Raw genomic sequence first — 251,567 nt, forward strand, 5'->3', positions numbered from 1 at the left:
CATAACTCTGCAGGCCCTGAGCCCCAAACCATGCCAGGCAGCCAGAGACCAGATTTCCGGCCGCTTGCTGCAGGATTCAGGCTCTACCTAGAACTGGGATGATATCGCGTTGCCTGGTTAACAAAAGCATGCAACGTGCTGTGGAGCCTCTTATACCTCCGTGCTTTGTCTGTGAAACGCTTTTCTTTTGTCCGGTCTTTGAGTTCTTTTTGCTTTTTTTCGGTCTTTTTGGGGAGCAGGAGTTGTTCTTTGCCTGAGTTTGTTCAGTATCTTGCACAATTGGATCCTGCTAGTCGAAATCCTCCAGGCGCCAAGGGAAAGCGGACGTGGGCTGCTTGGTGTGGGCTGGGGTTGGAGAAATCCTGGTTCAGATACCGCTGTAACGCGCCACTGTGCTTCCTGGCCTCTTCTAGCTATAACAAACCAGCTAGAGACGGCAGCGCTCAAAAGCATGGATCCCCCTCGGCTCCGGGCTGGCTGCATGGGGAAAGCCCCTGCCGAGCGAGGAGAATTTATAGGGGCTTCTGCTGGATTTCCCTAATGATCTCCTCATTGCTGGGTTCATATACAAACCAAGAGATGGGCAGGATATACTGTGCATATACCTGTCTCACCACAGATTTATTTTATTTTTTTTGGAGCACAGAAATAATGTCTCCCGAGCGGGGAAGAAAAGGCTGAGCTGCAAACACCTGCCGCTTGCTGCTGTTACTCTTTGCTAGTCACGCTTTCTCAGCTCAAAACTACTGAAGGTTTGCAGCTATTGAAAGCTGGGATGAAGCTCCCCACCGACGTGGACAGACGCTTCGGAGAGTCTGCAGCACATGAAGGGGGGCTTTTGCTTCCCGTAAGTTTTGGGGCAGTTTTGGCCCCTGTCGGGAGAAGGAGCGTTGCTCCCATCGGCCCGGGTCTGCTGCCACTTTGATCTTTACGGCTTTACAGCCGGGGAGACATCTGATGTTTTCTACAAAGTGGCTCTTTCTTCAGGTTTTTTTCCGTCCGGAGCCGGCTCCCGCAAACTCACGTTTCGGCAGGTGCTGGAGGAAGCCGTGCGGGGCTGCCCTGTGCCAACGCTGCTCGCTGGGAGCTCGCGTCGGCTGGGCTGCTGCAGGGGAGCGGGGGCGCTTGGTGTCACGCTGCAGGGGTGTTGCAAGTGTGAAAGGAGCCGGTTGCCCCAGGTCACAGTGCAGGCTCTGTTGTTCAAGTCGTTTTTCCCCGCTCCGTGAGAGAGGGAATACATCTGTCGCAAGCCTGGGTTTGTCAAAACGCTGGTCTGCTTCCCGCTGCCAGCGACACGCGGGAAGGCGGACAGGTGTCACGGAGGGATTCAGTGCCGCTGTAAAGGCGGGCAGGAAGCAAAGACAAGAATCAGATTTGGGTCTTTCGATTTCCAGGCCGGTGCCTGCTTCTCCTTTTAACCCCAGACTGGTTCAGCGGCTAGCAGAGGCCAGGCGCCGTTAGCCAGCGTGCACCAGTTTTCGTTATTTTATATCGTGCTGGACTTGCCTGATTTTTTTTTTTTTTTTAAATAAAGGTTTCCTCAGTTGAAGGCAGGGAGAAACATCCAGGATTTGAGGAAGAAAAGGAGAGGAAAGGACTGGGAAGTGGATGTGTCTGAAAGGAAAACACTAGCAGACGTTCTTCTACGGACCTGAGTATTTAAATCGAGGGACGGTACCCTTAAAACCACCGCCGGCAGAAGGAGCGGGTGGGAAAGGCCCCGAGGGAGCGGAGGCCCTGCGCAGCTTTGTCGATCGGTAGCTCCGCGCCGGAGCAACGCCGGCTAGCGGAGGGGAGGGTGGCTGTTAATGCCCGTTTTCTCTGCCAGACCCAGCGCCCCGCGTTGGCTCCGTTCCTGCTGAAACCAGGCTCCCCGTACGTGCCGGTTTGCTCTGAAACTAAAACGGCGCCCAAACCGGGCGACGCGGCGCCAAGCCCACGCGTAGCGCCGCTTGCCCTTCGGTGAGCCCAGCCGTCGCGGTCCCCCGGGAGCGGCGGTGGGGGGGATATTTCCAGGCGTGGATCAGCAACGCAACGCCGCTCGCCAACGGCGGGGTTTGCTCTCCGGGAAACGCTGCCTCCTCGGAGGCTGCGAGGCAGGGCCTGAACCGTAGGGACGGTGCGGGGATGGGGCCGGAGGGTTGGCTGCCGCCTTAGCGCGTGGTGCCACAGCTTGGCCAAGCTCTGCCAGGTCCGAGGCCGGGCAGAGGGTCTCCCACCAAGCTGCAGGCGCGTTAACTTCGGCCGCGTGGGAAACCTGCTTCCCGCCACGCCGCCTGTCCGGTTGCATTTATGTTTTCAACAGTTCGTTAAACAAGCTAACAAATAGGAAGAGTTTGCATTAAAAAGTTTATTTATTTATTTAAAATTTGTTCCTCGCGTTCTGCATAGCTGGAGCCCTCTCTGCCTCCCAGGCGCCAGCGATGAAACGTCGCCAGCGTGCCGGGCAGCCTCTTCTCCTTTCGGCCGCCGAAGCAGACACCTCCGACCTGCTCCGGACAGCACTTCTGCTCGGCATCGGTATCGGCCCCGGCCCCTCTCCGCGCAGGTGAAAGCGGCCGCCTCCCTCCGCTTTCCAGCACCCTGCGGCGCTCTCTGCCTCTTTCCACTGTCCAACCGCCCCCCCCCCCCCAAAAAAAAAAAAAAAAATCCGCACGGGACCGTTTTTGACGGATTTCCCCTCCCGAGGTCTCGGCCGCGGGCAGCCGCCCCGCACCTGCCGCCTCCCTCCCTGCCTGCCGGCGACCCCCCCCCACCGCCTCGTCCCTCTACTCCCCCCCCCCCAACTCTTTCCAAGCACTTTTCCCTCAGGGAAAAGGGCTTCTCCCTCTCCTCGGCGCCCCGGGGCTCTCAGCAACCTGTTGGACCCGCTGTTACTGGCGGGCGGGAGCCGCGTGAGGAGGAGCAGGGGGAGGCGGCGGGCAGCGGCAGCCCCCCTCGGCTCGGCGGCGACGAGCCCGGCTGACAAAGGCAGAGCCCCGCGGCCGCCTCCCTCCCTCCCTCCCTCTCTCTCTCTCTCCTTCCCTCCGTCCCTCCCCCGGCAGCGGGGCCCGGCGGGCGGCGGCGGCGGCGGGCAGCGCGGGGCTGGGGCGCTCGCACAAGATGGCGGTGGGGCGGCGGGAGAGCGCGCTCCCCTCTTAAATGCGACCGCGGCGGCCGCCCCTGCTCCCGGCGCCCGGCGGGGCTTACATGGCGCTGGAGGACTTGCTTTGTCTCTGCTTCTCCGCCCTCGCCGTCCTGGCCGTGCAAGGTGGGTGAGGAGGGAGGGAGGGAGGGTCGGGGTCAGCCAGCCAGCCAGCCCACGGTCGCGAGTGGGGCGGCCGCGGTGGCACCTGCGCTGCCGCCACACCCCGCGGGGCGGCGGGCAGCCGCGGCGTGGGGATGGGGCAGCCGGGCCGGGCAGGGATGCGCTGCCCGCTCCCCCACCTCCGCAATAGCCCCTGTGGCTGTTTTTTGGCCTCCTCAATGTCTCTCTACCCTCTGCAGTGGCTGCTTTTTGGGCCCCCCCCCGCCATTTTTTGCCCCCCCCCCCAGTAGCTCCTTTTCAGCCCCCTCAGTGGCCGCCTTCCCCCTTTCAGTGGCTGTTTTTCACCCCCTTCCCGTGCTTGCCCCCCTGCAGAGGCTGAGTCTCCCCCTCAGTCCTTCCTCGCCCCCTCACGCCGGGCGACGGCCGCAGGCTCGTGGCCTCCGCACGTGGCTGCCAGGTGCCTCCTTCGGGGACGTCTCTGGGGTGGCGAAAGGGGTCCCCCCACCTCGCCGCGACCGCCGCGGTTTCGTCCCGCGGGACGTCTTGCGCCGGGCCGCCCCGAGCTGCTCGCCCTCCTCGAGGAGAGGCGGCGGGTCCGGCTCGCGGCAGGCCCAGGATGCTGCCCGTGGCCCCGGCCCGGCCTCCTCCGGGCGCCCCTTTCCTGCCCTCCGCTTCCCGGCGCGTTGGCCCATGTCTGGTGGATCGGTCGAAGAAGCCGATAAATATCCGCGCTGCTCGCTCGGGCCGTTTTGCGGCGGTTACGGAAACGGCTCAGTGCCCCGGCACACGTACTCGCCGTGCCTCTGCGACTCGCTGGCTCTCTGTGTTTGCCCTAGAAGTTTGCATCGAGGCTCGTCCCAGTCGCGGACCTCGGGGTTCGTGGCTTTTCCCCGCGCGTACGCAGGCTCGCCTACGCTGTAGTCCGCGTCGCCGAGAGAGGGCTGGAAAGGTGCGTGTTGGCAGAGCTACACTGCAAAAACATGTGCTGTGTGTGTCCCCCTAAGAATCGCTTCTTTAAAAGAGACTCCTAAACCAGAGACTGAAGTGGAAGTGTCATCCCTATTTTGTTATACGTCTTTATTCCTTTTTTTGTGATTCATTCAGGTTCAGCGGAGCATAATAATAGCATAAAGGGCGTTCAACCCTTACGGTTTCGGAAATAGCCTTTTGGGGGAGAATATAACGTAGTGGATGGTTGCAGGGTTTTTTTTTTTTTTTTTTTTTTGGACATTGAGCAAGCTCTTTGTAAGCTTCTGTAAGGTTAAGGTTTTCATATGATAGAGGTGCAGCATGACTGTGGCCGTGTGTAGAAATAAGTAACGGTTCGTGTAAATGGCCCGTTGTCATCAGTGTGCGTGGGTTTTCCTAGATGGATGGCAGGCTGTGACCCTACCAGCAGATTAACTGGTAGCATGCATGTGGGTGGGAACTGTGTCTCCTGCGTGTTCGAGCAAAGGACTACGTGGATCCTGAAGCTTGTAATGGAGAACGATTTTTAAGGAGCTGGTGGTCGTGGTCGTGGGGAGTGGATGCTATTTTTTCAAATCCATTTCAACAGGAAAACTTCAAGTGCTTTGTGGGAATCTGTGGTTGTGGCTCCTCTCTCTTTGCAAGTAATTAGGCAACTAGTGAAAACTATTTTCTGTTTGTTTTACAACAATGGGCTACGAATGGCGCAAAGAGGTAACGTGCGTGTCCGCTTGTGCCGCGTGTGAACGTGCAGCTCAGTACATGTGGATGTGCTTTCCAACAGGTGGGTTTGATTCTGAAAGGAAAAACATGGACTTATTTCAATATGAGATTAATTTGGCAGAAGGTTGAAACGCTTTTGGAGAAGCGTGCATTTGATCCTGAAGCCCATGTCTTTTGATCCAAGGTTCAAGCCTCTCCTGGTACGAAATACTTAGGAGAGAACTAGCCTGGAAAAACCTTCCCTGGCCCATGGACTTGATGAAAGCTGTGCCAGTTTTGGCTTGCTGGGGATGTGATCCAGTGTATTGAAAGTCTTCTGCTGTCCTACTTTGAGGCTGAAGCCTCAAAGTAGCAGAAGGGGTTGTGAGTGGTGGTTTGGGTGTTTTTGTGTATTTGGGTTACCCCCCCCTTCAATTGCCTCTGGCAAAGGGGTTGTGCTGGTTGCTTTCCTTGGGGCTCTGTACAGGGGGACGTTGCAGTGGGAAGTGGGCTGAGCTTTCCATCTGAATGATCAGCTGAAATCCATCTGGGTTCATGTCATTTGGATTTGTGGTCAAGTCTCTTTGCTGTTGTGGAACAGATTTGCTTTTTCTACCTCACCTAACTTTAGTCCTGATTTGTTTTATCCTTCCTGTCGCATTCTTCTCGGCTCTGTAACCTTGCAGCGTGCTCAACGCAGTGAGCGCCTTTGCCTAGAGAAGTCAGCGTTGCCATTGTTCAGAGATCGCACGTCTTCGCTGCCGTGGTAGCCTGCGCTTTGCAGAACGTCACCTGCATGCAGATTTTGTTTGCCCTGTTGGCTGTGTTGTTGCAGCGTCGCTTGTCCGTGGGGTGGGTTGCGAGGAGGCAGAGTTGAACGGAGCAGGGAGGGGATGTTTCTTCGAATCCCCAGTTTTTCCCTTTTAATTTGAGACCCCCTCTGCCCCCATTGACAGTGTTCTTGTGAAAAGCCCTACTCTCGTGCACACCGCATTAGTGAGGTTTTGCCCATGGCATGTTTCTAGCCGCAGGTCTCGCTCGGGAGCTTGCTGCCGTTGTGCTGCGGCTGTCATGACAGCTAGTCTTAAAGCCCTGACAGCTTAGGCTGCTTACAAGTAGGGAATGTTTCGGCTAGTATTTCCCTGTTTCTCTTTTCGTGTGTCAGGCTGAAAGAAACAGCTCAGGCTTGGTTGTGTTTTTGTTGTCCCTGCAGCTCCATATGGAGAGGTAGCTTTTTTCTTTTCTTCTTTTTTTTTTAATTTTATTTTATTTTTTGATGCCCTCTCCTTTCACCACCTTTAAAGTGAAGCGGAACCAGCTTATTTTCTGATGTTTCTCCCACTTTCTGCAGCAGGCTTTCTACTGACAGCTGTAGAAAGTTTGATCTACTGCAGGGGGCCCCATACGGGGGTGTGTGTATTGCTAATGGTACGCAAGCCACTTCAAAGTGGTGCAAGTAATAATTTAAAAAGAAGTTTGGCAATCTGCCTGTCCCTGGGGAAAAAAAGAGAGGATTCTGTGTGTGTGTGTGTGCGCGCTTGCAGCCTGGTTAGGAGCTGGAGGCAGCTTCTGTGATACAGCACAGGTCCCGTTCTGCGTTAGGGTGACAGAGCAAATTGAGTTTGGCAACTGCTCTGGTGGATAGGGCGTTGCTGTGGCACGTGGGACATCTCAGTTGCGTTCCCTCTGTGATCCTAGGCCAGTCCTTGAGCCTGCTCTGGTGTCCTCAGGGTCCATCTTTAGACAAAAATAGAGACGCCGCACACTGTCAGAGGTGCTGAGAGGATGAAATCCATCAATGAATGTTTAGCACTAGTTATTTATATGCTGTGATGAAGAAGATCATATTTCCCAAGGACAGGGCGCTGACTGAGCAGTGTGCTGCGTTGTCCCATGTTGGCTCAGGGGTCTGAGCGTGACTCCTGGTACTGTGTTGATTGCTGGATGGTTTGAACTGTGCACCTCTTGGAGCTGTCTTCTCGAAGGCTGGCTAATCTCCTGGGGAAAAAGGCACGTGCCTGTGAACGGGTCCAGGCATTTGCAATATAAGAAATGCTTCTCATCCGCTTTACGTGCTTCTCTCCTGTTTAATGGCCGCCTGACCATTAAGCCTAGTCATGGTTATATAATTAAAATAGGAATTAATATTTAATCTCATTGTGATTTGTTGTTGGAACTTATCCCAAGCTCATCCCTAACTATGTCTTTGCGTGAGGTGAGTAGGTACCTGGGGGAAAACAGGCCAGTGTTACAAATGAGAGATTTTTGTTTGGGCAGTGAGAATCATGGGCCTGCCTTGGGTGAAGGAAGGAACCCTAACCTTTGCCAGAGTGATCATAGTCATTTTGTTATCTGTAGGAAGCAAATGTTTGCTTTACAGTCAGCTGTAATACTATGGGGAATATGGTAAATCCTTGTTATCAGTATTTGCTAAGTATATATTGGGCCAAAATCAACTCTGGTGCAATTTCATTGCTTTCTGGAGAAGATTTGGACCTGCTGTCTACAGTATTTTTAGCCTGGTTTTCTAAGGAAAAGAGGCTTTTGTAATCATGCTGTGTGTCCATCTCCCTTTCATTTTCCAAATAATTTCTGGACCTGCTGGGCAGTCACAGCTAGCTTGAACGGAGCTGTGGAGAATTTGGAGCTTCTGCATTTCTATAAGGGTTTTGAAAATGAACAGCTGAACAGGGAAGAGAGACCCAGTTTGTACATGAACTGAAGGAGACGCTGCAAAATTACAATTTTAGACACTGGAAAACCCATATGGGAGAAATTTGAAGTGCCTCAGCTATGGGAAGAGCTTTGAACAGAGCTTGCGCCCTGTTAGGATAGGACAGAATAATGCAGTCATGAAACACAAAGCTGCAGGAAATCACTTCTGGAGTCCTTGTAACCACCTGTTTATTTTAGTTTTAAAGCCCTTTATGCTTTAAAACCTGCCCTTGTTTTATTGTTATGCCAGCATTCATGTCACAGGCCTTGGTAGCTGTTTTGCTTTCCCCTCTGACCGGGAGAGCATCTTCCAAACACGGAAAGGCAGCCCTTGGAGCAGCTGGGACGCAGGCTCTTTCTGTTGTCTTTGATCACTTGCTCTCTCTGCCTCAGTTTCCCCGTTTGCTCCTGCTGGGCAGAAGATGCTGTGGTGCACTATGAACATATGAAGAATGTTGTCACTCTCAGTAGCTTTCTTGCATTTATTAAAATCTCATGTGTTAGTGACCTCCAAGTGCTATTTCTGCTTTTCTCACTTACAGCTTCTTAGTGTGAGGATCCACAGCTGTTCAAACTGCGTCTGCTGTCTTCAGAAAAAGCTGCGTTTGGGAGCTGTGTTTTCATGAGCCCTTCTAAAGATGCTAAACCCCACACCAGGCACAGAGGGGAGGACCGAGGAGCTCTTGCTAGTTTGTCTAACCATCTGTATAAGCATGCTGAAATAATCCTTGAAACCTCATTGAATTTTCTTCATTCTGAAGAGAAATGGCCTTCGTAGGGAGGGGAAGAGCTGATCAGTGTTTACTTTCAGCAAGGTAGCAATCTGCTAGAGTGGTAGCTGCTGAAGAGAGAAATTCTCGAGGGAGGACAAATGGCCGCGTAGGGGCTGAGATCAAATCTGCGTTAAATGAGCCCCTCCTTTCCTAAATGGAGAGGAGAACCCATACACTTGTCAGCGGCCTTGTTTGAGTGTATCTAACGCTTTCTCATTTGCACGTGTCAAAACACTTTGCTCGTGGGTGTGTAGGTGGTGGTGCTCCTCACTTGCACGTGTTTTCATGAACTCCTCAGTTCCATGTCAGCGATGTCTTTTGGTGTCTCTGTTTCTGAGTCAGATCCTCTCCTGCTCTTAATCCATGGGATCCTGCTGTTGTGATATTGGTCTGCTTTATCTGAAAGGTCCAGCAGAGAATAATACGGTGCAGTTTGTTATCTCAGTGGGTGATAAACATATTCTGTGGCTGTTATGATAAGCAATTACTGTACTCCTCTGGGACTTTATCATCAGGTGTTCTGAGGTAATTTACAAATCTGTATCTGCATTTTAGACTCCGTTGCCTGGTGCTGCTTTATTAAATTCAGCTGAGAATAGCCTGGTTTATTCTATGCTTTCTATTTTTAAATTTTTTTTTCCAAGTTCCCTCATCGTGTGGATTTCTTGAGGACAGGTTGCTTAATATTAAAGATGTGTGCTTATCTGACATGGAAGACTGGAAACACTGTGAGCTTGTTAAGGAGTTGAGTGGTGGGCGGGCAAAGTTGCATCCATTGCAGAGTCTGGTAGGAATTTGACCCATGGGAACTGCTTGTGTGGTAGATGTCTCCTGGACAGCATTGTGTTAAGGAAATGCAAGCATCTCCAGAGGTTGCTCTCAGCCCAGACTGATGAGAGTATTAAAATCTAGCACATGAAGGTATCACATCTGTCTTCAGTCTGCTGTGGCCGTTTCCCTTACTTTGACTTACTCCCATGCCCACATTTCCTACTTAGGTCTTTGAACGCTTTCCCCGTGGAGTTGGAATGGCTTAGCACTTTGTTGAATATAAGAATCTGAGAAATTGAACAGTTAAAATAGAGCTCCTGGGGAAGGTGCAGGGATGGCAGGACTTGGAGCAGGGGTGGAGCAAACCTGAGATGCAGAAGCGATGCCTGTCTGGCAGCAGATTGGTGGGGATGCAATAAGAAGGTCCTGCTTTGCCTATTACTGCCTGTGCTGGGGGATGCATGTCCTTGATGGTTTCTAAATTGACTGTCAATAGATGATCAAGTTAATTGGTGTGACCAAAGAGGTCATTACTTAATGGGATGGATTTCCTGTGCTGTGCTCTGTGAATCCACTGAGGGTTTTGGCAAAACCTGGCTGTTTATGCACCCAGGGCTTTGAGATATCTTTTTTGTTTTGAAAAGCATCAGTGGTGCTTGAAAGGTTGAAAACTACCTGAAGTTGTGCAAGACTGTTCTCTCCCTGCCTCTGAACTTGCTAGTTGAATATAATTTCCGAATTAGGCCCAGATATTTTCTAGAAAAAAGTGGAATTGTGTGTGTTATTACAAGAAAACTAGTCAAGTGTTTATTGACTTGTTGTTATTGCAACTGAGAAGGCTTTTATATTTCTCTGGAAATCTTTGTCCCTATTTTCTCTCTCTCTCTCTCTATCTCTCTCTCTCTCTCTCCACCCTTTCTTTTGGACCTTGGTATGCACATATGACACACTTACCTTTTTGGAAATGAAAGTGCTACTTAAAGATGATAACACACATAGTCCTTCTCTTAAATATAATTACCCAAAGAGCCTGGGCCAGTTGCAACCTGTTTCCATGCCCTACCAATGCCACTTCTGGCAAATGCTTGAGAATTGAGAGAATCTGGCAAATAATTGGGGAGCACTTGCAAAGGCACCATGTGTTAGTGCGTAGCAAGGCATCTTGGCAAAATACACGCACAGGATAAAAGGGGAGAAGGAAAGCTAGCATCTGATCCAATACCTCCTTTGCTGGGTTGGCAAAAATTGTTTAGATTCCCCCTTCCCAAGAATGATTTTGTAAACATAATACTGCCTATTAGCCATGCAAATTACTGTCATTGGTGGCAATTGTTGTGATGGAAAGATAAGGGTCTTGAAACTCTGGTTTGATTTCTCCCCCCCCCCCCCCATTTGCTAACTAGTTGTTTATGTCAGTGCTGATTGCAGCTTTTGTCAGAGAAATCAAAATATTGATCAAAATTACTTAGTTCGTTTTTTTCTAGGTCACAATAAATCTAACTTCTTTCTTTCCCTTTGTACTCTTCCCTCTCTACAGAAAGCAAAGTGAACTTTCCTTGGGGGGACAAGCCTTACGCTCCCAAAGTCAAATGTCATCCTCCTGTAGAGGGTCCTTAGGAGCAGGCTTGCTATCTGCAGGCTTTCCTCAAGAGTCTGTCGGCTGAAAATCTGGCTAGCAGCATTACCTCAAGTACTACTGTGGGGTTTTCTTTACGTGCAAAGTAGGCAAAGAAGGAAGTTTCTCCCAGCTGCTGGCAGAGAATAGCTTCCCATTTTGTTAACGCTTGCGGCTGCTGCCAGCAATTTCTCTTCAGCAGCAGAGGGAGTTAAGTGCGGGGTGAAAGGCTTCAGCATCTGGGCATGGGGCTGAGCCATCAAATAATTCTTTTAGCTCTTTGTTTTTTTTATGCCAGTAGATTCATAGGTTTAAGGCTAGGGTGGTTGGGCTGCCTTCCTGCCTGCTGCGGGCTGTAGGAATTGGAGTACATTTCTTGCTTCGGTTTTAATGGCTGTGCTTGAACAAGAACATCTCTTTAGAAGAGACACTCGCTTCTGATTTAAAAATGTCTTGTGGATTCTTGTCCACCATGGTCCCTCAGTAAGCTACTTTGATATGCTCACTCAGTAACTTACGGCTAGGTAAATTCAGGCTGAATGTGTTTCGTAGTTGTATCTTTGTCTACTAGTATGAAAAGCCTTCTGTTACCAAGTGTCCCCTCTCCTGGTGAGTGCACGTACAGACTGTGATCAAGTCTCCTGTTAACCTGCTCTTTACTAAGCTGAATATGTGGAGGTCCTTGAATCTTTCAACTGTTAGGGATGTTTTCTGTCCCTTAATCTTAGCCTTCTGCAGCTCACACTAGTATAAGTAAAAGCCCCACTTCTCTCAGCAGTTAGCTGCTGCTCAGCAAAGCAAATTTCTCAGCTACTTTGCTTCAAATCCTTGACTTCAGAGCCTGATTTTTGGTTCTGGACTCTGTGAGTCTCTAGGGGCACCTTTTCCCCTGCAGCTCAGCTCAGAGCTGCCTTTCGGCTCTGACAGCTGGTGCAGGATGTGGTTTTCCAGATGTGATTGAACCAGAGCCAAGCACAGGGAAAGGTAGAGAAACCTTCAACTCTGAGAGCGTCTCTTCAGTGAGCAGTGGAGCTGTTGGCAGATTTTTGATTTTGCAGCAGGGCTCTCCTGCACAGGAAGCCACGGCAGAATCAGGATGGGGCACACGTGTGCAGCTTCCATATGGCTTTTAAAGAGAAATGCTATCTTCTGAGCTGGAATTGCACTGCACAGTTCAAAATTGCAGTTGTACTGGCATAGAAAAATGCTGCCTTAGTCCTACAGCAGCTTTGACCAAATGACATCTCAGCCATGTGCTCCACTAGCGCTTCAAATGCAGATGAGGTGTATGAAGCTTCACCATCTCCTGAGGATGAAGGTACCTCTGCCCTTTGCCACTTCACCTATACAACATGGTCATTATTCTTCCAGTATAAATGGCTTCTGCCTCTGCCCAGCTGTTCTAAGGAAGTTTCCTTGAAGCAGCAGCGAGACATCTGAGACCTGTGTTTGCTCAGCAGTGGTGTGCCTTACTGGCTGACTGTAGCACACGCTTTTTCTGTGGTGGCCATGCTCTGTTGGGTGACCTACTGACATCCCCTGGACAGGTGACATTATTTTCTGGACCAGGCATCCAAATACCAGAGGCACTGGAGTAATAATCCCTACTCCTCCCCCCCCCCCCCCCAAGCAGGATAGAGGAATTCCAGAGGCAGATTTCTGTGCTGCTGGTGGGGGTGTTACTTCAGAAAATCAGAAATAGGATCCAGTCCAGTAGGACTGTTGAGTGTTTAGGAAGCTGGCGTTTGGTGGAAACTGCACCACACACTTACGTGCGACTTTGGGCACAAGCCTCTGACTGCATCGTAGTTCTTAATTTGTTAAATGAGGTTTTAAAAAAAGCCCTCTTTGAGGCACTGAGCATGAATATCCTAGCAGTGGAGGTATCCAGGTGCTGTGGGGCAGCACACTGCAGGTGTACTGTAGAGATGATGGACTAGATGCTGTACGAAATGTGTCTGGGTAGGTGTCTGTGTGGATGTGGCTGTGCCTACCTGCCTGCGGGGCGTCAACACTGCATATGTGCACGTGTACTGTGACTACAGAGATGCATGCGTGGTATTTGCAGACCTATAAATGAGAATTCCTTAGAACTGATTACTTGTTTATATATTTTTAAAGTTTATGGGTTTAAAAAAACCCTCTATCCTCATAGGGAATATTTGCTTCTCACTAGAAACTTGTTAGACTGGAAATTTCACAGTATTAATTTTTATGGCATTTCCTAAGCTGAACTAATTGGCTATTTTGGAAGGGGGAAGGCAAGGGTGTGGATGTGTGTTTTTCATGTAGATTTCATTAAAAACATGATGTGGATTATCCCGCTCGCTATCTGAGCGACGTGCACGAGGTCTCCATTGGAAAATGCAAGTGATTAAAGGCTGATGACTAAAAAGTGATCCTTGGCTAATATGGGGTGGGCTAATCCCTGCTCAGCAGTAGTAAAAGTTGGATAAAGTCAGGGAGACCTTGCAAGGCTGCTACTGACCTGAACATGAGAATGATGATGCCTCTTTCAAAGAGCTGGTTTCATTTTAGGGGATGCTGTGTGATCTTTTTCCTCTTCCTTGTAACAGAGAAGGAGTTACTCAAAATATCCCAAAATTGCCTGATTATAAAGGTGAGAGTTTTCCCCTGTGCTGAGACGCATGAGAACTTAGGAAAAGAAGAGCAGCAGTAATTAGTACGGATTAATGGAAATGCACTTGTTTTTACTAACAAATGAGGATGTGTTCCTTGGTCCAGAGCAGCTTCCGCATATGGTGCTCATCCACCAGTTTGATGCACAGGAGTAAAACTTCTTATCACTATGGGATTAATTGGGTGATTTGGGCTCTTTTGCTCAAATCTCAGTGCAAGTCTGGGGTCTTGCTTTTTGATATATTCTGTTTGAAATAAGCAAAAGTCCAGAGAAGGTAGGGAAAAGTCTCACATCTGAGACTAGATCCCGTTGATGCAAGAGGGGCCCCAGAATGGTGTGACAGCCCCCACAGGCTTTCTGCTGCTCTGATACAGAAGAGTTGTCAACGTGTCCTTGGCTATTTGGAAGCAGACCCAGTCCCTTTATTGCTTTGTCCTCAAACTGTCAGGTTTCAACTGGCTGCAGCTTTGGGAAAAGGAAAGATTTATATGCGCTGAAGAGAAACTTGTGCTGATAGTGGGCAAATGCGCTATAGATGTTGGAAAGTTAAAAAGCCAAATAAGCGCAAGGGATTTTGGAAATGGGGCTATGAAATTTATTTGCCTCCTGTTGTTATGATAGAAAAGTAAGTTTAAATTTGGAAATGGGAGGGCAGATTCCTTCTGAAGCTCTATCCTAACAGTCTTCAACAGATGATTCTACTCCTTCTGCTCCCCCATCTTCCAGGGCGTCCCAGAAGCCATAGATTTTGCTATTCCTGCTGACATGGTCACTGAGCCATAAGAGCTCATTTTGCATTTCCAGTGAAAGTTGAGTTTCCAGATTACAGTCGAATACTGGCTTTTAAAACTCAACTAGATGAGAAGGTATGCCAGAAGGATACAAAATCCTGACGTGGTCATGTCCTTGGTAAGATCATTCCGTTGTTTAGCTTTGGGTGCTGCTTTGACTTTACAGTTTAGCATCTCATTTGTATCATGTTTAACGTCTCCTTCTCAAACCTTCACTCTTATCTGCTGTTGTCCAAATGAGGCTGGTTGGCTAGCTGTCTCGATAATGTACCTTTTGTGGGTTAAGTGATAACAAAAAGGAGAGAGAGCCTAGATAAAGCCAGATGTAGTCCACACCCATGGAGGGAGCCAGGGTTACAAACTGCAGCCTGTAACCGGGCGGAGAAGCTTAGATGAGTTTTGTGACTTCGCAGAGGTCATGCTGTGAAGGGTGACAAAGCTGGGCCTGGAGAGCATTCGATGCTTGGCCTGGACTGCTCATACTGTCCACTCTGCATACAAAATCAGCTCCTGGCCTAACCCCCCATCAAGCTTCTGTTGCGTTCTCATGCAGCGTGGGTGATGTGTGTGCTCTGATGTCCTTGTATCCCCACCTGGAAGTGAAACCTCTCTTGGGGTGATACAGTCTGGAAGTAACAGTTGTCTGCAGTGAGCTATTTAAACACACTTTTCCCATTAATTTTCTTTGTTGCTGTTCTGAATTGTCTTCTCTTCCCCTGTGTGCTGGCTCATTATTTCTCATTAATTCATGGTTTGTGCAATTACCTGGGAAATGCAGGAGAGAGAGCGGGAGTCTGACTTTTCTTCTTGGGGTAGGTGACTTTGCAGCTATACAAAGAGCGTGAGAGTTGGTTCTTGTCCTCTTGGAATGGCAAGTTACGCACCCGGGTCCTGCTGCCATAGCTCTGTGGGCAGCTTTTCTATTTTTGGAGAGAGCTGGAAAGCACAAGGAGCAGAGATGCACTCAATGTGCAGATTTTTCTGGTGCCTGGTAGGAGTGAAACCTGAGTTGTTCTTAGCAGCAGTACTGTATCTGACCTGACTTACAGCACTTTGCAACCTGTCCAGAAGACAGTACAGACTTGAACCGTGGCCTATTGGGAAATTGAGAGCAAACAAGAGACTCTTTATTTAATGGACTTCAAAAAACGAAAACAAAACCAAAAAAACCCAGACAACTAGTTGTAAACATATTCCAGTGGATTTTGTTTGTTGTGAAAGCTTTCAGTGCAGTCTGAGGAATGAATGTGTCTTGGGATGTATGTCAAAGCAGTTTCACCCCTGCAGAAACATTCTTCAAGGTTTCTGTGGCAGATGACTCTTCAGGTAAGCATACAGATATGATTTGGTCTTTTTTTTTTTTTTTTTTTTTTTTTTTTTTTTTTGCAGAGGAGAAAGCCAGCACACAGCAAGGTAAAAGGGTTGTCACTAATGAACACATCAGTTTCCCTGCTTGTAGTTTGTGTTTTACTGTGAATATGTTGTGTCATCGGTTTCCTTGTATGAAGGCTCCTCTTTCTTGAGGGCTTGTATTCATGCACAGACTTCTCGACTGTTACAGAGGACCTCTTGATGGAAGCTAGACCAAGCTGTTTGATGGATGGCTTTACAGTTAGCAATTTCAGGCTGTCAGTGGAGAATGGGCTTTACCTGCCCACCTGGAAATAAAAAAGGAGGGTGGAGAACTGCGGAATCTCATTACTAACAGCAGTGGCAGGGCTTTGAAGATTTCTGGCCTAATTATCTTATTTGTGCTGTGAGTAGCAGTGAAATCCATGTGCTGTCAGGGAGACTTAGGTGTTATGCCAGTTGTTTGGAGGTAGGAGAAAAAGCCTCACGAAAGGGCTTGTGCAAAGGGTTTGTTTCTGATTTTACAGGCTGGCCTGGGCTGTATGCATGTTCCCCAGCTGTACAGGTGCTGTGGGCTTTCCTGCAAGAACTGAATGAGGTAAATAGGGAAGGGGCCACAAACTGCTGTGTTCTGGACTCCAGACATGGTCCTTTAAATGCCTTTTTTGAGTGATGGTCCTGAAAGGCCTAGCTTGCAAGGCTGAGGTTTTTTCATCATCAAGACTATAAAAGCAGATTAACATATGTGAAATCTGCCATTTGGACAAACATCATCTACTGTCCCTGGGGAAGATTCAGGCTTGTTTTCTGGATGTGCCGTTTTTTAATAGGAGGTACAAGGCAGGAAGCTTTAGGTACCTTCACATAATTGCCAACATCCTCAGGTATGCAGGATTTTGTCAAACTGGATTTTTTCCCTTTCTCCTCTAGTCATCTCACTTCTAACAGGAGAGAGATGCAGAGCAAGACTACGAACTTAAGAAAGGCAGTAGTCGTGGGAGCTGTGGCTTGGGGGCTACGGACCATGGAGCATATCCAGAGCTTGCAGACTCCATTAGCATGGCCTGAGGCCATCTCTGGAAGTGAACAACTGGATGGGGCACAGCCTTGACAGGGTTTACTGATGGGTTGTGACAGGAGCTGGGCAGAGACAACCGGGAAGGGAAGAGTAAGTGTTTGCTGAGGCTGCATGAAGCAATTTCACAAACTAACTTTAGGAACAAAACAGAGAGAGGTATTCCCAAGAGACTGCAGTTGCGGTCCTCTTTTCAGAGACTTGCCAGAGAGCTGAGGCAGGATCCTGGAGCTACAGAGGTTGTCAGCTTTGTTTTCCCTTTGGCTGTAGACCGGGCTCTTCTGTGTCAAGCTGAGCAGCTGTGTGGACTTCACTGTGCCCTGTTGGGCTTTCCCTCTGTCCTGGGTAGAAGACGCTGGGTGGTGTCTCGCAGAGGTCCTCTGTGAACTTAGGTGTCTAGCTGCTGCAGCAGAGATTCATCCTTTTTGTTATTCTGCTCTCTCCATGGATGGACTGTCTGGCTGTTGAATAGCTAATTTTGTGCACGTGAGCCTTACGACTGCAAAGGTCATGGACAAAGCAGTAAGCTTAAGGGGAGCGTGTGTGTGTGTGTGTGTGAGGGCTATGAGGGACGGCCATGTACTTGCACACCATCCTGGAGACTACTAGCGACATACCTATCTATGCTTAGATACAATGGTTCTTCTGCTATTTGTTATACAAAGACGACTGAGATAGTAACTCTAGCTGTTCCTATCCTTATGCTTTAGCGAGGTGTTTGTTGTGTATGCACAGCAGCTTCTGAGGCAGATATGATCTAACTAAGAATAAACTATGTAGCAAGAAGACAAGGAAGTTAAGAGTGCAGGCATATTTGATACCTTGATCATCCATAGAAAGCAGAGGGATGAGAAAGATCTTTAAGATCTTTAAGATAACAGCAGTTCAGAAATATTAAAATCTGTTCCATCCTCAGCACTGTTTCTTGGGTGGTCTTTGGGTCAGTATCTCTGTACTGCCCTTACCTTCAGGGAACAGGTAAGATCACAGCCAAAAAGTATTGAGGATAGTAGCTTGTTTCACAAATGCTGCAGGTGTCTAATCACTGAGGAATCTGTAAAAGCTCTTTTCTGTGGTCTTCTCTCTCAGCTATTGCTGTAGGGCTCAAAGTCACCTTTCAAAACTGTCCTGTTAGCAGGTTCATGGGCAGTTGTGGAAGGCAATGGATCTGGTCCCGTGGCAGGCTGAGCCAGCAAAGCAGCTCGGCAAACGTTCCTTCTCTGTGCATGGCTCGAGGGGTCTTTGTGAAACCTCCCAATACTGCTTTGTAGGTGAAGCCAGCCAGTGTCTCCAAAACTATTGTTTGCTCCTAATAATGCTCCCTGTGGCTTGAATATCCAGGAAACTGATTGCAGAGTAAAATGAGTGTGCAAAGTCGAGTAATCCTGGCACGTCCTTAGGATTGTGTTCCCGCTCTCTGGAACCAGAGAGCAGCTGGGAAAAAGTTAGTCTGGAAAACAAAGCTGTTGAGAACTGTTCTGTCTGTTCCCCTTGGCCTCCACCTTCTTTTTGTTTAAAATGCCCATATGTCACTTACTTTCAACAAACAAAAGAAGTTTCTTATAAGCTAGTGTTTACTAGTGTGGGAACATGATTTACTAGAGAACAGAAATGTGTGTGTACATAATCCCTGCTCACGCCTATGTTTTCAAACTGGAGCAAGAGTTCATAATTTTATAGACCTTTGAAGAACAGATTTCCTAAAAGCAAGCAGTGACGAACAGTTAAATTATAGCCATGTAAAACAACAGTGTAATGGCATGATTGCTCAGTACTAATGGCTTTATTATCCTATACCAAATAGGAATGATTTGGGCTGGTGGGAGAAAACATGCCTTTCCTGAGATAGCTTTGAAGCTGATTCAGGTGAGAAGCCAATTTTAGATTCTTGGGCAATTTCTTTCCCCCCTATTGAGGGAGATAAGAAAGCGCCTACATAGTCCTTACTCCAGCTCCCTTCCAGGATTATACAGGGAGGGGCAGCTTTCAGAGAAGCAGTGCACAGTTTCTGTGTACGGTCTGTAAGCCAGCAAAGTCTCACGCTGCCCCCCTAAGTTAGATAAGGGTCTGAGGGTCTCAGCTTCCCCAGCATTTGCTAAGGGTATCTCTGTGACTTGCTCGTCCTTTAGAGAGACGGGAGCAGCAATGCAGATTCACTCTCAGGATGATGAGTGATTGGTGCTGTGTGGGTGCCTCTCCTTAGCCTTATTTTCAAACTGCTCCAGACAGCCCATCAGTTGGGCAGGACAAGAGCAGCCAGCCAGCAGCTTGTGAGCTTTGGATGAGTCTCAGACAGTCAGAGCACAGCATCCAAGCTAGGGCTTGAGCTTTGGGGTCAAGCCACACGCAGTAGGGGCTGCTAGGTTGTTCAAGACCCTGGGTATGGGCAGAAATTACCCCGAGTGGCTGATGCTTAATGTCTTTGGGTCCCTTTGAGAGCCAGGTTTGTACCACATCCACTCCCATAACCCCCATGAAACGTGGAGATCAACATCATCCCATGCCTGTGTTGTGCTGTTTATACCATGGGCTTCTCGTCAAGGACAGATTTTCTTGGTCTGTGACCCTTCAGGATAGGAGGATGTTTAGCTGCTCCTGGCCTAACCCAAGAGTCTCCATCAGAGCTGCTCAGTGTTGCACTAAATCAGTAACATTATTGTGGTTTCACAGAGTGGCGGAGGAAGAGGCCTGTAGCTGGAGCACAGGTTGGCGTTCACGGCTTGGGGCATTTTCCAGCACAGCTGCAGACTTGGTGAGTGTCCTGTGCTCACTCAAATCCAGTGTTAGCACAGGGGAGGTACCCAAGGCCCGTGCATGTCCCCTCTTGCTTCAGCTGTTCCCATGGGGTTTAAGCAGGTTGAGGTGCCAGATGCTTGGCCTTGTCTCTGTCTTCTGTGTCTGTGACTTCCAGGTGTTGGTGTCTCAGAGAACTACACTGACTGGGCTGGGACTGATGCTCTTAAAATAGCTGTGGTTCGAGGAGGGGCTGTATGCCGTTGTGCTGCTCTGTGTGCAGCTCTGCCAGCTGGTTACCTCCCTGGCTGTGCTGGGCAGTTCACTGCTGCAGGTAGCAAGAGGTAGAAGAGGATCTATGGACTTTGCCTCAGCTCCTACTTCTTGCAGTGTTGCAGTTAGCATGTGTCTGAGTATGCTTGCCTGGAGCTGGGGTAGGATCTCAGACAGACACATGCATGGTGCCCTGGCCCTCCTCCAGCTCAAAGTCATTGCAGTGACCTCTGCTGAGACAAGTATGTTGAAAGGGACCAAACTCCTGTGTTTTTTGGTTTCTTTCTCTTGGATCTCAACTCTTAAATGATTTATTTGGCTGGTTTTTGGCTGCCCTACATATATGCACCCTGGAAAGCCTTGCAGCAGCTTATTTGGGCTCTTGGAAGAAATTATCTTTGCAAGGAGTGCTGTGGCTTGTAATGGAATAGCTTTGCGGTGACATAGTTTCAGTACTGCAGTATGTCTATACTGGCTTTTGGGCTGCTCCTGGGCTAAAAATATGGCCCATTAAGACTTCTGGATCAGGATGTAACCATGTTTTGAAGGTAGTTTATTCCTTATGCCCTATTGCTAAGTGATGTAACAGAGATCGTGTTTGCAGACCTGCTTTATAAGATCATTTTGTCTGACGTGTAAGTCGGTGCTTCCCAATGAGTTGGGAAAAGAGTCAAGCAGTTGCCTTTCTCAGGGTGAGGATATGGGGCTGTCGTGTTGGAGAGCTGGGAGCTGGGAAGCAGAACTCGTGAACTGCATTCATGTCCTGGCACTGGCTGATCAGTTCACTGGACCAGATATTTCCATTTCTGTTCCTCTCTGCTCCCAGATGACAAGAAATTCAGAATTGCATTGAAAAGATTAGCATTAGGAGTTTTACCACCTAGTGCATTTGAAACTGGATGTGCTTGAGATGTGTTGAACAAATGGACAGTGGCCTTTCTTCTCCCTGGGGACAGCTTTTACATGGATGGGAAGCCACAGATGGGGCCCAAAGCAGAAATGCAAATACGCAGGGCTGTGATATGAAGCATTTGGCAGCATCGCAGGCTTAAGAGCTCCCTCCCCATGGCTGCTTGATCCTGCTCTGTTGGTTGTGCTGACACAGCTGGTTGTGGCCTGCGCTGTGAACTGTGTGAGTGGAGCTTTGGCCTCAAAAAGATGGGATTAAGACCTGTGCTGCTGGCACCGTGAAGCTGGCTAGGCCCAGTCCACCCCAGCGCTGCTTATGTGACGCTCTCAGAGTTGTACTTGCTTCAGAATAACTGATGTGAATACAGCTTTGCAAAGATGCGCAGTAGTGAGCATGAACAGCTAATTAGTTTTTATAACCCCCTTTTGTTTGCTTTTGAAGACGCAAGTTCTTCGCTTGCTTGCCTGGCTCCTGTTTGGTGTCGTGACAATGTCAGCACAAGTGTGTGAAGCTCATGTTACACGGGCAGAGTTCAGACAGGTTTGATTTCAGCACAGGTCTCCTCTCCAAGCTGTTCCCAGCACTTTCCCGGGAGGAGAGAATCAGCATCAAAACAGGTTTGGCCCTGAGACTGTTAACAAAACGTTTCTGGGGCAGATCTCCCATGTTAATGAGCTCAGTGGTGGGCTGACTGTTTTTTGTAGATGAAAAGGTCAGATCTGTTGCCTAGGTTATGTAGAAAGGTTTTGTTCTGGAACAGGCTGCTCCTGATCAGCTCCTGTCTCTGCTGAGCTGCCAGGCACTCGGTCTGAATAACGTTTTCATGTCCCTGCTGCTGCTTCCTACCTTTTTTCTCAGCAGTGAGCGTTTGAGAGGTCTTTGCTGCCCGTTCTCACCCTTGCAGTGCCCTTTGCCACTGCCTCCATTGTGGCCAGCTAACTGTGATCATCCTTGTGTGTGGATACAGGAGGGACCACCCGGTTAGCAGCCGTTCCCCAGCTCTTCTGGGGTCACAGACCCAAGTGGAGGCCAGATCCAGTCCGAGGGTAAATCTCTCCAGCCTGCAGCCTTGCAGCTTGCTGGCTGGCTCTTCTGGGCCACTTCCCGGAGGGTGAGTTTCTGCCGTTGCAGCCTGAGTGTTGAGACCTGACGCTCTACAGTGGGAGACGGTTTGCCGTAGCGGGCTCAGGGTGGAGTGGTGGCCCAGGCTGGTGCGTGAGATCAGAGTTTATTTTTTAGGTGAGTATATCCATTTGAGGCTGGAGAGTTCCAAGTTCAGATCAGCAACTCGGGCCAATTTAAAACATTGTTGGTTTCGAGCTTGCCAACAAACTTGGAGTTTGCTTTTAATCGCAAGTTTTAACAAATGGAGTCTATTGAAAGTGTTCTGAGTGAAACGTCCTCATTTTTTTTTTTTCTTAGAAGCTGTTAGCTGTCTTCAAGGAACAATATTTTAATTGAAGCCATGACAAAAGCAGAGCTATAGTGGTTGTTTTAAAGTTTAATTTATTAAACATCCTTGTTCTTAATGCAAAAAAGTCTGTTTTTTGAAAAAGCAGGAACTAGACACTTAAAAACTGTCAAAATAAAACCTACAACTTTGAAGTCTTAAAATACTTTGGGAAATGCTGTATGTTTTTGACTGGTTATATGGAACAGCTGAACTGACTTAACTGGAACAAAATTAGAGGAACAAAGAGGTTTTGTTTCCAGAGCGTATTCTTTGCCCTTTGACAACACTGTCTGGCTTGCGCTCCGAGTTAGATACTCGGAGCAGGTCATTGTCAGCCTCCCTTCTTTGGTTAGGCTTTGCGCGTAACAGATCAGTTGGTGGAACAACAGTTATGTGATTATAGAAGTGCAAAAATCATGGGAAGATTTAGGGACAAGAGTGCTGAGTGTGAGGAGACCAAAGGCTAACAGGGTTTTTCCCAGGCTGGTGATTGATATTGCATCCTATGCAACCTTGCATGGAAGATGCTTTACATCTCCCAGTGATTGCCCCCTTTTACACAGCAACTTTCTCAACAAAGTTGTAAAAGAGTGAGATGATTTCTAAGTGCATGGAGCATCTCCTTAGCATGGGGACTGGGAGACCAGCTCAAGGAGGTGCTCATGTGCTCTCTTCTCTGCTCTTCTGTGGCAGTCCTTTGAGGCTATTTGCATGCAAACAGACTCTATATAGTGTGTCTTCAGCTGGGAAAGAGTAAGCAGCTGAGAAATGAAGCTCTTGTTTCCATGCAAATATCCTATAAAGAACAAAAGAAGGAGAGAAGCATGCACAGAGATAGGATCTGCAAACAGAAAAGATCCGGGATTGTTTCCTGCCCCCCCCCCCCCCCCCCCCCCCCCCCCCCCGTCCGGTGAGGCAGCATCAGGTCCCTGTGAATGTAGTTTTGACACTGTTTTGCACTGTGGGTCTCATGGGTGAGTCACAGATGCTGCTTTTGTTTTTAACTTCTCTAGGGCTGAATTTTCCACCCTCAATCTGCGGGAATTATGCTCCTGTCTCAGCTTGTGCTAGAGAAGGTAGGCTGCAAAATAACACAAATGTTACCTCATCTACCCCTGTATTTTGCTGTCTGTGTCTGAAGGTCCTGGGGACACATCTCATTGCGTTTAGGCCTGCTGTATGGTAAGGTTCCCTGTGATCTCTTTCTCAAAGCATTGAAGAGAGCTTATTTCTCTTTACTTGGCACCTGAGAGCAATGGGAAGGTGTCAGAGGACGGGAGGCCCACTGGCAAGATAGTGTCACATTAACAGCAGCCTCACTGGAGTCCAAACCACTTCCTTCTTGAGCTTACAGTACTGCCGAGCTTGAAGGTCTTTGAGAGGAGGTCGGACTGGAGATAAGGACAGCCCTTGTGCTGTACTTGAATTAATGGGGCAATGGCAAAGAGCTCTCAGGCCTGATAGGCATTCACTGCAGCAGACAACTGGGGAGCTTTGAGGCTTGGCTGCTCAGAGCCGTCTTCTGTCCCTGTGGTAGAGGGTGGTAGCTGGACAGCACAGGTAGCACAAGTAAATGCATGTCTGCCTTTTCCATCAGCACCCCGAGCAAGGCACAGACTGCTGTTCATCAGCGTTCATGTCCTTTTGACCTACAAGTGTTAAGTTAGTTACGACCCAGTGCACTGCCTGCTTTGCACATGCTGAATTTACTAGTTTGCTTAGAAATAAGTGTCAGCAAGATGTCAGAGAGACTGGTCTCATTACTAAGATCTCATTAGTTCTGTGGAATACCCTGTAGAGAATATATTAATGTTCTTACTCTGTTGACATATATTAACGTATCTAATAGTTGTATAGTTGTTCCTAATAATTATAAAAAGCTTCTTCTCATAGACAACAGTCAGAATGGATATTCAGGAGTCCCCAGAGGGAGTTCTTAAATCACAGTTGGTGGCCAGGACGGTGCTGGTATGTGTACAAGCTGGTGAGAAGTACCGGGTTACTGCATGCTTCCACCCAGGAGCGCTGTGGGACTGGGAGGCCAGACTTCTCGTGTGTAGTTGAATGTGTTTATCTGTGCTGGCTGGTTGGGTCAGGCAGTTTTGGTCAGGAAGGTCCCATGCTTTTAGCTGGAAATTGCTGTTTCCTGCCCTGGCATTTGCCGGGCAGAGTTCAGCAGAGGCACAGTAACTTTATGTGTGCATGCTCCTGTGCCAGTACAGTGCAAAAGAAAGATAGCATTGCTTAAGTCACCTTCAGCCTAAAGCATCAGTTTAGAGAAGCCCATTCTGCTTTGCCTTGCAGAAAGATCGCTGTCAGTGATAGTGTCATCTGGGGACGTCCTTTCTTAAACCACTCTTAACTCGATGCTTTTCAGACCACTACCCTAGGTGAGATAAAGCTCTTGCTTGTGAATATTACATTTGCTTATATAGTTGCTGCCCTATGAGGCTGAATCTTGACATTAGTTATAGTAGAAAACCAAGGAGTCCCTTGATTTTTAGCTCATTAAAAGAGGTCTGAGACACGTGGAGCGTGAAAGGTTCTGGATTAAGAAACGTTCTCTGGTTTTTGATTTTTCTTAAATATAAAAACTGCTAAGAAGCACATGGAAACCCACAGTAATTACAACACAAGACTTGACTCAGAGGGAACAGCTCCTCTTCGTTTGTTGGAAAATATTACCTAGTGGCATATCTGAAAGCCTGACGCATGGTGACAAGTCAGCGTGATTATGGCAAAGAAGCAGTATTCAGGATTGTCCAAAGAAAGATTAACTTTTCAAGTCAGCTTTTACTGATACGAGCTGTCAACCGCGGTGTTGCAATAAAGAGTGGAAATAACTAAATATGAAACGCTGATCTTAAAAGGTGGAGGGAGGGGTCATCTAAAGTGTTTGATGTTGCAAGATTTCATGAAAATGGTTTTGAAATGTTCTGCTGCGTTTACCTTACAGAAAGGCGAGTGCTGCCAGCTGGCAGGTGCTCTCAGCAGTGTCTCATCCTGGAGATGTTCGGGGTGGAGCGTGTGTGTTAGAACGTCCCGTCCGTCTTGCAAGGTTCAAAACAGGATTGTTCCCAGCAGCGTGCTTTTCTATAAAGCTTTATCCAGTTCAGGTTTGAAAGCCCCTAGCTTGGCTTTCTTCCCCCTTCTGCAGGGCAAAAGTTCCTGGTCTCAAGCCTTTTGTTGCAGGAAAGCTTTTTCCAGGGTTGCAGAAGTGCTCTCGAAGTGCCGTTTGTACATGTAGGCAAATACTTGATGGGCAAGTTCCTGGAGGATGGCTCTCTGAAATATATCTCATGGTTTTGGGGCTTGTAAGATCAGTATAAGCTGTGCTCAGTAAATGTCTTTTTCATTAAGCTCATAATACACTTACATAGAAGCCATTTTTCTTCTTTCCTAGTATGACCCCATTGCTTTGTGCTATAGTTCCCTTACATCTGGTGCCCCATGTTATAGCTCCTTTTTTCCTCTATGAATTGCTCTTTCCACTGCTTTCATTGTTATGCCTACCTGTTTTTTAACAGTCTGCATTAAACTTGTGAGCAATTTGTGGCAAGGATCTTGGGGTGTTTTTTTCTTTTTTAATATTTGTGAAGTGCACTTGTGCCTTGATCTTAGAGCAAGACCACCACAAGCAAAATAATACAGCCTGCTGTCCTTCTCCTGCTCAAGCTTAGAGGTTGTGATTTCCCAAATTTTTGCCCAGACCCAGCCGGACCAGGTCCAGAAGGTGAATTCAGACATCACCCAGCTTTTCTAGAACTTTGTTTGCAGCTTCAATCTTTGCATCCTCTTCCCTCAGTCTAATTAAAGCCTGCTGTAGCAATCGCTGTGTGAAGCCAGCCGCAATGCTTTGGCAGGTAACAAACGCAGGGCAGTGAAACCTCCAGCTAATCCAGCCATGCTATGAAGTCATAAGAATCTTGTTAATTTTTAAAAAGCCCTTGATGCCCACTAATCCAAATCAATTTTCATTTCTTTCATAAAGTCGTGCTTCCATTTAGGCTTCAGCTAAGAATTACAGCTAATTTGTTCGATTTTATAACAGTATAATTGAAAAAGTGATTTTAATGTCCTGGCAACCATATTCCTTTTCTTTGGTTGTTAATGAAAGAATCCATTAAAGTTAAATGATTTGGGCACAGATTCAAGTTGAATCGCCTGAATATTCTAGGGGAGTGTTTCTGACCATCTGCTGCTCTGTTATTGGCATTTATGTTGTAAATGGGACCAAGAGAAGGACTTCACAGGTCTTGTTCGAGCCATTAAGCGTAAAATATCATTTTAATTTTCTGATTTCAGTGTAAATAGTGGAAAGACTCCGGAGACTTGGAACTGTTCTGTTCTGCAGCATCCTGCACTCGTAACTATCACTGCTGAGCTCTCCTTTTGCGTGCGTTTCAGAGGCTTTCGTGGCTATTTGTATTGATTACGGCACATCATTCAGTGGCATGTTATAACTTCCTTTTAATGACAGGCAAGACAACTGGAAGTGGAGCCCGTGAAGGGAAAATACATTTGATGGAGAAGTGTTTCTCCCAGTGCCTCGAGTCACTTGCGTTGTTTCCGTCTGCTTGCAAACGCAACAGTAAGTCCTCGTGCAAGACTGGTGAGCGTGAGCAGGGAAAACAGATCAATTAGAGCGACTGTTGTTGTTATCCTCCTCCTTCACTGCATATTGTCGTGGTGGGTGATTTAGGGCTGTTGGGGCGGGCTGATACCTGGAAGCACAGGCCCTGTATACCACAGCAAGGACAGAGTCAAAAGGCTCCCAACCTCCTTTTCCTGGAACATGCTCCTCCTCTTCTCATCAAGCTGAGCTTTTGTGGCTGTGCTGGTGACACCCTGAATGGCCTGACTTGCTGGGAAGCAAAACAGGCAGTGAACTAGGCCGTGAAAGCCGTCGGGGATGACGCTGACTCTCATTGGGTTTGAGAGTTGAAGGTGCAAGGGTCTTTGCAGCCAGGCATAGGCTCCTCTGTTAAAGCTGGAAGTGCGTCCATCTTGCGAAGTACAGTGCAGGTAGCCATCCCTACATTGTGACCTCAGGTTGCCTATCACAGGGTTAATATTTACCCGTTCGGCCGAGGTGGCTCTCCTTCCCCACTTCCTCATCCTTGTGAGGTGAGGTGTCTTTCACTGGGAATTACAAAACATAGCCCAAGTTCCTGGAGGCCTTTAAAAGCAGAGAAGACCAGGACATGCTTGATAGATTTGCTCCAAAGCTTTATGCTGCATTTTACCTTTACCAGTTTGAGTTGTAGGGGCTGAAGCATTGTCTGGTAGAGAGGACAAGGATTTATTTGCTGGGAGGCCTGGGTTCTAGCTTCAGCCCTGCAGTGGAGACGCTGTTTCGTTCCTCTGAGCTTTGATTTCTTCCCCTCCCCCCGCCCCCCCCCCCGAGCCTCAGAATTGGATATGATGCTTATTTTTTCTCTGCAGAGTGATGAGGAACTGACAGATGAAATGTTCACTGTTGGAGTTGAATTTTATTTCATTTTGTGTGGTTTTTATTTGTATTTTTGGAGTACATAAAGCCACTAACTGAGGGGGAAAAAAGCTACAAAACATGGTCAGGATTTTAATTATAGCCCATAGGTAAAGAATCTGTGTATTTTGTTTGATAATATCAGTTTTCTAGTTAAGTGACTATACTCAAGAGGCATAATACTGAAACTTGTGTCATACTGCTTGTTTTTTAATATTCTCAAGCATCAAGAGATGAAAGCATATCCTAAAAATATGCTAAATTTAAATAGTTCAAGTGCGAAAATAGATAACATTGTAACAGGAGAGCTTGTTTCAGACTCTCCTGTGATGTTTGCAGATCAAACGTGTATGTGCTTCACGAAATAAAAACAGGAACTTCTGCATCTAACAAAAGCAAAATGACTGTGTTTCCTCTCTAACATCAGTGGGAAAAAATGCAGAAAGTAATTAGGTGTTTAAATGTTGTTCATGAAATCATGCAAATCTAAGCCAGTCATTTCAGCTTGAGGCAGTCCTTTAAAATGGCAAATATCAGGCTTATTCAGCTTGGACCGCTGCTCAGCAGCAAAATTATAGTCACCTCAGCAAATGGGCCTTATAATGTTAACACCAGCAGATAACAAAAATAGCATTTAATAACTTTCATTAGAGTTAGTGTTTCTAGAGCTTTGGGCCTTTGCTCTTGCAAATCATTTACATAATTTGCAGGTACAAGCTGCTGTGCCAGACTGTCCATCTGATTCTCTCTCTGATCAGAGCATATTAATGCACTTGTTTGATGGTCTGTTACCAATAATTACCTTGGATTGCATTAGGAGCTTTTCCAACATTGCAGCTGGTCTCTATTTTTCACTAAGTATATTCCAGAGCCCAATTACAGTACTCTGATGTGTTATTGTTCCAGTGTGTTTGTTCAGGCTTGTAATTTTAATATGCCTCTACACTGTAAATTTATGAGTGCAAATCCAAAGCTCTGTGCTGGGTTCCCCATGCATCCCACGCTTGCGACTACTTCTGCAGAGATCGTCTCGCCTATTCTCAGCTTTTTTAAGAACAGAACGATGATAACTAGGAGATGAAAGGCTCTTCAGAGATGTTGACAGAGCAAAGCCTGACGTTTGGCGTGCTGTATTCTTGGAGTGGAGCAGGTAGGGAAGGGCAGGAATTGGCTCAGCCTTCCCTGGTTCCGGCAGCATATGGGATTGCCAAGTGTTTTTCAACGATTTTAGTATTTAAGTCACTTTGACGTTCTTGGTAAGCGTCCCTCAATGTGAATGAGGTTAGTAGTGGCATTACTGTACACAGGGACAGCCCGAATCTGCTCCTCCCGCTCATTCTTAGTGGCATGAGACACTCAGAGAAGATCTGAGGAAGTCCTGGGTTAGCAAGTCTAGACTTTGGCCTGCTCTAGGCTTCAGTTGCTGTTTCAAAAGCCTTTCTGGGGGCAGGGAGAAGAAAGTATGAAGGCTTAATCTTTATGAAAGTGTCCAGTACTTTACCATTATGCTCGCCATTGAGGGTTCAACACAATGAATACCTTATTATTGCTATTGATTTGTTTACTCTTTCTGGACCACTTGTTTGTGGGGAATGTTTTAGAATAATGGGCATCTTATTGAAACTGAACGCTGGTTTTGTATTTGTCCCTACGCGGCAGTCATCTGTAGATACAAGTATGACGACTGGGCAAACCTGATGCTCATGCCGAAGCATGAGAGCATTTAATCCTTCCTCGGGTTGGTCAACGCTTTACTGGTTTGGGGAGCCTTGCTATGACATTGGCCATGGGTTGGGGTGTCTCCTGGTCTTGGGTGGCTGAAATGAACAGCTGCAGTTGGCTTCAGTGTTAGGAGCATCAGGAGTGTCTTTAAAATACTTGGAGGGAGATCTCTTCAGGTGTTTCATTTCCTTGATATCTGGTATATGACATTTTTATGCAATGATACTCATTTCCCTGGAGCTTTGGCAGCCTTTGCTTTTATCTAAGTGAATCTAGTCATTAACTTATTTATCTTAATTACAGCTTTAGATAATGTCAGTTTTCTTTTCAGATATGGCTATAAACAGCAAAGTAGCATTACATTTGTTTTAGGGTTTTTTTTTTTTCCATGCCATCCCTTCTGACTTTCTCTTCTTTTCTTTTTTTAATGGAGGGTTTGAACAGAACAAAGACAAAGAGCCCAGCACGGCTCTTTAGTGAGAGTTGCGTTTGGAGAATGCTACAACAAATAGATAAATTATGGTTAAACTTTTAAATGGAAGGGCTTTATATACATGTAAAAATATAATATGGAACGACCATGAAGTGAATGTATTAGATCGATGTCACAAAGCTTTGCAAGGAATTATTACATGCATAGTTCTTTATAATTAAGTGAAGTAGAACCATAGCAAGAGTTTTTTTGTGCTGGCAGCATACTCCCTCCACTGGTCTTTTAGGAGTAACTAGTCTCTCCTTCCATCTTTCCATAGATGCACAGATCACCTGCATGGACAAATGCAGTTAGCAGGGCTCAAGTATGTTTGCTCCCATTTGGCACTCTGCTCAGAAAAGCATCCAGACCCTGACCCTCCTAAAGCTTTAGGGCGATACTTGTCATCCTGAGAGCATATGCCCGAGTAGTATCACTGTCTAAAATGCACTTCCAGGCCTGTCGTCTTGCTGTAGCTGTTGCGACCAGCCAAGGTCATGACATGGCTGAACTCCGATTCTGTCCTTAACAGCTGGCTCCTGGGCATTTCCCCTGGCTTGTGTGTAGACGGAGCTGAGCTTGCCCTGCTGGTGCTAATTCTGGGCCCAGATGTGTTCCTGGATGTAAAGAGGCCTCTGAAGCTGGGGAGTGTGTGTGATACACCACGCTGCAGCTGGGTCCTTGCGGGGCTGGGACAGATTGCTCCCGGGTGCTGCATCGCGCCCTGCTCCTTGCTGCCGGGACCAGGAGGAGAGTGTGACGGTCTGCGTGCAGTCTGTGCTGTGCTCTTGCTGCACGCAGCGCCGTTCTGGCACCCAGCTGCTCATCAAACGCTGGGATCCGCTTAGTGACAGCGGATGATCTGAGAGTCCCTTGCTGCTGACTGGATAAATATTCCTGCAGCAGTGGGAGATGGTGCACTATTAAATAAACCATCTAGCCTGCCTATGTGCAGGATTAGAATAAGGCCTGCTTCCCACCAGCAAACAACTGCTGAGTGCTGGAATAGCTCTGCTGCATCTGGATATCAAGTTTTAGTGAAACGGTCTTTCAAGCAGCCCTGTAGACAGTTTTAGGAACCTTCTGTTCCAGAAGGGTTGAAATGAAGGAGTTACTTCCTTATTTCTAGCTTGCTTGCGTTGCCATTACAAGCTGTAAAGTACTTGTCACCAGATGTTACTGGAACTGGGAAGTGAGTGTAAGGATCTTGACCCTTCCATCTCCCAGGCCTCACTGCAGCTGAGCTGCAGAGCGTTCCCTGGGAAAAGCCCTGTTTTGCTGTGCCGTAGGGAGGCTGAAGGCCTAGTGCCCAAGGCTGTTTAGGTGCAGAGCTCCTCTTTGAGCCTCCCATTCCATGGAGATCATGGGAGTTGGGTGCTTGAATACCTCTGAGGACCAGGGCCTCCTTCCCCAGAGCTCATCCAGTCCTGCTCTCAGTGCTGATGTTGCTGAGCACCCCAAATGCAGACTTAGAGATCGCCATCCAGATTGCTTTCTGGGTCACCATTTGCCAGGTGCAGTTGCCCTAAAAATGGGTTGAGACCAAGCTGTTGACTTTTAATTGTGAGTGCATATGGTTTCTGAGAAGAGTGCTTTGTGTTGCTTTAATGGGGACACACTGAAGTATAATGGCTCTTTGAATTAGACAATAGGAGCTTGAAGATTTTCTAAGGTGCTAAGAGCTTATTAAGAGCATCAGAGAACGGTGCTAAGATCATATGAAGAGCGTCAGAGAAGGTTACATTTCAACAGAACAATGGCACAGTAGTTGGCTCACTGATAGCTGGGGAAAACCCTCTGGAAGTGGTAACTCCACTTTTTCTTCAGCGCTGTTCTCCTGATTAAATGAGATTAATTGTGCTGTTGAGTTCTGCGAGTTCAGCATCCAAAATAAATACATAAATTAAGAGGAGCAACAGTGCAGAGGCTTAACTGCAGTTTGAATTCCTGCCACCTCCTGCAGGATGTGGAGAGGAGAGAAGCTCTTTTCTCTTAGCGCGTGATATCCCGCAGAACACACACGACGCCCGAGCGCTTTGCTTGCGTTGTCTGGGCGCCTTCCCTCGCTCCCTGGAAGGTTTTCTTTGGCTCGAGCTCTGCAAGGTGCACAAGCCAGTTCCAAAGTGCCAGATGTGTGTGGAATAGGAAACGCGCTGGCTGGGCTCCAGGCTGTGGGACCTGCAGCGCAACAGCGGCTCCCCAGGAAAACCTCTGGCTGCCAAGAACTAGAAGTGATGTCAGCTCTGGAAGTGTGTCAGATTAGAAACCCTTGTACTTTGCTCTCTGTGAAGTATTAATCTCCCAAGGCCTGTGCTGTAACGAGTCCTGTTTGGCTCCGTGCAAGTTTGTTTGTTTTGGGCTGGAAGTGTTTGTGAGTTTTTGCGTAAAGGCACTGGAAGCTGTCAGTGGGCTGTGGTTTAACTGCTTTGGGCTGGACCCTGGCCTTAAGTTGGTCCTGCAGCCTCATTCTGCTGTGCTAAAGAGGGGCCTCTCCTACCTTGAAGTGAAGGTCTCAACCTTGTAATTGCCAGCATGAATGTTTGTAGGAATGGGCTGGAGTAGGTGAGAGAGGGGTGATGATGCCTTGGGACAGGGAACGCATCTTGCACGCTCCCACCCAGCCCTGCTTGTTGGTGGATCTTTGGATGGAGCTGTGGGGGCTGTCGTGGCAGCACGTCATGTGGGGCTAGAAGGTAGGAAGGGTGGTCTGGCAGTCCTGAGGTGACGTGTCAGGCTCTGTAGGTACCAGCACTCTGAGGGTTGTCACTTGCACAGAGCCCTGGGAAAAGGGACCATCTTTCTTGGTCTAGGGAGCAACTCCTAGCTGGCAGTTCTCCTCCGTGTGCTATAGCCGTGGGGCTGGAGGGTGCCATGGGCGGGCGCTGTAGGGTTTTTGCCTCTGTGCAAAGTTAGTGTTGGTACATACTGCTGTCAGTGTTTTGCCACCTAGCTGGAGGCTGGGCAGCCTTGTGTCTTCCCTAGCCCTCTGTGAGTGCCCTTCCATCTTTTGGTGCAGGATATATTCAGTTATGGTGCTCTTAAGAGTAGGTGAGGCAAACGTATAGGGGGGTGTGATATCTTTTACTAGATAAACAGATATAGTTAGAAAAAGTGGGCAGGCTTTGGAGCGCTAAGGCTGTCACTGGCTTTGACACAGCAATGACACGTCGAACTGAACACGGAGGGGTGCAGCCTGGTTATACCCAGAGCTGTTGCTGCCTGTGCTTTGCTTGATGTCTGCTCTGCTTGGGTCAGACCTGAAGATGGCCTTGCATGTGCCTAAAGCTCTTCTGCTTCTTCCAGCTCTATCAGTTTTGTCTCACAGAAGATAGTACATCTCTAAAAGCACTGCCTTTCTGTCTGTCTTTGGGTCAGTGTGGGTGATGACTTGTATGAATGAAGACAAGGTGGTGACCCTGATGGAGAGCTGTTTGAGCTGTTCTCAGACCGGTCAGAAGACAGCCTGGGCTATGCTGCATAACTGGGATGGGTTTCTCTGGTGGGTTTATGGCAGTAGTTCATTGGAGCTGGGTCATATCCTGGTTATCTGAACCAGCATGACAGGGCTGTGTTTCCATGTGGTTCTGTGCTGTTCAGGAGCAGGTAGTTAGTTTAATTATAGGCCTTGTCCAGGGACTTGTGAGCCCAGCTGTGGATCAGGTGATTCCAGCAGCGCTGGATGCTGTACACAAATAGTGGGCCAAGAGATATACACCAATGGCTTATACAGAAATATGCCCTGTTTGGTTTTTGTCTGTGTGTTTTGTTTTTTAAAATAATTACTAAAACAGAAATCTTCCTTCTCTGAACAAAGCCATTTGTCTCCTGTTGAACAGTAACCTTTTATTTGCTCATGCTGTGTAACAGAGATCAAGGACATGTTTACTTCTGGTAGCCAAAATTTCACCAGAACAAGTATGTTGCTTGTCTAGGTCTATCCTCCTCCTTTTAAATGGTTAAATCCCAAGGAAGGGAAAGGATCTATACACCAGGAGACAGGGTTTTCCATGCTGTGCTCAGCCATGGAGCGCGAGCTCCCATCAGATTTGTGGGCTGGTAATGTTGTGTATCTTGGAGGTGAAAGCAGTGCTCTGAGGGTCTTGCCTCTGACCAAGCAATTGCATGTCGGGAATCTGTCAACCCTTGCTGTGTTGCTAGCTCACGCTTCACCTGGTGGTTTATAGTTTGGTAATCATGAAAGCAAGAGAACTGACTCTCTTTCCTCTGCACTCAGTGGTAAGCTGGGCTATTCCTGCCTCCATTTAATGTCAAAGGAGGAGAGATCCTAGGGGAGAGGTTTTTGGCTGTATGTTAAGATGTGCATTTCAGAAAGGGAGACGTGGACTGGTTTAACGTGGCTTTTAGATGCCCTCTGTCGCTTATTCTTGTTTGAATCTGGGATCAAGCCTATTGCTGGCAGGGGCTGTGCTCACATGGAGTGCGGAGGACAGTTTTTGGCCTTGAAGATGTTACAAGTTACGTTCATCCTACAGGCCCTTTTTTTTGTGCCAGTCAACAGGAGACTTTTCCATATACTTCACTGGGCTTGAACACCAGAGGTGCATGGATGGCTAATGGGAGTGAGGAAGAGATGAAACAGATGGTAAAAAGAATGTCGTTGTCCCCCCAGTCCTGTACTGTTTTTGTGCCTGATGCAGCCTTAGTGTTAGCAAGACAGGAGAGGTTAAAACACCCCTGCAGAGCCTGGTTCAGAGAATATAATTGTCATGGAAGCAAAACGCTTTTAACTTGCAGCCTCAGAAACACTCTGCTTCAAGGCATGCTCTGCACTTCGGTACATTTGCGTTCCCCTGGAACGCTCTGTGTGTATGCACATATACACTGTATATATCTATATATAATGTAAGGATTTGCACATACATTTATAGTCCTCAAACCACTACTGTATGCCGTGGAATAGCTCCGTGATTTGCTGGACTTAATAGAATTTCATATGAACTCTGCTTACCTGTGACTGAACAGGCGCAGAACGCTCTGTTGCTCTCCCCACACACCCACGCTGTGCTTTTTGTCGTTCCCCCCCCCCCCCCTTTTTTCCCCCCTCATTGTTTTGTCTTCTAAATAGTTGTTCTTAGTTGCTGTTAAGTAATTTCTGGGCAGGTGATAGGTGGATTTGCGTGCTCTGATCTAAAAGCCTTCTTTGAGTGTCCCGTGTGAGGTTGCTCTCCATAGAGGAAAACAGGGTTTCCTGGCCCAAACTGAGAAATCTGTGAGCTGAATGTCTCTGGTTCTGCTAGGCTTTCACATTTGAAGTTATATCAGGGAGAAGCCAAAGGGAAGAAGTTCTCCAACTCCAAAGTACAGGTTCCGTAGCTGAAACATCTGCCTTGAACTGATCCGTCAAGGACTTCGTGGCCTCTGACTTCTGAGTCTGCCTCCGTGTTATTGCTGATGTCCATTAGAATAGCTGTATTTGTGGTGTGAGGCAGGCCACTGTTGTGGGTGGTTTTTGTTGCGTTCGTTAGAGCGTTACTTCCAGCAGGTAAGAGGGTCAAGGTGAGCAGGAGGCCGCATTTGTGCGTGGCTGTGTGTTTAAACGGGGTTGTATCCATTTCTGTCACTGTATGATGAAGAATGGAGGCTGGAAATAGCAGCTTCTGTAAGCACTTAACATTCCTGATGTTATTTGTCTTTGATCTCACTTGGAGTAATTTTACTCTGTTCTGATCCTTTCCCTTGAAAGGGCTTTTATCTCATTGTCAGGCTTGCTAATTTAGTGGGGTGTTTTGAACCAGACCTCCTCCTACGTTGCCAGAGCCTGGAAGGTATTTCTCCCTTAATCAGGGAGTGTATATACAGTCCTTTGAACATCTCGGGGCTAGAGACATAGTGGGTTTTTTTGCAATGCCGAGTCCGGGTCCTGGGCCCTGCTGTTTCAATCTCTGTACGTGCAAAGGGCCTGTCCCCAAGAGCTTGCAGTATTTTGGGGCCAGAGGACTGGATGATTTGGGGCAGGTCTGCGCTCCCCAGAGCAGTCTGGTGTCAGCTGGGCTTCCCAGCTGGAAGCCTCCCAGGGCTATGTTAAGTGACAGGCAGTGATGGGTTGTTTCATGTTTCTGGCCAAGGCGGTCTTTTCCAAACTAACCTTTGTCATGATCTTCTGCCAAGTGCTCAGTTTGAGCGTGTCTGCCACCCTGAGGGTTGTGAGTACCTTTGGGTTTTTACATGGCTTCTTGGTCTAGAAATATTTTTGGAATATTTGCTCTTGGAATATAGGGGCAGTGGTTTGAGTACGGTCATGTAGCTCTCACCATCGCATGGATACTGTACAGCTTGGTAATGCAGATGTTTGCAAATAGAAACGTTGGTACTGCAGAGGCTGGTTGCTTCTAAATGCTTTTTGCTGTTTCTGGGTGGATAATATGGTAGGAACATACTTGCACGAATGGAGTGACTTGCACTTCAAAGATGTGCAGGTATATGTTTATTGGCATGAAGGCATAAAAGAAGACAGCTTCTTCCTGTTAATAGCCAGTGAGATTTTATTGTCGTTATCAGCTCAGTGAGTGCACCAGGTATTGATGATAGGAACAGACTTTGGAGGTGAAGAGCCTTTGATCCGTGTCACCTTAAGAAGCATGTTCCCAGGCTGTGGCAGAACAGTTGCCTGCGAGAGTCTGATGTCAAATGCGTTTCCCTCAAATGGTTGTTTCTCCTCTCTTGGTATAGGAGAGACTGACTCGAACCAGGCTGTCAGGCTAGGCTGAGGGTGAACTCCGTGATCTGGCACTGAGTTTTGTAATTGGCCCTTTTTTCCAACATAACGACTAGAAGCTTGGATTCCAAGTAGGTTTTGGCTTTGGGGAAAGGAGTTCAGAGATACTTAGGGGTGTGGAGACATCTTCATGTTTTAAAAAACCTAAAAAAACCCCCAAACCAAAAAAAAAAAACCCCAAAACCAAATTTCTTTTGTTGTGGTGTAAAGTAAGGAGCTGTCTATTCTGATTCCACTGCAAGTCTGTGGAGCTGATTTTTAGAGGACTGGAGTTGGAGAGGTCGATAATTGCTTCTTACCAGCCTGTGCTGGCACTGGAAGCAGTGCTGCAGATCTCTGCTCTGTTCCCGGCTGCCTGAGCCAGCCGGCTATCCCTTCTCGTTTCACCTTTTGAAGAGGAATATTTTCAGCAAAACATCATTAAATTACTGTCTGAAGGAAATGAAAAATAGGACAGAGATATGGGCTGTTGCCCAGAGTGATGAGCAGGAGTGCCTGGCGCAGAGCGTATGCCCACGAAGAGAGTGGAGCAGGGAGGACAGTGCAGGTACGGGGTGGCCAAGGGCGGGTGGGACGCCTGGCTGTGTGGTGCCAGATGTGCAAAGCCAGCTGTGGGGCTCCACCGGCAGCATCCGGCCAGGCCTGCTGCATTAAGGCGAGGTCTTCAATGAAGGACGATCAGAGTAGGCGAAGAGAAGCAGCTCTAAACCACACGCCTCAACCTTTCCCTTGGTGGCCCTCCCTCCATGGAGATATTGTATAAGTACAGGCTAAGCCTGGTGTAACATGCTGCCCAGAGCAGCTATTATTGGAATAGCTCTTTGGCAAAGTGTCTGAGATGCTGTTTTTCCATGCTGCTTCTCCATGGATGGGTTTTCTCACAAGGGTTTTGTTGCTCAGGGTATGCCTCCTGTCCTTAGTTCAGCTAAGGTTTTATCAACCTTGAACTACTAACCCGTTCTTGGGTTTGGCTATGTCTTCTGCACATACATTTGCTGATAACTTGCTATGTGCTTAATTTCCTATTTCATACAACTTTTTGTACCAGGTGTCTTTGATGGAAGGTTTCCAGTGGCATTGTCCTTCCTGAGCGTTTGGTGCAGCCTTTCAGCCTTATGTTCCCTCTACTTCTAGTATCCTGTGGAGCCCGTTAAGTGAGTTTTGTAGCTTGCTGTGGTCCTCAAAGGACCAGTCTTCCGAAGAAGCAATGGAGAGTGGGTCAAACTGCCCCTAGAGCAGGGCGTTTGGTAACAGTCCCTACAAAGTGGCATTCCTCATCTCGCTCCTGAGCGATACCTGTGCTGCCTGAGGTGGCCGAATCAGAGATAAGCTTGCCTGGGCTGTGCTAGCTGGCAAATCCAGATATTACGCTTCAGTGTGTTCAGAATGCAGCTCCCCGCATGGTAGGAATAGTCAGCTCTGAGCTTGATAGTGTCTGCCGTTCCCTGCTGCACCTCCTTCTTGCAGAGCGTGAGTTAGCAGCACAATAGAAGCATCCGTGCGAGTAAACTACAAATCCAGGGGCTCACAGGCCGCTCCATGTTGGTGGGGGCTGCCCTTTTGCAGGGGAATACAGCGTGTGGGTATTGTGCTGGCTGTGCAACACTGTGTGCTCTGTGCAGCCATGTGTAAAATGTGCCTCTCTACATCCTCCAAGGTTTAACGTAGAGGATTAGGGGAATGGCCCCTTGCAAGCACAGATATGTGTTATAGTACCTGCGCTGGCTCTCTGCAGTTGGCATGTTTGCGTGTGCAGAGCGCCCCAGGACACTCTCTGCAGTTCTCGGTGCTGATGACTGAGGGGATCTGGAATGGGGTCTTCACCAGGATGAGAGCAGATGCCTTGTCTCTGTTCTTGTGCAATGAGTTGCCCAGAGCTCATCAAAGGCATTGAGGGGAGCAAGAACCCAGGTTCATCCCATCTGTCATTTGAAAGTGAACTGAGCTGCCCAAGTCTCAGCTGCTGTGTCTGTAGGTTTCCTCTGACCTCAGTGGAAAGTATCAGAAAACCACCATGGGGGATCGCTATCTCAGGGGAGAACCCTGTGAGCCCTTGGCCTCCTAATGTAGACATCCCAGGGAAGTTAGGGGGTGCTTGGGGCAGGGTCTGTTCTGTCCCACAGTGATGGCAATAAACAGGCAGGCAGGGACAGGCAGGATTTGTGCAGAGCCTGCTCATCACTGAAGGGACATAGCATGCCAGTGTCAAGTTCTCAGTGGTCTGACTGGGGGTTGCGTTTCAGTGGGCTGGTGCAAACACAGATGCTTATAGCAGCACTTGCTGCAAATCTGGCAAGCTCGCTGCCCCACAGGCTTGGACAGGTACTGAATTAGCCATGCGCATGGGCAGGGCTGGGCCCTTCCTTTCAGGGGCACCTGTAGTTCCCAGCACACGCCTTGAAATAATTCCATCTCCCCGCATGTGTAATTTTGCGTGTCATTGCCCCTAATTGCATGCTTAACACACGCTCTTTTAAAATGCAGCCCTTTTATCAGCAGTAGGTAGTAGCAGGTTTAATAGGGTGTTTGAATTCCTATAAAATTAATCTGTAGCTTTCTGTGATAGGAGACGGGCAGGGAGCCATGTGGTTCATATCCAGTGTTGATAAACTTGTTATAGAGGCAGGAAACATTTTTGATTGGAGCAGTGACAAAATAATTTGGAGCGGAGCCATAAAAAGAGTGGATGGTGATGGTTTGAACACAGCAGAGATTGAAATTGCTGGTGTGTGGAAGCAGCGCTGCCAGCTAACATTGACTTAGTGTCTCTGGAGAACTCTAACAGCAAATGCATTTTATTAATGGCAATATTCCTTTAGTAAATGCTGAGCCTTGTTTCAGAGGTGGAGCTCTCCTATGAGTACATGGGTTTGGAAAGTGGCCAGACTGAGACCTGTTCAGCTTAACTCGCTGCTGGTCCCCGGTCTAGCCTCTGCTTGCAGGAGGCAAGCTGCCTTAGGGCATGTTCTGGGTAAGGCATGATGCAACTGTCTCTTCGTCTGTTGGTTTGCAGGTGGAATATCCTTTCTTTTCCAGAGGGAGAGCCCTGCTTGCATTCATTCTGGATTCAGCTGTACTGCATAAAACACTTGGAGATAACAGGTCACATTTGTAGACATTCTTTTGATGTCTTTCCTGTCATGGGAGGTGCTGGTCATCTAGCAGGGCTGAATTTTGTCTGTAATCCCCAACCACACTCATGGAGGACTGTGCTTCCTTTGCTGTGCAAAACTGGGGATGTGGTTAACCAAGCAAAGCAACCCCCAAAGAAACAACTATCTTTTTTTTTTTTTTTTTTAATTTTTTTTTTTTACAGGGAAGCTCTTGGAAGGGGATTCTCTGGAGCTGAGCTGTAGTGCTGGTCCTGCGAAGGTGATATTGGAGCCGAACCAAGTTGTGGTTTTGGACTGTAATGTGGCCCCTGTTGAACAGGTGATCAATATCACGTGGAAGAAGAATGGGTTTCCGTTAGTGGAGCAGGAACATCTGCATGTGCTTCCGAATGGGTCGCTCTTCATCTCATCCCAGGCTGTGGCAAAGGACAGCAAATATCCTGAGAGGGCCGGTGCTGAGGGTAATTACTCCTGTGTGTCCCACAGCTCCCTAGGGGCTGTCACCAGTCAAACAGCTGCAGTCAGATTTTCAAGTAAGTGTTGTTTTTTTGTTTGTTTGTTTTTTTCCTCGTGTTTATACAAGAGTCTGCCTTCCAGAGAGTTTGGGCTAAAGTGTCTATGAAGTGCAGTTCTGTTAATAACATTTAAGTGGGACTTGGGATCATCCGCGAATAAGATGTGGTGTCTTTCTCCTATCCCTCTATTAATATCCTGTGTGACTCTCCCAGGTAAGTGTTATCAGCTGTGAATTAAAGACAGGATCCTCCTAACTCTCCAAAAGCCAGTACTTGTCTTCTGTGCGGGAATCAACACCTTGGAGCCCAGCTTAGAAGAGACAGTGATCATCCTACTGATGAGCTGAATGCAGCCGTTATCGTTGTGTGTGTTATCGTTATGTGTACCAGAGCCGCCTTGTGGCTGCTGCTGTCCCCTAATTCCTGCTGCTCTGAGCCTCCAGCATCCTTTGGCCTGGACCATCGCTCTTGTAGGAGGAACGGTTCCCAGTAGTGAGTTGGTCAGGCCATTCTCCAGCAGTCAGGTACTCCCTCCTCTCACTGCTTTTGCTCATCTCAAAGCTTGAGTGTTTGAGAAAGCCGTGCTGATCGGGGCAGAACTGGCCATGGCAGTAGGTGACGGTGCAGTACGTGCAGGAATGCACCCGCATAACTTGCCCGGGGGCAGCTGGACTGGACTGGCTGCCTGTGGGACAGGGTAGCTTGCTTTGGCATGCTGTCCCATCCAAACCCCAGAGGCAGCGTGAGAGAGCTTGCAGCTCTGTCCAGGTCAGGATCTGCCCTGAGAGAAAAGTGTGGGTCTACTGATAAGAGTTATGTCTGGCAGATGGTCAGGTGGATGTGGGTGGCCGCTCAAGGGGTAGAAAGCACTAAAAACAGGCCAGACTATATGCAGGTGGTCCAAGTTCCCTTTTGTCCCTGCTCTCAGTAGCTAGCTTAGATCATAACAAGTCTTTAGAGGCATCTTGCTGCTCTCCCCTTTCATGAGATCTGGTGACTTTGATGGCTTTTAACACAACTGAATGTGGTCTTGTGAAAACGATAGACTGTGAAAGTAGTTGAGGACTGAGGCTCCAAGGGAGGCCTCTGCGTCTTTCTTCTACACCGTGGGGTCTTGACAGACAGGATATCCCATGTCTCCCCTTTTGATGGCTTTTGTTTGTGCAAGCTTAGCTCTGACTGGAGCACAGTGAGTAGCGGAAGAGCAGGGGCTTAATCTTTGGCCAGGCAACCTCTCTGAGCGGAGCCCTGGCTGGTGACTATAGCGAGCAAGAGTGTCGTGGCTCTCCGTGTGCCTGGTGGAGCCTAGGGAAGTGCCAGGGTCCAAGATGAGACAGACGCACTGAATTTTGGTTTCTAAACATGCTCCGTTAAGGCACAGTGCTGCTGACTTCAGGTTTGGGAGGGAAGCAGGTAGGCTTTCCTTCCTGTAACAGTTTTACAATGCCTGGGTGCCAGTGAGCGTGTCCCAGCATGGAGGGATGTGTTCAGCACTCCGCTCTTCATGTGTGTTGTGCAGAGGGAGAGAGCAGCTGACTCTTGGCTTCCCAGACAGGGGAACCTTTTGTGCATCAGCATGGTCTGAAATGTCTGCTGCAGGATTCTCCCCTCTCAGAGAACAAACTAGACCTGGGTGTTGGACTTGTGCTCCTGAGCAGCCTTCTGCCATCATCCCTATCTGCATCTGACAAATCCTGCCAGGGCCCGTATGGCTGAAAAGGACACAGGGTTCCCTGTGTCCTTTTCCCTGTGTCCTGCATGGCTACCTTTCCCCTCTGATGCAGCTTACTTGGCCATTCTTGTTCTCAAGTTGCTGACACCGTTTTTGAACGGGACTGTCGGTGTCAGAACTGCAAAAGGGAGAGTTTGAACAGAAACGGGCAGGCAGAGCAGAGTAGCCTTTTCTGACACCTCTTGGCTGATTTGAAGGTCCCTCTCTAGCAGTCCCAGTTCCTGGTGCTGGGCCTGAAGACCACCCCTGCAAATGAGCTGATCAAACAGTGTCCGGCATGCCTCGCTGCGACAGGCTGGTCTGGTCCTGTAAGGACCTGGGTAAGCTTTCACTTCTGCAAGGAGCTGAGAGGGGGGAGGTCATGATGCAGAGTGGATGGGATGGCAGGGCTGGGAGAGGGCTCTGGATCCTCATACGCTGGGTTTGGTCAGGTGTAGCCTTGCTCTGTATTAGCTCTTGTGCCTGAGCTGATATGCTGTGAGCAACTGCCAGGCCACCATCGCTCTCTCCCGGGCTCCCTGGTGAACAGGGTCAGTGAAGCTTGGGAAGGAGCACAGAGGGGACTCGGGGAGTTTGATTCTGGGCAGGTAGTGGTGAGACCAGGGCAGAGCCAAGTATTTGTAGTGCTCTCAGTAGCTGGTGAACACAGTAGGTACCAGTGGGTTTGCTCAGCTCTTCCCACAGGCAGAATTTGCCCCATCTCAGTGTGGTACGAATCTCTGAACTCGAAGGGGAAACTCCAGACAACGAGGGGCAACGTGAGGCTGGGACAGACGTGTCTGTTTACGTGACAGCGTCTGTGGCTCTGCGTGGTGTCAGGACTGTCTTGTGAGGTAATACCTGTTTGTAATAGAAGAGATGAAAGGAAGGGCTCTTCAGTTCAGGCTGCTTTTTGTTTTCATTGCAGAGAATAACACTCCAAGATCTGAACCCCTGAATCTTTGTGCAGCATGCGAGTATAAATTCCCTTGTATTCAGAAGTGGCTCCTGGAGTTATTTTAAGTGTAAGAGTGTCAATAAATAGTTTCTTGACCTAGCAAACAAGTGAGGTTAGAAAATAATGCAAATGTAGTAACCCTTCGCTCTAGCACTGTGACCTGTGTAAATGTTGATGAGTGCAGCTGCACAGCCCATCATGGGAAGCAGGCCTGAAATGCATCTCCCATGTAGAGAAACTGGGACTGAGACGTGTTTGCACTTGCCCAGGGCTGTCCTAGGTGAAGATGTAGAACGGATATCCTAACTCCCAGAGCTGGGCTCTATGCGCTGTGATGTACGTAGTCTTCTGGCCCCCTATGCTGGGAGGGGGCATAGGCCGAGGTCTGGCCAAGCATATATTTCAGTCTGCAAGCAGTGCTGTAGAAATCAGCGCTCCTGAGAGGAGGTGAAGTCTTTGCCAGACCAGGGCTCTGTGTTTGGCCTAGACCTTTGCAGTGAGTCGTCTTTTTTTGCTCAGAAAATGTTTGGCATGCAGCACCCACGGGTTGCTGGTGCCCCTTGCCTCCTGCTCCCCACTTGGCACGGGGGTTTGCAGTGCCACTAGCAGTATTTCATTATGCAAAGGGAACCCTGGGGGGCTCTAACAGAGCACTGGATAGATGGAGTCAAGGGTCCTGCACACCGATACTGAGAGACTTAGAGCACATTCATCGTTATTCCAAGTGGATTATTCAGCTACGCTTGCCCCAACCCCAGGTGCTCTGAGTTAGGGTATATTCGCTTTTAGGGGCTATGTATGTTGAAGCTGGCACCACGTCTCTTGCCCAATTGCAGGGGTTTGTGCTTCAGTTACTGACCTGGGTTTATTGTCTGGTGCCCTCGAGTGAGCATGGTGGGAGTATCTCAGAAATGGAAGACTGACTTAAATTGCTGGGTTTTTTCCCCCCTTCATCCCCCTCCCTCCCCAGCTCAGATTTTCCATAGGAGTTTAGGTGACACGTCTCTCCACCCCGTCCTGAGCTTCTCGCAGAAGCAGGGAATTTCAGGTGAACTGTCTCTGGCTTGTCTTTCCTTATGTGTACTCATTCATCTCCTTTTATTACCATCTGCAGGGGAAAAGTGCTCCTTCTGTGGCACGCAAATGCACCTGACAACATATTCACTTCCGAATGGAGAGCAGCGAGGGAATTGGTTAATGAAATGCATCTCCCTCTGCATTTTGTTTTGTGGGTTGGGCAGAAGCACTTGCTACATTAGCATTCAGCTGGTGCAAATGAGGATTTTAAAGGTTTGTGGTGTGTGATGTCTTCCCCTCCCCCCTTCCCCCTCTTTTCCCCAGCTGGCGAAATACAGTAACCTTTCCAGGGTAAATTCCTCTCCTCCTATCTGCCCATGATGTGCTTAGTCCCTGGCAGCATCATTCACTGGCGCGTGCAGGAGGTTGTGAGCCGGTCATTTCGTGCATCTCCTGCCTTTCTCAGTGCTGCTTCTATGCTGTTAAACCCAGCCGCTGCATTTCAGGCTTGCAGGAGTCTGCTTCTCCTTCCCCATAGCCCTGAAAGCTGCGGGCAGCTCAGGCCTTTCCGTGGGTAAGGGCTCATAGTTGTGCAGCTAAGGAAGGGGAAAGTGTCAGACGAAAGCGAGTCAGGAGGCTCAAAGAGACTGACCGGAGCAGACAGACCCTCTCGGTGGTGAGGTCTGGGAGTGACGGAGGTTGGGCAGTGTGTGCGGGGCTGGCCGGGTGACAGGGAGAGCGGTGTCCAGCGACCAGGCTGAGCTGGGTTGTGGGTTTCTGGAGGTGATTAGTGACAGGGAGTAAAACACGGGCAAAAATCATGTCTCTTGTCTAATGGTAGCTGCCAAAATGCATAGGCTTCCTGTTATATGCACAGACATGATAACTACGATATGCCCATGCTTGATTGATCCAGGTGGCCTCAAAGGCAGCCCTCCTGCAGGAACTGCAAAGACGACATTCGTGTGTGTGTGTCCGGGGTGCAGTCCCTCACTTGGAGGAGCATGGGATAGTGTTGGGTAGCTGCTCTGGTCGCCAGGCACGGCCACAACCATGGGAGAAGGTCTGGGGACCGCCTGCCCGAGGCAGCGGGTGCAGCCTTGGGACAGCATATACCAAAGCAGGGACCGGCCGGGCCACTGTGACCTGTGCGCTCAGCTTGTTCCATTTTTCTTGGATTTTGATGCCAGGTAGTAAATGTGTGACGTGACAATGCCTTGTGGCTCCCTGCCCTTCCTTCCCCGGCTTCCCCGCGTGCCACCAGAGGTTCGAGCCGGGTCATGGTCCGCCTCTCCTGCTGCTGGCTGTGGCGAACGAGTGAATCTGCAGTGATTCTTGGTGTGAGCGTACCTATTGAGTAAATAGCTGTTTAGGGCAATTAATTAGGTTTGCAGATTTTGGAGCCCTGCGCGCTCCAGAGGTGTTATTTTAGTTGTGGGAAGGTGTAGCTTTCTACCTGTTAATAACTACATTTGCGAAGATTTGTTAAAGCTGTTAATTTCGTTTAAACATTTTGTGCGAGGGAGGTTCTAGAAAATTACTGTAATTGTAGCTGTCAGATGAAGACGTTTGCTGTGCCTGGAGGGATTGGGCTCGTATTGCGTTTCTGCTGGCAGCGGCTAGACGTGCGTGTTGGCAGTACGCTGTGTGTTATGACTGGAGATACAGGGAGTGTGCGCCGGAGCTGTGGTGGTGCTTGGAGGGGCATGGGGGGGGGCGCAGGAGTAAACGTACACGTGCTTTTGTGCTCCCCTTTCCAAAGGAGAGGTGCTCTTCTCCATAACACAGTGTGCGTCTGGCTTTTAAGGATGCATAATCCATAATATTTTATGGATTTTGTGCGACTTACATTGTGGATTGTGGTTGTAGGCAAAGCCGGGCTGGGGATCCTAGTGGCAGCCTCTTACCGGTTTGGCGGGACACCTCCAGCAGACGAAAGGGACTGCGTGCCGGAGCCCTGTGTTTGTGAGGGCGACTTCCGCTCCCCCTTGTCGCGCTGCTCTTTTGCTCTGGATGTGGGTCCGTACCAGCGCTTCCTCTGTGCGCAGGCTCCAGGCCTGGGGAACGGACGTTGGCAAAGAGGGCAGGAGCAAGTCCTGCGAGGGTTAGCTAGGCAGCACAAGTCACTTGCCGCCGTATGGCTCTGCGGACTGAGCCCTGTTTCTGGCTCTGCCTCCATCACGCCGCAGGGCTGCGGCAAATCCCCACCATGACTTCTGGGCAGGTTTCCCTTCCCTCCCTCTGCCCTGTTGAGAGGTGGGCTGTTCAGAGCTGGCTTGTCCAGGCTGTGCATGTCATCGGGGGGGGGGGGGCTGTAGTTGCCCCCACCTTAAAAATACCTAATAATACTTTTAAAAGGTATGAAGGGGACAAGTCGGTAGATAGAGAATCTGGTGGCAAAGCGCTGTGGGAGAGAACAGCCAGCCAATTTCAGAAGGCCAAATTCCTTGCATACGCTGCATTTTCTGCCTGGGGTGTAGTGTTGCTGGCTGGCAGTCTTTGCAAGCTTGAGCCTCCTGTGTGGATCAGGCTGATGGGAGAGGGGGAGGGTGCTGTCTTTTCCCCCTCTACTGCAGTCACCTCTGGGCTCGGGGCTAAAAGCCTTGGCACAAACGGCTCAACTCCAGCTGGGTTTAGCATGTCAGCCTGGAGGGAGTTGGGCGCGCCGTTCCTGTGGGCGCAGAGGGTAGTGCTTTGGCACGTTGCTGATGGCAATTTGCTGTAATGCTCTTCACCTTCTCGCCTGCGGCGGGTAATCTTTACTGAGTGGCCTATTAGGGTGTTCAGGGTAGTCAGTGAAACAGGGCTGGGAGGTTTTTTTTGTGGCTCGGGATGGCTTTGAAAGCTAAACCCTAGCTGGGGAGCTGGAAAACGTTGGGTATATATCTGTCCTGTTTCCCTTTTTCCCTCAAGCATCTTCCTTCCCTGCCTCCCTACGTGAAGACCTCTCGCTTTGCAGTACTTCTGCAAAAATTTCTCCCTTCAGAATGTGTGTTTGGGAGGAGAACAGACCATCCTAAATATCCCTGTGGCCCTAGGGTGAGCAGTACGCTGGAGTTTACCTTGCACCGGCTGTGACCTGTGTGTCTGCGGTGCATCACAGCCGCCACAGCAGCAGGGCCTGCTCTCCAGCCGTCTCCGTCCACAGCAGGCTTAGCTTGCTCTGTCTGACCTTTCTCCTTTCCTCCTAGTGCCGGCTGTCTGCAACCCAGCTCTGTGCCTAGGCTGGGCCAGTCTCTAGGTGCCAGGCATGTACTGCCTTCTCCGTTGCACCCCTGTGCCCCGCGATGGGATGAGAGAAGCAACACGAGGTCGCCGCGGTCACAGCCCCTGGCTGGGGTGGAGGACGTTTGCGCAGCAGGAATATACCTGGCTCTCTGCCTGAGCTTCCCTGGTGCTGAGATCTGGGGTGCCTGTTCGGTTCCGCATCAGAGAAACCTTGTCGCCCTTCTTGCCTTGTTTTGGTTTTGTTTTCTGACCGCAACAGATTCATGTTCCTTGTTCCCTCCTTCGGCAGTCAGTGCATGGCCTTTACCGCAGAGGAGGCTGCAGGCTGCTGCTTTCAAAGCTTGCAGGGCTGATTTATTTTTAGTGTTCCTCGCTACCTTATCCTGCTCCTGCAAAAAGGAGATGACAGAGCTGATCAGGCTCTGCATCCAGCCCCAAGAGTTATCACAAGAAGGCACTAACAGACAAAACAAGGTTTCCTCAGCTTTGTCAGGGCTGAACCTCCTGCATCCGCTGAGCTCTCAGCCGTTGCTGGCTCTCCCAGGGAGCTGCCACTCAGCTCGGGAAGCCCGGCCGTTCCTGCATGCCGCTCAGCGTGGGAGGGACTCTGCGCTCCTTAATCACGGTTGCCGTTTAGTCACACTCCTGCACGTCCTAATGAGAAATCTGTCATGGGTGCATTTCTTGGCTCTCTGCTTTTGAAGAGCCGTTCCAGAGCCCAGTGCAGCAGGCTGGTGGGGCTAGGTCATGGCGCAGGGCAGGATTCGGTTCTCAGCAGTGAATTTCAAGCCTGTAGACGCAGGTCTAGCAGGTGATGGGGGGGGAATAGCAGGCAGCCCCTTGCTTTGGGACGCGAGGAAATGTGTCTTTGGTAATCCATTGCACGTAAGTGGCAAAATGCGCTGAGCTGAACATGGCTCGCTGGAATGTCCTGCATCTCTTACCAGCTTTGATGAGACTTAGAAAATATACATGTCTGCTGTCGTGGGGGAGAGCAAAGAGAGCACGCAGCTGAGAGCGGGGAGCTGCTCGCCAGGACTTACTGAGCCTTTTCACCACTGGCAGTGGCAGCGGCGTTGCTGTTTGTTCATACTACGTGCTACGTGGGTTTTCAGGTCTCTGGGGACTGGTCTTCAGCTGCTGTAAACTTTGGGGCTTCATTGTATCAGCTTAGATTGTGCCGCTTAATAATGTATGGAAGAGAAAGAGGTGACAGGAGATGCAGCAGAGGGAACAGAGATGCCTACAAATTTCACCTTTTTAAAGGGGCGCCCTGTCTGCGTGGCAAAAACCTTCACTAAAGGAGAAGGAGGATCATAACCCTTCTGTTCTCTCACCTTAGTCTCCAGTATTGCCAGCCCACTGGCAGTTGTTTTGAGTAAATAACTTACTGCTGGCCATATCTGGCTTCAGTCTTTCTCTTGCCTTGTTTTTAATTTCCTGTGGCTGCAGGAGTGCCACAAGGCAAGGCAGAAGTCTCATCTGTCAGGGTAGTAGCATTTTCCCTTCCCTTTTTCTCATTCTGCATGTTCTTCCCAAAGTACACTGTGAAGCCGAATGGAGCAAGTGAACAGAGAGGGAAGCAATTTAGGAAAGCAACTGGCAAAACCAACTAGTTGCCTGGCTTCTCTCTCACACTTGCCTCCAAGGAGAAAATGAGGCAGAAGCAAATGTGCACATTGAAATGTTTCAGATACTGTTATTAGGACTGCAGAGGGCCTGTAGGGCATGGGGAAGTGACAAATTACATTTCAGGCCATCTTTAATAGAGAAAGGGATTGCTCTTAGCTTATGCATCGTAATATGTTTGCATTTCGCAGCAGAGGTATTAACTCCTCTTTTATTCTTTTCCCCAGCCTTATCACGCTTTTTCCAACAGCCGGAGTTGCAGACAGTGGAAGAAAATGGCATCGCCCGGTTTGAGTGTCGCATTGAAGGACTGCCCTCCCCGGTCATCACGTGGGAGAAAGATCACGTAGCTGTTCCAGCAGAGCCCAGGTGATACCCTGATTGTTTTCCTGGTTTAGTTTAAAAAAAAAAAAAAAAAAATTCTGACCTTTTAGGAGATGAAAATCTTTCATAAAAAGGTAGAATGAAGAGAGGAACAATGAGGAACCTTTTCAGGTTTGGACCTGAAAGTGACTTGCTGTAAGGGCAGATATTCAAGGGATCCACACAAATGAGATCCATAAAGCACCAAAATGAAACAAACCTTCCTGCAAACGTCATCTAACCCACTAAAAAGAAAAGGAATTAAGCCCTTTTTCTACTGATCTCTTGGCCTGGAACCTTTGTCATGAACCAAGTGCTCAGTGTATAAATGACAGTTTCATGGAATTGAAATTGGATAGAAATTGGCTAATAAACAAAGTAACCAAATGAGACTTAAGTCTCAGTTTTCTAGTGGTCTGGAAGATCTGTGCGCAAGGATGAGCAGTTTTGGTAGTTTATACCAGCCATTTACTCCCTATACAGATAGTTGAAGGGAAACCAAAAACAGTATTTGGAAGGTAAGATCAGGCAGCAGTGTAAAAGTGAATGGAGAAACTTGAAATTGTGTCAGTTTTTACAGCATCGAGCAGGCTGCAGTCTGGGCTGCCTTTGGTTAGTTCTCTTTGACCGAGGTAGAAGTCTCTGAAGGATTGGGCCTGGCATGAGAGATCTGTCCCCAGATGAGTGTGGGGGAACAGTGCCAGGGTGCTGGGGTACAGTTTCCCCCATGAGGTTTGTCTTGAGGTTAATGTTTCTTCTGGAGCACTGTTTGTGCTCAGTAACCCAGGAGGTGTTTCCGTTTGTTTCATTCCTCTGTTTGGAGGTCACCTAGTAAAAATTTGAGTTTTCAAATTTGGAGAAAAGATAAGAATCTTGCAGCATAATTCCTCTTTCTTAATGAAATTGAGTTACGTGCATGAGAAGTGGATGAGCCATTAAGTTAACTATTAGTTGGTCTGTAGACATCACTGCTGCAAGGGATCAGTGATTACATTGTCCTCTAGTTCCTAAAAACTGGTTTCCTATTTTGCAGAAGGAGCCATTTTCCTCTCAGGGAAAGTTAAGCCATGAAGGAAGAGGGGTGATGGTGAGGAGATTTAGGAATAATTTTACAACAAAGACCGTTTTTGTAAGAATAACTGCTTATATCCTTAAGTCTGAAGTGTTGCACCTGAAGGCTCATAGGAATCTGTTGCTTTGTAATGAGAAGAAAATGAAATATTAAAAAAAAAAAAAAAAAAAAGAGGAGGGGAGGTAAAAAGAAGAGATGGCAGGGGGAAGTGTGCCACAGATAGGGCAATGACTTTTTAATGTGACAGCTCGATGGATGTTGTGAAATTACTTGCTTGGAGATTGCTTTCAACATGGGCAGCTTGAAAATTGTTTTCCTTGTAAAAGCCAGCCTGTAATCTCTGGCTGCAGATCTTGCTTTTTCAATCCTGTTTTAGCTAATATGCTGTTTCAGAAGGATTTGCTTTTTTGTTGTTGTTTAGTTGTTGTTGTTGGATTTAGTATAACCAGCTTTCGAAGGAATTAAGCGAATTCCAGGAAACATTGGCTGCCAACCAGACCTCGCTCTGTTATCCTTACCTCATCATGCCTAAGGACCGGATCTCAGTCCAGTCTGATTACTGTGGACTGCCTTCTGTGCATGCACCTGATGAGTCTGTGAAAAAGCAATCATTTGGATAGGTAGGCATCAAGATGCTGACTCCATGTCCTGAAAGAGCAAGGTTAGTTATATGAACAAAATCAGACTCTGGGGCTATAGATACAACCCTTGAGATAATGCTACTGCATCAGCGTTTGTGATTTCTTTTAAGTGAAGGATGGAATAATCGCAACACACTAACAACTACTCTCTTTTTGATTTTGATTGCACCTTTGGACGCTCTTTGGCCTTTGCCCTTGAATGCAGGTTCTCACGTGGTGCCACCTCAGAGGTTTTAAAAGCTGAGCTGAAAAAACGCTTCAGACAACCCAAAGGGGGGAGAGATGCCTTGTGGTGTTTTCAAAAAACCCTTTCCTACCTAACTTAAGTTCAGGGCAGAATCTAACTTTCATACAGGAGTAAGGCGCAGAAGTAATTTGTTCTCCTGGCTCCTAGAGTACTTCTAAAACATGGTCTTAAATTTATAGCAGCTCCTGAGAAGTGGCTTGCAGGAATTTTCTAGACTGCAGTTCCTTTGGAGTCTGTGCTGCATCTTTTGTTGTAGTCTCTTCTGTTTTAGGTGCTAGCTGGGTTTCACACCAGGCTCCAAGCAGATTTTTATTTTCTCTAGAGCCAAGGTGAATATCTGTTAAGATCTGGATGCCTTTTGGAGGTCTGCACATAAACACATACCTTAGAGGTCACATGATCTGCAATTGTAGTATTTTTTCTGTGTTTTGCCTGAATGAAGGTTACCTCTACATGGAGCTTACTTCTCTTGTGTCAGAAGTGCGTTAGTATGGCTTATAGCCGCGTACATGGGTCTCGAGCAGTGAGCAAAGAGGCTTGCAAGCTTCAAGTTACGGCCCCTCTGTGTTCTGCAGCAAAGCTGCAGGTTCCTAAGCCTTGCCAAGGGTTGGTAGTTTAGTCTGTTTTGTATACCTTTAAAAGGCTACAAGAAAGCATGTGTCAACAGTTTATGGGGGGGGGGGGGACAGTAAGGGAGGAACTGGATTGTTAACGCTGTAATATTCCCTGCTCTCCATGCAGTCTAATGCACTGAGTTACAAGGTTTGGACGGCATCCTGTGGCTCTTGATTGCGGTTCTTGAGCATTGCTGTTCAAGACCTGTAAGTGTCATTGAAGAAGCGAGAAGCTGTCAGCCCCTCTGCGCTCTGTCCCTGAGTCTGCGCTGGGAGGAGGAGAGCGAATCAGCTACTTGTTTGTGCCCTGTTAACCTTTTCACCTACTGCCCTCTCTGCCTGTGATGCTTGTGCCTGGGTCTTAGTGAGCTGCCCTTTAAATAGTTACCTGCTGCAAGTCGGGATCTCCCTTTCAGTCCATTCAAGGCAGACTCCTGGGGTGGGATGAGCCCTGAATGAGGTCCTAGCGCTGTAGCTGTCACCAGTGAAACTCCTGAGAGTGCCGAGGATCCGGGATTTCTGTTTCTCCCGGAGCTTTTGTCCTTCTGTCCTTTGGCTTTTGTTTGCCACTTGATCCTGTAGTGAAGGTGAGCAGACAAAAAAGATCCTTCTGCCCTTAGTGTGCAAGAAGAGCTAGTGCCAACTGTCTGCTCTGAATCACCAAGCAAATGTAACTGCTTTGGGGAGAGAGAGCCTGGGGATGGAGCGAAATGCCCTTGCAGGCTACCTGCAGGCCTCTGGTCCAGGGCTGCAGGGAGCCTGAAGAGCCGGGGCTTTGTGAGGGGCTAGGAGAGATTGTGACAGAGAAATCCCACCTCTCTTCCCTCCTTGCTTCCTTGGGAAAGCAATGCTCAGCTCTATCTTGCTTTCCGCAACAGGACTTACCTGTAAGTGGATCTCTTTACTGCTGACCTTGCCAAAGGGACCATCCTGAGCTTCCTGTTGATTGAGTCTCCCTGCTCCCCTTTGCCTCCTCCTCCTCCTGCTATTTTTTGCAAAGATGGAGGCTAGGCCCGGGGGGGGCGGGGGGGGGGGCTCCTTTCCATGCCTTCAGGAGAAGCTGAGTGTATCAGCCCTTTGCCGCCCTGTTCTCTCGCGCAGAACTGCTCAGGGTTTGTGCTTTGTTTTCAGGGCTCCGCACTGCCTTGCCTTACAGTGGCAAGCAGCTATGCTGGTGCCTTGGGTTAAACTTTCTGGGGGTACCGGTGAGGTTTCTGATCCCTTGGTTTTGGACACTGATGTTTCAGGCAAAACAGGCAATGCTGGTGTTTGACCCCTTCCCTGGAAGATGGCAGATGATTATGTAATAAAAACTAGCTAACTGCTCATGGGCATCTTCTATTTTACATCTCCATTAAGGCATGGAGGATGGGATAGAGTGCACCTCCAGCAAGTCTGGAGGCAATACCAAACTAGGAGGAGTGGTTGATACATGAGATGGGTTTTGGGGCCTTCAGAGGGCGGGCTGGAGACATGGGCTGATGGGAATCTCATGAAGTTCAACAAAGGAAATGCAAAGTCCTGCCCTTGGAGGAGTAACCCTATGCCCCAGTCCAGGCTGGGGACTGGTGGGCTGTCAAGCAGCTTTCCAGAAAAGGAGCTGGGGGTGTTGATGGATAACAAGTTGCACATGAGCTCGTAATGGCTGTGGCTTATGTAGCAAAGGCCAACAGCATCCTGGGCACACTAGGGAGAGCGTTCCCGGCAGGTCAAGGGAGGTAATTATTACTCTCCTGTTGAGCGCTGGTGAGACCACATCTGGAAGTGCTGTGTCCCAGTTCTGGGCTCCCTAGTGCAAGACAAGCATGGGCGTACTGGGGCAAGCCCAGCTCTGAGCAGGAGATTGGGACTAGATGATCTCCAGAGGTCCCGCCCAGCCTCAATGATTCTGTGACACGCGCTTGAGCTTTCTTTGTGGCTGGGAGATGTCTTGCGTAGTGTTTGAAATATATTGGTATTAATTATGGACTTGAAGATGTATACTGAAAATAAATATTATCACAGTGGGAAGCTTTCCATGCACAGAGCTGAGAGGATGCAAATCTTTGTTGTTCTTCTATGTCCTGATGAGAGCTGTCTGGGTACTGCCTCCTCTGAGGTCACTGCAGCTTGATCCTGAGAAAAGTGTGTCTTTGTAGCTAGTGGGAACATGGCTTTAGGGACTTGGGGCAATAGGGCAAAGCTGAAGCTTCCCTTGCTTACGTGGGAAGCTTCAGCAAGGCTGTGTCCATGAATCAAGCTGTAGGATTGTGCCCAGAATGACAGCATGGTCACTGGAGTGGCTCTACCAGATCTCTTGTTTCCACATCTGCTGTGAAGGGGACAAGAAGTGATGAGCTCTGATTGTAGCCCCTGAGGTTCAGAATAGGCACTAGACTAGCAGTAGGGATGTTCATCCTTGGAACAGACTGCCTGGAGCATGGGAAGGACCTTCATCACTGGCGGTTTTAGGACCTGGATTAGATGAAAGTTTGTAGGAATGAGCGTGCTGTTGGTGATAGTGCCTTGAACGCACAGTGGGTGGTCTGTCCAGGTCCTCTTGGTTCTGTGACCCTCTCTCATGGCCCTCCAGCTGTCTCAGCACCTGGAGAACCACAGTTACTAATATTTGGGTTACTTATTGGGATGGTCATGGAAGGAAGGACTGGCATTCGTGGTTGTAACTTGTCTTTGTGCCATTTGTGGAATCGCTGCTATCCTTTCCCCTTAGCAATTACCTTTGAATGTGCCCTCTTCATAATGAAGACTGATAACCCAGAGCTGCCTGTCAAAGCTCGGCAGCTCTGTTTATAGAGGCTGGCAATTAAAAATGGATCTCATATATAATTAAAAAGGATCACGTAGGCTTTGCGCCTTGCATTCAAGAATAAAGAGGCTGCCATCTAGGAATCCAGGCAGAAAATGGAGATGCTGACAGCCAGCTCCTACTTTTATGCTAATTGCTAATCATCTGCTTTGTTTAGTATAATGCAGCAAGGATTGCGTTCATGTCACGAGCCATGTAACCATTTTATTTCGTGGAAGTGTTCCCCTGTGACACCACATGGACAAATAGGGGGATACTGAACGCCTGGGTGTTAAGTTTGAGCTTTGGAGAGCTAGAAACTCCTGGAAGAACAAAAGCAATCAACACAGCCCAGGAATAGTGCAATTTCAGGTGACTGCTCGCTACAGGAATAGTGTCTTGGCTGCTTTGGGCCATGAAGGTGTAGCTGTGTATTGGTTGGCCCTTCCTTCATGCGCGTGAGGTGCAGTAGGGAAAAGATGATGATGAGACCTCCTTGCAGTGTTTTTTCCCTGGCTACCAAACCTCTGTGAAAAGAGGTTTGCAAGTGGCTGGTCATAGAGGACTGTGGGTGCAAAGGCACTTGCATACCTGGGTAGGTCTGCATTTCTGTACGCAGAAAAGTTCACGCGCATGTGTAGTTGTTTGCTTCTATACAGTTGGTTTGTATCAGCAAAGCCTGTCAGCGTGGTCTCTGAAAAGCTGATCCTATGTTGTGAAGACTCTAGCGCCATGGATAGGTCTGTACCTGCTGCTTTTCAAGAAATGCCGGTTGGGTGGCTCAGAGGGGTTCTCAGCCCCACTCTTCCGTGGTTACCAGGACCCTCGTGTGATACATTTGCTGGAGAAAAGGGATAAAAGGATTTTGATTTGATTGGATAATTCTGGCAAGGAGCAGTCTGTCTCATGCTCTTCCTTTTGGTCACTCAGGTTTATAACTCTTCCAAATGGTGTCCTCCAAATTGTGGATGTGCAGGAGAGTGACGCTGGGGCTTACCACTGCGTGGCAACCAACGCCGCTCGGAAACGCTACAGCAATGATGCGGTCCTCAGTGTCCTGAAAGGTAAGATGCAAGCAGGCGTGTGTTGGCCTGAGTACGTATGTGCTGGATAGTTGTTGTGTGTGATGGCCAGCTGAGCTGAAATGTCAGTGATGATCTCTCCTGCTGCTTTGGCTCTGAGTGTGGGAGGATTTGGCCAAAACTTGCGGAGAAGGCTTTCTAAAAAAGACTTGTCTTTAGTATGATGGGGTAAGTGGGCTGGGTTGGGAAGTGTTGCCACTTGAGAGTCACGGCTGTGTGACATGGCCCCAGTCCCAGGGCCATGTTGCTGACCAAATGATCATGGGGTTGTTTCTGTGTGCACTCTGGGATTCTCTTTTGCAGGTGGATTATAACAGCAGCAGCTGCCTTCTGGTCTCAGACAGCAAGACAGGTAAAGGCTGGGCAGGAAGCGAGGAAGTTGCTTGCCCAAGCTAGCAAGATAAACAGCTGGAGGTTGGAGTAGCTGGCAGGGCTGTGTCTGTGCTGGGTGACGCGGCAGGGTCCAGAGGAGGTTAGGAACAGTAACACCTGATCTGCACTCTGTCTTGTGTTGCCAGCTCTTTGCTAAGCTGACAGGAAGGCTCTGAAGATCCTCGCAGTATTGGGAACAGCCTCAGCTGGGATTTCTTTTGGTGGCTTGGACCATGCAAGCAAGGCTTTGGACTCAGCTGTCCTTTGTCTCCTGATCTGGGCCTCAGTTTGAGTGCCATTCCCCCCCCCCCCCCTTTTTTTTTTTTCTTTTTTTCCTTCTCCTGTAAACCAAGAGTGCAGCGGGCAAGTCTGGGCCTGAGAACGTAGCTAAGAGTGTAAGCACACTGGGGGTCTCCAGACTTCAGCATCTTTCCCAGCACACCTGGCTGCCTCCCCAGTATGATATAATCTGCACCCTGCAAGTGAGCAAACTCGCCAGGGCTGGGAGTCTGGCAGAGCAGTTACTCCCCTGTCCCAGGACAGTGCCCCCATGCCATGTCTGTCCCTTGTTCATGCTGACCCCAATGTATTTTGTAGGCAGCTTTAACCTTGAAAGCTCTGAAATCCTTCCAAGCCCCTTTTGTCTTTGTTTAGGATTGTATTGTTTGGCGCTCTGCTAGTAATGTGTTTTCACATAGCTGGCTTTGCTGTTCATCCATCAGCAGGGAGCGTAATTAACTGTGGAGCCTGAGAATACACCTCTGATCAATGGATTGTGTCGTGGAGGTAATCTGTGTGGGATCTGCGGAGAATTCGTGAGCAGTTGAACTCTCTGCATCTAATTGCCAGCCCCTGCCACATCCTCTGCGTGCTTAATGAAGCACAGGGGTTAGGGGAGTGCTTGCTACGGGCAGTTCCACGCTCCAGCAACAGCTCCCGCATTGCCTCTGGTTCGCTATTGATAAGTAGTATTGATCAAGCTGCAGAAGTAACTGTGCTGTCCTTGGCATCCCAACTAGTTCTGCATAATTGTATCTTGTAACTGCGTGATGTTTAATCTGCTTTGCAAATGGAGGCAATGGAAGAGGTTAAATGGGAAGCATTCCTTCTGGAGCACCAGCCGGCCGAGCAGATTTCTGCCTGCAGTTCTCGCCCAAATCTCGCTTCTGCAGCGCCGCACCACCCGCTGGCTGCAAAAACAAATATGCGAGGTTGAGTTTTTCACCAGATTGAGCTGATAGGGATGAAAAACATGCCTGTTAAATCTCTGGGGATTTTTATAATTGGGGAAAAGCATCTCTGAGACAGATGGGAAACTGCAGTTACCTTTGCAGGCCACACACTTCTCTGAGAGTGACTGGCACTGTATTGATCCTTTTTTGTTTCAGCACTTCACCATCAGAGGCACATTTCTGGATGCCTGGACTGGTTTGCCTCCCTGTTCAGAACCAGCTGGCAGTAGATGGAGTGAACTGGTCTGATGGAAATCCTTTGCTGGTTGTAAAAACAAGAGGGGGGGGGAAAAAACCAACAACAAAAGAACAAAAAGCCCAGAATACAGCATTTAGTATTGCTCGAGTTGCTTATTTGGAAATGTCAGAGGCCAAACTCCTTGTATCTGCAGGCAGGAGCGATTAAACATCATCTTCCCTCCCTGCTGATGGCTAATGAATCATTTCTAAGATAAGATGAGAGTCTAGGCTTTCAGTGCCTGGCTCCACTGCAAGAGCTCCTGGAAAGGATTTGTGCAGGGGGAGCCGGTATCTCATTACTAACTTTGCCTGCAGCGTTGACATCCCAGTGACAGCACTGGGCACTGCTGCGTGGTGACGACTGTGTCCGTGCCCTAGTGATGGGGTTTGGGGTTGGGCTGGTTGCAGTGCAGATGCTTGTACTTGCACTGGGCTGCCAGCCCTCAGCTCGCAGGCCTGGGAACATCTCGTGCTCACGACTCTGCCCCTGCCAGACATAGCTGGATTTGAACTGGCTGTGCATAGCAAAGGAATCCGTTTCCCTACAGCTTTTCTGCCCGGTTGTCCTTTTTCTGCTTTCCCTCCCCCTCGTCCAGATATGATGGCTGGGAATTGTTCCATCTCCCTTATTAAAAGCCTTTTCCCAGTAGAGACAGCAATTAGCACGATCCCCTTCTGTCGTATCTGCATGGCCTAAAAACCCCCAAAATGTAATTTCCCTTTGCGATGTGACTTCCCTTGTCACGTGAGGAAGGCTGTATTATGTGTCAGTGGCTAAACACATGCTGGCCTTACACATGCTAGGGCAGAGTGACAGTGCACAGTGGTGCTGTAAGCGCTGCAGATGTTTAGGCTGTGCAGACTTCATGGTGCAAATTTCCAGACGTTCCCTGGGGAAGCGGTGTTTTGAGCAGGAAGGGAGGAGAGCAGACGGAGAACGGGATACAGTCATGCAGCCCTGAAACAGAGCCTGCTGTAGAAATAGAAGCAGAGGGATAACTTTGATTTTCTCCTTGGATCTCCACTGCTCCCTGGCAGACGGAGTGTCGAACATCTGGCAGCTCCGTCCCTTCACCCCTCACCTGGACAGATGATGAATGAACACTGCAGCCCTGCTGCACTCTCTGCCAAAAAGGGCATTAAGAGCTGGCTGCAGGACACTTTTCCCATGCGCTCTGACTGTGTGCACTGCCTTTACTTGGGGTCAGTTCATGATGGGGCTGTGTCTTGTTTCTTGTTGCTCCTTTTTCTGCAAGCCAGCTCTGGAGCCCTACTCTGAACTCATCTATGAAGAGTTAATTCCCTGTGGGTCCTGCCCACGCTCCTGGGTCCTTGATGCACGCAGGAAAGCACCATCATGCTTCATAAAGCAGTTCTCAAGGAAGGGCCAGTGATGGGAGATGAGGGTGGGCAGACCAGGCTAATAACAAGTGTTTGAGTTGCAGACACAACAGAGCAGCACCTCTCTAGGTGGCATTTGTGACTTAGGAGCCTCCTGGAGTCATGCAGGGCAGTGCTGTAGATCTAAAAACCGAGCTAGCTCTGCTCGCGTGGCAGGAGAATGGCTTGGGGAGCAGGTTGTTGTGTGGTCTCAAGTAGGTCACTTCACCTGCCTGCTTTTTTCCCCCCTGCCCATTGTGCTCAGTATTTGTTCCCTATCCATTGTCTTGGAGATGGGGACTGCCTCTCATGTTATTTTTGTACCCTGTTTAGTATAACATGACCTGCACCCCCTGCTGCACCACAAATAACCACTGGAGGCTGTGCTTCGGCTAGTGTGGTACGTTTTTGCAAGGATCTTGTCCGTTCTGTTTTTAAATGGCAGAAGCAGCATGACTTCCCCCTAATCCTACTGGATCTTCCCCCATTGAAGGGATATTAGGATCTCTCTTTGCCATAGCTAACCTAGATTTCACTTTCCTCCAGCTCAGTCTATTCGTTTTAATTGCACAGTATTGAGATCTTGAAAGAAATCCTCCTTCCTGCTTGTTTTTTAAACCCTTTGAGTATTTATAGACAGTCTGGTCCTAAAGGACCTAAAGGAAGTTAAAAGATCTTAGCAGTTTTATAATATAGTGGAGTTTATACAAGGCTGGGAAAAGTACAAGAGATTAAAGCAGTTCCATCCATTTTGGATCCTGATACCGCTGCTCCATTCTTTAGATTTCAGTGTTTATGTCTTTTTCACACTTGCATGGTAGTCATTGCAGCCTAGTGAGCAAAGCATTGTCCTGTGAGCCAGGACTGTTGGGTTCTCCTTTCTTTTTTGACGTTGTGCCACAGAGGAGAATCCATTCTTGCGCTTTAATTTCTGCATCTGTAAATAGGGATAATGTAATAGGCTTGGAGTTGCCTGCTTAGGAGAGATCAGTCTGGGGAAGAATTACAGGCCATTGCTGGAGGTCCATCCACTCAGGTGGGTCGGACATCCAACTGCCCTCCCAGGAGAGGGTGCAAGTACGTATCTGATTGTGGGTGTTGTGAAGAACGCTGTTGTCCGCTTTTGTCATTTGCACCCAGTTTCTGATCTGTGCTTGCAGAGTGGCTGTGATTGCTAGGGTGGATTGTAGGTCACTCTGGTACCTAGATAAAAGCTGTACCTTAGGCCAGGTTGGCAAGAATGAGTGTGTATAACAGCCTTCTTCCAACACCGACAGGGCAGCTGGGAGAAGGTGTTAGTGTGGTGGTCTCAAGCGTGCTCTGTGTGAGCCTTTTCCTGCACTGGAATAAACGGAGGAACGAAGGGATGGTTCATGGTGATGGGTCAGAGGACAGCAGGGCTGGGGCCTGGACTGAGCATGCCACCAAAGAATCTTCCAGCAGATGAGCACGTCCCTTGTGAGTTGGGATTTAGTACTGTGTTATTAGAGATGACACTGTGAGATTGCCGTTGGCAGAACATCATTTATGTTGACAGTTGTAGCAGCTCGCTGCAGCAGTGTCCCAGGAAATGTATTTTTCAGTCAAATGTTTGTATGAGATATGATAAAAGGGACAGGGCTTGGAGGCAGCTGAAACACCTTCACTTTTTCCTCTTCCTGTGGTCTTTGTATTGCAGTGGCTTATAGGTGCTAAGGGGAGAGCTAGGCTTGGGGTGCTGGGACCTGGGTGGTTCCTGCTCCAAAGGGTTGCAGGAAAATGCAGTTAGTGAATGTGATGAGCTGTGGGGATGGAGGGGAAGGTGGTGATGAAGTGAGCAGCAGTCACAGTTGGCCACCACCTTGCAGGAACAGACGTACTGTTACCACAAGTGGGTTTTCAGTCCCTGTATGTGCGAATGACGTGCTGGATGCTAGGCTGGCTCTCAGCCTGAGTCCTGACAACGTGCACAGTGCTCCCCTCGCAGCTTTGAACGCGGGTGCCGTGCGGTGTGGGGCCAGGACAGCTCACTTCCAGGTCTGTGCTGCTCTGCTCCGACCTTGCCAGGCGTTGATCCTGTTGCGTGTGCTGCCATCAATGGAGATGGCCTTGTTAATGAGAATGGGGTGACCGTCCAGCCTGGTCGGGGGACTTTTTCCTCCTGCAGGAGCCAGCAGGGCCCTGCCATGTTGTGGGGCCAGAACTGCTGGGGAGAGCTACCTGCGACCGTGTTTTGTGGGAACAAGAGGATGTTTAAGGCTGGGCCTTGAGGAGACAAGGGAGTCGTGGAAATGTGATGAGAGAAAACATGGTACTTTGTTCACCTTCAGATGACAGTGACGTTGCAGACTTCTTCCCTGTGCTGGAGGTGTGCAGGTTCCCATATCTACAGGCAGCAATTAAACTAGATTTCCTTATTTGAATGAGACCTTAGTGGCGTTTCTTGGCAGCTGAGGTGGCTGAGGCTGAAACTTTCCTGTTTCTTTCTCTTGGAGCAGATATCAGTCTGGGCTCTGCTTCCAGGCATTGCTGCCACATACCGGCTCTGACATATTCATTCCTCCCTTGTTTGTATGGTGTGAAATGATGATAGACCTAAACTTTTCATTTATGTTACGCTTTTCAAACAAATGAAATTAACTCCAGGGGGATGTGAGCAGAGCCCCTTCAGAGGAGTCATTCCTGGTCCTGCTACTGAAGGCACCATTGTGGTGGTTGCGCTGTAAATGCAACCACATCTGGGGTGGAATAAAGCAGCTGTGTCTCTATTGCGAGTTGCTGCTTTAAGCGGCAAGTGACGCTTCCCCCCTGGAGCAAGGGGGATCCCAGGCCCAGCCTGCAGCTAGTGTGCTGTGCCTCAGCAACTTGTGCCTCTTCTCCTGGGCATAGACCTCTGTCACTTTTTCTTCTCTGCTTCCCTACCATCCTATTTTTCTTTTCCCTTTGCTCCCTCTCCTTATTAGCGGTTAAACCAGGAGTTGCTCTCCACTTGACGTCACAAAAGCTCAGCTGCGAGGACTCGACTTTCATGTGTTTCCAGGCTCGGGTTTCTTGGGTGACAGGTAAATGAAGCTGTTTGCGTAATGAATCTTGTGGGTTGTGAAGAAGGGTTTTGATCCTCCTTCTGTTGTAGAAGGTGCAAAGGGAGCCATGATAAGTATGAGCTCAGAGGACAGCAAGATGGAAAAAGGAGTACAGAGCGTTTCTGGCATAATAAATAGATTTTTAAAGCTGGGTGGGACCTTCTGTCTAACAAGAGCTGTAGACTTTCACTCTCTCTCCCTTTTATTGAGCCTAGCAGTGTCAAGTGATTTCAAGCAAGTATGGAACAGGACTGAGACCACAGATTTTGGGCGAAACCTGTGAAGGGCTGGTGCAAACTTGCATCAGGCGCCCACCCAAACGCATGCTCTCTCCTTGGTTGGACTCAGCACAGGGCCGGCATGTATAACACCGCTCGTAGTGCTGAGGGAAAACTTTGCGTAGCTCAAGCGTCAGCAGCCTGTTCCCTGGGAGCCGGAGGGGGAGTTTTCGCTGAGCTGTCTGTGAAGTTCTGCGGGGTGATGATATGCCGCAGTCCTGACAGCTCTAGCAGCCCGCGGTGACAGAGGGTTTGATACAAAATTCAGAGCCCTCACCTCCCATTAAGCAGAACAGCTAAGGCCCGGGGTTGGCACTGGCGTGAGTGGCAAGAGAGGTGTCAAGGATAATAGAAGGGAGCAGGGGATGTAAGGCTGGGAATAGGTGAGCTGTTTCCAGCTCCTGAGGGGAAATCGCTCTCTTCCACACGCAGCAGTGGCTACACACGAGGTTTGGAGCTGTCAGGTCTGGCCTGGCTCACGTGTTACAGACAGCACGGCGTCTGACTCCTGGAGACCAGGGACGGCTGGATTTGGGGATGGTTTGCAGTCCTCCATGTGTGTCTCTTATTAATCCAGATCTACTGTATTAAATGATGCTTGGCTAATCACTGCGTCTTTGAGGCTTTCTGCAATAAGACCTGGTGTTTGGTAAGGCTCTAACTGAAACAAGGTTTAAGCAGCAGGCTTTATTCAGCTCTCCTCTGAGAGACTTTTGGTCCTAGTGTAACCCCATGGTGCATCAACACATCTGCTCTGCAGGGATCACACCTGGCCTTTCACAGCAGGGTGTTGAGCAAACAAGCTGTGCCTGCATGGCGAGGCTGGAAGGGAGCTAAGAATAGAGATAATTAGGTCAGCAGCCCGCAATGGGCTGAGGGGACAACAAGGTTGATGTGGTTGAGTTCCTGATGGCACTTGTTAATTATTAATCATCTGTGTTACAGCAAAGCCTTAGTACCTCTGAGGTCAAGGGCTACCAGCGCCCTGCGGTGTTGCAGCATCTTAACAGCCAGAGTGGAGAGGCTGCAAGTGTCCAGACACAGAGCTAGTCTCGCGGTCCCTTGGCTTTAGATATGAGACAGATGTATGGGGGAGGCTTGTCACTGTCCCAAAGACCCCCGGTATTGACAGGCCATGTGGTGCTGAGGCACAAGAACGGGGTGAGTCAGCCCTGATCGCAGGGGAGGCCGAATTAGGAGCTAAGCTGTGGTGCTCTGAGCCCCACTCGGACATCTCGGGTGCCTGGGGTTGCTTAGGACAGCTGGGAGTTTGCCCTGGGTAAGTGAGTGACGCTCTTGCTCCAACCAAAGGAGTTTGCAGGATTTGTGTGTTGATTGCTAATGATCCTTCCCCTTGGAAAGCCAGCTTTCCTTCCTGGCTTTTCTGGGAAAAATAGGTTTACGTTGTCCTGAGTTAACGTAGATACATCCATCTGATTTTAGCTCTTCCTTCCAAGTTTTTAGTCTTTATTTACTGCCCGACCATGTTATTCTAGGCTCCCGTTGTTTTGTGTTTGCCTTTTGAAGTGTAGCTCTTAGGAGGCACTCTGCATACCTGGCATCAGGGAGACCACACCGGGATGTGGCTTCCCGTAGCGTTTCTCTTTCCGAAATGGTGTGTGGCAGTAATACGGATGCCTGTTGCTGGCAGTGGGAATGGCACATAGCACAACCCCTGGTCACAAAGAAAGCGGGCTGTGCGTTACTGCATGACCAGCCTGCTCCCTCTCTGCTGCTCAGATGTGTAACTGCATGAATTGCAAATAGATCCGATGCAAATAGGATCTCTGAGCACAAATAGGATGTTATTGAAGTGAAATGGGTCCAGTCGCTGAGACAAGCTGAGGCGACTGAGTAAGGATGAGTTATGGGGCTTGTGGAGTGTGAGCCAGAAGGCTGTTCTGCTGGCTGCATCTCTGCCTCATTTCTGTACAAGAGGTAACAGAATATTTCTATGTGCCTTGCACCTTTTTTTCTTGGAGATGTCTCCTGCAGCGTCCTGGAAGCTAACGTGCTGGTCTAGGAGAATCCCTCTGGGAAGTGATTGGCTGGCAGGGCAGATGTGGTTCGGGGATGTGTGAGCGGGTCCATGCCATGCTCTGCCATAGCTGTTCTTCCCCTCTGCACATGGCAGGAGTGACTTTGCTGACTCAGGAGTGATGTCGTCTGCATGTCTGTCTAGGCCAGTACGTACAACCAAATTTCTGTTGCCTGTGTGCTGGCCTGAAGGCAGGTCTGAGTGCCAAAACCTGGAGGACGCTCAGCTTTGTGAGCCCAGAGCAGTAGCAAGCTAACTAACCCTATCTGTAAGCAGCTGTTAGGTGGTAAAGGAGCTATAGGATGGCTTTAGCGTCTCATGACACAAAATGAAACCCTTTCTGAAACCCTCCTTTCCCCCTAGTCAGTACTCAAAGACACTTACATTACTAAGAGAGCTGGTATAATCAGTGGAGATGGTTGAAGAAGTGTGGGTATGTTCCCGCTGAATTCCAGCGGCCAGCAAACTTAGGTCCCCAGGGACATGTGATGTTTACTGATACAGGGAGTTCCTGTGTTCAAATCTGTGGCGCTGTGGTTTTTGTGGAGTCTAGCCTCTAGAGTTTTATGACCCCAGAAAGGGGGAATGTGATGGGGTGGGGGGAACGTGAAGATACTGCTCTGCCTGGTGTAGCGTGCTGGTTCCTGTTCTGTTGAGAACTTTACAAAACATCCTCTTGCAGATCATTTCTCGCAGCCTTTGTCCCTCTCCCCCTGCATTCCTGGCAGCTGTTAGAGAATGGCTGGGGCTTGCAGAGCTTTAACAACTCTGTGTCGGTAACATAAGCTGTCTGGGTCGCAGGGTTAGGGTTGGGACAGGGTGCTGCATGGAGGACTGCTCTGCTGCTCTCCAAACTGCTTTGGATATACTGAGATGCTTCTGTTCCTTTCTTCGCTCTTTGCCTGACCTAGAGGTTTAAATCATGCTTTACACTGAGTGATCTTGCTTCAAGGAGTTTGTTTGCACAAGACCTGTGAAAAGGTGCCAGGAATGGTTAAAGGCTTATTAATTAATAGATACTGTCTACAGTGGTGACATTATCAATGATACTCAGACATGGTCTTTCTATTAGGTCTTGGAGTCCACTGTGTCGTAGGCTTGGGTTTTCCGTTGCTCGTGGTCTCCTTCTTGTGCCTTCTATAAACCCTCTGTGACGCATCCTCAGGCTCCGAGGATTTTGATTGTATGGCTGGAGGTCTCCAACCCTTTGGCTAGTTTGGGCCTCCAGCAGAAAAAAAAAAAAAAAAAAAGAGCCCTAACTCTCGTTAGAAGCAGCAGCAGCTCTATTTGTGCCATGGGGCTGCAGAGCTGACTGGCCGCGGCTATCAGCCCGGCACCTCCTGTTTATTTTGACTAGCTCCCATCTCGGAGTGGTGCAAATGTAGGCGCTTCCAAGTGTTTGCTGGGGAAGCGAGCAGAAATTCATCATGCAGTCTGGCTGGCACCCGTCCCTCTTGGCGTAATGAAGAGCAGTTCCAAATGCATGTACGCAAACAGAGAGCCAATGTTGACAGCTTTACAGGAGGTGCAGCAGTGGGCAAAGCACACTCCGGCTGCTTTGCAGCCGAGCTTAACGTTCCCTGGGCATTACACTGTACCCTGAAGAATCAAGGGTTTGGGGTGGGTGGGGGGAAAGAAGCCTCTAAAAATCCAAGACAGTTTGTGGAAAACTGCCGCTGCTCAGCCTCTTTCTGGGCTTCTGGTTACATACAGTTCAGGGTGTCAGCTTTGTGGCTGAGCTGGTACATTAAAGGATTTAATCTTTGAGCCGAAATCCGTGGCAGCTGTATAAAGAAGTCAAGGGAAACAAAAGAGAAGCGCCTGATGGCCTCTCTGCCTGCCCGGACTGGGATCCATGTGCTCCCCAGGCTTCCAGATGAGGGATGCAGAGCTGGGGAAATTGTTTAACAGTCTGTTTCACTCAAGCCAAATGAAAAGCAGTTACTAGAGCAGCTCCTCCTGCTGCGCTCGGTGTGTAACATGCTCCGTGGAGAGACCCCAGAAGCCGTGGCTGATGCTGGTCTGATGTCTGAGGGCATGTGTCCAAGTAATAAATGAACATTCCTCATCCGGACTCAGTAGTGTCCCCTTTTTTCTTTCTTCCCACCACAGAAAAGTATTTTTATCTATTAAATTCTCTAGTTTGCACATATGTGAAGTCTTAAATATGCAGGCATTAGATTAGGTGGCAAGCACAAAACCTGCTATTAGAAGTGTGGGTGGCACTGTATGTTTTGGGATCTATTTGCAGGTTTCTTTGTTGGGGATATTAGGAGAACGGCTTGAGATGGATACAAATAGCAGTAAGAAAGTGATTGAACGTCTGTATTTCAATCGTTTATGTATATTTCTTTGTATGCTGCTTTAATAATGACAAAGTATGCGTACCCATATTGCTGTAGCACTAACTCGATCATTAAGAAGATAGACCCCATCCCTGTTCCAAAACACTGTGATAAATTCTTCCCTACTCTGCTTTTCGGTGAAAACTTTGCTTTGACAAATGTGTAAGAGCTTGCAAAATGTTTTGAGGATATGAGGTAAAAAGACAAAACCGATTTACTGAGCTCATTCATGTGACTGGGCAGAAAAAACAGTGATGCCAATACAATGTCACTTTTGCGTTACTGAGAAAGAAAACCCCAAATCCTTTTCGGCCTCTCTTCTGTGTTGGGCTCATACTGAATCATCCACTCCACAGCTGCCTGAGAAAGGAAAGAAAGGAGCATTTCTAATGAAGGAAGCTCGGAGCACTGGTGCTGCCAGATTGCACTGGAACAAATTTTGCAGTCCCAGTACCCACGAGTGGTCAGTGCTGGAGTTCCTGTTATTTTTGCAAACCTCTGATGTTACTGAGGTCTAAAAGCTCATTCAGGGCTCGTGAACCAGAGCCTGATTCTCTGCAGAGGAGTGGTTTTCCGCACTGAGAACCACCAAAGCGCTACCAAATGTTTGGTGGATTGAGCCTATAATCTTGTACTCCAAACTCATCCCTCCCCAACTTAAGTGATGAAGGAGATCAGGACTTGGATTCAAACAGCTGCAGGGGCTACTATAGCAAAAGGGGGGGAAAAAAACAGCTAATGGTAGTCTGCAAACCAGGCTGACAGACTGCCAAATCACCCAACGTTTTGGAAAGGATGTGTGGTTGTGAAAGCCACTTTTGGGGAGAGGAGGAAGGGGTGTTTGACTTGTGATATTTTGGGGAGGCCTGGATTTTAGGGTATCTGAAGGGCAGCACCCGGTATCTGTAGCCACTTCTGAAAATCACTGGGTCCAGTTCCCTCTTGGCTGCTTTGCTTTCCTGTCCGCAAAACTGTGCATTATTGCGTCGAGATGAGTACAGTTAAGAAAGAAGAAATGCTTGTTGCTAAGTGTGCTCGGTTTTGAGATCTGGCGTTGTTGATATTGCCCCCAAAGCGGATATGCTATAACGTTAGGACATAGCTAGGCAGGAATCCTGCCTAGAGATCTTGTGCACTAGTAGTCTCCTGTTCTGGGTCTAGCCCAGAAGTAGAAATTAATTGTAGGTAATTTCCAGGACAGTCTAAATGGAGGAGAAAGGCAGATGGGGGGGATGATCTTCTCTCTGTGGTTGCCGTCAGCTTTCTCGCACAGTCCGGGAGGTCTCTGAGCTCCCTGAGAAAAGGGAGAGAGTTGGGGAGTGGGAGGAGGACATGCTCTGCAAACACAGTGCCTGCGTTTTGGAAGGTGTGTGCTTTGCAGTGGGTAATTTGCTCCTTTATTGTCTGCAGGGTAACAGCAGTGACAGCATTGACTTTGTGTAATGAACAGCTGCTCAGTGCTAGAATCTATTCCCTGCGGAGACTCCCAGGGATGAATAAGGTTTCAGGCTCCTCCTCCAGAGAGGGTGAGAAAGTTCGCGGAACAGAAGATTGTTGCTTGATTGTTGGATGTCTCCAAATCTTGAACTGCTGACAGCTGAGAGCTGAATGTGTCCCCGTGCAAGTCCTGGTTAACCTCCAGCAGTTTAGCCGAGGCAGGATGTTTATGGAATCGGCAGAGAGGTGTTAGTTCCCATCCAAGAAGAAGTCATCTTCTTGTCACTGCAAACGACCGTCACAAATTGGCTGAACAAAAACCATTTTCCTCCTGTTGCACTGCCTGAATTCTTAGCTGATCTTCTGCACTAACAAGAGCAGGGAGGAGGGAGAGGATAGCTGATGAATTATGGATGCATTAGAGGCAGATCCAAGTTGTAGACTCTCTTGGAGTTTGAAATCACTCATGTAAGTTATAACTCAAGTTATAACTTCAAGTAAACATTTTGTGCTTTGTCCCAAGCAGCTCCCCACAGTGCCTCCCTTCACATCTCTGCTCATCACTCTCCTTTGCTTTGAAACTATACAGATTTGATTTTTCCTAAGTTAGGCAGCTTGTGTGCTGAGGTCTCACCCTGACATGCTGCTATACTATCGCTGTGTTCCCTGTGCTCCCCTCACTGCCTCCTATTGGTTTTATGTTACGCTTGATTATAAGCTATTTCCCTCATTTCTTCCGTGTCTGGCCAAAGCCTAGCACTGGAACCCTTCTCCAGGAGTGCGACGCTGCGAGGTACCTATGAGACTTCTCTATGTCGTGGTAGGAAAGTAGAAAACTGCATAAACACTGAGAAATCAGCTGTAATGAGCTGTTTATTTAAAAAAAAAAATTAGGGGAATATTTTGAAATATTTCTGGAAATTGCCCATTAAGTCTTGTCTCTTGCCCTGTGACGGCTCCCTTGCCGTCTCCCTAAGCAAAACGCAAGTGTGTGCACAGGGTGACGATACGTGCGGGGAGAGAGTCTTGATCTCTCCAACTCTTCCTGTGTGCAGAGGATTTCTTGCAGTCTCAGTGCGCTATTCAGAGTCATCCCAGAGTGGTATTTGGCACCCTTTAGGCCTTTTTCAGTACAAGACGGTAAAATTAATCCACCTGATGCAGGAGGGCAAAAAGTCTGCAAAGGGCAGTGGGTGACGGTGGGTTTTGATGTGAATTCATAGCTTATTCCCTGAGCTGTGCAAAGCTTTTGCCTAGAGCAGCTTTGCTACTTGGAGAGACAAAACAGAGCTGGGGGTGCGGGCAGGAAATCGCAAGCCCCAAGTTTTAAATGGCAGCACTGTGAAAGCTTTTAGTATCGTAGAACGGACAGCATGGTGCAGATGTGTTCAGTGACCTATTTTGTTCGGGCGGTGAAAGATGTCGTGGAAGCAGTAGCTCTTTTTCCCTTTGGTTCTAACAATACTCCCTCTTGACCTGAAATTATTTTAATGGAGACAAAAACTCAGGTTGGTTTTGCCCTCTGATATTTGTCAGACTCCACTGAGTGGAGGCTTTACTAAGTGTTTAGCTTAGTACTGTCCTTGGGAGCTCTTCAAACCGAACCAAACCCAGTTCATAGCAGTTAACCTGCAATCCATCCTATCCAACCAGCCTATTGAGATAGGATGTGAAAGATGTGCTTTAAAGAATGCTCAGTTTAAAGAGGAGCTTGATTAGTAGGCTTGCTCTGACAGTCCCACAGGGAAATACCAAGCTGGAGAGCAGTGTGTTTGTGTGTGCAAGAGATATATGGGGCGTTCACCCATGCACGCGCCAAGGAATGTAATGGAAAAGCAGAAGTGTTTGTTTTTGTAATATAATTTCAATAACAATCAGCGACAAACAGACTTGGCAACTGGGCTAATATGTTTTCCCAATAGTTTTGCAAGGCTGAAACCAGAGTTTTGGCTGAAGGAGGAGAAAGCAGTAATGAATGTTCAAGCTACAGATCTGTGTGGCTGTTGCCGATCTTGGTATCGCATTAGGTTGTCACAGCCACTGAGACCTTGAGGTGTGCCCTTGGATTTGACTGTCGGGAAGCCACGACACCAGCTCTCTTTTGGTCTTCTGCAGAGTAAGTGCTGAGATGACGAGTAGCTCGTTGTGAGCCTTTATGGGTAGCCAGCCTGGTTCCTGCTGGCTGGTTACCTGGCCAAGCAGAATTGCTTGCTCTTCCCCTTCCAATGTCTCCAAGGTGTGGGATGGGCAGAGCTAGGGGCAGGAGCAACACACAGAGCTCTTATAAGACTGCTTAGGGGTGAGGAGGAGTGAAGCACTTTGGTCCTTCCCCAGCTGGGAGAAATTCAAGGCCCTAAGAAAAGGTGAAGCTAAAGGTAGTGGCTCTGTAGCAGCACTTCCTGGTGGCTCTGCCAGATCAGAAGATTTCAGTGCCTGCCTGACTGCTCTTGGGACCATTTCAGAGAGAGGATTTGGGCAGTTTGTAAAATCCCTCTCTTAGTGACAGACAGCCCTACAAGGCAGCTGTTGAGGGAGCAGGTGATGTGATCTCAGGTGTAGGACAAGCACGTTCACACACAGCCTCTGTAACCTGTCACGTGCCTTTGGCAGTTGGCACCTGGGTGGGGGCCATGCCCCTGGGTGCACCAGCTGGGTGTTTAAGTAAGGTTTCAAGAGTGGTGCTTTCTCTCTTCCTCTGCTCTATGCTTGGTAGAGAAAGCCACATGGAAATCTGGCAAGGAATATATTGCCATCTGGCTGGTGGCATTTTTCAGCTTTCTGGTTTTTTTTTTTTTTTTTTTCCTCCTCCCAACACCCTGCAGATAAGGACAGCTTTATACACACAGAAGTATCTCATCCGTGTCCTACCCAACAGGTATGCAAACAGCCTGTGGTGTCAGATAAGGAAGCTCGCTCCGGTGGTAGGTTGGAAATCTGTGTGATGTCCCAGTTAATTCCTGCTCCCAGGATCAGCGAAAAGGCTGGGGGGTGCCTCGAGAGAGGCCTTGGGTTGGAGAAGAACATGGGCCTGGGTCTCCAGCAAGAGCCTGCTCTCCAGTCCGCACCTGATGCCCCGTGGCAGGACACAGGGCGGGGAGTTTGTGTTCATCTGCAAGACAGCAGGATTTCAGAGCTGTATTTGCATTTTTAAGGAGTAGCAATTCCTCACCTGGCTCCTTTGCACCTCTGTCTCAGGCTGCTTCTCACAGCTGATCTCATGGGGACTTACTGGGGACTTACTGGGTTGTCTGGTGTTTTCCCAGCCCGGCAGCCTGTTAGCATGAGCTGTCTTGCCTTTTGTGTAATGGCTTTTGCAGAAGCCGTTTCCTTTGCTTCTGGTGCTTTCTCATGTGTTTTTTTCCGACTTTTGGCTAGAAAGTTACTTCTCCTTTTTCTTTCTCCAATGTTACCTCAACCCTCTCTACTCTATGGGGCAGAGAAAGGGTCAAGGCCTCAAATTAGTGAGGCACGGAGCAGTCTCGCCTATCTAGCCATGTCTCACTGGAGTCCCTGTGCTCGGTTGTTTTGCGGGACTAATGATTACTTGTGGATTTTAGTGCTTTGTTGAACTGGAGTTGGAGTTAGATGAAAGCTGCTGTTCAAAAGAGCCTTGTGCTTCTCTGATCCTTCAGCTTATATGCCTGTTCTGGAAGGTCTCATGCCTGTTTTTACATTTAAGCTCATTTTCTGTCACAGGAGTTCTCAGGCCCAGCCTCCATGCCACAGTTAAGAGCAGCTAGGACTTTGATCTGCTCAGTGGTGGTGCCTGAATCCATAATTTGATGCTGTTTCTTCTTGTTGCTGTTTTGCCCCCTCAGTTGTCCCGCTACAACTAGAAGCAGTTGTGCAGATGTGGGACTAAGCAGCAGAAGGCAGGGATTGCTAAAGCCGAAAAAAAGCACTTGCTTCTGATCACTCACCTCTGCTTTCCCCAGTGTGTCCCAGTAACAGGGAGCGTCCCTTTCCATCAGTCCCTTGTAGCCCTGGGCTCTGATGCTCCTCCTCCTGGGCTGCTTTTGTGCTGAGTAACACCACCATCACTGGAAAACGGTGAGCCAGATTTGGACCTAGCCTAAACCAACTGAAATCAGCATCAGGCACAGGAGAGGGACTGAACGCTGCCCTCCGAAGTGCTTTGGCAGGGGCTGTTCTGGTTCCCTTGTGCTTCGCTGCAGGGTAATTGCACTGCTGGGCTGTTAGGCACCTGCTGGCTTCCGTACTGTAGGCTTGAATTACGCGAAGAGCTAACATAATTGATTGTAGCCGAGTCCTGACTGTGGCAGACTGCAGCCGTGAGAAGAGATTGTCATGTGGCTGTTCCCACTAGGCTCTGCTTGTAATGTAGTTATTCACCGGGAAAGAGGATGCTTAGCTTGGCTGAAGTGGCTCTTCTCTTTCTTCGTGCTCCCTGGCATGCAGGGCTGGGCTCATAGTTTAATGTGCTGTCCAGCCGTTGCCCTGGGTAGGAGGACCGTGGTGCTCCTCGGTCTCTGCTTCCATCTGCTGGACAAGCACAGGCTCCTGCTCTCTCCTGTTTTCCCTTGGTGACTCAGGGATCTTACTAGCTCCTTTTCAAATGTGTTCGTGTAATCCCTTGGATGGAGAACCCTTACATACGTGTGGACCGCAAGAAAATGTCAGTGCAGATCCAACTCTCTGTGGCAAGACTGTGCTAGTGTGAACGGCAATGAGCCTGGAGGTGGGCTGAGCGCAGCGCATTCAGTGTAACAGTGTGTAACCTCCTGCCATGCAGACAGATGTGTATGCTGAGGCCAAGGCATTTCTTATTCGTTTTCACAAGTAAAATCTGTATGAGTAATGTTGCCTGCATGCCACGAGAATGGCTAGAGGAAAGAGCATAAGAAACTGGGCAAGGAGAACATGATAGTTTCCTTGGGTATCTCCCTCAGCAGCTGCAGGTCAGGGATGTGGGCACATCCTAGGCTGGGGACTGCAGTCAGAACTTACTTGTTTTGAACTCTGCAGCATCCTGAGACAGCGAGTTTGTGCGCTGTAAAAAAAGCTCCTGCTTTTCATTTATTTTAGACCTGCTGCCAAGAACTTTCTCTGCTGTATCATGGGAGCACCTGGAGCAGGCTTAAGAATTACTTACACTACATGACTCCTCTGTAGTTTTTCTCCGCGAGGACAATAACAAGAGTGTCCCTCAAAGTAAAATATTTCTGGGAGAGCTGGGAGAATAGTGTTGCTACCGTTGAGGGTCGTGAACCTTCTGATCTTCTCAAGAGTGCTCCAGTTGTTTTCATCGGACAAGAGAAATCTGACCACAGCAAAGGCATTTCCTTAGCCTTCCCTTAACCTCCACTCAGTAGTGGGGCAGAGACAGACAGAAGGTTCATTTTGAGCAAAACGTCCCCATCCCATTCCCAAGGAGCAAGACGACGTGAATGCAGCCTATAGATCTTCCTGTAAATGTTGCTTCATTTACTTGTTGGCTGTTCATCTGTGCACGTATACGCTAAAGAGCGCTCTCTCCTCCAGATACTTTGTGACTGATGTAGTCTTTTTGCCATAAGGTGACGGCCTGGACACAGAGGATTGACCTCTCTGTGTTGCAGTTTACAATATAGTGTCTGGGTATCTGAACGTCTTTAACCAAATGACCAGATTCTTTCTATAACTTACTATGCCTTGGCAGAGTATGTGTTGTGTGCAGAGTAGTTGCTCTGTTGGAGAACAGTGATGTCTTTTTTTTCATCTAATTGACAAGCATCTATTTCGCAATAGTCATGGAAGGCTCTGGGTTGAAGCCCTACTTCTATTTCATGTGAAACTCTTGATACTAATTTCTGTTAGCACTGGTGGGATTTGAACAAATCTTTCAGGCACCCTTTTATTTATTGGTTTAGCAAAAATATTTTAGTCATGTGAAAACAAGACCTGCTTTTCTCCTCCAACTAGGAGTGAGAACGCATTTGGGAATACCTGGGGAAGCACAGACACAATGTCTGGGTTTTGTGTTCTGCATCCTTACAGGGATCTTGGAAAATCCTCTTCTGGCTCCGTTCTAATCTCAGACTTTCTTTGCTAAGCCAAGAGCGTCTAGAAAATCTGGTCTTTTGCTAGTTAAGGGAATACTTTCTAGTTTGTTAATTAGGAGAACCTTTGAGACAAAGTTTGCCTAAGTTTGCTCAAGTTAGACTGGAATCTGCTGTGGGATTCCTGCAGATGTGGGTGTGCTCAGCTCCAGCAGCTTGGCCTGTAGTAAAGAAAGGCCCCACTGCTCTTCATCAGGACATTTAAGCTTTAGAAAAGGTGCAGAGCACTGTCACGTACAGCCGAGCTCCAGATGCTCCTCTGGAGGTATCACAGTGGCCGTCACAGACGTGATAGCAGAACTGAGACGGCTAGACCAGGTCCTGAGCAGGCGCAGTAGCTGGCCGTGGGCTCTAGAGTCCCAGCCTTGGCTCTGGTAGAGCTGGTGAGTTGCTCCCTCCTTATAGAGTTTCCACAGCAAACCCTGCTGCATGCTGTAGTCTGATGGTGAAAACAGCCACAATCAAAGGTGACACTGACCTCACCAATTGAATGAAATGCAAAAAGGACACAGAAATATCTATATGCCTGTGTTCTGAGGTGACTTGCTCTTTTTTGGTGGTAAGGGTATTTTCCTTTTCCATTAAAGGTGTCCCAAACAGTGCTTTTCTAGGGACTTCCTATTTTGAAAGAACAAATTTTCCTTTTTATTTCTGGTGTTAGGTTCTCAGCCAGCAACAGGAGATGTCACCATCGTGGCTGCTCCGGAGAACACAACGGTGGTGGCGGGGGAAAGTGCGGTGATGGAGTGCATGGCATCCGCCGATCCCACCCCCTTTGTCTCCTGGATACGACAGGGTGAGTGTGTTGGACAGAATTCTTCTTTTGTTGTGGAACACAACAAAAGGAACCTGTGGACACTTTGTTTTAAAAATCTATTGAAAGGAGCAAAGATATGTGGGATGAGAAGGGTGCTTTTTACATCATCAGTACTTAACTACAGCGGTAGTGTCACAGTGGCCTGGGTGTCCATGCTAAACTGGAATTATTAATTAAATCTAGAATGTTACAAAGCGTGCAGTCTGCTTTGTAGCTGTTTGACCTGTGAAATATATGAAGCTCTGGTGCCTGGATGCCTTTTGATCCAAATTAATTGTACTCCTATTGTATGAGCTTGAGTGGTGAAGGTCATGAGATGGAGTCAGGTCCATGCTACTCCTCCGGTGACTCAGATTGGTTAGTAGGGATTCTGTGAAATCTACCATTGCATTGGAGAAATAACTTGTGTTGTCTTGCAGGATGATAAAACATGATAAGATCTGTTAATCATTGGAGCGGCTTCGAGTTGGGAATGTTGCTGTGAGATTTTTGTTTAAAAATCTTACTACAGTCAGATTTCATCCCCCCCCCGCTTTCCCCCCCCCCCCCAAAAAAAAAAAGAAGGAATGATTGAGAAGACATTTAGTTCTTGTCAGAGGTGTACAAATGAGCCAGATTGGTGTGTGCTTTTCAAGGGTTGATAGCCTAAGTCACGAGTAGGATGCTAGTGTCGCTTCATGGAGTGTCACATCCATCAGATGTTTCCGAGACTCTGACGTTCTCTGCTTAGAAATTGCTTCTCCCCGCAAAAAGGCTCTCAGTCATTGTCATAAATCTGGGTCATGATTTAAGACTTTCTTTCCCCTGTAACCATTTATTGTAGTTGGTCTTCAGCCCAGACTGGTCCACAGGCAGTGATTTTAGTGTATACAAATATTTCCCCTTCACTTCAGAAAGGGAGCAAAAAAACCTGAGGACACAACTTTGGAAATCTAAACCTGGGAGAGTTAGACGTTCTGGCAGAAATGTTTTTATTTTATCCTGGGTACTTCAGACTTGGAAATATCCAGCTTTCACATGCCGAATCATTTATTCGTTGCTATGCTGAGAGCTGCTGATGCTCAGGGGAGATATAATCAGAGTCAATCAACACTATGAAAGTGATTTTTTGGGGGGGAGGGAGGGTGTTGCAGGGTGGAACAGTTTCTTGCATGCAACAAGATATAATAATAATTTTATTTCAAAGAGTTTGCTGGGTGCCCTCTGCTTTCTGGTGTGGGTTCTTCAGATTAGAAAGGATGGCTCTGTGCTAGCAATTCTCCAGGTTACGCAAGTGTGTTTCTCTCCAAGGTTACATTAAGGAGCAGGCAGAGTTACTGGGGACTAAGTCATGTAGGTAACACCGAGGATTGTAGCTCTGGTTGCCAATTTGACTCTGCCAACTTTAGTGGTGTCAGCTAATTGCTACCATCTGGAGCCAGCTTTGCAAACTGCTCCTGTGCAAGTGGGGTGCGCAGATCTCTTGCTCCTTTGAATGCAAAGCCACTGAACTGTGAGGCCATCTGAAGACTCCTGAAATCAATGGAAGGGGCAGAGAGTTTAATCTCAGCTGTGCTCCCTGCTGATGGTGCTAAGTAGGTGCATATGCTCACCGTGGAGGCTGAGAGCTTGTGCCTGTCTAAAGGTACTCTCAGCTGAATTTTTGAGAGGCAAAGGCAGGCAAGCGCTGCAGCTTTTGCTGTCTGAAAGATACCCATCCTTTGCAGGTGGAGAGGGACAAGGTCTTGTGTCGCGCAGGTACTGCACAAGTGGGCTGGCTTTCCCAGCCCCAGCAACTCATGCCAGAGCTGGCAGTGAGCTCCCAGTCTGCCAGCCTTTCTTTGGCCAGACCACGTTTGCCTACATTCTGTCCCCAGCTCCTGGCTTTGCTCCCCCACACTCAGCCAAGAGGTCCCAGAAAAATCCAGACTTGCTCCATATCAGCACCAGATTCCCTGTGTTTCTCCGTGTCAGAGCAATGCTGGGTAAGGGATGTCCAGCAGCCAGCCTCCTGGCTTGTCTGTGACATGCTCAAAAGCCCAGGGTTGTTTGAAATTGTAGAAGGCCATCTCAGCTCCTGGCCAGGGGATTTGGGCCGCCCTTTCCTCATTCCCTGCTCAGTGGTGCTGAGCATCCAGCCAGGAGAACAGTGTTCTGGATGAATGGGGAGTGGGTGGATCAAGCCCGTATCTCTGACCTAAACACTTGAGACCGGAGGAAAACCAGGCATGTTCATAACTGCCTTTATGGCCGGAGAAGTTGAGGGTGTTTATCACCTCCTAGAGCTGGGCCCTCAAGACATGTCTGTCTTCTCCACAAGCTGTCTTTGCTGAGGTATTTCCTTCTGAGGGAGCAACAGTGCCCTGGAGGCACCCTGGAGGCCAGCTGTTGGTTGTCCAGAATTCTGCTGAGGTCCAGAATGTTGGTTGTCTACCCACAGCTGCCAGTGGATGCAAAAGTGGCTGCTTTTCACGCCTCCATCTGCCCCAAGGGAAAGGCTTATGTGGAAAGTCCTCCCCTCATAATCTATGGCAGGGATGGGCTTCAAAACTTAACCAGTAAATGCCATGTAATCAAACTGGCTACTACCTTACGGATTGGCAACAAGGTTGGGTGCAAAAAAACCCAACCAAACAAACAAAACAGAAAAAAGGTCAGTTCTTGCTGATGTTCCTATTAGCACGTGGGAGGGCAGGAGGCATGTGTGTCTGTGCATGAGGGTCAGCAGGCAGATCTAGCAGCCTTTGGCAAAGAGTGTGTTAGCATAGCTTTCTCTTGAATGTGCTGTACCTAGAGGGTCTCATTCCAGGCAGACCCTGGGAATTAGAAACTGCTTTGATCCAAAACAGAACTTTTTCAGTTATTATGGGCTAAATTAAACCTTGGGGCAATTCTGGCTTTGGCTGGTCTACTCCCAGTCAAGCACTGTGGGGTGTCCCAGCAGGAATCCTCCTCTGGGCTGGGGTTTGGGATCTGGGGTTCCCTCTGCTCCCCAGTGGTGATCTTGGATCTGGGTGGGTGTGTTGTTTGCAAGCCCTTGCCAAAGGGCAGCTTGGGGCTCCCTCCCACACTTGTGCACGTGTTTCTTCCTGCAGATGGAAAGCCTATTTCAACGGATGTGATTGTTCTGGGCCGGACAAACCTCCTCATTCCTTCCAGCCAGCCGCACCACTCAGGGGTGTATGTTTGCCGTGCTAACAAACCCCAGACCAGGCAATTTGTTACAGCCGCAGCTGAGCTCCGGGTCCTCGGTGAGTAGAGAGCAGGATAAACACCCCACAGTTACCCGGCCAACGTTTCTACCTGCATTACCTGGATCGACACCCGGAAGCTCGACGAGAAGTTGTGTGCATGGTGCATGCTGGATCAGAAGAGGGAGCATGGTTGGAGCCAGGAGGGCCTGGGTTGGGATAGCTCTCAGTGGGAGTGTCACCCCTTTTATTTGGGGTTTAGTTCCTTGTATTTACTGAACCTTTTTATTCCTTATTCTTGTTCTCCCAGGTTCCCCCATGAAAATCTGTATCAGCAATTAACTTTCAGCACTGTGGAAGCCATAAGGGAGAACAGCCTAGGATCAGGGAATGTAGCACATGGTTGATACAGAATTTATTTTTCCTTTTGGACAGAGTCTAAATTAAGCCTCTAGAGTCTGCCTAGCAAATCCTATCTTGTAAGCAAAGCTGCTACTGAATAAAACATAGCACAGGATGGGAAGGAGAAAGGATTTGCTCTGCCTTTTTTTTTTTTTTTTTTCCCCTCCTTCCTTCCTCCTTCCTGCATTAATTTCTCCTCTCTCTTTCCAGCTATGCCCAGTATCTCCCAGGCTCCTGAAACTATCTCGCGCACCCGAGCCAGCACAGCCCGGTTTGTCTGCAAGGCAGAGGGCGAGCCGGCCCCGACCATTCACTGGCTGAAGAACGGCGAGGCCATCCTCTCCAATGGGCGAGTGAAGGTCCAGAGCAGTGGGAGTCTCGTGATCAATCAGATCGGGCTGGAGGATGCTGGCTACTATCAGTGCGTGGCTGAGAACAGCCTGGGCATGGCTTGTGCCACTGCCAAGCTCTCGGTGATTGTGCGGGAGGGTTTACCCAGCGCTCCCAAAAGGGTGTCTGCTGTGTCCCTCTCCAGCACCACAGTCCTTGTGTCCTGGGAGCGTCCAGAGTACAACAGCGAGCAGATCATTGGCTTCTCATTACATTACCAGCGGGCTGTGGGTAGGTGTTACCTGCCTGTGCAACAAGGCTGCAGCTGTTGGGGGCGTGATGATAAGGAGGAAAGCGTGTGTGCCCCTGGTGCTGGGCAGAGAAGGCCCTTCCAAAAACAGGAGGAGGTCTGCCCTGCGCTTAGTATTGTGCTTTTCACAACTGCTGGTGTTCCTGCATCCTGTTCTTGTCGTGATCTCAGCAGGGCCATACTTGAGGTGAAGAACTGGGTGTGACAGGCTGGATAGTTCAGGCTCCTGTAGCTTGGTGTTTGCAACACCTCGCATACTCCTGTTTCTGTTCCAAGAGAGCTGGAAGAGTTTGATGCATCCAGACGGTTTGGAAACAATCCAGGAAACAATCTCCTAAGTTGTGTTTTCTCCCCTTTCTGGAAGCTCAGTTCTTGTGGCAGAGTAGGGCTCCTTCTGCGGAAACTAGATTCCGGCTACTGAAGGAAGCCAGGGCTGTCTAGCTTTGCATACCCAGTTCTCTGCATTTGACTCCTGGCACCCTCCCTCTGCATGGCCCCCCACCGCAGCAGAGCTTAGACACATGGAGAAGTCATTGCAGGTACGAGTCGCAGGGCATCTGCTAGACCACAGGAACTCTTGAATTTCTTTCCCAGCTGGTGGCAAGTGTGGGGGAATTCCAGTTAGTTTAACCCCTTTCATTGCGGGTAGAAGAATTTTCCAAATTCCCTTGGATGCAGTGTGTGCCGGCGCCTGTGGCTTAGCAGGCATGCACTAACTTGCTGGTCTGCAGTAGCATGTCCATATGGCTGTTTGGTGTATTCTAGTGGGACCAGGCACTAGAAACTTATTTCCATTCTTTATTTTTTCCTGACACTTTGATTTTATATGCAAAGTTTATGGTATTAATGAAGCTATTAAGCAGCTGCATTGTGTCCAGAGATGGTCACTGCATTATCCACACTCTGAATCTGAAGTGAGGCACTTGGGTCTCTTGGGGTCTGGCTTCCAGAGTAGCCAGGAAGCCAATACTCTTGTTGAGCTCCTCTGAAAACCAATCTGATAACTTCAGCTGCCTTGGGATGGATTACGGAGGTTGAGTCAAAGGGGAGATGTCCAAATTTAGGCATTGAATATCGCTACCCAAAGAGTTCACGTAAGAGATGGGATTTTCGCAGATGCTGTGGTAACTGAGAGAGGATATAGTGATTTTGCAGGTGGTCACTGCAGACCGTGTGAATGAAGTGATTTTGCAGGGAGTGTTTTGGCAGTTCACTGACCTGCTGATCAGTGTTTCCTTGGCTCTAGGAACAGATAATGTGGAGTACCAGTTTGCCGTCAATAACGATACCACTGAGCTGCAAGTCAAGGACCTAGAACCCAATACCAACTATGTCTTCTATGTGGTCGCGTATTCTCAGCTTGGAGCAAGCCGGACATCCTCTTCTATAATCGTTCAGACCTTGGAGGATGGTGCGTTGCCTTAGATGGGTACTGGTGTCTGAAAAATGTTCTTTTCCTGTTTCATGATGTATGTTGAATATGCCGTGTAGAACAGTATCAGCAGCTACTAGAAAACCTGTACTTGCTGCTCCTGCGGCTTCTTGCCATAAGCCCCCTTTTTTTTTTCTTTTCTTTTTTTTCCGTAAGTGTATAGCAGAACCTTAGAAAACGAAAAGGTCACCCTGGTGATGAAGAGCGTGAAGATGACCTTGCTGAGACTGGGGCACAGTCACATCCTGCAGGAACTGCAGTTAGCTTCCCCAGGCTTTCACCTAGCTAATGGGATGTTGCTCCAGACTTGACTCTGGACCAGACTTGATCTGAACTCAGAGAAAAGATGTCTATTGCAATTTGTAGGCGTGGGATCAAGCTTAAAGTTGAGTCCCTCAAGAGTCAGTAGTTTGTGTTTATTTTACCTTTTATCATGTAGCGTTTTGTGAGCAGTGCAGGCAGGGCGCCTGAAGGACAGCTGCCCAACAGCGGAGGACACGTACAGGGCACAACAAACTTCGGGACAGTGGTCCAAAGAGATGGTTTTGGCAGCCTCATGTGGGCCCCTGCTATGCTGCAGGATGTATTATGTGCTTCTAATATTCCTGACGTAGTGACCTGCGTGGTCTCTTGTGTATGTGTCTGAAGCCTGAAAAGCTGGTTTGAAAGCATGAAAGCTGCCTGCAGCACAGATCTGTGACTCTTGAGGGAACAGGGATTCCCAGGCTGAGGCCTGAATCTGTGAGCCGTTTCTTTTAGTGTCTCCTCTGCGTTATACTGTACTGCAGGCCGATTAGCCGGTCTGTGCTGAAGTGCCCAGTTTATAGCGGACACAAGGTCACTTTTTAAGTATTGTCAGACAATTCTTCAAAGACTTTGGCATTCTCAAGTCAAGCAGAGAATTGTTGTTCAAGTGCAGGGGCCGTGAGGGTAGGAGAAGGGTGAGCTGTTCGGGCTGTTTCGTGAACTGGGACAGTAGCGGATCCTGGTTTGCACTGGATTTGTCCTGTGTCCTGACCACTCCTCTCCTCACCACAATGACTCCAGTTCTCTGTGACTGTTGAATTTGATGGAGTTGACTAGCAGTTTCAAGACGTAGTTTACTCCCTAAGGGGAGGTCAGACACTTATATTTTGCTCCCCTAGAGAGTAGGTTAGTAGCATATGTGAGGTGTGCTGTGGCCACTAGGTTTTAATCTGGCCTGCTCAAGCTGAGCAGCCTGTTTTCCTGCCTCTGCAGAAGCCTCGCTGATGCCCTGAGCTGTTGAAACATTGTGGGACATTGGTTCCCCTTGTAACAGCTTCTCCAGTGGCTGTGGCAGGGCCGAGACCAGCCACTGGCCTCCAGGCAACCAGAAGAGCTGGCAGAGATGTGCTCAAGCCTTGCCCCGGTCTTTATTGACTTCCCATTGTTGCTTCTACCCAGTTCCGAGCGCTGCCCCTCAGCTCTCCCTGTCGAGCATGACTCCTGGTGACATCCGTGTGACATGGCTGCCTCCTCCTCCGGAGCTGAGTAATGGCAAGATAACGAAGTACAAGATCGACTACTGCACCCTCAAGGAAGGTGAGGGAAACACCATTTGGAGGGAACTGATGTTTTCTGCTCTGGCATTGTCAACAGCATGTTGTGTTGAGAGGAAGAGGTGCAAGGCTGAAAACAGAGACCCCTTTTCACCCATGGCAGGCGAATGGCCCTTCCTTAGTCTGGTTCTGCTGTTGGTGGTCACAGAAGTGCTGGTCCCTCCTTTGGCAGGAGTTGACCTTTTCCTGTGGTTGTGGATTGAGCCTATGCTGATGCTTGTGTGTTTGTGCTACTCCATGAATGCCTATCCCACAGGGACAACCTTGTGATGCCCCCTGTACTGTGTTTGGTGGGGGAAGAGCTTGATGCTGATGAGAAGGAAGGGCAAATACATTAGACTCCTTTAAAATGGAATCTAATCAAGGTGATCCTTGTGTAAAGCAAGAAAGTATCCTGGCAAGGCTGTGTTGCTCTGTTGCTGATTTTTATCTGGTTTTATTTATGTTGTTAGACCCTCTAAGAAGCCTCCAGCAGGGATGATAATGTTTCCCTGTGCTGAATGCAGTCATTTCAATTCCATGTGTGCTCGCTTTGCAAATCCTTCTGGGTATTCACTCTTAAAACCATCAAAGCTCTACAGCTTATCACTTCCCAGGCTCGCGCGTCTTACTAAGAGAAGGATGGGGAACATGAGGAAGCGCTGGACATGTTCCCATGCGTTTGATCTGGATTAGTATTCTGCACTGTGACTTCTGGTTCTTGTTTTCTCACCTTATGACTGCATGTGGCTCTATGGCACCATAAAACTACGGAAACTTTTGCAGTCCAGAGACTGAATACTCAGCAGTTCAGTGTTACATAGCAGGGGCAGCACTTTCAGCTGAGCTCACGCTGCATGAAGTACAAAGCAAGACCTCTGCGTTCATGGTACAGTGATACAAATCTCCAGCAAGACTGACCATATCTGTTACAGAGAAAATCTTAGGCCATTCTCAGTTTAAATTTGCTGTTACCTCCCTTATGAGCATGGGTGGGCTGAAAAGGGAGCAATAAAACCATAGTCTGGCTTAGGTGAAAGTGTGAATTTTGCAGAAAGCAGGGCTGCTGGACAGTTCTGGTTCAAATTAAGGTGAGAATTTAAATGCAGAGATGAGAAGCACTGGAATCTGCCATCGGCTGTGCTCCTGTTCTGCAATCATGTCATCAGCAAGGTTTCTGACAGCTCCCCTTCCAGGCAGGCTTGGTGCTAAAGGCATCCTGCAGTTTTGAAAATGAAGAAAGGGATTGTCAGTCAGGGTATCTGTTTTGCCCCATTTGTAGTTCTCGCTTTTCCTGGTGGCACGAGCTTGCGTGGGGCAAAGCCAAGCCAGCCCAGGGCCTGTGGACCACAGGGGGTTGCTGGACTTTGTGTGGCTGCTTGGGCGTATTTCACTTGGACTGGGACAAACATGTTTTCCCTGATGTTACCTTGGTTCCAGCAGATCAGGTCACCTCCATTGAAGTGGGCGGAAATGAGACACAAATCACTCTCTACTCGCTGCATCCCAACAAAGTGTACAAAGTGCGCATTGCAGCCAGCACCAGCATGGGCTATGGGGCCCCTTCGGAATGGACCCAGCATCGGACTCCTGACAGGGACAACCAGACGCATGGTAAGAAGCTGACTGTTGCCTGAGATTCAGGGAGGGAGGCGCAGGACCTGAGCCTGGGTTGGAGATAATTTGCTTTCATGAGGGAATTGTAACCATTGCTTTTTGTTAGACCAGATACCCACCATTAGTTTTCTGTTCAGCTGCCCCTGTTTGTCTTGCTGCTTGCCTGGGTGATGGGTCGTTTCTCCCAGGTGATGCTGCTGGAAGGCCATAAGCCCTAAAAAAAAAAAAAAAAAAAAAAACCCTCAACGTTATAACGTTTGGGAGTGGATAGACAATTCTGTGTTACAGCGTTTGGGAGTGGAGAGACAATTCTGACAAACAGAGCTGAACCAACCTAGCCTCAGGCAGTGGTTAAAGACAGCAGCGACTCCGAAGACATTGAGAATCTGCCACTGTGGCTTCACGGTTGTTTTTGCTCTGTTGCCCAGTTGGTGGGGCCGTGGGAGAGCATCACCTTTCTGTCAGACTGCAGAGAGGTCCTGTTTGCAGGACGATCTCTCCTCGCACCCCTCCCTCACTGCCAGGGACAGGGAGAATGCAGTAGAGCCGGGAAACAGAGATAAATGGCTGAATAAATGGAGATAAATGCCTCTTATTTTGTTCTTCTAGTTCCGTTTGCCCCAACAGAATTAAAAGTCCGAGCGAAGATGGAGTCCCTCCTGATATCATGGCAACCCCCAGCCAACCATGCCCAGATATCAGGCTACAAACTCTACTACCGGGAAGTGGGCACGGAGGAGTCCAGTGATGAAAGCCCTTTGGATGGCGCTGAAGATGAGAGCTGGGACGTAGGGCCCATAAAACTAAAGAAGAAAGTGAAGCAGTACGAACTGACTCGACTAGGTTAGCTGGTTACATCCCCTCCTTAACAGTGGGCAAGGAAACCCAAAGTCTGTTCTTTGCATCGTGTAGCAGTTCCAGGACAGACTTCCAAGAGGCTTGGCTGCAGCTGGGGTTGGACCAGGACGGTGTGAGCTGAGCATCCTTCCTGCACCTTTTTAAGAGCACCCAAAACCATTTCCAGAGTGGGGCTAATAGGGCATGTTCTTAGGAGAGTTTAAAAGGAGGAAATTCTTCAAGGCGGCCTAGCAGGGATTGTATTTTTACCTGAGAACTTCTAATACAGTACTTAGTACTTATAAGTACTAATGTAACAACTTAGTATTACTAAATACCAATAAGTGATTTGAATCAATTAGAATATTGTATTGTGTCAGTATGAGAGTGCTTAGATTAAAATCTCTAGTCAGGACAAGGATCTCTCCTTGCCTGTGTATTTCTAAGCAGATTTCTGTAATTTGGGTACTATTTGAAAAATCTCCCCATTAAAATGCAGTGAGAGGTTAATTCACAGCCTACTGATTTTGGGTCTGTGATCTCCTCCACCTAAGGGAAAAGGGCAGAAGAGAGTGAGTGTCCACGGCTGGAGAACAAGTTTGTATCACAGTCAGGTCCACCTGCTGGCTAAGGTGCATTTGGTGTTTCCTGTAAGGAGTTATGTTTTTAACATACAGCACATATATTATGCATGGCATTAAGTTTGGTGTGCAGCACCTGGAAAGACCGTTTGCATCATCACTGAGTAGGTTTCCAACTCTCAAGTCATGTTGCAGCCATCCCGCTATTGAGAGGGTGTTAACAGTTATGAGTTTCTCTGAAGAATTTAGGTCTGTAATTACTGCGCTGAGGAAACCACATGTGAACATCATCACGTGCTGCGCTAACCACTGGCAAATCAGTTAGCAGAGGGACTCGGGAGTGGGCTGAATTGATTCCAAATGCTCTGGCACAGTGACGCGGAGAAGACTGCTTGTTCTTCTGTAATTACTTCCTTAAATTTGGGCATCCGTCAAGACATGATGGTTTCCTTACGATCTGGCTGGTGTGTATCAGCTATCATTGTGTCAGGAAGAGAGTCTCGGGTTTCTTCCAGCCATGGATGTTCTCTTTTCTCCCCCTTGCTCTGTTGAATGACATGCTATGACATGCTTCTGCTTGCGTACAGTGAAGGAAGGGGTCAGGAATCTGGCTGTGCTGCGGAAAGCGGGAAGTCTGGACATGAAACAAGAGGAAGAGTGGTTGGGATTTAGAAGAGTTTACATTTGTGGAAGGGAATTCCCAGCACAGGTGCTTGCATCTGCGTAGCGGTCTTGTAGGCAGGGTGGGTTGGAATCTCAGAGAAGATTGGTAGACTAACATGGTAGACTAACATCCGCCGGCGCTGTGGCACTCGGCGGATGGGAAAGCAGCTGAGTGGGTTTCCCAGCTCATGGATGTCTGCCTGTGAATCATGGCGATGGAAACTTCTTTTAATGTATAAGAAAACTATTTCTTGGGAATATCTATTGATGTCAGGGTAAGGGGGTTGTGCATGGTGAAAGGTGCTCTCTCATGGGAGAGTGAGATTTGCCCAGGATGGGCACTGGAGGGCTGTTGCAGCTGAAACTACAAATTGGGTCAAGAGATTGAAGAGATAAGGTGTCAGGAAATCCCAGGAGGCGGCACTGGGAATAGAAGGCTGTAGCCCAGACCTGGTTGCATACCATGTCACTGCAAACAAGGTCTCAATCTCCCCCTTGGACATGCTGTACTGTTGCAGCACAAACAGTCGCTAAAGGCAGCTTGGTCTCTACGTCTCTGCACGCTGCCCCTTCTCTTGACTTGGTTTGGGGTGCAGCTTGCGAGACAAAACTCTGGTCCCACTGCTTGTTCCTGGGGAACATGACTTACACTTCCTGATTTTTTTTTTTTTTCTTTTTTTCCTGTTTTTTTTTTTCCAGGAGCCCACCAGGCAACAGGGGAAGGCCTTCTAAAGAGAGAGCCCCTTCTGGGGCTCAGACAGGGCTGGATGGGTATGCAGAAAGCAGCTTTGCACACAGCTCCTGAGCACACAGTTGCTCTTTACTTACAGCAACAGTGCAACTGTTACACCACTAACGAGCCCTGCACCCATTTCCCTGCCTTAGTTTCCCCAGGACATCAGGGTGTGTGTTAGGCTGCAGTGAGGGCCCATAGGCTCGTCCAGTGTCAGTTTCTTGTTTCGTCTTGCACTGGCTCGTTCTGCTGTTAAATGGTACCAGCTTTGCCTATCACCTCTTCTCTGTCCTGCAGACATCTTCTTCCTCAACCTTCTCCTTACCCTTAACATCTGGCTTCTTGATTTTGCCTTTGGTAATGTCCCAGCTCTCTCTATTCGAGCTGTCTGAAATAGGAGAAGACTTTTTCTCCCATGCTGTTGCTAACCTCTAGAGCATATGTTGTTTCTCCTTGACGAAAAGTCATTAGTGAAATTACTAATGACACTTCTTGTATCTAGTCTGGAAGTAATGTGCTGAAACCTTGTCAGAGAGGTGGGTGGCTGTTCAAAGGCACATAAGAAATGCAGCAATTTCATGATCCCATGACATCAAAAGGAAGCTGTCCTGAATCACCGTGAGTGCTTATCCCTGAGAAGTTCTCATTGACTTCCATCTGTGTTCTAGCAATTAGTCTCTGAAATGGGGTGCAACTACCAAGGCCATAATTTACATGAAAAATAAACAGTAAGGAGCTGATCCTGTCCTCCACGTTCACATGAAGGAAGACATGCTTCTGGGAGTGGCTCCTTGGAGATCTGGGTATTTTCCCACTTACGGGAAAGTATGGCATCTGGCCTGCATGAACACCTTGAAAACTGAGTGAAACAACATATTTAGTATATTGGCTATATTACACAGTCATCCAGATTAGTGATTTGAAATGATCTGGACTAGATTATTCTGCTTATATTTAATGTATGATGGAATGCAATGAAATACATCTGTTTTCATGCTGCCTACTAGCTTCTTGTCAGCTTGATAGAACTTTGTCTGCATATTCTAAGAACTTGAACATCTGGGCCTGTATATAAAAAGTGGAGCCAAACCTCTGACAGAGAAATCCAAAGTTCCTTTATTTTCAGAATATGTGTCGCTTGATCATGTGGCAGAGCTGCTGCGGCTTCATGTGCAAGTGGCCACCGTATTGGTCCTACTTCAGATAACCTATACATGCTGAAAATTGCCTGTACATCCAGGGCCCACCAGTTTTCTGATAGAAACGTTGTTAACTGCGTCTTGGGAATTTAGTCTGCTTGCTGATTCCTAGAGACTGGGCTGTGCTGGATGGTACAAGGTGCAAATGAGGGCTACTTGTCTGGGAGATTCTTGTGCATCCTTAAAGCATCCTGCACTTAACGACAGCCAGAGGCTACACTGGATAGTCTTCTGATCTCATCCAGACACGTCACATGTAAATGCTGAACGCCCACACCCAAGCCGTGAGAGCTGCTGTGTGCTTTCAGTATTGAGAATCTGGCTGAGGAACATGGCCTTTCCTGTGGGTGACAGTTCAAGCGAGGTTTCAACCTGGCTGGGATGTACTGCAGAGAGCTTTCAGCTCAGTGTCTGGGGCCAGCCTCTTGCTGCTCTGTGGAGGTGGAGGACTTGTCCTTTCCTTCCCTTCGTTCTCTAACTCAGGCCGACCACAGCTGCAGCACATCTGCAAGCACTTCCTCCCTGCTTGGATCACATCATCCGCAACGCGCTCCCGTCCCAGTGAAGTCTGGCCAAATGCTCAGGCAGGAGCCTGGAGTGTGTGTGCTGGTGACAGACAGGCTGTGGGGCGCTCTGTTCCACCAAACCCGTGGACCCAGCCACAGGGAAGTTGAGCATGTTTTGGCCTCTTCCCCCTTGTGTGGGTTTGAGGAGTTTTCCTGCGGTTGGAGCGTAACAATACGGATCAGCAAGCCTGTTCCTGCAGCAGGACGGCATCCAGGCTGCCTTGGTGGTAGACAAAACTGTTTGCTTTTGGGATTCTTTCAGGGAGAAAAATGTGGCTGAACTGTTTTTATATTCTGAGCGTGAACATGTGTTGTGGAGCAGCGAGAGCCTTTGGTAATTGGTACCATTAGCCTCTGGGAGCATAATCAGTGCAGTAATAATAAAATTGGCATCAATAAGAAAGGCATTGTGCTGCTTACGTTGTCTGGCAAAGGGAGCAATGATCTATCAGGGCAGGGAAGGAACAGGCACGTCCCAAATTAACAAGCTTCATCAACACATTGCAGCCAAGGCAACCAAAGACAGTCTGGACTGCTCTCCCTGAGCTTCTGAACGGGCTGGCTGCCAAAGAGAGAAACTGGCGACTCTCTTATTTGAGAACTTTGGGTCTCCCAAATTGTTTCCTCCGTTAAACATCTCCATGAAAAGAAGACTCGGACGTTCCTTGACACAATAGAGGAGTGTTTCAGCTGATGAAAGGCAGGAAGAAAGAGGGCAGTGAGTTTTGAAACAGCCAGAGCACTGCTAGGGAACAGGGTGCCCTGTCCTGCAGCTCTGTTTGGGTGAAAGTGTGATGTTTCCCGGAGAGTGCATGGCTGTCTGATGTGAAGGGTGTGTACTGAGGATCCTCCAGTTTCTGGTGTGGGATTTGTGTGCACTCTTGCTTTTCTAATTGCAAGTGAAGAACCTCTCTTTGCTATGGAGGCAATATAGCGAAAGCTCCCGGTGACTTAAATAACAGGGGATGTAAGGACTTGCTGGAAGAGAGAGCCTCACAGCAACGAATAAATCAGAAAGCCCTTTGGATATGAGAGGTGCTGCATCGTTTTGGAGAGAGGAGAGGATGTTGTCACTCAACAACAGAAAACAATGAAGTGTGTCCACTTGCATGGGGGAGAGAGAGGAGTCACTGTGCATAGGTTTCGTTAGTAATCTAAGGAGTAGAAAGATCAGATGCTGAGATGATGTTCCACAGGCTGTGATGCTGATTTGCCCAAAGCTACCGAGGGTCCATTTGCTACTGCTAAGTTTCAGCCCCTGTAAAAGGGGAGGACAGACCTAGGGAGTAGTTCTGAGGGTGAACAAGCCAGCGTTTGAGTGGGAGAAGTGGAAGGGAAGGACCTGATAAATTTTAACAAATGCAGCTCTGTTAAAGGAGCTGTCTTGGATGGTGGGAAAAACTGGTTGGATCTAAGAAAAGGTGCCTAGATGGACTGGGTGATAACATTCCCCCCCGCTCCCACCCCAAACCACCAACAACAGACAAACCCTGGTTGTTTTTTTTTTTCTAGTTCCTGGGAAACTCTATGAGGTGAAGCTGGTGGCATTCAATAAGCATGAAGATGGCTATGCAGCGGTTTGGAAGGGCAAAACAGAAAAGGCACCTGTGACAGCAGTAGGTGAGAAATGCCTTTCATTTGTTGTTCGTCGCTTCTGTTTGGTGGTGTGGCTTCAAAGGAAGGCTAAAATTAAAGTTACAGAGGAAGGACTTCGAGGGAGACATTACCAAAATGGGGTAGATCCCAATATGAGGGCACTCACTCCCTGTGACACTGTAAATCGCTTTGGAGGAATTAACTTGGGAAGGAGGGAAAGGAGCAGAATATCCCCATCTTGTCCTGAGTTTGGATAGGCTTCACCATGTCCTCTCTGGCCCTATTAGTGGCTCAAGGATGGTCTTGGAAATAGCCAAATAACCTGGGTTTCATCTGTGACACTATAAAGACCCCAGGACACAAATTAGCGGTGTTTCTCACAGCATTATAAAGAAGTTAAAGCTCTGAAGACCCAGGCTCCATTCCCAGCTCTGCCAGTCTGTTGTGGGACGGTGAACAGTCTTGGCCCTTCCTTACCCTGGTATGGGCCTGTTGAGTGTGTAACTTTGAAACTGGCCTTTGCCTCACAGTAGTACACCGCCAGCCTGGTGTGTGGATCTTCATAACACACACGGATCCCACAGATGAGGAAAAGCGTGCTCTTCAGACCACTGCATGCACTGAAGGGTTAAGGTGTCCAAGCTTAACCTGGAGGCCTGTGTATTTGTGCAAGCTTCATAATCTAGGCCAGTTTTCTTCCTTGTTTTCTGTGTCTGACAGCTGTCCCTTGCCTTCCTGTGTCATTTACGTCTCCACGTCTCTCTTCTTTCTGTGGTGCAGATCCTCCAGTACAGAAGGGTCCACCACTGCCTCCGGTCCAAGTCTATGCAGAGTCCAACAGTTCAACTTCCATATGGCTCAGGTGGAAGAAGCCCGACTTCACCACAGTCAAGATTGTCAACTACACCGTGCGCTTCAGCCCATGGGGCCTGAAAAACGCCTCTCTCGTCACATACTACACAAGGTAAAGTGGGACGCTAAGGGTTCATCTGCCATGTCAGGAATAGACACGAGATGGGAGAAACCTGCAGGGAAGGTCCAGTGCTGAGCAAGTTCCTGGGCATTTCACATGCTGCAAATGTCTGCCTTGGACTTTATCACAAATACATTCAGAGCTGCTAAACTGTGGCACTGGGACTTCCACATAGGGAGTTGTCCGTAACTTAAATGCCAAAGGGTCATTTACTGACTGGTCTCTGCCTCTTTTCTGCTCTGACTGGATTGTACATGCCTGTTTCCTTGTTAATAATGAAGCCAGATGCAGCTATGGCCAGTCTCAAAACATTCATGATTTGTGAGATGGTCCTCACAAGATTGATGGAAGAATTGCAAGAGTCTAAGCAGTAATAATAATTTGGGCATATATTTTAAATCTGACTTCCCATGCCGGTCTTCAGCCTGTAATTGGGCTGTGTTTTCAGGCTTTTCTCTGCAAGCACATCATAAATGGTCCTACTTTGCTATGTAACTGGGAGCTGAGTGTTCTTAACATTCACACGACTGCATTCACGTGGAGCTTTAAGTGAAACATCAAATACAGTAAGAGTTAAAATAATCTCTTACGGTGCTCCTGGTAAGGTGCCAAGGTGGCAGTGGGTGGGAGAACCTGCTAGTGTTCACGGCCTTGTGCACGGCATCCTCTTTTGGCAGCTCGGATGAAGACATTCTCATTAGTGGGTTGAAGCCCTACACCAGGTACGAGTTTGCTGTGCAGTCCAATGGTGTTGGCATCGATGGGCCCTTTGGCAGCGTGGTGGAGCGGTTCACCCTTCCAGATCGTGAGTATTTATGAGGATTGAATCCTGATTTCTCCTGGCTTTCCCTAAATTTCTGTCAGACCTCTCTAACTTGGCCCTGAATGGTGCGGCGATCTCTAACTACCTTCAAGTTCAAGTTTATGTGTACATAAAAGCTGAGAGCCCCTGTGGGTCCCAGTGAGTCTCCCAAGCCCGTTGAAGGAGTGCCGCTTTGTAAGCGGAGAAGAGCATGTAAAGAGAAATGGGGGCAACGATTTCTGTACTACAGAGTTCCCTCTGGGTTCCTTCAGAGAAATACTGCTCACTAGAGAGAGTTGATGGTGTTGTTTAAAACAGAGTCCTCCCCAGTGCTGAATATCTCTGTCAAAACGAGCGTGCCTTGCCCAGCCCTGGCTCTCCAGTAGGACCTCCACCTCTTAGCTTCAGGCCTGACGAGGGCTGGGAGGCAGAGATGATCCTGGGAGCTGCAGCGGTTTAGCTCCTTAATCTCTAGCAGCTTTTCCTGTATTTGGCTTCACAGAACAGCGGTGATTGGCGTTGAAGGTGTCACGTGCCCTGCTTTCCACAGCTGGGGCCTGGGGCTGGTCGCAGTATAAGCAGGGCTTTGGGGGAGATGGAGAAGAAAGCAACAAGGAGGGTGTGTACACTAGGAACGTCCTCTCAAAGATGAACAATGTTGTACAACATCAAACTGAGCAACATGGCTTCTCCGGCACTGTTGTGCTTCCCTTGGCTGGTTGGCCAAGGTGCACCTGTTAACTCTTGTACTGGGCTCAGCACACTCCCCCCTCCACAGCGTGTTTGGGTGGGATGTCCAGTCACCCAGGTCACTCCTCATTTCATGCTTGCAAACATGGCTGTGGCACCGCTGAAAAGGGTTCACAGCAGGCAGAGCAGTCATTGTGCCCTGCAGGTCGAGTGCTTTCCTCCTCGTTTCTGCTGTTCACACTGAGTCTTTACCTGTATCTGCCAGGTCCTTCAACTCCTCCTTCTGACCTGCGGCTGCACCCGCTCAACCCCTATGCTGTCCAGGTGCATTGGTGCCCCCCTGCTGAGCCCAACGGCATCATCGTGGAGTACCTCATCCTGTACAATGCCAACAACACGCAGCCCGATGACATGTGGACCTTGCTAACACGTGAAGGTGAGCCTCCCAGGGGTGCTGTAACCCGAGCAAACACTTACCTGCAGTCTCCTCTAAACTCAAGTAAATGCTCCATGAGGTTATTTTCCTCCTGCCTTCTTCCCTGGATCTGTATCTCTGCCTACAGAGTCCTGGCTGGTCAGTCCTACTGGCTCAGCCCATGTGAATAAATTGCTCAGCACTGTGCTAATGTACCTTCTGACTGGCTCAGACAGCGCGACAAGCAAGATCTGTGTTGCCCGAGTGTAGCCAAAGTCCAGGAAAAGTCGGGCTTGCTGAAGAGAGAACACGGAGATGGCTGTCTGAGAGGAGAGGTGGGGCTCATGCCAGTACCAGGTTTCCAGGCTCTCGCTCTCCCCTCTTTTGGGAAGAAGGGCACAGTATTATTAGAGGGGAAGGCAGCGTGAGGGTTTGCTGTTGACTCAAGGTCCAAGGTGCACCTCAGGTGTTAGAGACAGGGGAGACCTGTCTGAGAAGCTCTGTTTGAAGCAAACAGCCTTGGTGGCTCACCATGGGGGCAGCCACTCAAGGAATCGGGCTTAATGGGCCCCGACTCCTTGTAAATGGAATCATAGCCAAATTGGTCAAGCCTTTAAAGTGTGTTTTAATTAGCCATCAAAGTCAGTGTTTCTCTGGCTTTGATTTTTGCCTCCCTTTGAATGTATATTTGTATGTGCTCAAGGAGCTTGTGCTGCCAGCTTTCTTGTGGTTTGTGCTGGGCCTTGCTCCTGGTCATAGAGGAGAGGCCAGGAGCATAGCTGCTGCAAGACAGGAAATCATACATTTCTAGGGCTGAAACAGCCACTATCATCCTGCAAATGTCCTGTGGATACAGGCTACCAGCCAGTAATTCCTAGGAGAACATATGCCAGCAGCGCCACATGCAGCCTGTATCAGCTGTTTAAGCAGAAAATTCACTAACTTCTGAGAGGTGTATGAATTCTCTCTTAGAGCACATGGCATGAAATCTGTCACTTCTGGGGATCCAACAGAATTCCACTGCTGCTTTGCTGCAACCCTCTGAATAAACTTGAAACTGCTTGTATTATTCCTCTTTTGACTTGCTTTTGATCAGGAAATATCTTCAGCACTGAAGTGCATGGCCTGGAAAGTGATACCAGATACTTCTTTAAGATGGGAGCAAAGACAGTCGTGGGATCCGGGCCCTATTCAAATGTTAAGGATGTGCACACCCTCCGAGAGAAGCTGTCTGGTACGAGTTTCCCCTTTGTCCTGGGGTGGGAGGTGAGTCGTGTTGCTGAAGACTGCAGGTTGTCAGCAGCAGCACTTCTCTGAATGTGCCACCGAACTGCCTCACAGCAGAGTCCTCACGTGTGCAGCTCCACGAGCCTCAGGCAGCTCGAGGACCTGTCCCACAGCAGACCTTGATCTGTCTTCCCTCCCTCAAGCCCTACGGAAAGGCACATGCAACCTGCACCTTGCTGCCTTTCTGTTAGGCCTGTGTCGCATCAAGTTAGTGAATGTACGTAGATGCCAGTATGCTTCAAGCTGCTTTAAACGGTCACTGTCAAGCCATTTTTTCTCTTTATGATTCTGAGTGTATTAAATACCTGCCAAAGTGGGGAAGGCAGACCTCAGTGTCCCAAGCTTTTAGAGAATAGGTTTTTTTCATCTGTACTTTTCTCCCCGCTTCATTGCGTGTCTATACAGCATCACCCATTACTTCTAGTAAAGCTAATGCTTCTCTGAACGTGAGACGCTTTTTGCCTTTTTCCTGCTATCAGTTGAAATGACACATCTGTCCTTTCCCCACTAGATGTTCTGGATATCCACTCTGTCACAGGAATCATTGTGGGAGTCTGCCTGGGACTGCTCTGCATACTCTTCTGCATGTGCGCCAGCTTCCGCAACAGCAAGCAGAGGTAGGCATCGCTTTGCCTTTGCAGGAGGTAAAGGAGGTTGATGTGGAAGGAGATGAAATGCATTGAGCTTCTTTCCCACGTTCGGTCGGCCTGTTTGACACCGCAGTTGAGTGGAAGGCTGTTTAGGATCCAAAATATGACATCAGTTAATACAAAGATTGAGTCTTGGAAGTGCTAGCCATCAAAGGAAAATATTTTAGTCAATATAGTCTTTTTGCTGATTTTACTTATTTTCCCAATAGTTTCCCTTTAATTTGCGTTATTATACAAATATTTTTTGCAGGGAGTTTAAAAAAAAAATAAAAATGTTACCTATGTGTGTTTGTGCGGGCAGTGTTTGGCTTCTGCGGTTGGACAGCTCTGACGACGTTAGGAAAGAGTTTGTTAACTTCCAGTTAGAAAAATGATGGAAGACTTTGACAGATTGGTTTGAGTACGGTTGGACTCAGCCCAAAGCCCTCTGCTTTCTCAGGGATCTGAATCCAGCCACAAGTGTTTGGAAAGATAACGACTGGAAATCACCCTAATTTCTGAGAAAAGCATTGAGCTGGTGGCAAATCCCAGGTGCAAGCAACTTCTGAAGTCTCATCCTGGAGTGGCCCCCAAACCCTCCTGTCCTATTACTTCTCTTATGTGTAAAGCAGAGATAACAAGATGGGCACAACTCCCCGTGGACAGGGATTAGTGAGCTCCATCCTGGGGACTTGCGTTGTCCTTTGTCTCTGTGACCTGCCGGTGCGGGGAGGGCTGTGATGTCTGCCTCCAGCAGTGTGCTTTGTGTCAGCTCTGGGATTAAGCGAAAGGAGAAGGAGAAATGCACCTGGGGAGAGGCTACTGCGTTGAGAGCTGCAACAGTAGGATGTGGGTAGACGATCTCCTTCCTCAGGAGTGTCAGGGCTGGGACTTGGTCCCCGGCTCTTCCACAAGGACAGACTGAGCGGTCCTGAGTGGATTGTCTTTTCTGGCAGTCCCATGGCTGGCGGGGTGGAGGGTTGTGAGGCTCACCGGAGATGCCAAGTCTGCCAACTCTTCCTTATATTCTTTCAGGGAGGCCCTGCCAGGCCTGGACTCCCAAGCATCCAGCAGCCACACTTACTACCACCGGGGCAGGCAAGGGGTGGCAGCTCCCAGTGCCACCTCAGACTCTCACGAGCTGGAGTCCCTCATGTCCCCGCTCCCAGAGGATGCACCTGTGCCCCTTGGGGACATCACAGAGCTGACAGAAGTGCACAGTCTCATCCACACCAGCCTCCCTGAGGACGCCATCCATGGGAAGAGGAAGGTAATGACCTAAGCACACGGTGTCTGAACTCCTGTGCCAGGCAGGAGCCTTTGCTTGGTGTGTCACTGCTGGGAAGCCAGGGTCTGATCCTGTCCTGGCTCTGGAAAGCGCTGGTAGCCTTGGCTATAGGCTGCTGCTGGACAGCCATGCAGTTCCCTCTGACTGTAAGATGGAGTAGCTCAGTCTTGGCTGTCAGATCTACGTTTGGGACCCCTGTGCTGCCCCCCTCCCCTCTTCACCCCTTGTCCCCAAGCAAGCAGCTACCAAACTTAATTGCCGCAGAAAGTTGCGTTCTTCCTGTTGCTGTGGCATAAGGATCGTGTGAGAAAGTGGCTGCCGTCTGGCTCAGAGAACTAAACAGCCTGGGGAAGAGCATCTGAGGAAAACAGCCATGTGCTGCCTGTTAATTAGTGGTCCAGTCTCTGCTCCTACCCTGGCACAGTCCCAGTACTTACAGTGAGTCCTAGAATTATCCATACAGGTATTTCTCCTCAGAAAAAAATCTCCAAGCGCTGTGCTGTTTTGGGAGGTTGAGCAAGGGAGACCTCCTCCCACCCAGCTGAGATCCTGTGGAGTTGGTGCAAGGGTGCTACCGTATCTTCAGGGTACTTGGGGGACTGGTCATGGTGGAGGGTGAAATAGCAACACGTCTCCACTCCAGACATCAGCTCTGTGATGGCCAGCTGGATGTTCTGCTTTCCAGGATACTCACTTTTTGGGGGTAAAAGGTGCTTTGTCCATAAATAGTGTAATATACCCTTGAAGATGAAGAGGTGAAACTGTGTTTTATTTGTGGACTTCATTCTTTGAAGTAGTCTTTTTCTGCCCTTCTTGATTTGCCTGACATTGCGTTGTCTTTCACTCCTTGCCCGTTCTGTCTCAAGCTTGCCTGAAACATTTCATTCCATTAGGGAACCTTTAATTGGCCTAATTTAGTTAATCTGTTTATGTCTCTCTTTGTAACCCAGGGAGAGCATGTAAAGTAATTAGGAGGTTCAGTAAAACAAATGCATTGTGAGCGCATGGGATTTCATGTTTGCATCAACGATACCTTCCCACCAGTGACAAGTGAGCATATGTTCAGGTTACCCCACTACTTCCACAGGTGCTACAGCCCAGTCCCGAGAGACCGGTCCTCGCTGCTAGTAGTGATGCAGGTGCAGCCCCTTGGAAATGCTGCATTTTCACCTGCCCTTAATAGTCCTGTGGGCTGAACCTGTTCTCAAGGCCATCCCCGACTGCTGGGTCAGACCAGTGCTCAGCTGAAGAAGATGGTTTGCAGCATAGGCAGCCCACGTGCTCATGTGGTAGCATCCACGCTGCATCCATAGATTTCAGCGGAATGTGGCTGCCTTTCTGGATCCAAGCCAAAGAGTGTGAGGAATTTCCTACAGCCCTTTCTGTTAAACAAGGAACAAATGTTTCCAGTGAGGGTGATTTACCCTGCAAACAGGTCGGAGAGGGGGGAATTTCCCTCCCCTGGGAGGCCTTTCTAGGGGAAGCATATCCAGATCTCTCCCCCAAAGCAGGGATCTTGTCTTTGTGTCTGCGGAGCAAGGGCTGGAGAGGGCAGCGTCAAGGCCTGGCTGCTCAGGGCTTAGCCTGAGAGCTTGGGGCCCCCAGCGTCTGTCGCTGAGGCCGGCAGTGGCAGGCAGCAGGGTTATCTTCGGAGATCAGAGCTTCAGCAGAGAGGTGATGTTGGCTGTAGTTTCTCTGTCTCCCCAGGAGCTTTGCAGCCTTGTCCTCGGTTTGGCATTCACCAGCCAGAATCCCTCAGCAGCCCTGTACAGGCGAAAGGAGACCCCCGCAGAGGGGCAGAGCAGGGAACGAGCCTTGGGGGAATATAGAGGAGAGGGCATGAGACCGGCTCCAGAAAGAGGGCCGCGCCGGCCCCAGCGCTGTGAGCACAATGCTCAGATGCTCACAAACATCTGGGCTGGGTGAGGGCCACCTGCCTTGCCTTTCTTCTGTGGCAGGGGAGGCAGGACATGGGAGAGCAGGGTCAGTGTCACCTGCAGCTGGCTTGCCTGGCCCTGGTGGGGGCTGTTCCCCTGCAGCCAGTCTCCAGGGGATGGCAGTAAATACGGCCATGAGGGGAGGGGGGGGACTGCTAACTTCCCAGGTGAGTTCACCTCTTACCAGTTTTTCTCCATAAACCTGTTATTTCCAGTCTCCTCCCTGGCTAATGTCTAAGTTGATGTGATGGAGAAGGATATAGTCTATCAGTCTAATTGGAGGGGGAAGGGCTACTGGGAGTTAAATGCACTGAGGAGTTTTGCCAGCAGAATAAAGGGCTTGTTTTTTGATCGCTAAAAGTAGGAAAGCAAGGATCACTGAGGAGCAGCTGCACACAGCCACCGGGAGAGCAGCGTGGTCACCCGTGCTGCCCAGCGAGGACAGGAGAGCGCAGAATGGCTGCCGGGAGCAACAGGCTGTTGTTGCTGGGAGCGGGCACTGGAGGGAGATGTGCTCCCATGCAGGAAGCCTGGTGCTCTCGGATGCCCCATTCCAGCTGGAAGTGCCACCTGCGCTGCCTCAAGCCCGAGCCAGCGCTGAGCACCAGGCTGCAGGCAGGCTCAGTAAGCCAGGCCTGGAAAGCCGGGCCAGAGACAGGCGGCAGTTCTGCCAGCGGGAGTGGCATAGGGTGCCTGCAGGTAGGGTGCAGGATGGGAGGCGTCAGAGGATGGCTTAATTAACCTTAGCAAAGTCATTAGATGTATCAGTGCGTAAGTGTCTTCCTCTCTAAACTGCAGATAATGCCAGTGCGCTACAGGAGGAATCACTTACTGACAGAAATACCTAACTGCCAGTAGATACTCTGGGTCATTTCCCATCCTAGGTAGAAGGAACCCTATAGACTCTGCGAGGCGCTGGGAAATGCTGTTTTGTACTGATTGCACATTGGCTTGCAACGTCCTATGGGAAAGTGAAACGGCTCTCGTTCTGGCCCTCCCCCCCCCCCCCCCATCCTGCCCTGTCCTCCTCACTCTGACATGTATATTCAAGGGTGAAAAGGCTTAGGCCAAAACCATCTTTAGGCTGGAGTAGTCAGGAGGCCACGTGTCCCAAAGTGTGTGGTGCAAGTGACCTGCCTGGGTGGCTGGAGAGTTAGTCGGGTCTCATGAGCACAGCTGGACTGGGACAGGCATGCCTGGTCCCACAACAGATGCACATCAGACTTGTGTGCAGCTCCCTGTTCATAGACAAAAAGCTTCTAGCCCAGGCCCAAGCGTGTGTTGCAGAGTCCCTGGGTTCTCCTGTGCAAATGGCTTCTTCCTGTGGCCGTTTCTGCTAGCCTGCCAGAAGCAGCTGGCGGACCTGTGTGGAGCCGAGTGCCCCCAGGAGCTTTGTACCCCATAGTGGCCAGCTGCCTGTTTTGTCTTCTCTTCTCTTTTCTCATGCTGTGAGTGTTGTTGAGGCTGTGAAAACCCATAGCAAGGAATGCAGTGGAGCCACAGGAAAGAGCAAATGCTTGTGAAGGAAGCTCTTGGCAAGGACAGGCTGCCCAGGTGCTCTGGATCTGGTACTAGCGCTTGCAGTCCTAGTCAGTAAAGAAAGGGAGTGAGAAGTGTCTCTAGGTTCCCTTATTTAACAGCGTATCGTGCACTACAGCGCTCATAATGTCAGCTGGGGCAAACCCTTAGTCTGAGGCTGCTGCCACGGTTGGGCAGGCTGATGTAGCTGTGACGCTGCCAAACTGGCAGCTGCAAGCCTGTGTGACCTTGTCTGCCTGCCTGCTAGGCCCTCCGTCTTCGAGGTACTCTCCTGAAACCCGTGCGGTGTCGGCTGGGTAGCACCTGCCATTAACAGCAGCAGTGATAGCTGCTCCCCTGCTTGCAGGCTTTTCACATACCAGCTTGTTACTTTGCATTTAGTGGATCTGTCTTAATTGTTTATATCCTTGTGGCAGCCTGAGGCCCCAGGGGAGATCGGAGGCTCAATGTTGATAGGAGATGTACAGACACAAAGAAGAGACCGTCCCTGTGCCTCAAACAGTCATAGCGAGTGAATATCGCTTCACAGGGGTGAAGACTGAAGACCAGTGAGACTGAGGGTAGGAAGTTTCCCACAGTGCTATTTGAACCGACTTGTGCAAAGCATCCTAGGGAAGGGCTTCGAGAAGTTCCCTAGTCCTCCTTCAAGTCAAGCTCCCCAGTTCCTTTGAATGCAGGACAGTGATTCCTCTTATAATGGAATGGAAGGACACAGTCTTTCTTTCCTCCATCTCCCCCTCAGTCCCTTGATGAGGGACATGCCTCCTTCATACCACTTCATGTGGCCAAGAACCTAAACCCCTCTCTCCTGATCTCTTGGCATGGTATGGGTACAGGTAAATTCCCAGCACTGTGGCTTCAGAAGGAGAAAGGGGGAAAATCCCATGTCTTGGGCTTGGTAGTGTCCTGGGATGCTGGGACAGTTGCTGGACAGCCCACAGGAGACATCCGGCCACCCTGCCCCTGGCTGCAGAAGAGCAAGGTCCTACTGCAGCTGAGCCATCAGCGTGGGGCCCCTCTGTATGGCTGACAGCTCCATTAGGCAGAAGTGAACTTGGCCATTTAGTGGGCCCTTTTCCTTCCCTCTGTGCATTTCCCAGTGGTCACACGCAAGGATTTGTAAATGCACTGACAAGTGATTTTTCTCTTCTTGCTCTCTGCCCCTTCCAGGTGACCCCCAGAGTGTGATGCCCTCAGTAGCAGGGGTTATAAATAACACTGTCATGCACGAGCTGTGGTGATGCAGCTCTGTTGTTTCCCCTGACAGATGGACTGGGGACGATAAGATGGCTCGGCTCCAGACATCTCTGCCTCTGCTGCTTTTGGGCCAAGCAATTTGGGGGGTGGGGGGAATGTTAAAAAGCATCTGCTTTCCATGGAAGACTTCAGCTTTTCACTGAATGAAGCCAAACCCAAGCATTTCGGCTTGGAAATATTTGCTGTTTTGCTTCTTGAGAGCTGGAGCCTTGACGGCTTGCTGTCCCGCTCTGTCCCTATGGGCCTCCTTCCCTCCGGGACTGCCTTTGCCGTGAAGCGTCCCTGTGACTCAGAGAGCAAAAGCTGTAATTCGTCAGGGAACTTGGATCTTCCCAGTTGTTTTTCCTCTTGTTGAAATTTTTCTGCCTGGAAAAAGAAGTCGCAATGTTTTCTCAAAAGTCTAAGATGAGAGCTGTGCTCCTGTGACAGCTAACAGAGATTCTCCTTTATCTGGTGTGGCAGAGATCTGTGTTATGTTGCATCTTGTTTTGAGGCCCAGCTGCTGGCTAGGATGCCTGTATGTTTGCATGACATGGAGCTCTCCCACTTCCATAGGCTGCTGTGGTACTGCTGGGTAATCGATGCCTTCTCCCCACTATGTCATCCTTAAAAGCTGGGCACATCCGAAATGTCCCCAGCCTTGTTTTGCACAAGATCTCAAGCTAGTTTGAATCACCATCCTCATAAAACAAGGAAGGTTTCAAGATCAGCATTTCCTGCATGTTCATTCTCAGCTTGTATATTTGCATGAAATCATTAGTTGTCACTGAGAAGGTAACATGATCTAGGCTCATTTTTACCAGTCAGAGCTTCTATAAAAAGGTTCAAATGAAAAGGCTTGTTTGCTTTGATAAGGGTTTAGCTGTAATGGAAACGCCTTTTATTGGAAGATGCTTTTATTATTTTTCATTCTTGTGTTTGCAGTGAACTCAAAAAGGGATTTTTTTCCTCTTTAAATTAGTATTAGACTGACACTCCTTGCCCTCATTCTTCTACTGTAAAAAACCAAAATTTCCTTGTCTTCCCTCAGCCATTCACTAGTCCCTCTCAAGTAGAAAGAAATAGCATCATTTTTTACACCAAGAGATACTGCTTGAAAAAACAGAGCTTTCAGGAACACAAGAAGTTCTTCAGGTCTCTGGTGAAAACAGGCCTAGAGTTAATTGCAGCTGCCCAACCTCAGAGACTAAGCCCCAAGAGGGATTTTTTTCCCCCCCTAAACATAATGTGCTTGAATAACATGTGGGATATAGGCCATGTTTTGTGGCTGGTGGCTTTTTTTGGTTGTTTGTTGAAAGTTGCAAACTGGTACAAAACAAGTTTGTTCTTCATTGCAGCCAATTTCAGCCAGAGCTGAACAGGCTGTTCCCAGAGTCATCAAAACCTATGTAAACATGGCAGATTGACATTTCCGCTAACAGATGGTCCATTGGGGATTGCAGTAGAGCTGCCTGTTTCTTTCCACGTTTTTTGGTATTCACAAGATGCCTGCAAGAAGGTTTTCAAGTTTGCTTTGTGTATGTGTATGCGTGTGATGCTCAGATCTCTCTGATGGCAAATATGCATGTAAGCATCTATAATAGGACACACACATTTGTGTGCATGTTTGTGTAGGTTCAACTCTGAAATTTCAAAGCAGTATTTGCTTAGTAACGTATGTTCCTTGGAAAAGGCACACAAGGCATCAGTCAGTGATGTATCTGCAGAAAGCCTTTCAGATGGCAGCAGAAGCAAATTGAACACATTCCTTGAGTACTTGCATTCAGTGATATTCCTTAATGCGAGTCACGTGTGATCGTGTGGTTGCTTTCTTGCTATTAAAATTTAGTTTAATGATTGTCCACCTAGAAGGGGAGCAATTAGGGCATGCTCTTGGTTCAGCGTATATTGTTGAGGATTGCAAAGAGAGGAATGGCGAAGTGGCTGCCTCCAGCACCTGCTTCTAAAGTGAACGCTTTATAGCCACAGCTCCAGGCTTGGAAGTCCCTGCTCTGTAGAGCTGTCACATAGGTGAGGCCCTTTACTACTTGGTCTCTTGAGGTTTGATCATCCTGAGGCAGTGGCAGAAGTGGCTTTGACTTCTGGTTGGCAGTGGGATGGTGCTCTGTTTCCTGCAAGGTGGTAAGCTTCGTTGGTGCTTGAAGTCAGGGTGGACAGAGAGAGCTCAGGAGAGGCTCGGGCCCCCCTTCAGTGTGCACACGAGTGCTTCAGTGTGCCTTCTGCCAGCACCGACAGCATGAGGTAGCATTTGCTTCTCGCTAAATAGCTGACTTTGGAATGCCTGGCTTACGTACGACATCTGGTCCCGCATTTCTGCCTAATTTCCAGCCAGATGGGTAGAGGCACAAGGAGGTCAAATGACTCACACAAGGTCAGGCTGATGTCAGAAATCTTGCCATCACCACTGGACTAGTGCTACATCCACTGCGGTTGGAATAGATCAGGCCTGTGAAAGTAGCAGCCACGGATGTGGAGCAGAAACCTGGGCTTTCTCTGCCTGACACTGAGCAATAGGTGGTTGGTGGGTTTGCATAGACATGGCTCACATCTTCGCCCTACATTGTCATCGTGCTCACAGGACCAGTATTCTGTACACACACACACACACACGTGCATGTGCACACTCACTTGTGTAGGGTCAGGATTTTCTCTTCACTTGAACCTTGCATTCTCCTCTCACTTCTACCCAGGCAACACGTAACATCTGTGGAAGAGTATTGGCTTATGTCTCCCTCAAATCTGAGTGTGTGTGCATATATTTATGTATATGTTTGAGTCAGTAGCAAGGCTGAGCTCAGGTAAATGCAAGACAGCCCAGTAAAATCAAACCTTGGAAAGAAAATACTTTTCTGCCTGTGAACTAATAGTCTGAGCTGTTAAATAACTTCAGCTCTTAAAGGCACACATTTCCCATACACAGAGGTGTGCATTCAACAGTTTATTGCAAGGGGAAGCTGAGAGAACCCAGAACAAATTGCATTCAGCCCATATAATTTAATTAGATCTACAAACAAGGTAACACTGGTTGCCCAGGGGATTTAAAGCTGAACTAAGAATTGCTTGGTGGTCTGTTACAAAAAAATAAAATAAGGCCCCAAATTTTGTGCCTCTGTATTGATGGGGAGTACCAGAGTGTTTACCCAGGCCCTAGCTTAGAGCAGGAAAACCAGCTGCACCGCAGAGTGAGCAGTTTAGCCTTGTCCTCGACTCTTAACTTGAGTGCATGTGCCAGTACGCACAGGTGAGGGTCCTTCATGCCGCAGAGCGTTGCTTGTGCCAAAGCAGTACTGCAGGCGTTCAACTCCGGAAGATTTCCACCATCCCTGTTCCTTTCCAGCTTTGCAGTATTGCAAAGTATTTGCAGCTTTGCAGGCTCATAGCACTTTGGGTTTGTTTGCAGCTTTGCAAGGAGTTGATTTCAGTGGTTATTTAAGTGAGGTTTTGTGCCATAATATACCTGTTGGCCTCAGAATTTGTGAATCAGTGGAAAGCCCCTCATAACACCCGTTGTGAACTATCTGGCAACTTTTATCTACTTGCTCTGCCTCAGACCACGTAATGCAGAGCAATAACACCTCTTGTCATGGGGCCACCGTACTAGTCCATTGTAGCAAGCATTTTTATTTTGATGCCATTGGAAATGTGTTTTCTACATTTAACTTAGGTCTTCTAACACTGTGGTATTTTCTCCAGCTTCCATTTTCCTTTTTCAAGCTGCCTCTTACTTCAGGTTCATGAGGATAAGAAGCTGTGTCTGATAACTGGGTCTTTTCTCCTCCCTCTTTGCTTCTGCAGTCTTCATGGAATAAATCGGCTAACCAGCCCTGGACAAACAACATAGCCAGATACGGAGACACTATCACAAAAGAGCCTCTCTCTGCTGTGAACGGATCACTGAAGCTCCAGTCCAGTGCAGGACAGAAGCTTTTGTTACAAGCTCTGGTTTATGATGCTGTTATGGTGGGTGTCTTTCGTGGTTTATTGGCTTGTGTACCCTGATGCATTTTTTCATTTATTGCCCCATCTCCCTTTCTTCTTTTTGCAGCACAGTAGAAAGTATTTTCTTCTCTGAGCTAGTTTCAGTTGGCTGATTACAGGCTTTATTTTTTCCTGGGCGCAGTGCTGTATGCCAGCAAGACTGGCAGCATTTGAGTAAAAGCTGTCTGTTTTTTCCAGGCATCCTGCAAAGGCTCTCCCCTGGTCCCCCGCTTGTGACTTCAGCCAGTCTTTGAGGGCTCTGCTGTGCACTGTGTTCTTTTGGCGATGGTCAATCGGAGCTGGTTACCTTGGTTGTGGCGTATGCTGTGGCGGTCCTGGTTCCCGAGGAACCAGAGCCAGGCACCAGCAGTCTGGTTTGGATCTTCTCTGGCCGTGCAGCAAGCAGCCTGCCAAATGACTTAGCAGCTGCAGTGCTCCGCACAGGCTCATTAAGATCTATAGTGTGCTTGCCTGAAGAAGGAATTGCATTTTTGCCTATAAAAGGAGTCAAAGATCAAGGGTTGATTTAAACTCCTTCCCCAGATAGGGTAGAGCAATTTCCACTGCACTTGTCGTCTTTATGTGGGTGTACAGACGGGGAGGAAATCCCACTTTCTGATAGTCCTTCATTGGAATAAATACAGGCTCCCATGTTTGAGAGAGTTTGTGCAAGGATCATGATACCTGTGCCACAGTTTCACCAAAGCAAGCTGATATCCACTCAGATAGGCAGATCTTCTGGTATGCAGTCAGGTTATTGCTTTAAGAAGTTCACCCCTCTTCACCCTACCCCCAACAAATACTTCTAAGTAACCTATCTATGTTTCCTTCCTAGATAGTAGTGTGAAAATCAATTATACACAGGATGTAATTAACATTGTGGATAGAGTTAAGACAATGTTTTACAACCCAATTACAGGGCACCATTTACAGCACAGCTTACGCATCAGAGTTTGTCAACAAAAGGAGAAAAGTGTTAAAATATGTAAATGACACACAAAGTTGGTTTCAACAGAAAGCACAAATTATACATAGGATGTCTCACTTCCATACTTTGGATCGTCTCCTTACTATTAACAGCCAGCCCAGAACTTGAGCAGCGATTACCTAAAGACCTCTTTGTGAGCTTCCAAAATAATATACCTGTTAAATTATCAAATGATAATCTAGTAGAATAACCTGCTTGCTAGCAAACTTTTGAGACCAGTAGCCTGGACTCTGCTTAAAACACTGCACAGGAGAATTGATTTTTTTTTTTTTTTTTTCTCCTGAATTGAAGTACTTGACTTTTTTACACAGACTTTTGTAAGCCATGACAAGAGGTATAACAAAGAAACATTTTGTGATATGTAGCCAAGATTAAACCAGAAAGGTGAAGAGGGCCATAGTATCTTAGCTGTGGATCTTTAGCCTAAGCTGTCTGAGAAACCTGCCAGATTTTTAGAGTGCTGCCCACCCACCCTTTAGAAATCGAGAAAGAGTGGTGATTTTTGAAAATTTTGGTCTTTCACGCCAGTGGGGGAGGCTTGGAGGAATGGCTGCTCCAGCCTGCCAAGAAACCTTGGGCAAATCAATTCACTCCCTTGAGACTTGCTTTTCCAAATGTAAAATAGGAATAATGAACCTAAGATGCTTCTTAAGACTTTAGCCCTGAGAAACACATCAAGATAGGCTTAATAAAGGCACGTGTACATCCCACCACACTGTAGGATTAAGGAGGAACGCATACTTCACTCCTTGGTTGGGTTGCAGTCACAATTATCTGACTTTCCTTTCCTTTACTTCCCCACCCCATTTGATAACAGAATGAAGCAAAGAAAAGCCACCCCCCAGCCCGCCTCCATCAAGTGGAAGCAGAAGTCATCGTCCATTCTGATTTTTCAGCCTCTGATAGAGACTGCGACTCTCAGCTTCACACACTGGGCAGTGAAGAAATGGAAACCGAGGACCAAGAACCTGAAGAGTTTCCCTCCAGTGACCCGGCTCTTCCCAGCTCTCCCAGTAAGCAGCAAGATGCTGGCCAACCGTTGATGGACTGCAAGGGCAATTCTGAGATTCAGACCCGGGGTGGACCATTAAGTACTGACAGAAAGACTAACAAAACAGAGGCAGTTTGCATCCATGAGCTCACCAATGGCTTCCACAGGCACGGAGAAAGTCTACCCTCAATGAAGAGCGGAGATTCAGACTCTATCCAGGAAGGCAGGGGGGACGTACAACCAGTCAAGTGCCAGTCGCTTTCCATGGCCCCAGAGGATGCCCCCCTGTGTAGTAACTCTGGTTTAACCAGTTCATCCTCAGCGTCTGAGAACATGACATATGTCCTCAATCATTAAAAGAGTAAACTAATCTGATTTTGATCATGGGAGAGCTAGAAGCACTAATAAAGGCCTGTCTCTGTGAGGTACTGCATGCCCTCGACTTACTGAGTCCAGCAGGAGCTAGAAAGGCACAGCATCTCACCAGAACAGGATTTGGACCTGTCAGCTGTACATATGAATCTACCTACTGATTTCTTGAAGGTAATAAGAGCCCCATCTTCTTCTCACTGAACCTGACGAGTAATTTGGTGTTTGTGGAAGCAGGATTTTGAGCCATCTGCTAAAGGCTGATGTGAAACCATGGCTAGAACAGAGCCTTCTGCATTAGACTGGTGCAGTCACTTCCCTGTCGTCCTCAATGGCGACTGGCAAGAGGTCTTTTAATGCTGAAAAGAGGCAGAGGACACTGAGTGGTCCTTCTCAGCTCTCTCTTCACCATGGAGGGCCTTGGCGTCACCTATTGCTTTGCAGCATTGGGATGAATTTTGTCAAATGAGGAGGTGGAAACCAACACAAACAGACGTTCAGTGAGCTGTAACCAGTAGCCTTTTCTGCCCTCCCGTGCTTAAAATGATTATAAGGCTCTCTTTGTACGCTACCACAGTAACTATTACTAGCAGGCTGATGTAGTAGCCTTTTATTACACACTCTACGAGTGCCTCTAACAACCTGTACTATATAGAACCTTCTCCAGTGTCTGGGTCATTTCACCAACCTGGACTTTGTTTTACGTAGGTTCTTGTACCTAATATTTTAGGTACACATCTGTCCTTTTAATGTACAACATGTATTTTTATTTCCTTGGAGCATCTTTATATTATTTAATTTTATAAAGTGGAGTAGTGTGTGGTATAGAGTAGCATTTTTACTACTTCTCTCTTTCTTTTTTTTTTTCCCTCCCTAACAACACAACTACCTCATGTCTGTTGGAGAAAAAAAAAAAAAGCAGTAGATCTACTTTTTTGTTATAGTCCATTATAGGTTTTAACTTATTCTTATACTGCCTTTTTCTAAAGAATATGTTTGCACTGGTTGTTGACTATTTTTTAATGAATAGTACTGTGGATCTGATGTCTCTCTCGCTTTGTTTCTTTGTAAGGTATTGCCGTACGGTAATTCTACAGCTGGAGAGTTGGGCTGTGTTTCTCTGTAGGACTATGTGTTTTATAGGAGCTGGCCAAAGGAGAGTATTTCAGCTGGTGGGATGTTGATCGATCTTTAAGAAGCCTATACTAGTGAAGAGAATAAAGAACTGAGAATTGCAAAAGTAACTTGTGATCTTGGGGAACGTCTATTCCTTTTTCTGTGCTCAAGTGGACATGCCTCAGATGATTCTGATTTCCAGAGAGTAGCCCTCAGCCTCTTGGAAGCGGTGGATTTGTGAAGGCTTTGGATGCACCAGTGATAATTTCTAGCACTTCTGAGAGTCCTGGCCAAAGCATGTTTATTAAAGAGGCACCACAGAGTTTAAAAACTATAATCAGATCCTAGCTCTTGTACCCCTAGGGTTTGAGTTTTGTTACAGAGTACATTTAAAAATTATCCAGTTGCTGACAATTTTCGTTGCTGACACTGTTTGCTTACTGCTGACAAGTCTATCAGCTTGTTCTTCTGGTACTGGGTGAACGTTTTGCTACTCGTCCCTAGCCTGTCTCTACCCTGTTCCAGGCTTGCAGAGTTTGACTGCAAATGCCACAGATTGGATCAGCTCCTCAGGGGCGATTGGGATCTGTAATTCTGTTCTGCTCATTGGGTATTTGATAAACATTCTTCCTTTGGAGATCTGGCTATCTGTTTGTTAAAGAGCAAGGGGAAAGATGCACAGCTCCCTCTTTTTCTGCTGAAATTCCCCAAAGGCTGTGCGGGTAGCTTTGTGCTGATCTGTGAAAGGCTTCGGACTTCTTTTGTATTGAGATCTGGACTGAGATACTACTCTTTGCAGCAATGAGAACCTGCTCCACCAGCAGCCCTGTACCTGCTTCTGTTGTGCAGAGCCGTGTCACGGTCTGGCCTATGTTCAGAGCTGAGCTGGGCCAGCCTGTGTCCTTTCAGTCGTCCATCTGACCCTGTTGGCTCCAGCTGTTCAGAAGATGAGTAACTCCAAGCTGCAATGTACCCAGTTCGGAAGGATGTCAAAGCTTTCGCCTTCCCCCATCCTACGACTTCTCCTCCCAGCATGACACACCGTCCAGTAAATGGCTGTATTTCCACTTGTCCCACTCGCTCCGTTGCTCCAGATGGTGCTTGGTACCCTGAGGAGTCTTGGAAATGCTTTCCATGCTCTGAAGCACCATGACTCTGAAAGGCTTTAGCAGAGAGATTTGAAATTGGTGCCTGTGAGCAGGCTAGGCAAGAGTTAGAGCATGTGTGCTACCAGAGCAAGGAGCTAGAAAGGCAAGAAATTGTAACTGGGCAAAGGAAGTGCATAATTAACCTTCAGAACTCACTGCAACAAGACTTTGAAACTAACAACTCAGCAGGGTTACAGATAAGACAGCGAAGCGTTATTGCAGGCAATAAGGGCAATTCACAGTTATATGAGAGCGGATGCAATTGCTGAGGTATTAACCCTCCAGCTGGGAGTATCAGGCACCAGCTGCAGAGGATGGGGGGCGATTTCTGTAGCTGGACCTTGGTTTGCAGTTAGTCTTGGGGAAGAGTCCTTGCCTTTCCCGGTGACAGAACAGACCTTTTCTCTGTACAAACCAGACTGCCACTTCTGATGTGCAAAAAGGGAGAAGGACCCTTCTTTGAAAGGCCTACTCCAACGGAATTCCTGGTGACTTCCTTGCAACTCCAAAACCAAGTCACCTGCCTGTTCCCCCATGCAAAACCAGCGCGCGTAACAGTGTGCCAAAAGACTGCTTCTTGCATGTTCCTGAGTGATACAGACAGAGTAGCCTTGAGGCAGGAGAGCTCCCTGGATTGAACTTTTGGAACGAACACAGGGGTTGGAAACGTGCTAGTGGCCTCTGGGGAATAGTGGCAGGATCTTGGGGTACATCTTCTCTGGGCGTCATCTTGGGACGTACTCTGGAAAAGAGCAGCAAGCCAGTTGGTAGCTTTTGAAGGCTGAGCGTCTCTGCTCCTGGAGGGCAGCACAGGCAGGAGTTTGGGCAGAAGCGGACAGAACCGGGCTGCTCGAGCTCTCCTCCCAGCTCCCCGTCATGCCACTGTACTTGGGGCAGGTCATGTACCAGCTCTGAGCTTTCTGTCTGTACCACGAGGGTTTGTGGGGACAGAGGCTTCGCCCAGTGACGGGTTCAAACCGATTTAGGACTGTGTGCCACAGTTGCCAGGAACACTCCTTGGTACACACACCTGCCGCTTTCCCTGCACTGGCTTTAGAGATCCTGTAGCTGTTGTTGAGCCGCCTAAAAACTACGCCTGCCTGTCGCTGAAGCCAACGCAAGTGGGCGCAGTGTGGGATTGTTCACTTGGAGCACCTTAGGCTGATCCTGAAACCCCCAAGTTGGCTATGTGCTTTGAGAGGATGGGGGGAGATGCAGTGGAGTGCACACAGCCCTCTTTATGCTAGGATTTATTCAGGCAGAAAGCTGCACCACAAAAGTACTTTGTTTCCTCCTGTTGAGGCTTCTTCTGACCTTGCTCCACCCCAGTGGATTGTACCAGAGCTTGAAACTGGCAGCATTTGGACATCCAAGTACTGCAGAAGCAGTGGACTGATGTGCCAGACCTCAGCTGCATAAATCATTTCCCTCAGAGCCAAGAGATCTCCACTGATGGACAGCAGCAAAAGCGTTCTGAAACCACTCGCTCTACGAGTGTCGGTGTCCATGCAAAATGCTTGGTGTTCCTCGTTTATCTCAACTGTACCCCAGATCCCCCCTATTTTGAACACGTGGGACTGTTCTAGTCTTAGCTAGTGGTGAGAAATGAATGGAAGAAGATAGGTAACACACATATCGTGTGAAACAACCAGTGCATATATTTTTTTATCATGAAATAAGTAGCTTAATTTCCCACAGACGCTCAAACTGTTGATACCTTTAATTACACATCATACTTAATATATGTTCCTACACATCAGGCTCCCTTCTCCCTTTTCCTCCTTTCAGTAACACTAAAGATTATTGCTGTTCAGCTTTTTGCTGGTGTATGTTGTTTTACATTGTTAAAATGTCAGATTTGTCTCACTGGCATAATTTTGTAGTATTAACGTTACCATTTGGCTACACAACTGTATATTTCCCATGCTGCTGTGAAAGTCACAATTCTAATTCTTTTATTTCTTTTAATTTCCTGTTACGTGAAACATATGACTCAGCTAAAAGTATCTTTTCAACTTTTTGTTGATTTCTTATTTAACAGACAGTAAAGTTCTGGTTTAAATAGCTGAAATGAGATAATTTATAACCTAGGTTTTGAGAACTGTGTTACATTACTAGCTAATAATTCTGAGATCAGTCCATGAAATATGCTCTGTAAGAAAACAACCGTTTCAATAGAACGCTATATATGTTTTTGAGCTCATAGAAATAGATCTTTTGAAGGGATCATTGTGTCTTTTCTAATCAATACCCTTGTTAGAAAAGAGGTATTTAGTCCAGCAGAAATCTATCATTTAGTTCTGTTATCATGTTCCCTTGCTAATATTTTAAAATTAAGTTTCATTTAATTTTGTACACAACGCATAAGGAAGCGTAACCAGAACTTGATCTTGTTTTAAGACTGTGTCTGTATTTGGTTCCATGCTGTACTTAATTATAACTTTCTTTCTTAAGAGACTTTCTTACTCCACAAATATTCTTTAGTGTTAAAGTGTAAGAAGACATTGTCCTTATATTCCTTAACTAATGGATTATTAATAAAATATTTTAAAAAATGGTGGCGTTTTTCTCATGATTGCCTGTTACAGCTCATGTTCCAAGAGAAAGTTTTGTCATGGAAGGCTGATTCTGTAACAGTGCTTGGAGCAGCTGGACCTGGGGAAATAGGCTCTTATACGGTGGGCTGAACCTGCCCTTCCAAAATACAGATGAGATGGCAGAAGACGTGGGTTTGCTAGAGACGGGACTGCGCTGTGTTGCTGCAGGCTAGGTCAGCCTGGCTAGGACCGCGCCTCGTGGTGTGAGGAGGACTGCAATTGCACTTCCTAATGTTTCAAATCCAGCCTAGTGCTTATCAGAGTAATTCAGTTCGGGATGGATCCGAACAAGACCTGGCAGCTGACAGATCCAGGGCTGCACAGTGGGATAATTCCAGTATTGGAGTGTGTTACAAGGAGAGATGATTGCTTAGTTCTCATCATTTCTCTTCCTACTTGATGCAGGATTTTGGACACTCTTCTGAGCCAGCTGGTGCCTGTTACTGTAGCGGAGAGGGTAGACCCAGATGTACCGTAGCCCATGTCTGGTCTGGTCATTTGAGGTTGTATTGCAGTCAGACACCTACGTGGTGGGCAGCAGTGCTGGGAGCTGGACTGGGGCTTCATGCTTATGCCAGTTCAGTGCCTGAGCCTGCAACTGTGAGGGTTTGGAGCGGTGGATGCCTGCTTCCTTAGAGGTAGCTCTTCTGGGATCACAGGCGTGGGCAGAGATCGCGTTCATTAGGCATCTCTTGAGGCTTGCTCATTTCCCAATTGTTGAACTGTTGCCTGTAAAAGAAGAAATAATTGTCCAGTTTTGTACTTTATCTTGCTAGGGAATCTGATGTGAAAAATACGAAGCATCATCTAGCAGATGAATGGTGAGACTGCTCTTGGATGGTGTGCTGAGCTAAACACTCGGTGGCTTGCATCCAGCTAGACTGGCAGGAGGATGTTTGGCAGTGCCCTGGGACACACTATTAACCTCCCATGCATCTCCCTTTCTTCCTAGGTTGCATTCCCTACTTGAGTAGATAGTTTCCATTATTGCTTTATGCTGCCAGGACTACAGGGCCATAAAATCTCATTTTATCTGCATTATAGAGGTAATAAATCTGCACTTAGTATAGTGTTCTTTGATAGTGGTTAAAGGGAACTCTGTCAGACTGTAACTCTGATGAGTCTTTCTCTTAGCGACAGGTAGCCCCATAAATGAGCAAGAAAGGACCTTTGGGGTGGGGGGGTGGGATGGGACTCTACAAGTCCCAGTTCCAGCTTTCAGTTCCCAGTGTGAGAGCGGAGAAGCCACCAGGAGGCTGCCGAGAGGGGACACAGCAGGGTGGCTGGAAAGGGGGCAATGCGCGGACTAAGAGAGCAGAGGGATGGACACAGCAGTTAGAAGGGGGCCGTGACTACGGAGAAGCGAAGATAAGAATGAGGCATTTGTTTGCATTTAATTCTCTTCCCAGCCTTTACCACCCTGGGCACTGTGCTACAATGCAGTTGGCAATATTACAACAGTCTTCCGTCTACTGTGGTGTCGGGTGTTAGGGAGTTCAGTAGGTGCCCGGTGCAGGGTCGTGCCCAGCAAGACTGCCTGAGTCGATGGGTTGTGATACAGCGAGGTCTGGCTGGGGAAGCTCAGCAAACCAGGGCTGGCCGTGGCGCATGGAAACACAGTCTCATGGGGAATTCTCCGACTTCTTCCTCTCCAGCAAAGCACTGGAGCAGCACAGTCAAACCTCTGTGTTGTCACCAGTCCAGTCCCCATCGGGCTGCACTGATCAGGAGCGTACTGATCATCGGGCTGTACAGCGAGGCGAGGGCAGAGCAAGCATTGGCCTGGCTGATACCAAGGCAGCCTCACCTGTCGAAGGGCAGTAACACCCCAGGGACGACCCTTTGCTGGCTAGGAGCCAGTTTAGATTTGCATCAGATGCTGCAGCCATAGCACACCCTGATGGGGCCAACCAAACTGTGCAGAGCTGTGGGCCGTGCCGCTGGGCTCTGGGATTCCCCTGTGATGCTGAACACCCCAAAACTGTGGGGTGAGGAACAGCAGGGGGGCTTGGAGCGGCTCAGGAGGAAAGATACTGTAAGATGAGAGTTTAAATCACCTTTGTTACGCTGCAGCATTTAGCCAGAACTGCAGGCACAGCCCCAGAGAGGCTGGTAGGTGGGCTGAGCGGCAGGTCACAGCAGCATCCGGCCTCAAGACAGTGCTGCCCTGTGGGGCTGAGGGGCCCTGTTGGCCCCTTCCTGGTTCCTGTGCGGCTCCTCTTCAGCCGCTGCTGGTGCCCAAAGCCACTTCCATCCCGCACTGGATGCTGCGCTGTGAGTAACCAATGTGTGACTGTGCTAGCAGTTATAAAACCTCTCCCATGCTCTCCAAACAACAACGTGCCTCCCCTCCCTCCCCCTTCCCCTGCGTTTTACAGCCGTGGCTGGGGAGAGAGGAGATCTGCCCAAGGACAGCAAGCCTTGTCCTTACCCCTATGCAGTGACAAGAATTGCCCCAGTGTGCTCGTGGCCCAAGCCCTGTAACACCTCTCGGGAGTATCTAGGGTGCACAGAGCAGCTTTGAACATTTAACCCTGTTGGTTTTCTCTTGCTTTCAAGGGCATTTGAATCCAGACCAGCTGCTCACGAGCTGGCACTAGTTCCTCCCCCCTTGCTCCAGCACTCTCACCTGGCCTAGGAGGAGCTTGAACATGGGTTTGGTAACTGCTCGCCCAAAGCCCAGCTGGCAACTCAGATTTCAGGCAGACCTGGGTAATCGTTCCCCATGTGTTTCTGCACAGGGTCAGTTCATCGCTTCAGGTGGTTGCTGGCACGGGAGCAGCCGAGCTTTAACAGAAGAGAAAATGCCGGAGGGGCTGTCAGGTAGCTGCTAGGAAGAGATTCATCTGGGCTTTCAAGTTACCTCATTTGCATGGCAGCTATGGGTGTGCTCCTGGGTTTCTCTGAGGCATCATTAGTGCTGACTCCACATGCTCATTTCCCTGTTGGCAAAACTGCTGGATCATTGGCACAGTTGTTTTCAATTAATGGAGAATATGTAGCTCTTCCTCAGCCAGGTAGCTAAGTACCAGGAGGGATTCACCTTGCCTCGAGCATGGTGAGGAGTGGTGGCCCTTGCCACCATGGAGATGCACTTGTATCATAGTTATGCAGCCAGGGCTGCTCCCAGCCACGGCCTGAGAGCGGACAGTAAAGCGTATGCAGTCGGGGAAAGAGGCTTACGCTTTGCTGCCTGGCCAGCTTTGAGCTCGGTTCCCCAAGGTGGGCGCCTCAGCGGTTTGGGGCTGGTGTCTTTGATTCTGCAGAGGTCCTGTGCTTTAATTCCTGTTCTTATGAGGGCACCCACTGGGCATGCGGCTAATGTCTCCATCTTCTCTGAGGGCTTCTGGAGATAAAACCTAACTCCTTCACAAAGGTTATAGGAAATGGCTGCACAAGCGGGTGCAGGGAAGGTGATGGGGGTTGCAGTGGTGGGAATGGCTCTTCTCGGGGGGTGCCGAGGTCCCCCTGGCACCTCCTTCTCGGCCCGTTGGCATGGGCTGCTTTGGGAAAGGCTGGATTTTTGCTCCCCTCCCTGTAGCTCAGTGACCATTAAACAGATGCTAAAAACCAGGGCGTGTGTACTAAGTGCAAAGCTCCCAGGCTCTTAGCAGACAGGGAGACCACAATTACATACAGAATAATAAATGGAGTGAATTCAGTCAGGATAATCTCCCACCTCATTCCCTGAAACGAGTAATGGTGTCTTGGGGACCTGAGTTTTCAATTAATCGGTGTAAATCAGGAGCACTATTGGAGCTGGAGGAAATTCACTGGGCAAGGGGAGACCTCTGCGGTCTGCTCTCACCGATGACAACCTCATCGGGAGGGAGGACGGAGGGATGGACCCTGCACCGCTCTGCAGGGAAAGGGCTCAAAGCCCAGGACAGGCTAGGCACCGCCACTGTCACAACACTTCTGTTTACTTCCAATAAAAAAGCAACTTTTTGAAGCCTTCATGAGGAGCACAGAAAAACAGGAGTGCTTCAGATTCCTGCCCTAAAGTGGGTCTAAGAGGAGCCCCAAACCTGTATTTCTCTTTAAAAAAATCCCATGGCTTTTCATGAGAGTCCTATCATTTGGCAGGACCACACTTGTGAGTTTTGAAGGTGACACTGGCAATGTCAGTGGTGGTGTTTGCAAGATGTGGGCTGAACTGGATGGTGCCCTAGACACGTAGCTACCTCGCCCTGCTTCTGGGTCCTGTCCCTGCCACTCGAGCTGTCTTCCTTGCACAGGAAGCAAAAGCATCCAAAACCTGTGGTTGGTCCTTCCAGGGGGAAAGGAGCCCTGCAAAACACAGTGCTTCATTTCCCCAACCCTTGCTCCTTGCAGTTAATGGTTTCCATGAGCCTCCCTTGTGGCTGGCTGGGCTCAGAAGCTTGCTTGCCATGTTGGCGTCTTCTCGGGGAGTTTCCATGCGCCTGCAATGGCTGTGAGCATTATGGAAATGCACGCGGGGCCCCACAGCGCTAGCGGGAGCCAGGGAGACGGCTAAGGAACAGGAGCAAAGAGGTTGTGCCGAAAGGTCAGGGACAGCGCAGAAATTCAGATGTTACCAAGAGGCCGACGGAGCCTGTTCAGCCCAGAGCAAATTCTTCCCCTGCTGAAAGTAACCTCTTACGACTCGGCCCTCTGCTAAATGAGTAAACCTTTAATGTAGAGCAGATGTAGTGACGTCTTCTTTACTTGCTGGCTCAAATGCGTTCAGGTTACGCACCATCCAGGAGAGCAGCAAGCTGCTTGTCTTTACAAAGTGTTTTGACCAGATTACTGGTCAATGTTACAGGGTTAACATGGTCAACCTGGTCCATCAAACTATTTTTATTCTTGAAAAGAGAAATGAGTTAGGATCCACTCCCCGCCCCGGCAAATAAACAATGCAAAAGACTTTGAGCTATCATTAAAGAGGGGGAGATGCATTTTGCTGCTGCTGCTGTGGAGCTGTTTGTGGAGAGTGTAGGCCAAGGGATTGGGCAGCACAGTTGGAAGGCAGCAAAATACCACATTGGCACGAAGGGCTTTAGGCTAAGAGCTGCGCAGGGATACATCATCCGCGTTTCACATCAACAGGGCAGACGCACTTATCTTGAGGCTGTGGCAGGACTTTAGAGTAGATACCACGTCTTTTCCCTTACTGGGTCCTTCTCTACTGGGTTGCTAATCGAATGAAGGTGCTCAAAGGTGAGCTGGTTGGCCCAACATGGATACGACCGACTTGGGTTAGCCACCTTGTGACGGCATTTAAAACAAGGAGCACTGAGCGCTGAGCCACCAATCTCTGCCCGGCCACCTTAGTCGCCTGCTAGGGTGGACGCAGACCGCGGCCTGTTCTCCACACCCGTCCGCTCTGCCTTTGCAGATTCGGGAATCCCACATGGTCACTGCTGCCTCTCCCTCTGCAATTCCTCCTCCTCACTTTCCGGAGAGCCCTGTTACCTGCCGGCGTGGTCCACCACCACAGGGAGTGTTTTTGTCTTCCAAACGAAAGTCTGAAAACTAAACGCTCGGTGGAACCAGCCGGAAAAACACTGGGAAGTCATCGGGAGTCGTTTTCTCTCTCTCTGTTGTGATTCGGTTCGTTTTAACGTTAGGGTTTTGGGTTCCGCGCGCGCGAAGCGCCGACGAGACGCAGCTGGCCCAGCGCCGCGGCTGAGGGACCGGGGCTCTGTCCCCACCTCTGCTGGGGACGGGGCTACCGCTGGGCACCCCGCTTTGGCTGCGAGCAGTAACGAGCTTTCCGGCAGGAGAGAGGACCTGGGTCCAGAGAAGCTGCCTTGTTATTAGGAGCGAAGGCCTGGCCCAGGCGGCCGTAAAACCCGCGGAGGACTCGCGAGCCAGGCGCAGGCCTCCGTTCGCGGGGCGAGACGACGCCTGCGGGGTCCTTCCAGACCCCCCTGCCGCAGCTCGGAGGCTGGTGGCTAACTCGGCGGCGCGATCCAGCTCCCCCATCCCGCCGTCCTTCCGCCCCACCTCGGAGGGGCGAGAAGGGCCCCGAGGGCCGGTGCCGCCGCTCCCTCCCGGCCCCTTCGCCCAAAAAGCTTCCCCGGGGGCTGACGCAACATGGCTCCCGCGACCCCGCTCCTCGGGGCTCCCCTGACCTAGCGGCGCAAGGGCTGGGGCCACAGGGGACCCCCCGAAGGGTTTCACCGCCCGGCGAGAGGGGGGAGCGCGGCACCCTGCCCCGTGAGGGGAGAGCAGCAGGGAGGGGGGTGTGATCGGGGGGAGACTGGGCGACCCCCGGCCCGGCCCGGCCGCGCCGCCGGGGCCCTGGCGGATGCGCAAGATGGCGCAAGGCGCTGCCCGCCCGCCGGCAGCCCCCGCTCCGCCGCGCCGCCTCCCCCGCCCGCCCGGCAAGGCGGCGTGCTCGGGCACGGAGGGGGAGCCGCGCTGAAATCCGCTTTTTGGCTTTTCCCTTATTTATTTATTTATTTATTCCCCCACCCCCCGCCTTCCCTCCCTCCCTCCCTCCCTCCTTTGCAGTTGGGGGGTGGGTTCTCGCCTCGCCTCGCCTCGCCTCCCTGCGCGGCCGCTGCTCCCTCCCCGTGGGGCGCAGGGAGGCGAGTCCGCCCGCCCGCTCGGGATGCCATGGCTCCGCCGGGCTCCGCGCTGCCCGCCTGCCTGCTGGGGCTGCTGCTGCCGCTGCTGCTCGGCTGCCGCGGAGGTAAGAGCCGGGCGCGATGGGGTCGCGCTGGGACCTGCCGCCGCCGCCGCTTCCCGCTCACCTCGCCTCAGCGCCGCCGCCGCCCTCGCCCCCCGGCCCCGCACTCGCCCCTCGGTCACTCTCGCAGCCGACCCCGCTCCCTCACACTCAGTCCCGGTCCCTCACGCTCGTCCCTAGCCCCTCCGGCTTCTCTTCCCCCCCCCCCCCCCGGCTCCCTCACAGTCCATCCCGGTCCCTCACGCTTGTCCCCCCAGGCTTGTGCTCGTCCCCCGGTCCCTCCTGCTCCATCCCGGTCCCTCACGCTCGCCCCAATCCCCTGTGTTCACCCCGGTCCCTCCTGCTCGTCCCTAGTCCCTCTTGCTTCTCCCTCGGTCCCTCACGCTCGTCCCTGGTCCCTCCTCCTCGTCCCCCGATCCCTCACACTCAATCCCGGTCCCTCCTGCTTGTCCCCCAGTCCCTCACGCTCGCCCCAACCCCCTGTGCTCACCCTGATCCCTCATGCTCGTCCCTAGTCCCTCCTGTTTGTCCCCCGGTCCCTCACGTTCAATCCCGGTCCCTCCTGCTCGTCCCCCGGTCCCTCACACTTGTCCCTGGTCCCTCACGTTCATCGCTAGTCCCTCCTGCTCATCCCCCGGTCCCTCACACTCGCCCCAATCCCCTGTGCTCGTCCCTGGTCCCTCACGCTCGATCCCGGTCCCTCCTGCTCGTCCCCCGGTCCCTCGCACTCACCCCAATCCCCTGTGCTCGTCCCTGGTCCCTCACGCTCGATCCCGGTCCCTCCTGCTCGTCCCCCGGTCCCTCGCACTCACCCCAATCCCCTGTGCTCATCCCTGGTCCCTCCTGCTCGTCCCCCGGTCCCTCGCACTCACCCCAATCCCCTGTGCTCATCCCTGGTCCCTCCTGCTCGTCCCCCGGTCCCTCGCACTCACCCCAATCCCCTGTGCTCATCCCTGGTCCCTCCTGCTCGTCCCCCGGTCCCTCGCACTCACCCCAATCCCCTGTGCTCATCCCTGGTCCCTCCTGCTCGTCCCCCGGTCCCTCACACTCACCCCAATCCCCTGTGCTCATCCCTGGTCCCTCCTGCTCGTCCCCTGGTCCCTCACACTCACCCCAATCCCCTGTGCTCGTCCCTGGTCCCTCCTGCTCGTCCCCCGGTCCCTCACACTCACCCCAATCCCCTGTGCTCGTCCCTGGTCCCTCCTGCTCGTCCCCCGGTCCCTCGCACTCACCCCAATCCCCTGTGCTCGTCCCTGGTCCCTCACGCTCGATCCCGGTCCCTCCTGCTCGTCCCCCGGTCCCTCGCACTCACCCCAATCCCCTGTGCTCATCCCTGGTCCCTCCTGCTCGTCCCCTGGTCCCTCGCACTCACCCCAATCCCCTGTGCTCATCCCTGGTCCCTCCTGCTCGTCCCCCGGTCCCTCGCACTCACCCCAATCCCCTGTGCTCATCCCTGGTCCCTCCTGCTCGTCCCCCGGTCCCTCGCACTCACCCCAATCCCCTGTGCTCATCCCTGGTCCCTCCTGCTCGTCCCCCGGTCCCTCACACTCACCCCAATCCCCTGTGCTCATCCCTGGTCCCTCCTGCTCGTCCCCTGGTCCCTCACACTCACCCCAATCCCCTGTGCTCGTCCCTGGTCCCTCCTGCTCGTCCCCCGGTCCCTCACACTCACCCCAATCCCCTGTGCTCGTCCCTGGTCCCTCCTGCTCGTCCCCTGGTCCCTCACACTCACCCCAATCCCCTGTGCTCATCCCTGGTCCCTCCTGCTTGTCCCCCGGTCCCTCGCACTCACCCCAATCCCCTATGCTCGTCCCTGGTCCCTACTGCTTGTCCCCCGGTCCCTCACGCTCAATCCCAGTCCCTCACGCTCAATCCCAGTCCCTCCTGCTCGTCCCGGCTACCCCGCACCCGTCCCTGCTCCCCCTGGTGCTCTGCAGCCCCTGGCCGTGGCACGGCAGCCCGCTCCGAGGAGCCGGGGCCGAGCCCCCGCGCAGCTCCGGCACGCTGCCGGGGATGTACGTCTGTGCCCGCGTGGGCGCACACCTGCGCCCGCGCGTGCGCATCTGCGCGCGCGGCTGCACCGCGGCACGACGCCGGGCCTCGCGCCGCTGCATGTTGCATCCCGCCGTGGCTTTTGCCCGGCCTCTCGGGCTTTGGCATCCCTCGCCGCAGAGCGAGGCCGCCGGCGAGGCGCTCTGCCGCGGCGAGGAGGAAAGCTTTTCGGATGTCGAAGCGGTAGCCCTGGGCCGAGCGGGAGGGGAGAAGCGCCGCAGCCCCCCGTCTCCGGGACCGATGGAGGAGCGCGGGCTGTGCCGGCCGCCTGCCTGCCGAGGGGCAGGACGGTTTCACCTGGGGTCGCCGCAGGTAGCCGGAGCGTTCCCCAAAAGCCGCGTTTTAGTTGGGGAAAGGGGACGGTGGCGCCGGCGAGGCCGCGCTCGCCCCCGGTGATGGGGAGCGATGGGGCCGCGGCCTGGCCGCCGCCCCACGTGCGGGGCGCAGACCCAAAACCGCTGCCCGCGACGCGAGCCGGAGACGACGTTTGCCGGCGACGCCAGTAGCTGCGAACAAGGGACGCTTGGCCGCGAGTTGCAGGGACAACTCCCGATCCCGAAGTATTGTGCTTTCGTGCGGTGCCTGGCCGCCGTTCCCGCAGCCGGTAACACCACCCACCGGACCAGGGCCGAACTGCAAAAACATCAAAGGGATTTTCCCCGGGACCTACTGTGCGCGCGCCCTGCAGATAAACTGCAATGTTTCCCCTCTGCTGGGGATGCTGCTTCAGCGTGGATCTAACCTGAGAAAGGAAGCTGAGAAAGGATGCTGTTCTGCAGCAAGATATCCGTGTGCCGCTGCCTTCTGTTAGCTGAGCAGCCTCTAAAATAAAGAAAAGCTGGTCTTTAAAACAAAAAAAAAAAATGCATGCACAACCCTGCGTTGTCAGCCAGAGGAAAGCCTGTGTTAGGTAAATCTGAGATTAGCTGCCTGGTACGAGGGTGTTTAGGAAAGCAGGCTGTGGGCTATTCCCGCCGTACCTGCTGCCACGCGGTTCGGAGCCGCCGCCGCCGCGGCGAGGAGAAGCCCGTGCAGCTCGGCCAGTTACCGCGAAGCGGGCGAAGCGAGGCAGGTCTCGCGCTCGCTGTCCGCCCTGACGTCCGGGTGGGTGCGCGGCCGTGCGATTGGGGCGCTCGAAAAAAATACTTTTGGGGAGGGGCGGGGGAGAGAGAGTCGATTTTTGCACGTGAAACTTTAATGAGCTGGGGACTAGCTTGTCGCCTGCCGCTGTTTGCGTTGCACCGCGTGTTTGCTCGCGCTGCACCTCGGCAGGTCGGCGGCTCCCCGCTTCGCGGGGGGACTTTGCTGGCCCTGCTGAAGAGCGCTGGGCTGCTGTTTAGAAGTTGTTCTGCTCTGCGACTCCCCCTCCCCTGCCCCGCTGGGTTTGTACGCTCTGGATGCGGTAACAGCGAGGTCACGGGTTTCTGCACTCTGCCGATTTTAATAAAACCGCCCGTGCGGGCGTCGATCAGCGAGGGAGCGGAAACCCGCGCTCGGCGGCTGAGCGCGTCCCCGGGATGCTCGGCGCGTCCCCGGGATGCTCGGCGCGTCCCCGCGCTCGACTCCCATCCTTTCCTTTTTCCAACTGCCCGAATTGCTGGCTTGGCGACTCCTAAATAGACGGAGCGAGCTGGCCGCTGGTCAGCGCGGTGGAGGGGGCTCAGCAACCAGACCAGACAGTGTTTCCTTTTTTTTTTTTTTTTTAATTTCCTGGAGCTCTTTGTTCTGGGTGCTGGGCAGCTTTTGTCTGTTATTGCTGAGCCCTGCGTTCAGAGGGAGGCACGGGAGAGCAGCGGCTCCCCGGCTCTGCTCGGTAATAGCCTTGGAATTAAACATTGTCATTTATATTTAAGTAGGCTTAACTTCTAAATTATTGACGCTATAAGCTTTCACTAATTCCTGTTCCGTATGGCTTTGTTTTGTTTTTTTTTTTAAAAAACCTCAAAAAAGAATTGCTTTCTCCTAAATTGGTGTAATACCCCGTCTTTTCTCTTAAAATACGTACAGGGTATCCGGTATCAGTTCCGTAGTAAAACTCAAAAGGCGATATATGAAATTCAAACCGGCGTCCGGGCTCGGCTTCTCTCGGGGGGGTTCACCAGGAGGGTTTCGGGACGCGGAGCTGGCTGTTTTCCCGCGTGGCTGGAAGGGGCCGGCGGCCGCGTTCGGACCGGGCACGCGCGTGCGCGCAGCCGCCGGCGTCTCTGGGCCGCCGCGGCACCCGAGCTGAACTTGGCTCTGGATGTACTTACAGCCGGCCCGGGGAGAGGGGGTATAAGGCCCGCCGGTCCCCTCCTGAAGTGCCCCGTCACCCCGGCGCAGGGATTTAGAAATCCTAAACTAATCTCATTGTGCCTCTTCTTACTACCTGTCAGGCCTCGGACCTTGCGCAGCTGGGGGTTGCAGAGGGTCCCGGGTCCAAGGTTTCTGCCCGGTTCCTCCCTTCCTCTTCCCTGCTGTCCCCCCGGTTTTGGCCCGGGGGCTGCTGGTGCGACCGGCCCGCCGCAGGCTGGCGTGGAGCGGCTCGACGGCCGTAGGGGCTGCAAAACGGCTGCTGTTCTACGTGTGCAAATGAGAAAAGCCTGGGCCGCAGGGCTGGGGCAGAAGATGCTTTTCTCCGTGCCCCCCTCCTTCCCCCACCTCCTCCTTTATTTCATGCTTTGCGCTACTGGGCTTCTGACCCCGGATATTGTCCTTTTATTTGATCTAACAAAACAATGCGGGAACCCCCCTCTGCAGATTGAGAATTCTCATTTAAATTCACTGAATAACGTTGGGCAGGAACAGGAATAGTCCGTGCAAAATTACTTTGAAATCACAAAGTTATTTGAACTTTACTGGAGCTTTTACTTTTTACAGAGTTTAGAAACTAATAAATTATGTAGCAGGTCTCATGAAAATCTGCCCGAGTCAGTTTATCCAAAAGAATATGTAACTTTTTGGTTTTGCAAGAAAATAAAAATAATTGTTTACACATGTGCAGGAGTCATTGGCAAGCATATAAAACTGATGGTTAAGGAGGCAAACATGTCAATAATTGCACTTTAAGAGAAGAGAGAGGCAAATAGGTGAGCGTACGGAGACAAACCCGCAGCGGACTGATCTGGCCTTGCTATTATATCGGATGTCACCGTTGTCTCACGCCCTGCGCTCGTTTGGCAGGAGGCTTTTGCGGAAGGGTCCGTGCCGCTGAAACCGGAGAGCGCGCGAAAAGGGAGGAGAGGCGCTAACGTTTCGCTGAACGTGGCCGGCTGCGTCCTCGGGCCAGCCCGCCCGTCTCTGCCGGCGGGCAGCGTTACCCTGCGGCACGGCGCGGCACGGCGGCTCCCTTCCCGGCACGCTGCCCGGGGGCCGCTCGGCGCTCGCGCGAGCCTGCCGTGAACCTGGACGCGGGCTCTGGGCACGGCGTTTCCCGTCTTCGCTGCTGCGTTTGCAGCCGCCAGGGTTGTTCCCAGCCGTGCGAGGTTGTTTCTGACTCCGTGTTTGTATCGCTGACGCCGGCTGTGATGAGGCTGTGATCCGGTCGAGGCTTACAAACGCGTGGGACGGGCCAACAACAGCACATCGGATGATAATAATAAGAATAACACATCTGGGTTGCTGTTGCTCTTTGGATGCCTCGCTGGGGACAGAGCTGCTGTGCACAATTAAGGTCTTTGCCCTTCCCTGCTCTGCCGACAGGTTTCACCCCTGCTTTCCGGGGAGACGGGGGAGCCCGCGAGGACGCGGAGCTCGTCCTGGAAGGGGCCTTTGTGCTGCGAACGCTTCCCGCTTGCAGCTAACGAGCCGCCTCCTGGGATTTGCCCACTCTGCTCTCTAACATCTGAAAAGTGTTTGGGGCCGCTTCTGGGGCTCTTGGGGCTGCGTGTGCCTTCCGCAGCCAGGAGCTCTGTCCGTGCCCGGGGCGCTGACGTCGGGCAGGTCTCTGGGCTGCGCGTCAGGTGGCCGAGGGGCTGCGTGATCCTCCACGAAGGCCTCCTGCAAGCGCTTAACGAGTGGACGTGGTTTATGCGCCCTGGTGGAAAAATCACTTTATATAACCTCCCGTCCAAAAGGAAAGGGGATAAAAAATTCTGAGCTAGTAAACTTTACTGCGAGCAAGATGTTGGGCCTGTTACAGCCTATTCTCCTCTTCTTTAAATGTAAATTTTTCTGGATGCCCTAAAGACCCAATTTGCACTTTACTGCTGTGTAGTGCTTTTCTCCTTAGTGCCTGGGCCAGCTTCAAGGAGATTTAAGGGGGCACCAGCTGGATTTGTAGGTTGCCAGTTTCATCAGCCTGAAACCTGTTACAATCTGCTGGTGAACATCTTTCAGGTCCTAAGTATCTCTTTCTTCTGTGTCCTGTACTGTAGAGATGTTTTTTAAAAAGAAACAAACAAACAAGCGAAAACCCAGAAGCTATTTTTTGTAGGGCTGTTCCTAACCCCTTCCCAAGTGTTTTGTCCTAATACTAACCTGCAGCTTGCTATGAAAAGCTCTGATTCTGGGCTTGTGGGAGTCCAAGGACGTTTTCTTTTGACTTGATTGGGCAGGACCAGGGTGACTGACCTTGGTGGTGGTCAGGCTCGCCCATGGGTCGCTGCTGATTCGCGCTGCGTTATGCTAGGAGCACGCACAGTAAATCTCAAGGCGCCAAATCAGACCTTTGTGCTCACGAGAGGCAGCTTCCCGGTGGCAGTGGTGCTGCAGGTGCAGTGCCAGAGGAGCTGGAGGTGCTCAGGGCTTGGAGGCCACCAGTATCACCTCGGTCTCCTTGCCGTGCTCGCGGTGATGCTGTGCCGGACGGGCAGGCTGTGCCCGACTGCTGCTGCCTTGCCACACGCTTGGACCGGGGCCTTCGGCAGGTCGCTTCGTCTCTCGGTGATTAATGTCCCCTGTCTAGAACAGGAGCAATAACACGGGCTTCATCTGTCGGGAGCGTGTGCTGCCGGGACAGGGACGGCGGCCTCACTGGTGGTGGGTCTGGACCGGGGCCAGGAGGATGAGACCCGGTGTGAGCTGCAGCCTTTGCAATGGACGTTCCTGGCAATTAGAGCAGTCAAACTAGCTGTGTTATTTTTCAGAAGCAAAGGAGGAAAAGCCAGAACTGTGCTTCCCAAATGGAAAAGGACAATGCTGGGGTATGAGCAGGATCTTTTGAAGCTTTGAACGTGAATCACAGGGTCAAGTAAAAAATAATTAAACTTAATATTTTTTTTAAATGTACTTCAAAGTGTCTTTTAAGCTTCCCATTAATTCGAGGTTCTTTCTCTCAGTGCTAAATAAATCTCTTGGTTCAAAAGCACTAGTGCTAATTGGTTTCTCTGAGTGTGCCTGTCTCCTTGATCAATTGGGAGAGTAGTTTTTGTTAAATATTTGCCCATATAGTCACATACTGTATTGCTCAGGGAGATGGTAAATGTTTCTCGAAAGGGGACTTGTAGAATGAGGATTCCAATAATTTCCTCTTGGCCTTTATGTCAGTGCTAATAATACTTCCCCCCTCCGATCCTTTTGCGGAAAGTAAAGCAGTTGTCCCTTGCGCATTGCCCGGCACGGCTTGCTGGAATTGAGACAAGCGTCTGCTTCGCTGCCAGTGTAACGCCCCTGCCTCTAACTGAAAAGCCAGGCTGCCACGAGCGGCGGTTTGCGGTGTTTGCGCGTGAGGCTGCGAACTTGCAGTGCGTTTCTAGAGGTACCTGGACTCTGCGGGGGGTGACCTGAGTTTGGATACGCAGCAAGGAACTGGGCAGGGATGGGAGGATTTATCTACTGTTAGACTTTCCTAATGAATGCAGGCAGCCTCAGCAATTTCCCCCCACCTCTTTCTCTCGCTCAATTAATTGCATTTTTACCTATGCCATTTTTACCGTGCCTATGGACCGTCATTTGTTTCCAACTTTGCATCGCTGCTGTGCCTTTCTGTTAAGTCCAGTCAGCTATTTATGCTCAAAGAGTTGACTTCCCCCCTCGCCCCCAAAATATCTCCTGCCTTTGTATGCTCTCTCGCTCTGGCCGTCCGAGACGACCTCCTCAGCAAACGCTCCCGACTTCGTCCCGCCGAGGGGATTTGTCTGCGAACGTCCCTGGCCCTGTGACCCTCACCCTGAGTGTCCGGGGGAAAGCAGGGCTCCGCGTTCGGAGTCTGCCTGTGGGACCCGGCGCCTCGCAGCGCAGATCTCAGAGGGCCAAATCCCAACCCCTGTGTTGGAACCACCGTCCTACAGAGCTTTTCTTAATGCGAATCATCCCACTGACTGGACTTTCTCAGCGTGTGGCAGTGCACGGGTAAGCTTGCTGGCTAGTTTCTTGCTGGCTGTGCCACCAGCGGCTTCCCTGCTCCAATGGCTCAAACGTTTTCTTCCGTTTACACCCGGAGAGACAGGGCCTGTGATTTTTTTACAGTGGAATACCAAGGCCCTTGAGGACCAAAGCCCATTTTTTAAGGCGATTCAACTGCCTAAAGATGCAGGTAGGCAGCTTCAGGATGTCTGATGTGCCCATGGTGCCAGGGAAAGGCTTTGGGACTTTCAAAAAGCCACCGGTTCCTCTCTGTGTCTCTCAGCTTGGAAATGTCTGGGGAGAGGAGTGGCTTTTGAGTGAGTTTGCATGGAAGGTCCATGGACAGAGCGTGGCTTCCCCCAAATCCCTTGTTAGCACTCTTAATCGTTATCCGTCTGCTTTACAGGCAGGGTGGGCTTGCTTTGCCCCATGCTTCAGCTCAGTCGGTCACCCGGCCCTGAAGCCCCTGGGAGCAGAGACGGGTCAGTGCTGGAAAGCGGCAGTGGGGTTTCTCGAAAGCTTCCTGTGTGTGAGGAGGAATTGGGGGTGCTTCTGCCACCAAGAGGCATCTGTGGGACATGAAGCAGATACGTGCTGCCCCTGCGTGGTGTTGTGCCTAGAGGCTCAATCCAGTTCTTGACTAATGCCCAAGGAGGTGCTGGGACTGGCCAGCATCCATGGCCACCCCAGCATGCGTCTGAGGGCACTGGTCCTAATTACGAGTGTCATCGCTTCTCCTGCTCGAGCAGCCTCGAGTTAGGATGCAGACCGAATGTTTATGGAGGTAAACATGATTATCTCCAATCACAGGCCTTAATGATGGTTGTTATAATGACTGCGATTGTGGGAAGGGCATGTAATTATGTTGATTCTTCCTTTTATTGTACATATAACAATAAGCTATTTTATGTAAGAGTACAGGGGAGCTGAGGGAAGATGGGGCGTTTATTTCATTAGGATTTTTTTTCTGATTGCCTGTTAGGCCAAATCTCGATATCTTATTCGATCTTTATGCAATTTTAAGTCTCGCTTGGTTCAGTGGGGAGTCAAAGTATGAGGGTCCTTATCCTACGTGACTCCCAGAAGTGCCCACGCAGGGAATGGGGCCCCAGCGTGGTAGATACTGTTGAGACTCTGGCCACTTTGCAGAAAAATGCAGAGCATTCAGCTAATTCCTTAATTTTCACAAAAAAGTAATTGATGGGTTTGTGCTGGCTGTAGTCTAACTTGCTGAGAGGACCCCAGGGCTATCTCATAAAAAGAAGTCATAGTGAGCGATAGATCACTGAGCTGGCTGGAGCAGGCCTGACATTTTAAGACTTAATGGGTTAATAAAGTGTGTATTTTAGGTGTCTTCTGCTAAATAGAGTTGGTCCATTCCCTGCACACACTCATACCTTGACAGCAGTACCTTTGACCTGCCGTGCACTACTCCTGCCTTCTTTGTCTGCTCCGTCCATCTGCCTCGGCTCAGGTTGCACTCAATGTTTATCCCCCGTAATCCAATTTAAGTTGCCATAGAAAGCAATGGGGATTTACAGAAAGAAAGGGAAAAAAAAACCTCACTGGGTTCAAAAAGCAGAAAAGACAGACTTTTTTTTTCCTTCTGGATAACTGTCTCCTCTCATCTCTCTCGTTTTTGCCGTGCATTAAAGATCTGTGTTAGAGGCAAGCATTAGAAAGAGTGTGCTGTGGCTGGTGTTTGCCAAGAGAAATTTGCCTGTGTGAGTCCTAGTTCTGCAGGCAGCTGTGCAGTCGGTCCCCTTGAGCCCATCAGAGAGGGGACAAGTTGCTTGGATAGGAATTTATAAGTTGAAGTCTTAAATATCCAGTGGCCCAGAGAGCCTTCAAGGTGGCTTGCTGTCCAGGTGTGGGTACGCATAGGGAGTCTCTGAACTTTGAAGTCCCTGTGCCAGCAATCTGCCAGCCGCAGCTGACCAAGTCAGCAATTTTGATGATGAAACGTTTGCATTAAGGGGTGCAGCCTGGAAAAGTCTCACGCTTTACTGCCTTCTGGAGCATCGTGCTGTTTGGTGCTGCTGGAGAGATGGGATTACTGGCTGGTAGGGCTGGGCATTTTTAAGCAGTTAGACAAGGTGTATCGTTTTTTTCACTGTCTGATCTGTAGCCTGGAGGGAATTTGCATAGTTTTTAGGGTGTTGTGGATTGGAAGCATCCAACCCTTCATGTTGAACTTCTGCCGGGCAGAGGGTGTATCCCTACTCCAGCAGGTTTGTTGACCTGGGTTGATGTACCACTTGCAGGGTTTTTGGAGCGGGCTTGTCTGACGGCCTGGTGCATTGCTGGTGCTTGGGATTAAACTGCGCTAGGCACAAGTGGAGCTACCTGATAGCGTTGTCCGACTTCCCCAGCTGGCAAGCCAGCCTCGTGCTTGACGGGCGTTTGCCGCTCCTGACTCTGGTGGGAAAGCACTGCTCAGTAACTGGAAAGTCAGGAAAGAAATTGATACCTTGTTTCTGATGGAGACCGTAGGGTCTTCTGGACCTGGGACTTCTTCATCCTGAAGGTGGTTCCTGGAGGGAGCCAAGGTCTGCGATGCAATGCCTCATGGAAGGTTTTACCTGCGGTACAGCCTCTTGTCAATACTTCCCTTCAGGTTTGTGTGTAGGATGCTGCTGATTAAATCCTGGCTGTGCTGACTGATCTAACCGGGCGCGTATTGGGGTCTTCTGTGGTATGGAAAACGGAGAGAGGTGATAACTCATGGTAACAACACCGTGAGATCGGCATGGCTATTGCTGCAGTGTGGGGTCAGGCTGGATCTAGCGCGCTTTCTTCTTGCCTATTGCTAGAGAAATTGCTTTGAGAGCTGCTGTAATTTTCCAGTGTATTCATGGCCTTATTTACAATGTCAGACCACATGGACGCTCAGACGCTCCACCAGGATCCTGTGTTTGCTCTGCCAAAGTCACCCAGGCCCCTCATCCACATGAGAGAGGCCGGAAGAGATGTGGGACGTGTGAAGAGTAAATTAGGTGTTGTCATTAAGCGAGGAGACCGTTTCCAGTAGGGGTAATCAATGAGATAAGCAACTCGCACCCAGGTCCTGTTATATGGGAAACACAGTAAAGGACGGGTGTCCCTGCATCAGGGGAGCTCTGGGCACATGGAAGGGAGAGGGCACGTTCGTATGGGAACGCACCACCAACACGGTGGGTCGAACCCGAGCCGTTGAGCCCTGTAGCCCGGTCGGTGCCGAGGGAGGGGATGGGGCAGCGGGCGAGCCGGGTCCTTCCCCGGCGAGCCTTCCTTGCTGCTGGCCATCAGCAGTTTAAGGATGTGCGGAGTGGGGGGCTGCATATGAACCATCATGTTTGAAAGTCCCAGATGGGCCTCTTCTTCCTCGTTTGTCTAATTGCTTTTGGACCCATACCTCTGCTTTTACAATATCTATGATTATGTGCTGGGTGAAAAACACACTTCTGTGTTTGTTTTAAACCTTTTGCCTGATAATCTAATTAGGTGTCCCTTACTTATTTTTTGACCGCGAGGAGTAAGAAATGACTGTTTTTTGTCTACCTTCTTCATTCTAGTACCCGTTCCCCCATCCTCTCTCCCTTTCCCTTTCTCTTTTCCAAGCTGAAGAGCCGTGGTGTGTGTAGTCTCTGCGGGACGGATGCTGCCCCCTGCCCCAATCATCTTTGCTGCCTTTCTTCAGGCCCTTGCCAGAGCCCCAGCACCCAGCTGAGACGGGGCCAGAGCTACGTGGGGCTTTGCTGCGGTTCACGCAGTGGCTCACTGACCTTCCCGTTTTGTTTTTTGTCCCCGAATGCTTTCTGCAGCCTTCCTAGATAAATCGGGTCCTGCCAAGGGCTGTGTCTTGGGTTTGTGCAGCCGCAGTGTGGCCCAAGGAAACTTCCACCCATCAACGGGCTGCTGCTGCACAAGAGAGCTGTTAGAAAGGCTTTCCCGCTATTCAGATGAAATTTTAGTTTTCTGAGCGTTCTGGCCTTTCATCTCCGTTGCCCTTCTTGATAAGTAAATTCACCTCCATCCCTGCCTTTACACCCTTCGGATATTTATGTGATGTCTAATTCTTGGTCACTTTTTGTCTTTCATGTCAGTATGGTTTTTGGGCTCATCTTTAAAGAACAGGTCAATTTCTGCCTTCTTCTGCAATGTCCAGTTGTGACTATATGGCAAATTGTACACTCACAGGTGTGCTGGACCAAGTGAAGTGGAACGTGCCAAAGACACAGTGTTTAAATGTTCTGTTGGCAAAAGCGGTTAATTAGTACGTATCTGTACGATGCAAAGCATGGGTTTGCCTATTGTTGGTACAAATTCTGCAATAACTTATCTGCCACGGACGTCGTTTAGTATAATTGCTTTGAAAGAAACCTTTTGTGTTGCGGAGCCAGAACATCGCACGTTTGTATTTCTGTGCATAACTTGCTCTTCATTAAGGACTGAATAGCACCATCCTTTGCCTGAGAGCAAAGCAACGCAGGGGCACGGTGTTTAGGCACGAGAGGCAAACAGGCTCCCGCTCTGCCGAGCAAGGGACTGTCGGCAGCAATGACGTGAAGATGCTGGCAGCAATATGGCCTGAATCAGGAGGGGTGGATGTGCCAGTCCCCATCACTGTGGTCTCTGAAGGCAGCCTTGAAGGTCTGTGCCTTGGTGTGCGCCCCCCAGCAGCGCTGTGCTGAGTCAAATGTAGTGCAGCTCTGGGTGTTTCCTGCGCTGGATGCCCTGAAAGGGCAGGCAGAGGCTCGGGCAAATTTGGGGGCACTCCCAGGCTGATGAGCAGAGATTCTGTGAAAGCCGCATCCCAAGGTTTTGAAATTGAAGCCTGGGGAGAATAAAGCCAGCCATTGCGTGAGCTGCTGCCTGCTGAGGTCCTTTCTTAAACTGTAGGCAAAGCACACCTGAGGGTTTCGTGTTCGTCCCAGAGGATGCTTGCGCCCTCTTGCCTGAGCGTAGCCCGTTGCATTTGAAAAGTTTCCTGCATCCCGTACTGGCCAGTGCATTAGCAGTTGGCTCTCGCTGCGTCTTGTGGACACGTTGCTGACTCCGTCCTTCTCTCTCCTCCCTGTGTTTTAGATTTCGGTCGTTCCACAGAGCTGGCGTTCGTTGTGGAGCCTAGCGATGACATAGCCGTGCAGGAGCAGCCCTTGATCCTCTACTGCCAGGTGGAGGGCATCCAGCCCATCACCATCACGTGGCGGAAGAACGGTGTGATGATCGTGGACAGCGAGAACGCCTTCATGTTGGCCAATGGGTCGCTCTACGTCTCCCGATTCCAGAGGGTCCGAGGAGACGGGTCCTCAGATGAAGGCGAATATGACTGCATGGCGCAAAACCACTATGGGCTGGTGGTCAGTCGAAAGGCAAAGATTCAGGCAGCAAGTAAGTACGGGCCTTGTCCCACCCGTGCGTCCGGAGGCGATCCCACAGCAGGCACTGGCGTTGCCCAAAGGTGGGAGGGCAGTGCCGTGGGTGCTATACGTTCAGCCCTGCCCGCAGGAGCGAGGGGCTGGGGAGCCCAAAGCCAGCAGGATGTGCCCCCTGATTTCATATCCGTCGGGACCTCTCAGCGCCATGGAGCTGGGAGCATTTTGAGCTGTGTTGGTGGAGGCTACTTGTCTGACTGGTGGGGATGGAGACGGGCAGGTCGGGCAGAGAAGGGGGGCAAGTCCCCTGCACCCTCCGGCTGGGGGTTTGGCTTGCAACTTGAACCGAAGACATGCAGCCCTGCTGCCAGGCTGCGCTTACGGGGCCAGCACAGGAACGTTGCTAGAGGGCTTGCAGGAGTGGAGGTGTTTGCAGGCTTGTGGTCTCCATCTGGAAATTTGAATGTTTTTGGGAGGGAGGACTAAAGAGCGGGGAGCTGGTGTAGAGATCTGGCTGGCATCTGATCTGCATAATTGTCCAGGTGTGAAAGGAGATCAGCCTTCACAGGGGGAGAAAGCTAAAAACCACCTTGTAGCAGTAAATTCCCTGTCTCTAAGGAGCGAGCTGCATTAAAGTCAGGCGGTGAAATAGCCCATGGTTCGTTTCTCTCCTGCCCCGAGTTTGGAAGCCCCTCCGCTTTGCAGCAAGGCTGGGCTCTGTTTGGCAGGCAGCACTTCCCCAACCGTAGGCAAAGACCTTCTGAAGGTCACGGCTTCTTTCTTTCATTTTGTTATTTAAGGCAGGTAGTGTGGAGGCGGCAAGGTCTTATTTACTACCTGGCGTGGCAGTGCCTTTGAGGGCAAGGCTAACAGCACCAGACAGATTGTCTGGTGGGGGAGCCCGGAGGAGGAGGAAGATGAAAATGTCAGCGCGGGAATGAAATTTAAAGGTGGGGGAGGAAGAATTACAGGGCAGGCTGTGAGGCTGTGACTCCAGCCCTGCGCAGTGCCCAGCTTAGCCCGTCATGCGTGGAAGCACTGCCCTGCTTCGCTGCCGCGACCGGAGCGGCTGCCCCATCGGGTCTCCTGCTGTGCAGGCTGCTGGGCTCCCTGTCACTGCTTTGAGTTTGTCCCGGGAAGGGCAGCGGAGCTAAGGAGCTGTGTCGCGGTGGTTTCTGTCCTTGTGCTGGTGGCCAGCTTTGCCCAAAGACCGTCTGCAGGCTCCGGAGGTGCAGCCGCTAATCCTTTTTGCATTCAACCAGAAGTTGCTGCTGGGTGTGATTTGTATACGGCTGCAAGGACGGGTCTCTGGTACGGCCCCGAGACCTGGCCAAACGCTGGTTTGTTAAATAACAGTTTTATTGAAGGGCGATGGCCACCTCTGTTCTTCGTGTGGCCACGTAGTGCCGCTTCCATTGCGTTTGCAAACTGCACGGTGATTTCTGGTGCAAAGCAGGAAAAACCCATGGCAAAGTTTGGGGCTGGGGCCGGGAACCCCTGGTTGCGCTCCCCAAACTGAGGGGCTTTTTGGTGCGCTGCCTCCCGCTCCCCGCAGCGCAGGGGCTCGCTGGCAGCCCACCAAGAGACCACTCCAGCCCTTGTGTGTAACGATTCCCGAGCGCATGAAGTGGCCATCTGCAAACCTAGCTTTTCAGTAGGATAAGAAATGACATTGTCCGGGAGCCAAAGGCTTTGGGTCCTTGCCAGATTAGCAGCTGGATCTCAAACTTGTCAGTCTGGTGGTGCTAAACCTCGGAGCACTTTTGGTGAACAGCTCTGTCATTTATGAGCTGGGAGCCGGGTGACACACAAGCACAACGTCAAACTTCTTGGACCTGTAAACAGGAGACGTAAGAGCCAGCGGGATTACCTTTGGGACGGCGGACTGTCAGTAAACACTGCTATTTCAGCTCTTGCGTCAGTATGTATGAGGTGGGCTGTGTCCCTGAATAGCGTTTCCTTTTGTAGCTGTAGTTTGGCGTGAATCAGAATGAAAAACGGACCGTGTTGCGAATACTTTGGAGCCTGTTCTGGCTTTGGCCTTGGTTTCTTGCCAGCCCTGAGAAAGGGTCTGGGCGAAGCCAACGGCAAAACGTGGGGCGCCTGGCGTCGATGCCACAGGCGCCTGCAGAGAACGGGAGTGAAACGGGGGGCGTTGTGGACAGATGCCATCCGCTGCGCCAGGTGAGCTCCCTCCGCGCCTGAACCTCCGGGCACGTGCCTGCTGCACGCAGGACTCGGTTCAAACGTAGGCGAAACCTCCTGAGAACAAATCACAGTTGTGCCCTCGAGCCCCCCAGGTTTTGGGGCGATTACGTGCAAGAAGAAGCAATTTTCCTTGCGCCGAGTCCCGAGAAGCAAGCCGGACAAAGGAGGAGGATCATTGACCCCGTTTTAGAGATGAGGGGACCAGCATGTCGATGAAATAGGTGCTGGCTGCCTCGAAGGAAGAAACGGAGCGCTAAGCAGACCTTTGCGGAGCAGAGTAAATACTGCCGGTGGGGTAAAACCTCATCCCGATGCTGATCTGTTCTTTCCTCTGAGCCTGACATCTGAACACAAAAGCCAAGGCGAAATAAAAACCTTTCACAAACAAAAATCGTGAAAGTTGATCAAGGCCATGCTACTGAGGAATAAAAGGGATCTGACGGAGCGGAGCCCCTCGAGAGCTCTGCTGCACTTTTCGCTGTCTTCAAAGGCACGCTGTTAGTCTCATATCACGGTTACAGACCCTGGCTTTGTGCTCTTGCTTGGAATATAATCTTCTTGGCTCGGAGGAATGTACATATTTGCATTCAGAAAATGTGGGCTGGATATCATATTTTTATGTTTCAAATTTACTTCAACGCTTGGCACTGAGTGAAATTTAACTGGAAGAAGATGCTGCTCACCGCCGCTGCGCGTAGGGCCCCCGTGGACTTGCCGGGCGGGCGCGGGGCAGGCGCCCTCCCGGGCTGGTGCTGCTGCCGTGGGAGGTTGCCCTTTGCGCTGCTGCGAAAGTAAATTATCCCAGACTTGCAAGGAAGCCACGGATTTGGCAAAATCTGGAAACTGCAGAGATGCACTAAATTGCAGCTTAAGCACTGGCATGTGACATTTCTTTAATTAAAATTCATGGGAATTTCTATATATTATCGTTATTAACAGCCGAGACACTTGGTGGAGGGAAGTGGGTTGTGGCTGGGGTGCAGACTGGCAGATTGTGTGCTAAATACAGTGATTGTGTTGTTGTACTGTAACCTTCTTCAGAACAAGTACAAGCGTACAAGAAGCGGAGGTATGATTGACTCGGAGGCCTTCGGCATTTCTACCCTGTGCCTGACACATGGGTTGGAATTTTTTCGGTTGCTGTTTCTGCGTCTGTTTAAACTCTGGCATGTTAGTTTAAAAGGTTGTGGAATGCAATATGTTTTTATAATCTGATCAGGTTATTGAATGCAGATTTTTTTTTTTTCCTGATGACAGTTTCATAATTTCTCATGACTCCGAGCCGTCTTAATTAAAATCAGTTTCATGGATATAGTGTTCTCCGGAGGCAATGGTAGCAGGGAACGCTTGGCTTGAAAACTTCCCCTGAGCGCTACTTAATGGTGAGGACTATAGCCCACTGCTTCGGAAGACGAGCTCCCCAAAACGTAGCCACCTTTCTTCTCACCCTTTGCTTAGCTTGACCTTAGCTGACTCTTATCGCATTGTCTCATGGCACTTCCAGCCTTTTTGCCAATGCTGTAATTTGATGGAGCTGGCCCTACGTCGTCATAAATCACCGCCCCGCCGGTAGAGTAAGACCCATTGATTATACCACTCAATAACAAGCAGTTACCACTAATTGGAAATCACTATCAAACTGGGTATCGGATCAGGCTCTGCACGCATCCGGCCTGAGAGTAGCAATTTTCACTGTTTGATCTGGTGCAAAAAAAAAGAAAAAAAAAAGGAAAAAAGGGAAAGTCAGTCAGTCATAGACTTAGAGGGAGAGAGGTTTCCTGAAGCTTGGCGAAACGGGCTTGCCCCACGCTTGAAGTATTGCCCCCTTCCCTTCCGCGTCCTGCCCGAAATCCCGCTCCTCCGTCCCCTGTGCCTGGCCGTCCTCGGCGCTCACCCGGCCGGCGGGAGGGGAGGATGTGCAGCCTGGGCAAGGCAGACGTGACGCCGCTTCTCTGCATCGAGCCTGGCGGCAGCAGCTCCTCTGGCCCAGCCCCGGGGCCAACGCACCCTCCCTGGAAACGCGCCGCCCGCCCGGGCCGAGGGTCTCGAGGTCATTTGCAAAAAACTAAAAAAGGGGGGGCAGTCTGGAGAAGATGCACGCTTGCAAGTGGTTTTGCCCGCAAGGCTGCGTGGCTGCGGGAGGAGGATGGGAACTGCGGGGCTTTTAAAGCAGCAAAGATCTTCCCATCGTTTCGGCTCCTCTGCGCAGAAGACGTTCAGGGTTTAACCTGCAGCCCCCTTTCTGGGCTCGGGGGTGGTGGGAAGAGCTGCTGAGCCCAAATAATGGCAGCATTTATAAGAGTGCAGAGACAAGAAGGAAGTCTAAAAGGATTAGGGAGAGACAAAGGGGGCTGATTATTTTATGGGTCACAATACAAGGCATTAGAGGGAGATCACAAAGGGATGTAATTACAAAAGAAGGCCATACTGGGGGGATCAAACCAGGATTAGAGTGGGAAATGTTTTTACACAGTTTTGTTCCACTCATTATGAAGTTAGCATTTTAAATTAAGGTTTAAATAAGGTGGCACCAAAGTTGTCACCAAGGTATTTCCTGGGCAATGCCACTGTTTGGAGGCAGATTGCAAGACCCAGCTCAAAACATCATGTCAGACCTTAAACACATGGCTTTGCCCCTGGTTTTTCTTGTGTGCGTGCGGTATCTGCCTTGCCAGCAGAGCCCTACCTATAGCTTGTGCTTAGGTCAAGTGAACCTGTTTCTGAAGTTGAAAGCAGGGTACTTTTGTGAGGGTACGTTTTAGCAGTGTGAAGCGCGTGCTCGAGATAAAAGTGGGCCTTTAGAGAAAGTGCCCTGGTGTCGGTTTCCGGCTCTCTGGAGGCATGGTCAGGTTACTCCCAGGAACTTTTGGCTGCTATTCCCTTGCGTTTTATTGCAGTTTTACTCCTGGTGTTGCATACCAAGTTGCTTGCACCCAAAACCTTTTATTTTTAATTGCAAATTTACTCGCGTTTAATGCGCTTTCTTCTGAAACGTGGAGTCTGAGCGTAAGGGCTCAGTTTGGATACCAGTGACGTTTTTCTGACTATTGTCTTTGCTTCAAATGCTCACAGCTCTTGGTAAGCCCGGAGCAAATTCTGGGCTTCTAGCAATGGGTCTCAGGGGAAGAAAAATATATGAGGAATTACTGAGGGGGAAAAAAAAAAAAGATGGAGCGAAGCAAAAAGGCTCTGAGGAGTCTCCAGGGGAGGGAAATGCTGGGTGGGTGGATCACTTCCCTCCAGCAGCTCTTTTGGCTGGCTCTTGGACGTGCTGGCTCATTTGGTGTTGCCTCTCACATCTGTACGGTTGCAGCATTTGGCCCCACGTGTGTTGTGTGTGCTGCAAAACAAATGTACAAATATAGGAGTCACCCCGGGGGAATGGAGAGATTTGGCTGGAAATTTCAGTAGATTTGGGGATTAAAAGAGTTTGTCACTTGCCACTTGCCACCCACCACATTTCAGTGTCTGCATATAACAGCCAGAATTCATCTGGAGACTTGAGCGCATTATAAGACCATATTTCTCTTGGCTGCTCGTTTCTTAGCAGTGTGATGATTATTTAAATATCATCTTGCACTTCTCCGCAAGGCTTCTAACGTGGACACGCCAACCTTAGCTGTGGCAATGTTCTCGCTCGTACAGGGGTTTGCACTGCAGGCAGTAATGTCACTTAGTCATTTATAGAAAGCTCAAGGGAAATATATCAGAAGAATTTCATTAATGGTAGCACTGTTGAGTTATTTGTCTCAATTAACTCTTGGCGCACAGCTGAGGAAGTTCTGACATCTCCGCAGCCCGCGCGAGCCCCGCTCCCGAGGTGGCCGCCTGCGTTTTTCGCGTGGGGCCGTGCTCAGCCGTTGCCCACGCGAGCAGCTCTCCGGAGACCGCGCGGCCCGTGGCCTCGCGTGGCTGCGATGCTGCTTGTCCCTCCGGCTGTCGCTTTGCTGCAGCCTGTCCTTGAGGTGTGGGGCTGGACGTGGCCACCCTTCCTAGCCGTTCGGTCGGGTAGGAGGACAGGTCTGTGCTACCTTAATCTTCCGCTTGCGGTCGTCACCCTGGGATCCCTTTGGATCCTAGAGCGGCTGTTTATCTGGTTGTGCTTGTCTCAGCTGAAGGATTTGTAATGTCCCTAGTTGTATGATTGTTTCCCCCCTGCCCCCAACAGGCTGGTGATGGTGTGGTGGTCGTAGGTGGCCCTTTCACGTTGCCCTCCAAGGGTCCCAGTTGGCTGTGCCGGTCCCCATGGTGTCCCCAGCAATACCTCTAACCTAGCTGTGCCTCAGTTTCCCCTCTGTAAATTTGGGGTGGGCTTGCTTGTCCGTGCCGTCGTGTTTGCCCACCCCTGTGAGCACCGGGCGGGCAAGCTGTCGTTTTGTCTTTGCTGGGGACGATGTTTCATCTGTGCCTTTGCTCCCGCGCAGTCCTGCTGGGAGGCGAGCAGCACGCCGCGCCGGAGGGAGAGGTGATGCTCAGGTGAGAGGAGGGGTGTCTGCTTTTCTGCCACCGCTCATCGGCAAGGCTGTGAGTAGGAATCGACTTTCCAGGGCATTTGACCACAGCGATCAACGCTGTTGATCCGGTGGGTATCTAGCAAGTCTTTGCAAGGTAAAGGAAAGCATCGCTGCATTTGTCTTGAAGCCCTGATCATGGCTTTAACTCACAGTTACTGACAACAACCAAAAAAAAGGAGGGGGGAGAAACTGCAGAGAAATCCTGCGCTGATCCGTGCCTGCAGCAGCCAGCTGTCACATCGGGGCCTGGCGAGCCTCGTGTAGGGTTTTGAACGTTTGGGGCCTTCAGGTACGTGAGCGGTATCAGCGAAGGCAGACCTTGCAAATCCCCGCTGACAGGTGGGTCTCCTGCATGGGGCAAGGTGGCTTTCCCAGGGCCAACGGGAAGCCGGGGCACCTGCGGGTGCCCCGGATGAGCCCGCAGAGGGCCGAATTGGGAGAGCAGCGCTCCCGAACACCGAGGGACCCGGACCCCGGGTGGCTACACCGCCTCTCCCGCTCTCGTTTCGGCTTCACCCGCTGTCGCAGCCCTGTTGCTGGGAAGGGAATCTGCTCCCACTCCTCCTAGGCACAGCATATGGTTTTCAGAGAGGTTCTTGCTTTAAACCCAATTTTACAGTTGGGTTGACTGAGGCAAAAGGAGGTCAAACGATTCGCCTGAGGTCACTCAATAAGTGGCTCAGATTAAATCTCAACCCACGACGCTGCCCGTTCCCAGCGCTGGCTGTGCCGGCCGGACCAGATGGCCTTCTGAATGCGGCGTCAAGATCCTCGGCTTGTTCCCTGCCTCATTGTTCTCCTTTGTGGGCCGCTGAATGCAGAACCCTGAAAGTGAGAGTCACTTGGATTTGCTGAGTCCAAGTTATTCTGCTTAATGACACGGATTTGCAGGAGAGGGTTTAAACACTGCTTTGCTATGGAGGTTTGAATTTTCACAGAGATTTGCCTCTTTGCTTTGCCTGGTTTTCTGAGATGAAAACTGTCAACCAGCTAAAATTGGTCCCTTAACCTTTCAGCTGCCGCCGCTGCTGTCTCCCCAGCTGCGCGGGGCGGACAGGGGCTTCATGCCCGTGTAGATGTGTCTGCAGGGCTCTCCAGCCCCGATCCCCAGGGTATTTGCTGGGGTGATTTTGTCGCAATGTCCACACTGCTGTGGTTCGTGCCTCCCCCCTCGGCTTGGCCCTGGGATCACACAAAGGGGTGGTAGGCTGAGATGCACTGGGAGCTGCTCTATGGCACTGCCACCACTGCGTGACCCGTCCTCTGTCTTTAAAGCCGCTGATGCAAAAAGTGCCCGACCTGTTGATCCCACGGCTGAGCCCTCGTGCTAGGCACGGCTGTTCACAAGGAGCCTGAGCTAGTGGACAGAGCAGTGGCTTGGGCACTGGGTTAGTGGCTTGGGTTAGAGCAAGACCAGGTACTGCAGCGGGCGTTGCAAGCCCGATGTGGCAGTCCTGGGGGCGGTGGGAAATTCTCCTGGGCCCGTGTGTCTCCTCTCTGCATCCGGCCTCCTGTGGGAGGGCCCGCTCTCGGGACTGGCGCCGCTCACATGCCTCAGTAAGTTGGCACCTCTTGAGCATGCCTTGATTAATAGTGTTTTTTTGTCAGTCCGAAGAGGCCCCCATTATGTGCCTTTGATGCTGCATTTTGCACTTACCACTGTCACTGAGCTCAATGACTAATTTTCACAGGTCACGGGAGAGGGACAATGGATCAGGCCACATTTGGAAGAAACAAATGAAATTTTGCTGCAACTGAGAGCGCTAATTAAGAGCGAGGATCAATTTGGGTGTACAAAAGAGATAGTTTTAGGCTGCTGGTGTGGAAATGAGTGGCGGTGCTTGCAGTTTCAGAAGAGGCTTGGTGTGTGTGCATACTTCAGCTGCAGTATTGTACTCCGCTGCAGCTGATCGATACTTCTGTGCTCATCCAGTCAGGAAAACCCAAGCGTTTTCCTGCCTGCTGTTTTCAGGAAGGGCAGGGACAGAAAACCTGCTGGATCAAGTCACCGTTGATCCCTGTGAGATGTTTTCAGCCAGCAGCAGGAGCTTGTGTTGCTTGAGTCGCACTGCTTGTCTCAGTGTGGCAGTGCAAATTCGCCTGGTGAGCGTGGCTGATGCATTCCCTGGCCATCCTCATCCCAGTACCTCACCCACCAGGGACTGTGCTGCTTTCCTTGCAGAGGGGCACTAGTTTGGAGGAGCAAGGCAAGAGCAATTAGTTCTGGCTGATGAGAGGGACTGGAGAGGGGTGAAGGGAGAGGAAGAAAGTGAGGGGTCAAAGGGAGCGGAAGGAGAGCAAACTCTCATCTCGGAGGTTGTTGTGAATGCAGCAGAAGGGATAGGAAAAAGCTGAGAATGCACACATTTGGGTTTGTTGCTTTGCTGAGCAATGAAGAGACACGATTCACGTTCACACAAGTCCTCAGATACAAGAAAAAGACAGAGCTGATGTGCATTCAGGGTGAGATGGTTGCCAGTGCCTAGGTCCCCAAGTGGCATCAGTTAAAATCAGGTTGCAGACCATTTTGGTAGTGAAAATGAAAGGGTGGGCAGGATACTTGTATTTTGGGGTCTCTGTTTTGGGTTGGATTTGCCTCGGGCATGAAGGTAGGAGCATTAGCTGGAGTGCCCTTTTGCCAAGGGGGTTCGCCAGGGCCCGCTGGGTTCCCATGAAAAAAACCTAAACGTGTCTGAACCCAGAAGAGATTTATGATATTGAACAAGCCTCCAAAATGACAAAACGAGGAGGAGGCTCTGGCCGCAGGGACCGCGGGAGAGACGTTGTCCCGGGGCGACGGAGCAGCGCAGCCACGTCGCTTTGGTGCCCGACGTGGCAGCTCCTCCGGCGGTGAGGGTGCTTGCTGCGGCGCTTTGTTTTGTTGGAGCAGTGTCCACATGCCGCTCACCATGGTTTCCCACGGAAATGTGTAAAGGGGTGGGAGGGAAAATCCTGCCTGTGGCTTTCATTTGTGATCCTAATGCTTGGAGAGAGTTGAGGCAGGGCCCCAAGGGGGTCAAATCTCTCTCTCTCGCTCTCCAAAAAAAAAAAAAAAAGAAGAAGAAATCTTTATAAAAAGAATTTCTTTTAAGTGAGCCTGGCTTGAAGCTAATGAGACTTGGAGATGTTTAATGAGCATTGGGAAGACCTCTCTCTTTAACTTCTTCAGCAGCGTTGGAAGGACCTTTGCAGAGGGAAGATCTGCAGGTGCTGCCTGCGGTTGCGCGGGGCCGTGGTGGCTGTGCTCCCGCTGCCCCAAGGAGCCCTGCGCCTGCTGCACCCAGCCCTGGGCATTGCCCAGGGCTGCCAGGGAGGCTCCCCATGTGTAGGAGCATGGTTTTTGCCAGCCCTGAGGGCAAAATTAACCCCTTCCTCTCCCCAGCAGTGGTCTCTGCCCCATCTGTCCCGTCAGGGATGGGGGGAAGAAGACAAGCAAAATTTCTTCCCCAAGCAAAGGAAGCTCTTTACCATGCTCTTTACCATGCTGGACTGGCCATTCGTAGGATGGCAACAGAAAGCATCCTTTTTTTAGGGTACCCAAAGAGAAAACAGCTCCCTTGGGACGAGCAGTGGCAGCGGGTGCTCTGGACTGTCCCAAGGGCTCAGGCCCTGCAGGTGCCCGGCAGCTCTCTGCATCCCGGTGGCTCGTCTCCCTCCTAAATACAGAGCTTGGGAGCTAGTTTTAAGGATTCAAGTGTGACCGTTTTGGCTTAAGGAGGAAGGTGTCACCGGCGTCCCGGTGTGACCCTTGACAAGTCGCCCCATCACCTTGCGCCTCCAGGAATTGGGGTCGGCGGCGTTGGTGCTCCCTTCTGCCCAGTGGCTCCCGGCCCCTCCACGTGCAGGCTTTGGGGGCTGGGTGCCTGCAGCCGGTCTGCGCCGAGCCTGGCGTGGGGGGCCCTGCCAGGCTTCGTTATCGGCACTAGCAGCTCATTCCTGCTGCGGCGGGTCCGGGGAGGCCTGTGCTCTGCAGCTCAGCGGGGTCAAGGAGTTGGGGTGCTGCTCGGACTGCTCGGTGCTGCTGGCTGTTGCTTTGCTTGAGGCTCGTGGGCCTGGGGTTGCTGAGACCTCTGTGCGTGCACCGAACCCTAAGGAGATGAGCCAGCAGGTTCAGAAGGTCTTCTGTGTGGAGATGGACGTGCCCACGCTGCATACTCATACGCAACCACCTCCTGGAGAACTTGTTTTAAAAGCTAGCGTGGGTATATGTCCATAAACACGTCGGTGTGTCTGTTTGTACCCAGGGCTGTGTTTCTGGGGGGCATGTGCAAGCTTCTCTGTTTTAAAGCGTAGTTGGCAGACGTTTGAAGCGCCTCTGCGGTTCCCACTGCCGCGTCCTGCAGGGGGAAGTAGGATTTGCTCTGGCCCGGCTCCCTGCCTGGGGAAGCCTGCTTCATTTTCCTTTTGCTAACTAGGTTCCCCCAAGAATGAGAGATGACCTGGTCTTCCAAAAAGCGTTCCCAATGTGTGAAGAAGTCTGGATGACTCACAACTTTTAATTAGCTCTCCTGACCAAGGCCGGGATCCCTCCCTCCCTCCCTCGCAGAGGGCTGGTGATTAGAATTACAATGAAGATAATCCAAACTGTATGTGTAGGGTTTTCAGTAAGCAGAGAACAAAGCAGGACATCCATCTGGTGAGTGTGAGCCCATAATACCTTTCTGCTCATTTCTGCAGTGCAACAGGAGCTGTTTGGGACGGAAGTAGGCTCATTATTTCGGACAGGCTTGCTGACACACAGAGCAGCGCTGCCTTGTAATCTCGGAGGCACTGAAACTCTGCCGCGCAGGAAGGGCAAGCATTGCTTTTTTAAGTCCGCCTTTGCATTTCTCCATGTTAAAATCAGGGATACAGCCCTCTTCTAAACCTGTGATTAATTAGCGTATGAATGAGAGATGCCCTTTAGCTTTTTAGCAAGGCTAAAGAAAGCTTCAGGGAGTTTTAAAAGATACTACTACCCTGCAGCCCGGCTAAGCCCGTCCTGTGGCAAACATCCCAGCAGTAGTGAGTAAATACGTTTTAGCTGTGCCCCGGGTGATCTCACGGGAGGCCACCTCCTTTCGGAGTGATGCTATTTTAAACCTTGTTTAAAATCTCCTGCTCGGTGCAGGACGGAGCTCCTGCCTCCAAGCTTTGGCATCCTTGTGTCCCGTGTTTGCAATGGGAGACTTGCCTGGCAGCCGGCTTTCCCATGCCGTGCTCCAGCCCCGGTCCTGGTGGGGAAGCGGTGGTAGGAGTCGTGGGCAGGAGCTTGCAGCAGACAAATGCAGCGTTGGGCCCTCGGCCCCGGTGCTGCTTTGCTTTACGGTCAGCTGGATTTTGCCGGGCTGCTGCAACGTGGCGAGATGACGGGCGCATTGTTGCGGGGCCGCCTTGGTGGGAAAGAAATAACAAAAAAGCCGTTGTGGAGGAGCAGCCGGCGCTCCGTGCTGCCGCTCGCCGCCATGCCGGCAGCGCGACACATGCTTCCACTCCTGCCATGGCAACAAGTTCATCCTTCGGCCAGTGCAACGGTCGGCTGCGACGTGGCAATGCGGCCAGGAGCTCGTCCTGGCCGCAGCATCCCGGGAAGGCAGGAGGGACGGGGTTGGGTTTCCTGCCTGCGGGATGCTTTGACGGTTGCAAAATTCAGGGCACTGGTTTAGCGGTCCAGAAGGTCAGGCAGTTTTTTGCCAGCCTCTGGGTGGTTGTTTCGGGGCCCTGAGCTGGGCAGCACCAACGTGCAAGAGCGTGGATAGCTATTGTCCTCCCATGCAAAGAGATGGGGAGCGCAGAGCTAGGGAAAGGTTGGCCAAATGCAAGGCAGCAATGCTGTTCCTCGCATCAGCACGTCAAGCAGTAGCGTTAAAATCCCCGCTGTGTGCGAGAGCGAGGTGTGGTGTCCACCTTGAAGGCAGCATCTTTTCCAGGCGGGATGCCGGCTGCCGAACTCTCCGCTGGCACCTCCTGGCAGTCCCGCGCGAGCCCGGCGTGTTGGTGGGCTGCGGCTGGGGCAGCTCAAAGGGAAAATATTATCAGCTGTTGAACCGCGGAGATCTGAGACCTCATGCCAAGGCTTCGTGTTTCGATTTTGGATGCATGCTGTGAAATTCATAGGTGGGATATTTCTAGAGAGCTGCTTTGCTTCCTATAGGAAAAGAAGAGGAAAAACATGGAAATAAATAATGTCCTATATTGACAGCAACCGGCAGTCAAAACCTACGAGTCAAGCTGTCCTTCCCTTCCCAAGATCGTAACACTGAAATCTCGATATTAAAAAATAACAAATTATCAGCTCTTTTAGCTCACCTATTGACTTTTAGCTGTTATATTACGTGTAGGTCATGTTTCCAAGCTTTTTCTCCATGAATCACAAATGCTAGAAACATCTCACTTTTAACATAAGGAGAGCTAAGGCTCGTAGGGCTGCGAGATGCTGAAAGTTGGGGCATCGCAGCACTGCCAGATAACGCGAGCTTCTTGGTGAAACGATGAGAGTCAACGGATGAGCTGCTTCCATTTTGCTCCCTTGTCATGTAAATAGGCGCCAATCTGCATGTCAGGTCCCTTGGGTGAGTGAGTGTAATAACATTAAAAATAAAACAGCTAAGCCCCCAAAGTGTATGTTTTAGCAATCTTTAAACAGGCAAAAATTTGCTTGGAGGAGTTGTGATGGGTGCAAAGGCTTCTCGTTACCGATTCTCATGCAAAAAGGTAACTGCCCTGGCTTTAAAGAAAGTGCTTTAATGCTACGTTAATATAATTGCTTTGATGAAATGTCTTTAGCCTCCTGAGGCAAGTTGTAGTCTGGTAAGCCTTTAGATATGAATGGACGGCTCTGTAATTGCTATTGTTTCAGAGGCACATTAGGAGGGCCTAATGCTGATCGCTTCTGGCGCGTTATGGAAGCAGCGCGATGGCAGTCCCGCGCACCGCGCCGGAGCGGGTATTAGTATGCCTTTTGCAGCATGAGACAGTGACAAACGCTTCAGGACTGGAAGTTTCTTTCCTAATTAGATCGTGGGCTTGTGATTCCCCCCCCCCCCCCCCCCCCGCTGTTATGCAGAGTGAAGGTATCTGATTCTTTGCAATTTGTGCTTTGAATAATGAGCTTAAGGGCAACATCTCGCAGGAGCGCAGAAGCGATGGGTTAGTACGTCATCTCTAGTTGATCCCGGCCTCCTGACTCTGACGGGGCCCAAACCAGCTGATTCAAAGAAAAGGGCGAGACGTGGGCATTCAGAGTGTTTTTGTATTTGTTAATTCTTATTGGTAAAGCATGAGATGTTCTTGTTCATGAGATATGCTCCCATCTCTGGATTGGGAGCAGTTATGTTTAAAAATTGAAATTTGGGCTTAGGGGTCACTCCCAAACGACTCTCTTGGGTGGTCTCCTGTTTGTGGAGGCTGTAGGCATCACGTTTTCCAGTTTTGCCCCTCGCTGTAGGGGCCGGAAGGGCTAGCAGGCTATTCTGGCACAGCAAGCAACTAGGTGGGGGGCTCAGAGACCTTACCCCGTCCCGGCGATTCTGCTTTTGGTGCCGTTTTTCCAGGGTAAAACTCTGGTCCTGAGAAGCAGCAGAGCAGCCAGGAGGACAGGCCTGTCCTTTGGGGTTTCGCTGCGACTCTCGTGCCACCAGTCGTAAGCAGGGTTGTTCCCTGTTCACCGCTGGTGTCGCGCAGCGCTTCGTGGAGCTGCTTGGCCGCGGTGATGTACCACGCCAGAGCCGGTGGCGCGTTCGGAAAACTGGGGAGATTCCCAGGCTAGGCTGGAGGAATTAAGGCCAGCGGCGTACGTGGCAGGTAAGCGCGAGCTGCCGTTACGCCAGCAGTCACTCGTTACAGATTAATCTCCATAGTCTTTTGCAGCCGCGTGCCTGGATGGTCTGTAGGGGTTCGTTTGTCTGTCTCCCGCGTCTTATTGAACGCAGCAGTACTCGCTAGGTTTACCATCATTTGCTTTGCTTTTCTGTTAATGTGCCTGATTTGCACGGCCGTTCTCCCAGAGGTAACATAACTGGGACTAAGTGAGACGTACGCCCTGCTTCCCGGAGACTCCCCGGCTGCTTGCTCGGCACGGGCCTGGCTGGGCAAAAGCCGTGGGAGCGCCTGGGCTGCCCGCGCCGCCGAGGAGCGCCCAGGGGAGACGTTTGCTGCAGGATAACGGTGGGTGCAGTGTCATCGACTGACGTCTGTTAACACTCAGGCTGGGAACGTGCCAAACTGTGATCCAGCCAGAAACCATGTTTTTATCTCTTGCCTCCGTGTGCCGACCCTCCCCTTGGCGGTGCAGTCAGGTGCTTGCACTACCTGGCTGCCGGAGGTCTCCTCCTTTCAGCAGCAGCTCGTAATACGTTGGGTTGTCAGTGCTCCGAGCTGCAGAGCTCTCTGTTCTCCAGCTTTGTTAGCACTGACTTTTGTTTAGGAGGGGTATCAGTTTGTGGGGTTTTTTTAATCAGAAAGTGTTCCTCCTGGTTTACAGCCAGCTGGAGCAACAAGACGGGATAATGCACCACCTCAAGCAGCATTATATGCCTTTTCTCCTCCTGGTTTCTCCATGCCTACCCTGACCCACCTTGTGCGATCCTCAGGACCTGAAGTGCCTCTTCCTTTCCCTGGGGACTGACAAAAACGGCAATCTCAACTGAGCCATTAATGCCCCATTATGATACAAAATACAATAACTTGCTGATGCTTCCCCTTGAATTTTTAGTCTCACTTGGTAAATCTTGGGCTTACTTGGAATTTATTTTCATTCTGCAGATTTTTACTGCCTTCAGAAATTTCACTTAGGAGAGAGGGATTTTATGGGTCTAAACTATTTAGTTTTAAAGACTGTTTTTTTCCTGTGGGCTTTTTTTAAAAGGAAAGCAAGAGTTTTTATGTGATGCCTGACATACAATATATTGTCCCAGATTAATAGCACAGTATTTTTCACAGGTGAACGTAATCTTGGCCTATTGTAATTTAGCCTCTGTCCTGCCATACTGTTAATTAGGATGAATGGGTTATGTGAAAACTCCACATATGGCCAGTGCCAGCTTTCATAATAAGTTGCCCCAAAAACGTGAGGAACGAGAGGGAGTGAGTCAATGAAAATCCTGACATAAATTGACTTTTTGTGTCCTGGCAGTGCTTGGCTGAGAGCCAATGACAATAAGGGCCTGGCGTGCCAGAATTCGCAGACAAATAACACTTTTGCAGCGCGGCGTCATTACGAGACACCCTCGTAGCAGCCGTCCTTCCTGCCACTCATTCCCTTGTGTCCAAAGAAGCTGTCGGGGGGGGACCGTCTCTGTGTTGTGACGGGCTGCAATGAAAACATGAGTGACAGAGTGACATTTTGACAGCTTGACTTCAGGTTCTTACTGCAAATGTAAATACATTCATTTGAATCCAATTTAGGCAACCAGGAATTTTTAGTAGGGAATAAATAGAGGATGGCTTAAAGGTGACTTTGGGGGATTTGTTTTTTTTTTCCAGTTTGAGGATATTTGGTGATATTTAAAATGGGTTTGGCCCCAAATTTCTATGCTACTGTGGAGGTTGAAGTGGTCTCCATTCTCATGCGCTCCAAGCACATATTTTTCCGTCAAATTGCTTTGTTTTCTCCCAATTTAATGCTAATCTGTGTCTGAGTCGAGGCAGCCAGCAATGTAGTTCGTTAAATGTGCCTATCGAGCAGCTGATAACACTGAACCACAATCCCATCCTCCTCAAATCAAGGAGTCTTAGACACTCAATAGTCCATTTTATTTTTTTCCTAAGGGAGACAAAAATTTTCCTGTTGCTCTTTCTCACTTGGAGACCTGCTTTATATAGAGAGAAGTCGCTGGGTGTCTTGTCAGGCGGGAGCAAGAACGACTGAATCGGGCCTTGCAACATGATTTATTTAGATGATCTCAGCACCCTTGGGATTTCCTACTCCTCTTGTTAGTGTTCCTGGTAGTATCTCCTCCCTGGGATTTAGGTGAGTAGGGCTATAAGATGCAAACTCTGGTCGGCATTCACATCGCAGGAGCAATACGGCTGTGTTTCGTAGGTGTCCAGCAGGAATACAGCTGAGCAACCTGGGGCTGTGTGTGCGTTTGGTTTCCCTGTTTCTCGACCTCTTTCCTTCCTTCCTCCCTCGTATCTAGACTTGCTCAAGTCCTCAAAGCTTTAGTTGCAGTGAAACAGCCTGCCTTTGTCATGCAGAGATGGTCTCCGTTATGAGGCGGCTTTATGGTATCTGCTGGGCTGGTCAGATAAGATTCATTATAGGTGAACAGGGGGCTGCCTTGGCCTGCTGGAGAGTCGAAGACCAGCTGTAAACTTCAGATGATGACAATTAGCTATTGTTGGCATGACAATCACACCTCATGGCCACAATTATGAAGTAAGTGCACGCACGTTGTTCCTCAAGCATCCGCTGTCTCCATTGTCCTGTCTGTAGAGACTACAGCAATATGGGGATGGGGTAGACCGTGGCCAGATGTTGCAGAAATGCAGCTTACTGAAGCTCACCTTTGGGACCCTTATGCTGACCTCTGTCATGCCAGAGCAGCATGTGGTACCTTTTGACTCGCCCACAAGCAGGCAAACAGCCTAGGCTCAGCACTGGTTCCCAAGGAGATCTGTTTTCTGAGGAGGGTCTAAACCTGTTCGTGGGTGCTGCAAAATATGTTAGGAAGGTGCAAGGAGTGTGGATAGAGCTTAAAGGAGCCTGGCTTTTCGTGTGACTGCCTCCTTGGACCAAGCCAGAATAAATGTGAATTGCTTCCCTCTGGTTTCTGTATCTCTTCTGCTGGGAGAAGAGCTCGTCGTGTATTAAATCCAGCTTGTGCCTGTGGGGCTGAAAAGAGACTGAAGCTCTCCTCTAGCCCTGTACACATCAGTTTTTGTTTGGGTCCTACGGGTTGTATCAGAGTTGCCTTGTATCTGCAGATCCTCAATGAGTGTCTCAAACCCTGACTATTTAAAACTTTTGTAAGCAAATCTGTTGTTTTTTTCATGAGCTTGAATCTTCTTTGGGTTTAGATAAGCCTGCTAAAGCATCTGTCTGCTTCTTGGTTCTGTAGTTTTGTAGTCCACGTCAAGAAAATCCCCAGCAATAACAAAGCAAGCGTCCTGTAAAACAGCCAGGGCAGATCATTCTTTGTCCAGCCTTTCCCCAGCTAACGGGAGGTTTTGCACGTTTAGCAGAGTATGGGATTTTAGATTGTACAGTACTCCATTGCTGAGTCCGTAACTGGAGTGGATGAGTTACCTTGGCTAGGAGCTAGAAGATCTTAAAGCTCAACCAGGGCTTAGTGATAGAGAGATCACAGAGACCTTTGACTTGGGAGCCTGGCTGCCTTTCAGCTCCGAGGGGAGAAACGGGCTCCTAGCAAAGCCCAAGTTTCACGCCTGGAGGTTTGTGCCGCTGGTGTAAGGCAGGCGTCCCTCCAGGGACTTCGGCAGCATGCGTTGGCGCAAGGAGATGGGGGATGTAGCCAAGGCTTTCTGAGAAGAGATAGCAGATTGCTTTTTCCTTATGCTGGAGACCTTTGAGTACCCACGATGGACGCTAATGAAGCGTCTGCTTCCTTCTCGGTTTTAAGTGAAAGGATGGCAAGGTAAAGTGACAGTCAGACCTCATTTATCTTAATGATAATAGTCAGGAGATTAATAATGCTTTGCTTAGTGAGGGTTTCTCAACCTACCAGTGTTTGCTGGGAGACAGATCTACATTTTGGGTGCGCAGAGCTTTTTAGCTTGAGTGGTGTAGCTACCTGGGATTTAATGTTTACGTGCTCTGAGGTCTTGCTTAGGGAAAGAGGTTTTAGATGAAACCCGAGAGACTTTCCAGTATGTCTGCTGTGACTTGCTAAGCGATTTGGATAATGGGGTAGTGAATTTTGCAGATAACTTTTTCCTGGCTGGTGTGGTGCCTTCAGCTGCGTTGCATATACATTTGTGATCTGTGCTGTGCTAAGTGACGGTCACTTTGAAGCTCTTTCCTATAACAGTTTAGACATTTAGCCAACGTACTTAGCAGATACCAGCAAAAAACGTGATTGTTTTTACATTCCAGACTCTCACCTTGTACTTACCACTTCTGAGGTTTGTTTGACATGATGCTGACATATTTACAGTGTAGCCTTACTGTATATAGATGGAGTAATCAGCCACTCAGTCAGGGCTGCGTCAACTAGGAAAAAGTAAAGCTCTTTTTACTAGTTCATGTGCAGCACCATGCTGTGTGCGTAACCTCATCTCTCAAGTATTTTCCTAGGTGTTGAACATAGACTCGAGTACCACCTACCCTGAATGGGACAGGCCTCCAGCTGGCGTACATCAGCACAGCTCCAGCTGAGAACAGCCCTGCGTCTACAAGGGTAGATAGCCAAGGGTAGCAAGGGAGTCCTGGCAGGGCCGGTGAAGCAGGTGAGCGCCGTCACTGTCGTTTGGCAGAGGGGATGCGGAGGAAGAGGAGGGGTAGGGTGAGGCCGAGACAGCCCAGTGCTCTGTTGCAGGGCTGCTTTAGAGCCTGAAAGCTTTCAGGGCTGTGTTTGGGCTGTGTGTCCTGCCTGGAGAGGAGTTCGGGGCTGCTCTGCTGGAGTCATTCGCGCTCACTCAAAGCCAACATCAAAAGTTCCCATTCTGATTCGATGCTTTTTAATGCACAAATGGCTGAAAGATCATTAATTATTGCACTTAACCGACTTCAAGGATTAAAGGCTTAGCGTATGTGAGTGTCAAGAGCAGGCAACATTTTTCTGGCTCCGTGAGCGAAGGGCAGGGATTTTCCCTGCTGTTGAGGTCGGAGTGGTGCTGCCACTCTGCATGTAGGCTGAGAGCTACCTGCTCTCCAGGAGGCGTATTTATGCTGGGGCTTAAATCCCTTTGAGCCCAGAGAATTGTCATGTCATGCCTGATGGCCTGCATGTGCTCTCTGCTCCTGCCTTGCTCCACAAGTAGGTAGGGAAGATCAGGCCCTTTGGAAGAAGGAAGCAGTGGCATGAACATTTTGTGCTGTGGGAGTTTGGAGCACCTTGCCTCATCCAGATGAATGTCTGTAAGGTCAGCTGTAGCTAAGCCTCTGCTGCTCTTTGCTTGGACACGTGGCTGTGCTTTTTGGGTTGTTTGGCAGCTCTGACGATGTTTCCTCCTCCTTGCCAGCAAAAGCTTTACTTTTTCTCCACTGACCACAACGTGGTTGGGTTGGGGTAAGGATCGTTCCTTGAGGTGGTCCCCCTCCACCTTGGGGGATGTTGGCTTGAGGCAGAGATGCCTTGGATGGAGCTCTGCCCGAGCTGGGGTACAAACCATGGGGAAGGGAGCAGGCAGCTCATGGCTATTTTCCCAGGAAAGGGCCAACGGGCAGCTAGAGCTAGGGGGTTATCTTCCATCCAGCCAGGTTTTGTCATCTACTGCGGCCCATAGGGAGAGACTTTTTACCCCCTTCCTCCAGAGCGTGAGTCCTCGCCGTCGCCAGCACCTGAGGCACGCGATGCCCCTCGTGCTGTCCTGGAGGCAGGGCGCAACGGTAGCCCAGGCTGGCCAGCGAGGGAGCCCCACGTCTGCCAGGGCTCTGCGAGGGACGGCCCCGGGGGACTGAAGCGGACCTGGGATAACAACGTTCTCCGGCTTGGTTTGCATTCAGCACGGCAGGGGGGACACGTCCCTTGCTCGACTAATGAGACCAGGCGTATGTGACATTTTTATGACTCCTTCCCAGGCTATTTCCTCTGAGTTTTTAGTGTTCAATTGGGCTCCCGTCCCCCCCGCCGGTCTTGTTGGGAAAGCTATCTGCAGGCAGCACAGTGATGCAGAGATAATGCTGGCAGGGGTGGGTCTGTCTGACCTTATGGCTCTTACATATTTCCTTTAGGGTTCCTCTGACTTTTTGTCAGACGCAGACACGTCTAGCTGGGCATTTCCCGTGGCCCCGCTCGCCCCGCAGCCCTTGCAAGGCTCGGAGCTTTGCTGCAGGAGCTGTTTCAGAGCAGATGTCCAAACTGAGCGTTCCCCAAGTTCTCACCCCACTAGAGATATTCTCAAGAGAAACAGGCTTCAGTTTTATAATGTAGATGAGCCTTTCTTTTTTTTTTTTTTTTCCTCCAGTTTCCAGCCCTAAAAGTAGGCAGTGAATTCTAAGACCTGAGGGAAGCGACGACGGCACAAAAGCCTGTTACGACCCCGTCTCATTGTGCAAGGTGGGGATTTGCAATTTTAAGCAGAGGGCGAAGGAACCGTCATGATAATTACATATAATGTATAAAGTACCTATAAATACAGATGTATATTTATCTAAAGGCTCGCCCCTCTCGCAGCACAGGAATTCCCTTGCCGGCCGCCGTTGCCAGACCACCCTGTCCTGCACAAACAAATGAGTTAGAAAGTCCGAAATTCCATCCCTGCCTTTCGGGGCTTGTCTGGGGAATTCCTGAGTAATGGAGGTTGAATTGGGTCACAAGGGCAGCGGGGAATAAATCTTCAAAGGTTAGCTCTGGCATGAAGTCTCCTTTTTAGGCATGTCAGGGATTCTTTTGTTTTGCTTTGTTTTCGCGAGCCCCCTCCCCGGCCGGGGAACAATACGTGGCGGGGGCCAGGCCCAGGCGGCCAAAGCCGCGCGGCGATGGCTGGGGGGCCGTGGAGGGGGCCGGGGGGGAAATGACATCTTAAAGAATGGCACTTCTTCTTATGGACACTTAGGAGATCAGTGTGCATTCAATTAACCCTATAAACCGTGCAAGGTCCAGGGAAAGAGCCTTTCAGGCATTATGGATGGAAAGTATTAAGGAAGCGGGGCGGGGGGGGGGATGAGAGCTGTTAGCGAGTCCTGTTTCAATAAAGCCCATTAGGCAGGAGCGGTATGATAGAGGGTGGAAAGGGGGGATTTTTTTTCTCAAAATGAAATTGAAGTGCAGTCCCATGAGCTGATCCTGATTTTCTGTACTTGAGCTCAGGCTGGGTGTGTTGGTGAGCCGGCCGGTCCTGCCGGCTCAGAAGCGAAGGGATGTTGCAGGCTGTCTTGGGCAGCAAAAACCATACAATATGAGTATTTTTTTCCCCTCAAATTTCTGCTCAAACCTGCAGTTGTGTCCCCAGGCCTGGGCTGTAATAACATGTGGGACATCCCCTGACCTTCAGAGGTAGAGTCCGCAGCCGTGCTTATGCGATGGGGATCTGGGTATGAAAATGCCTAAATGCTCCTGGGGAGGACGAAAACGTCTTTATTTTTCCAGCTGTGTCTATGTGACATCTTGCATGAACACTACAAGGCACTACCATGCTTTGAGAATAAAGCAGTATTGATTCCTATTAATATTTGGAGGACCTTGCTGTATATGTCAGATTTTGAAACTATTACTTTGCTGGCAGCTCTCTGCTACCATCCACCCCCAAAACCTCAGCGCAGGTCAGGGCTAAGTAGCCCCTCCAGGGTGACTGTGATGTTGTGCACAGAGACGTGGAAACAGCCGAATCTCTTCCACTGCATATGGCTAATATTCACCTGGAGAAATCCAACCCATTTTGTAGATATTAAACTAGACACGATAATACGTTCAGTATGTATTTCAATTTACTTTGCTGCAAATAGATTTAATTTGCCAACTGCAGAGTTTTAGATGGAATTGCCTATATTCGTGCCATTTTATGCTATGTTCTGAATATATTACATGTAAAGTTGTAAATTAATAGGCCTGTTTCTGGTTTGTCGCGCATATGACACGGACATGCAAGTAAATTAACAATGAAGTCTTAGTGTTGCAGGGTTTAATTGTATTTGCAGATGAATTAGCATCTAATTCCTCTATCCCTTTCTTGTTGTGAAGTACATTGGAAATGCTTTTTCCCCAAAGGCATTAATATTTTGCAATTTTTTGAGGGGAGATCCTTTACATTTCCATCTCATCTTGGAGCTGCTGCTTGAAATCACCGTGCAATCACTCTACAGGCAACTATCTCGTATTGATTATTGAGTAATTAATAATCACTGGAATTTCCAATGATGCTGGAGCTTTTTTGGACATGGTATCACCAAGACAGAAAAACAAGGCACGTCCCTGCGAGGTCGCAGCCCCGGTGAGGTCCTGGCAGGCTGCTGCAGCCGAGGAGAGCTGCTACCTTGCTGTTCTCAGGTGAGATGTTTCCCGAGCTGGGGCCCGGTGGCAGCGCCAGCCAGTTTTACCACTGTATTAATTCACTTTTGTGAGCTGACTGCTAATTGCTGGAACGCCGTCGTACTAGTGAGCCAGGATGAAGGGCTTGGGGAGCTGCTCTGCTGGCGGTTTGTAAAGCAAAATGTGATCCAATGGCGAACAAAACACGGCAAAACAGCAGCGAGATGAATGCATCTGTTGTTCTAGCTCAGCATCGATTTAGGAGGGCATCCGCCCGTCCTCCCTCTGCTCTGGATTGGTTTCTTAAGTAAATAGCACCTTTACAGCTCCTTCATGAAGGGAAGCACCCGGGGCTCGACAATGATGGCTTTGTGGCCGGTGCTCCCAAGGACCTGCACAAGTGATGCACGGTGGGGAGGGAAGGGGCTCAGACTTGGGGCTGCCCAAGTCCTCTTCCAAAATGCCCCGTTCCCTCGGAGAGCAGGTGCCGCCTCGGCCAGAAACACACGGAGAGGACGCGACTGCAGGCAGCAGCATCTGCGTGGGTCTGGCGGTGCGCCCCCTCCCCAGCTCTGCTCCCCCAGCTCTGCAGGCAGCCTCTGTCGCACAAGACTTCCTTAACTCTTGCTAGTTAGTTTAAAAAAATAAAAACAGCAGCTCTTTTCTTTGCAATCCTTAGTAGGCTCCAGTCCAGCATCCTTGAAGAACATGCCCCACGGTGGGGGTGGTGGCTACCCACCTTCTTGGGATTTCCAGAAGTGTTAGCTTTTTTAGGATCCGGCCATGGAGAACCCCACCGAAGGCAACACGTGGTGGCTTGACTCTCAAGTTTGAACTGTGTGGGTGCTTTAGTGCTTTGCTGGGTGGAGGACTCTGCACGCCACCTTGAAAGCTGCCTCCGTCCCTGGTGTATTAGTGGCTCCTGTTGACCTTATTTGAGCTGCAGGGATGAGATCATGGTTTCTTGCTTTACTGGCGCTTTTAAAAATTATTCTGACAAAACTAATGGCTTGTTTTCTCACTGCGTTGCGCTGATTAGCCTTTTACGTAGCTTTGTGCCCATCCTTCAGTTTAGAGGAGCTGCCAATGGCAGTGCGTATTGCAGCCTAGGAATAAACACTTCTTTCCTGAGCAACTGCAGGAGGAGTCAGCAAAGAGGAGGCATCTCTTTTCCCAGCGCCACAAAACGATGACGTTCCCCCGAGAGCGCTTTGTGCTTGCTCACCCGTGCGCTTTAGCAAGACGGGATGCAAAGTGGGACAGGTTTAGCTGTTTGGGATGCAAAGCGGGAAAGGTTCTCAATGGCTTTTAATTGCAGTTGCTGCTGCTGCTGCTGCTGGGGCCGCACTAATTTCCAGTGGCTTCAGAGCTGGCGGGCAGCGAGGCGCGCTGGCAAAACGCTGCCTCTGTCCACGGGCAGTGGCAGGTTTGCCCCTGGCTCCGAGGGACTTAAGGTGATGCCGTCGCACTTTGGGCAAAAGAGAACTGAACCCAAGCGACACCGATCCGCAGATCCGGGCTGTGCATATGAACTGGAATTTAAATTTGTGCCTGCCACTGCCAAAAAAAAGAAACCTGGGCCATGACGGGAGTTTGTAAGGGGAAACCGAGCTATTCCCCACAGAGCGCCTTTCCGAAGCCATGCCTGGTTGCCAGTAGCTTCCTGTCTGTTGTTGGTTTTTCTTTTCGAACACAATTTAGTTTCTGCAGGCCGGTGGCTTTTAATGATTTCCTTTTGAGTCCCTGCATCCTCCGGAGCGGCCCTCTTCTCCCTTGACATTTGATGTGGGAATGTGTACATCAGTATTGTTACTTAAACAATACCCTTCAGGCACCAAAGCTGGCTCCTCAGATAAATCACGGATTAAAATGAAGCAGAATTGCGTGATAAAAAGTCTACAGTGTTCAGGCATGCAGGGTGCAAACTGCACGGCGTCCAGGTAATGGGAAGTGGTGTGTGTTATCTGAAGACCCATGTAATTAATGAACAAGAAACCTGTTTACTCTGAAAATAAATGGCAGAGTTGCTCTAAAGCCTTTCTGCTTTGAATGCTGAATGCGGGCTAAAAGCCTCAGCGGCTCAAAGTCAGATCGGGACCCGAAAGCCAGTTTGCGAGACAGTGCCGCGAGTCAGCGGAGCCTTTATAAAGCATATGAAATCAGCCTGCGTTTTCATAAGCACCTCGTTTATTTTCTCTTGGCTCCTGAACAATCCCGTTCGCAGATCGTGGTGCGAACGGAACAATTAGCGGATTTTATTCGGTCCGCGCAGCCGAGCCGAGCCGGAAACGAGCACGCTGGGCATGAATAGCGTCAATCTGACTTGCAGGCATGTGCAAGCGCCAGGCGCTTCAGAGACTTCTGCAAACGCGCCGTCCTTCTCTTTTTCCCCTCGCTTTCCAGCCTGGCCTTGCTGCTGATGCGCTCGCGTGCTTTGCACCCTGCCTCGCTCCTAGGGCTGCTGGAGCGCTGGTGGCTCGGGAGGCTTTTCTCCTCCTCGATGTTTCATCCCGGCTCTTTCCGCTGCGTGCAAAAACGCACCCGCGCGTGCGATGCCGTTGCAGCGGGCGCCGGGAAGGGGAGAGCTGCCCCTTTAACGGCGCAGAGCGCGGGGCTGGTTTTACTTAGAGCGCTTTTAGCAAGTTGTCTCGGCGCATCAGGGCCCCGCTTTCATCATGCCTGTTTTTTCCTTCTTCTCTTTGAGTCCTAGAAGTCAGAGGCCACGGGGGGGGGGTGACAGAAAGCAGTGACCTCTGCGTAAGTGGGGGACCAGATGGCCACTCCTCTTCCTCTGAGCCTTTCTCGCCTGGCCCCAGGGCACAGATCTGTGACCTTCGCTTTAACTGAATGCCCAGACTGTGTGACTGGGGCTTTGACATGCTCTTTAACAGGCGTACGTTATCCCTCCATTGCTAAAAGCCCCGAAAACTGCGTTCATTGAGACGGAGTGTAAGTGAAACTGTTTGGCTTGCTCTCGCTGTCCCCTAGCTGCCTTGCGTTCAATAGTGGATCTTAGCGCTAACGAAGGGAAACGCGCTCACGGCCGCCTTGGGAAGCATCTTATTTTCGTTTAAGCGTGCTGCCGCTTTGCCAAAAGCGGCGTTTCCTGGCGGGCGAGGGGGCGCTCGCAGGGCCAGCGGGCGCCCACCCTGCCCTCCGCCGCCGCGCCGGGCGACTTCTGCTGCCCGGTCTGACTCTCCCGTCCGTCGCTCCTTAAAGACGATGTCCGCGGGTAAACCGTGGCAGAGCTTGCGCCCCCGGGAGGGTTCGTAGGCGCAAGGGGGAGGCGTAATCGCTAATACTTGAACGATCCCGATTTCGGGTGCTCGGCGTTGGTCTGATTTCGCGGCGGCCAGCCCTCTCCAGGTTACACGGGCAAAAAGCCCCGCTGAGAGGGAGGCCGGGGCCGGACCGGCTCGGTACCGCCGCCTGGCCGACGTGGGCAAGGGCCCTGTAAAACGTGAGAGCTGCTCACGGAGCAAATACTTCCTTCTCCGTGACTTAGAAGCCGCTGTATTTTTCTCTAGGAAGCCGGTAAGCGAGAAGTTGAGCTGATGTTTCTTGCTGGGCCCCGTAGCTGTTATTAGAGGAGGCCAGGCTCTTGCTGAAGCAATTTTGCTTGATGGCGGCTGTGCTTTTCGGGAACGTCCTCAGGAGAGTCTAGGAACGTGCTGGTTTTGAGCAGAACGGAAAGGCGGGCAGAGGTCTCTGCCGTTGGGGCACGGGTGGCCCCCAACCTCCGCCGAGGAGGGGGTGTCATTCGTGCCCGCCTACCGTTTCCGGAGGGGTAAGCGCGGGAGAGTTATTCGAGGCGTTGCCTGGGGAGGTAGGTAGAAGGGGAAGGCGAACGCAGGCCCGCTGGGGGTGAGCGGTGCAACTCGCTGTGACGTTCCTGGGAGCTGCCCCCGGAGAGCTGGCGCCGCCAACGCGTGGCTGCGAAGCACGGTTTCGTGACGGCTGCCGCGGCTCGCGAGCTACCGGCGGCGGCAAGGGGAGAGCGGAAAACTGCCAGGAACGCGAGCGCTGATGGTACCGGCGGTTTTGACTGCTCGTAGCTCACGTTCCTGTTCTCAATTAAATTAGAAAGTATTTGTGGATGAAGTGACCCATTAGTTGGGTAATAACACTACCTTATCACGCCTGCTTATCAGTATTAGTTATGGACTATAAAACCCACACCGAAGCCCTTGGGGGAATCAATTAAATTGAAGCGGGCGGCTTTGTGCGTGCGAGCGAGGGAGCAGTTGCGGGATGAGCGGCACGTTTGCGCACCAGGCGTTACAGGTTTCGGGAGACGGGGTTCCCGCGCAGCTGCGAGCTGTCGGCGTCGCGCGTCTCCCTTGCCTCTGCCGCTTCCTCACCGAACAGAAGAAGCAGGCCATAAATTTGCCGATTATGTGCCTTTAGGCAGACTAGCTCCCTTAATGGCCTTTACGACGGTCGCGGCCGCCCGTGATGGAGTTTTGCATCCGCAGCTTCTAGTCGTGGCTGGTTGCTTGTTCATGCCGTACCTCCCATTAACTACATCTGAGCCTGCGGTAACTCATTGCCAATATTAAGCTGCAGAGGGAGAGATTAAAAATGTTTTCTCGCTGCTCAGAAGCCCTGGGAGGGCGGCGTCCAAATATTGTTATTGTTTGTTTGTTTTTAAAGAGGAGATAGATAGGAAACTCCCGAAGAAAAAGCCCTGCCTGTGCTCAGGGGCGTCTGAGCTGCGAAGCAGGAGGGCAGAGGGGGCCGAACGCCGTTTCAAGCAGAGCACGAGGTCTCGTCCGCTCCCGCTTTGGAGCGCTGCTGCAGCGCGATTGGTGCCCCCCCTCCTTGAAGCGATAATTAGACCTTAGAAAGTATTTCGACTCCGGTGGCACCGCGAGCTGTGATGGCCCGATTGCCTGCGAAGAGCTGGATTTCCAGGGAAAAACTCCCGGTGTAGCAACCGAGATTGCGCACGGCTCAGCGGGCAGAAAAGAACGAGAGAAAAACAGCGCTTTCCGGAGTCTTTTGGGGCTGCACTGAAAGGAAAACCGGGCTCGTTTGCAGCACTCGTTAGGGTCATCGCAAAATGGGGCTGCAAAACGAGGGGCGAGCCGAACCGCGGGGCGATTTGGGGCTCCCTGGCGCAGCCGCCGGGCCGCCGTCGGAGCATCCTCCCTCCGCTTTGAGCCCGCGCAGCCCTCCCAGCCTCAGGTCAGGGGCGGGGGGGAGCGGGCGGGCGGAGGGAGAGGAGGGCTGGAGGAAGCAGCACGTCATCTCGTCGCCAGCCGGGCTTCAAAGCCTCGGCGCGGGGGGCTGCGAGCCCCTGGCCCGGCTCGGCGGAGGAAGCCCCCAGGCTGGGGTGTGCAGGCCGCGGGCACCCCGTTTCGTGCCGCCGGGGTGGTGCTGCGAAGCCCACCGGTTAGAGCCGCTGTTTAAAGTGCCGTCCCCTTGCAGCAACGCTGCTTAAAATGATTCAATGGGGTCCTGCGGGTATGTCGGAGCGTGATTTCTGCCTGCTGGGGGAGCTCAGGTTAGCGGCTGCTAGCGGGGCGCCGCCCCCCCGCGTTCGTGCATCCTGCTCTGGCCAGCCTTCGCCTTTCCTGAGTCGGCCCCAAGCCCTGAAAATCAGGGGAGTGGGCTAAAAACGATAAGATTACCAAAGGGAGGAAAAAAAACCAAAAGGGCCTTGAGATGCTTTGGGACGGCGCGTCCGGGCTCTTCCCTGCAGCCGCCGGGGCCGGGTTCGTTCCGGTCCGAGCCGCGACCCTGCTGCAGAGCCCCGTGCGCGGGACCGCGGGCTGGTGCCTGCCGCGCGAGGCTGGAGACCGCAGCCGCGTGCCGGGAGGCCGCCGGGCTCGGCGGCTCTGTGGCCTGCCCCCGCGAAAGGCCGCGGAGGAGCCGGGCTACCGGGGCAGAGGCAGGAGCCGGAGCATCCTTAAGGGATCGGCTCTGCTTCGCCAGCTCGCTCCGCTCTGCCGCCCGCTCAAGCTGCAGGCTGCTAATTAGGATGTTTGCTGTCACTTCTGCGGGCAAGACAATGCATATTCATCAAATATGTAAATTAACGCATTAAGCCATTTGCGTAAATCCTCTGGATCCGAGAGGGTGATGGAGATGAATTGCTGCGAGAGCCGCTCCGTGTACGGTTCCCGGCTACGCGGGTCGCGCCGGGATCCTGCTCGCCCTGCGGTGGTTCCCATGGTGGCGGCAGAGCGAGGGCTCGTTTGAGTTAGTGCAAAAAGTCCCGGCGTCCGGACCTCGAGCGAGCAGTAATATGCAAACGGTTGCTTGGGCTCGCTCCGAGCGGTGAGCTGCCAAGCGAGCCCCCGGCACAGCCTCCAACACATCTGGTACTACCAAAAGGAAAATACATAAGACCTGTAACCTTTGCCTGCAGTAGCTTAACAATACCTCTGAGTATTGCTTCAAATACATATAATAAGTCTGAACTAATAAAATAACAAGTTTATGAGCTTTTTAAAGGTTTTACTAGATAAACGGAGGGCCTAATAACACCATTCGATTTCTTAATATAAGCAGCGTATTTGCTGAGAGCGCTTAAAATATTCCTGACTTTAAATGTAGAAAATGCAGCGTAGGATTTTTGTTTCTGGCTGCTGGAAGCTCTGCCTTGCATTATCTGTATACGCTGCAAATCCAATTATGTAATATCACCGAGATAAGGGATGTAATGTTTCACATCTAATTGTTCTAACATGCAAATTCTTTCCAAAGCCAGGATACGTTGGGATGAAAGGACGGCAGGGGCCGTGGGTCACGGGTCTACGCTGTGCGAGTGGCATCCGGCGCTTCTAACCTCCCGTGAAACAGCAGCTTGCGCACTCTGCCCCGTCCTCCGGGCCTTAGATACTATTACCCTGCGCTCAACATCTGTGTTGGGACAGGGGTGCTCATCCAGGACCATGTGTAGACTTACCTTTCGAGGTGGCTGTGCCCGCGTCCCTGGCCAGGACGGGGTCCCAGCTCATCTGCGTTTTTGCTTTTTTGGGGGGGGGGGGGGGGGGGGGAGGGACCCATTCCACTTTGCGTGGGGGAATTTGCTTCGCTGGTTTGCCTGGGAGCGCAGGGAGAGCTTTTTTCCACCCTAGCTGCCTCTCGGCCATCGCTCTTTCTTTCGGCAGCACGCTCAGGACCCTGCTGGGTTTTGGTGCTGCTGTGGCATTGGTGACACTGGCCACCTAATGGTCCTGGTGCTGGTGTTTGGCTCTTTGGAGGAAGTTTCCCACTAGCTATCTTACAGCTGATGGGCATTGTGCTCTGGATGTGAATAGGTCCCATTCAACCTTGTTTTATTCATCATCAGCAAAGCATGAAATTACAGTGGAAATGCTAATAGATTTCCTAACAACTTAGTATCTACTTGGGTGAAACAGTTATTTGTTGACTAATTAGTAAGTTAATTGTTTTATGCTTTATTGAGGTCAGGTTGCTATTTTAATGTAGAGGGAGGTGGTGTGCGCTCTTCTAAACAAGACTCTGCTTTAACGAGCAACCAGCAGTTGTTATTATGGGTCGGGCTAAAACGGAACAGGGAAAGGGTAATGTTATCTCCGAAAGGAAGTTTTCACCAGCTGTTTGCCATGTGCCAAGCCAGGATCTGAGCGACTTGTGAGCCAGGCCAAGTGCAAAATGTGTCGGTGTCGCATGCGTGCTCTGCAAACGGCTTGGACCTTTCGACAGATGATGCTCAAAAGCAGGGAGGAAGGAGCTGAAGCGGCTCTGAGCCATCCCTGGAGGCTCCTGCAGTGCCCGGGGCTATGCAGAAGTCGTGAGAGCTTGAAAACCCGGCGACGTCTCGTGCATGTGGGCGCCCACCCCGTGCACCGTTTTCCTGCCCTGCCTCTGGTTTGGAGCCGGGGGGATGAACTGTCCTGGGAGTCGGGACAAATCCTGCTGGACCGCGTGGCTTTCCTTGCAACTGTTCAATGCGCAGGCTTCGGAGAGTCCCAGAACTGCTTGCAAGCTTCGGGCGCTCTAATTAAAACCATTCCTGACATTAAAAAGGCATTTTGCAGAAAGAAAGGAAAGACCTCTTCTTCTTGGAGTTTATGGTTGACTGTATGTACAACTTGGCCTTGGGTTTCTGGGACATGAGATCTTTCCCCTGGCTTGAGTTATGCGATTAAAAAAAAAAAGTTTTCCTGCTCCCCTCCTTGCTCACCTTCTTCCCCCTCGTTTGTGAATTTGTGGTTGTTTCTGACTTGCGCGATACCCTGAGCTTGTGGCCACAAAAGGTTTCCTGGATTTAGAAGGGGTCGTAAAAGATATCTCTGCAGGGATGGAGGCAGCGGTGGACTGCAGGGGAAGTTTCCTCCGGAACGATTAAACCTATTGCTTTGGATATTTTTTTCTCTTCCATGTCCCACTTCTGCACCCTCCTAATTAGGGCTTTGCTGATAATTATCTGTCTTGCCTTGGCCTTTCTTACTGCGGACTTGTTGCCCTAGAGCTGTGGTGCGAGCCGGTGGCTTTGTGTCCCCTCTCGTGCGGGGCTGGCTCACGCTGGCGGGCTCTCACTCGCGCGCGGGAGGGGAGCGAGACCTGCGGCGCTGGGCGTAATTTGTAGACTGTTGCGGTGGGTTGGGCAGTATCGCAGGGAGAACGGCGAGAAGGGTTATTGCTTGCCGACAGCCGGTTTTGTGCTGATTTCTTCTTCCTCCCAACTGGAAATACAGTCTGGAAATTACTGGTAGCTGTTGGGTTTATCTGTTGCGCTGATGACCATATACGCTTTAGAAAAACTGCGGTCACCTTCTCCCTGAAGGTATCTACAGCCTGCTCTGTAGTTCAGTCAGTTGTGCCCGTGTAGCTGTACCAGTTTGGCAGTCCCGGAAATGCAGTGATAGGGAGCAAGAGAGCACTGTCCCTGCTGTACCATAATTTGTTCAGGAGGCGAAATAGTTTGTCCTGGTAGCAGCTCCGGTATGGCAGTACGGCTGCAGGTTACACGAGGGACTTTGCCAATAAAAATAAGTCACAGAAGTCCCTCTCCTAACTGAGGAGCTGCGTGGGCTACGCTTGGCGTGGTGTCCTCTTGTGCTGGTAAGTCGAGGGGATGCCGTAGCCTTGCAGAGGGATGTGTAGGTAGACCTGTCCATCCCATGACCAAATTTGCCTGATCTTCAACTTCTCCCGATGTGAAATCGAACTGCAGAAATGGCAGCGTGGCTATCAGGAAAAACAAGCCGGTACCAGCCTGGTGCAAAAACATGAAGCAAGGCAGGACTCAAACCAGCCAGCGAAACCCATCTAGGTCGCCTTTATTTTCTTTTCTGGAACGGCCAAGTAGCTTTTAAATCTTGGCAGCGGGACTTGCGCTGCCCTGTGTGCAATAAAACCTTTTGCATGCGCTGACGGGCAAGAGCAAACCCTGGGCCGTTGGTGCAGGGGAGGATGGCAAGATCGTGCAGGGGATTTTTCCATCCCGCGCCCAAGTGTGACTCCGACGTCTGACGCTGCCACCTGGGCTAGGATGGTCTGTGCACACAGTTTGCACGGCTCCTTTCCCTCTTTGTCCCACAGTTGGTGCGGGAAAGTGCTAGTGCTCAGGGGCTGTCGAGGAAGGCGGTTATAAAAGTTTTATTCGTGAAACAGAAAGATGTTTCCAGCCTTATTGTTCCTTGGGAAATAAGAGCAGAAAAGGCAGATAGCATTATGCCTCTTTATTGGATTGGGAAATGGTCTATAAAGCAGCAGTGCGTTTGAAACCCAGCCCCCGTGTCTCTCCTTAGCGCCAAGCCAGCAGCATCCAACCCGTTCAACGGAGGCTTTGCGCCAAGGGGGACCTGGAAGGGGTCCCAGCTACAGCAGGGCAGGTGCTGGGGAGCCCTGATGGAGCCACACGGGAGTCGAGAAGACCGGAGCCTGCGTGGGGCATCCTGCGTGGGGCGTCTGGCACGGGTTCTCTCCCCAACTACCTCCCAGTGAAAAATGGACAGCCTGGAAAAAGCCCAGGCTTGAGGGAGCTCGCTGCCTGGCAGGTAGGTGAGGAGCTGTGCGTGCCCAGGGTGAGACACTGACGGATAGCAGTGAGCCATAAAACGCCCTTAAAAGTAGCAAGTCCGAGTAAAGCGATGCCACTTAAAGTGTTTTATCATGTAGTGCACCCAGGCTATTAGTCCCCTTCTGTGCCTCTGTCGGGCGGCAGGGCAGCCAGCAGTGAAGTTTTATCAGATATTAAAACCTGCTTTTGGATTCTGTCCGAAAGCAGGATGGTAAATCAACCTCTTCACCGTGGGTTTTTTTTCTTCTTCTCCTTGTGCTGTTTCCTGCCTGGCAGCTTCAGCTTTACTTCCATTTCTCCTTTGCATTTTCCATCAGCTCTATCTGTAACCATTTTGTGTTTTATTGAGCATGAATGAATGGTGGTGCCTTTTAGATGAGCGATATTTTCATCCAAAGATCTTGTTTAATATAAGCCTCCGCTCAGCTGTTATTCCAATGGTTTTTCATGTTTATCAACAGTTTATTTCAACTAGCTTGAATTTGGAGCCAGATTAATTGCATGGAGAGATTTTCTCCTGTTCTCCGCAGGAAAAATTCTGCTTCTCCTCTGGCAGGACTTTATGGAGCAGGAATGTGATTCGGATGTGATGAGAGCTGCGCAAGAGTTACAGCATTGCTACCGGGGCTGAGCGTAACCTATGCTTCCCATATGCTACTACCCTCCCCTTTAGGTAAAATGTGGGCGAATAATAGCAGATCTGTAGCGCGGAGGCCATAATCACTCAAGCTGCTGCCTTGTGGCTCTCTGCGCATTTGAGAATAAAACTTTCCATCTACGGGAATGGGTTATGAATCCAAAATGGAGTAGAAATGGTCTGGGTTTACTCGTGGTGCTTGTAATCAGGAGCTCAGCCGCGAGCAGCAGCGATGGATCTCCAAACACCTGCCTGCAGCAGGGCGTCACGGCCGCCCCGAGAGCATCCCCGGGCTGTGCAGCAGCAGCTGCATCCAGGGATGCAGAAATGCGCCTCATCTACAAAAGATGTCTTCCGTTTGGCCGAAGGTTTGTCACAACGATACCCTGAAGGTCTGCCATAGGATGACCTTGTTAGTTGAGCTCGCCCCCAGAGAGGTACGAGACTGTTTTTTGGCCCTGCTGACAAGCAGGCTGCTAGTTATAGCAGTGGTGAACTGCTGCAGTGTGCCGTGCTGGCGATGCTCCTTTGATCCTCCTCCCAGGCTCTTCCTTGCCTGCCTCCGAATTAACCCCACTGCCTGTGATCCCCTGCTAGGGCCGCTGCGGCGGGGCAGCCCAGCAGCTCTTTGAAACTGGGGATGGAGGGAAGACCTGCGGTCCCTGCCTGAAGGTTGACTTTCCCGTTTGTGCCCAGGTGGTGGGGGCAGATCCTTCCGCATGTCGGGCCAGAGCCGTGACCTGCTTCTTAGGCTGTGGAAGCAGCATTAGGTGCCAACCGACATACCCCGGTTGTCCCCAGGTTGCACCTGGGGAGCTTTCTGGGGCACGGAGCCACTTGCGAGGAGGCGCTGGCCTTTGCGTTGGCTCCAACGCCCACTGCCGGGTTAGGAGCAGGGGATGTGGGGGGACTGTTGTCCCAGCGAGCTGGAGACGGGCTCTCCAAAATGCATTTCCGTGCCTAGGAAGCGTTGTGCATCCATAATCTACTGTGGCTTGCTCTCTTCCCACTCATGGTACAGCAGCTCCGTGCCGTTGGCGAGGGCGGAGGCTGGAGCCGGACCCTGTGTCCTCGGCAAGGGACTGCGCCAGCCCTTTGCTGCACCAGGGCAGCTCTGAATTTGTCCTTGCGATCTGGTGCCAGCCCCTGGCACCGGTATTCAGTGCCGTGCTGCTCTGGGAAATCGGATACTCGCCGCGGTAAATGCTGCGCGGGGGGCCCCCCTGCCCACATCAGCGGGACTTCTCACGGCGGGGGGCAGCTGCCCTGCAGGCGCTCGAGCCGGGCCCCGAAGCCGCGGCATCAGCATGTGCCTCCCCTTCGCTGCGCGCACCCCGCGGTTTCCGAGCACGTCCGTTCCAACCCGGCGTTAAAGCGGCGCGTTACTTAACGAGCCCGCTTTTGAGAGCGAAGCACCGAGCCGGCAGCCTTGATCGGGGCCGGCCCCGCTGCCGCATCCGGCCGCGGCGAGGGCGTCTTTCAGCGCAGCCCTGAGCGCGGGGCTGCGCGGCCCAGAGGGCTGCGTGCCCGCATCCCCTCGCGGGCAGCGCGTCCCGCGCCGCCTACGGCCCCGCTCGCACCGGCGGCCGGGCGTCTGCGTTAATTTAGGCGGCGTGACGGGGCTGCCTCGTCAGCTTGATTTCCCCAGCGGTTCTCCGAGTCAGCTGGAGCGCCGGGGGCCCCCCGTTAGCCGCCCGCCCCGGTGCCAGATGGCGAGTGACGGCTCGCGGAGGCTCCGGCGCTGACGTGCCCCTTTGTGCCGCACACAAAAGCCGGCCTGCCGGCGCCCTTTTTTTCCCCCCCCCCCCCTCCTGCTCCCTCTCTCCTTTTCCTTGGGCCCCGTCACCGTCACGGCTAATTCCTGGAGCCCTCTTTATTTCTGTGTTTCGTCGGGGAGCCGCGGCTCTGCGGCTGCTCTTTGCCGAGCGTAGCCCCTGCCAGCACCTTACGGGCTCGGGTTTCCCTGGCTTTAGGGGCGCCTGAACGGGCAGGTGCGGGGCGGGCTGCCCCCGCCGCCCGCGCTAAACCCTCTCTCGGGCCGGGTAAACAAGTTCTCGGGGTTCGTCGTAGCTGGTCTCCCGGGGAGCCGTTATACGCCACGAGGTTTTCTTCAGATGGACTTCATCACTGTCCGGGATGTTTTGGGCACGCCAGTAGTTTTTCGGGTCACCGGTGGTCTGCGTCACGGTCGCACCTCTGTGGCTGAGGTTTCATCTCTTTTGTTAATAGCGGAGAAGGAGCTGTTTTGGGGGGCAAAGTGGTTTTTTTTCCCCGTAAAGATGCCAGTGTCAGAAGAGAGAGGGCCGGTTCCCCAGGCGCACGGCCGGGAGGGCCCTGGAGATCAGGCTTACGGGCTGTGAGTCCCCCGGCAGGTTGCAAAGAAGGTGGCAAAGCCCAAATTCAGAGCTCAAAGTCGGTAAAAAGCTTCCCCCAAACGCTCCTCTTAGGCACCACGTTTGACCTCCGCCTGCTCCCTGAAACCTGCGTCCCTGCTGCGGGGCAGTCCCTTGACGCGGAGCATCCCCCAGCCCGGGCCGTTTTCCCAGGTCCTTTCTCCCAGGCCCTGAACAAACCTTTACTAAAACGAAATCTCACGACGACAGGGAGTTTGGATGGGAAAATCCCGATTTCCCCATCCAGATGCCAGGGTGGGAACGCGTATCCCTCCCCTGCATCGTAGCTCGGTAGCAGGTTTGCCTGGCTCTCCCGCCACCTTCGGAGGCAAACACTGATTTCAAATGTGGATTGCACGGCTGCTATGTGTCCAGCAGTTGTATGGCTCTGCTTTTCTTCTAGATCTGCCGTTGCTTTTCCCTCGGCAGGAGCTGCACAATTGCTTTCCCTTTGGCAGCAGGCCTGTCAGCCCTTCTCCGAGCCGGGCTGGGTGCTGGGATCGCTTTTCAGGATTTCCTCTGAATTTTGCTGCCCCGGGGCGGTTGGAAGCGCGGGCAGGCGGTGCAGAAGGCCGTACGTGCTTAGGGCTTAGCTGGCGGTAACTGCGAGCTCGCAGGGAAATAAGTGGCTCCTAGTCGGCGGGACTGCTGTTTGGGGAGGCTGGCAGCCTGCCCGCCCCAGCCGGCCACGCTTGTGCTTCTTCGCGTATTTGAGCTTCCTGAAACACAGTTGGTTGGCTAAAACATTTGCAAATTCCAGCGTCGGAAGTAAGGCAGGTTCTTGCTGTCTCTCCTCCTGCCAGCAAATCGATAGAGCCCCTCCTTTGAGCCGCACGAGCTAATAGCTATCCCCTGCTGCAGGACCGTCGGGAATTAGCCCGCTCTTCCAAGGCTTCCTACGGCTCACCGTTCTCACCTGTGGTTGCGTAGGGCCTCTTGCGGTATCCTGCTCCCACCTTCTCAACTTCAGCAAGGGTCTGAGAATAGAGGAGCTACGTGAGGTTACTTTTTCTTTAAAAGTAATAGCTGCATTTCTAAAGTCCTATATTTGGCTGTGATGCAGTAGGAGGATTGGGTGGTGGCGCATCACCACTACAGCCTTCTCCTGTGAGCGTGGTGAGCTTAGGGACCTTGCTGGTGTAAACCCTCCGACCTAGAGGAAACATGCACAGAGCGTTGCCCTGCACGGCAAGGCTGTACATGTGCTAAGCTGAGTAGCGGCGTGATGGACTTGCAAATAAATCAGTGTGTCTCCTCTCTCTGGTCTCTGTCACTTTTCTCCCTTGACGTGGTGCTCCAGGACATTATGGTGTTGGGACCATCTCGGGGGCAGCGTTGTGCCCTGCCAGGCAGCGCGGCGTGCGCTCAGCACGTGCTGGTGGGGATGCACTGAGCTGGGAGCGGGGTGGCCGGAGCGTTGCCTCCTCGACCTGCTGCTCTTCTCCTGCCACCTCCTTTCAGAGGGCCTCTTCGTGCTTTTCTTCAGAGTAACGAGTTGGATTTGATAAACTGGGCTCGGGATGAGGTGTCGCGGTGAGTTGGAGAGATAAGCCTTCCCTCCTCTTATCAACTAGAAACCAGTCCTCCCTGGAGAACGGCGCCCGTGCTCTTCTGCAGTTTTGGTGGTGGTCTGGTGGTATCGAGGAAGATAAAGATGATGAGATCTGGAGTTCATAACTCTTCCTCGAAGCCTACCATCCCTGTCTTCCTCTACATGACTTCCTCCCCATTCTTCTTGTCCTTAACTGTTGTCCTGTGCCCTCACTTGTGCTTGTCCAACTTTGTGCTTGCAGACAGTGATGAGTCTCCCAGTTGTTTTTAAAGCCCCGTGTGGTATGGGAGAGGAGAGAGGAGGACTTGCTCCAGGTGCTGAGCTGCTTTTGGATGGGGTGGCTGCTTCGAACAGGGCTTGGCGCTTCCACAAGGTGAGATAAAAGCTCTCACCTTGGCGTGGGAATGGGGGTCCGGAGGGACCTTGGCTCACGGAGTCCAGCCCGTTACCACCAGTGCTGTGTGATATATGCACGTATATGCACATTACTGCGCGTACGCTGGCAAGCGACGGACTACCGAGGGGCCCGCAGAGATGAGGACGCTGGGTACCAAACCCCGAGCACAGCCGGCCCCGCGGAGGAGCAGGAAAGGCGTTCGTGCTCGCTGGCTCTTGCGCAGAGATGCAATCCCCGACTCCTCAGAGCTCGCAGAGAGAAATCAGTGAAAACATCAAAACACGCAGACCGTACAGCGGGGCTGATATGCCTGAGCTATGAACTTTCTCTTTGAGGTGGTAATAGTTTGGCTAGCAGCCAAGAGCGGCAGCCGCGAACGGAAAGGGGAACTTCCAGAGATAAGCTATTTTCAGCCAACGGGGCTCCTCGCTGCAAATAAATAGAAAAAAGGACGAGATCTACGTATGCGGTCATGTGTCCTGCTTTCGTGGATTTGGCCTGTTTTCTGAAGAATGGCTGTAATTCAGCTTGAATTTCCCTGGATCGCTGCCAGAAAAATAGGAAGCTGTTGCTATTGCCAGGGAGTGAACAGGAATTTATATGTGTAACTCAGCCACAGGGATGAGATGACAGCTAACGGCTTAGCCGCTGCCAGGAGGAGAAGCAAACCTCGGAGGAAGCTGCTGCAGTCGCTCGGTGTCACGGCGGTTCAGTCCTTTCCGCATCTTCCGTATTACACCTTCGATCCAGGTCCAGTAACGTAACACAGTGGCCTTGCTCATCACCAAGGGACCGGAGTGGAGCAGCACCCAGCATTTTGGAAAATCAGATGCTTAGGAGAGAAATTCAGGCTTAAAATGAACACAAAGGGCGTTAGAGCAGCGCTTTGTAATGCTGACCTTCTGTGCCTGGCGCGCGCTGCGCTCGCCGTTGACTCCTTTGGCCTCTTGTCTCTCCTCCCCGTATGCAGAGTGGATGCTGAACAGTTCACTTGCAATGGTGTGCAAGGGCCCCTCTGCCCCAAAGGGTGCAAATCCAGCCTAAATGATTGTTATATTATATTGTATAACTTCTTTAGTCCAGCTGTGCACCTCTATTTCACTCCTTAGCAAAGGCAGCTGCACTGAAAGGCTGGAGGAGCAGTAAATATCTGTGGAGCATCCGGCCGTGCTGGGGACAGCCGAGTCCAGGGCAGCCTGAGCTGCAGCCCCTCCTGCCGCCCTGCCGTGGAGGTGCTGAGCACCGGCTGGGCTCTCCCGTCCTTCCTCCGGCAAAGCTCCCGCCGCGGCGGCACGGCCCGCGGATAGGGCCACTGCCGCAGCAGGAGGGAAACCGAAGGGCGAATTAACGGCGGCTGGCGCTGCTCGCTGTCGGCCCGATAAAAATGGCACCTTGCCCAAATCTTCTATAAATCACCGGTTCCTTTCGGAAAGGAGTTTTCCGAGGTAATTAATGAGCCAGTATAAAGACATTAAAAGGAGAATGTGTGGTGATAGAAAGGCTTGTCATTCACTGAGCCATCTTCCCCCATGTGAATAACCACGAGGGAACAAAGGCCAAACTCCTTATAGACTGAAGTGCGCTATCTCCGATAGCTGGGAATGAAGTAATTCGCTGAGAATAACAAAGGCGCAGTGAAATACATTAGTAAACTAATTACAAGAGAGCTGGTAAAAACAGATGCCGAAAATTTCAAGCCATTATTGAAATGATTGCCAGCAGAAAAATGGGGACTGACAACAAAAAATTAAAAAATGCATCTCATTTAAAATTCATTAGCCTGTAAATCAGGGCAGCTCCCTGCCTGAGAGCGGGGCTGATGGCATTTCTGCGGGCAGCCGTGGTGAGAAGCTTCCTCCCCTTCGCGCTTCTGGACTCCACCGTCGCCTCCAGAGATGCCAAAGCGAAGCGCGCTCTCGTTCACAAGCGCAAAAAGACAGGGCCGACCCCGTGAGCCTCGTGTCCAGCGGCGCCGTTACCGCCTGAAGTCTCTAGACGTGCCTCCGCGGGCGTCACGGGAGTTTCTAGCTGCAATAGGCATCTCTCCTTGTTGCAGCAGGCTGCCGGGGGGACGGCGGTGTTGGCTGCCGGCTTCGCAGCGCGCCGTGCGCGCCCGGGCCGGGAGGTGGGCGCCGAGCGGGGAGGTTTCTCCGCGGAGGTGCTGCAGTGGGGCAGGACGGTGCCGTGCGCTCTTCTGCTCTTGCAGGATACGGCACTGGCTGCGCGCTGCTCGGGCGGCTCGCTGCCTCTCCGAGCTGTTAGAAACCGGGATGACTGGTCCACGCTTGCTGTCGGACGCGGTTGCCTGCCAACGAAGCGGTCCAGGGCCAGAAACGGCAGCGCGGGAACTTCCTCTTGTACCATCTCCGTCAACATTTGGGAGAGGGATGGAAAACATCGTTATTGTGCGACAAATTGAAACGGTAACCATGTAATTTGTCTTAATTGTGTGTGTTGGAGTAGGAAAAACACGAGGACGCTCCGGATGGAGATCTGGCAGCGGAGACGCGCCTGCTGGCAGCATGCTGTACGCAGCGCTGCGCCCTTGCCGAGCCGTTCGCTCCCGGCGGCTCCCGGGACAGCTTGCCTTTCATTTTCTCATTATTTCGGGGGTCTGCGGGAGCACTTGAGCAGGATCGTTCACAGGTAGGTTGCAAAGAGCGAACGTGTGCTCCAGCGGAGAGCCTGGGAGGCGGCGAGGTCTGGAAGAAGCCGTTTCCCACGGCGCGGCGAGCCGTGGATGCAACAGGAGGGAGCGGGGTGCCATCGCGGGATGCCGGGGGGGACGTCTGGGGTATCCCCCGCTGGAGAAGTCGCCCTGCGGAAACGCAGGAGCCACGCGTGGGGACAGCTCGAGAGCGGCCGACGTCGCCCAGCCAGCGTCAGCCCTCGGTGCCGGAGCGCTGTAGCGATGACAGAGACCCTGCTCCTGGACTCCAGGATCGCTAGCCCCATATGCGGCCTGCCCAAGCGAATTAAGAGCTTTTTATGACGTTTAATACTCTGCCTTCCCTCCAGGAGCAGGACGGCGGGTCGGGCTTCACAAATGGTCGCCTCAGGATGCACTAAATGCTGTCACGAGCCAGGGAGCAATTTCGTCCTGAAAAATTACTGCAATAGCGCTCCCTGCTAAAGGTCTCTGCCGGCGAGGCCGCCCTCTCTGCCAGAAACTTCTTTTCTCCCCACAACCAATCTGAGAGTGCTAAAGGGGCTGTTTGTTAGCAGATATCCCTGCAAAACAAGAAGGTGCTGGAGGACGAATGTCTACCTCGTGGTGCCGGCCGTGGTGGGGACCGTGGCGGTCAGCTGCCGCTCGCTGCAAGCTGGCAGTCTGAAGAAGGAGAGAAACGAGAACTGTGGTCCAGGAGATCGCCGAGATGCCTCCTTTACAGTGGTTTGCGTGGGGCAGCGTTGCCTAGCGGGTGGAGCGGCCCGTCGGCGCTTGAGGGCCGGACGCTGGATCGGGGCTGCGACCGCGGGCGTCGCTCTGTGTCCCCCGTGCCTGGTTCGCCTTCTCTGCGGAGGGGCTCGCGCCCCGGCCCCTCCGCTCGCGGGAGAGGTTCGAGGGCGCGCAGGCAGCCCCGGTTGCCCGCCGGGCGTTTGCGTGGACGTGACGGTGCGGGCACGCTCGCTGCTGCTGGTCGCAGGGATGGGGCGGCTGCTGGGTGCAGGCGCGTGGCAGGAGGCCACCGCGTGGGGGAGAGCAGGGCCCCCATGCCCTGGGGGGGGGTTTCGGGGGGTTTCTGCTGGCGCACGCCGCTCCCCCGAGCCCCCTGGGTGCGTGGCCCCGTTCATGTCCGTGCAGGACGCACAGACCCAGGCAAACGTCTCTCCCGCTCACGGGAGAGCACCCCTGCATCAGCGGCTCACGGTGCTGTAGTTATTTTTCCAATAAACGAGCTAGCATCAGTACCGTAAAGCTGCTAAGCGCTCTTTAAGCCTGGGAGGCTTGGAGGCACGTGCGATGGCGCAGGAGAGGCCGAGGCGCGCCTGGCCGGTGGCGGCAGCGCTACCCGCTCGTGGGGCTTCGCGACGAGGAGCGGAGCTGCAGCAGAGGCATCCAAAGGTTTTCCGGGTGCCCGGATACGGTCCCTGCAGGGACCTGTCACCCTCCTTCCCTGCCCTGTATCTTCACGGGGGCAGAGGGTGGACAGGGCGATGGGGGACCCCAAGAACATCCCCTCCGAACCTGTTCCCGCTATGGCCGGCGTGCAGCGGAGATGTGTTCATTACCTTTGGAGGGTATATATCAACGCAGAAACAGCCCCCGTAGGGCTCTGTGCCTCTTCCCACTTGCTTCTTGATGCACCAAAACAAGCAGGTGGGTAGAGTCCGTCGGTGCTGCTCGGTGCGATGCGAGGAGTGACCTGAGCGCCGTGGGCCAAAACGCACCGCGCTGCGCTGGCGCACGCAGATCCGCTGCGGAAAGGGCAGCGCGCGAGCTGGCTTCAGCCCGCCGTCCTTTCGCGTGTTGTGCAAAAGATTCAGACGTCGTCATCACAGATCAAGCGGCGATTTTGCCTCTTGGTGGACTTGAGATGCCAAGTGGTGGATTTTGCGGGCCCTTCCCCTTGCAAAATATCTGTTGCCTATTCCCTCCCGCGGGCAGCGGCTCTGCCACAGCGCGAGGCATTAGCTCGGTTGTCTCCTTTTCAGCCCTGTCCCAGGGGCTTAGATAAGCAGGGGGAAAAAAATCCAGGGCGGGCAGAAACTTGGTTCCTCGGCCAGAGAAGTGCATGTGATGGGGTGCCGTCTGAATCTCACTGAAATTATTTTGTTCAGCTTTGACTGGGGAGGATCGAGTCCCACGCTTTAAAACTATGCAGCAGCAGAGCCGCAAGGCGGCTGACCACCTCCGTCCCCACTCTGAGCCAGTCGGCTTGGCTTCCTGCGGGTGAAAGCGCAGCGAAAGCAAATGCTGGAGGAATAAACATTTATTTGCAAACGTTCTCTCCGTCTGCCCGACGCAGCACGCGACGGGGCTTTCCCCCTCTTTCTTTTGGCCACGCATTTTGGCCTCTTTTAAATGAGCTGCGTTCCTCCAAAGTGCCTTCCTGGATTCGAACTCTTGCAGGCCCTTCTCTTTCACGATCAGAGGCCCGGGGCGGACAATAGCCGTTCGGGGTTTTCAGCCCTAGGACGAGTGGGCGGGGGCGGAGGGGCTTTTCCTCTGCGCTGCCGTTCTTGAATATTCCCCTCCCTTGCCGAAGCGGGAAGAAAGGCAATTTTTCTTCCCTTTCGATGGGCGCGAAGGCCCCCGCTCCTGCTACTCCTAGAGAATTAAATAGATAAATGGGCGGCGCTGCCGTTCACGCTCCGCTATGCACAAAGCGCCTGGCATGCGAAATTGGGCTCGTAGCAGTTCAGCCGCAGCCCTGCACAATAGCGGCATTAGACACGCCGGGCGGGCTCGCGGGCGCGAGAGCTGCCCCGCAGCTGCGACGAGCCGCCGCGCTGCTGTGACGCGGGCTTCGTTTTTTAAAATGCATCTTTTTGGAAAAAAACAGAACAAGAAGATGCAGTGGCTTAAAGCCTTGTAAAAGCGTTCCTGTTTGAAAACGGGTCGGAGAGCAGAGGCTGGGATTTGTGGTGTCCGTACGCCCCCCACCTTCTGTGCCTGGCTCTTTCTTACAGGCAAATCCTCCGTTGCCAGAGTGCGGAGGGGAGCAAATGGAGTGACCTGTTGGAGTGGAAAATGCAGCTCGGTGCTGGCGTGCCCCCTAAGATCAGTCTAACGCGTGCAAAAAAAGCTCCTCGTCCCAGTGCTATCCTTCCAGGCGCAGCCAGCTCTCCGGAGCTGTTCCCGCTGCACCACCCCAGCCGCAAGCTGTGGCCAGGCTGGCACCAGCTCAGTAGCCTTCAGTGCGGGGAAGTTTGGCTGCAACGGCTTTTGTGGGTGTCCGGGAGGGCTGCTGCTGGCCTGCTGAGCTTCTCCTCCGTGAAGGTGGCACGGCTGGACGCGTAGAGCCCCATCAGGGAGCCCCAGTACCAGGAGCATGTCCCCATTAAACTCTTGCTCCTTGTCCTGTGCTAACTTTGAAGTGTTTTAACCATCGGAAGAGGTCTGTGTTTAAGAAGTTAGCGGCAGAAAAATCTTTGCTTGTGAGCTGTCACTTGTAGACCGCCTGGCTTCAGTGGTGGTGAGGGTGCTCAGCACCTCCCCAGCATCCTGCAGTATCACAGCCATCCTGGGTATTTGTTTCCCTTTAAGCAATTTGAAAACGAAGAGCAACGTGACTGTAAAACTAGCCAGCCTTCCCCAATACTCTCTTAACACCATGCTTGGCGCTGAACCTTTCAAGTCATCTTCCTCCCCTTGTGCCTGCGGTTGATAATAATGTTTGCGTTTTAATGATTCTAACAGGCCTGGGATTTGCTTTGACATACCCAGTTAATGTTTTCTTTTTCTATATGAAATCTAGGTCAATCTCTGGCTTAGCACTAATGCTGTACTGAGCAAAAAAGGATTGGCCACTAATGGTTTCAATTTAGTTTTTCATGGAGTAAAGAAAATTTCATTCAATACCCATTTTCATTTTTATTCCATTGGCCTTTCCACGGGATCTGCTAGGCTGTGAAGTGTGTTTGATCTTCGATTAGAGGAGACCCAGCAAACTTGTTTGCTAGCATAAATCCTCTGTGAATATGGATGAGGATAAAAGCTGCTGCTCACCTGCGAGATGCTATGGGGTTAGCGTGGTGTCCGTAGGATGGGTCTTTGGAGATTGTGTCCCAGTGAGAGTTAGATGAGGGAGATCCTGCACATGCGGTGTCCTTTAGGGAAGAGCCTCACCCGTGAGCCAGCCTTTTCCCAGTTGAGATCGTCCATGATACAACATGCAGGAGGAAAAGAGGAAGAGCAACTCCTGTGACTTGTGCTCCAGTTCGGCTGTCGACAGCCCAGCTGGAGTGCCGGAGCAAGAATGCTCCTGGTAAATGAGAAGTGCCATAGGATCTTCCCAAACCTGCAGCGGGACTTTGTCTCGCTAGCTCATCCAGAAAATGCTCCCTGACAGTATTTTTTGCCTGGTGCAACTTGCCCTAGCCTTCAGAGAGGAGCGCTGTGCCTCCACACCAGAGGCACACTAACAGCTTTCAGGTGCGCTGTGCCCACGGAGTGGGGGGGTTTTACCATAGCTCCCGGTCTGCTGTCAGCCCTCCTCTGTAGCACGTCCTCTTGCCTTTCCTTGCTTGGTGCCAGTCCATATGTACTGGGGCAAAAATTCAGGCGTGATGGTAGCAGCAGCACCAAGACGCCGCGGCTTGGAGCATCTCTGAGATCTTCCACTCTGCGGAGATAACGTAATGTTGTAGAGATAACAGCACAGGCTGCTCCCTGCTCCGCTCCAGCGCAAAGTCAGCCAGCTTTGCACCAACCCCGAGAAGCAATGTGAACGCTGAGGTTTCAGCCCGACCCGGCATCACCTGACGAGTTGCAGGGAGGTGACGTGCGGTGTCATCTGTGACTGACACAGCCCTGGTTTCCGCAGAGCCTGGCCTAACCCTCATCCCCGCTGAGCGTGTGTCGATCTGGAGCAGTCAGCATGCACATGGTTTGGCTGTGATTTTACAGCTTGCCAGCTACCTATGCTCACGCTGGGCATGGACGGTACCCTACTGCACACGGAGACGGAAAAGGAAAGTTTAATGGGAAGAGGGGAGCGCAGACCCCATCTGATCGTGGGTAGCAGGGCCTGGGAGGGGTCCGCTTCCTCCATTTGCACGTGGGTGTTGCGCGGCTGGCTGGATGAGGGCGACCGCGGCGGGGTGATGGATGATGCAGGCAGATGGGCTGGAGAGCGCCTCCCTGCTTAGGAGCTCAAGGATGCGAGGGAATATTGTGATTGCATGTATTTATTTAAAAAATGATTATATCCATTAGCATAGAAATTAGATGCAGCTCCCTGGCTGCTGGCCAGCTCCACCCTGGATGTTGTGCAGCTCTTTGCTTCTGCTGAAACAATAGAGCCCGTCGGATAATAGGAGCCTTGGCATTTTCTGGTGAAAGACAGGCAACAAACAGGAGCAGGCACTGCGCTGTATGAGTTTGTTACAGTCAGGCGGGATGTATGTGAAAATCTTACATGGGTCGGCAGAGATTTATCCCCTCCGAGCGGTAGCTTCCCGTCCCTTTCCCCCCTGCACGCCCAGTGATTTATTTCTCGGCTGGAAACAGCATCCAGGTAATCGCTTGCTTTCAACTTTGTTGCTGTTTTACAGGAGGGGCTACAAAAGCCTTTGTCTCTGCAACGGTAAATAAACTCGTAAACCTGTGGTAAAAATAGCATTTCGTAGCTCAGCGCATGAATTTTTAATGCCTCTTCTGCAAACCAGCTGGCCTTGGCAAGGGTCACAGTGTTTCCTAGGCATTTAACATAAAACTGTGCTTCAGAGCCACATTATAGGGTCATTGAAGAGTGATATTTTACTTAACAACCTCATAACTGAATTATTTATAACTTCCCATGTTTTATTCATGATAAATATTAATACTAGTGTCTTTAAGAGTAGAGGTTATTGCCGCAGTTTTACCTATAAGAGATGATATTATTGAAATAAAGGAATGGCGATGAATTCTGCAGCTAGCAGAACGACGCCTGTGCCAGGGCCGTTCCCATTCACACCTTCCTCTTTTGATCCGCCCTGCCAGCCCCAAAACACCTCAGCACTGAGGATCTGTACATCCGAAAGGAAATTTCCTGCAGGCATCTGAAACCCTGCTTTTTTCGCTTTATGAACGAGCTTTGTGTCATTCTTATTAATGGGGTAAATAGCCAGTCCGCCATGGGCTCTGTCCCGTACCTGGAGGGGACGTTTGCGTTATCTTTCTTCTGGGAAAAGTGAAGTAGGTATTGGCATCATCTTTCAGCTTGTGCTGATGTGTCCGCACATCTGGCTGCCTGGCACTGCAGAACCACCTGCCGGGGCCGGCGGCTCCGATCGACGTCCCCGATTCGGGGCTGCTGCTCGGCCGCAGCCCGGCAGGACCCGCGCAGCCCTCCGGCCGGGCTGGGCTGGGGCCCCGCTGCTGCCTTGCGCGATCAGCTTAACAAATCTGCAGCAAGCGGGTTGAGAGTGATGGTTTGGGGAGCAGTGCAGGTTAATGCAACACATATTTAATGTATGATTGCTAATGGCCATCTCCCATCTGCTTGAGCCCAAGTGGAGTTTGCAGATGAATGATTAAGCTGCCCTGACACATCCACAGCTTGTTCCGTCGCCGAGGTACATTCATTACACTTGACGCATGTAAGAGGGGATGAGGCTTTCCCGCTGGGGAGAGGGGTATTATCGGGCTGGGATGGCAGAGCAAGGGGCTCTCTCGGAGTTTGTTTTATATGATAATGGGAGAAATCTTCCCGCCCATGTGGCAGTATAAATGAATCATGAGCTAAATAACCACGGGGATGTTTATTAGCCTCGAATATGTTTATTGCAGAGTCAACAGGCAGCACCTTCCAATTAATTAATAGTAATAATTACTGTATTATTTATGTAGCTCTAACAGCGTGCCAGAGTCTTTCCACGCAACAGTTACAGCTGTGAGTGTGCTGAAACGGGCCGGTCTGTGTTTGTCCTGTGTGGATTTGCTCTTTGCTGTCAGCTGGCTGGATGGAGAAGCCGAGGCAGCTGCGGGTGTTGCGGCACCTCGGCGTTTCTGCCTCCGTTGGGTGCTCGCCACTTTGCGATGCCTCGGGCCCTGTTTGACGGGCATCGTTCATGTTTGAGCTGTGTATGGAGCTGGAGCGTGCGTGGTCCTTGGCTGCCCTGAGCGAGGCGGTCCCGACCTCCTCGGGTGAGTTGAGCTGCTGAGCTCTGCGCCGCCTGCTCTTTCTGTCGATCAGGGCCTGATTTTCCATAGCAGGGGGATGTGACCATTGCTTCCACAGTACTGGAAGGCAGGATGCCACGAGCCAAGTGCCAAGCAGAGATGGCAAATCAAGGGTTGCAAGTTTTACCAGGGTGTCTGGGAGCTCTTTTAGTGAAGGTATGAAAACAAAATGAATTTAGTAGTCAAGCCATGCACATCAGAAGCACGTTTACAGCAGACAAGACAGAAAAACACTGATGGCATTGAAGGGCACTCCATCTCTTTTCTGATGTGAGCTTGGGCCTGAAGCCCATTGCAGCTGTTGAGAAAGACCTCCAGTAAGTGACATCTTATTGTCTGGGCATCCTGTTGCCCCTGTAGACCTTGCTGTGGAGCACGTGGGTCATGGAGCACTGCCTTCTGTCCCGGCTGGGTCAGCCGGTTCAGTGTGCAGGGCCAAACATAGAGCAAGAGCTTGCCAGTGGTCTTGTTTCTCCGTGCAGGAGGTGAGGCTGCAAACCAGCCTTCTCTTCTGCCAGGGTGGGTTACATTATAGTCCCATTTGCTAGCTCTGGGAAACTGGGGTGTTTCTAGGTCTTGTCAAGTCGTTAGCAGTGGATCTCATTTCACATGTGAATATTTTGTCTCTTTTTGTGTCTTCCAGCGATGTCCGACTTCCACATCCACCCTGAAAACGCGGTCGTGGAGGAAGGAGGCGTTGCGAGGTTCCAGTGCCAGATCCATGGCTTGCCTGAGCCGGTCATCCTCTGGCAAAAAAATCGCATGCCGGTCAACACAGACAATGAAAGGTAAGAGATGTCCAAACCACGTACTGCTGTCCTTCCCCCAGCTGCAAGCAGGTGGCTAGCTTTCCTCTTGCCCCCACAGCTATCCCAGGACACAGCAGACCTGGACTGAGGCTCTTCCCCAGCATTTTTGCCATGAAAGACTCTCTTAGTTAATTTTGTGGGCTTTCTGGGCCCCTTCTTGTCAAGGACCCTGCAGAAATACTGCATCTCGTAGGAGATAAACTCTGTTAGGCAGCTTTTGGAGGGGGCAGTAGCTTGCTCTGACCTTCCTGAGAGGAGGCAGCCCTCCTCCAGGTTGACTTTCCAGCATGAAAAGCCCACCCGGGAGTTCTAGTAGACCTAGGGTGACTCTGGCAGCCTTCGTCCCTCTGTGGCTCTGTTTGTGCAACTCTTTCCAAGTCAGAGCCGTGACTTAGGGTGCTGAACTCCTGCAGGCACTGAAAAACAACTTGGCTACTAGCCTTGCCTTCTCAGGTGGACTCCCTCATGATGCTTCAGCCACGGCAGCAGGGAGGCTTTGCGCAGAGCACCCACAGAGCCCTGGGCCGCCGTTTTCCGTGCAGTCCCCCTTCTCCAGCCTAGACCTGGGCCGGCACGTCCTCACTTCCTTTGTTTGACAGGCTGCTCCCTTCATGTAGGAAATGTCCCTAATCATGGCTTGATCTCCTGAGCGGTGGTGGGGATGGCGGAGGACAGGTGGCAGGAAGCGCGTGCTTCGTGCCAGCCAGCCTCCAATGGTCCCAGCTGCAGCTCGGGAGCCACATGGCCGATCTTCAGGACACAATCAGTCGCAGCGCACCTTGACTGCAAACTGACGTGCGTGCATTGGGAATAGATGAAATCAGGAAGCTGTAAATATTTTCCTGAAAGCCCCTATTCTTAAAATGTGAGTTGTATACCAGGAGACGATTGGATTCTTTGGAGGCTGGAGAAAACACGAGGGCTGAAACAATGCCTGACCTTTTCAGCTTTATGGTGAACTTACAGTAGAAGGACCCAAGAGGCCCAAACCTGGAGTTGGAAACTGCAACTGTCAGATTTTGTTTTTCCTTGTGTTTTTCATCTGGGCTTTTTTTAGCCCAGTGAAGAGTTGATTTATCTTGATCCCTCTCAAGACTCCTTGCTCACACGAGTGCTAAACTGGTGGCGTGGCACAGCAAGGCAACTTGTCTGAGGTGGTATCAGCAGGGGTACACGGTGCAGAACTGGACCTGACACCTTGTGTACGTCCAGATGAGCTATTGTAGGACGTGTGAGGTTCCCTTAAAGTCTTTCATGCATTATTCCCCGTTTTTGCTCGAGCCCATGGTCGCTAGTGCATGGGGTTAGACATGTGGGAGGGATTTTGGGTGCAACCACAACTACTCCTTTTCTCCGAGACTGAGGAGGAAGAGCTGGAGAGCCCCAAGCTGCACTCATCCTCACCACTTCTCCGGGGGTGAGGGAGCTTGCCCGAGCCCTGGAGGAGGTGAGCTTGGAGCATTTTTCCAACCTTCGGTGTCCTGATTTTGAACAGATTTGGCTTCTTGTGGGAGTGAAGTTACTGTGGAAGGATTTTATTGTTAGCTCAGTAGATTAATCTCTGACACCAGTGGGACTGGGTGATGAGGGTTGCTTCTCTAACGGAATTGGATTTCTGCATTAATCATGCTTGGTGCATTTCTGCGTATAAAGTGTATATAAATTTGTATGCTGAGTCTTGCACTTTGAGGCTTTGAAGGCAGAATAATAGCTTTGGAATTGAATCTTCTAATGCTGTGGGCAGATTGTTAACAAAAATGACGGCTTCTTGTGGTATAATTCATCGAAAACAATGGGCATTTTAAAGTCCCAGAGAGATTGCAATCAACTTCAGGACGTATAAAACTGATTGCTGTCACGCTGCCTCCAACACTGAGCTGCGCTTTTGGAACCCAGCGCGGAGAGCAGGTTATAGACACTTAACCGTATGCTGATACAGAAAAAGATATTCTTCATCTTCCAGATGGAAATGGATTATTAACTCATCACAGTGTAATGACTTACTACCGACCAATTTAAACACACAGTTGCCAAGCAACCTGTAGTGTATGTGTATACTTATATATTTACATGTATGTGTGTGCCCGTGTGTATGTTTTAAATGGACCCTTATTTTAAACATATGAAATATATATTTAGATATATATGCACACACAGTATCTATTTTTAACATGCCTTCCCAGGCATTTAAGGTTATGTGGATTTGAATCCCGTGTCTGGGACTTGGAGGTGGGAGTGTGGGGCACAACCACGCGTTCCCTGGATGATAAAAAAAGGAACCTGCCTTCTATAAGAGAAGATCAGAGGCTGAAATAGGCAAAAATGAAATAACCGCTGCAGTGGTTGGTGTGGGGTGATCCTTCTGGGTTTGGCATCCGCGCGGCAGTGCTGGTGCCTCCCCGCCGGGATGCTGCCAGCCGCCTGCCTCCCTGTCGGGGCAGAAACCGGAGCGCCCGCGCAGGCGTGCAGTCTGCTTTCCAGTCACGTCCTGCCTTGCGAGTTCTTGTTTCTGCTTTGCGCTTCCTGCAGGTACACGCTGCTTCCTAAGGGAGTCCTCCAGATTACCGGACTGAGGGCGGAAGACAGTGGGATTTTTCACTGTGTTGCTACCAATATTGCTAATGTGAAATTCAGCCGGGAGGCCAGACTCACTGTGTCAGGTTAGTACCAGCAAATAGTCTTTCCCTCTTTTCCTTCCTGCTCCCATTCTGGACCAGGGCAGTTTAACAGAGTATTAGGATAATAGCTCTGAAAGCATTCCTCTGTCCAGCAGTAGTGTGTTCCTTGTTCTGGAACAGATCGGTCCATTTGATAGCAGATAAAACTATCCTTTTGCCTTTACATTAGTGCCAGCTGCTGGAGAGAGGGAGGATGGTGAGAACATGAGTTACAGCAGCTTTACATTAAATAAATTCTTTTGCAAATGTGAAAGATTCATCATTTCCTTATGAGACCTGCCCACTCGGAAAGTAATTGCAGCACACAGGGTGATCAATTATTTATCTAATAAGAGAATTATGTTCTGTAGGCTGTTGGCATTACATTGGGACCAAAGTGGAGTAACTTTTCCTTTGAAGAAGGAGAAGGAGAAATCCTCAGCACCCCAGCTGAGTTTTGATTTGGTTCTCCATCTCCTTTGGAAGTCAGTGGCATAAAAGGGTGGAGGAAGGATTAGGTGCAAACGTGCTCCCCCGTTTCCATAGCTTTGCTGCACTCCACAGACCTGCCCGTTGCCCATCCGCCTGCGTGGGACCCAAACTGATCTCTTGGAGCCCCTTAGAGCAACAACTAATCAGCCACTTTCTAACACTGGTGTTAGTTTGTTGTCTTTTAGTTAAGCATTTATTTTTTGTCCAATCGTTTTGATTTAAAACACTTTTAGCCTCAGAAGCCTCTCTTAACGTTGCAATAATTGCAGCTAGTATGAGGGAAGTGGGCAGTATCAAATCATGCAGCCCAACCCGACCAAGCAGCTAGGAGTGAATGACACCTTTGTGCCCACTTCTCAGAAATGTCCTTAATATGCTCAACCTCTTTACATGAAAACGGGACAGTTTGCTTCTCCGAGACCTCAGAGTGTTTGCTGGTTACCTTCTCTCTGAGGGGTCTCTGCTGGGCAAAGAAGCCAAAGGTCTGGATGCCCAGTGTGAACTCTCCATACCTTGTGGTTCATAAACCAATGCAATGTATGGCAGAAAGGATGCTCAGAGAGGAGGCCAGTTTAGAGAAAATGTGTGTAGAAGAGGAGAGCACCAAAGAAATGATCATCCACAAATTGTGGCTAGGTCCTGCTAGCAGGATATCCTCTGAGATGCTGGATGCAGTGCAGGGCAGAAACCCCTGTGATGCTGGGCACCGGGATGCCTCTGCCCCAGTCCCCGTGACAGCAGTGGCAGCGCATCCGCGGTGCTCTGCGAGGGGATCAGACCCAGGCTCCCCGCGGAAAGGGAGCTTCGTAGATGAAGAGGCAAGGACCGCAGAGGAATCTGGTTGGGTGTGTGTTCCTCTCTGAGATTTTTCTTCACAGCCAAGGGTCTTCCCCTAAATTGTGTAGAAAGAGAGGAAAGAGAGAGACTGCGTATATCAGCTCTACTGGGGAAAGCAAGCAAGTAAACTGGTTCGGAAAGACCCAGGAGCTTTCGATGCCTGTTACGTATCTGTTTTCTTGATCTATGTGAACGGTAGCTGCACGGAGGGGAAAAAGAACAGTAGATTTTCAACGTGGTGAAGCTCTTTGTAACAATTTACTGCTCTGGGTTGTTATTTCCCTCAGAGCCGAAAGTGCTAGCTGTTCTCATCTGACCATCCCTCATTTCAAATGGATATTTTCCAGGTTTCCTGTCTGTGAAATGTTTGTGGTTTTTCTCTTCCTTAAAGAAAGCAATCAGATGATGGATGCGGGCACAGCGTGTAAGTGTCTGCTGAAGGGCTGGGGCCGCAGTTCAGTTACTGTATAGCTGCGGAGCTGCAGTGCCTGCACGTTGGCAAGTTCTCAGCCCACCAAAAACCTTTTGCCTGGGCATTGCCCTAGGTCCACCTTGCCCTGGCTTTCCCAGCGAGCCCCTGGTAGGGGACGGAGGCTGGAGACAGGTCCTGGGGGCGCGTGCCCCATTGCTGCCCTGCAGGGCACTGCCGCAGCCGGGCTGCCGAGGAGGAGGAGGGTGCCTGCCTGCTGGGACGAAGCAGCCTGCTCGCAGCGCCTTCCCGTGCTCTCGGCGGCGGCGGGCCGTGGCAGCTAGTGGCATGCATGCAGCTGCCAGCCCCGCTGATGGATTATTTTCAAGTGCCTGCTTAGCGGCGATGCTCCCGAGGGGAGCCTGCCTCTCGGCGCTGACACTGTCCCCGTGTGAGCCGCGGCTCGCTGCTGCTGCTGCTGCTGCTGCTGCTGCTGCTGCTGCTGCTGCTGCTGCTCTCCTTTTGATCACGACCTGGGCGCGTGTGCGTGCTGGCGGTGCTCCTGTCCCCGCCAGACCGCTGCCACCTCTCCTGGCCGCCCCATCCTCACCTGCGGTGCTGCTGCCGTGACTGCTGCTGGCAGAGTCCCTGGGGACGGCGTGCCTCATTAGAGACCTTTTCCTTTTCAAAATGAGGCCTTTTTGCCCCGCTGTGTTGCCCTGAACCCTGTTTTGCTCTAGCAGCACTCATCTACGGAGAATCCCGGGTCGAAGCACTTTCCCGCTTGGGGAAGGAAACCTCCTCCGCGATGGTGGGCAGAGTGGGCACCTCTGCATGGTGCTGTGCCGGAGCAACGCGGCTGCGACGTCTCTGGGGCGCGCACGGCCATGAGCGTCCGCCTCGGCGCCGAGGAGCAGGCAGCAAAGCCGGCAGGGACGGCGATGTGCAGGCAAAGGAGCTGGGTGTGGAGCAGGGGAAATGTTGGTCCCAGAACTGGGCAGGTTTGGGCCAAATTCAGGGCGTTGAGCAGCAGCCTGCGTCCGGACTTGGCTTTGGCATGTGCTGGGATACCCCAGGTTACATGCCGGGGGAGTGTTTAAATAAGAGGTATGCTGATGTCCTGGAGAGTTACTGTGTGTTCAGCCCTCGTGAAAATCAGGACGCGTATTTAGGACCCTAAATACAAATCAAAGAAGACGAGTTGTTTTTTTTTGGTTGCCAAAATAGCATGCTTTATAAATCCTGCTTTGGTCTCAGTTCCCGTTATCGACCTTCTTGGGTAACCTTGAACAATTCATTTCATTCCTCTGCGTTTTGAAATACTGAAATCATTATGTGATATGACGATAATATCGTATTATTCTAAACAGGAACGTTTAGCATTGTGATTTAGAACAATAAATTTGCATGAGTTTTAAAGGCACTCTGAGGTACTGAGACGGAAGGTATTGTTTTTCAGATCTCTCGAGGTTAACCAGCTGGTTGTATGAATTTATCGCGCATTCTGGTTCTCATCAGAAAAATCTGCATTTTATGGCTTGCAGTGAAATGCATTTAGTAAGAAAGTCAGCTCTGAAGTCACACTGACACGGTGCTCTTTCCTGGATTTTGCACATTTAGACACAATCTCTGAGTTGCTTTATCACCCCCCATTTAGCCCGTGCAGAAATGATTAACAGATGAGCCAGTCTGATCCAGGCTTGCCTTCAGACTGCTGCAAAATCCCCCCTGCTGCCTCCCTGATTTCAGCACCTGATGTGCTGTGAAAGGGTGAAGCTGAAAAGTGCAGGAAGAAAGGAAATCTTGGCGAAAAGCCCTTGCAGAGGTTTTTCAGTGCGTAGCTTGTCTCTAACAAGATTTTTGGTCATCGAAAGCCCCCGTGTTCAGGAGTCGACGCGGGATGGTGGCTAGAACCGAGTCCTGGTAGCACTCCCGGCCCTCCCCATGCCCCTCTCCCACGCAGGGCGAAGAGCAGCCCAAGTATTTCTCTCTGCAGGTGTACTGAGTATTTCTGCCAGCAGCTGTCAGATGATTGAAATTCCTTAAGCACTGCTTGACCCCGGCATTTCTGGAGTACAACCCAGCTCTCGCAGGAAAGAGGGACTCTAAAGATCCATGGTGCTAGGTCAGATGTGGGCTCGGGGCGTTCGTGGGAACACCAGCTTGCCAAGCCTGCGCTGCCCGCCGCGGCCGCCGTTGCCTTTCCAGTCCTCGCGGGAGTTTTTAGCAATGGGAGACACTTCTTGTATATAACTAAAGGATGGATAATACCAATTTGTTTGTGTTTGGGAGGTTTCACAGATGGGGCCCAGAGCTCAAGGGCTCGTGCTTATCTGTTGTAGCGAGAAATGGAGATGCCGTGCGGGATCAGGGTCCTGTTGTCCCGTGTGTGGTACGGACTCGGTGCAAGGGCCAGGACCGGCTTTGTGGGTTTAAGGAAGCCTGACACGCAAGATTATCAGCGTCTCTGCTCAGTGATGGAGAATGGAGGAGCTCTCCTTCCTGCCCATGGCTCTCCTCCTCCTCCCCTGCTTCCAGCAAGCAGCAGAGAAGGCTGAAGAGAGGTTTGGTGCAGGGATAAGGCACTTATGGGTACTCAGGAGAGACGGGTTGAGCTCTGGTGTGTGTGACATGGGACGATATCTATGTCCTGTGGTCTCCTGTCCAGTGGAATGTGTTTTCTTTTGCTTGTCCTGTGTTATTTTCCAGTGTCCTTGAGCCAGAGCTTTTTTAATTATGGCTCTGCTTAACATCTTGTACAGTGGGGTTTCATTCTTGGTTGCTGCCTCTTGGAGCTACTGTAGTGCAAATAAATGGTGAAGGCATCAGGGGAAAGCAATGCAACGCATCCTCTCGTTGCATTCAGTTGCATCAGAGTGGGGCAGGGCAGGGGTGCAGTAAAAGGCATGGTGACAAGTACCTTGTGGGCTGCAGCCCTTGCAGGAGCTTCCTTGAGGGAGCATCTCTCAAGAGCATCCTCGGCAGGGGCCAGAGCCTGGCACCACTGTCATTCTCTGTGGCCCAGGGCAGGGTTTTTGGAGCAAATGAGCCCAGCAACAGCAGAGGATGCTCGCGGAAAGGCAGGCTTAGGCAATGTGGACTGTATCATGAGGCTGGAAAAAACTTTGTGTTGCCTGGTGTTTAGCTGGAACATGGAGCATGGTGGCCCACAGCTGGTACCTCAACCATCCCTGGCCCCTACCCTTCTCGCAGGCTCAGAAACCAGCATTGCACTGGTCTAGGTTGCAATGGGAATGACGTGTATCTGCAGATCAGTGGGACACGTTCAGACAGGGGAGCAGAAAGGTAGGAGACAAGGAGTATGGATTACTTCGGGGCTTGAGATGCTGAACACTAAAACAACTCTTTCCTTTATTTGTACTCCTGTCTGGTAGCTTGTACGCTCCCTGTACACCATACCTTCCCTGCAGCTCCGCTCACAGTGCAGTTCCTTCACGTTGTTGCCCATCTGTGAGCGCTGCATTAACACAGCTGCTGGTGGCTGGGTCAGTTGGCTGATGAGTTTTCTCCAGAAATATCAGTGCACCCTTAAAACATATCAGATTTATTGTGTATTACAGCAGCCACATCCTGGCTACCTCATTTTTACTTCCGTGACCTATGAAGCCTTCTTGGTTTCTGTTGCACAAGAGAGAATCAGATGCTGGGAGGCCACACGGATGCCTGTTAACGATGACGTTGTCCTTGCAGGCTCCCACTCTACCGCTTACAAGGATCCTATGATTCTCGTCGGTCCAGAGAACCTGACGCTGACGGTGCACCAGACCGCGGTGCTGGAGTGCATCGCAACGGGCAACCCCCGGCCCATCGTCTCCTGGAGCCGCCTAGGTAAGCCCCGCAGACCAGGATTTCCTCCTCCTCTCCACTGCCCTCGCATGGGAAATAGGCTGGTGCCGCTGACAACTTCATGCAAAGAATGATTCAGCCTTCCCGTTCCCACGCAGGTTAATTGTAGGCTCAGAGTGCTTTTTATCTTCCTGTCTACACTCTGTTTTTTTCTCTGCCAAGATCCTGTTTTTACATATTAGAGAAGTGGGTTGGTTAAACCTGTAGAGATTTCATGAAAGGTGATAATTTTATCTTTCCCCAAGTGACAGCATTTTCTTCAGCTGCGTTGAAAATATCATCACTGTTGGCCCAGAGAAGCAAAATCATGCACAAACACTTCTTCCATGTAAAACAGAAAAAGAACAATGAAAAAGACTGGCTCGCTGTTCAGTGAGTTTTAAAAAATCTTGAGCGGAAGGGATTGGTGAAAGCAGCACGTCTGAAGCTCTGAAAAAGCAGATGCTTGCTGATGCGGTTGTTGGTATTTATTTATCAGCATGGAAACCAGAGCCGCTGCCCCATGGCATCGTATAAGCGAGGAAGAGCAAAGTGCAGTGTTTCCTACAGGCTGAACAAGGGTTGTTTTAGGCTCTACCTGTGTGATATTAGCTCAGAAAATATTTTGTGCAGAGTGGCACTTTCTTTCTACTGCTAGACAGAAGTCCGTGCTAAGCAAAGACGTGGTGGCTTTTGTTTATCTTCTGGAGCTTATAACTCCACATGTGTGTGCACGTGTTGGGAGGTTGCGTTTACTAACCCCAGTTAATATTTCCCAAGCGCTTTTGTTCTGCAAGGTCACTTAATTTTTACAAGCTTGTCTCCCGGTGCCTCGCAAGGTAGCTGTGAAGCACAAATAGTGGTGATTCTGCCTCACGCTACTGTGCTGGACACAAAACGTCTCTCCTGGGGCTCTCCGAGGGCCATGCTGGTGGGGTTGGGATCTGGCTTCTGGAAAGGATGACTTCCCACTCCAGGTGACAGTGTGCATCCAGCAGCAGTCCTGCACAGTTTCTCCTCACCTGCCTTCCTGCTTGCATTCTCTGGTGGCTCATACACTCAAACCCCGTCTGCCTCTAACTGGTGTTTTCCCCCAGAGCCATAACCGTCAGGCTGATGCCGTTTTAAAAATTTCCCAGATATGCTATATCATTGTTTTGGTTCTCTTGGACGCAAGGCGGCTCTACATTAGTGCTCAACTGTAATAAACTACTTTATAATTGCCTTAATTAGAGCAGCTTATTACCTTCTTCAAAACACTTGTCTCTGTAGAGCAGGGTAATAATGAAGATGTAATAGCTTCATGCTATGTTCCTCTGGATGGTCTAAGCTCAGCATGGCCTTCAACTAACAAATAAATACTTTTTCCACTTTGCTTTGTGGCATGGTAGCAGAGTTGGAGCTACTGAATGGAAAAGGGACCCTGTTATTTTACCTCCCCTTCTGTCCCAATGTTTCCTGTCCAAAGAATCACAAGATCTTGTTTAGTAGTAGACTGGTCTCAACAGGCGTGTGGCTTACAGGATCACTGATGAGTTTGTGGAGTTGTCATCTCTTTGTAGTAATTTCAGGAGCATTTTCATATCTTGATGCTTGCCCGATCAGGAGGAGAGAGAGGAGAGGTGTCGCTGGACAGGGAGGTCCACCTAGCGTCTGTCATCTGTACGCATCTGTTTCAACCCCTTTACTCGCAGTTTTGACATTGTGGCATTTCTTCCATCAGAAATGAGCAAAAGAACAATTTTGCTTTTATACCTTTCTGTTGGGGGAGGCGGAGCCAGTGAAACCGTTTACACTTTTTTGCTTTGGCTTTGCTAAAACTTGGCCGTTTTTTCAGTGGGAAGCGCAACTATTTTTTGCTTGCAGAAAATCATTCAAAATTCTGGGTCGGTTTTTGAGTGTTACACAATCAATTCCGAATTTAATTTCCTTGGGAATACGTTGTAGCCCCTGACCGCAAACAGAATTCCTGTGTCTCGCAACGCGTGAAATGTCAACATTCATTAGAGAGCAGGCTCTGAGAGAAATGTAAAATCATTAGGGGTTTGTTCAGGGAAGATAGGGCTTTTCCTTTCAGAGCTACACACTTCAGGCTTGGACCTGTATGTGTGCACAAATGAATATCCTGGGCACTTACTGCAAAGCCTTTTGAATGAATGACGATTTTAATGTATCCTTACCCTTTAACTGACAGGCCACTGAGCTGGCCTCCATAAAAGGTACCAAGGCAGAATAATGCACTATTTAGAGAGATATAGAAGAGTGAGGCGAAAAAGAAAAGACAGTGATTATCTGATAGCGTTATACAGAAGTTGTCAGAAAGGGCCGCACAATGGGAAGGAAATTACTAAAGAGGGAGCCATTCAAGAAGTAAACTATACAACAATTGTAGGAGCCAATTAATTGGTAACTTATTGGACACAGAAGCTTGCAATAGATGGCTGACTGGTTGACAGGAGCACCGTTCCCGTAAGTGTTTAGAAATAATAGAGTAAATTTCACCACTTCACATACTGAATAGTCAACTGTTGCAATGTACTCTAAATATGCTAATCCACGGCGCCCAATGTCCGACAGAGCAGGAGACCCATGTGTCTAAAAACTGGAAGGCTACTGTGCCACAATACAAAGAATTCACAAAAGACCTAAATGATCAACATTAGAAAGTTGTTACTTTCTTTCTACTTGCTACTTACAAAAGAAAGGCGTTCGTGTTGTTGCATATTCATATCGCCTGGCACGTTTTAACGGCGCTCTGTAATTGGTGCCGGTGTGCCAATCACTTGGTTAGCAGGCGGAGAATGGATATAGACATATACATATACACCTTGGAAAAATAAATAACTTGGCTCCCAAACTTCGGGCGTCTTGTAACCAGGCTTTGCCTCAACGGAAAACCTGGAAACCTCGATTTGTCCCCAGCCAGGGCATTCTTTGGGAGCATCTCCCATTTGGAGCATGGCCTGCTTTATTCATCGGTTGCCTGGCTGCTCTTCACAACCGGCCAAAACCCCCGTGGGAGACAGTGTGCCTTTTGGGGCCACATCAGTGATCCGCACTGTCGGTTCGTCGCTGGTCCCCGGTGCTGTTTTGCCATGATCTGGTCCATATTAGCATGATGAAGGTGGCCGGATTGTGCAGCCCCGGAGGAGGCCCGTGCACTTGGGGCTCACCTTGAAACCCTTCCATCAAGCAACGTGAGGATGGTTTGCACAAACGGGTGCCCACTTCGTTCCCAAACTAGGACCACAACAAACTCTTAAGCATCACTGAACTGATCTTGGAGAGCAGAGAGTGCGTAGGACCCTACTGAGGGCCCTGAGCAGCCTGCAGGGTCAGGCCCTAGCCAGGACAGACAGTCTCAAGGTGAAATCTGAGCTATGAACCTTTCTTCGGGGTTTGGTGAAGCACTCTTGCTCTTGTCCAGAAGACAGAGCACTCTTGCTCTTGTCCACTGCACACAGCCCCTTTGCAGGATTGCAGGGAGAGGCTGGTGCAGCAGGAGCATCTTTTTTCCTCCGTGGGGGAGTGGACTCTCAGGAAGGCAAATTCTTGTGAATTTGGACTGAATGTGGAGCCAGCCCAGCCCCAATGTTGCTTTCTGATGTTGCAGATTTTCCCTATCATATTGATGTTTGCCTTTTCTCCTGTCCTCATCAGGGCAGGGAGTTGTCCAGCTTGATGTCCGATTGGCTCTTATGGCAAGTAAAAAGGCTTATATCCCTTTTTAGGTTGGCTTTGCTTGCAGGCAGACCGCCATCAGAGAAGTGAACTTGTTTGGCATTGCTATTGCTCCTTCTGCAGTGCGCCATCAGGGATCGACAGAGAGGATCTGCGTTTCCACCCAGGTTGGCTTGTTTTCAGTGCTCAAAATCTCTGCTTTTGACCTCATACAAAGAAGTGGAAGGTCATGTTAAGTAAGCGACAGTTTCAAATTCACTTGGGTCCTGAGTGCTTTGGGAAGCAAGCAACAGTGTTAGCTCTTGCAGGCTTATCTCCTCCATGGAGAGATGACTCAGTCATCATTTCCATCTCTCAGATGGAAAGCACTGCCAGGAAGGTAGCTTTTCTGGGTTTCAAATCACTCATGCAAGCCACTGTCCAGGTCTCCCTGTAAGTGAAGCAGTTAAAATAGATAATAGTCTTTGCAAAGCAGGTCTGAGACATCAGTCTCTCTGCACAGCACTTCTGCAAAGTGCTGAGCTTTTTGGATGCGAGTGATTTCTTATGTAAGTACTGTGTATGATCTATACGGGCTCTGCGTGTTCCTCCGTTGGACCTGATGTCAGCAGAAGACCTTCTAAATGGTCGCAGGATGGCTCCGGTTGGGTTGGTTTGGGCTCCAGACCCCTTTCTGGCCCTCTCTGAGCCTGTCCCAGCTGTGCAGTGCTGTCTGGCCCTGCCTCTCCTCCCATCGAGGTGGCGCTGGGGGGTTCAGGAGTGCAGGACCGGGCTCTTTACCCTCAGAGCATAGCGGAGTGAGGAGGAGGATGGAGCCGGCTGCGAAAGCAGAGGCTGTACTCCAGAAGCCATTGCCAGCGTTTTTTTGGAAGGGGGGAGTCAAGCGAGAGGTGTACGGATTGATCTGGCGCAGTAATCTTTCCTGGCTGTTAGAGAGGGCCAAACTTCCCGAATCAAATGGCGGGTCCCCCGAGATTTCTGAGCTCAGGGAACTTTCTTCTTCAGGGAAATAAAAGGTGCTCAGTTGGCAGGCGACGTTTCTTCAGACCATCCCGCCTCTAATTAATAGTTGGAGCTGCAGAGACAATTGAGGAGATATAGACGCTGCTATCTGCACTGTGTGGAGTACCTGCTGCAGGCTGGGTCTTTCATGCTTAAATTATGTAGCACATCATAAATAATACAGTAAACCTACTGACATTCAAGTCACATTTCTGTGATATTTCTTAAGGCAATGATGTGATGAAGCATCCAGGTATGGCCGCTTTGCGTCTTTCACTGGTTCTGTCCCTCCCTCGAGAGAGAGATTTGATTTTTACACCTATTGTAAATATAGACTTGCAAAAGGTCTAATTTAAAAGATGAAACCAAGTTCAATTTGAATTTAATTCAAACCTTCTTTACACTTCAGTTGAAATGATGTTTGAAGGGAATGGTGCCTTCTTATTGCTCATTAAATGTGGGACAGGTCATGTTTTACTGTCCTTTTTATGACTGAGCCATTTCCTGCTGCAGTGGCATGGCCAACTATGTGATCATTTAATGGCATTGTTTTTGTCTGTCTAAAAGACCTGAGAATTTTTCTTTGCAATGTAAATAATGAAGTGGCCTGGCATTGCCTACCTGGTGAAGCAAGGAAACCTTGAAGTTTAAAAATTCCTGAAAAACACTGCAAAGAGCATTGCTGGAGATATGTTTGTAAATGGTTTCATACCATTAAGTCCACGCTTTGCCAGCGTTTCCTAGCAAGATGCTGCCATTACTCTGAAACGAGAACCCTCATTTCCATGGGCTGGGCTTGCGAGTGCTGCTGTGCCTTAATGTTTTCTCAGGCTGCTCCAGAGCCTGTGGGTTATAAATGGACAAAACCCTCACAGGATTCTTTATTACACAAAGCACAATATCACATCAATAAAGCATGGCGTTGCAAGATAACTTTGCTCCAGCCCTGCATGCCTGTCTGTGCTGAGGCATGAAGCCTGGCGGTGTCAGGGTGCAGCAATGGCTATGAAGGAAATCCTTGGGGAGAGTGGGGTGTCTCGGGGTGACCACAGCAGCTCCATGACCAGCACCTCTGGCCTCCCCGTAGAGCTCCTGGGAGGAACTTTTCGGATGATTTTTTCCTTTTACTAACCATTACTTTAAAGTACAAGACACAGGCTCTCCTGCTCTTTGGGAGCGCAGGTGTACGGAGGGCTCGTGGGTTGCTCGGCTGGGGAGATCACCAGGGCTGGCTCGTGCTTTTTCAGTTCTGCAGGTTCTTTAAGCTTCCTCTTGAAGAAACGCAGGAAAGGACCTGGATCACCTCTCATGAAAGGGTGCTCCCTTTAACTGCCCCTTCAGCAAAATACTCCCCTGCCTTGCCCCTCTGCTCACCCACCCTGACACACGCTAGGGCTGATTTAGAGCTGCCTTTGTCAGACAGTGTCTTAAAACACAAACCAACGAAACAATAAAAAGCAATAGCCTGATGCTGATGAAACACATTGTAATTAGAGCTGACTGGGAATTTTCCAGTGAAACAGGCTTTGTTGGAAAAAGGCAAATTCCCTCATACCAACCTGTTTCACTAAGCCTTTCAATTTTGAAGACCTTCTGCTGAAGCCCAGGCAGGGTCTGCTAGAAACATTGCCGCTCCCCTGCCAACCCGCCGCGGGATGAAGGCAGCCTTTTCCAGCCACCCTTCTGGGCTAAGGGAGCTAGGCAATCCAACCACCCAGCTCAGCGTTTGGCTCCTTGGCTCTGGGCCAGTCTGTGTGTTCAGGGGCTAAGGAATCAAAAATCCAGGGTTCTTGTGGTGTCAAAAACGCAACGGGACAGATCTGGGGCACAAAAATCCATCAAGGGTTAGCGGAAAAAAATGTGTCTCTTCTCGCTCGGGAAATCCCCAAGTCAAAAATTGCTGGTGGCTGGGCGAGTGCATTAGGGAAGTACCCGTGTAGGTTTGCTGCTCCTCTCCTTCCAAGACCATCTCTGTTGGAAACAGGCTCTTGAGCTGGCTGGATCCTAGGTCTGATCTTTGACCAATCTAATGTCCCTGTAAGAGCCCCGGCAGTGGCTCACAGAAGCTGATACGATTTCACTTGATTTTATTGCTCTATTCAAAAGCATTCTGGGGGCTTCATTTTAATCTGAACGTTTTGTTGCAAGCTTTCAGGTTTCCTGTCTGATGGTACCTTGGTTTTCCAAGCAGCGCAGAGTGTGCCTGTGGGCAAACACTTAACTGATTACCCTGTTTTTCTCCAGAGGGCAGGTCTGCTAAGAGCATGAGCTAAAAACCCATTGACTTTACTCAGCAAATCCCAGAAAGAGAGCATGGTACCAATCCATAAATGCTTAGGTCTGTCCTCACCAAGGACTGTGCTCTGGAGAATCTCGCCCAAAGGTGCAGCACATGACTCTTAACCTTTTTTCCCTTCTTTCAGACGGCCGCCCCATTGGCGTGGAGGGGATCCAGGTGCTGGGGACAGGAAATCTCATGATCTCGGATGTCACCGTGCAGCATTCTGGCATCTACGTGTGCGCTGCGAACAAACCCGGCACTCGGGTGCGAAGGACTGCCCAGGGCAGGCTTGTTGTGCAAGGTGAGTGGAACTGGGGATTGCAGAGCGGGGATGCCCACTTCGCTGTGCCTCCATGTGGTCACGACTTGTCTCCTGAGCAACATGATGGGTTGGTTGGGACAAAGGCTGACTGTGCTTCTCTGATGGCATCAGACAGAGCGTTTCTTTTCTTTTCCCATGTATACCATGCCCAGGTGAGTACAAGTCTCGGTATCCCACACAGGTGAATAGCGACCTCATTATCATCCAGCTGAGGCCTTCGGGGCACAGGTTGAAATGGCCTCCCACCCCATCACAGATATTTGGGGTAACAGACCCCAGTTGTTACTGGTTATCGTCCTTGTATGTCTCAGCAGACGTACAAGGACCCTCGCTAAGTGAAGCGCCCTTTGAGGGTCAGCCATGAAATGCCCCATCGCCCTGCCTGGGGGGTGCAGGCTGCTCCCCTTCCCCGTGGCAACTATCCTGAAATGCCGCTTCTATAGGGTGATTCAACCCACGGTAGAGATCAGCACTCGAAAAACCAAACAAACCCCTTCCATGTGCTCTGAGCGACCAGTCTCCATGGTGAGGGGAGCCCGGCAAGTGTTTCAGCAGGCAAACCCAGCTGGCAGCGCACTCTGAATGGCAGTAATCCACCCCTGATTACAGGCACTCACCTCCTCTTCAGGCTAGTCCACTTAATGCATCTCGCGCTCTCATCAGCTCACTCATTAACTATTGACTGATGATATCCTGAATCTGAAATTATACACCTCCTGCTGGAGCGAGCTAATTGAACCTTTCATGCTGGTGACGGGGAAAGTGCCCTCCTTCAGCCCTGATGCTCACCTGACAGGTCCCGGGAGTTGCTGGTGGCAGTTCAGCACTGTGTCACCTCTGCACTGGTGTCAGTCCCTGGGCGCTGGCATCCCCTTGTCTGCTTTGCTTGGGGAGCTGATAGGGAGCGATGCAGAAGGGGCCAGCAGTACGGGGCTGCTTGCTCCTCCTGAGTCCCAGGTGCTGACCAGACACCATGGGAGGTGAAAACGCGCAGTTTCTTTTGCTGTTGCGTTTCTAGGTGAGCGATGTCATGAGGGGGCCTCCCAGCTGACTGGGGGTGGTCACACCTATGAGTCCCCTGATTAAGAAATGCCACCCCAGGTATTAAGGACAACCTTGCTGTACTGAAACAAATGGTTTAGAGCTGCTGTAAGATGGCTTTGCACGTGATGTGTCTAGTAGAAGCCGCTGAATCCCAACGCAGAGCTGATGTTGTCCAGCAGGCAGGCAGAGCCAAAAGGAGTTACTTGAAAAATCTGTGAAGTTATAAAAGCATAGCTATTGCATCCTGTTAACCGCTCCTGTTAGCTACTGGATGGGAGGGAAAAGGGTAGCACAACTTCTCATTGCTACAGATGAGCAGTTCTCAGTCTTTTCAGAGTTTTGAACATCAGCTCCTGAACAGCTGCTCTAGTGCTGGAGTTCATCTCGGGTAGAATTAGTGTGGGTTTTCGCCCTGGTTACCAAAATTAGAATTTGTTCTGAAAATTGTAATCATAAGGCCAGCAGAGTCACCAGCTGTGCAAGGCGGGATGCTATCGTGTTCAGGATTAGTGGGGAAGTGGGCAGTGGAGTAGGGAAGTGTGGCTGCTACGTCCTCCAGTGCAGCCCTTGTGGACACGAGCTGCACAGGAGCTCAGGAGCTCCCAGCCATCCCCAAATCTGTTGCCCGCCAGGAAGTGTTTCATATATCTGAGGGGTGGCTCTTCCCCAGGGAAGCTAATGGCAGAACCTGGCCCAGCCGTTGGTCTCATCCCACATTTGCTCAGCCTCCCTTTGGCAGCAGCTTCTCCTTCGTCCGAATCTCATTTTGCCAAATTTTCCAGTTGAGAGGTACAAATGATTGCCGTTCAGGTTTGTCTGGGAAGAAAACACTGATAATGACTGACACAGAAGACTGTGGGTTTTTATCTTTGTCAAGATGTCAGTGATGCAAATTACATCTGTAAAGGGAATAAAAGCAAAGAAGCAGCGATCAAAAGCCTGGCTGGAGAGGAAGCTAGCGCGGGCCAGGACAACGCGCAAGCCCGCAGAGCGGCCAGGCCAGGTACTCGCTGCCTTTATGCAGGGCCCTTGAAGTGCCCGCAGGCACAGATTAACCTACCCTGTGCCTTTCGAAGGAGGCACATTTTACAGGGAAACCCAGGCGGAAAAGGCGACGTTTCCTTTTGTAAGGCCAGGAGTTAGCGGGAGGCCGGGACTGAGGCCACGTCCACCCTCCTGCTCCCACCTCGTCCCCAGCTCAGCAGCCGCGCGGGCAGCGGTGTCCTGTCGCGGGGCTCCGCTCCCGCACGAGCGCTCGGTCTGCTCCAGCCGCAGCGGCCTTTTGCCTTGCAGCCTCTCCTTCAGATCGTCGAACGCTGTCTTATTATCTTCCTGGGAATTCCTCCTCCCGTTGGAGGACAAGGCCTCAATCCCCCTTTCCCTCCCTCCCTGCCCTCCCCTGGCCATTTAGGCGCCTTTGATCTCTTTTGTAAAGTTCTCACACAAGAAAGTTTCCATTTTCTCTTAAGATCCCAGCGCAGCCATTTGAATATTGCTTTGTGCCGGGCTGCGAGTGAAAGTCTCACGGGGGGAGTTGTTGAAGGGCCGAATGTGTCGCCGGCTGAAACGGGGGGTGTGTGTGCGTGTGGTGCAAAGGAAGAGCAGGCTTCGGTGGAAAGGAAAAAAAAAATATCAAAGCGCTTTCTCTCTACCTCCTGTGCAATCTTTTGTGCTTTATTATGCGTTTGGTGTCATAACAAACTGATGGGCTGTGAATGGCCAGATGGTCACCAGTGTTCTCCGCTCCACGCTTCATTTCCTCCTGAAAGCTATGCAGAAAAATGAGATCCCATCTCATAAATGAGTGCCCATCTTAAGGACACGTTTCTGAAGGCTCTGGTGACAATGACTGCCTTGTTCGCAGTGCTTGCTGCCAGCAGAACCGGGCTGCACTTCTTGGTCCAGTAGATTCGGCCACCGCTGCGTTTCCTGCCATTTCTTCCACCGCCCTCGCTCGGCGGTTTTGCAAGCCTCAGGCGTGGGGATGAATTCATCAGCAGATGTGTTGTGCTTGCTGTGTTTTAGGCTCAGCTTTGTGGGACTTGATTTGCCCTTGAGTTTAGCCATTGCATTCCTGGCCTAAATCCATGCTACCAAAACAGCTTCAAAAGCTGGTCTGTGGGGCAGGCGCACCACAAGGAGCTAATTTTCCTCCTGATGAAAAGTGGCCATGCAGGGACAGGCGGACGGACATTTCGGTCTTGTCTATCGGGAAGCTGGAGTGAGCTGGGATGCCTGAACCCTCCAAAGCATCCTCCCTTTAGCACATGAGTAGGTGACATGGAAACACATCCCACTCCTGAAAAGCTCAAACTTGGTGATGGACAGCCTCCACAAAACCCCTTGAGTGGTCTCTGCTTGGTTCCTGGGGGAACATGGTCCCAGTTCCCACGTCTGGCCCTACCAGTCCCACCAGTTACGCAGTTAAACATCCGGGCATCCTTTGTAGTCAACAGAGAGAAATGAAGTGGGGAGCAGTTCTTCGTCTTCAATCTCCTGTCATCTGATGCTGTGCCTAAATGACTCCCTCAAAGACCTGCCTTCTCCTTTATACTCTTATTGTATGTTCTGGTAGCCTAATTTATGAGGGTTTGTTGTTTTGAGGTTTTTCCTCCTTCTCCTCACCCCAGCCTCCTTCCCCACCCTGGTGCTCTGGCTGCTGAGAGTTAATGACTGTTTTGTGCTTGAGGTGCAAGGGACAAGTTTTTGTCTGGCACCAGTACCTCAAACTTCGGTGCTCCCCGTTCCTTAGGACAGCCCTGGTGAGCTGCCAGACACCAGGGGAAACACCAGCACCTCCTAATGCAAAAAGGCTTTGGTTTCACATGTGCTGCACCACAAACTCATGCCAACGGCTGTGGCTGGGCGACAAAGCTCCCCATTATCCGTGGAGGCTGGTGGCTGGTCACCGCTGAGATGAGATGTCGCTGAAGAGATGGAGCCAGTCCAAGTCTGCCGTTACAGCAGCTTCGTAATATCAACAGTATGTTAAGTGCAGCAAAACCTATTGAAGCACTTGGTTAACAATTCTGAGCGTTATTGCTTTTTGATACCAGTGTCATGCCTTTAAATATTCATTAAAGCCACATGTTCTCCTCCCTCCCATTAAGTCCTGAATAATCAAGCCATCGGCATCCCTGTGCTTCACAAGCAAGGGCCGGAGGGTGTCTGCTCCTCCTCGCCAGGTTTGAGTCTTAACGCCGATCTTGGCCGAGAGATGCTTCTTCTCAGCGCTTGCATGGCCCAGGCCTTTCGCCTGCGGATGGGGAGAGGTGTTGAGGCTGGGGCACCTCTGCGCGGGGTGCGACGAGCACTGACAAGATGCTGTTGATTATGAACGACGAAGCGGGTGGAGGGCTTGCAGCAGGGCAAGTGCCTCCACCAAGGATGGGGTTTCTGCCGCAGCCTGGGCCTTTTTGCCACTGCAGCTCCATGCTGCTGCTCCTTTTGCCCCAAAAGCCCGAATCAGGAGTATGCTGGGAAACAAAGAGGAGGGCAAGACCTGAGCACGACTGAAAAATGCCTGGGGAGGCCCAGGAGGAGCAGAAATAGCAGAAGGACGGCCCATGCCTCACAGCGAGGGATGCTGCCGAGCAGGGGCAGCTCGGGACGGCGGAGGTGGGAGCCGTTCGAAGCAGTGGCCGTCGGCTCCCTGGAGAGTTTAAGCAAGTGAAACGGGGGCCGGGGGTTTGATGTGGTTGTGTTTAGTGAGGCAGCGCCGAGGAGGGAGCGCGAGCGGAGCAGGGCCGCGAGGAGCCCAAGGGGCCGCGGTGCTGAATAGCATCGCTGGCGCCGAGCCAGCGGCCGCAGCTGCACGTTCGTTACCCCGGAGTCACACGCGACACCGCTCCAATTACTCCCTCTTGACACAGGCTAATAAAGGAGGATAAGGAGAGCAAGTGATTCCAGAAGGGTTGCGCCGGATGCCTCTTTCCATATTTAAACTTCGCTTCTGCTGGAGCAAGCAGCAGGTTTGCAATTTGGGGGTGGGGAAGCAGCGGCAGAGAGCCAAGCGGCAAGGTCTTTAATGAAGCCGCAATGAGGAGCTGGGCGATGGCCGTGCCTTTCCTTGGCACCGGGTTTTGCACCTGCGAGTATTGTGGGCACAACTCGGGAGCCCAGATGAAAGCCGGGAGGTGCACAGCCACTTGCAAAATAACGGCTCTTGCAAAACCGCGACAGCACAAAGCGAGGGGCGGGAGGTTAAGGGAGTCTTGAAAATCAAGTCTCTAATGCGCTCTGCTCTCACTGTACACCACAAAGGGACCATTCACCGCAGGGAAGACTTTTTTTTCCCCCCACTGTATGTCCATGCTTCCACCTTTTATTGAATCGCTCCTAAATTTTAATGTAATTTATGAATTAATTTGATCTAAGGGGAAAATGTAGGAGAGAAGAAGAGGGGAAATGCATTGATTGGCCCCCACTGGGAAGTTTAGCAGGAGGTTTTGGAAATATGTGTCCGTTAGATTGCTGAGATGGGCTTCATTAGTGGACCGGTCGCCAGCAGAAGTGGTCTGGCAATAAACTCTGCCAGCGGACACCCCCTACCGCTAGCATAAGTCAGACCTGCCATGCTCCACTTCTCTTTGATTATTAAAAATGAAAGAGGGGGCTCCTTCGAGGAAGATGGGCTCTTCAAGGGGTTTCTGCGTCTCGCTGCTTGCAGGACTTATAACCTGTATGACTGTGCTCCTCCATGCCAGCACCTTTTGCTGCTCTTTAGCCTTATTGCAGCAGTAATGATGCCGTTCCCTTGCACAGGTGCGGCTGGGGAAGGGACTTTATCGCTCCGCACTGTTGCAGCAAACGCCACGGGTTTTTTTGGCCACAAACCACAGAGCTCTGCTCTTGCGTAGCTGCTCCTGCTCGCTTCCTGGGCACCTCTTTCCTGCCTGCGGTCGGCACACGTTGCCAGACCAGTTTGCTCCCTTCTCCCATCCCTGCAGCTCTCCGGGTGGCCGAGTGCACCAACCCCTCACTTGGAAAAAACCTGCTAGTGTCACGCTAGATAATCTCACTGCAGTTGGAAAAATTTAACGCCAGCCATCCGTTGCATGACACTGGTTGGTAAATTCATTGTGGACTGATGCCTCTCATCTGTTTGCCTTCATCACAGCTGCCAGAGCTTCCACCTGATTTTAGGTCTCAGCAGCAATGTGGAGTATATTTATCACTTTGCCCTTTGAAGCGTAAGTGCTTGTATAAACTCACCTATTTGGCAGTGTCTTTCAAGCTCTGCTTTCCATTGGCTAATACGCTGTTTTTATTCTGATAAATGATTTTAAATATATTCTGAGCTGCTGGAAGTGGGAGAAATCACTTTCTGTTCAAAAATCGTGTTGTTAAAGGTTTAAATGTTAGGTTATGAGCAGCAGTTACAAGCATTGTGGAGTCTTCTCCGAGGCTCGGCAGGACCCCAAGAGCCCCAGGCTGCCCATTGAGGGCAGAAAGGGCTCCCCGATCTGCTGCTGCTGGGAGGGTCTGCAGCGAAGCTGATGATTCCTGCAGAGGAGAAGAACCTGCAGAATTCCTCTACGCCCTCCTGTGCATTTTTGTCCGTGTGCAAGCAATTTGTTCATGCTGTACCGGCCCATTGGGTTACTCTCGCGCTGCCACTGACCGCAGGCAAAACAGCCGAACTTCCCAACCGCAAATGCCGTAATTGCTGTGTGCTAGCTGCAGCCTTCCTTCCTCTTTGTGCTGTCAATGTGTGCTGCTCTTTGCAAGCCACTGTACCAGCGGGCTCATTTCTGCCAGGATGACGGCTGTCCTCACTGCCGCGCACTGCTAAGTGGGGTTATGCACGCTTTCCGTTTTAGGCTTGTGCAAACAACTGGAGATCGATAATCTTCTAGCCTGCTCCCCCTAATGGGCAGGGTGCGTTTTTAGATAACCTTTGTCATATACGGGTTTTTTTGCAGCATTGGGGTTGCTTTCAGTGGGAGACTGGGGTGAGGGGGCTTGGACCCTCTTCCCGTTTATCTGAACCCAAGGCTCCCCGTCCCCCGCTCTCCGTACAGCACGGAGCTGACCTTCTGGTGCTCGCTATGAAGCCGTGACTGCCAGCACCCTGGGCAGCCAAACTGCGTTATTGCGTTGATTACAGACAGGCCATCCAAACCGTGATTATCTACAGCCTGTGCCGTGCCTCAGCCAGGTAGCCCTGGGTCTGACAGATGCTGGGGCTTTCATTCCCCATGCTCCCAGGCAAACGATGTGTATTGGAGACCAAGTTCTGAGGTTGCTCTTTGTGCTGTGATAAAATGGGATCCTTGTGACTTTCCTCGTCCTTCTCCTCCTTTCTCCCTGCAGCCCCCGCGGAGTTTGTGCAGCATCCCCAGTCCATTTCCCGGCCCGTGGGGACGACTGCCATCTTCACGTGCGTGGCCCAAGGGGAGCCCCCCCCGCAGATCACTTGGCTGAAGAACGGGCAGATCCTGGAGACGAGCGACCATATTAAGCTGAAGAATAACAACAGGTAAATCCTTGCGCATGGGCTGCTGGCGCTGCACCGCAGGCTGGAGAGGGGTGTGAAACACGCAGCTGGGTTGTGCCAGGGCCACGATGTACATCTGGGCTTACTCCCACAGGAGGCTGGGATCTCCTGCCTGATGGCCTCTGGAAACAGCTGTCGCTGCAGGCGTATTTCATGTTATGTAGCTACAGACACAGGATCAAAATGGGCAAAGAGCAAGTTAGCTTCACACGGGCCTTGGCTTTTGCATAGATGGCTGATTTGCCATGGATGAATGTGTTCATTTTTGACCAGATGGTGAAGGCTAGCAGGGAGCGAAGGTGCTTGCCCCTGCACCACCCCTTGGGCAGGCAGCAACAGGTCCTGGTGTGCCCATGCAAGCCTGGCTTTAGCCGTAGTCGGTTGTGCTGGGCAGTGGTTTACGTGCTCGAGGCCGAGAACGGCACAGGCGATGCAGAGAGGCTCCGACCCTGCTGCTCGAGTGCCTCACAGAGGGACTACGTTAGAGGCAGCTTGGCTTCGGCAGACGAGGTGGGTCGCTGTCACGCATCCCTCGGATGGTTTCCCTACTGATGAAACGTTCCCTGGCCCTGCTTATGAGGGAGGCTAAATTAAAAGTCATTATTCTGAGCTATCTGGATGCCAGTGGAAAAGGGAGCGGGAGGAGACATCGGCTCTTTCTGCTTTAGCAAAGGGCTGCTCCGAAGATGGGAGAGTTCAAAAGCAGGTCTTGGGCTCCGCACGGCAAAGCGCTGAGGTGTCTGCTCCAGTCCCACTGGCTTCAGTTTGTGGCCTACATTTAAGTGCTTTGTGCTTTATTGTACCCGGACATCGGGGTTACGCTTTGACTGATGATCCTGGCGCCTAGCAAAAACAGGCATTTGAAGTCGGCAGGGAGCGTGCTGTACCATGCTCACTCATCAGCCGAGGAACCACGCTGTAACCCGTGTATTTTGACCTGCCTCTGTGTGCAAATGCACATACGTTTGCCCCCGCTTGAGATAATGTTTGCGTGGAAGCTGGCTTTCACTAAACTTAAGCCTTTTATCTCACCGGGGAAGAGTGTTTTCTCTGAGTACTAAATAACTACGTTTTCATGCTAAGGGATGGGGATGTTTGTACTGTGGAAATAATATGGTGGGGCGCGCTTAGTGTGAAAATTACAAGGTGGCAACATAGTTTCTATGGAAATAGCATGGAACAATATACTGAAAAATAATAGTACATGTGCTGTAAATCTAAATTATTGCTAGAGATTTGTACTCTATGGCGTGATATAGCTGTTACATGTATTAACAAATGCATCTCATGAAAGCAGCTACCCAGCTGTAGGGTCTGGTCTTTCAGTTTTGGCCATTGGGAAGTGCTTGTGCAGGTGCCGTGGCATGTTCTTCCTGGGAGAGCAAGGGTTTTATCTTTCCGTGTTTCATTATAATATGGCTTTTCATTTTCAGGTTTGAGGGTTGTTTTTAATTTTTGTTGACTATGAAGACTATGAGTTGCAATAAAGTCTTCACGATCGGTGGAGGTTTTCTCCCAGCTGGAAGTTTTTAGGACCCTTCAGGGGACTTTGTGCACGCACATAGAGCTGCCGCTTGTTCCAGCTTGCGGTGTTACGGCTCGTTTTGTGGGTTGCTGAGGCATTTCTGCCCTTACAGCGTGAACCGACCAGACATGGAAGAAGGGAAATTAGTGCCATCTCCCTTATTGACCAGGAAGCAGAGTCATAAGTGACCAAAGACTTTTAAGCAGTTGTTAAATCCATGACAAAACTTGCATTGAGTTCAGATATGCGTCTTTCCTGCATGCTTTGCCTGTAAAATCATTTCTCTTCACTGCTTGAGGAAGGCAAAAGTCATGTTGCCGGTCGTGGTAAGGATTCCTGGCCAGGTCCCTGTGCCTGGAGCTGAGCTACACGTGCATGTTAACTGCGACTGGGTGAGCATCACTGTAATCATTTTCTTATGGCAGTCATTTAATGCAATTTAGCTTCGGTCTTTTTCATTGCAAGTGAATGATCAGATTACGTTGCATCTGTCACAGGCCAAGGGGGCTCAGCCGTTACTGGGGCTCAGCTGACATGCAGCACCTTCTTAAGCTATAGTAAAGTGACTGTAAATCGGAGCCTTGAGGCCGTCAGATGGTGTTGAACTTTTGGCTTCCTTTGCACTAGTTTTGGTCTAGTCTGACTCCTGACTTGAGGAGAGTGGCTGTGCCCAGCAGTTTCCAAAGCTGTCGGTCTGAGAAATGCCCTTGCTGGTGCAGTGTGCCTGGCCGTGCCATGGATTGGAGAAAACAGATCAATGGCTGGTTTTCTCTGAGCTTTTTCAGGTTGTTCTTTGTTTCATTCTTTTGGGCATGGCTAAATGCTGTAACCCACTTAGTTCTAGGCAGAATCAGTTTGTGATTATGCCTTGGATTTATCAGTCTATTGCACTTGGAAAATATTTATCCATGTGAAGATGAATCTCGAATCTTCTAGCAATGAAGCTACTAAAGTGTACTACGAGCCATTTAATTAGATTACGTGGTTTCGTAGAAAATTCATTTGAATTAAAACTCTGCTTAATATGGCAATGAAGGTCTGAATGCCCCCAAAGGGATTTTTAGAAAAAAGAGTAAATCATCCCAAATCATGTCGTGTGCTAATTGATTGCAAAATATATCATTACGAGCAAACTTGTAAACATCACAGCTAGAAGTGAGGTCCCGCCCTGCAGAACACAGGGCCTTCGAGATCCCACGCTGCTCCCTCAAGCTTTGCATGTACAATCTCCTCTGGAAACACCACTCCGGCGAGCAGTAGCATAACTGCCCAAAACCACAGCTGCTTGGAAAATCTGTCCATCAAACGCTTGCTTGGGCTTCACACCGTTATAGTATCGTGCCGCTGTGAAGGGCCCATTGGCAGGTGAGTCACCCCATGCCGTCTCTCGTACGTGGTACCTGCAAACCCAAGGAGAGCAAACCCCCGTGAAGGAAGACTTCAGGAGCCCACCTTCATCGAGGACAGGATGGCAGGTTGGATGTGGCTGTCGTCTGCAACATCAGAGGGCCTCCTGAGTCACTTGCTAGGCAACTTCCAGGCTTTTAGCTCAGTAAAATAAGCCTTGCAGGCCACATCCAATAAACACCTTTTCCCTTGCGGTCCCTCAGATGTGGCTTGTGATCGCCTGATGTGCCGACGACTCCCAGGCACGTTAACGTTAAAGAGCAGCCTTCTGCTGTGCCCTCTCCAGGGGTGGTGGTGATGTTTTGCAAATGCCAGCTGTGTGGGAACAAAATACCCGATCGATGATTAGCAAAAATCAAAAGCAGTTCTGGGATAGCAGATAATTGTTAATGAAAAATGCATGAAGGCTCAGGCGTAGGGAATTGTGGGGTTTTCCATTAAAAGCTGTGAATAAAAATCTTGGAAGGAGCCGGCGATAGAGGTGTCTTGCCATGCGACCCCTGTGTTGGGGATGGAGTCAGTAGCTGTCGGAGTGACGCTGCACTGAACCGTGCTCTCGGATGGAGAAATTGGGGGAAATTGGTGGAGTCTCTGTAACTTTGACGGAACCATCTCCAAATGCAGCAGCCGCAGGGTCCGTTGCATGCTGTGTTGGTCGGAGATAGCGTTTTGCCTGTCTTGCTCACAGGGTGATTTGCATTTCTTATGACTGACAGTATGTCGCTGTGCCATGTCAAGCGTCGGTAGCGGCACTGGGTCCTGCAGAGTCGCAGCGGGACCATCGCCCCGGCCTGAGAGATGTAGGGCGCGTTTCCAGCAAAATTCCCCCCTGGCAGCGCTGGCCTGGCCTGAAAGCAGCCGTATCGCTGCAGGGGGAAAGGCTGGTTCCATGTTAATTGTGAGCTTGTGTGAAATTGGGCTTTTTGGGTTATTACTTCAAAATTTGCAAGGAAGCACAAAATAGTACCCGAATTACTGCTCTGAAAGGTTTATTGCTTTTCTTCCTCTGACCCGATCAAGTGCAGGGGGGTAATTTTCAGCCTAGAAGTATATCACGCTAGGAGCTTTATATTGCTGTAACAGCAAGGAACAAAGGCCAACATCTTCAGAGAAGGCAGGCTCTAAATATTGATTTTCCAAGATTTTATTTACAAAATGGTAATTAAGGGACTTCATTTGTTCCACTGGAAAAAGGCTTCGTTAGAACCTGGGCTCAGGTGGTGTTTGCTCTCCTCGGTGACCTTCGCTTATGAACTGTCTCCCTTTTAAATTCTTTGTCACTGCCCAGCACTTGTTGTAGTGCCCTGTGAATGACTCACTCCAAGGGCTGTGTATGCTTAAGGCTCATCAGGGAAAATACTCCTCCGTAAATAAACTTCAGGGCAACTTTGCTTTTCTGGCACATGCCTTTTTGCTTAATCCTAGTGCAGAAACAGAGAGCAGGCTTCAAACAGAGACAGCCGTGCGCTTAGGACAGAGCAGCCCTTTCGCTCTTGGAGCAAACCACGCTCTGCCACATGCCGTTGCCGCTTGCGGGACGGCGTTTTGCTGTAAAAACTACGTTGGCTGGGTGCAGAGAGATGCAAACAAGGTTCCCGCGTCCTACCTGGGTGCAGGCCAGCTCCACGAGCTGTGAATCTGCTTTCGTGCCGGGCCGCGTGCGCTAGCTGCGGCCCAGCGCTGGGAGATGGCAGCTGTCCAGTTTCCGAGGAGCGCAAACTCGCATCGGGACTCTTTGCGCCCTTGCGCGCACCCCGCAAGCTCTTGAATTCGGAGGCGTTTGGGACGCTGTAAGGAAGGGTGGGCAAGCCTGCAAGTTGTGCATGCAATGAGTTTGGAGAGCTGTGGTGATTATGGGGAGGGTACCATCTAGCAAATTATACTTCAGTTCCCAGAAGCATGACAAATAAGTACGTAGAGGGTTGGGATGTGAACCAGCTGCTCCTGATTTAAGAGTAATTTATGGGTTTGAGTTTGTTTGGAAGACACGAGGAGAGCCTGCGCGGCCTCCTCATTGCCTCGGCAGGGCTGGCTGGAGCGTCTCCGCAGGAGCGCGCAGAGCCCTGCTGCGCAGCGGGGCGTCAGCGGCGTCCAGACTTCCCTGCCCGCAAGGGGATCCGGTGTCGGGATCACGTGCCGCGTCCCACCAAAGGGATGCGCAGCAGCCCCAGAGCAGCCGACAGCGTCTCTCCTTCTCAAGGGACTGGGATTATTTTGCTACCAAGCTGCCTGTGTAATTTTTCTCCGTGCGCCGCTCCACTGAGCTGCTCTTTAGGTGCGTCGCTGAGTCAGGATTTGAAGTGTTTCTTAGCACTGTTGCATGTGACGAAATCCATCTGCAGAGAACTGTTGTCACATAGGAGCCTTCGAGGCAGGGCTGAGCCCGTCGGGGGCAGCCTGAGCTCAGCCCCGCTGCGTTAGGCTGGGTCGTGTCCTCTCCAGCACCCATCCCTCTTGCTGGGGAGAGTCGTTGGGACTTTCCGTCTAGCAGCTGAGAGCTCTCCCAGCCGTTTGCCTTGCTGGTCTAAGGTGGAAACTCGTATCCACGTGTTCCTCAACGCCCCGTTCTCCTAACCCTCTGTAGGGAGGGTGCAAACGTGGGCGTCATGAAGCCAGCAAGGACGGCTCAGCACTTCAGGATGAAATGGGGCCACGTTTGAAGCCACGGCTGCACCTCTCGTAGTCAGTGGGTTGCCGCTTACAACTTCCCTTCCTGCAGAAAAGACACCGGAGAGCCGAATCCCTAAATCCCAGGGCCGCGAGGAGGAGCAGCGCCTCGACCCAGCTCTGCAGGGCCGAGCCTGTTGGCCCTTTCGGGGCGCTGGCGGGAGGGTGGCACGGTTCCCCCCGGTGCCACCGGGGCCGGCCTGCCGAGACCGTGCCGGAGCGAGTCCGGAGCCACGGAGCCGAGCGGGGGATCCTGGCCAGCGGGATGCCATATCTGCTAAACCTAAATCGGTTTGGCTGGAAGGGGATCGTAACGCAACCCGGGGAACTTGGCCTGGCAAGTCCTGCATGGCGTTTATAAATTTCTGGAGGCAGACGAGCGTACTTCTGGAGCGATCGGCGGTGTCCCTCTGGGGACGCCTTCCAGCGGCTGGTGAGCGTCGCTGGGCAAACTTTGCAGCTCGTTCCCAGTCTGAACTGCTTAACCTCCAAACACGGGGCGTTTCTGTAAAGCTGGCAACAAACAGCACCGAAGGGAGAAGCTCCTTTCCAGCTTGGCCCCGGCCGGCGGCCCGGGAACAGTCGTTCCTTCGGTGTAGCCTGGTGCAGCCGACCCGTGACAGCCGGAGGCGGAGCGGGGCACGGCGCGAGGGAGCGCCCGAGCTGCTGCAGTGGGCGAAGGCAGGAGGAGTTGCTGAAGAGTTAAGGTGCGTGCAGAAGCGCAGCAGAGGCATCTCGGCTCTCTTTTTGAGGTTTGCAGCACGGACTGGGTGCGTTCACCCTGCGTGTGTTTGAGAGACTGACGGAGAAGGAGAGAAAACCCTTATTTTCTCGAAGTTGGTGCTTATATGCTGCTCAGCAGCCTCTCGGGCGCCCGGTTTCTGCTGCTTACCAGGGTTTATAGGGATAGCAGAAAATGCAGTAATTCTGTTGACCTCGGTGCCTGCACCTCGTTGCACGTAGCGCAGCCCCGAGGGGATGGATAGCTGCGGCTCCTTCTGCGTGCCACTTCCAAACTGTGAATCCCAATGACAGTGAACTTCTGGAAGCCTGAGGAGCAGTCTCCAGCTCCCTGCTCTCTCCAGCGTGGAGGGGATTGGTTTTGTTTCAGTTTCTTCTGGCTTGCCGCGGCAGTGTTATCAGCTGCCCTGGGATCTCCCCAGAGACAGCTGGGCTGCCCAAGGCTCTGCCTCGCTCCGGCTCCCCAACGGCCCAACGCTGCGAAGGGGGGGTCTTGCACCACGAGCGCTGACACCCAGCACTTGTCGTGCTAGACGGGCCCCCCCACCCTCCCAGGCAGGAGATGTCTTCGGTGTCCCAGGGCTGGGCTGCTCCCATCAGCGTGGGAGTCCTTGCACCCCTTGGGCTGCTTTCAGCCAGGCTTCCCTCCTCCCTGCATCGTCCCCCCTCATGTTTTAAACGTAAAGCAAACAACCTTTGAGGCAGCAGAGCCTCAATGCTCCTCGTTGTTCCTGGGCTGCTTTGTCCGTGCTTAGGAAGCTTAATGCTGCTCTCGACTGGCGTGCCAGCCGGGGCTGGCTGCTCCTAGGTGCCCAGATGCACAGCGGCGGTGTGAAAATAATCCCGGCATTGACAGCGCAGAAGGAAGCGGTGCTGCTCCTTTCACACATCTGCTTTATGCAGAGCTGCGGATACAGCGTTCGGGCTGCTTAATCCTGCCTTACACCATCTGGCCTCGCAGAAACCAGGCCTTGTTGACACAGCACAGCCACACGTTGGGTCTTCCCCCCCTTCTGCCCCCCCACGCCCCTGGCTCTGGCTTTCTCCTTCCATTTAATCAGATACATCGAGCCTGTGGCTACGAGGGGAGCTTAGGGCCGATTCTCTAAAATCACCATATCAGCCGAAACCATCACATTTGATATTCCATTTACAATGTTTCCAAGGAAACAAAGGCACAGGACATAAATAGATTACTGTTAAACATTTGCTCACTCACCGTGGCCCCAATAATTTGCAAGGCAGAATTATGAATGTTAAATCAACAGCAATAATAAATTTTAATACAAGAAGACCAATATTTTGCTGCAATTAGAAGAAGCATTCGTTCTGACATACAGGCAGGCAGTGACAGGTTATTTATCATTTCCACTTGCCATGTACAGTTTTTCATTTACATAAAGGGCAACTTTGATTATGACTCCGAAAAAGCTGTGAAATGCCCCTCAGAGGCAGCAGAGGTGTTTACAATGTACCCAGGTGCAGCCAGATCTGCATTCCACTGAGAATTTGCCCAAGCAGGAGGAAATAATTCATTTTTCCCTGGGAGCAAGCTGTGGATTTGGTTAGGTTTGGACCATTTCTTGCAGAAAAACATCAACCAAAAAGCACATGCAAACTTTGACATCGGCCAAAGAGATGAGGCTGAATCTCAAAGACATTGCGGTCTCCTAAACTAGTTCACGCCAAGCCAGAAGCGAAACAGCGTTCAAACGAACCGGCTAGTGCTGGGAGTGCAGGCGTACAATAAGGATTAATGCAGCGCGGTGCACATGGGAGCGGTACTCTCAAACAGGAGGGGAGGCCGTGGCGAGCAGCGTTTGTAAGCCGTGCTGTGTAGGTAAAGGCTCTGTGAGTACAGGAGCGGGGCAGCATTGGGCCAGGTTACTAGAAGCATCTCATAGCCGGTTGTGGGCTAAAATAGCAACCCAAGAATTGGTAAAAAAGCAATTCCTGCAGGCTAGGCATGATGGATGTAAGAATGTTGAGTCAAGATGTGGCAAAGATATATTTGATTTGTAGGAATGGTGTCTAATTTGCCAGTAACTCTGATTTCATAGGTTGAAATGATACTAAAAACGTAAAATACTGGGACCTCTCTTTACCCGTGTTGGAAAGATTTCTGATGAGAGAAGCTCTTCACCTCTGTGTGGGTCCCCCAGATGATACCCACTTCATGGTAGTTTTTCCCTTTGCTGAGCTGATACAGACCTCTTTAGGACAAATAGTTTGCCCTATAGTGTATCTATAGGAGTAATCCAACCCCGCCCATACCCCTAATTTGCAGTAAGGAATACAGTTACACTACCATTTACAGTGGCATCAAAGCTATCACTGGGTTTAGTTGGGCCAGTCTGAAATAAATTTCCTAGAAGTTTATTTCTGAAAATAGCCCCAAAACGCCTGATTTATAAACACTCCCTAACTGGCCTAAGGGTATTTTGAGCGTATTTTATCATAACCTTCCTGAGCTACTGCCTCAAGGTTGGTTAAAAACAACCCTGACTTCCAAGTCTGCCCTTCCACTTGCAGCTCGGCACTAGGAGCAGAGCGGTGAGACCCCACCGGCCCCAGGGTAGCGCCCTGGGTGTTGGTTTGCAGGGCCTGGTGTCTGCTGGGCTGTCGCAGATAGCATCGCTTTATTGCAGGCTTGATTTCTGGGGAACCGTGCAAACCCTGCAGCGTGCTGAGCTCTCAGTGATGTGTCCCTGTTTGCAAACGTATGTTGTTAAGAGAAGCCTTTTTGCATGCCGAATGGCTGGATAGGGCTGATGTGTTGCACATTTATTCCTGAGTGGATATTTGCTGATGTTGTTTTAAAGGCACTGGGCAGCTGGATTGCCCCAGTTGTGCATGGGTGTTGCCAGAGAGTCGTGAGGCTCAAAAGAGGCTTTTAATCCAGCTCGCTGTGTGCACAGGGAGTCTGGTCATCCCTATGCGCGTCAAAGGATGCTTTTAACCAAGATAGCCAGAGACTGTCTTTATCTTTGGACTGAAAACAGCATCTGAGCCTGGTGCAGAGGCACCTGACAGCAGGCGGGAAGGACCCTTCTGACGGCTGCCATGGGAAAGCAAGCTCTGATGCGCCGGCGTCAGAAATACACTCAGAGGTTTTTGCAGACAAAACCTGCAACTTGCTCATAAGCTTTGGCTTGTGGCTGGCAGTGATCAGGTTTTTGAGAACACAAAGGCAGGAGCTGAGGCTCTAACCCTGCAGGATAGGTCAGCTAATCCTGATGTTACCCTAAGACCGCTCTAATGTGCTATAACACAATTGCAGCATCACCGGCAGGCTTTCTGGCTGCACTCGATGAGACTTGCCGTAGCATCCGTGTGTGTTTGCCTGCGCGGGCTCGTTGCCGGTAGCTGTGTGATGATCCTCCACAGGCGAGTTAGCGCCACGTGCACCATGAGACCCATCGCGGTGGCCTTGGCGCAGCTGGGAGGGAAGGGACGTCTGTGCAGGGAGGGCTGTTGGCCTCTCCAGTGCCTTAGGTGCTTGTCCCGCTTGTGTCCCCACGTAGCACTCTCACCATCTACGGGATCAACCAGGCGGATGAAGCTATCTACCAGTGCATTGCTGAGAACAGCGCCGGCTCCACGCAAGCCAGCGCTCGCCTGACAGTCCTGTGGGCGGACGGGCTGCCTGGTCCTCCACAGAGCGTCAAGGCTGAGACGATCTCTGCAACCACCATCCAGGTGTCTTGGAAAGAGCCACTGCAGAACACCAAGGAGATCATCGGCTACGTGCTGCACATCCGGAAAGCTGCAGGTATGGTGCTCTGCCTGCTGCTCAGAGCTTCCTCATCCTTCGCACCATTTAGCAACGAGGCCCACTGGATAAACCAGGTCTGCACCGTGGTAGGCAGCGCTGCCACCTCTGTCCCCTCTCATCTCCGTGTTTCTGAAAGACAGAGACAAGGCAGTAACGGCGATGTAAGTGCCAAAAGGGTGAGGAGAGTGGGGTGGCTAGCGTTCAGCCTTCCTATGTATGTTACCTGCATTAATGCAAGACACTTTCTGATCTGGGGCCCGGCTCCTGAGAACCTGACCCTCTTTGGCAACTGCTGCATCTGACACCACCTGAGCTCTGCCTTGCTCTCCCCCCACTCAAAGACAGCTTCTTAGGGGTTGCTGGGCTGTATTCCTGGGGGCCTGTGTTCACTAAGCGCAGAGCTGGCAGCACTACCTGCAGCAGCACAGGCTGGGATTTCTTTTAGCAAGGGAAGGAAGGTGAAGCTGCATGATCAAGACCTTGCTGCCCACTTAGGTCTCTGGCAAAGCATGCAGAAATGTAAGTGAACTAGTGCCTGGGCAGACAGTTCCTTGATAGGAACCAAAATTACTGCTTACAACATCTGTTTAGTCCCTTTACCTCTTGCAAAGCCTAACGCTGCTCTGCTCTCCCTTTCTTTGCGCTGCAGATCCTGTGGAGATGGAGTATCAGGAGGCTGTTAGCAAGAGCACGTTCCAGCAGCTAGTGACCGATTTAGAGCCTTCGACCAGCTATAGCTTCTATATAAAGGCTTACACCTCCCGGGGCGCCAGCAAAGCCTCAGAAGTCACAGTGGTGAGCACGCTAGGAGAAGGTAAGGAAGTCATAACGCTTGAGCCGTCAGATGCTTGAAACCACCTGTGCGTGGCAGCAGAGCCAGTCACCCCAATACCCCCCTCCTCAGCCCCTTGACACAAGGGTTTTGTTGCTCCTTGTTCCCGCTCCTCCCTATACTCTGGGCTATTATGAAAAACTCACTTGTACCGTTACATAGGGATCGACCGACTGCCTTAAACACGGCATTATCTCTCATGGCTTCTGTTGTAGCAGGGGGCTAGCGCACGTCAGTCCTCTTGTGCAGGTGATCTTGGGCGTTGCATCTGCCCTGGGCTTTTCCTAAACTGCGGATTCCTTGCTCAGGAAGCTTCTCAGCAGTCTCCGGCAGCTCTGGTACTCACAGCTCTTCTTGATAGGTGCCACATTTTCTGAATTTGAATTTTGTTCTGTTCTGTCCTGGAGAAAGCGCACCAGAGCTGAGCTGTCCTGGCCTCGAGGTCCCTGCCTTGGAGCAGCCTCTGTTTCAGTGGGAAGTTAGCGCAGTCTCCAAGGCTTTTCCTTGACTTTGTCTCCCAGATGTGGCCACCAGTTAACTTCCCCAGCAAGAAACTGGGTGCTTTAATGTGGGACACTTGTGCCCAGATACCGGACAGAAATTACAGCCCCTGTGTGAGCTGTCAAGTGTCAGCCGTCTGTCAGCTGGCATTTCAGGAGTGTTTCCCTACAGGCTCCTGTGCCTCTCCAGCACCTCTGGATATTGGTTTATCTCACTCATCTGAGAGTAATTTCTTAGGAACGTTGCATCTTTCTCTGGAGAACTCAGTAATTATGCATTCGGAGCAGAGAAGGCCTTGGGTATGAGGACCTGATTTAGGAGTGGATTGACTTCCAGGTGGGGGATCCAAATCTCATTCCCTTTTCCATTTATTACAGCATTTAAGCAGCAATGCCAATAAATCCTTGCCCTGCTGGGTTGTTACCCTGCACGTTTATTTCTTTGGCACTCGACAGGGAGTCAGTCACCCTTTGAGTTTGTTTTTCGTTCCAAGCTGGAGGTGGAGGGATTGACTAAGCTAAAACTTGAAACTCCTTGACCCGCTGCTCCGAGTTCAGCTACAGTAGCCAAAAGCCAGCCATGCGTCACAGAGCTTGGTGTATTTTGGAGAAGTTTGGGTCAAGCTAGACAGGACTTTTTGACATTATTACCTTCAATCACTATAGGAATAGTTAGGTATCTGTTAGTGGGATCATAAATTTCTTGGCTCTCTGAAGTTTCAAGGCATCGTTGTCCTGCTCTACTGTCCTTTAAAAAGGCTCATCCTGTGTAACAGCGTTTCAGCAAGAAGCTACATGTTCTGGACGGACAAACAGTCCTATTTAAAACTACTGAACCCCAGCTAGGGTTTACCTTGTCGGAAGATAAAAAGAGACTTAAAAGCCCCAGTTCTGACTTGATTTGTAGCTAGGTTGGGTGCAGGGAACTGCACGGGCATTCCCCAAATTTCAGGGCAGCCATGGCCATGGTTTGCTTCACTCAGGTCCGTGCTGCCCCCTGCTCACATACTTGGGAGCGGGTCAGGGAGCTGGGTCTCGGGGCTCTTGTCACCAAAATGAGGTGTCGCTGCATCTGCGGGACAGGAGAAAGATACACCTCCTCTTGTGCGCAGCCAAGCCATTTCGCCCTGTGTCTTCCTATGCACCAAAATGCTGTGACTTGTCCACAGTTGGGAAGGTGCATGGATCTGTGCAGTCAAAGAGCACTGGGAAAGGACAGGATTTCCCAGGCATGGGACATATAGGAGCTGTAGTTTCAGCTGGCGTTGCCAGAGCCCCCTCAGGGTGGCTCAGAGCCACGTGCATGAGATGTGTGCAAAAGCGTATGTGCACCGATGCGTGCAAAGCCCCGGTGCAGCAGGCCCTGGCTGTCACACAGCCGCCGAGTCCCGCCCTGCACAGAAGGGACATGGTGGACGCTTCTGCCTGCCTCGAACTGGCTCAGCTCCATGGGGTGAGGACAGCACTTACCCGAGTGGATGGTGGAGTTGTTGGCAGCTGGAAATACTGGAAATACTGGTCAGAGGGTGAATTGCCATGTAAAATGTGGTTATTATTTGGAGCAGGAATACAGTGAAGAAATGTCTGGGATGCTCAGGAACGGGGCTGCTTTTGCCTGTAGGGAGATCGACTTTTCAGTACTGGGGAATGGGCTTGGCAGAAGTTCTCCGATACTTTCTGGAAGTAAAATGCTTGCTCCTTTGTGACCAGTGATAATTTTGGATGGAAGGAAGAAGAAAGGAAGATGCAAAAGAGCAACTAAGCAAGTTAACTTTAGCTCCTTAAGCTTCTCTTGCTAGAAGGGTCTTTCTGTCCTTCGTGTTGTTCACTCTCCTTTCCCCCAGCACTGACTGCTTTTCCATCTGGCACTAATTCTGCACTTCCCAAGAGCGGGCACTGGGAGCAGGGTGCGGAGCGGGCGCCTGCGGCGTGCCGACCCAAGCGGGAGCAGCTGGGAGAGCTCCAGACAGACTCGGAGCTCACTCGCTCCCTGTAAAACCCCTTGACTTCCACACTTTGGCAGTTGCGTGCTCCTCTGCGAGCTCAGCCCTGGGCTCCTTTACACCGTTTCACAAATGCTGTGATATTTTAAATGGCAAACTATATCCACGTCATTAAGCAGCACACACCCCTGTTCTTGTCTTTTGATGCTTTTTAGGGTTTTCTCCAGGACTTTTTGACATTTCTCTAGGATGAAGATTGTTCCTTTAGTCATCTTCGGCTAAAGACGCCTTCAAGAAGAAAGTTGAAATGACCTGGGGAAAATTCCAAACAGCACGGAAGAGGAAAACAAGTATCCCAGCCCTTAGCATGAGGGAGATGCCTCACTTATATTAGATACATATTATGTCTTATATATACTTCTGTGAAGCACATATACACTTGTGTGTGTACATATATCTATCCACACACAAATATACTCCATTCTGTATACACTTATTTGTGTAATGACATTATAAAGAGCACATGCATTCTGCAAGTGCATACATATAATCAATATTATACATATATAAATATATATATATATACTCAAAGTTTGAATAAATACTATATATTGCGTACTTTGAAGGAGAGAGATTCTTGTGGTTTTTATTAAATGTAAGGCTCTGCAACCGTAAAATAAAGCCGACTCTTCATAAATCAGGATGGCCCACTTTAGTGTTTGTTTTTGTTCATGGGATAATGTGATTTCCCTTTCTGTGGTGTTTTCACTCATGATTGAAGAACTGTTTCTGTAAGCAAGGGTCCAACTTTTTAGAGCGGGGATCCGGACCATTCTTAATTTTGCCCTAAAGGGAATTGGGAGAATTAGGAAAAAAAAAATTATGCCATTGGATAAAAAAACTTTTTTTAGACTTGGGAAGAATGGAACATTCTGGTATAATTTTAGTTTGCTCTGTGTTTTGCACCCAGAAATTGGTAAGCACAGACTTCCCATCAGTGAAGTGCACGTCAGAATAAATCCTAGCGAGGAGTACTTCAGCCCTTTTTCTCCCGCTGGCAGCCCGAAGGCAGGATGAGCTCTCTGTAGACCGGGATGGGGACAGCTGCCCTCAGGGTCTCTCCTCCTGAAGTCACATGGAGATACTCACTGGTCAACAGGGACTTGTTCCTCTCCCGAGGGCCACTTGCAGGGCACCCGTCAAAGCCCCTGCAGCCCGTGGGGGCTCAGAGAAGGAGGGCAGCTCTTTGCAGGGTTGCATGGACCCACCTGCTCACCCGCGAGAGTTGCCTTTCCTTCCCCTAAATCTCCAAAGCTTGAGCTTTCACTGTCTGGGAAAAGGCTAACCATTGTGCTGTGCGGTTTTGACTGTGCTATTAAATTGAGTAATATCCTTTTTAGCTCTTGTCAGGCTTAGACTGACAGCTTAGACACGACCACGTTTCATCAGCTTTTCAGTGGTGCTCACTAAATGACTGTGCTGACCTCTGTGCCAAAGGACACCGCCGAGGCTGGGTTTTCAAGGCTTATCGTTTATGCATCCTTTGGGGAAAAGCAAGACAAAAAGCTGCGCAGGTCCAGTGCAAGCCCAGCAATCCTTATACTTGGGGACTTCTGAGCTCATAATTGGGATCAGAAAATAACTCTGGCTCAAAGTCTGCTCTTGGCCAGAGGATGCTGGAGAAGCAGAGCCTGCAGGCCAGGCAGAGGGACTGTGGTGTCTCGTGCGTCACACCTTCCGAACGGTGCAAAAGGCTCAGGAAGTGATGGGAGCATTTGGCCTTTTGTGGGAATTAGGAGGAAAAAAAAAAATCATTGATGAAAGATCCTGCTGAGACACATCTCTGCATTGATGTGAACAGCAAAAGGGAGGGAGGGGGAAGGAGAGACACTCAGGGAAAGCATGGCCCGCTGTGACCGCAGCATTGCATTGCATAGGGCTCCCCAGAAAGCTTTTGTGCAGAACCAGCTTCAGAAAACCCAGGTAGTTAAATCACCAGAAAACGGGCTCTGCTTTGCAAACCTGCACCTCTCAGCCCAGTGGATGGGACAGACTGGGGCTGGCCAGCTATTTGGGGACCCAGGGAGGAAGTGGCAGTGACACTTTGCTGCAGCACACCCCAAGGATGAGGGCAGGATTTTTTTTTTGGGGCATTGATGGGACTACCACTGACAGTTTTTAGTATCATTCCCAGTGGAATCAGGCCTCGGTGACACCGGGCAGCAGCAGGGACATCTTCCCAGCTAAATCCCTGTGCGTCCCTAAGGCCAGGTAAGTGCATGCCTACAGCTAGGCAGTGATCTTGGGCTGCTCAGGTGTTTAGGGCTGTTACTGAAGATGCTCCGTTTCTCTCCTCATTCCCCTGCCCTGATCCCAGAATCGCAACCCTCCCTCCCAAAGCCAAGCGGGAGAACCAGCTCCCGTGCACCCTGCAAGCCAGTGCAGGTACCTAGCGAGCTCGACTGGGTAGCAGCATATTTCACCTACTTCTTTTAAGACGGATGTCTCCGGCTCCATCCCTTCTGGTTGCTTCCTCCCTCAGGGATTAAGCACTCCAAAAGGGCCTCACTGCCCTAGGGTGAGGGCAGAGGAATGGAACTGGGGAATGCGTTTCCCAAGCCACTGCATTCCTGCCCTGACCCAATGGGGCTGAGCATCGGATTGCAGCCGGAGTCTGAAGGTAGCCTCGTCGCTTGCTGAACTGAGCATAGGAAAAAAAACCTCAGAAACTCATGCAACTTCCTGATGAAATTCAAAATCCAGGATCTGGTCTAACCTGATTTTCTCAGTCTCATCTATCACGGTCTTTGGCTCGGTGACTGCAGGGGAAGCCTAGTGGGGATTTCTCACTGTGCAGGCCAGAGCACACATGTGACCCACTGTCTTTCTCTTTCTGTTTCAGTCCCAGCGATGCCATCCCTCTTTATCAAAGTCATTAACAGCACCACCGTCCAGGCCACCTGGGAGCCCTCCATCAAACTGGGCCAGCATGAAGGCTTCAAACTCTTCTATCGCAAAGTCCACCTCTCGCAGTACACAGGCCCAGTGGTGCTGCCCAGCAACGTAACAGCATACAACATCAGCCACCTGGGTAAGTACAGCAGAAACCCAGTCCGCATTGCCCTCTGTACCAGGGAGGACCAGCCGACCAGGCCATGTGGTCAGCTACTAAAGAGGAGATGCTGCAGCTCTAGGTTTTTTGGATGCTTTCCCAGTTGTGGGCAACAAAAGTTTGCCTCCTGAGTTGTTTGCAGCAGTCCTGTGTGTTTGGGAAGGTGTTTTTCCCGAATAAGTACCCTCCAGGCGAGAAGCCTAATGCTTTAGCCTGAAATGCCTTTCTTGTGCCTCTTTCGAAACAGATGCGTCAGTGGTGTATGAAGTCAAACTCCTGGCCTATAACCAGCACGGGGATGGCAATTCAACGGTGCGCTTTGTGTCCTTGAGGGAAACTGTGGAAAGGACAGGTGAGGAGCAGCCTTGTTCCCACGACAGGTTGTGAAAATCACTTTGCAGGAGGGTCGGCCGGGAGCGGGGGCCTCACCCCGATGCGTCCAGCGGACGGCATTCATCTACGTGTAAAACACCTCCTGCTGCTCTTGGAGACCTTTTAAGCCTTCCATTGGGAATATCTTCAAAGCAGAGATAGTTATTCCTCCTCTATCCATGTTAGGGTAAATACTAATCTGTTGGCACCTGCCTGCTCAGTGCTTTCTATCAAATACTGCAGCTCGCTCTGGTGTGCCACGCTCAGCAGCGTTGTGCCTTCCCCACTGTCGCGCACGTCCCACCGCTGACGTGGGGAAGGTGCAAAGTTTACAAATCCTCAGCTGGGAAGGCAAAATCCTTGTGCGTTATCCCCTCCCTCTGCCTGTCCGTGCAGCATTAGGGACCAGAGCCGGAGACTTGGCCCTAGAAGCGAATTGCCTGGCTGCAAGCTGTGCTATGGTGCTGGTGAGAGGAGATGGGACGCCTGCAAGAACGTCACTGGCTTGGGGAGCCGAGGTGTTTCAGATCGTGCAGCCGTCTTGCAGGGTGTGAGAGCAGCAGGTCCGCCCCGCAGTGCTGCTCTGCGCCCAGCCTGCTCGAGCTGTTGGCTTCAGCTTTGAGAAAACAAAACTTCAGCGATAACGTTGGTTTTGAGGCTTGGCAGCCAGATCCTTCTTTTCATTAAACCAATGCGTCTACTAATGGATGGTGGAAAGGGGTCTCCATGGACCTTATGGGCCTTTACGTGCTGTGATTGCCTTCATGGGGGTGGGCTTTGGCTCTGAGCCTCTCGCTGGGGCTGTAGCAGTGAGCCAGCAGGTAACAGCCGCCTCTCGCCATAGCAGAGCTATTGGCTCTTGGAGCACAGCAGGGAGATGAAGTCAGTTCCCAAAAGCTGGAGGAGGAATAGGAAAGCAGCACCACTGACTCCCCCTTTCCCCATTTCGCCCACCAGTGCTGAATCCCCCCTGCGACTGCATGAAGGACGAGCAGAACAATAAAACCTCCACGACGGGCATCATCATCGGGATCCACATCGGCGTCACCTGCATCATATTCTGCGTCCTTTTCCTCATGTTTGGGTACAGAGGAAGGTAGGAGTCGCTGATGAGGCTGCTCGTGGCGGGGCAGCCGTCTCTAAGGCCAGGTGGGACTCCTGCCGCGCTCACCCCGCTCGCGGGGACATCGGGAAGCCTCACAGCCACCTGGCCCTCAGGGCCTCCCACCCCAGGACGGTGCCTGTCAAAGGACCTGGTGCTTCCCAGGAACGGCAGTATTTCTGCTTGGGCAAGCACTGACCATCCCTGTAAAACAAAAGCTGTTTGGTGAGAGGCGAAGAGACGTGACTTTGTAAGAGGGATTCAATGAGGGAAGGAGCGGAGCACAGAGATAAGGCAGACTCAGGCTAGGGGGAAGGAAGGGGAGAGCGGCACCGACTTTGCTCACCCTCGGGCTCTGCCTCTTGATTTTTCAGGCTGCTGATGTGTAAAAACGTGCAGGAGCAGCTGTCGACCCCTCAGGTCCCGAGAAGCCAGAGGAGCGCTGCGGGCCTCGTTCTCAACGGGGCCGCTCGCAGGGACCGGGACGACCTGGACTTGAACGGAAAGCAGCTGGATATGAACGAGCTGGAGAGGTTATTCCCAGCGCTGCCTTCCCAGGAGCAGCAGGATAAAGACATAACGGTAAGGACCGGAGGCGCGGGGTGGGAAACGCAATAGGGCAAAGATGCAGCCGCACGTCTAAGAGCATCAGCAGCCTGCCGACGTCGTGGCGGTTTCCCTTTTTCTCTTGCCAGTCGGCTCGTGGCCTGCCTGCCTCCCACGACGAGACCCAGCTGTCCACACTGCCGCTGGACGAGTTCAGCATTATAGAGGAGGAGCAGCCGGAGGCCCCGGCCCGAAGCCCAGGGCTTGGGGCGCGCGGGGGGCTGCCCCGCGGCGGCAGCGCCGCGGCTCCAGCTGCCAGCCACAGTCCCGCCAATGAAGGATAAACGGCCATGCCTCGAACCCTCTTGTAGGAGTTACCAGAAACCAAACCCGCGGCTGGTGATGTCTTTACAATGATTCGTCAATCTCAGGTCAATTGAAGATTTCTACGGTCTGATTGTTATTTTTTTGTTTTGCTTTATTTTTATATATATATATAAATATACATACATACATATTATATATATATATATATATATATATATACATATATATATATACACACACACACACACACACATACAGCCTTTTTGAAACTCTATGAAGTTGATCTTTCTGACCTGTCTCAGGCCTCTGTGTGTGCTTCTTTTGGTGGCTGCGTTATCAAGACTGGTCATGATGGATTTTCCCATGGCTGCTAAGTAAAAGCCTCTTGGGCTGAGTTTGGCAACCTCTCCCGTCTCCGGGAGACTGGGAATATGGTGAGCCTTGTTCTCTTGGCATCACGGACTTCTTCCTGATTAGCAGCTTTAGGACTACTTTCGGATCTATTTTTTATTTCAAGAAGACTGGATTAGGAGAAATTCTTCTAACATGACTCCAAAAATTGAGGCCTGGGAAGGCCGTCTCTCCATGGATTTGATGGTTTTGTACACTTTCTCTATTTCTCAGGATACTTTTTTGCTGATTGACTCTACATTAAAAAAAAAAAAGTGTGTCAAAGGAGGCCTGCCTGAGGGCTACTGAAAGACTTGGACAAACAACCCGAGTGAAATCCGAACCTACCTCAACCGGAATGAATGTCTTCTGGGAAGCAGAAATATCTGCGTCTTCCTTCAAGTTCAGCAACAAGTAGCGTAGCACTTGGTCAGTACAAGCTTGGTCCTACCTCAGCAGTCGCGCTCTGTACCTGCCGCGTTGTTGTTTTTGTCGTCGTCGTCGTCGTCGTTGTCGTCGTCGTTCCAATGTAAAGCACTTCCAAACCTTGAAAGCAATGTTCTACCTCAAGTTTGATAGAAACTCGTGTGTGTGTGTGTCGCCGCCTCCCTCTTCCAGCAAACCCGTCGCGAAGCAAAGCCGTTGGGCAGCGGGCTGGCGCCAGGCGCAGCCGTCGCAGCCACGCTTCGCCGGTGTTATGAGCTTTACTTTTAGGCACGTAGCGGTGCTCCGGTGTGCTTTTACACGTCGGAGATTCGTACCATGGTTTTTTTACTTTAAAGACTGTCTGGGTTGTCACAGACGTGCAGCTGCTAATGCCCCGCGGCTTGCCGATGCTGTGCGCTTGCAGGACCGAATTCGGCGCTGGCGGCCGCGGCCCTGAATCTCTGCCTTGGCCTGTCCAGGGTGGATTTGGGCAGGCGCGAGGCGCTCAGCCGCCGGCGGGGCTCCTCTGTGCCGGGGCTCAACACGGTGCCCCGCAGCTCCGGTTAGAGCCCCGCGCTCTGGGGCTGATTCCCTGCAGGGTGGTTTTAAGCATGTTCCAGCCCGAGCAGCGTTATGCACCTGCAAGGTGCCTGGCGCTGCGCGAGCAGCAGGGTTCGGGGGTTTGTCAGGGGGAGCCTGGAGGCCACCGTCGCATCCCTTCAAAGCCACCCCGCCGTCAGGAGCCCAGACGAGGAAACCCCAGCCCAGCGCTTGCAAAAGAGGAGCTGCTACTGAGCTCATCCCCGGGGAGGGACGAGGAGAGCAGGGAGAAGGAGAGGAGGCTCCCGGGCAGGCGATGCTGCACCGGAGGATGCTTGGAGCCACCCGCTCCCGATGCGCTCCGCCGTGCAGGGGAAGGGAGAGGATCTCCCCGAGACCAAAGAGAGGGTTTGAGCGTGACCCCCTCCGGGGAGCACCCGGCGAGCCTGGCGCTGCGCGAGCAGCAGGGTTCGGGGGTTTGTCAGGGTGCTGTGCAGCCTCGGGCACCCTCGGGGTGCTGGGCACCGGCACCACCCGTGGGGCGGTAGGACACAGCCCGGCGGTGCTCGCGGGGCCTGGGGGCGTCTGCGAGCCGGTGCCCAAGGGCAGCCGTTTCCCAGCCGCGTGGGTTGGTTGAAACCAGGGGAATGTGACGGTTTGAGCTGTTTGTACAGGTGATGGTCAATCTTGTGTCACCGATGTTAGAAGTGAAAGGAGTCAGGAAAGGCAATGAGTTCAAGTTTGAAAAATAAATAATAATTGTATTTTTTTAAGTGGTACCAGTGGGACAGACCCTTGTGTCAGAAACATTCCCCCATTACCTTCACATTTGGCAACTGGATGCTACAGATAGTTGTGTAAATAATGCAATGTACAGGATGATACGCAAAACGTCGCTGCCCGTGTGCTGTGTCCTGAGAGTGAGCCTGTGATCGCCGAGGGTTACGTGGGAGCAGGAGTGCTTCCTTCCAGATTTATCCCGCTAGGCACAAGCAGATCCAACAGCAGTGACCTCAAATGCAAGGCGAGCACAGGAGGGTCGGTATTCATAATTGCCCTCTTCCTTCCCCATCCCTCCTCCTGTCAACATCCTGCAGGACAGAAGAGATCTGAAGGGTTAAAGCTACATATCAAACCCCTAGATAGCCTCTCCCTGCCTTGCTACGGCGGCTAAACAGCCGGTTGGACCAATTCCTGCTCACATATTTGCCATGCTGGCAGGAGGTTCCCCCCAGCCTGCTGTTCCCCCGTGTTTCTGGACGTGGGAACAGGTTGTGGAGGGAACTGGCTTGCGCGGGGCTCGCCGGGTGACACCTGGATGTCCACGCACGGCAGAGCCCATCGTGGTAGCCAGGGGATGCCAGCGTCGGGAGAGAGGAGGAGAGGAGGAGGAGGAGGAGGAGGAGATGCCCAACGGCTTAAACGTGGGGGGAATATGCAGCTCCTCCTGGCTTTTGAGGGCCAAAAAGGGATCAAATTCAGCATATTCAAGGGCTTTTGTTTCACTCAAACGCATATTCTTGGTGTAATTCTCCAGTGCTTATTTGGAAAAGCCCAACTGGCCAAATGCATCGATTGGAAGTCCAAATTTTGCCAAGTTTGGTGTAGAGCTGCAGGACTCGCTGCCCAGGCTTGGTCCTGGAGCAGTCCCCTGCAATGCGGGCACAGCCCTGCCAGCGCCCGGTTTGTGTTTTGCTGCCGGAAGGCGGTAAAATAAGGGCTGCGGTTAGACTGTATCTCCCCATACGCCAGGTTCAGACCTCAGATCAAAGCGAATCCAAATCTCCTCCTCCCGCCCTGCTCCCCGCCCAGCCAAGCTTTTATTTTTGTCGGTTTTGTGTGTAACGCTGAAGTTCACATGGAATAAGTACTGTTGCCAAAGTGAACATATGACTTAGACTAGCTTTCGGCTCAGGATTCCTGCAGCTGTGAACATACTATTAATTTAATATCATATTATTGTGATATTGTAATAGTAACGAGTATTTGTCACTACTTCCTTTTATTAAAGGGAAATGCTGTGCCATTTGACTAGTTGAAATATGATAGTATGTCAAGAATAGATTTTAAAAAAAAAATTATGCAGAAATGTAATGGCTTAAACCAATGTGTATTGGTTTGAGACGGTTGAAGATGGATGTGAATCTTTCAAGACTGTTTTTAGATGTTTAGCTTTTCCTCTTGTTGGAGTTTCTTTTACGCTCTTGTCAATCCGTACTGTTGGGACCTATCCGTAGAAGTCTGCAGCAGGCCAGCCTCAAGCGTCGGGAGAGTCAGTAGGACAATGCGACCTTACCTGAACTCTCAAAGCCTCCCAAGTCCACAAAGTTGGGCAGAAAAACCTTGAAACAGCAAGTTGGGTCTGTGCGCTGTTGAGCACATCACACGTAACAGCCGATCTCTGGGGTGAGCGGTGCCTCGATACCCCATCCTGGACCGAGCTCAGAGACACAAAGCTATGCCCAAAAAACACGTGGGGAAAGATTGCCTGAAGCTTGGGTTTTAATCTGTAAACCAAGAAGGAAAGCAAACAAAGAGTTTGGCTTAATTGAAGTTTTGGGCACAGATTGACATCTGTTCTTAACTGCTCCGACCTGTTGCCCCCTCTGATAGACGTCACCGGCGCCCAGCGGTACCTGGATAGAGCGGTAGGGCTGCAGGTCCCCGTGCCCTCCCAGGCCCCAGGTGCGGTTTCACAGGTGTCAGCGATGCATGGCCTGGTCTTTTTTGAGCACTTACTCATTTTCACGTAATCAGAGGTCTCCTCCTAGGAATCGCCTTCAGACTGGGGCTGGGCTGTCGGTTGAAGGGGAGTGTTTCTGCCCTGGAAACCTGTCCCGGCTTTCCCAAGCTGTGGGAGAAGGTCTGAATTTGGATGTTTTGGGACATGCCGTATCAAAGGTAGCCGTGCTCCGTCTGATTTTCCCAGCCCGGATTGCAGAGGACAAATGGCCAAACCCGATAGGTGCTTCCCCACCATATCGCTGTCTCCATCCGGATAGTTCATGGATACACCGCAAGCGTTTAACCAAAAGCTTGCCAGATTTCTTACTCCGTTTTTTTCCCCCTGCCCCCTTTTTTGGTTGGGAGGAATCAAAATGTTGCATCTGAGGATAAAAAAATTGCTGATGAATGGGCAGATAGTGGCTCTCATGCAAGCTGCTGGGAGCCACTGCAGTTCGGGATAGGGATCTTGTCCTGTAGTATTTTTCCAAGGAAATAATCCCATTGATTCAACTAACTGCCTTTTCTGGGCAAGTCCAAAAACCTTCTTGCTTTTCTGGCTGTGATGAAATTGCAGCAAGGACTAAAGTATCTAAAAGCTGATTTTGGTAACCCATAATGGGCACAACCTGTTCTTGGCGCTCTCACGTTTACCGGAGATGGCTGCTACCTCAGGGATAGTATCCACGTTATGTTTAGTTGAGCAGGGACTAGTTTTATGCTGTGACAGGGTATTTTCATGCTGTTGGATTCAGGTATTTATTTGTCTAACGTACCTTTCTTCTTCCTTGTTTTGTAAAGATGCAGAAATGTTTAAGTGCTAGGCCAGTTTGGGACCTGAAAAGCTTCCACCCAAAATTATATCGGGTAAGGACTGTACATTTTAAGTTGGCGATAAAAGCAAAGGAAGGCTATGAAGCGCTGTTACTTAGGCGAGACGTCCTGCTGGCCAAGGGGAGGTTTACCGGCCGCGGCGCGTTAGGGACCCGTTGCCCTGCCGTTGCTCCGGGATAACTGTGCCGCGCTGTGATTGCGGGCAGGGCGTTTCGGGCCGTCTCCAGGGGGCGAATGGATGTGGCAGCAGTTCCCACCCTGGGCTGCTGCATGTATAGTTCAAGGGTGGCTGATGATGTGTAAAAACGTCTCCTAGTTCCTCTCGTGGCTTGATTCGCTAGTCCAGGCTCATCATCCCCGGCGGCGCGGGAAAGTGCCAGCTCCCGCGGTGACTTCCTACCGCCGGTTCAGTGCCAGCACTTCCCGGGGCGACGGAGAACGGCTGGGGCAAAGCCTTGCTTCGTTTTTTACAATTTGGGGGTTTTTTTTAGATGAATATTTAAACAGAGGGGAGGCCGAAGTTGGCGGTGCTTAGGGGAAAGGTGGTGTCCGTGCGCCGACGCGTCTAGGAAGGGGGCGAAGGGGGCTGCCGTGCCGGCCCAGGACGGGGCCGGGCGGCGAGCGAGGTGCCCCCCTGAGCTCACTGACAGCACTTAAGCCTGGGAAGATCAGTAAAAGGGGACCCGAAAAGCCCATGAAAACAAACGGCAGTGGTGGGGGAAGCACTCGCTTCATCTTACTTCATCTGCGCAGACGGTGTTTGGAAATAAAGCCCTCCCCATGCAGGACCGGTAAAGGCAGATTAAAGATCGTATCTAGCAACTTGGCGCCAGCTAATTTATTTTCCTCCCCCACCAAAGCAAAAAATACAAGGGAAAAGCGAGGCGCGTGGGCTGTTTGCAGCCGGGGCTGCTTGCCGCGGAGCCCGGCCGGGTCCGAGCCCTGGAAAGGAGCCCGCGCCGAGGTCGGAGCCTCCTCGGCTCCGCTCGCCGGCTCGTCTCAGTTACGGCAGCCCAAATCCACCGTAACTGTGTAAATCGGCGAAATTGCTCTGGGTTTACGCCAGCGTGAATGAGTGCGGCGTGCGCTCGGCGGGCCGCGGGGCCGGGGTCAAAGCCCGGGGCGTCCGGGAGAGGCGGGTTTCGCGGGGCTGTGGGGCAGGGGCTTGTACTTTGATCGTCTCGACAGCGTTTAAACTCGCAATACCGTTACGTTTCTGATAAAGTAATAATAAAGCTGATGAACCTTGTGTCCCAGTCCTCTTCGGGAATCAGCCGTTAAAGTAATACGAAAAACCCAAACTGCGAAGCACTTTTCTACTGTTTATTTTCTACCTTTCTTACTTTAAACTGTCTTGATATTTGAAATCCCACTGATCCTATGATTGTTAGCTCTGTATAAAAAAAAAAAAAGGAATTAAAAAAGTTTTTTTTTGTAGTTTGCTCTGTTTAGCTATTAGCCTGTGGCTACTTGTACAAGAAAAAAAATAAAAACTAGAATAAATTAGCTCTAGCTATTCGGCCTGAGCAGTGCTTTGTTCTCGCAGCAGAAGGTGGGATCCCCGCGCTGTCGCCAGCGCCGCGCTGCAGCCACCGCTGCAGAGGCCCAGCCAACTCATCGCCTTGGTGGCCCAACGTCCGAAGGCTCTAGGTACGCCCCAGCGGCGGTGCGGGCGCCTTTCTCGAGCCTGCCCGACCGCAAAGCTGCCGTGCCAGCCGCGCCGCAGCCTCGCCAAGAGCGACCTGACTACGCCGAGTTTTGCAGGTTATTTTCACTATGTTAAGAACGGCGACCGAGGTCTCACCAGTGAAGCAAAGTGCCTTTACCGCGCGTGGGTTCCCGATGCGGCGCGGCGGAAGAAGCCGGAGCGTCGCGAGCGAAACGCCCCCGCGATGCTCGAAGCATCTCACCCCTAACGGGAGCGTTTTCGGCTGCCCTTTTCGCCCCCCTGCCCGCTGCCTTTGCGCTCACCTAACGGCCCCCCCCGGCTATCCCGCCGGGGGTTATCAGTGCCTGCGCCTTAAATGCAAAAAGCTCCTGAAACAGCCCAATGATTTTTTCCTACGTTTTGCTCCGCTGGGTAGAAAAATCAGCGCCAGCGCAGCCTGGGCGGCAGGATTTGGGGCTGCGGCGGCAACTAGCTACTGCCGAAAGTCAACTGCCCACCAGAGCGTGGGGCCTGGCGGGCGTGGGGCTGCCTCGAGCCGCCGACGCTGGCCCCCCCGGCAGCAGCGGTCCCCAGGCAGGGCTGGCGAGGGACACTGGCAGTTTGGGCAGTGGGTGGTGAGATGCCAGTGCGGAGCTGTCGGGGAAACTGTGCTGGCCACCCCCGTGTTGGCAGGAGGGCGGCGAGGCTGGGCTCGTCGCTGGCTGAAAGCCTCCTGGGCATCCCACACTCTCGGCATCCCGCACCCCAGGCATCCCACACCGTGGGTATCTGACACCCTGGGCATCCTGCACCCTGGGTATCCTGCACCCTGGATATCCCATGTCCTGGGCATCCTGCACCCCGGGCATCCCGCACCGTGGGCATCCCGCACCGTGGGCATCTTGCACCCTGGATATCCCATGTCCTGGGCATCCTACACCCTGAGCATCCTACACCCTGGGCATCCTGCACCCCGGGCATCCTACACCCTGGATATCCCATGTCCTGGGCATCTCACACCCTGAGCATCCTGCACCCTGGGCATCTCACACCCTGAGCATCCTACACCCTAAACATCCTGCACCCTGGGCATCCTACACCCTGGGTATCCCACACCCTGGGCATCCCACGTCCTGGGCATCCTGTGCCCTGGGTATCCTGCAGCCTAGGTATCCTATGCCTTGGACATCCTACACCTTGGGCATCCCATATCCTGGGCATCGCACGTCCTGGGCATCCCATGCCCTGGCCTCCTGTGCCGGGTGCATTAGCGATGAGCAGCTCCACAGGAGGGCACCTGCGGCAGGAGAGGGCACCTGGGCTCCTGCACCAGGCTGGAAGCAGCCTTGCCGGCACTGGCTGGAGCAGGAGGGGCTGTGCAAGCTGCTGCGGAGCCAGTTCGGGGCGGGCTGGGCCAGGGAAACAGGGGGTTAACGCAGCTTTGGTGACACTATTTAGCGACAGCTTTGCTGAAGGAACGGCCCCACCCTTCTCCTTCTTCTTCTGTTTTTTTTTTTTTCCCCTGCTATTTTCAGAGCAAAAGGACATTCAAAATACAATTCTGCAGGAAATGAATGAAGTGGAGACCAGCAGCACTTTTTAAAGAACATTTCAATAAGCAGGTCAGTGCAAAGAGTCGCTCCAGGCAGCTCCCCGATGCTTTGGAAACCGCTAAGTTGTAGTACTGAGGGTCTTAATATATATTTCATAATAAATACAAGCATAAAAACTGATTCTATTGCCCAGTTGCAGTGTGAAAGGTGAAAAAAGATCAGAACAGAAGTAGTTAATGGTAAGAATTTTATTGCAGATGCTGTGAAATATAGAGCTGGAAATAGCAGATTTTGGAATCAAGGTATTACATAAAGCGCTCGGCTTTCGTTAAAAAGGGACTTCCATTGCCTTCACAGCAATAAAAAAAAGGCCATACAATATTAATAAAGAAGCTAAAACAATAAGAAAAAAAAAGAAGCCAGACAATACTTTCAAGTCTTGTGGTTTTCAACACAATCTTTCGGTTTTTGGCTATTGGAAATATCTGCGTTGGCAGGAAAAGGCACCCGTGTCCAAAACTCTCATCTCTAATAACCCAAAGGGCCGTTAAAAGAAGCTTCGTTTTTATCAGAGCCTTTCAAATTTCTGCAGGAACCACTCGATATCCGCTCTTCAGCTCAAAAAGTACTCAAGGAAAGCAGGTCGGGACTCGGCGAGGCAGCTTCGCGTGCCGTCGGCCCGTGCCAGCCGCCGTTAAGCGCCGTCGCTGAGCGTCCCCAGCGCCCCGGCGGACCGCGGCGCTTGCCAGCCTCAGCGTTGGAGAAGACCTCCCCCCCCCCCCCCCCAATGTCCTAGTTATAACCCTGCCAAAGCGCCTCGAATTTATACTAGCCCATAAAACCCTAACTATCCGAAAGGTCATTTGCACTTTAATACGGCTTGGGCATTATGGTTTCATTTGCTGACATTTTTATGTATCTAGGTTTAATTTCAGCCGGGCTGCTGTAAAACCTTTATAGTGATGTTCTCTGCCTTGGAAAATCATCTCTAAAAATCAAGGGCTGGAACATCTTCATCAGCGGCGGGTGAACGGCGCAGAGCGGCTGCCCCAGCTCGGCTTCGCCGCCGGCCCGGCGGCTGTTAGCCAGCAGAGTCCCCAGATCGGGGTTTCCAGCCCCGTTTTGCATTGCTTTTTGCAAGAGCCCTCTAGTACTTGCTACCTCCAACCAGGATAAATTAAAAATTGGCCTAATTTCATATGAAACTTGCTCATTATCAAAACCTCATGTTGTCCAGAAAGCTATTTCCTCAGCGCTAAAATGGCTAAATTAGTCTTGCTCGGAGTTGTAAAGGAGCTTGTCTTGTTTATTGAGCGATAAATATAAAGGTACAGTAACTAAATTCATCAGTCCCTAAACATCGCCACTGGGAACGGCCATTTCCGACATCCAATCTACAATTGCATGAATATTTTAGAGCCCTCTTTCCCTGGGGCGCTTGCCTTATCTCTGGAGCCTGCATATTATTTTCTGCTTTTCAGCTTTTTGGATGTATTGGAGGAAATGTCATTATTTGGACCTGTGTGGATTACAGTTGACTTTCCTAAGCCAATTTATATTGGCAGGCTGCTGGTTTTCAAAAACCCCTATAAATCACTCTTATGAATTTTAATAATATAATGTGGTTTCAAACATGTTCTCTTAATATGTGACACGCTATTACAGCCAGCAATAGCTCCTGAGGTCGTGAACTGCCGTTCGAGGGTGCCGCACGGAGACGTACAGCGCCTTGGCCCTTTCCAAAATATGCAAATACCTGCTTGGGTCCAAAACAGCTTGTTACAGGGATTATGACTTAACGGCGACGGCATTAAAAAGGTATGCCTCTGCACACGCCGCTGGGGTGAATTTGATTTTAGCTGAGTGCCACGGGAACAAAAGGCAGAATTAAATTTCGATTGCGCTAATCCGTCAGGTCGGGGCTTACCTGGAGCCCCGCTCTTTCGGTGTCAGCCAGGCAGCTGGTGCCGCTGCCGCCTGGCAGCAGGTACCGGCCGCAGGGCCGGCGCGAGGACCGCGGGGCCCGGCCCCGGCTCAGTGGGGTGCAGAGCTGGCCCCTGAGCACCTGCAAACTCATCACAGCCCCCTCGAGGGCAGGCAGGCGCGCCGAGATGGGGCGGAGGGTGTGTTCCTCAGGTGCACCGCGCGCGGCTGCGAGCCCGAGGAGCAAAGCGGAGCCTCGCCTGGCCAGGTCTGCAAGCGCTTGCGTTTGCGGGGGGGGGGGGTTACCAAAAAAAAAAAAACACACAAAAAACAGTGCATATTTGTACATTTGGTCTTTTGCACCGAGGGAACGAAGAAGCTACAGGGCAGCGCGCGTTCCTGCGTGATTTACGGAGCCTGGGTCAGGGTGCAGCGGTGCGTCCGGTCCCCGCCGAAAGCGGCGCTCCTCCGCGCCGCAGAAAGCAGGGTTTGGGGTGAGCAAAGCAACACGAGCGGAGGGGCTGGGCAGCTTCCAGAGAGCGGTATTTTTGTGTTTCTTTGCAAACGGGTCAGAAAGTGCTTTGCTGCTGGGCACGCAACGCTTCCCACGCGGACCCAACCCGTCCTTCGTTGCTGTCTACCAGGAGACGCCCTGCACGAAGCACCCCGCCGGAGGACACCCGCGAGCGTGGCCAAGATCCGGACAGGTGAGTCTGTGCAGCGTCTGCGCTCCCCGTCTCCCCCCACCCCGGGTGTCGGATTCAGCAACAGGTCACAAAACCCTCGCCACCAGCAATAAGAAGTCTGTAGCCATTTAAATCATTTCTTTAGCTGAAACTTTGATTTTAGGATCAGGAGTTTCCTTCCCCCTTGCCAAGACCTCATAACGGTGGGATGAGTCTGGACAACTATTCCCAAGACAGAAACGGGGGTTCAATGCAGTGGTTGACTAGGGGTGGAATTTTAAGAGCTACCTTTTAGGAAATCCCAACCTGGAAGTATTGGAAGGGGACAGTTGTGATATGGATCCTACAGCTTCACTGGCAGGCAACGTGGGGCAGCACGTGGGTGCAAATGAGCTGTCGTCAGCTCATGTCCGCATCTTTGCTTTCCGACAAGTGACATGCTAAGACGTCCCAAATGCTAATCAGGTCTGCAGGTAAGAGCCCAAATGCAAAGCTGAAGATCTGACCACCACGGCCACGGAGGAACAATAGCACTTTGACACTTGAACCCTTTGAGATGTCCCTGGTGGGAAGCGTGGGAACACTGGACGTTGTGTTGGACACGCGGGCTGCCCAGTGGCGCCACGTTTCCCTCAGCGGAGCAGCTGGCTCTCCCCTGCCCCTGCCAACCACGTTTCCACCAACTTTCCACATTGCTCAGCACAGAAAGAGCAGGATTACCAGCTCGACATGGGGATGACCAGCTTGGTCCTGCAGAGCTGAGCATCTCTTACAGCCTAAACCTGCAACCCTCTGTACCACTTCTCTCTGCTGAAAGGACCAGAGAAGCTCAACCTCTTCTTCCCACCTGATGATTTAGGAGCGTTATCTGCTGTGTTTCTCTTTTGTTTCAGTGCAGTCAAAATTGCAGAGACTAGGACTATTTCCTGATACTTCTCCCAGTAAAGACGTAAGAGTAAGTCCAGAGTGTGATCTCAAGTGTTGATTCAAGCTGTTTGATTCACAGCTACCAAGTGGTCTAGAAACCCCTCTGCACTTTGAGGAGAGGCCAGACCTCCTAATTGGCTATTGACTTATTTTGACAAGCTCTGCCTCTGTCTAGCACACCACCATGAAGACTATTAATTTTCTTCACACCTAAGTTGCAATTACACCAATAAGCCTTATGGAAACAGAGAGGTTCCCATGCTGTGCAGAGCCATTTACTCTTGTTTTCTGATCAGATAGAAAAGGGATAACAGGGTGGGATGAGGAATAAAAGCAAAGGCAGAAAGGAGGACTAATGAGACCTTCTTCTCTGACAGAGCTGGTTGTGGAGCATCTTTAGGTGGTGCTTGCTCACGTTAGCAGCTCTTGGGCATGGCAGGTCCTCAGGAAGAGCTGATGAGGGCTTGGGTTTGATGCACCGGCACCAGCAGCAGTGTCGTTCCCACTGGAGAATTTACTTCACTACTGATGACCCATGTCCTTAAGTTGAGTTGACAGGCTGGTAAGGATAAAATGAAGAATGGGGAGCAAAAATTCATCACGTGGAAAATAAACACAGAGGTTGTCCAGATTATTCTGGTGGTGTTCACGGTCTCACAAGCATAATGTTTATGATTTTACCCCCAGCTGAAGGTTTGAAGCTAAGCCTAAGTCTTGGCAGCAGGAAAATTGAGCTGAGATTATTCCTCTCTTCTGCAGTGAGCAGACAAAATAGTCCTCTGGATTATTGCTCTTGGCAATGCGGAGCCTGCGACCTGGCCAGGTTGCAACCACCGCAGTCACCCAGGCGCTGATTTACTCTCACCCTCTATGGGAAAACTGAGGTGGATGGGGGGAAAAGAAGAGTCTACTATTCTTATAAATTAGACATTCACCAAAAGGATCTTTAAAATACTATTAACAGCTCAAGAGAATCCATGGTATAGAAATCAATTTCCTATAAGTCCTTGTTACATTTTGGCACTGCATAGCTAAAATAAGGAAACGTGGACAAGCAGTAATAATATGCACATCTGCAAGAAAGAGGATCATTAAAGGACATACTAATTGCAGACAGGAAAAAAAAAGAAAGCACAATCACTTATTTGTCATCCTAAAAATGCAAATAATAAATGCCTGCATCCCAATTAGGGTTGGCTGCATAGCAGCAAATTCTGCCCTTAGTTCCTCAGGGGTAAATGGGCAGCAACCAAGCTAAGGCCCATGGCAGGACTGCAGGCTTACACCAGGGCAAGAGGTGTAAGCCACAGGAGCCTGTGGTCCCGAGTCATTATGTTGCACCCTTTTTCATATTCTGAACTTTCTTTTCCCCCCTAAATTAATATAACCCACTTCTGCATGGTCTTGAGTTCTGGGGAAGAAAGTGCTCTGAGCACCTGAAAGAAATTACATTGAAGCGTCAGAGCAACGACAAGTTTAGAAAGGCTCCCCTGCCTCGACATACTCAGATCTGTGGGGAGGATTTATAATCGTGCTCCATGTTGCTGGTGCGCAAGTGCAGCACCTCCTTTATGGGCTGGAGAGAGAGAAGTCTCCTCAAAGGGGACTTCAATAGAAAGTAGGGTTGGACCTCAGCCAAGTTAGATCCAGGCTCTACCAAAGCTGTGATCTGCTCCTATGCTCAAGAGGTATGTCTTTATCAACAGCATTGGGTTCATTCCCATTTCTGGGCTGAGATCTAGGGGATCGGTCAAGCATATGTTCTCCTTTCAGTCTGTGGGTTGCCCCCAAGCATCACATCCCGCTCGTGTCTGGGGCCCTACATGTGCGGGAGACTGTTCTCCAGCTTTCTGGCGGGAAGACTCTGGTTCCACAAGTTGGATCTGACTTTCAGATTTGACTTTTTTTCTCAAAGACTACAAATCCAGGTTCAGTCCTGAATCCAAGATTTTGGTTCAAGTCCCCAGAGCGGCTTTACTGGCACCTTCTAAAGGTGGTGGAGGTCTCCCCAGCAGAGGATGCAACAGGAGGGAAGCAAAGCGGGTGCATGTCGTCCCTGGAGACTCATGCAGGACCTTGCTCCTGCTTTCTAAGACTCAGTCTACATCTCTCAGGTCCAAAACAATTGCTGTTTTAATGCTGAGGGGGAAAAAAAAAACCAGCTCGTGCAGAGAGCGTACAAGTTTTTCAGAGGCTTTCGCTGTGATTATTTACTCTGAAATGTTGTCACGTTCATCATTAATCTATTTTTTCCCTTTCTGTAACTTAACCTGCGACAAGCAGACATTGTAAGTGCTTGATTTTTCCAAGAATAAATTACAGTTTCACAAATGCTATTTTGCTTCACTGCTCAATTTGCAAGTGAAATTATGCCAGTTGCTTTGTTCACAGAATTTTATCCAGCATGAACAATATCATACCCCAGATAGATTTTTTTTAAACCTTCAAGTTATTCCTGTATGCAACATAACGGGACAACATGAAAAAGTACATGCCATCCCATATGGTTTTGCATTATACACTAACCGCAAACAGATACGCAAGCACGTGTGTGTATAAAACCCCGCATACATAGATCTAGCAACAAGATAAGTCCCACACTCAGCAAATCGCTTCCCAAGGAGAAAATAATCCTTTTGATTGTAAGTATTTACAGTTGCTGCACCCTGATTTAGCGAATGCCCCAAGCGGCTCTATACGGAAGCGATTTACAGCTTTGGTTTGCGACTTGACCCTCGAAGAGCCTCAGGCCAGACCTCGCCGGGAGACGACAGAGCCACCTTCGCTCCTCGGCTCACTGGCGCTTTGCAGGGACATCAGGATCCTTCTGTATTTGCTCGTCGTTCAGAAATTGCTGAAGGCACAGGACTGCTTTGCATTCCCGGTGAGGCGTCCTTCAGGTGCTCTGCGTTTGCCTTTCAGGACGTCTAATTTACTGCCCAGGTCACGTGGAACTGACCTCTTCCACCTGAAACAATTTTCTGCTCAGCCCGTATTGAGTATATATCCCTTGCTGAGCTGTGTCTTGCAAACAGGTCTAAAACCTACCTAAGACAGGTCTAAAACATGCCTCCAGATGCCTGCAAGTAGTGGGATTTTGTTCAGAGTGATGTGGTCGGAGAGGACACAGGCAGATAAACGCAAGAATGAGCAGGAAGGCAAAAGAGCCACTTTCTCCCCTACCGCCTCATCTCTTCCAATGAACCGGGAAAAGCTCAGATGCCCCTCCTGGTTTCTGCACCCCCAGTAAGTCTCTCCAGAGAAGCTGCCAGCCTGGAGAAGCTGTCCAACGTGGGCCATGGGTAGCTTGGCCTGATCTAAATGGTCATCAGGGTAATAGCATGTGCCTGACACCGGCGGCTCTGTACAACCCATCGGGATGTTAATCTGGGCTCAGGAGGTCCAGGACCAAGTCCCTGCCCCAACACACACACTCTTTTTAGCGTTGGGTTGTCTCTGTCTTCCCAAACAGAAGACACGTTTGCGTGCGGCTTTGGCAGCTCCTCTAGGCTCAGGGAATACAGGAATGGGGGCATCTGAAAACGCACTTTTCCCTCCTTCCTAATGCACCTACCACAACAGCTGTGGTGCTGCATTAGCTCCCTGGTTCCAAGGGCAATGAAACCCCGAGCCAGAAAAGCTAAGGAGTGACCTAACAGTTAAGGAAGAATCACAAAGGACAAATTCCCAGCTGCAAAACCTGATCATAGAGATAGTCACAGATTAATTTAATTAACTGCCCCACTAAGCAGCCCTTCACCTTTCTGAGGGGCCGGGACCCTCCATCCCACCAAGCTGGAGCCCTGTGCAGTGTGGTTCAGGGTTATCAGCCGGGGCTGCAGCAGCAATCCGATTGCTCCTATCTGGAGCAACATTCATCTGGGGAGCTGAGGAACAGCCGAAGGGTCGCCAGAGCCTGACCAGCCCCAGGGCGTCCTGAGTCCCACGCTCATACGCACCAGGGACGGAGGCTTCCAGCCCATGTCCTGCACGTTCTCCTCCTCCCTGCCCAGCTTCCTCCGCAGGCCAGATGTTTTCTGTAAGGCCTCCGCAACTTTCCTCCATTAAACAAAAAAAAAAAAAAAAAAGTCAACGAATGACACATTTCCTTTCAAGGAAGAATCAGATTTTATTCCTCTGCCTGACCACAAACACTACAAAGAGCTGCGATATTGTATATAAGGCAGGAATTTCCTTCTCCAAGGTTACTGCATTACTTCCCTTTTTTATTGCCGCTTTTCACAGTTGCTTTGTACAATGCCCTGTTGAACTCTCCATATTTACTATCTCCCAATTCATCTCCAAGTCAGCTTGATATACGAGTCTCTCAGACCTCCGAAACGCTGGCTCGGGCCAGGTTCAGCCTCACCCGCAGCCTTTTTCCTCCTCGGAGGATCGGAGCCAGGGCAGAAAACAAGCGGCACGGGCACGTGCAATGCTGGAGGACGTGAACATATTCCGCAGTCGCTCTCCCAGCGGCTCCCGCTGACCCTCCAGCCGGCAGAGCCCAGAATACAAAGCCGATTTTTCAAATTCCCGTTCCTTTCCCCCGACTTCGGTACGAGTCGGCCAGCAGAGGAACAGGAGCAGACAAGCGAGGGAAGGGAGATGAAGGCTGCTACGATGGAGCGGGCTTTCTTCGAGATAAGGATGGGGAGAGAAGCACCATGCTGCAAGTCGGAAGGGTTGGTTTTTTTGCTTTCTCAGATCTGGAATGGCTTTTTAAAGAAAACAAATTTCGTGGAAATTGATTCAAAATATTGCATTTCCCACAAGGGCTTAAGTTCTTATTTTTCATTAAAAAGCTGAGGAGAAGGACGGGGAACACCATTTTCCTAGCGATTCAAATTGTTTAAAAGCTTGAATAGACAGGACTCCTTCCTGCTGGGGACCCTGCACAGGGCCGGCTGTGCACCAAGGACAGCCTGAAAACGGTCGGGCTCAGCTCAGGCGAAGCAGGCTGGAGACGAGGACGGACACGCAGGAAGATGTTCCTTGGCCCAGTGTAGAGAAACCTCAGAGCTGCGCACGACCCAGGCTTTGCGCGAGATCAGTTCTGGTTTTTGCCATTTACGTGTATTGTAGCAACCATTAAACCTTGTAATCGTTTTCATCAAAGTGAAAGCAGAAAAAGTTCCTGCATTTGAGATATTGAATGTTACAAGATTTGTTTTACAGTCTCTAGCTTCTGCCAGGGCTTCCGAGGGCTTTATTAACCTCCATTTTCTTGAGGAGACCTTAAAAAAAACCTGCTTCTTTTGGACTATTTTAGATGTTATTCACTGTCCTCTTCCGGTACAAGAGAAAGAGTGTTGGTTGATTGTTGGTGGTTTATTGATAAATTTGGTTGTTTCCTTAAAGACAGAACAAGACAGGCCTGATACAAAGAAGACCTGGTGTTCACGGTGCTTGGGCTCACCGCTGCTTCAGGGTAGACTTCACAAAAAACGTGGAGCTTTAGCTCAATTCTTTAATTTGAACCGTTCCAGCTGGACCTGGTTGTCTTCCAGTTTTCCTGACTTTGATAATCAATTTAACCTAAAACGCTGAGCTGGATATCTGCTGATCAGTATAACTTAGAGTACTGCTGCTTAGATAAAATTTTTAGTGTTCCAGCGGAGAAACTGAGACACAGAGAAAATATTTGACTTTCCTTACGGCATCAGATATGAGAATGCATTTGTACACCCACTCTGGCTCTGCCTATGAAAACCCCGCTTCCCTGGCTCTGATGCTTTCGCACTGTAAGAAGATCTGGTTGGAGCGTCTCGTTGAAACGGCCGCAAGGTTTTGCAGAGCTTTACCTCCCCCAGCTCCCTCAAACCCCTGGTAGTGAGACCCCAGACAAAGCTTTTTCTTCTAATGTGAAATGGGAGTTTCAAGGCAGTTCCAGACAGAAACATTCAGAGGTTTTTGGGTGTTTTCCAGTGCCGAACAAAAACAAATTTCAGACCGTAAAGCCCGTCGTTAAATGGAATTGTCATCTCTTGGCCACCACTGCTGAAAGCGCTTCCAAAAGGCAATCCAGAAATCCCCGAGAAATAAAACACTCATGACCGGACAAAGAACCAATTAGACGGAGGAAAAAATCCTTAGATTTCTAAAATCCAAGCACACTGTCCCGGATTCTCTTTGCCCAGGTTTCCATATGTTAGTGGGCAAAGACTGATTTTAAATCAGCGCAGTGCAATTACGTCCTCTAATCGCTGTATCTGGCCGGCTCCCCTTACTTTCCAATTGCAATCGAGAGCTGACTCCTTTATTTATTGCCCGCTTCAGCTCGAGACATGCTGGAATAGTTAAGATAGCGATCTCTTGCAAAACGTGTCAGGCTTAACTTTCGATAGGATCTCGTTTAAAAGGGAATTACCTCCCCCCCGGCACCATCGCAGGGCAGCGAGCGCAGCAATCAAAGCCAGCCCCAAGCCCCGGCCGTTTGGGCTGCGGGGGCGCACGGCTGGGCAGGCGCTTTTCTTGCCTTTTAGGTGTCTCTTGGCCTTCTCCCCGGGATAACATCCCTCGATCACGGCCCTGGCGCTCCCGCAACGGCCAGTTTTCACGTTGTGCGAGTGGGCAGGAACTGAGAAAAGCAAGAGGGCAACTGAGAAACCAAAGCCTTGAAAGCCAAACTCGTGAGCAACCTGGCTCCTCAGCTGCGAACATCACTAGTTTTTCCTAAAAATCCCTCTTAAAATAAGCTCAGCCGCGCTGTGGCTGCAGGCACCGCAAAGCGGGCGGCTAATGCATGAGGTGGGGGAGAGCGGCTCCTGCCCACCCGTCGGACGAACGGGGCCGCTCGCCGCCCGTGGGTTGTCACGGAGGCTTTTTGGGACCGGGCTGTTAATGGCTTTAAGTGGCTGCTAATCAATAGGTGCAATTAGCGTAATTATGAGCTTGCATATGGCGGCGAAATGCCGGGAGCGCGTTAGCTGCTGCGCAAGGAGAAACGCGACCCGCGTGTGCGTCGACCTTGCCGCCCAGGCTAAAAGCCCTGGTCTCCCCCCGCGCCGCGGCCCCCGCGGCTCGTCCCCGAGCTCGGAGCGGCAGCTGGGGGGACGGAGGAAGAAGAAAGCGGAGGGGAAGGAGAGGGGACGAGGTCTAGAGATGAAGCCGGGAAGTGACAAAGTGTAGGAAGACGACCCTGTTTCTCCATAACCTCCCAACCTTCATTAATAACGCTGCCGTGCAGCGTACGCTCTGTGCTAATTAAAACGAACGGCACATGACAGAGCTGGGAAAGGAGGTGCCGTAATTCCATTATTTTTCCATCTTCCTCTGCTTCGTCCTTGAGGAGCGGTGGCAGCGAGCGGGGCCCAGGCGTCCTGCAGCAGCGACGCTCCTTCGCCCGCCTTCCCCGTTGCATTTCCCACCCACGGGCTGCCAAAGCTTGCAAGCGATGTCACTTCAAGGATTTTTGCTAAAACGCCTGGGCTGTGCAGCCCGTTGCCCCCCCACCCCGTCCCTGCACCTCTCTCCACCGCCGTCCAACAGCATTCCCAAAAGACTAAACACCTTTGGTTTCCATGGCAGCCTGATTTTCAATGAGCATCGCTCAAGTCCTAACCGGAAAGAAAGTGTTTCATTAATGCATACAGGACACACTGGCATCTCCCCGGGGCGACAGCATCCTTCCCCCTAAAAACTAGCACCTTCTGCCTGCGTTCGTTTGGTTTTTTCCTTTTTTTTTTTAAATTTCAGCAAATTGATGCGAGCCAGCAGCCTTCGCTTCCGCCTGGAGCGGCGGGAAGGCGGTTCGCTGAGATGCCCGCAGCCCTCTGCCGCCGACGGAGTTTGCTCGGAGCCGGAGGGGAGAATTGCACTCCTTTATCCGAGCAAAGAGTTGATTCCAAAAATAAAATAAAAGGTGCTGCGGAGCCCTGGGAGGAGGCACGCCGCAGCCTTCCTCCGGCCGCGGGGCTCCTCCAGCGCCGTCGGCACCCCAAAACGCAACAGCAAGCTCCTGGCTGCCGTCCTGGGCCGTCCCTTCTCGAGCTGCTCGGGACACCCATCACCCGCTTTGATTTCCTCCATCACCATCACCAGCAGGTAGCCAGGAGCAAAGAGGGATGGGTCACCGCAGGATGCAGGATGACGCGGGGATGCACACGGACAAGGACGCGTTTTTGCCTCCCGCCCGCGCCCCGTTTCCCCGTGAGACAGGCGTCGCTTTGCCTCGGGTCTCCGGCGCCAGCCGCGATGCAGCCCCAGCATCCTGCCTTCCGCCCCGCCGGCGCCGGCGCCATCGGCTCGGCCGGCAGAAAGTGCCTGCAGCTGGCAGCAGCGCGCGCGGCCCGGGGAACGCGCAGGGCAGGGAAGCACGTGACTTGCATCAACGGAGCAGGGCAGATGCCCAAATAAACTGGGAAGCGAGCAGTAGCGGAAAACCTTCCTTGGGGGAAGGCGCGTGGGTCGCATGCGGAGGGTGCGCGGATACGGCACAACCTCGCGCTTCGCCTGCCTGGGGCAGTTCAAAGATTTAAAAGGCTCCAGGTCACGGAGCAGCTTTGGCCCCGGCTTTTGAAAGCTCAGTGTATAATTGCCGCCTGGCCGCGACACATCCTTGAACTGACCCCGCGGGGGTCCGAGCTGCCCTCCCGGGTTCGGCTAGGACAGATATACGGCTGCGACTCCAGGGCCCCTAACAGCAGACCCCTCCGAAACAATCACGCTTTGTCGGAGGCAAAGGGGGAACGAAGTTACGGTCACTTCGTCACGCTGCCTGCTGATTTACTGCCCGCAGATGGGCTGGGGTTTGCAGGCGATGCGCTTTGCATCGCTCCCGGGGCAGCGGGCAAGGGGAACGCCTAAAGCCAGACTTAACAGAGACCAGCGACGGCCCGGCAGGGAATCTGGCCGGGGGGAGGTTTGCTCTCCCTGCCCGCGGCCCCTCTGCCCACCGACCGCAGGGCGAGCCTCAGACGCCCACGCTGCGGGCGTCTCAGCCCAGGGCAGGTGGGTCTTGGCCTCGGTTCCCCGCCTCTACAATGGAGACAGGGACATTTTCATGCCAGGGGCATTCTCAAGAATTTGTCCCAGAAGTTAGGAAGGAGTCGCAGAGACCCTAGAAAGAGCTTTTTCCATGCACACAGGGGTGGGTCAAAACGAATCCAAGGTAGACACAGGCCACGAAGGGTACGGCTGAGAGAAGTAGCGTTATTCTTAGAAGTTCTTCTAATGCAAATTAATTTTAGCATATAATGACTGTCCTCCTTAGCAGACTCTTCTCTAGTTTTCCACTTTGGGCTGCATACACAGTTCTTCATTACGGCTCATTTTCAAAGCTCCAAGTCTCAAGAAAAACCCAACACGTTTTCACTTGCCTGGTGCCAATAATGCTGTCCATGCTGCGCATGGCTTTTTTCACAGAACAAGACTATTCCCCTAATTCTTTTCCTAGAAACCTGCAGGTTTCAAAGTCAAACTCCTGCAGCTGGACCCAGTTCCCGTGGTTGCTCCCCACAGCGCTTTCGAGAAAGCCTTTGGGAAAGCCTTCGCTCCTCTTGTATGAGGCTGCTCTCTCCCAGGACAGCCAAAATCATTCGAGCCCCCAAGAGCAGAAACACGCTGGAAGCTGGTAACATCGTTAAACTAATATTCATAAATTATTTTGCTGTACAAACAATATTAATGTCACACCTTCCATCTTCAAAAGCGCATCACAAGCATGGATTCATTAAGGCCCCAGATTTCCAAAAAAGACCGTCGCAGGCTTTCGGTTACATTTGAACTCAGCGACTTTATTAAACGCTAGCAATATATTTATTTTAATAGAGTACAAAGCCTGGATTTGGCCACCCTAAACCACCACTCAGAGTGCAGGATCTCAGGATAACCCGATCAAACAAATCTAATGTGTGCAATATATCTTGGGTGAGTAATATACAGCCACATTTCCTGCTCCATTTACCCACTTTTAACTACACCTGACCTACTCTTATCCTAATAGAAAACGGCTGCTCTTCTCATTGCCCCGTCCTCCACACATGTTTTTCTGGTAATGGCCAAACCTAAATCACTTCCCCTTCTCTTAAGTGCCGGGCACCAGCTGTCTTGTGACATTTAACTACACCAAGGCCTTTTGCAGGACCTCCAAGTCAGCTCTGCCGTCTCCAGCCCTCTGCGTCCAGGCTCCATCCCACGGCTCGGCTCCGCGTCCAGCAGGCTCCAACCCAGCAGGATCTCCCTGCTCGGCCTCTCCTGGGCAACACAGAGGAAAACCCCCAGAAATCCTCAGGCTCTCCCTGACCTTGCAAACCAAGGGGCGAGGACAAGACCCCGCTCACACGCGGGTTTGCAGGATTGGGCCGGGGAGCTGCCCCACACCGAACGGGTTCCTTCTTGGCAGTGACGGAATTGGGCTGGAAAAGGGAAAGCTGCAGCTTCTACGACTGCTTTTCCCCCTGTGGCGCTGGGTTGTAGCGATCCACTGAGGGTGATTTAAAGCTTCCTGAGCAGCATGCTTAAATGGCCAATTTCACTAGAAAATGTGCTTGATTCACAAGCAAGCATCGGCTGCAGTTTTCCAGCCAGTGCTGAGAAATCATGGCTATATTTCATTACTGTTATTAATTACTATAAAGTATTATGGGGACTCGATGGCAAAGGCAAAAGGAAATATGTACCATTTGCTGTATGTTGACTCTGGAGGAAATTTCGCAAGTTCGCTTAGAGGTGCTGAAATTGATGCTTGATGCAAATAAATGAGCAAAAGGATTTTCTGAAGGAATTAGCACGTGGCACAAGTAAATTGCAGCAGTTGTCTCTCTCCCTTCTAAGTGCTGAATTGCCTCTATAATTCCCCATCATTTAGCTGCATAAATCTTGCACAAATAAACTGGCAATTTGCATATGCACAGAAAAGAAATTACAGACACACAAGGAAAGAAGTTATATTTTTCCTGCTCAAGCTTGAAATAAGTATGCATTGCTTAATGTGTAATCTGCATTCGATCCTGGCTTGGAAAACAAAATTTAGGAAACCCTTTAATTTTAAATAATAAATATATACCAGAGGATGTAAAATCATTTGTGGCACACGCAAACCCGTAGCTCTTGAAGTCAACAGTCAGCCCTTTACGAATCGTCTCAATGTTCAGTCCTTGAAGTGCCTACCAGTTACAATTTCTATGGAGATCTCTGAGGTCTTCAGTACTACAAAAGAACATAGAATGGAGCCCCGAAATAACTAAATTCTATCTCAAAATTTTCGAGTCAGACCCACTAGCTGTCACACAGACCCAAGGACGAAGCAAGGTGCCGGCAGGCGGCAACAGGCATGGCCGGGGAGCGCCTCCTGCGCTCCGACCGCCCGGCATGGTCTTGGAGGCTCAGAGGACGTGCAAAAGAGCCCTTTCCGATTAACTACCCGTGTGACCGATCTCATTCTGGACTAAGAGGCTGTGACTCCAAAACATCATAATCCTCTTCCAAATGACTTAATCTCATTTGGAATAACGTGCTTTCCTTCCAAAGTATTCATATAGGGGGAAAACTGGGAAAAAGTCAATCAGAAACAGCTCTTTGGAATAACGTCTCATGCAGAAAAGCTCTCAGTGGGGACATGTGATACTGCAGTGGTTTGGAAAGGTTTAATAAATTGCTATTGGTAATAATTCCCACGGGCTGTGGAGCAGCGTGTCTGCGGGGTGCAGGGCAACCCTCTGCTCCTCACATTGCCCTCAAATCCCACAAGGAATACTTTTTAGTACTGGTACTCCGAGAAGCCCTCAGCATCCTTGGCAGTTCAGATTGACCCTATAATGCAACACTTCTCCTCAAACCGTGTCCCCGGAGCATTGCTGTTTACTCTGACTGCAAACCCCTCTGCTCAAGGATGCTTAGATCCGGGTGGCCTGGGAAGAGCTGGAGCCTCCTGTTGGCTTTTGGTAGGGTTTTGAATTGATCCCGACCCCGAGGAACGGGATTCCCTGGGGATCGAGAGCCAACCCATTGCCTCACTTATCTTCACCCCAGGGACCTCCCACTAGGTCACAGGGAAAATTTGCCCCTCTTAATCCCAAAATATGTCATTAGTCCAGAGAGATAAATGGGCAGGCAAAACAGGGCAGAGGAGAGGTGGAAAGACAAAGGAAGGCCACATGCCTTCGTTTCAGAGATGCGGTAATTGGATCCCCCCCGGGACGGCCGAGCGAGTCAGTGGCCGTGCAAAGGCCGCTCATTCCTGACCCCTGGACGAGGCTGCGCTCGGGATTAAACCTGCGCCGTGCTTCATCCTCCTCCAAAGGCAAAAAGACCTGTTGAATCCGGTATTCGCCGAAGCTAACGAGCAAGGTGAATATTTTAGCCTTCCTCCACGTTTCTGAGGTGAAAGGAATTCTTTGTGTTTCTTTAAAGCAAAAGATCTTTGGAGAATGTGTGAGAGAGAGAGAAAGAATCTGGCTTCCAACTGGATCTTTATCAAAGCAGCTAGTTACTCCGTTTGGTGTGAGGACACTAACAAGGTGCGCAGAACAAACATCACAGCTGAGTAAGTCCCATTCATCTATTTATTTTGGAAGGGACACTGCTGCAGTAACACTCATTACCATGTTCACACTGCAGCGGTAACAGATTAACCATGTATTTTGCCAAAGCTGCACTGGGTTCACTCCAGATTAAAGGTCCGTTTATGCTCCTTTGCATTGACGAAAAACTCAAAGACTTATTTTAACCAAGGGGAACGTGGCCTCTCGTGTTATCCGTGGGGCTGGATCTGCCTCGTGGTTGCACTGCTGCAGACTTTCGGTGAAGCTCCTTGCCAACCCGCAGGGGTCCTGGCTGCCACGGCAGGAGAGCCTGTGCCATGTCCAGCAGCAGGCGAAGGTACCTGCTGATGCCCACGAGCTCCCACCTGCCTCGCTCTCCTGTGCGCTTCCCATACCGGCCGGGCAGGGAAGCAGGAGGCAACGTGGCAGGAAAGCGCGCGCTTTCCTCTCTTCCATCCATTAACTAATCACTCCTCCTGCAACACACACACACACACCGATTCATCACATGTGATCAATATCTCCCCTTGTGCCCCAGGATGATGAACGTCCCTGCTGACATTCAAAAGACCTTGAGCAAACCAGGACAGCTCACCCAAGGGCAGGGCAAAGAACCAAGGCTGAAGCACTGGGAAAGATGATACGCTGTCCTGAGATCTCTCCATAAGGCACAGAGAAATATTTTTGGCTAGAAAGCCTCTCCATTGAGATGACAGAAGATTTTTGTAATATGCAGAGGCTGGAAGCTGATCCTGGACTCCCAGGAACTGGAAGCAGCTTGCCCAGCTGTAGCAAAAGGCTGTGTTACCAGCTTGAAAAAGGGCAAAGTGGATTTCCCATCCCCAGGCAACTAGGGCAATGTGCGCTTCTAGCAGACATGTTCTAGTTCGACAACGAAGCTTTTTGAGCTCTGCAGCACATAAGCCCCATGCTACACCCCACGTCTGTTCAGAAGAGCAGCATGGTTCTTCCTGACTTTGCATGGTCCCAGGGTGGACTGCCACACCTCGAGTTTACTTTTCTCAGCATGGGAAACGGTGAAAAATAAAGCAGCACCCCCACTTTCTGGAGAGAGTGAAAACTCTCCCTTTGAGACCACTCTTTGTCCTGCAGATCTCCATGTTTTGCCCCTAAAATCATTACTCAAAGAGATGTTGAGAACCAGTAAAGCTTCCACAATATTTGTCTGCATGATTTAGGTTAAAAATAATTGCTGTTCAGACCTATCTGCCTGACATAAGTAATTAGATAACTGGGTACTTATAAGCTGTCATTTCCTATGAGCATATTTTAACATGGCCTTTATAATTTGACCTTTATATCTGCAGTGGCTTCCTCCGCTCCATGCTCCTGAGATGGATTTATTTTTGAAGCTTGGACATGTGCTTGCGAATCCTCAGGCTAGGAAACCACACGGGAGATGTATTACCGACCTGGCAGTTTATGCGGGGAGGAGGAGAGACCTTTCCCAGAGCTTTCACGGCTCCTCCGATGGCATACATGCCAGACTCAGGCCTGGCAGCAATTCCACCAACTTCATCTACAAGGTTAAAGTTATTGTTTGCACCGATGGAGATGACCTAACACGTGGGCACTAGAAGAGGTTGGACAGTTCAGGACTGGTAAGACCTGCCACAGTGAAATGCCTCACCCACCTATGCACAAAGCAGATACTCTGTTTCATAGGGAAAAATCATCCTTTCCAGAATATTGACTTTTCCCAAATTAGGTCAAAGCAAAAGCACTTTGTTCCGGAAATGTTGTGGAAAGGAAATCTGAAAAAATTCCACTTCAGATTATGTAGAAATGCAATGTTTTCATATTTCTTGACCTGGTATTCATCAGGGTGAGCGAGCTGGGGCACCTTTGCAGTGGGTACAAGAAAACATGCTACACCGCAGTCAGCACCAAATACAACTCCCGTCTTACTTCAGGCAGTTGCAAAATTCCTGGTTGCAAAGTCAACAGCTCCAGCACAACTGCGGGAACCAGCAGCTCCCATGGCTCATACGCTGGGGAGGACCGCGAGAGCTTGGCTGGGCTTTGAAGCAGAAACACGTCCCATTCAAACGCACAACCGGAAAGGAACAACCTTTTATATGAGATATCATTCACAGTGCTGCTTTTCTCCCCAAAGCTGGAGAACCCCAAAAGATCCCTTCTTGTACATCTCTCTTACAGAAGAGATGGAGCCCCGCTCTCAACTGGTGGGAAGCACCTCTGGCCCCCCAAACCCCAGAGGAGGCTGAAGGCAAAATGCAGAGAAGGTGAAACACCCGAGCGGGTTTCCTAGCTCGTCTTGCTGCTTTTGGACATGACCTCTCCAGCCCAGGGCAATGCTCACAGCACCTCCCCAGAAGCCGAGCAGCTCTGTATTAGCTTTTGAGCTCATGACCACAAGCGATGTGACCAAGGAGAACGGGCGTAGAAATGTGGACCACCTCCAGCTTCGGAGTATTTGCGGGGATTCAGCCCTTAGTGCCTGCTGCCCCAATCACCCTTTCTAATTCAGCACAGCTGAGCAGACTCTGGACAGTGTGGAAAGCAAATCAAAGGACATGTGTACGGTCTCATCTACAAAAGTATGACCGGTTAGGGACTAAGCGGGGCATGATATAGCTGGGAGGAAGGCAGCAGTCCTTGGTGGCCGAGTGGCTCTGTGTGGGAAAAATACAAATCCGGGACAACCTAGAAGATTTTCTCTCCTTTCTCATGAATTCCAGGCTGTGCTAGATGCGTCATCCTGTGATCTGCCTTTGATATCTCTTGAGAAGCAATTTGACTTTGCTGGAGTTGTCAGATTTCTAAAATAAGAAATGGCATTTTTAAACCTCACTTTTCTTGTTTCTTTTTTTTTTTTAATCAAATCCATGTGCATTTCTTAAAACATTTTCAAACTCCCCTCACAGCTAATGGATTTGTTTTTCTTTTATTGTCATAATTTCCTTCATGACATAACGATCCTAAATTTTAAGAGTAAGCTGCCAAAAATATAGTCTGTATTTATTACAGCCATGTCTGAGAGACTGCTGCTGAGATGATATTTCTTTGTCTCTTAAAATCTTCACGTCAGCCAAGAGCCATGAACTCTGCTAGGGAAAACCAGCCAATGCGCTGCCATTGTCGGAGGCAGGATTCAAAAATAAATTCTCTATACAGTTAAAATTTCTATCAGCCACAGGTATTGTCGGGGTATTTCCATGTAGCAGTCAAGTGCTCTCGTCCTCATTTTGGAGGCGAGGGCGGAAAGCCCAGCGCCCCAATCGCTCCCAACCCCATCCGCTTCGTCCAGCCAAGCTCAGACACTCTGTGCAGCTCTGAACCAAGGGAAAACCCTCCCAGACGATGAGCAGCTGGGCTTTGCTGGTTCCTTTCTTGGATCGTAGTATTTTTTATTTTAAACTTTCCGCTTTGCTTTTTTGCTTTTCTGTTTTGGCGCAGGGAACACCCCTGCATACAGACCTTCACCCTCTGCAGCGGGTGAACTACATTTTTTCTCAAGGCTCAGTTTTGCTGGAAGGTTAAGCTCTGTTTTCCATGACCCTCTTAATAAATAGCATGGTCTGCAAACCTGGAATATCCAAGCACCGCACAGCATGTTCCTGAGCAAGATGTCCAGACGGACAGAGCTGACTACCGGGCCCTGTTCGCGGCAGTGGCTCAGCACTACCGCAGTCATCTGCAGCGCTGCCTGGCCATGCCTATCGGCACCAACGCTTGTGTTCACATCCCTCAAGCCATAGTGGGACACTTTGGGACCCAGCAGGATATTTCTCCTCTCTGCAGACAGTGAAGCAATGGTACAAAAGGGTTAAACCAAGCTGCCAAGACCAAAGAACAAATTAGAGGAGCAACAGGGCTGAGCAGCGTGTGCTGCCGACAGCCGCACATCCTGAGCCGGCGCACCCAGGCGCGCGTGTCCAAGGGGCCGTTCCATCCCCTGCGGCAGCGGGTGCAGCCGTAATGCAAAATATTATTATGGCTAATAAACTCCTGCATGCAGAGTTTAAGCAAGGTACAAAACTGCGCTTGAAGGAGACGCGGATTCTAATAACCTCCCAGGCTCCCTGGAGCCCAACCTCTACTGTATATGATTACGTTTTCTCTCTGCAAGGATCATCTTTAATCCCAGGTATACGAAGCCCAGGGTGTCTTCAAAGGCAAAAGAGTTTTATCTGGGTTAAGGATGTTTGTTATTGATTTTATTTATTCATGGGAAAGCAGCAGCTCTGTATTACTACATTTTTCTATGGGGGGAAAGAAAAGGAAAGGCCCTGTGCACTCAGGGTCAAGAAGGCCAACCGGTCCAGGAGTTGGGCACCTATGAGTGCGGCAAGTCTGCTTTCTCGGCAATAGAAAAGGCAAGCAATAATGACAACATTTGCACATGCAGTTTCTGATGGCAGACAATCCTCTATCTGGCAAATCAACTGCAAAACCCAGCCTGGAGCTTTTATATTAGGATTAGTTGCTTTGGGATGTTTATTAATGTTTCTGGCCATCCAGCCTAGCGTTTTAGGACATCTAGAAAACCAAGGAGCAGCAGGAGCCCTAATTTCTCAGGGTAAGGATTTCATTTCTCCTGCTTGGGGACAGATGGGGAAGAGCCACTTGGCTGTGGCTGCTGCCCTGGGCACTGCGGCGAGGCGAATGCCATGGCCTGTGGCACGCAGCCAGCACCGCTCAGCACCGCGAAGCAGGAGGGAGCGAGAGGAGACAGGGTAGGGACAGAGGTATCTGTGCTGTCAGCTGCGGAGGTCCGAGTTCAGGGAGCCTGCGTGCTGAATGCAACACAGCGCTCACTGCAAGGGGAAGCAACGCACAACAGGCAGTGCCCTAGCATGGTTCCTCGATGGCTCTTTGCGTTGCATGTGTCACTGTTCCTGCCAGCCTTTACGTCCCTGCAGCCTGGACTGCGTCCAGACCACCTAGGATTTTCTACAAGTTCATTTTCCAAAACATGTTCTTGCCTAAGGAGTCGCTTTTAACAGCTACTGATGAGCATTTTGAGAAGGCTGGTTACACACCGACAAAAAGATTAAAGCTTCGTGTACAACATGCTGCAGCAGCAGTGCCAGCCACACGCAACGCTG

General features: G+C 50.7%; 2 protein-coding genes and 1 long non-coding RNA gene across 7 annotated transcripts; 2 read left to right on the plus strand and 1 right to left on the minus strand.

Moving 5' to 3' along the window:
* Positions 1–2,335: 2,335 nt before the first annotated feature.
* LOC138068858 (uncharacterized) lies at positions 2,336–3,254 on the minus strand. Its single transcript, XR_011143684.1, has 2 exons — positions 3,190–3,254; positions 2,336–2,489 (listed from the first exon to the last, which is right to left on the minus strand). It is a non-coding gene; the product is annotated as an uncharacterized lncRNA (long non-coding RNA).
* On the plus strand, positions 3,051–111,625 carry IGDCC4 (immunoglobulin superfamily DCC subclass member 4). 5 transcript variants are annotated; one of them, XM_068958179.1, is made up of 21 exons: positions 3,051–3,250; positions 23,032–23,094; positions 39,756–40,085; positions 48,838–48,979; positions 55,263–55,396; positions 74,519–74,653; positions 77,749–77,904; positions 78,457–78,867; positions 80,133–80,297; positions 81,744–81,881; positions 83,318–83,491; positions 84,104–84,337; positions 89,586–89,693; positions 90,450–90,633; positions 91,320–91,447; positions 92,400–92,570; positions 93,646–93,783; positions 94,348–94,453; positions 95,501–95,735; positions 104,282–104,446; positions 106,270–111,625. In XM_068958179.1, the coding sequence occupies exons 1-21, from the start codon at positions 3,142–3,144 to the stop codon at positions 106,798–106,800; spliced, it is 3,957 nt and encodes a 1,318-aa protein (XP_068814280.1). In that variant the 5' UTR covers positions 3,051–3,141; the 3' UTR covers positions 106,801–111,625. The 5 variants fall into 5 exon arrangements, with proteins under 5 accessions (XP_068814280.1, XP_068814281.1, XP_068814282.1 ...); XM_068958180.1 differs by having other exon boundaries at positions 83,321–83,491; XM_068958181.1 differs by lacking the exon at positions 23,032–23,094.
* A 6,533-nt stretch (positions 111,626–118,158) lies between these two features.
* On the plus strand, positions 118,159–222,455 carry IGDCC3 (immunoglobulin superfamily DCC subclass member 3). The gene is made up of 14 exons (XM_068958183.1): positions 118,159–118,337; positions 131,718–132,023; positions 180,254–180,398; positions 182,949–183,079; positions 188,526–188,663; positions 195,767–195,925; positions 203,306–203,471; positions 213,354–213,601; positions 214,254–214,418; positions 219,782–219,970; positions 220,239–220,343; positions 221,321–221,459; positions 221,840–222,047; positions 222,161–222,455. The coding sequence occupies exons 1-14, from the start codon at positions 118,262–118,264 to the stop codon at positions 222,353–222,355; spliced, it is 2,370 nt and encodes a 789-aa protein (XP_068814284.1). The 5' UTR covers positions 118,159–118,261; the 3' UTR covers positions 222,356–222,455.
* Positions 222,456–251,567: the final 29,112 nt, after the last annotated feature.

Source organism: Struthio camelus, chromosome 12 (assembly GCF_040807025.1).
Source record: "Struthio camelus isolate bStrCam1 chromosome 12, bStrCam1.hap1, whole genome shotgun sequence".
Lineage (NCBI taxonomy): Eukaryota > Metazoa > Chordata > Aves > Struthioniformes > Struthionidae > Struthio > Struthio camelus.

Bases quoted from the DNA above. Each gene is read 5' to 3' on its own strand.
- IGDCC4 (XM_068958179.1), top strand. From the start codon at position 3,142: ATGCGACCGCGGCGGCCGCCCCTGCTCCCGGCGCCCGGCGGGGCTTAC. The intron at 84,338-89,585 runs GTTAGCTGGTTA...TTTTTTTTCTAG, and splicing joins GTACGAACTGACTCGACTAG to TTCCTGGGAAACTCTATGAG. The intron at 89,694-90,449 runs GTGAGAAATGCC...TCTGTGGTGCAG, and splicing joins GGCACCTGTGACAGCAGTAG to ATCCTCCAGTACAGAAGGGT.
- IGDCC3 (XM_068958183.1), top strand. From the start codon at position 118,262: ATGGCTCCGCCGGGCTCCGCGCTGCCCGCCTGCCTGCTGGGGCTGCTG. The intron at 180,399-182,948 runs GTAAGAGATGTC...CGCTTCCTGCAG, and splicing joins GTCAACACAGACAATGAAAG to GTACACGCTGCTTCCTAAGG. The intron at 219,971-220,238 runs GTAAGTACAGCA...CTTTCGAAACAG, and splicing joins ATACAACATCAGCCACCTGG to ATGCGTCAGTGGTGTATGAA.